The sequence below is a fragment of the Balaenoptera borealis genome, assembly GCF_965194805.1.
Source record: "Balaenoptera borealis genome assembly, chromosome: 3".
Taxonomy (NCBI): domain Eukaryota; kingdom Metazoa; phylum Chordata; class Mammalia; order Artiodactyla; family Balaenopteridae; genus Balaenoptera; species Balaenoptera borealis.
In genome coordinates, this window is record NC_138866.1 from 87,583 (window position 1) to 361,652 (window position 274,070).

Sequence of the window (274,070 nt, forward strand, 5' to 3'; positions counted from 1 at the left end):
TATTTTCTGAACTTTTCGAATGTAAGTTGCAGAAAGCAATGTCACTTTGCCCCTGAATACTTCAACATGCATCTCCTAAGAATTAAGGCATTTTGACACAGCCATACTCATCAGTTTCACACTTGAGACAGTTAACAATAATCCTATAGTTCCACCAAAAACAGTGCTTGTCAAATTTTACTATACATGTGAGCCACCTGGGGATCTTGTCAGAATGCAGATTCTGATTCAGTGGGTCTGGAGTGATGGCTGAGGTTCTACATTTCTAACAAGTTACCAAATGATGATGATGATGCTGGTCTGGCAGAACACACTTGGAGTTTCAAGGATCAAATGTTGTTCCTTCTATACCCCCTTCCCAGGTTATCACTCCTCTCTCCTCCTCTAAAGAAGGAACCATTATCTTAAACTTGGTGTAGTTTATTCCTATGCATGTTTTCATACACTTATTAGATATACGTATCCCTTAACTATATACAGTATGTTTTCCATATTTTTGAACTTTACATACGGTATCACATTGAACATATTCTGGGGCAACTTGCTATCTTCATTCAGCATTATGTGAGGTTTATCCATGTTGATAAATGTAGTTCTGAGCCATTCATTTTAACTTCAACAAATCTTCCCCAAGGAGCTATGGCTGGTGGGTAGGCTGGCTGCAGAAAACTCGCAGAAGTGTGGTGATGGAGGAGTTGGTATTTGGAGTTGGACATTAACCAGGCTGCTTCATTTTCCATTGTGAGGTTGTAATTCACAAACAACCTAGCTTATACAGTTCTGGAGGTGGGAATTCCAACATCAAGGCTCCAGAATATTCGATATCTGGTAAGGGCCTGCTTCCTTGTTCATAGATAGCCGTCTTCTTGCTCTGTCTTCATGTGGCAGAAGGGCCCTTGTCAGTTATTTTGACTTTGCTCATGGTGTATATTTTGCCTTGATGGAGGGTTTTTTTGTTTGTTTCTCACATGTGGTTAAATGTATCTCTCTTTGCTTTTATGGCTTCTGGACTTTGAGGCTTGGTTAGAAAGGCCGCCCCTACTCCACGGTTATAAAGGGATCTACCCAGGGTTTCTTCTAGTACTTTTATGGTTTTATTCTTCTACATTTAAAACGTCAACACATTTGGAGCTCATCCTGGTACTCTGTGAGAGGTATGGCTACAACTTACTTTCTTCTAGGCAGCTGCACAGTGTCCCAGCGTCAATCAAAAACACCACCGCCTCTCCCCCACAGCCACGGATTTGAGGTGCCATCTTCAGCCCACACTAAGTGTCTGCAGGCATGTGGGTCAGTTTCTACATTTCCTATTCCGCACTGTGGCTCATGCATCACATGACAGGACCCTATCGCCTTGATAATCGAAGCTTTGTGATATGAATTCATGTGAGAGCTGAACCTATTCTTGCTTATTTTTCCATTTGACCAGTTTGCCAAATTGAAAAGGGAAGATGAGCTTTTAGCAATTTTTATCGTTGATGACACTGAGCTGTGAAGCACCTGGGGAGAACCCTCTGTGCTGGTGAGTCTTCCTCTCCAAGAACATGGTGTCTTCCCACCGCCAAGTCTCTTGATAATGCCCTGGAGTGTTTTAAAGTTTCTCTCAAATAGGTTTGCGCTATTTCCTGTTAAGCTTATTCCTGTTGTCAAATGTGCCTTTTTCACTCATTTATCTTCTAGAGTCTATTTACATCTGTAAAGACCACTGACTTCCGAGCCGCTGTCTGCACCCTCTTCCCGCCGCACCCTCTGCCATGGATGGATTCCAGTCCACTCTCCTGTGCTGGCGGGGCACAGTCACGTGTCTCCCGTGATGCTGGCGTCACCTCCTCCCCAGTTGCTCATGTTCTCCGCCCCTCTTGCTCGGCTGCGTGGGCCAATGTTTCCAAGATGGCGCAGGTCACCTTGGGGATGGTGACACACCTCCAGCTCTGCTCTGCCTGGCACTGTGGTTCTTCTGACTCCTTTTTTTCCAGGTGTTTTGCTCTCCTTCATGGCAGAGATCCTCCCCGAATGTCTGGTGCCCTTGGCTGTTAATTCGTGTTTAAAGCGGGGACTGGGGCTTCCCTGGTGGCACAGTGGTTAAGAATCCACCTGCCAATGGAGGGGACACGGGTTCGAGCCCTGGTCCAGGAAGATCCCACATGCCACGGAGCAACTAAGCCCGCGAGCCGCAACTACTGAGCCCGCGTGCCTAGAGTCTATGCTCCGCAACAAGAGAAGCCACCGCAATGAGAAGCCCGCGCACCACAACGAAGAGTAGCCCCCGCTCGCCACAACTAGAGAAAGCCTGTGCACAGCAACGAAAACCCAACACAGCCAAAAATAATAAATTAAAATAAAATAAAATAAAAATAAAATAAAGCGGGGACTGATAGCTGATAGCAACGTGGGCAGACTGGGGCTTGGTAGCTGGGGCAGCTTCCTGTTTCTGCGGCCTCAGCCATGCAGCTGGGAGCTGACTCTCCAGCTCTGCCCACCCCGTGGCCACCCACTGGAATGTGGCTGCCACCTCCTGTTGGCCGGTCCTCCAGCCCAATTCTGTCCTGTGGGTTCTTGCCTTCCTCAGAGCCCTCTGCAGTCATTTCGGTGGGACTCCTCAGAAGCAGAAAGGCACAAGTTTGCCCAGCTCTCTGTGGGAGGCTGGACGTCTGCAGACCCTTGTCAGGGGAGGTCTTCTCAGACCTAGGCCTCAGCCTGAGGTCGCTGCCCTTCTGTGAGCACAGGTCCCCACCATGCGGGGCACTGGGGGCCTGCAGTGACACTGAAGATGAGGGTGGCTCTCGTGGGGCTCGGGCTGGAAAGGGCAGGGACCAAGGGACTGGTAGGGCTAAACTGTGCCAGCCGGGCTTGTCCCTGAAAGACGACGCCTGACAACGCCCAGGTGTGGGGAGATCCCGAGGAAGAGCCTTCCGTGCCGAGGGTGCGCCAGGAGGGGACAAAGAGGATGGACACCCTGCAGGACAGAGAGACGGCAGCCTGGAGCGCCCGTCAAGGCCACAGCAAGTGGCTGACATCGCCCAAGGGCTGGCAGCAGTGGAGGGAAGAGGCAGCATGACACCGGCGGAGCGGCCAGGGTGTGGGGGACACTGCAGGGACTCCGTGCCCCCAAGTTAGAAACCTGAGAGTCTGCGGAGAGGGGTCTGCACCCCTTCCCCGCCGCCCCAGAAGCCCCTCTCCTCTGCGCCGCCTCCTGCCTCCCAGCCTCGTCCCCACACACCCCTTACCCACAGGGGCCCCCACCTCCCGGAAATGCAAACTTGGCAGGTCGCCCCTGCCCAGGAGCCGCCCGGGCCGTCCATCGGCAGGTGCGCGGTGGGATGGAAGCCCCATGCCCCGGCCCCTCCCGAGAAGTCCTTGTCCCCGACAGGTACACGCTTGTGTGTTCTATGTCCTAGCTGGCCCATCCTGAGATGTCGGCCTCATGGAAGCTGAGGGGCGGCTGGTTTCCGGCAAGGGCACAGCTGGTAAGGCACACGGAGCCCGCTTTCCTTCTCCACCACCTTTTCACGTAAACCTTCGACCTCGAGAACACCCACGCAGATGGGTCCAAGCACACAGCTTCACGGGCTCCACTGAGCCTGGCCTGCCACAGCCCGGATCCATCTAGCCTGGCTTTGACCCTGACGCCCAGGGAACAATACAGAACTCCTGGGGGCGTGGCTTCTGTTGCTTGTGAAGCGCCCCGGGGGCCAGAGGAGCTGTGACCTGTCCCCTCGCGGCTGCACGGCGACGAGCAGCTGCCCGCCCACCGGGTTGGGAGGCAGGCAGTGGTACCTCCAGACTGGGGCTGGCTCAAAGCAGCGCCTCCAGAACCATTTTGGCCAGACTCTGGTTGACAAGTCCTCCGGCTGACTGCCCGCCTGCCTGGTCAGTAGGACGCCGTCCCTGCTCTGGGGGCAGAGCTCCCCCTGACTGGGATCCCTCCGCTCGGTGGCGCCCGGGGTTGGGGTGGCCGGCAGAGGGGCAGAGCCCACGGCTGTGGGGGACAGGAGGGGCCACGCCCACCCTGGTGTCCACCCAGGGCTCTGGGAAGAGAATGCTGACGCTCTGCATGGCCCCCAACCCAGCACCTGCTTCTCATCAGACGCTGTTTGGCCCTCCCCCAGCTCGAGAGGCCCCCTCTCCACCCACACCTCCCCGGCCAGTCCCCGGGGTTTCCCGAGAGGAGCCCGGGGGCCCAGAGGCCACAGCCCGCTTCGGCTTACCCAGTCCTATCAGCACCTGCTGACTGCTGCTCGGGGCACTGCGCTGGCCCCAGGCCACTGCTGGGCTTGGTGGAGCCGAGGGCCGCCCGTTCTCTTGGGACGGCTGCGACTCTGGCATCTTCCCCAGGAAGGCCTTAAGCAAACGCTTCCCGCTGTCCACCTCCAGCCCCTTGGGGGGCTCGCCTGCACCTCTGGGGCTCGGGGTAGGTGCCCGCGGCCACGTGTGCCCCTCGGGCAGAGGGAGGCCGCGTCAGGGTCTGCGGGGCTCATCTTCCAGCCACTGCCCAGACAGTGCCGGGTGGGCCTCAGCCAGGGACACCCAGCAGGGTCGACCCCCTTGGGTGTCCTGGGTCCCCAGCTCCTACAGCCATTCTTCTCCACATGGTCAACCCAGGCCGGAGCAGCTGCGGCCGCCGCCCTGCCCGGCCTCCTGCAGGCTCCCCCAGGGACGCCCCTTCTCCCACCGCGGCTCCAGCTCCTCGGATCTGCCCCCAGACGGCCCGGGTGCGTCTCCTCAGGACCCTACCTGCGGGGCGCACTGAAGGCGCGGAACGACCAGGCGAGAAAGAAGGGCCGCCCTCGCTCTCCCCGCCTCCCTCCTCCCGACCCCTGTGACCTCACCTCGACGCCCCCCGGCCACACCCCAAGGTCCAGGCTCTGCGCCCCCAACCCGCACGACCACGCGTGAAGACGCCGCAGCAGACGGCAGCCGGCCCTCTCCACTCCATGGGGTCTGGGGATGAGGAGTTCGCTGAGGGGTGGCAGGGCAAGAGTCATGGGGACACACGGCGAGCGTCAAAGGGAGGGAACCATGGGAGGCGGCGGTCAGCGGGGGAGGGGCGGGATACACTACGGGTACGGAGGTGGGGGAGAGGTGGGGTACACAAGGGGGGCAGGGGTGGGGGAGGGGCGGGGTACACAAGCTATGGGACGGGTGCGGGGAGGGGCACACTACGGGGACGGGGGCGGGGTACACTGGGTGGAGGGCGGGGAGGGGCGGGGCACAGTAGGGGTACGGGGTGGGGGAGGGGAGGGGCACACTGGGTTACGGGAGCGGGGGGAGGGGCGGGGCACACTACGGGGATGGGGGCGGACCCATCGTGATGGGAGGGTCAGAGGGTGGGGCCCACAGCGGTTCTGGAAGGCCCGAGGGGGCGGAGTCGAGCCCCACGAACTTCCGCTTCGACAGGCTCCGCCCTGCCGTTTCCGCTTCCGGCCCGTTTTCGCGCCTGCGTCCTGGGCTCGGTTGTCAGTGGCCGACCGGGGTTCCGCTCGCCACGCGGACCTGGTCCCACCCCGGTGTCCATGGCCCGGGGCTTCATCTCGGGCTCTCGAGGAGTCCCGGCCCCGCGCCGCTCGGAGGGGCTCGCCTCGCAGACGCCCCCAGCCGTCCGCACCCTGACCCCAGGCCCCCTTGGGTCCCCGCCTCGCGTGGGGGCCTCGGAGCGCCGGCCCGCGACGTGCGGGCGGAGCTCGCGCCTGGACGGATGGAGGGGCCGAGACCGCTCGAGAGGAATCACACAGCAGGCGAGGGAAGGCCTGGGAGTGCTCCCCGCGTTTATTAGTGTCGCATCAGCACCTTAAAATACTCCACGTGGTCACATAACGTGACAGATTAGAATCTGTTTTCCAAAAACGCTATTTACATTAATCCTGTTTTCCATTAAAAAAAAAAAAAACCAAAAACCTAGCAACACGTACATCCTAGAAACCAAACAATGCACAAAGAACTGGACGGGGGGGGGTCTGCAGGAACGCACGGTGGCACCCCTTAGCCTCCCCTGGGGGAGGGACCCCCCAAGCCCAGTCCTCAGGCCCCTACCAAGGACTTATCTTCCTCTCCACCGGAGGACAGGACGGGTCTCGGGAGGGGGTCAAGGAACAGGTGCAGGGGTCAGGCAACTGGCCTTTGGGAGCAAGTGGCCCGGTCTTGTCATGAGGAACCTGTTCTGGGACAAAGGCCAGTCAGGTCTTCATATCTGGGAGTGAGGACAGGGCAGCAACGCTGGCCCTGGCCGCTCTGATCTGCCCGCCGCTGCACAGAGACCTTTGGTTCTGGGCCCAGAGTCCCTCTCCTTCCGGATCTGCAGCCGTGACACTGACTCGGGACACCGGCCTGCATGCCCTGAGGAGACGGGGACCCAGGGGACCAACACGAGGAGGGGGAAGCAGTGGCCCGGATACAGGGCTGGAGCTCATCTCCACGGGGCCTCAGCGAGGGCAGAGCCTGCCCACACCGTGCCACCAGGCCCACGAGGAGCCTGGCCTTACCCGAAGGTGACTGGTCACCCAATGGGCTGAGAACCCCTGCTCCTGTCCTGTGGGTCATGGTCTGGGGCCCGTGTTCCTCACAGGGCCACACCGCCCTCCACATGCTCACGGCTGCACTGGCTCAGTCACAGACGGCTTTGGCTTCTGCATCACCTTCCTCCCAGGGACAAAGTGCTTTTATATGTATCCTCAGAACAGCTCCATGAGGTAGGCAGGGGAAACGTGACCATCCCCGTTTAGCCGATGGGGAAACTGAGGCACCGGCGTGAGCAAAGCCCAGGTCTCCAAGAGTTATGGTGATCGGGGCCATCTGCACGACTCCTGGGCCCATGAACAGTGTGGCCGGTGGGCCCCGTGGCACTGGACAGACCACAACTGGGCTCTGCAGGCCCAGCGGCACAGGGTGGAGGTGCTGGGTGTCTTCTCCTTGTGGGTACAAGGACACAGGGAGGCGTGAGGAGGACAGCTCACAGTTGGGATGGATGGGACAGCGCCCCCTTTGGCCCTTCTTCTAAAACTAGCTCTGCAGCTGTAAAGCTAAGTCAAGGGTGTGTCACCTGCACCTCCTTCCTGTTGAGTGTGACCTTTGGAAACTCGAGCAGTAACCAAGGCCCTGAGGCCAGTGGTGGGAACAGGGGTGGGGAGGCTCAAGGTCCCCAGGCTGCTTCTGAGTGTAGCCGCAGGTGGGTGCTGCACAGGCCGCCCAAGGGGTCCTCAGCTCAGCGGCCTGCACCCTCACCCAGGTCCTTCCCAGGGAGGGGCAGGGCCCCTGGCCCAAGGTCATGTCCAAATCCTGTCTGCCAGCTAGGTCCAAGGCCCTCAGCCATGGACACTCGGACCCTGTACAGCCGCCTGGGGGAGGTAAGCAGGTAGTCACAGGTAAGAAAAACAGGCCATTTTCCATCCACCAAGTGGGACCCCTCTGTGCCACAGGCTGTTGGTGAGGCTGGTCCTCCAGAAGAGCAGGAAAGGCCTGCAACCTGTCTGCGTTTGGCACTGTTTTTCTGAGCACAGCATGTGTGGCTCTCGGCCCTAGGAAACTGGGCTCACGGCTCCCTGGGTGGGTCACCACGGTCCTACAGCCACAGCTGCCAAGGGGCAGGAGCTGGGGGGCTCTTCCTGTGCAGTGCTGGGGTGCAGGGCTGTGGGGGAGCAGGACTGGCGAGGAGCCTGGCCTCAGGTGGAGGGTAGGCTCGCCCCCCTCCGCAGGGACCCAGACCCCACACCCCTCCATCCTGAGGAGCCCGGCCTAGAGGTGGGGCCCCAGCTTCACCCACAGCCCCGACGGGGCTCGGCCCCTATGGTCTGGCCACATTAGTGTTGCAGGTGACAAACACCTGGCTGCCTGGCCAGACACCTCCCAGCCAGCAGGGGGGCTGGGGTGGGGGCAGGAGGTGGCAGCTGCGGAAGCCACTGTGCCCACTAAGTTTGGGGCGGGCATAACCCGCAGAAGCAGAGCGGCGCCGCAGGGACGGCCGGGGGAGCAGTGGGTGTGGGGGGCTGGGACCCCGGGCAGCACAGCTGGCTCTGCCTTAGCCCTAAGGGGCTGTTGGGGCTTCAGAAGAGCAACGTCTGTTTGGCAGCTACATTGCAACATGTATTTGAAAGCATTAAAAATATCCGCTACTATAAAACCTCCACTGCCCCCTGTGGCTGGAGTTTACTGGGATCCACGAGTGGGCAGTGCTGGGGCATCTCTTGGCTGGTTGGTGGCTGGGGCCCAGGGCTGGGCTGACTGGCCTGATTGGCCTCTGTTCCGCCCAGGACACCCCCGACAGAAGGCTGGACTTTGGCCTCTGGCCACCCAGCTCGGTGCCTGGGCACACAGGCAGCCTGGGGTCCGGGGGGCCGCCCGCCGGACCCTGGCTCCGAGGAAGCAGAGTCCTGGCTTTCAGAAAGGACAGGACGCAAAGGCAAGAACCCTTCTTGTTGGGGAGCTGGGTGGGGGGAGTCCTGAGGCCACAACACACCTTCCACAATTCTCAAGTTCAACACTGTCCGCCTGACCTCCCACCCCTGCCGGAACGTTCTGGTTAATAAGCAGAGCAGTTATGGGGTGCCAGTGGGGGGCCGCCCCGTTAGTTTCCAGGTAGTGAGCATGTTCATACTTAAGACTGTTTTTCTCTGGGTTTTTAAGGGTCTGTCTCTGCAGTAAACTGAAATGTTAACAGAAAAGCAGCTGGGCCCTCCCGGCGCTCGGCCATCGCAGGGCTGCAGGGCGGGGAGCCGGCGCGGCCCCTCGGCAGGCGGGGCTAAAAGGTGGACTTGGAGTGTCCGAAGATGCAGATGGGGAAGTGCTTGACGTGGGAGGACCACTGGGCCGCCAGCTGGAAGAACTTGACGTCGTTCCACTCCACACCGTCGATGAGGACTGTGGGGGACAAGACCGCCTGACCCACCTGCCCCTCCTCCAGGGCGCAGCACAGAATGAGGCTGGAGGGCCTGACACCCCCGGGGATTCCCAGGCTCCCGGGTGACACTCGCCGGTTCTCAGTGGCCCCTAGGAGGAGGAGGTGCGGGACGGCCCAGCCCACCTTGCTGACCTTCCTGCCACCTGCCCACCACCGCCCCCATGGCCAGCCCCTCCCCGACTTCGGGGGAGCTGCTTGTCCGCAGCCCCTCTGCCTCAGCAGGGGTCTGCAAACCCAATTTAAAACACTCTCCACTTAAAGCAGAAAATCAACAGAGGCAGGCCAGGGTGGTTCTTGGCCACTGTGGTCAGACTCGAGCTTGTGAAAAAAGAAAAATCTCGAGAGCTCCATATTCTGTTAGTTGTAGAGTATCTTCTATAGAGAGTCTGAGGTAAAGCACAAAGGACTGAGAAATTACTTCTCAGAATTGGAAAAGCCACTCCACGCACACAAATAGCCTCATCCACGTGTGTTCAAAGCTCAAACTACGTACTATGACTTCATAGCAAACAAAAGCATTTCCTGAGGTGAACTTAGAAAAGCCAGCCAGTTCGGCTCTGGTTTACTTCCATATCCTACCGCCACCCCCCATTCCCGCTGGGGGACAGAGAGAGAGAGAGAGAGAGAGAGAGAGAGAGAGAGAGAGAGAGGGAGAGAGGGAGGGAGGGAGGGAGGGAGGGAGGGAGGGGGAGGGAGGGAGGGAGGGAGGGAGAGGGAGGGAGAGAGGTAGGGAGAGAGGGAGGGAGAGGGAGGGAGGGAGAGGGAGGGAGGGAGAGGGAGGGAGGAAGAGGGAGGGAGGAAGAGGGAGGGAGGGAGAGGGAGGGAGAGGGAGAGGGAGAGAGAGAGGGAGGGAGAGGAGGGAGAGGGAGAGAGGGAGGGAGAGGAGGGGAGGGAGAGGAGGGAGAGGGAGAGAGGGAGGGAGAGGGAGGGAGAGGGAGGGAGAGGGAGGGAGGGAGAGGGAGGGAGGAAGGAAGAGGGAGGGAGGGAGGGAGAGGAGGGAGAGAGGGAGGGAGGGAGGGAGGGGGAGGGAGGGAGAGGGAGGGAGGGAGAGGAAGAGGGAGAGGGAGAGAGGGAGGGAGAGGGAGAGGGAGAGAGGGAGGGAGAGGGAGAGGGAGAGAGGGAGGGAGGGAGGGAGAGGGAGAGGGAGAGAGGGAGGAGGGAGGGAGAGGGAGAGGGAGAGGAGGGAGAGGGAGGGAGGGGGAGGGAGGGAGGCAGCGCTCACCCCGCAGCATGTTCTGCTGGTGCTTGGCGGTGCAGATGAGCCGGCTGATACCCTCAATGCACTGGCTTTTGGACTCTACATCCTTGTCCTTGGTTTTCTTGGGCAAGAACATCACTAGGAGGAAAAGGGGCTGTGCTGTCCTCCCGCTGTCCCTCAGGGGTGGGGGGCTAGCAGGGGCTGTGGGCGCACCTCGGCCCTTGGACCCTGCTCATCTGGACCCCCTTCCACACGGACCCTGCCTGCCACCGCCCGCCCACCGGGAGGCCTTTGCCCGGGGCTCTGGTCAGAAGCGGCCCCCAGGCCTGTGGTGCCCTCGGGGCCTGCCCGGCGGCCCCTTCGATTGTCCCGACAGCCAGCCCGCCCCCCCACCTCACCCTTCTTGTTCTTCTCCTTGGTGACCACGGTCATGGACATGGTGGGCGTGGCCGCAGCCTCGCCGCTGCTGGGCAGCCTGCTGACCTGGAGAGACCGGAAGGTGCACTTGAGTGTGTTTTTGGTGGTGGGCGGGTCCTTCCTCTCCGCATCTCTCTTCCTGTCTGCGGGCTGGGCTGCCGTCCAGTAATCCACCTGCAGCCCCATCAGCTCGGCGCCGACGCCCTGGCTGTGAAAGACGAGGGAGGCTCACCCCTCCGTCCTCAGCGGGTGACGGCAGCACCCCCGCGGCTGGCACAGGCAAGGAGGCGCCCGCCGGGACGTCAGGGGGCCGCCGGCAGTGGCTGAGGACGGAGGGGAGCTCGGGGCCCAGAGCCCGCTGGCGGGCCGTCCCGGTCTCCTGGGGCAGCCCCGTCTGCGCCCGTGGCTCCAGCGTAGTCACGATGCTGGGGTCACCCAGGAGTGTCCAGACCTGCCGCCCGCCCACGCTGCCGCTTTGTCTGGAGGGCCCAGGCCAACCGCCCCCTTGGAGGTGCGGCCTCAGGGCCCAAGTCCTCCCCGACCCTGGGGCAGTCCTGCCTGGGTGAGTTCTGCTCACGAGAGCCCCGAGGGCAGCCGAGAGGGGCTGCGGACCCCCCACCCACTGTCGCCACGCCTTCTACTCACATCTGAGTTTCCAAAATCCCCTCTGTGCGCAGAGCACCCCGTATTTATACTCTGTAGCTCCCGTCCCTAGGAATGCAGGGGTGGGGCGAGGTGGGGAGAAACCAGGCCAGGACTGAGCAGTCCAGCGCCCCAACTCACTTGTCTGATGAGCCTGGGTGGACACCACCACGGCCCCTGCGGGGCCGCTGAGCCCACCTTCCGCCCTGACCCTCTGCTTCCTGGCACCCCCGGGTCCGGCCAGGGACCACGAGGAACCGCCAGTGTTCTCAGCACAGCCCCTGCTGCGCTGGGGGGACGGACGGCGTGAGCTGGTGGGCAGCGTCCGCCCACATGGCTGCATTTACCTGGGGGAGGACAGGCCCCCGCTCACCGACGGGGAGGAGGGCGGGGTGGGTGAGGCCTCCTTGGCCGCGGGAGATGTGGACGGCGGGGTGGACGAGAGTGCGCTGGAGCCCGAGGGGGCCGCGTCATCTGAGTCACCTTGGGAAGGAGTCGGGGGGGCAGCGCTGAGCTCCCCCGCTGCTCTGCCCCAAGCAGCCCCAGGCCCTCTGGACCCAGACATGGCAGGGAGGGCAGCTGTGGGCTGGGTGGAGGTGTGTGTGGGAAGCGGGAGACCCCCCAACCCCCCCGCTCAGGGTCAGGGGTGGCCCATCCATGGGGAACAGAAGCCCGGCAGCAAGGTGCGTGTTGGTGCTGAGGCTGCCCCGGCCCTCCTGCGTCCCAGCCCCCCGTTCAGGGATGATGGAGTTACCTGACGTGGCCGAAGACGGCTCCACTATTCCAACCTTCACCACCTAGAAGGCAACAGGACGCTGCTGGCAGTGGCGCGGGGGTGGTGCTGGGACTCCACACCCGGGCAGGGACCTGTTTTCCTACCACCCGTCCTCCATGTCCCCCATCCCCCAGGAGCTCCTGGGGCCGAGCCAGGTCCCAGCCCCTCGGTCTGTGGGGCAGAGCTAAGCTCCAGGGAGCCACCGCCTGGGTGGGACCTGCTGAGGGACCGCCCTGTGCCGGGGGCGTGTTTGGGAGACGCCCTTGAATTAAAGCAAGCTCTGTGGCCATCCTGCACTCCCGGGACGAGGGCTGCCAGCCGGCCCCTGGCCTGGCCCTGACCTGTGGCCAGCATTCAGGACACATGTGGCCTCCGGCAGGACTGGCGCCCTCCCTCCACGGGCGAACCTCTCAGGTCCCACTCCCTGGACTCAGCAAACTGCGTGCCCGTGAGACTGGCGGGTGCAGACGTCAGCGGGTCAGGTGCTGGAGCGAGGCAGCCCTGCCCAGCGGGGCACAAAGGCAGCCCTGGGGCCTGCACCAAACCCGTGTGGGCTGCCAGGGTGGGGGGGCCCGGCCCCACCCCGACCAGGGCGGGAGCTGTGTCACGTGAAAGAAATCATGACAACGGCTCCTGCCTCGGTCACACGGTGGCATCTCAAGTGCAGCCAGCGGGACAGGCCCTCCTGTCACTGCAGCAGCTTCCTCAGGACAGGCTGCTCCGGACCACCACCCTCCAAGTACAGCCAGCAGCCACCTGACGCCTGAGCAGACTGAACCACGGCCTAGCGGCCCTGCTGCCTGCCAGGCGGCCGTACGGCTCTCACAGCACACGCCGGGCTGGAGACCACGGCGGGACCACAGGCTGTGGACGCGCGGCCTGGCTGGCGAGGAGTAGCCCTTACTCCTTGGCAGTGGGAAAAAGCAAAACCTCCCGGCTTACAGGGATGATCCCAGCCGAGCAAGCCTGCCCTGTGGCTGCCAAAGGACAGAGGCAACCCTCTGCCCCCACCCCAGGCGGGGCCTGTCCTGAGGCCCGCCGACCCTCGGTACCCCCTGAAGAGCCGAGCCTCACACTGGCCCCGGACACCCAGGACGGTGCTGAGAACTGGACCCTCACCCCCAGGTGGGCTGCCTGCTTCCACATGTCAGGCCGCAGCAGAGCCGGGGCAGCGATACGCCTGGGCTCACCCCCCCACTCAACAAGAAAAAACAGAGAGCTTTAGGGTGGGAGAAATGTATAAAGCAAGTCCTCAGCTCAAACTGGTGAGGAAGGTTCTGGAACATATCAAGTTAATGCAAGAACAGACTGATTATAAAAGACCTCTTGGCAGATAAACGGCCTCCCAGCAGCAGGTGGAGCCAGCCAAGCGGCAGGAAAGCTTTGGGCAAGGCGCTGCCTGCCCGAGCAGTACTCACCCCTACGAAGGGAATGAACTTCTGAGAGGACTCTTCGTCGGGGCTAAGACGAGGGAAACAGACAGTTAGCGCTCTCCCCGAGGGACAGGCCCTTTCGGAGTGGCCCTGCCCCACCCACTGCCTCGCTCCCACCCTCCCGCAGGACGCCTGGCCTGGACCTTGGACCCGCAAACCCTTCTGACATAGAGGAAGGGCAAACGCATCTCTGCACAGAGGTCCAGAGGCCCACGGGACAGCCCAGAGGGGAAGGGTGGAGAGTGCAGCCTCGCCCAGGAATCTGCCACTCTATCCTGGGGGCCTGGGGCGCGGAGCAGCCAGCCCAGCCCAGCCCAAAGGTCTTCCTGCTGGCCCCACTCACTGAGCCCCAAGACAGGCCGGCTTTCTGTGCCCCCAGGATGCCCCAGGAACAGTCTGGGCCTCCACCAGTGATTGGGGGTGACTGTCCCAAGCCAGGCTAGGGAGGTTTTCTCCCACATGGTCTGGGTAAAGTTGGTGCCCACTGTGGGGCGGGCCTATTTCCAGGACTTTGGCCTCGGTGATGGGGCGCACATGTCACGTTCTAACAGAACGATGCCCCAAGGATAGCCCGAGGGCGAGACCAAGGCTCTGTGGCCTGTGCTGCTGTACTGTGCCCACGGGCTCTGCAGGACTTCTGGCAGAACCTCAGCCTCGCCGGAACCGCTGGCCACGGCCCATCGGTGGCAAAGGCATCCAGTGTCCAAGGGCCCTGGGTGTGGGCGTTGGCAGGAGCCAAGGGGGTGCAAACCCCTGTCTCTTCCTCCCCCTCTTCCCCAGCCAGGGCCGCTGCTGGGGCTCAGCTGGCAGCAGGCTGCCCCCGGCTGGTGCCTGCCTTAGCCTGGCCTGTGGTCCGAGGGGCTCTCCCGCAGGACTGAGGCTCCACCAGCGGCTAGGAGAGCGCCGCTTTCTTGGCCCCCTCCGTGTAGGTCCCCAGGGCGGGGCCGGTCCTGGGCCTTCTGTCCCTGCCCCAGCTTCAGGGAAGATAGGCGCCCCCTCCCCGCTTCCTCGGCTGGCGGCGTCCACCCAGCCGCGGGCCTGCTCTCTGAGCTGACCTCCCAGTTCCACTTGTCTCATCTCCCTAAACCAGAGCCTGTCATCAAAGATCGGCTCCTCTGCGGGTAAGTCCACACGTGCGTGCCACGCAAGGCAGTGGCCCAGGGGTGTCACTCAGGGAGAAGCCTCTGCTCCAAGCAAGCTGTTGGGGGGCCTCCCTGGGCACCAATTCCCGGGACCAGGAGCCCCACGTCGCCAGAGCCTTCAAGAGGCCCTCCCCTCCCTGCCCCTGCGGGGGGCGGAGGCCTGCACCTGGCTGGCGCTCCCCGTGAAGTGTGGCCACCAGCTGGCCAAGTGACCGTGGTCCAGGGGCCAGCACAAAGCGCTGTCAGGCTGGTCCTGGCAGGAGGTGCCGCCCCACACCCAGCGCCACGGCACCCACCAGCAGGAGCCGCCCCCCCCGCCCCCGGGCGCCCCCGGGAAGCGGGCATCCACGACCTCTGCCCCAGCACCACCCACCCCACCTTCGCAAAAGAGACAGCAAACATCTTTGGGTGAAAGACCCTACAGGTTCAGTCCATCCAATTGAAAATAACCAGATGACCAGTCTCTCTCCCCGTTGCAAGGAGAGTACAGTTGGAAGAAAAAACTTCTCTTTTTTCATTTCAAGCAATGAAACAACCCAAATCCTGCACCCAGACCTCCTTCTGCATGCAGGGTGGCAAGAAGCAGGAAGCCGGGTGGGGTTCCTGGCCCAGCGCACGGGAGTCTCGGGCCCTCAGGGCTCCCACCCTCAGCGAGCCACTGCCCCCCCCCGCCCCTCCGCCCCAGGATTGGCACGCAGGAAGGCAGGCAAGTGGGGGCCTCAAGAGATGGGACTCGGGAGACTGCACGCCACAAACACCAAAGCCAAGCCGTGCCCCTGGGCCATGCAGACCACATCCAGCACGCGGCACGCGCCCGGCGAGACGGGGGTGACACCAGCTTCCACTGAGACCCCTCAACCTGGACCCTGGATGCGGAGGGGCACATGGGTTCTTGGCGGGGGCAGCGGACAGAACTCCTAGGGCTTGAGCCGTGGCTCTGCGGCAGGGCCCCTGGGCGTGGCTCCCGAGACCCGCACATGGGGGGAGGTGTAGCGTGCCTCTACTTGACACGGGGTGGGGGGGGCTTGGAAGCTGAGGGGGCGCAGCCCACACGAGGCCGGCGTGGAGGCGCTGGGCAGCCCCCTAGCGGTTGCCCGGGGGGACCAATGGCGGGTCTGACCCCAGGCCGGGAGCTGGCGCTGAGCAGATAGGCTCCGCCCTGCAGGTGCCCTCACGGGGCCTGGGCTGGAGAGGGACCGGAAGGGCCATGCCCGCTGCCCACCCTCTCCTGGGTCTCCTGACCCCTCCAGGTGGACAGCAGCCTGTTCTCTGTCACAGCAGGCAAAGGCCGACCTGCTACCCTTCCAGCCCCGGGCTCCAAGCGTGGATGGCACGCTGCCTTCACAGGGCTCAACCCAGGGCATCTGGAGCCCCCACCCGACCCCCCGTGCTGGTGTCACCACCGTAACGCGGAGGCGGGGGCATGAGGCATGGAGGAGGCTCGGGGTCTCCTAAGCCCCGGCCCGAGGCTCACGAGCGCCAACCGCAGGACAGTCGAGAAGCTGTGGCCCAGGCAGCGAAGCACGCCGCGGACTCCTGGCGCCTCGGCTAAGGGGGGAGGGGAGGGGAGGGGAGGGGTGGGGAGGGGTGGGGAGGGGTGGGGAGGGGAGGGGTGGGGAGGGGAGGGGAGGGGAGGGGTGGGGAGGGGAGGGGAGGGGAGGGGTGGGGAGGGGAGGGGAGGGGAGGGGTGGGGAGGGGAGGGGTGGGGAGGGGAGGGGTGGGGAGGGGAGGGGAGGGGTGCAGGCCCACAGGACAGCCTGCGGGGTCAGCAGGGCACACCACGGCTGGTCTTTCTCTAGCCCCTGAGGCTTGTTTAGCAGGACAGTCGAACGAGCTTAGACCCCCTCCTCCTGGTCTGCCCCAGGGCCCAGGAGAGAGGCCACTTGGGACCCAAGGACCCTCCCTGGGGGGCTTTCCCAGGAGAGCAAATAACCTGAGACCCACGGCAGAGAAGCGCCCTGAGGGACCCAGTGCAGGACGCCAGGCAGGCAGGGGCCTTGTGTGAAAGGGCAACTCTGGGAGCATCCGGAGCTCAGCTCCCAACAGACAGCCAAACCGAGGGTGGAGCCGCCTCAGGAGAGAAAAGCACTTCGCCCGTGTGCAGCGGTCCCATCCAGGTAAACTCGGCCCGGAGCTGCTCTCTGCCGCCCGGGTGCGGGGTGGCGGGGGCTTGGAGCTGGCCACTGAGCACTGCCGTCACCCGGAGCGAGCTCCCCATCCCCTCTCCTCAGCGTCCCCACGTGGAGGGTCAGCAGGAACGCCAGCCTCCCGCAGCTGCTGGCACCATGTGCTGGGAGCAAAGCCCGCAGTCGGAGTGGTGCCAGCACCCGGCAGCTCTCGGGGTGAAACCAGCCCCTGCTGCTAATTTAAGAGGTAGCGCCGCCAGGCTTCAGAGATGGAGCAACTCAGGGAGAAGTCCAATCGGCCACTTCTTAAACCCAAACTCAGGACTGAAACAAAGAGCCCACCCAGGGACTTGCAGGCAGCAGGCTTTTGTCGCTGCAGCTGGGTGGGGGCCCGAGAGTGCAGGCCTGGCTAGGGCAGCTGGCAGCGCACCGGGGCCCACCTGACGGAGGCCTCCCCTCCTGACTCCTGGCGGGGAAGCAGACAATGGGGGATGGAAACCTGAGGACGCACCCCACCTGCTGACACTGCTAAACAGCCCTAAAGACCAGCCAGCGGGTGGAAGGGGGCGCGGCCCCAGGGACAGCAGTACCTGAGGGTAAAGTCAAAATGAAAGTTCTTTCTCCTTTTCAGAAAGCCACCAAAGAGAAAAACATGACGTTATTAGGTGCTCAGGTGCGGCGAGGCACCCCAGGCACGGCACCAGCACAGTGGTCCCCGTGCCCCTCGCAGAGGAAGAGCCGGGAACCTTGCACTAGGCTGTGCGCTGGGCGCCTGCAGAGGCTTTGGCTCGATTCTACCTCCGCCTTGGAAGCCGTGCACCGTCCCCCAGTGGGAGTGGGGGAGCTGTACTTCATCAGCCCGGCCGTGGTCTGCCTATTCCTGCCCTTCCCCACCCGGGGCGCCTCTGTCCGGGGGCTGGCTAAGGGGCCGCTCGATCCCCCAACCTGTGCGCCCAGCCCCACCCCGTCCTGGGCACGGCCCCTGACCACCGTCCTGCACTGGGCGGGGTGAGAAACGGGTCTCCCTGCCAGGAAGCCCCGCTGTTGGAGGAGCGTGTGCCCAGGCTGGAGAAAGCAGGTCGCTGCTGGGGGCCAAGCACCAGGACCACTATTCCTGTAACTTTTATTACCGGAAGTTCAAACACATACAAAGAGAAAGAAAAAGCGACCAGCTCATTCTAACTCCGATTCGCGTCGGGAAAGGGTGCGGTGGTCGAGGAGAACTGGGGGCTGCTTGGATGGCTCACAGGCTCCCCCTGATCCCAGCCCGGCTTCCCTCCCGCAGAGCCCAACGAGCAAGCCAAGGAGCTGGGACAGCGAGAACAGCGGGCTGCCCGCCGAGACCACAGAGGGACGGCGGGTCGCTGCCGCCGCCCCACGCCCGCCCAGGCCCCACGAGGTACCTCTTCTGCTTGTAGGTCAGCATGGCCTCCGCGATGGGCAGCTGGTGGGCGCAGTTGGCCCCCGAGATGTACTGCGTGATCCTCGACACAATGTCCGGCGTGTCCTGCACTGCACGAGGAGACCAGAAGGGGTTCGTGGGGTGCTGCACGCCAGCACCCCGAATCCAGGCGGCCATGCTGGGGGCGGCTGAGCGGCTCCTCTGGCCGCCACCCTCACGGGGCCCTGGGGAGGGCAGCGAGGCCTGTCCAAGTCCTGAAGAGCCCTCCCCGGGGGCCCGGTCGCCAAGGACCTCTGCGGCTCACGGTGGGCAAAGGGAAGCATCCTGGCCGAGGCTCCACTGGCCCTGCCCGCTGACCCCACCTCCCTCCCAGGCGCTCAGGCCCCCCACGGGCCTAAGAAAAAGGCAGGCACACAGGTCGCGTCTCAGGGGACAGCGAGTGACTCAGGTTCTCACGGAGGCTTGGTGGGGTGGGCGCCAGGGCTGGGGGGGCGTGGCGACGTGGGCACGCGCGTGAGGGGCGTGGCAGCGTGGGCTCGAGGGCGGGGGCGCAAGGGGCGCGGCCTCACCGGCGCTCTGGGCCTCCAGCTTGCTGAACAGGTCTCTCCAGGTCAGGTCCTGGAAGAAGTTGTTGTACCTGTAGTCCACGGAGCCCAGGTATCTGGCCACCGGGTGGGAGCCTGCGAGCGAGGGGAGAGCGTCAGGGCGTGCGGACCCCGCGCGCAGTTCCGCGCCGCCCCGATGACCTCGGCCCCCAGCCCCCGGTCCCCAAGGAAGCGGCTTCTCGGCCTCCTTGGCACACAGATCACTCGGCCGGACCAAGGTGTGTCCTGCAGACCAGACGGCCTCTCGCGCTGCGGGGAGGGGTCTCCTCTAGACCTCAGCCCTTTCCAGGAGACAGATTTGTTTGCAACATATTGTGTAAGCCAAAAAATGGGATTTTGGTTTTGACTTGCAGAGGATTTTGATAAGTTTAAGAGGTTAATAACCAACCCCTGCTTGGCATTTTGACAACAAATCCCAGCCGGCATCGAGTCGCCCAAGCTGCGGGGCCTGCGGGCGCTCGGAGGGCGGACACCGCTGCCGGGCACCCGCGTGGCTCCTGCGGAACCAAGAGCGCCCCTCACCCAGCGGGATGACGAGGAAGCGCATGTAGCCCAGCCAGTCGGGGGTCTTGTGGGACAGCTGCTCCACGAAGAGCCGCAGAATGGCGCTGAGGTAATGCTGCGCCCCCGCCACGGCGATCTTCACGGGGGTCGGGGGCTGGGAATTGCAGTTGCAGCTGCGGCCCCGCAGGCAGGACGAGAGGGAACAGGCGCCTCAGGGAGCCGGCCGCGCCGCGAGGGAGGCCCCGGGGCGCCCCTGCTCCCCTCCACCCGGCCTCTCCCGCGGCCCACGCTGATGGAGCCACCGGAACCCAGGCCCCCCAGACCCGCCCGGGGTTCCCCCAGCGCTGAGGAAGCTCCCGCCTGGGCCGCTGCTCTCCACCCCGCTCTGGCAAGACTGCGGGTCGGCAGGACGGAGCCACGCGAAACGCTGGGGTGCAGAGATCCCCACGGACTCCCGGCCGGCCGTGCCCCGCGGCAGCCACGGAGGGTGTGGGACTCACTATCTCTGTATCCGAGAGACGATGGTGCTGAAGGCCGCCTGGACGTCGGCAGCAGAGCACGTGCACACCACGGGGAGCGTGTGCCGCTGCAGGACGTCTGAGAGGAACTGGGAGACGGGGGAGGGTGAGCCTCCGAGCCACCCACCACCAGCCTGGCCTGTGAGCGCGCCTCGGTCAGGGTCCTCGAACAGGCCAGGCTGGCCAGACAGCCCCGCCACTCCATCCTGCGGGGAGGACGCCCAGCCCCTGGACGCTCCACCCTGCAGAGGGGCTGCGCCGCCCCTCCCCCGTCGCCCCTGCGGGGAGGATGCGCCGCCCCCTCCCCCCTCCCTGTCCCCTCTGCGGAAGGACGCACCGCCCCTCCCCCCCCGCGGAAGGATGCACCGCCCCTCCCCCTCCCCCTCCCCCCTGCGGAAGGATGCGCCGCCCCTCCCCCCTCCCCTCTGCGGGGAGGCTGCGCCGCCCCTCCCCCTCCCCCCTCCCCCCTGCGGAAGGATGCGCCGCCCCTCCCCCTCCCCCCTCCCCCCTGCGGAAGGATGCGCCGCCCCTCCCCCCTTCTCTCTGCGGGAGGATGCGCCGCCCCTCCCCACCTGCCCCTGCCAGTCCGAGGTGTTGACAAGAATGATGTTTTCGGGGAGCTGGTCATCGGAGATGAGGATGTGGTTTAACTGGTCATACACAGTCTTCCTGGGGATCTGAAGACACAGAGCCCGCAGAACCCAGCGTGAGGGGAGCTGCGCCCGCCGCCCCCTCACCTGCTCAGCCCACTCCCTCTCCAGCAGCCACCTGGGAGCACTCAGCCCCCTCTGCGCTCAGACACACGGGCTGAAGGCGCTGCAGGGCCACTGCAGCCCACGGGCAGCGGGGCGGCAGGAGCAGCGGCAGGGGGCTGTCCCGAAAAGCCCTCCAGGTGCAGGACAGGCGCCGTCGCCTCGGAGCTGGGCCCGCCCTGGGCCAGCCGGGGGTGGGGGGGCCGGGGTCCCCGCGCTGGGCGGCGCACCCACCTGCAGCGGGCTCCGAGTGTCCGGGCAGCGCTCGTTGTCCAGGCTGTTGGCCCGCTCATTCTGCGGACGCGCCGGCTGCCGCTCCTTCAGCGACGTGCTCCGGCCCCGGCGGCCGGCCTGCTTCCCCTCGGACCTGCGGGGGAAGGGAGCGGCTGGGGCAGCCCGCAGGCACGCGCTGCCCCAGCCGAGGGCCACCCAGCAGCAGAGGCAGATGGTGGTGCGCGCTGCCGGGCAGCAGGGCCGGAGGCCGCACAGAGCCCCCCAGCCCCCGAGGGCCCGAGGGGCACCTGCGGGGACCGAGACCTCCCACGCCCTGGACACAGCCTGGTGCAGCCCGGTGCCCGGCATCCTGGAGCGCCTCCCCGTCCTGACACCGGCCTCGGCGCGCCCCCGCCAGGTCAGTGCCAGCACCCAGACCCACCGCTTCTGGAAAATTCCTGTCACAGAAACAAGACAGGGCACCCTGGTGCTCGAGGTGCCTGTCCCGCTGGGTCTCACGCCGGGGCAGGGGCTGCCGTTGGGTGAAAATCTAGGCTGGGGGTTTCAACACCAAATGCCGTATTAATGCTGGGTTTTGTTTCTCGTTTCTGTGAGTAGACTTGCGTGGGGTGGCGGGCAGGCAGTGGGCAGTGAGGGCTGATCCGTGGGGTCCCACACTTAAAAATCGGGGCGTAAGGCCTGATGCAGCGTGTTGAGTGTCGGCTGCACGGGACTGCAGCCCCGGGAGAGGGCGGGGGGGAGGCCCACGCCAGCTCTGTGGCCCTCCAGGGGCGCGGCGAGCTGTGGGGTGGGATCCGAGGCCCTGAGGCAGTGGTGGGCATGTGGCCAAGTGCGGCCGGCGGGGGGTGGGGGGAGGTGGGAGGTGACCATGCACGACAGCTCAGAGGGCGAGGGTGGGTGCCCAAGTGCCCAAGAGCAGCAGAGCTGGGGCAAGGACCTGACCGAGGTGGGGGAGGGGAAGAGGGCACGTGAGGGACCCAGAAGGCTCGTCCACCACCAGGAAGCCACCCGAGGTCACTGCAACTCAGACCCCAGCTTTCGACGCTGCGCTCACCCCATTACATGACCCACTCTGGGAGGCAGGGGCCTCGGGACCCCAGCCCAGTTGCCCCCCGCCCCGCAGACGTCCCGTGCTGGGCCCCTCACACTCCGTGAGGGCTGCTGTGCCCGTCCACACAGGCGCTGGGTCCAGCTCTCCCGACGCAGTGCACGTGGGCTCAGCAGGGCACACCCTACGTGCTCCGGCGCCCAGCGGCACCTAGCACAAGCCCTGCTGCACTCGTACAGTCCCTGGTCCAGGACAACGTGAGTCAAGGACAGCGGGACCTCCCCTGCCCTTGGAGCAGGCAGCCACACCTCGCCCCGGTCAGGCCTGCAGGCGGCTAGTTAGGTGCAGCTGGGGAGTGGGGGTCCAACGTGGACCTCCCGGAACAGGCCTGGAGACCTGAGCGCTTCCCGGGTGACGCTCATCCGGTCAGACGGTCCCTCCCACACTGGCCCACACAGGCATCGCCGGGCTGATGGCTTCCCCGGGCGGCCAGTCACCTGGTGGAGGGAATGACCAGAGACTCTGTCTTGGTGATCCGCCCGCTGGGTGGCAGCTTCTCGGTGAACATGTCCAGGGCAGAGGTCTCCACCTCCGGGCTGTCCTCGGGCTGGGCTGGCTGCTCCCCCGGGGCGGGTGGGCTCTGATGGGCAGAGAATGGCGCTGGTCAGGAACACACGCCCCTCCAGGGCCTCCTCTCGGCCGTGCACTCCTGTGCCAGAGGGGCCTTGGTTTGGGTGAGACTGCTTAGGCCCCTCTTGGTCTGGTGGCTCCCTGCGTGTGGACACGGCCACGTGCTGCCCTGGGAAGCGAGCTGACTTCACCCTCCAACCACAGGGCTCCCAGTCCTGGCTGCCACCGGGAGACCAGCACCAACCCTCCCCAAACTTCCTCGGGACCTTCCCTAAGAACCCTCACAAGGGCAGCAGGAACCAGCTGTGGTGTTCACGGGCCGTGCCTGACAGGGAAGTGTGGGGACGCCTGCTGCCCCCCAGAGCTGCGGTGAATCCAGGGCGGGCCTTGACCATGCCCCTGGGGTGTGGTGATCCGGGGGTCCCTGACCACCCCCTTGGGGTGGGGGTGAATCCAGGGAGCCCTAACCACATCCTGGGGTGGTGGTGAATCCAGGGGGGCCCTGACCGTCCCCCTGAGGTGGGGTGAATCCAGGGGCCCTGACCGTTCCCCAGGGGTGGGGTGAATCCAGGGGCCCTGACCGTCCCCCTGGGGCAGGGGTGAATCTGGAGGGCCCTGACCATCCCCCTGGGGTGGTATGAATCCGGGGGGCCCTGACCGTTCCCCAGGGGTGGGGTGAATCCAGGGGCCCTGACCGTCCCCCTGGGGCGGGGGTGAATCTGGAGGGCCCTAACCGTCCCCCTGGGGTGGGGTGAATCCGGGGGGTCCTGACCGTCCCCCAGGGGTGGGGTGAATCTGGGGGACCCTGACCGTCCCCCTGGGGTGGGGTGAATCCAGGGGCCCTGACCGTTCCCCTGGCATGGGGTGAAACCGGGCCCCCTCCCTGGGGTGGGGGTGAGTTCAGGGGCGCCCTCGTGGTTCTGTGCACAGGTTCTGGGTGGCGGAAGCAGGTGGACCTGCCGGTCAGGGATCAGACCCCTAAAGGCAGCACGTAAGTGGGCTCTATCCTGGCACCCGTGAACGTGGCCCCGCCTGCTTACATGGGCCACGGAATCGGAGATGCTGTCACTTGGCTGCTTCCCTCCGAGGGCCCGCGTCTTCTCGGGCACGTCGGCCTGTGTGGACGAGACGGGAGGGAATCAGGCTGTGTCCGACCATGGCGCCGAGGCTGGCTCACCTCTGGGCAGGGGGTTCTGGGCTTGGAGGCAGCCTGGGGAGACTGGCCAGGATTTCCTGGACTGTGGGTTCAGGGTCACCCCACGACAGTCACCTGGAACCTGGCAGGGGGACTCGGGCCACACCAAAAGCCAGGAGCGCGCTTGGCCTTGGGTTGGTCCAGCACCGATGTGCAAGACGCCTCGAGCGACTCAGACAGACAGGAAGGAACAGGTCGCGCCCCACCCCCACCCGAGGACCGCAGTGGGAGCACGGGGCTGCCTGGTTCCGGGCCGCTCACCGGACTCGGAGGCTCCTTCTGGCTGCGGGCACTGTGGATGCTCCCGATCTCTGTCTGTGAGCTGGAGTGGGACAGGCCTTCGAAGTACGGCCTGGGCGGCGCGGACGGAGAGTGCGTTATTCTCCAATGCCTCCCCAAGCTGAAGGCGCAGCCACGGCGCCTGGCGGGGTCGGACGCGGAGCAGGGCCCCCACCCTCGAGGACCACGGCACAGGCGAGGACACCGAGGGCCTGAGAGCAGCTGAGCAGACCTGTGCCCCGAAACCCCATCGGCTCTCGGCCTTGGCCCTGGCGGGGTGGCCGGCGGCACACGTTGACAGCTGCACCCGACACCCGGGCTGGAGGCCTGTCTGGTGGGGAACCCACAGCCAGCTTGCAGGAGCTGAGGTCAAGCTAAAACGAGGGGCGGGACTCACGCAGTGTCTGGTGACGAAGCCACGTGGGGCAGGACCACAGTGCGTGGCAGGAGGGTCAGGCCTGAGACGCCACGCCTCAGCCCCAGGACTGGGACGCTGGCTGGCCAGGGCTCGCCCTACAGGCACAGCTAACATTATGGAGGGAGCTACAGGCGGGGACGGCCCGGGTCAGCCGGGCGGCCGAGGTAACCACAGTGGCTGATAAAAGCAGAGATCTTCTCCAGCTGAAGGCAGAGAGGGGTCAGGGGGCTAATACTGAGGGACATGACCACCGTGCTAGCCTTAAAGGTGGCGGGGGCAGCAGGTAGAAGGGAGGCAGAAGCCCCGTCCTGCAGCCGCCTGGCTGAGCCCCCAGGAGGCCCGTGGCTGACACCCTGACTTGGGCCCACAGTCTCCAGCCTCCCAGAGGAGGAAACCTGGGCGCTTGGGTCAAAGGGCGCCGGTCAGCAGCTGGGGACCCTGCACCGGGAGGCGGGTCTGCGAGGCTGCGGCGGGAGCCGGAGGGCGGGTGACAACGTGGCCACCCCTTTCTCGTGTGTGCTTCCCTGTGTCTGACTTATGCTTGTTTTAAGTTTAAACACCAACCGGTCCACAGACCTTCCCGCCTCTGACTTGGACCCCCTCCACCCCCACCGGCTCCTGACGCGGACTCAGACCCGTGCGCTCTCCCCACCGGGCCGGCCGTCAGCGCCCGCATCACCTGTCCCCCAGGCTCCCTTCCAGCACCAGCCACGCCGCACCCGTGCCCCTGGGGGGCGGCCCCAGCACGCCCCTCACCTCCCCATCGGACAGAGCCCTGTGGCCCCGCGCTCGCCGGTCCCCTCCTGTGATGCCCAGCCAGTACCCCCTCCCCAGCCCACATCCCACCCCCCCCACGCCCAGGGCCCCTGCCTTCCACGCAACTTCCCGGCCCGCCCCCCTCCTGCCCCAACACCACGGCCTCCTGCAGGGAGGACCCGAGCTGCTCCCAGCAGATCCCAGAGAGACCTTTCCCAGCTGCAAACTGGACCCTGTCACTTCGCCACTTCTCACCTCTGGAAGCACCGCAGACCTGTGGCACCGTTGGGGTCCGCGGCTCCTGCCCTCCCCTCCCCAGAGCCTGCACCCCCGAGGGCTTGCTTTCCCACAAACCACCTTTCCCTCTGGCCCCGACGACCCCCCCAGATGGACTTCCTCCCAGCCTCCGGCTTTGAAAGCAGACGGCCGTGTCCACTGTGCCCCGGCGTGGTGGCCTACGCCGGCCAGCGGCTGTGCCCACCTGAGCTTTGGCTTGGGGGTGCTGAGGACGCTGTCGTCGTCCTCCATGTCGGGGCCGCTGTCGCTGGGGTTCTCCATGTCCAGCGTGTCGTACAGAAGGTCCAGGTCCTCCTCCACCTCGGGGACGTGCTCTGCAGGGTCCTGCTCCGAGTCCAGGACCTACGTGCGATCAGAGGTGTGAGGCCGGCCCGGTGGGAAGGGGCGTCTGCGGGACAGACGGGAGGAGGGCGCAGGCCGCCCAGCACCCTTCCTCCAGCCTGCGCCACCAGCCAGTCCCTGGGGACCTCCGGTCACCCGGGCGCTGGGCAGGGCTCTTCTCCCCAGCCTCGGAAGCTTTAACACCCCAACGCACCCTTTAGAGCACCAAGCGGCGCTATGACGGCGTGTGCTGTGGTGTGGCACCACCGCGATCAGGATGTAAAAGGCTTCCCTCCCCAGGCGCCCCCTGCCCCCGGCGGTACCCCCACCCAGCCCCCGTGCACTGGGCCTTTCCCAGGACGGCACGTGAATGGAACTGCTCCGCGTGCAGCCTCCCCTCACTCAGCGTGACGTGTGTGTGTGTGTGTGTGTGTGTGTGTGTAAGTGTGTGTGCCCACAGCCTGCTCCTTCTTGGTAGTGGGCCACCCACGGGGGGTCACAGCATGTCTGACCAACAGCCAGTGGAGGACAGGGCGATGGTCCCGGCGTCTGCACCACAGGTGAAGCTCCTGTGACGCTTATCAGTCTGTGTGTGGACGTGTTTCCATCTCTCGTAGGGAAAGACGCAGCAGTGGGACTGCTGGGTGCCTGGCGGGCCTTCCGAGGCACCGCTGGCCTGTTCTCCAAAGTGGCTGCACCGCTTCCGTTCCCTCCAGCACGTGTCACGTTCCCACTGTTACACACCCTTGTCGACACTTATCTTCCATGTTCCTGGTGACGGCCGCCCTGGTGGGTATGAAGAGGAGTCTGTGGTTCTGATCTTGTTCCCCAAAGACGAGAGACGCCAAGCACCTCTTCACGGGCTGACTGGCTGTCTGTATTTCTTCTTTGGAGGACTATCCAGTCAGAAGATCCTTTGCCCAATTTTTAAAGTGGACAATTAATTTTTTAACTGCATTGTTCTGTTTTTGAGATGTAAGTGATCTTTATGTACTCTGGATACAAGTCTCTTATCAGATATATGATTTTTTAAAATTTTATTTTATTTATCTATTTTTGGCTGCGTTGGGTCTTCGTTGCTGTGCACGGGCTTTCTCTAGTTGCGGCGAGCGGGGGCTACTCTTCGTTGTGGTGCATGGGTTTCTCATTGTGGTGGCTTCTCTTGTTGCGGAGCACAGGCTCTAGGCGCGTGGGCTTCAGTAGTTGTGGCACGTGGGCTCAGTAGCTGTGGTTCGAGGGCTCTAGAGCGCAGGCTCAGTAGTTGTGGCGCACAGGCTTAGTTGCTCCACGGCATGTGGGATCTTCCCTGACCAGGGCTCGAACCCATGTCCCCTGCATTAGCAGGGGGATTCTGAACCACTGCACCACCAGGGAAGCCCCAGATATATGATTTGCAAAAAATTTTTTCCCATTCTGTGGGCTGTTGTTTCATTTTCTTGATGGTATTGTTGTAAGCACAGCAGGTTTAAATTTTGATGTAGTCCAACTTACCTATTTTTTCTTCGTTTGCCATGCTTTTGGTGTCATTATCTAAAAAACCATTGCCTGACCCGAGATCACAAATACACCTATGTTTTCTTCTAAGAGGTCTATAGTTTTAGCTCATACATTTAGATCTTTGACCCATTTTGAGTTAATTTTTGTATGCTGTGGCATGAGGTAAGGGTCCAACTTCATTCTTTTGCACGCAGATATCCAATTGTTCCAGCACTATTCGCTGAAAAGGCTATTTTTCTCCCCACTGAATGGTCTTAGCGTCTTGTCGAAAATCAACTGATCATAAATAGAAGGATTTATTTCTGGACTCTTAACCTTACTTCATTGACCCATCACAGTCTGATGACAGTAGCTTTTGGTAAGTTTTGAAAATGGACAGGTGAGTTCTCCAACTTTGTGCTTTTTCACGATTGTTTTGTTGATTCTGGGTCCCTTGCATTTCCACGTAAGTTTCAGGACTAGCTGTTGGTTTCTGCAAAAAGGCAGCTGGCGATTTGACAGGAATCATGTTGACGCTGTGGGTCAGTGTGGGAAGGACCGTGGCTGAGCCGGGCCCAGTTCAAGCAGCTGCACCTGCTAAGAGCTGCTGCAAGAGGATGCCCCACCACCGCGCGTGGACGCATAGCCGCGGCTTCTGGGAAGCACACAGCTCGCTTTACAGGCCATCATGACACGTGTGATGACGATGTCTTGGGGCTTCGATACTTAAATGCCACCTCTCCTGGGTGGGTCCAGAACCTGGGGACTAATTTTCCTCTGATCACATTAAAAAAAAAAAAAAAAAAAAAATATATTTTTTTTTTCTGGTTACCACAGTTACGCAAAGTCATCGTTTGGAGACTAGAAAAAAGCTAAAAGAAGAAATTTTAAAACACGTAGTATGTTGATCATGGGGAGGCAGTGTGTGGGGTGACAGGGCACGTGGAAACTCTGTACTCAGTTTTGCTGTGAACCTAAAACTGCCCTAAAAAATAAAGTTGATTTATAAAAAAACACAAAACACAAAAACCCATGGTCACACCCTGCAAAGACAATGTACCGCTCTCCTCCAGGTCCGTTCAGCAAGCTGTCAAGAAACGCAGCAGGCATCGCCTGGGGCCTCTCCCTGCCCCTCAAGTGTCCCCGGGGCCAGGCGCCACCATCACCCTCGCTCCCGGAGAAGACAGTGGCGTGCAGAGGGCCACGGGGAGAGGGAGCAGCAGGGCGGGGCCTGGCCGGAACTGGCCTCCAGAGCCCTCCCCGCACCGGGACGCGGGGCTGCCACGGGGGGAGGGGCTGCTCACGCACCTCATCGGAAACTTTAAATCTCCGCAGCAGGGCCACGACTTTCTGCTTGAAGTTCTGTTGCTGCAAGACAAGCAGGACGGCATCAGAACCCTTGGAGCCGCTTCCCGGAGGATACAGTGGGGCCGGCACAGGGCTGCACCGCGAGGGCGGCCTCAGCAGGCGGGGGGCGCAGCTCAGACACGCGGCAACACCTGTGAACTTGGACACGGCTGCTGGCACTTTAACAACAGTAAGCGTTTTCACAAGCATCTGAAACCACAGCTGTGGACAGACTTAGAAATGGACCCAGAGAGAAGCTGCCAGCCTCAGAGCCGGCGACGGGGAGCCGCAGGGAGGGTGTGTCCATGGTTGTTCCAGAAGCCTCTGTGCCAGTGAGGCCCCCGCCCTCCCTCCTCGGGACCTAGGGCGCGGTCAGGGCGCGCCGGAGCCTGAGCCCATCTGCTCCTGGTGCTGCCCTGGCCACTGGCCTCCGACCGAGGCCACCCAAAAGGAGGCCCACGCCCCCTCCACAGAAGTTGGGCATCGGGTCCTGGACCTGAGGCTCAAACAGGTACTGTCACAGCAGCGTGCGGGCCTCCACACCCGGTATACGGGGACCAGCCCACGGTCTCCCAGCATGGCCGGGGGGGAAGTGGTCTCTGGGGCTGGGCTGGGCCATCAGCACCGGGGCCTCCCGGGTTTCCCTTCGAGCCGGCCTGGCCTGGGGCCACAGGGCAGAGTAGCTTGGCACTGTGCGCTCGCCCAGGGGCTCTGGCACCAGCGGTGGACGTTCCATGATGGGCAGAGATGGTGGGGGGGGCTGGCCTCACACTGGGCGTGTCTGGGCCAAGCGGCAGGGGGCCGGCCCTCGGCTCTGCTCGGAGAGTGGCCTTGCCCGCTGTCCTCTGGGCTGTAGGCCACAGCCCCCCTCCCAGGGCAAGGCCGTGGCATGGGGTCTCCCCACCTTCACGCTGTATTTGGGGAAGAGACTGGGCCTCTGAAGAAGCCACAGGGTTGGGCTCAGGGGACAGCATGTGTGCCCATGCGATCCCAGGGCAGGCCGCCTCACGTCCTGACCCGCCCCTCCCGAGGGCTCCACCCGGCCCCCACCCCCTGCCCTTCCCCAGTGTTAGTAAAACCAGTTTCCACCGACCCTGGTCATGGACGTCGTTCTTACTATCGATCGCCGTTGCTTCTTGGGCTTCCCCACGTCGAAGTCATCCTCGTCCAAATCCTGCAGAGACACGTGGCACCTGGGGCCAGGCTGCCCTCAGTACCTGTGGGACCCCGCCCCTGCCTGCTCTGCGCCTGGCCCGGGGCCTACCCACGTGGATGGGGGGCCTCCCCGGGCGGCCTGGGGAGGGGACTAGTCCCCTGGGCGTCCCAGAGCATCTGCTGACACCCTCCAGCCCGGGGACGGGGACCAGGCTCCCAGCCCCCTGTGCCCCCTGCTACCCTGGCAACAGCGGCTCTGGAGGGGCCTGGGCCCGTCCACGGGGGGCTGCGCAGCTGCTGGGGGTCTTGGCAGGAGCCGGGCGCCCCGCGTTACCTGCCCCTGCGCGGCGTCGTCGCTGGCCTCCTGCTCGGAGGAGAAGCTCTCGTCCTCCTCCTCGGAGTAGTTATCTGCGGGGGGAGCAGACGGGGGGGGGGCACCGCGACGTTCCGGCCGGCGCCCCAGTGACAGCCCCCCGCCCCCGGCGCGCAGCGGAGCCACGGGACATGGCCCCGCACGCGGCAGGCGGACAGTCGAGGGGGGAGGGGCCGCGCTTTGTAGCCCCAACGTGCCTCCACCCCCCACCGTGGCCCCCAGCCCTTCTGCCCGTCACGGGGTTCAAACTGGATCTCCTGCTCGACTAGGTCCCCACGGTGGCCCACCCTCGCCTCAGGGGAGACGTGACCCCAACTGCGACGGAGGTGACAGCCCACACCACGACCGTGCCAGACCCTGGAAGGCACCATGGTCGACCCCGTGACCTGCTTCCTGACCGTGTCCCAGTGTGAAGGCAGGGCTGACACGCCCACAGCCCAGAGAGTAGCTGCAGACCCTCACATCCCCTCCCCAGCCTCTCAAACCCACGGGCCAGTGGCCAGGAGGCGGCATCCGTGACGAAAACGCTGCCGGCAGCTGCACTCACCGGTGGACTTGGCCTTGGGGCCGGCCTGCATGCTGCTGTCCTCGTGGTCGATGGGCTGGCTGGACAGGGAGAAGATCCAGATCTCGGCCACCTTGACCGCGGCCTCCTTGATGTTGCTGCAAAGGCTCAGCGCCTGGCCGCCCTCGGAGGGGTGCTGCATCACCTGTGGGCGGGGCACACGTCACCAGCTTCACCCCGCGGGGGGCATGCGCTGGGGGTCGGGTGGGCTTTCCTCTGGTGGTGACAACAGGGGATGCACTCAGCAGGGCAAGCACGGTGGCCGGGGGCGGTGCAGGAGGACACGAGGACAGGGGGCCGGCGGACGGGCCACGAGAGGAGACACGGGAGCAGGGTGGACGGGCTGGGAGGGAGCACACGGGGCCAGGCTGGGAGGTCAGCCAGGCCCAGCCCCTGAGGGCTGGAGGCCATCACGGAGGAGGGTCGGCGGCAGCGAGCAGCGTGTGAAGCCACGCAGGGGCCAGTCCAGACACAGCCACCGACCCTCCGGACTCAACCCCAGGAACCCGTGTCCCTGGGGGACCAAGGAGGACCGGGCCCCCAGTGCAAGCCAGGGCTCTGGTGCCGCGGAGCTGACATGCACCAGGTTTGGCCCACTAGGATGATGAGGCCTTGCGGCCGTTCTGATCATGAGAGAATCAAATAAACTGGGGAGAGCGGCAGAGCCCCCCCCGCGTCCCCCTGCCCGGCGCCGGCCTGAGCCCCGCGCTGGTCCCAGACACCCAAGCCATTCACCTTGATGGGGTCTCGTCATGACAACCCAGCGAATGCGTGCCTCTGCGTTTTAGAAGCTGCCTTTTGGGTCATTTGATCACATCTAGATGCTGGGGTTTTATGGACCAGATTCTTTTTTAATTTGGGGGGGCTTGGTTGGGGGGGCCAACTCCTTAGTCAAGTAAGAAAATAAGAATTTTGGGAAAAGTAACATCGCCTATCACCATCAGTGAAAAAGCCAAGTTAAAAAGGTGAGCCGGCAGCCCCTCTGACCCACCAGAGCACGTGTCCACCCACGCCAGGGAGCCCCCGTCCCGCTGGGCAGGACGTCCAGGGGGACAGCGTGGGGCAAGGGCGCCTGGAGGGATGCCCGCCCGGGGGGGCACAGGAGGGAGGTCTGGCCGCCACCCAGCCTCCCTCACCTCGGCCATGTTGATGGAGCCAGCCGCCAGCGTTTTGTAGCCCAGGATCGTCCGGTTCTTGTACCGCTTTCTTCGCTGCAACATGATCTGAAGCTTGTTGCCTTCTCTTTTCAAGAAGTGGGGGTACTGTGGGAGAAGGACGGGGTGTCACAGCGATGACGGCAGCCACGCCCACCGACACCCACGAGGTTTCACGCACCCAAGCCCCAGGGCTCCCTCCCTGCTGGTCATCAAGGGCCTCGGTCACCAGGAACAGCCCCTGGCGGCAGATGTGTGCCACATGGCCAGGCCCTCGGGAGGGGCCCGCGCATCTGTGGACACGCGGTAACTGCTCAGCGGTGCTTCCGCCTGGCGGTCCAGGGGGCCGTGCCCACCCAGCACTCCCGGTCCAGGCCGCCTCGCCTGCTCGTGGGACCGCAGGGCCTTTACACACTGCAGAGCTCGTGTGCACACAGCAGACGTGCACGTTTCCTCAAGGTTCACAAATAAAAACCTCCTTTAAAAGCTGGGGCACGATGGGGCTGCCCTCCACCTTGACTGCGGTGGTGGTTACATACCTGTGCACCACGAAGCCGTAAACTTAAAAACAGTGAACTGTACATTTTGGAAATTATACTCAGTAAACCTGACTCCCGGGGAATTCTCTAGTGGTCCAGTGGTTAAGACCCCCGCCTTCCACTGCAGGGGGTGTGGGTTTGGCCGGGGAACTAAGATCCCACATGCCTCGGGGCATGGCCAAAAAATAAAAATAATAAAAAAACCCAAAAGCTGCTGTGGGTCTGGGCTCCGGCAGAGCCAGGCACGGCCGGGTGAGGTGGTCTTGGGGGAGGGCAGAGGCGGACTGCCAGGGTTCTCACAGACTCGCTAAAGCACGGCCCCGTCTTCTACACTTACAGGGAGAATGGAGAAGCTTAATGTATCGGAAAAGCACTGATACTAAATACAGCAAGTGTATTCAGCCAGAACTACATCCACTGAATTTAAATAATGCAGATCTTAATTATGCAAAGAGAAGCGGAGGGATGAGGAGCCTGGGGGGCGGGGGAGGGCTGACCTACTCACACCCCCCACCCCCCATTCCCCACCTGGGGGGCCCTCTGTTTCACACGGTGGGGGGGTCCGGGTCTAAACAGCCCACATTCACCGCCAGCACACCCCAAAATAATACTCCCGAGGGGTTTGAACTTGCAACACCGAGTTTCCATAGGTTCCTCCCCATTCTTCCTTTTCTTTTTTTAAACAATGTTGTTTTTTTGAGTGGCTTCCCTCAGCCCCCGCTCCCCCATCTTTTCTAAACACAGGAATGAGGTGACCTAAACCGATCATCTGAGTTTTGGCCTCACTACGTTCTCTTCCTCATGGGAATGCGATGAGAGACTCGACCTAATAAGCAAGCACATTTCTAACCTTGGAGAGTGAGCCCTGTGGGAGAGGGGACCTCTGTGGCCACAGGGGCTGCGGGAAGGGTGAGGGTGGGGGGTCCCCCTGGAGGCCCACCTGCAGGGAGAACGTCAGCGCCAGGTCAGTCTCCACTTGTCCACTGGGGGGCAGCACGATCTCGTGGGACCGCAGGATCCGCTTGGAGCCCTGGGACAGAACAAGACACCTCCTAGTTCAGAAGAAGGCATCTTAAAATGAAACAGCAAAGGTGTCGGCTTGTCAGGTCTCTTCAGACTGTCGGGCAAAGACCCGCAGATGGCGGGGGTGAGGCCTGAGCGCGTGTGACTCCCAAAGGCCCCGCGGGGAGATTTATCCGGAGCCTTAAAAGAGCCCATATCCTCTGACCCCCAAGTCCTCCTCTAGAAGTCTGTGCTAAGCCGTGAGAGAGGAGATTGAGAACAGTCGCTGCCAAATTTCATGCAGCTGCGGGACGGAGATGCAGGTGCACAGGCAGGTGTGCGAGAAGCCACACGCTCCCGGGAAAGCAGGACGGGGAGGGGTGACGCCCCCTCCCCACTGAGAGCAGAATAACTAAAGCCCAGCGGCACCGTCACGAGGACAGAGAGAGCAGTACAAGCCTAGAACCACATTCAGAAAACACACAGACTCATGTAAAAACAAACCTAGTGTGTAATAAGGAGCCTTCAGGTCGGCAAGAAAAGCTAATCACTAAATGGCTGAGATACACGGGTGGTGAATCATCTGTATAAAAGACACAGGTCCCGGGGGCTTCCTGGTGGCGCAGTGGTTAAGAATCCGCCTGCCGATGCAGGGGACACGGGTTCAAGCCCTGGTCCGGGAAGATCCCGCATGCCTCGGAGCAACTAAGCCCGTGCGCCACAACTGCTGAAGCCTGCGTGCCTAGAGCCCGTGCTCCGCAACAAGAGAAGCCACCGCAATGAGAAGCCCGCGCACCGTAACGAAGAGTAGCCCCCGCTCACCGCAACTAGAGAAAGCCCGCACGCAACAACAAAGACCCAACACGGCCAAAAATAAATAAATAAATAAATTAATTAATTAATAAAATAATTAAAAAACAAACCAAAAAACCCCCACAGGTTCCAACCTCAAACCTTGTACCAAAATAAGTTCCAAATGGATTAAAGATGCTCATGATAGTATTGTTTTAAAAATAGCTCTCCCAACATGGACGAGCCTTGGAGATGTTACACTAAGAGCAGGAAGGCAGACACAGCAGGGCAAACCCCGTGAGCCCACGTCCAGGGGGCACCATGAGGAGCCAGATTCACAGAGTCAGGCAGGAGAGCAGAGGTTACCATGCGGCTGACGAGGCCAGGGGTGGCCTCGGGAGCTCCCAAGGCGTCTCACCAAGATGAGGGGTGCAGAGAAATGGGTGGGAGTGGGGTGTGGGTTCAGGACAAAGACGTGAGCAGCACAGACGTGTGAGCTGGCGGGAGTGACGGGGAGGGGGCTTGGGCGCCAGTGTGGGGTGGCCGAGCGGCTGAGAAGAAGTCTTGCTGGAGACACTGCCCTCTGGATGCACGAGGCGGTGGTGCCGAGGCCGCGCTGCCTGCAGCTACTCCCAGCATGCAGTGTGCCGAGGGGGCCCCTCCTGCCACTCCGCCCCCACCCCTAGCTCTCCCGGGGGCAGGCACCCCGTGTGGGGTCTCGTGCTCTCCCCACCCCCTGGCCCATTCCCCTTTGTCCCTCACAGCCGTTTCCCCCCAGTTTCCTGCACATCTGATCCCACTCAGGTCAGGACCTGAACCGATGGGCCCGTGCCCGGGGAAGGAGGATCCAGGCGCAGACGGGGCGAGGGGGCAGCAGTGAACACATGTATGGAGACTCGGGTCAGCGAGGGAGGCCAGCTCGTCTGCTTCCTCTGGGAGTCAGGACACAGGAGCCTGGGGGCGGGGGGCAGCTGAGGAGCCAGGAGCAGGTGTGAAAGGCAGGTGACCCAGGCAGGAGAGGATGCCCCAAGAGAAGCAGGCAAGGAGCTGAGTGCCTGCCAACTGGGGGTGGGGGGGGCCCGGTGATGGGGGCACTCGGGTGAGCTGGAGGAACGGGGTGGCTCCAAGGGGCCTGGGACCCTGATCAGAGGCTGAGTGCTCGATAATGACGGGGTCCAGGGCAGGACCACAGAGACGGGCAGCTGGAGGAACGGGGCCAGAGTGCAGGGGGTCCCGTCGTGTCAGAGGTCAACAGTGCCGGTTTCAGAGGCCAGGGATGGGTAAACCACCTTGTTCTGAGGACCCGGAGCGCAATCGACCCCTCCCGAGCCAGGAGGCCCAGAGCACCGCCGCTGCTGCCCGCAGGCCGGCGGGGCTGCTTCTCGTGTGGGCACCTTCCCACGTCCCAGGCGTGCGGCCGGGCACGGCCTGCTTCACGCTGAGAGCAGCAGCACCTTCGGTGGGGAAAAGCGTTTCTTCGGGTCTTTGTTCAACAATGTACTGCTCTTCTGGTGACGGCAAATGACCGGGAAGGGCGGGCCTCACGCCTGCCGGGCTCCAACCTGAGCTCCCAGTTTGGAGGAGAGCCTGGCGCCGAGACCCACGAGCTGCTCCTGGAGGTCCAGCCAGGAAGCCCTGGTGAGCCTCATCAGGAGCCGCAGGCCAGGTCCCGAGCACGCACGCCAGCCGCGAGCCTGGGCTCCAGCAGCCTGGGGCTGGGGGAGAAGCAGGGCCTCCGCCCTGCGTGCTGCCGACGGTCTGGGGGTCCTAACAGGACAGGCCTCCGTACCCACTGGGCCCCAGCCAAGGGGCCGAACCCAGGACATCCCCACTTCCAGGAGCTGCCACACAAAGCCACGCGTGAGCAGTGCTGGGGGAGGGAGGGCCCTGCCGAGGTGGGCCCGACACACGGCCACAGCCGCGGGGGACGGCTGCAAAGGGCTGCGCGAGGTATAGCCCAGGCCCGAGACCCACGTCCCACTTCCGGGGCCACCAAAAGGTCAAGGCAGCTCGCGCGGCTAACGGGGCCCTCCTCCAGGGCTGCTGGGGAAGGGGGCGCTGAGTGCTGGGGCAGCTGGGTCCCCCTGAAACACCGACACTTGTTCAAAGGCAGAAAGAAGGACCTGTGAGGCCCAAGGGACACGGAGTATTATGGCCTGGGAGCGAGAGCTGAGCACAGCCAGGCTGGGCCCGGGTGGAGGGCTGGCGGGCGAGGGGCACGCAGTGCCGGGGGGCGAGCGGGGAGCAGGGAGGGTCTGTCCCAGCTTCTGCACGGGGCCCATCTGCAGGTGAGCTCAGCACACTTGCGTTCCCCCGCACCCGGGGACCCTGGTGGCCTGCGCTTTGCTGTGCCCGGGAGGGCGGGGCCTCCTGCACAGGCAAGGGTCCAGCTGCTGGTGCGGCTGTGCCCCTCTCGTCTCCTGGGCAACACAAGGCACCCTCATGGCCCCAGGTCAGTGACACAGGCAGACGCTCACCTGCATCTTGACAGCAATCACCACCGAGATGAGCTCCTTCTCCAGCTCCTTGAAGACCACCAGCTTCTTCAAGGTCAGGCTGCACAACCTGCAAAGGGCACAGACGGGCTCAGCAGTGACCGTGCACTCCGACGCCTTCTCATGTTCCAGGAAGGCCCCAAACCGCAGCAGCCCCAGCCTCAGCTGGACTGCGGGCTCTCTGACCCCAGCACCTCGGTCACTCATGGAGACTGGCCCTCACGTCTCCCAGGAGCCCTTGCCCAGGCCCAGCCAGACTGGGAGCCACCCTCGGGGTCCCTGCACGTAGGGGGCACCCATCAGCACCCCCAGGCTGTTGGACCAAGCGCCCCTCCGCAGAGGGTCTCCCTCTGGTGAAGGTGGCCTGGGTGGGTCCACGGGCGGGCAGACAGGAAACCTGAGACCACAAACCCCAGAAGCCCCCAGGGACCAGGGTACCAGCGCTTGGGAATCCCACTCCCAGCTGCCAGAGCACAGGCCTCCCAGGGACCCTGCCCTCAGGGTCCACTCGAGGCCCCGCCCCCCCTCCTCTCCAGGGTCCTGCCCACTCACATGGCCCCATCCATCCCACAGGCCGCACCCACCCCAGCTGGGCTTCACCGCAGCCTGTCACCCTGGAGACTGTCATCTGCCCTCCACTGAGCCCAGAGGGGCCAGGAGACAGACATCAGGGCTTCCCCAGGCAGGGGATGCCCCTTATTTGACCACTGCAGGTTGGAGAGAGACACAGTACGTCCCTGATAGTCCCTGACACACAGCAGTGAAGCAGGGGAGCCCAGCAGGACCCCTCTCATGGCGGGGCCACTCTCACAGCTCAGCCCCTCTACCATGGGGGCTGCTCTGATTCTGCAGGGCCAGGGAAAAAGCTAGAGAAGGAGACGGATGAAAGCAGTTAACGTTCACCAGGACAGACCACATCCTGGGCCATAAAACAATGCTTCACACGCACACACTAAAAGAACCGAATCACATAAAGTATGTTCTCTGATGAAAATGGAGTTAGCTAGAAATCAGCAATAGAAGGACAGCTGGCAAACACCAGCTACTTGGGAAATTCAACCGCACACCGCTAAATCACCAACAGGACAAAGAGGAAACCCGGAAGGACATTAGACGTATTTTGTGTGGAATGAAAGTGAAAAACAACATGTCAAGAATTGTGGAATGCAGCTAAAGCAGTACTGAGAGGAGAATTCACAGCATTAAATGCTTACATTAGAAAAGAAAGACATTCTCAACTATACAATCTAGGCTTTACCTTAAGACACCAGGAAAAGAGCAAATTAAACCCAAAGTGAGAAGGCAGGAAATGAGGATACAAGCAGAACAATGAAATTGAAGACAAAGAAACAATTAGAAAAAATAAAACCAAAATCTGGTTCTTTGGGAAGAGTAATACAATTGACAAAAACTCCAGCCACACAAAGGGAAAAAAAGAGAGAGAAGGCAAAAATGACCCATATCAGGAATCAGAGAAGGAGCATCACTACAGAGCTCACCGACATGGAACAGCATGATGAGGGGTACTACAGATAACTCAATGCACACAAATCTGAGAATTGAGGTTACATGTACCAAATCCCTGAAAGCTACAAACTGCCCAAACTCACCAGGACGAACAACAGCCTGATCTATTAAAGAAGCTGAATTAATAGTTAAACACTCCTGAAAAAGAAAACTCCAGGTGAGTTTAACCAGATATTAAAAGAAGAAATAACACCAATTCTACAAAATATCTTCCAGAAAACAGAAGAGGAAAGAATACTTCTCAAATCATCTTATGAGGTTAGCAAACACCCTGATACCAGCACCAACATCAGACAAAAACAGTACAAAAAAGGAAACTACAGACCAGTATTCCTTTCTGAACACACATGTAAAAATCTTCAACAAAATATTAGCAAACTGAATACAGACATATATAAAAGGAACAACGGATAATACACCATAACCAAAGGGGGTTTGTTCCAGGAATGCAAGGTTGGTTCAACATTTGAAATCAATGTGATACACATCAACAGAGTAAATACGAAAAACCATAAAATCTCAATCAATTCAGAAAAACTTCTGACAAATTCGATATCCATTCATGATTAAAAACTCTCAGAGAATGAAGAATAGATGGGAATCCCCTCAACCTGATAAAGAGCACGTCCAAAGGTCCAAAGGTGAGAGAGAGAATACTGTCCCCTAAGATCAGGAACAAGGCAAAGCCGCACCCTTTCACCCCTGCAATTCAGTGGGCACTGAAGGCCCGCCCAGGGAAAGAGGGCAAGAGAAGGAAACAAAAGGCAGGATAGGAAAGGACAGAATAAAGCTCTTCTTATGTGCAGACAACACAATCATTATGTAGAACGTCCCAAGGAATGTAGGAGAATGTGAAAACGAGCTCCAAGAACTAATGAGCTTAGCAAGATTGAACGACATCAGTTCAACATATGAAAGGCAACCACGTTTCTATATACCAGTAATGAACAACTGAAGTCAGTGTTTAAAAAACCTTCCATTTACAAAAAAGAAATACCTAAATCTCATAAAATAAATGCACAATCTGCATGCTAGAAACTCCCCACTGCTGTCACAAGGAATCAAAGAAGATGTGCCAGGCTCATGGACATTAATTCTCCCCAAACTAGATCTACAGATTTAATGCAATTCCAATGAAATCCCAGCAAGACTTTTTTGTAGTTATTAGTAAGCTGACTTTTAAATTTATATGGAAAGGCGAAGGAACTAGAATAATCATAATAATTTAGGAAAAAAGCAAAAATAAACAAATGGTACCTAATTAAACTTAAAAGCTTTTGCACAGCAAAGGAAACCACTGACAAAACAAAAAGACAATCTACGGAATGGGAGAAACGATTTGCAAATGATACGACCAATAAGGGGTTAATATCCAAAATATATAAACAGCTCATACCACTTAATATTGAAAAAACAACCAACCTGATTAAAAAATGAGCAGAAGACCTGAATAGATATTTTTCCAAAGAATACATACAGATGGCCAAAAGACACATGAAAAGATGTTCAACATCACTAATCATCAGGGAAATGCAAATCTAAACCACAATGAGGTATCATCTCACACCCGTCATAATGGCTATCATCAAAAAGTCTACAGATAACAAATGCTGGAGGATGTGGAGAAAAGGGAACCCTTGTACACTGTTAGTGGGAATGTACATTGGTGAAGCCACTAAGGAAAACAGTATGGAGGTTCCTCAAAAAACTAAAAACAGAGTTACCAAATAACCCAGCAATTCCACTCCTGGGCATGTATCGGTTAGAGACAAAAATACTAATTTGAAAAGATACGTGCACCCCAATGTTCACAGCAGCACTGTTTACAATTGCCAAGGCATGGAAGCAATCTAGGTGTCTGTCCAGAGATGAAAGGATAAAGAAGACGTGGTATGTATGTATGTATATGTGTGTGTACATATATATGTGCATATATATATGTGCATATATATATACATATATATGTATATAATAGAATATTACTCAGCCATAAAAAAGAATGAAATTCTTCCATTTACAACATGGGTGGACCTAGAAATAAGTCAGGCAGAGAAAGACAAAATACTCTATCACTTATATGTGGAATCTAAAAAATAAAATAAATGAATGCATATAACAGAAACAGACTCAAATATAGAGAACTAGTGGTTACCAGTGGGGAGAGGGAAGGCGGGAGGGGAGAGATAGGTATAGGGGAATGAGGTACAAACTCCCATGTATAAAATAAATAAGCTACAAGGATGTATTGTACAGCACAGAGAATATAGCCACTACTTACAGTCACTTTAAAGGGAGTATAATCTGTGAAACTATTGCGTCACTATGCCGAAACTAATATAATATTGTAAATCAACTACACTTCAATAGAAAAAAATAATGACTTTGAAAAAGGAGAACAAAGTAAGCTGGGCACCTCTCACTGACATCTAGACTTGCTATAAACCAACAGTCATCAAGACAGAGTGCTGTTGACAAAGGAAAGGCGTATAAATTAATAGAATAGAAAAAGAAAGTCCGATAAATTGGATGTCATCAAAATTTAAAACTCTGCTCTGCGAAAAACACTATTAAGAAAATGAGAAGACAAGCTAAGAGTGGGAGAAAATATTTGCAAATCACATATTCAACAAAGGATTTTATCCAGAGCATATAAAGAACTCTCAAATCTCAATAATATGAAAATAAACAACCCAATAAAAACGGGCAAAAGATTTCAACAGACTCTTCACCAAAAAAGTCATATGGACAATAAATAAGCACATGGAAAGATGCTCTACGTTATTAGCTATTAGGGAAATGCAAATTAAAGCCAGAGCTAGATACCACACACCTATTACAAAGGCGGAAACAAGATCCAAAGGCCCAGTGCTGGCGAGCCGGCGGAGGGGGGGCCGTGACCCCGCAGGTTCAGCATCAGCTCCCAGGACCCCCAACCCCACTCCTGGGAATCCACCCAAAGACTCGGACACGAACATGCACAGCAGCTGAGTTCACATTCGCCACAAACTGGAAACCCAGACATCCCTCAAAGCCACCAGGCCATCCACACCAGAGAGTGCTGCTGGGGGACCGGAGGACCGAGCCCCGCCACGTGCACACGCATGCAGGGGCGCACACGCACGCTGCAGGAGAGAAGCCAGAGTCCAGAGGTCGCGCCCTGCATCTTCGCCCACCTATGTACCTTCTGGGAGAGGCAGTGGAGGGCACAGGGCGGAGAGTGGAGCAGGGGTCCCAAGGTCTGGTCTTGGGTGTCCTGCCCTGCCTGAGGGGTGACAGGGCTCAGAGCTGCACACAGAAAAGCAGGCAGGGTTGAATTTTACTGCATATACGGTTTTTTGTTTTTTAATTAATTAATTTTATTTGTTATTTATTTTTGGTTGCATCGGGTCTTTGTTGCTGCACGCGGGCTTTCTCTAGTTGCAGCGAGCGGAGGCTACTCTTTGTTGCGGAGCACGGGCTCAAGGCACGCAGGCTTCAGTAGTTGTGGCACACGGGCTCAGTAGTTGTGGCTCACGGGCTCTAGAGTGCAGGCTCAGTAGTTGTGGCACACGGGCTTAGCTGCCCTGTGGCATGTGGGATCTTCCCGGACCAGGGCTCGAACCCGTGTCCCCTGCATTGGCAGGCAGACTCTCAACCACTGCGCCACCAGGGAAGTACCTGCATGTACGTTTTTAAAGTACCTTTTGAAAAGTTAGAAGAACCTAGAAGATCTAAAGGATATATCAACCAACTGCAAAACAGGGGCCTTATTTGGATCCTGCTGTGAATCAATTAATCATTAAAAAATACTTCCCAGTCCTTATTTGGGGGTGGGGGGGTCTCAGGGTCTCCATCTCTTATTTTCAGGGCTTTCACAACCCCCGTCTCTAGAAGCTGACGTCCCTCACGACGTGTCTGGCTGGGGAGGGGGTGAGTCCAGCGTTCAGAGTCCACAGCGCAGAGGGGACCATCCAGGAAGAGCCGGATGCCCACGAGGACGTGGCAGTTAAGAAACCGCTCCATGAAGGGCGTGGCTTCCAGCCCGTAAGGAGGGGCCCGTGGGTCTGCAGGGAGCCCGTCTCCACCCCGGACGTACTCACTTCAGAGGCTCATCTCCCAGGTGACTGTGACACCTACAGCCATTTGGGATTTCTTGTGGGGTGTGTGTGTTCTAAGGTATGTTCAAGCTGATGCTATTTGTGCAAACAACACTAAAAAAATCGAAAGGATCACCTGCACCCAGAGACTGAGCCGGATCAACAGAATAAATGCTATTTGGTTTTTATCCAAGGTTGGTTCTGAGAAATAGGCCTGAGGGCAGCCAAGGATGAGATTTACTGCAGAATGCTTGGCCCTCAAGGAAACCATAAACAAATACACTGAGAAGCCCCCACAAACAGTGATTCATCACTAAGCTGGGACCATTATTCCGTCAAACACCCTGCATGGCACTAGGTTCCGCAGTGACACACAAAGAAGCCAAGGGGATCTTACACAGTCCCTATAAAACTCCACCCCATCAGCAGGTGAAAACCCAGTCTTTCCACGGGAGGGGGCCTCGCTCACAGCCAGTGTTCTCTTTCCTCGGACCGTGTCTGCTCCGAGCAGGAGAGAGGAAAGAGCCAAGCTCCACACCTAACCCAGAGAGGCAACATTCTGGTCTGTCTTCTAAAATAGAGAAAAGTTACAAAGAGTGATGCCACAAAACCCGCATACCCACCACCAAGTGCTAACAAATGTTCTCCATGCTAGCTGCAGATCTCTTTAGAGAAATAAGGCACCCATGACCACAGAAACGCACTGTGTGCTCTCCTCACCACCCCCTCCTTCCAAAGGAACCACCATCTGGAGGAGGGGTCTCCTCCCAGGATACTGCCAGCCGTCCCCCAACTCCGGTGTCCCCGTCCTCCCTTGATAACAGGCCTCCCCCATGTTAGCTGGGCACCTGCCTCCTGGCCAGAGACCACAGTCCTGTCTGGGGCAGCTCGGCATGGCCACTGAGCAGCCGGGGCGGCAGAACCCGAGCAGAGGCCACGTGATCATATTCTGGGTGGCAAGCCCTTGCTCACTGCCTTCCCCCTAGATGCAATGGCAGGACCCAGGCAGGCACCTTGGATCCAGAAGTGGAAGCCACACGCTCAGGACGGCAGAGGGCCCAGCCAGCCCTGGACCCCTAACCCTGGGCTGTACAAGAGGCAGGAATCAGCACCTCCAGGTGGCTCTGCCTTTCTGACTCCCTGTCACAGAGACATCGGCTGTGCTCTGGACTGCCAGGCATGTCCCATTTTCACTAAATTTGCATGTACGCGTCAGCGTGCATTGCTCTGTTTCTCAAGTCACATGCTAACACCACCCTGAGTGTGTTATTGCAACTTGCCCTTCCTTCTCTCCCCACCTCTCATTTCTTTTCGAGAGCCATGGGCACGTAACTAGTGTGCACTCCCCACGCCCGCCATGTACTTCCTCTCTGTACGAGCATATGGCTTCTCCATCTCCCCGTGATGGCCGTTCAGGCTGCTCCAGCGATCCAACACTACACGCTCTGGCCCCGTCTTCAAAGGGCTGCGCGGGCACCTTCTGCCCAAGTGGGGTTACTGGGTCAGCTCCACACACTCAGAACCTGTCCGGGGGTTTTGTCAAACCGTTCTCCCAAGCTGTGGGGTTAATGTGCACTCCTGCTGGCCCAGGGGGGTGTTGGTGTCCTGGGCCAGCCGTAACGAATACCAGACAGGGCGGCTTAGACAACAGACATTTGTTTCTCACGGTCTGGAGGCTGGCGGTCCGGGATCGGGGTGCCTGCAGGGCTGGTTTCCTCTGGTCATAAGAGAAGTATGTTTGGGCCTCTCTCCCTGGCTGGCAGACGGCCGCTCCTCACGGCCTCCATGTGGCCTCCACTCTGTGCACGCCCCCCACCCCCACCCCAGCGTCTCTCTGGGCGTCTAGACCTCCTCTTTTTAAGGACGCCAGTCATAGTGGAGAAGGACCTGCCCTAGGGCCTCATTTTAAGCTAATCGCCTCTTTGAATACCTGTCTCCAAATACAGTCACATCCCGACGCACTGGGAGAGTCAGGGAGTCACAGTGTGAACCTGGCGGGGGCGGGACACAATTCAGCCCCTAGCACTCAACCCCCCAAACGAACAGAATCACTAGATTTGGGGGATCTCGCGGTGGTTTTATCTGGTATCGCCCTGACCTCCAGGGAGGTCAACTTCTGTGCAACTTCTCAGGTGCTTGCTGGCCGTGAGCGATTCCACAGCCTGCCGGTACAAAACCTTTGCCCATTATTCTATTGCACTGGCATTTCCTCACTGTCTAGGGATTCTTCATTTATTCTAGGTGTAATCATTGGCCTATGTACATCACATCTATCATCTACGTCCTAGCTGCAGGCTGTCACATGAGTGGGTTTCTAGACAATGTTTATTTAATTAAATGTCTTTTATGATTTATGCCTCTTGGATAATATATTCGTTAATTTCACACCCCTCCTCCCAGTTTTTTTTTTTTTTTCTCTTTTCACTGAGGTCATTAATCTATGTGGAGCTGTTCTGTGTATGGTGTGAGGTAGGGACCTGATTTTATTATTTTCTATATGGATGCCCACCTGCCCCCAACCACTTCTGAAAGAGTACATCCCTTCCTTACGGATGAAGAAGGCTGTTTCTGAAGCGTGCTGCGTTTGTGTGTTTCTGTGTCCTGCTCTATGCCCCACAGGTCAATCTGTCCATACTTCTGACAATTGCATATTGTTTTCATCAGTATAGCTTATTTAAATAAACATGCATCTGCTAAGGTGAACACAAGCATACTTCATTTTTCTTTAAAGTTGCTTGTCTGTTTCATATAAACTTCATAATTTGCTTGCCAAGTTCAATTCCTTCACGGAATTTTATAAAACTGAATTGCAATTAGGGAGAAGTGACATCTTTAGGTCATCACGGAGCCTCAGCACCTCCTTACTCAGGTGTTTTATGTCCTTGAGTCAGTGGTTAGCTGTTTCTCTGGCGAAAGTCATTAATGCCCTTTGGCCAACTGATTCCTAGATAAGCTACTAGCTGCTTTTCTGAATAACACTGTTTTTCTTATTTTCAAATTGAAACGCTGCAGGTGTTTCAACACTATTGATTCTGTGTGTTGATCTTGCATCAGTCAACCTTCCAGGACTGTTACTGGTTCTAACAGCTTGTATGCTCTCTTGTATTGTCCATTTGAACAACAATGCCATCTGCAAATGGCAGTTGTGTTTCTTTCAACCCATTCCTATCTGCTTTTCACGTCTTGTTGCACCGTCCAGTACCTCAAGGATAACAGCAGTTACCTTTCTTCTTGGTTTTAGAGGTAATATTTCTAGTGTTTAAGAATGATATGTGTGTACAGCAGCGAAGTCCAGTAACCTTTCTGCAGTGATGGAAATGTTCTATAGCTGCACTCTCTAATGTGGTAACCAGTAGCCAGCAGTCGAAATATGGCTGGTGCTACTGCAGAAGTGAATTATACATTTTAATGGATAAATGGATTAATCAGTAGCCAAATGTAGGCTAATACATTGGGTAGTGCAGGTCTGTAGATTTTTAGTAGGTGCCCTATAACAGGTTAAAGTTCCTGTTTATTTCTACATCCCTAAGAATGTCTCTTAAATTTCATCAAATGCTTTTTCTGGATAGATCATATGATTTTTCTCTTTCACTCTGAATGTGATAAAGATAATAAATAGTCTAATGTTAAGTAAATCACCCACACACTCTTGAGATAATTCCTATTTCATGAAGTACTTTTGCAATTTTATACCTTGTAGGGATTTTTTTGGGGCTCAACATTTTCTTTAGGATTTTCACATCTACGTCCATGAGGTCAACCCTACCCTTGTGCTGCCTCTGGGAGTTTTGATGACTCTACTGCCCTCATAAAATTGACAGCTTTGCCTCTTTTTAAACATCTTTTCAATCTCTGGAACACGTCATACGAGACAGGGTTTATTTCTTGAACATTTGGTAAAATTCACAAATAAAGCCATCTGGTGCTGTTTGGGGAAGAGAGGAGGCTTTGATGTAATTGGTCTCCACACATTTTCTATTTTACTAAGTCAATTACTAAGTAATTCATATTTTCTCTAGAAAAGCATCATACTTATTTTTCATGTTTATTGACAACGTTGTTTAGTGTTCTTCGACTTTGTCGCTTCGTTCCAAAATTGTTTACATGTGTGCTTTCTCTTTCGATCACTTTTGCCAAAGTTTGCTACATTATTAGTCTTTCCAAGCAGTTGACTTCTGGCTTTTGTTAATATTTCATATTGTTTTCTTATTTCATTAAGCTTGCTCTGTTACCTCCATTCCTCTATTTTTTTCTAAGATTTGCCCTGTTCCTTACATAACTTGAGTTGGAGGGGCCTGTGATTGAAGGCTCAGTCTCTCATTCTCTAACACTTGCACTTGAAGAGGCATCTCAGTGCTCAGAATCGACACCCACGCACGACACCAACGTGGGCTTCTGACGGCACGTGGCGGTACACCATCCTCCTCACAGGGGCAGCCTCCCTGCCACTTCGGGTTCCCTAACCCCAGGCAGGGTGGCCCCAAGCCCCCCACCGAGTGCCCCGGTTTCACAAGCCCCTCACAGACGTGCTTCTGAGGCCCCCCAGCCACCCCCAGGCACCTCCCTGGCTCCGCCCTGGCCCAGGTCCCTCTTCATCCAGATGAATCCCCCCTGGGGATTTCTCCTTCCTTTGTTTGAGCATGAACACACAGCAAAGAACGTTTCTACTCTGTCTTCCCGTGTGTGGTGGCCTCTTCCCAACGCAGCTGCTCTCGCTTTGTGTGAGTGTCGACGGACAGTACGCCCGCCCCTTCCTGCAGCATCTCATTGGATGTCCAGACACAGGTCATCCTCAGCGCGGGGAGGAGCCGCTATGACTGGGGCATCACCTTAAAGATGGGTGTGGAAGACGCCTCTGCCCCCGGGAAGGGAATGCCCCCGCGTGGGTGTGAGAGGGGCCCTGACACACACTTCAGTCCTCAGGGTCTCTGGTTCTTGCTGTGCGGGAAGAGCTGGGCCTACAGGATTGAGGGACCCAGGAGACAACCGCGCACTCGCAAAGCAGAGACGGAGGAGTGCCCGCGAAGCCAGCTGTGAGGGCCAGCAGAGCTGCGGAGCTGCCCACAGCCCAGGGCAACTAGACACCCAGGCTGGGCTGTAATCCGGCTGAAGGCAGCTGTGGCCCCCTCAGAGCCGCCTCCCGCCACCAGGTGGGTCCCAGGAGGTGGGGCCGAGCCCATGCTGCCGGGTCTCTGTCCCTCCGGGTGACACCCGGGGCTGGGGCTTCCGTGTGCTCTCAGGTCAGTGGGCCCCACGGGCCCTGACGGGATGGGGCGCCTGGGCCGCCGCACAGTGCCCGCCCCTGCCCGCAAGGCGGGCAGGCCTCCCGGGGCTGGTCCTCGGCCGGCCAAGGTGTTGGACAGAGTCTGGAGGAAAAGGGAGGTGCCAGCAGGGTGGTGGAGCAAGGAGGGACAGAAGAGGAAGGGAGCGGGGAGATGGCACCCTGGGGGAGCGCTGGTCACGTCCTCTCTGGGGTTGACCTGAAGAGGCAGACTCTTAGGGGGACCTGGCAGCACGGGGTGCTGGGCCTGGGCCCTGGAGGGCAGGGGTCACATCGAACGTGGGGTGAATGGACAGAGGCGCTGGGACAGAAGGCTGGCACAGGGGACGGGGACAGGAAGATGAGCAGAGCAGAGCACCCTGCGAACGGGAGAGCGGGGGCGGCAGGGACCTCCCCCGGGGGCGTCATTCAACAAGGCCCACGTGAGCACGCACTACCTGGGGGCGCAGGGGCACGGGCTCTGCCGTGGGGTCAGGCTATGCTGGGACCCCGAGGTCAGGGAAGGCGTGCTGGGGGGTGAGGAGGAGCCACCGTATCCCGACACCCCTGGATTTTGTGAGTTACGAAACAAGTGACATTTCAGAAAGTTCACGGAAAGCTGGTTTTGCAGATGTTTTTGTACACAGGCCCGCAGGGCGTTCCCACTGACAGGAAGGTCTCACGATTAATGCCCCCCAGGGGCTGGGGGGGGGACCAGTCTGCCCAGCCCCCCCCCCAGTCGCCCCGCAGTGGAGGGAGCTGAGGGTCCCCCAAGGCCCCGCTCCCCGCTGCTGCCCCAGGAAACCTGGCCAGCACCTGTGCCCAGCCCTAGAAAAAAGACCTCAGCCCACCCAGCTTTGGAGCCTGGGTTCCAAGTGGTGGGGGCAGGGCCTCCGGGGCGGGGAGACGAGGCTGCAAAGAGCACAAAGCCCCCGATTCCTCTTTGGGGGACTGACCACCCCCACGTCCCGCGTGGGGGACACGGGAGCCTGCGGCCCTGCTGCCCCGGGGCACTGGGGTCCCAGAGGAGCAGGGCGGCGCCTCCTTTAAACCAAATTCCCCGAGCTTCATTCAGCTGCGGGAGGGGAGGGCAGCGCCAGCTGGCGGGTGGGGACGGGCTCCCTGATGGTGGAACGCCACAGGGTCCCCAGGGCCCCACGTGGGCCAGGAGCGGGGGAAGGGCAGTCCCCACCGGGGGACTCAGCAGGCCTCGGGGTCTGGAGACGGCTCCCCACCTAAGCAGGACCCCAGGCGGGTGGGCCCCGAGCCCCTCCCTGGGTCCCCGCCTGGAGTCCAGCCAGGCAGCGTGAGGGTCAGCGCTGGTGAGCCCCGAGGCGTCCGGCTCTAACTTTTCCCCACCCTGGGAGAGTGTAACTGCTGCAGCCACGTTTGGGGGAACAGTCTGGCAATGCTACCTCGCTCCTTTTCTATTGCAGTAAAATGTATACAACATGAAATTTACCACCTGCAAGGAACCAGTCCAGGGGCATCAGGCACATTCACACGGTTGTGCCACCATCACCACGTCCCGTAACTCTTATCATTTTGTAAAACTGAAACTCTGTCCCCATTCAACACTCACTCCCCGCCTGTCCCCCAGCCCGCGGCCCCACCATCCTACTTCCTGTCTATGAATCCGACTGCTCTAGGGACCTCATACGAGTGGATCACACACGATTTGTCCTTCTGTGACTGGCCCATGTCACTCAGCATGTCCCTCCATGATGCAGCCTGTGTCAGGACCCCTTCGTTTTCAAGGCTGGGTCATCGTTACCGTACGGACTAAGCACATTTGCTTGTCCATACACCCGCCAACGCCCTTGGGCTGCTGCTTCCACGTCTCAGCTCATGTGAATTGTGCTGCTAGAAACACGGCGGGGGTGGGGGGGGTGGGGGGGAAATATCTCTTGGAGACCCTGCTTTCAATTCCCCCAGGATGCTCACACCCAGACGTGGGATTGCTGGGTCTGGGGGCAGTTCTATCCACTGTTTTACACAGAAGATGCACCATTTTACATTCCCACCAACAGTGCACAAGGCTTGGTTTTAACTTCTGATTAAAAACCTTTGCTAAAGGACTTCCCTGGCGGTCCAGTGGTTAAGACTCCACTCTTCCAATGCAGGGGACATGGGTTCCGTTCCTGGTCGGGGAACTAAGATCCCACATGCCACGAGGTGCGGCCAAGAAGAGAAAAACAAAAACAAACAAACGAAAACCTTTGCTAAGAGGGGCTCTTCCTCAACAGGGCTCCCCAACCCTAAGAGGAAAGCAAGGCTGTCTCACCCGACTGCTCCAGGCCCACCAAGAGCGCGGGGGCCGCACAGCGGGACCTCACCCCCTCCCTTGCTCGCTCTCCTCAGGACGGAAGAGGCAGGACCAGTCAGGAAGAAAGACATCTGAGGAGGGGACCGTCCCCGCCTGGGCCCGCCTGCTGCGGAGGGAGGCTCTGCGTGCTCCGGCAGGGCAGCGACCTTCCCGCATGGCCTGCGGAGGGCACCTCTTGGCCGCCCTGTGGACAGAGTGGACAGAGCACAGGGCCAAGGGCAGCAGGAGGACCGGCGGTGGGTGAGGGCTCCTTCCTGCAGGAGCGCCAAGACACCCCTCTCTCCACACGCGGCGCCTGTCACTGTGACACTGGGGCTCCCACGGTATCTCTCCTGCCATCTCTGTGCACCTCTGTTTCTGCTCTGCTCCCCGGGACGGCTGCTCAGCTTGCACTTGGCTCCTGTGCCGAGCCCGTCCGCGTCTGCCGTCTAGCTGGGTGTTCCGGAACGTTCTTTCACCAGAGCCTCCTGTCCCCGCTCCACGGGTGCAGGGCTGCGCTGTCGTTGATGCTTCCTGCTCACCGTCCCTCTGTCGGACCCGGATGCCGGCGTCTGCTCGCATCCAGAGCAGGGACAAGGAGGGCTCCGGGCTCCTCTCTCCGCCCCGGTGTCTGTGCCTCTGTCCTTTGGAGAATCTGAGGTCTGGGCCTGTCCTTGGCTTTCCCTGCAGTGGGCCCGACCCGGTGGTCCTGGGCTCCCCCCGTCCTCCTCCTCCTCCTGGGCCTCCTCCCAGGTCTCTGGCCATTCCTGGTCTCGCTGGCTTCAGAAGGAGGCAGGAGTGCCCGTCTGCATGCCAACCACCATCTTTGCCACCTCTGCTCTTCTTGACATTTTCACTCTAAAATGAAAAGTTCCAGCCCAACGTGCAGTCCTTTCCAAAACACGGCCAGTTCCCTCCTGACTGCCCAGGGGCCGATCCCAGACCCCCGCCCCTGGCTCTACCCACCTCCTGGAAGCCCCTCAGCCTCCTCTCCACCTGACCAGCCCCCCAGGAGGACCCTGCACTGTCCTGTGGCCGCCAGCCGGTGTGGAGGCGCCTTGCGGAAAGAACCCAGTGACTGGCTCTGTCCAGCCTCCGGGAAGGCCCTAGAGACCTCCTGCACTCCCAGCCCAGGGCCCAGCACTTGGGGCCTGGCCCCGCCCTGCTGGCCGGCGCCCCAACATCAGGGAGGTCCGTATCCCACCTCGCCCCACCTCACTCCCCCTCACTGATGGTGCTCAGGTGGGAAGTGTCTGTCCCGGTTCACCACGCATCCCCTTAAGCAGGGCTGAGTTCCGCGAGGATGGGACCAGGGCCGGGGCCTAGGACGGCACCTGGTGCACCCAGGTCCTCGGAGGAAGGGGGCCAGATGTGCCCAACTCAGCGGCTCCCCCAGCTCCGCGAGACACTAACTCTTCCTGAGACCGGAAACGTGGACGTTACCGCAAGCAAACTCAGAGATGGGACAATGGATGTGGGAAAAGAGCCGCGATGCCGACGGCAGACAAAGGACTAATGTCCCAAGTACAAAGGCGCCTACAGAAGAGCAGCAAAAAGACAATCAACCCACAGAAATGTGGGCGACGGCGCAAAGAGGCGACTCACAGGAGTGCAGACCCATAGCCCACAACGCCCTCGGGCTCCAGAGCCTTCCAGGGCCTGCGGGTCACTGCCCGCCGCCTGCCGCCCGCTGCCCTGGCTTTTATGAGGAAAAGTTCGAGCTCCACAGAAAGTTACAGCAAGAGCTCAGCAAACACCCCGCCACCAACAACCAGGGACCCCCTCCCCATGGGCACCTAGGATCGGGGGGCGACCCGGCTGAGAGCAAGCTGGGGCATCAGGACGCCAAGCGCAGGGCCGTCGCCCACAGCGCCCTGTCCTCCCTGCTGTCGGCGGCACGGGCCGAGCGCTATCGCCTGCCTGGCTGGTCTCCTCGGATCTAGAACCGTCCCGGCCCCCCTCCTTAAAACTCTTCCCTACTGTAGTAGAACGCGGACAACGTAAAATCGACCACTTGAACCACGTTCAAGCGTACACACCAGTGGCACGCAGCACCTTCACGACGCTGAGCAGCCGTCACCTCTAACCCCAGGACAGCTCCCTCAGCCCACAGAGGCCCGGCCCGGCGGGTCTCTCCTGGCGGCCCTGCCCGGTCTGACGTTCGGTACAAGGGGGTCACACGTGTGGCTCCTCCGAGGGGCGCCATGTCCAGGACTCACCCACCTGGCAGGTGTCGGGACAGCACTCGGCCCTCTGGGCAGCCGCCGTGAACACGCGTGTGCAAGCGTGGCTCCAGCCCCTGCTCCTCTTCTTCTGAAAGAGTGACGTGCTGGCCACGTGGCGACGTGGCCGGGCCTTCTGAGGGGCTGCACACCGCCGCCCAGAGCGGCCGCCCCGCTGCAGTCCCGCCAGCAGCTCTCAGCTTGGGCGCAGGGCGACCACACGGGCCACGAGGGGCTGGCTGGGCCCAGACCCCAGCACAGCGCGCAGCCCGCGAAGCGCAAGGAGAGCGCCCCCCGGGTTTCCCCGGGCCGGGCTGGCCCCCCGAGGAGGACGCTGGCTCCCCCGTTTTCCTCCCGGCACCCAGGACGTCAGCGGTTAAAACGGGGCCACGTGCGGGGCTGCCTCTGTGGCCCCACATGCGCTGGGTGTTCTGTGGGAGGGAGAACTGAGGGGCCTTTTGTCTCCAGGAGCTGGCCCTGTCTGCACAGTCCTGCGTCTGCCCCGGTGGGAGCGGGGACCCTACGGCGGCAGGTGGCCACGCGGCCCCCGCGCCCGGCCTGCCCCCCGGGACGGGCCGGCCCACACGCGGCACCCTGGGGGCTCAGGCTCCAGGCCCACGCAGCTTGGCCACGGCAGGGCCGCAGGGCGAGGCTGGGGCACCTGGAGGCCTGGAGGGTTCTCCGGGGCAGAGCCTGCTGGGGGCCAAGGGCTCCAGTTCCACCCGCATCCCGAGCGCTGGTCACCTTCCTCCGGCAGCCTGAGGCGGCTGCCAGCTCTCACTGGCCCAGCTCAGCTTTCTCTGGTGATCGAGCCTTATCTGGACATGGCTGCTTCCTGCTAATCAGGAGAGAAGGTCAGAGGTGCCTTCTCAGCTTCCCTGCCAGCGGTGTGGGGCTGGGATGGCCCTGCAGGAAGCAAGGGACAGTCAGGCACCCCAACACCAAGGCCGGGATCCCTGGAAGGGGTCACTGTGAGCCCACCTTCCTGCCCCAGCAGAGGCTAACCTGCGACGGGGGCCAGGGCACGGGGAGGAGGGGGCAGAAGAGCCAGTCCCCCTGAGGTAGTGGTGGGTGTTGAGTCAGAGGCCAGCATGGCCCCACAGTGGACGAGCCGGCCGGTGGGTGGGCCGGGCCGAGCACGGGTGCCCGGTAGAGGCCACATGGGCCCAGGCGCCTGCAGAGAGCACCCTGTGCCCACAACGGGGAGGGCCCCGAGGGGGCTGGGCAGACAACACTGGGACACATGCATAACCTCAACACAGGGCCTGGGACCCAGAGGGCTCCGGCCAGCCGGCCACAAGGCTGTTATACGTGGGAGCCGTCAGCCATCCCAGGACCCGGGCCTGGCCATCAGGACCTCCTTCCTTGGGCCTGCTGGGCTTCTGTCCCCCGCCTCAGTGACCAGAGGCCCCGGGCATGCGGGCACACCTCACTAGCCACTGGAAGGGAGCCCCGCACTGTCCTGGCCGCGAGGGAGATGGGGTCCCCTGGCAGGAAAGAGCCCCTGCCCAGCACTTTCCTGCGGGTGGGGCCCTTCCTCGGCAAGGGGCTTTATTCGGGTGGGACAGCAAGGCCAGCACAGGGAAGCTGGGCGCAGAGGACGGCCGCAGGCCACAAGCACCTCGCTTGGGCCACATGCCCTCCTGCACAGCCTGCCGGCTGGACCGCACCACAGGGGACTTCAGGGACCAAGCAGTGGCCCCGCTCAGCCTTGCTCCAGGCGGGAAGCTGTGGCCCAGGTGACTCACAGCCGGGACAGCAAGGGCCCAGCTGGCCGCAAGCCCTGCGGTCTGCCTGGACAGAGTGAAGGCGACGGCCCTCCTCCTGCTTCTTTGCCAAAATCTACCCATCTCCTGCCCCGCTCCCAACTTCCCATGGGGCGGGGGGGAGGGGGGGAGGGCACACTCGGGGGTGGCCCTGGAAGGAGGTGCCCCGTTCCCCGGCTCCTTTAACATTCAGCTTTCCCAAGGGCTGAGAGAGACCACGCTAGCCTCGCCCCAGCCCGGCCCGTCCAGGCGCGTCCCCAGGCCACACCAGCAAGGAGCCAGAGTCCCCAGGCTCCCAGCCCAGTGACAGGCGCCCACGAGGGCTGGCGGAGCGGGGCCCACGGCGACGGGGGAGCACCTGGGCCGCGTGCACTGACAAGCAGAGCCGCCGCGGGACACCGTGACGGGGCAGCCTCTGGTGGCCCCGCAGTGGGCAGGCTCACGGAAGGGAGAGAGCACGCCCTGCTGGGTGTGGAGCGTGGCCGTCTCGGGGAGTTCGGTGGCTCCAGGTTGTCAGACAACAGGGGGTCGAGAGAGCCAGAGCAGTCAGGGCGGGCGAGGTGGGACAGGCGCCTCTGGTGTCCTACAGCAGGTGGTCTACAAGGACCCGACAAGCTCCGGGTCCCAGGCTGTGGGCACGCTCCACTGCAGGCCCACTGCCCACAGGCACCGGGTCTGGGGAGGGCATGGAGGGCAGCAGCTACATGCACCCTGGAAGCGTCTGTGAGGGGAGCAGAGTGTGTCCTGCCCCAGGTGCCCCTGAAAACACTGGGGGCACAGTGGGGGCTACAGGCTATTGTTTCCCCCAAATCCGTATGTTGAAGCCCTAAGCCCCAATGTGATGCTATCAGGAGGAGGGACTTCTGGGAGGTGATGAGGTCAGGAGGGTGGAGCCCTCGTGAATGGGGTTAGTGCCCTTGTAAAAGGGACCCCAGGGAGCTCCCTCACCCCTTCCCCCAGTGAGGACACAGGGAGACACCATCTATGAACCAGGACGCAGCCCCCACCAGACACCGGACCTGCTGGCACCGAGACCTTGGACTTCCAGCCCTCGGAACTGTGAGAACTAAGTGCTGTTTAAGCTGCACGCCTGTGGCACTTTGCTACCCGCCTGAGCTGACAGTAGGGATGGGGCTCGAGCCTTCTCAGAGGATTTCTGCTCTGCCCCAGACGGGGCGCGTCTAGGACTGAACTTCTCACTTAGGAATCAAGACCCGCTCCTTGGCAGGGGGTCACAGGGGCTGCTGTTCAGCAGGAGACTGAGCCCTCAGCACCCGCGCCCAGGGGCTGGAGCCCCCAAGAGGAGCCCTGGACACTGGACCAAGATCCCCACCTGCGCCTCCTCCAGTTTGTGCCGCGTGGCTCCCTGCAGAGACGCCTCCTCCGGGAAGCCTGGGAGGCCCTGGGGGCCGAGCAATCCCACCACCTGAGGGCCGGGTGCAGTGCCCACCGGGCTTCACCACGGCCAGGAAAGGGTCGGCACGGCCAGGGCTTCTGTTCAGGGGCTCCTGTGTGCCCTGGGGGGCTGCCCGCGTGGCCCAACCACGGAGCTGAGGGTGGCCCCTCATGGTCAGAGCTGGCACTGGACGCTGCCGGGCGCGGCTCTCGCCAGGAAGGGCAACTGGAGACAGAGGAGGGGAAGCAGGACATCCGACCAGACCCCAGATGAGAATTCCTCCAAAACGAGCTGGGCAGACACTGAGTCCCAAGGAGGATGAAGTAATAATGTGATAATAAACACACCCAGACAGGCCAAATCCAAAGAAAAACACTTCCTAGCAACGAGAGAACACACGCCGCCCACAGGGGAACCACCGGCAGGCTTACCGCAAACTCGTCAAAACCACTAGAGAGGCCAGGGGACAGAGCCCCAGCGGCCCCTCCGTGCCCAGGGTGCGAGGACCGAGCGGGCGCCTGGCCAGAGCGGAAGGTGTGAGGAGGCTGACCCCCTCGTGAGGAGGAGTCTGGAACCAGGGGGCCGGGAGAGGGGTGCAGAGCCCCACTCGGTAAGGCCCTCACTTGCTTGCGAGGGAGGGAGGGATGCTGGTTTCCCGTCAATGCTGGGAATTCTCTTTTCAAGCACACGATAAAGGAACTTGAAAACAGATTTCCTGGAGAAGGTAATAAACAAAACTCAATCAATCTTCACCAATTTCCAAGGAATAAGTGACCAAAAATAGCAGAGGAAGAGCGAAACAAAGAAAGAATGATGGCAGAAACGAGCGCCAGGCTGACGTCACGGACCGGGCGGGCACGTGGCACCAGACGGGGCATCAAGCGGGATCCGGGTGAAGGCACCAGAGGTGATAAAAGGGCTAGTCACCAGGAAGCTGAACCACGCGGCCCTGCCCCCCATCACCAGGAAAGGGAGGAACGCTGCGGGTCCCAGCTGGGGGGCTGGCCGGGCAAGTCACAGAGGCCCGCGCAGGACGCGCCTCAGCTGGAACGGATGCCCCAGCCAGCGGAATCCTAGGAACCCCACGTCCCTCCTCCTCCCACGGACACAGCCTGCAGGCACCCACCCCACCGGGGCCTCGTCCTGTCTCCAGGAGGCCCCACGCTCGGACCTCCTCTCGGACCGCCGCCCATCTTCCGGCCCACGTCCTCTAGCGCTGGACCCACTGTGGGTCACCCCAGGCCAGCCCCCAGCCTAGCACCCCATCTCCCTCCCTCTGGTCCCTCCTGGGGCACCCAGTTCACCAATATTCTGCACCCGAGACGCTGGACACAGCCCCGGAGAACCCCTGGCACCACCTGGCCACCCAGGTCTGCGACACGGACGTCCGGCCCCCAACCTTCCTGGGCCCCCCGTCCCTGGACCAACACCTCCCACCGCCCCCCTCCCCCCACCTCGCTCCACTGCTCGCTCTGCTGAGAAACGGGGGTGACCTGAGGAGAGCTGCTGCTCACAGCAGCCAACACACGGCCATTCCTCCCGGTACCCCCCATCCCGGCACACCCCCCCGAGCCCCCCCAGCTGCTGCTGCTACGCCCTCTCCAGAGCAGGCTCCAGACCGGGTCCATGCTCACCGCACACCTCAATCCCAGCAGCTGGCCCTCCTGGAAACGCTGGGTCTTGGGCCCTGGCTGTCTGGGACGCTCTATCCTCCGACCTCCGTGTGCCCCGGAGCCCCAGGTCCCTCTCCTCAGCCACACCACTGCCCTCCGTCTGGGCAGGCGCTGGCCACACCAGGGCTGTCACCGGGCGAGGGGCAGGGTCACACTGAGGTCGGGCCAGCGATCAGACACACCAGCCCCCCAGGCTCGGCCACTTCCCACCACGGGCACAGCGGCCACCCCTGGGGGCCCCCGCTTCCCCGGTGGGAAGCCACCACTGTGTCTGCTCAGGTGGGTCCTGCCTCATGGCCTGTCCTCCACAGAGAGGCCCCGAGACCCCAAGACACAAGGGGGCGGGGCTGGTGCCGGCTGGAGCCTCCCCCCACCGGGTGCGGGTGCGGACACAGGGGTTCACCCCGAGTTCCCTCTTCCAACAGCAGAGGTCCCGGCCCCGCTCGGTGGAGCCCAAGGTCTCCTCCCTGAGACAGGCGCCAGGTGCACCTGCTCTGCGGTAACGCAGCCGCCGTGGACCCACAGGCTTGCTCTCAGTGAGGGCGCACTGGGCCCCGCCAGTCCCCAGGGGACGCTGCAGGGGTCCCTGCTGTGCCCACACAGAGGGCCGCCTGGACCGCGCCCAGCCATCGCGAGAAGCCCGCTGAGCGGTTACAGGTTCTGAGGAGACCAGAAGGCTCCCGCCACTCGCCCCGCCCCACACTGGTGCCCCCAGGGGACGCTCAGGCCCCCAGGCCCCTGACGCACTGCACCACAGAGGCCGAGCCTGGGGGTCCGAGCACCCTAGACTCCCCCAGAGCTCCTGGAGGCCCGGGGTCCCCTCCTCAACCAGGTCCGGTCCCCAGGACGTCCAGGTGCCAGGAAGCAAATCTCGAACGTCGATGGAAACGCCAAGTCAGGCACACAGGCGCGAGAGGCGAGGAGAGGGTCTGGTCGGGGCCATGCGGGGAGGGGCTGCAGCCCGCCAGCCATGCCCAGGGCCCCTACAAACCACAGGCGCGACTCCCCAGAGGCCTCTGCCCATCACCTGGCTCCACGGCCTTCTCCTTCACAAACCCAGCGCACAGCAGCGCCACGGCCGCCCGCCTGGGGAAGGGGGCGCGGGTCAGCCTTGAGAGGCCTCCTGGGGGCGGCCCACAGCCGGCTGAGCTAGCTCGGGAGGAAACAGCTGTGTAACATCCTGGCTTCACCTGAGTTAACTCAACTCACAGCAGGGGGAGGAAATTAAACTAGAGCCCCGGACATCTGTAATGCTCTATTGCTATGAGTTTCCGAATTTCCCTCCCGCAAGGCTCTGGGTCCGGGTGAACTTGACACCCTTTCTCTCTAGATCAATAACATGCAAAAATGGGGCTGCCAGGCTGCATGTCTCCCTGAGAAAGACTCTCACCTTCACTCTCCTCTTACAGGGAATTGGAAAGACCCCGAGTAGGAGGGGATTCCCGAGGAACTCTCTTCTAAACGGTCTGACCACACGCGGCTTCTTTTTATTCCTGACACAAACAGCCTAACTGGAAATCCCGCTTATCCTGTTGCCCACTGTGCCCTCCTTTAAAGGAGCTGGTTTTCAGCAGGAAGGCGCTGGGCTGGGGCCTACGCAGCCGCCCTCTCTTGCCCCACGGCCCGTGCACACTGCCCCAGAAACCTTCTCTGCAAGAGGACGGCAGCGCTGGGCGCCTATCTTGGGTACAGAGCACGCGCGGGATGGGATGCCCCAGCTTTCCAGCGAGCGTCCCCGAGCAGCTGCTGTAGCAGCTGCCCCCTCCCCGAGGCCTCTGCGGTGGCGGCGGGATGGAATGTCGGCCTGTCCGCTGAGCCAGGCCCGAGGCTCTGGGGGAGGGCGGCGTTTCTACCAGGCGCTGTCCCCTTTTCTCCAGGAGGCAGATGTGAAAGGGGACAGAGGTGTGGAGTTCTCTCCGCGGGTCGGGAGAGGCCTGGCTCAGCGTCCTGGCCGCACAGGTCCTCCCTACAGACTCGCTCCTCCCGCTGGGGAGGTGGGGGGTCCCCGTCTGTGCCGCGCTTCTCTCCTAGAACGACCTTCACCATCGCCCCAAAGCTGGCATGACACCGAGACTGTGGGTGACCCCAGCATAGCCCCAGGGGCTCAGGTGCAGTGGTCCTACCCCCGACCCCATTTCTAATAAACAAACGTCTGAAGCCTTCGATGACCTGCCAGAACCAAGCCCACAGGCGGGTGTTGGCGAGCTGCGGCTGGGGGGTGGGGTGGGGGGAGGCATCAGACCCCCCCGCCGCCCAAACCCTGACGGTCAAGGTCCCGTGTCCTCTGCGGGGACCTGCAGCGGGGCACCCCCATCAGCTCTGCCTTGGCCACTTTGGCACAAACCCAGGACAACGGCCTGCGGGGCAAGCACAGGGCCGTGCTCACAGCGCGACCAGCCGAGGGCCCGAGGGGCGAGTGGCTGGTGGGGGAGCCGGGTCCCTGTGCCACTCGGCATCTGTGTACAGCCCACCACCCGCCTGACCCCAGGGGCGGTCCTCTGGTGGCCCTGATGGGCCCAGACGTGTGCCTCTCCTGCGGCCTCAGGCCGTTGCCGCCGGACCCTTGGCCTGTCCCATGCCCCCTCCTCTGGGAAGCCCTCATTCTGAGTGGGGCCCACGCCCACCCCCCAGCTGGCAGCTCAGTCTCGCCCCATTCTCACTCCTCTCCGGGGGGCGGGCGCCTGGCGCTGCATCGACAAGCACAGTGTTTGGAAACATGCTCGACACGGAGCTCACCTCCTGCCAGAGCCGGGCCGGCCAGGGGCACGCAGTTCGGGGTGTGGTGACTGTCACTCTCCATTAACTTGCCAAAGTGTGACAGCCCTTAAGTCACACTGCAACCAGTTAAAGCAGAAAGTCCGGAGCCCGAGCGGGAATCAGCAAGAGACAGCGCGTTCCTGGGGGTGGGTGGGGGCAAGCACAGCGGGGGCACAGCCGGGGGGGACCCCGTAGGGACCCTGACCGAGAGCCGGCAGCAGTGTCCTGGCCGTGGGCTCGGTCACAGGAGCCCAGAACCAAGGACAGGTCTTTGCAGCCAAAGCTCACCCTGCCCTCACTGCCCGGCGCATCCAGACTGGGCGGGCAGGGCAGGAGGGCCCTGGGCCACCGCAGAGCGTGGAATGGCCACTCCCTCCCGTGACCCACCACAGGGCGCCTCCGGTGGCTGTACCCAGCCGGCCCCTTGGCGGAGCTCAGGGAAGGAACCGAGGGGGCGCCCAGGGCAGCACCCACCAGGACACTCGCCCCAGCACGACACCTGTCTCAGGCACTTTCGGGCTCCTTGGAGATGCACTGTGTCCGCTCCCGGACAACAGGGACCAGCCCAGTCACGACACCCCAGAGCAGGGGGGAGCCCCCCACCCGGGTTCAGAAGCAGGGATGCGGGTGCTGGTTGCCGGGGGCCCCAGTGTGGTGACACTGTCCTCCAAGGCCTGAGGACACCTGCCAAGAGCCAGCCCTCACACGGCGGCACCTGAGGCCCCACATGCAAACTGTGCCGAAAGGCTCATCCCATCCTCTCTGCATCTAAAAGTCGGAAGATCCTGACTGGCCGTGGTCCGATAAAAGATGACACACCATCACTGCCGCGAGATCGGCTGCAGGGCTTGAAAACGAGGCTCCAGTTAAGGGAAAGGTGCCAGTGTCCCAGCTGTCAAGGGTCCAAGGCGCCTCACTAAGGGTCTCCCCGTAGCAGCGTCACCACTGCCCCAGTGGGGACGCAGGCCCTACAGAGTAAAGTGGGCAAGGACGAGGGAGCCCAGCGCCAACTGAAGGAGCACGCGGCCCATGCAGGTGACGCGGGGCAGAGGCGGTCGGAACCCAGGCCGCCGAAGGCCACAGCCACGTCTGAGCAGAGGGCAGTGCCTCTAAGGGCCAACTGCCCGCCAACAGGGTTCCACCTTCAAGGGGGCAGAGACGCCCAAGCCCACGCTGCTCTCCTCGGGCCTCACGGTGTGTGTAGGGCTGCACGTCCTGGCGGCAGGGGTGGAGGGGGGAATCGCCCCACGGACAGTGGAAACGGAGCCAGCTGATGGCCAGGACGGGAGACGAGAGAGGTGCTTCCCTTCCTGCCAAGGGCAAGACCCGGTGCGTCTGCCCAAGGAGAAGAGGCCAGGCCAGGCTCCTTGTGACGCCTCCCAGCCGCCCCCCTCCGTCCTGACCACTGGGGGGCGGTGGTCCTCACTGCTGGTGGACCTGAGCCCCCTGTGCAGACCCTGCTTGCCCCGGTCCCTCCCCATCCCTCCCCATCCTCTCCTGCCATGGGGACAAAGGTGCCCCGGGGCCAGGCCACCAGGCACGTCCCTTCTCAGAACGGCAGCTGGATGCTGCCCGGGGCGAGGGGGGCGGCGTGGTCTGGCCGGGGAGATGAGGAAAGGCCGGTGGGGGCAGCAGGGCCCGGCGGGCTGCCGCGCGTCTGGCAGGAAGAAGGGCAGCTGCGCCCAGTCCGCGGCATGTCCCACCAGCCTGTGGTTCCAGACGCCCCACCCCCCAGGGCCCACTCTGGCCCATCCATGCAGAAGACCGCAGATCTCGGCCTTGACCTCCAACGGGGAGAACTACCAGGCCGGCAGAGCTGGGCGCTGCGTGCCCACTGCTGCCGAGAAGGGGCTCCTGGAGAGCACGCGCGTCTCACCCTGTAAAGCACAGAGCACAGGGCGCTGCCTTCCTCCCGAGGCGGGCGGGGGCCGTGCAGGCTGGAGACACTCAGGACTAGAAAGTGCTTTACTAGAAATTCTGTTCTTCAGGACAGGGGTGTCCTCACCATGCATCACAGCCCCCTGCAGAGTCCTGCTTGGCTGAGGGCACATCCGTGACAATGCACCTCCAGGGCGGGAGGAAACTCAGCTTCCACATACACTCACAGGCTATTTTTAGGGCTACTTTCAGGGCCACCGTCTAACAACCCACAAGAGCAGCCAGGTGCAGGCGGCTGGGGGGAGGCAGCAGCTCCCACACTCACCGCCCAGCGCATCCTGGAGCCCAAAATACCCAGCACCAGCGGGAATGACAACTGCGAGCCAGTTCCCACCGAGACCGGAAGCTGAGGGGCCCGGTCTGGCGTGTCCGATGAGACCCGGTCGTACTGGCGGGAGGACACGCCGGACTGGTGGGGCCCGGGTGTAACAGCAGCACCAGGCCGCTCAGCGTCAGGAGCGCCCCCCGTCCTGCCGTTCCCTGCCCGCCGGCCCCTGAGCACCCGGCTCTGTGACGGGTCACTCCGGCCACACCAAGTGACGCTCGGGCTCCTGAAGGACCCTGAAGATCCAACCGTGATGCCTCCACGTGGCCGTCACAGGGGCAAAGACTCCCGTCATTCCTCCTGACTGCACAGCCACTCTCTGGAACAGTCCCCCAGCCCCACCCACCTGCTCCCAGACGCCCTTCCTCATCCGACCCTCCTGGGGTGGGAGGCTGGGTGTGCTGCGGAGAGGGGGAGGGGAGCCTGTTTTGGAGCCCAGATCCCGGGAAGAGAGGAACAGGCAGCGGGGCGACTGAGGGGCCCCACCTGGTGGATGGGTCACTAAGCATCACATGAGAGGACACCTGCCCCACGTGGCCACTTCCTTCCGCATAAAAGCCAACTCGGGAAGACGGTACGTTTACAGCACTGCGCCCACGGAGGGCTACTGCCCACCTCGATACCTGCCGGAGGAGCAGGCCACCGCCCAGGTGTGCGCCAGGGCCGGGCACTGCCCGGCACAGGGCTATCGGGGGCGCTGAACGGAGCCGCGCTGACTGCAGCAAGGGGTCAGGCCTCCCCCAGAGATGCCCAGCCCGCAGGCCTGGATAGCTGAGGTCAGATGCCTCAGTCTCTCCCTCAACACGGCTCTCATCGCTCGGAAGCTGCCGAGCCCCGAGCCCACTCTCAACCCCCCGTGCTGCCCTCCCCGCCCCGCCTCCCCCCACCCACATGCCCAACCAGAGCTCAGTCTCCAACTAAACTCACACCCCCCAACAGATTGGTGACTTCCCCAGACCTCCAAACGAAGCCCAGGGTCCTGAACACGGCATCCTGTTCAACCACAGGCACGTGCCAAGTGCCACTCCATGCCCGCTCTGCGCACGGTGGGGGACGGCCGATCCCGCCTGCCCCACATACCCTCCTGCAGGCTGGGGTGCAGTGGGACGCGGACGTGCCTCTGCAGAAAAAAGGGCTGAGAACTGGCCACTGAAACAGGGACGAGCAGAGACTGCCCAGTGGCCGGTCTCAGTGACATCAGAGGGAAGGGCTGCCAAAGGGCCGGCGTGTTCTGGAGGCGAGCAGACAGACAGGAAGAGACGACCACTGCAGAGAAAGTGCCTGAGAACTTCCTGGAAGTCACCAACCCACAAAGTCAAAAAGCCCAATGACCCCAACTCAGGCACACAAGAGAAACCCTCACCTGGGCACAGCAGAGAGGTGACTGCAGAACCACTAGGGAAAAAGGACAGACCTTCCAACCAATCACGGCTGACTGACACTGACCTCTCAACAGCAGAACCGAGAGCCAAGTCGGGGGAGATGCTGGCCAGGACCCCACAACCGGGAGGACACCCTCCGGGACGAGGGTGAACGTTTTCAGATGCACTGAAAGAACAGTTAGTTATCTGCAGGTCTTCATTGAAGAAAACCCTAAAGACGCATTTTCCGACACAAGGAGCAAAATGATTCCAAGTCCTGAGATACAAAAAGAATAAAGAAAAGAAAGTAGTGAGAGTTTTGAGATTAATCACGTATTAACAATATGAAGTAATAATAACCTCATCTGGGCTAAAAAAGAAGACAGTTAAAATACTCTAAACAAAAGCATGTAAACGTGAAAGTGTTGGGTCAGAATAATGTGCTCTAAGGTCCCGGTGTTGTTCAGGAAGAGAATTTACAATTAACTTTAAAATATAACAGCAAGTATGCAATTTACAATTTATATGGTAACCAGTGAAGAAGTAGTGACAAGTTTCAAACTAATAGAAAGGGAAATAGAATAAGAAAAAAACGCAAAATAAGGTATGACAGAAAAGAGAAACAAATGTAAAAAATGTAGGACAATAATAAGCACAAAAATAAAATGGTAGACATGAACCCAAATATCAGTAATTTAGATAAAGGACAACAGACTGAATGTCCTAGTTAAAAAATAAAGATTGTCAGGGCTTCCCTGGTAGCGCAGTGGTTGAGAATCTGCCTGCCAATGCAGGGGACACGGGTTCGAGCCCTGGTCTGGGAAGATCCCACATGCCGCGGAGCAACTAGCCCCGTGAGCCACAACTACTGAGCCTGCGCGTCTGGAGCTTGTGCTCCGCAACAAGAGAGGCCACGATAGTGAAATGCCTGCGCACCGCGATGAAGAGCGGCCCCCGCTTGCCGCAACTAGAGAAAGCCCTCACACAGAAACGAAGACCCAACACAGCCAAAAATAAATAAATTAATTAATTAATTAAAAAATAATAATAATAATAAAGATCGTCAGATTGAATGAAAACGAAATCTAGATTGTGCCAAACAACCAAAGATACATGTAACCTGTAAAGATACAGGAAAGTTTAAAGAAACAAGGTGAGCAAAGATATGACAGGCAAATATACCCAAAAGAAAGCTCAGAGAGCTACACTGTTACCAAACCTTTGCTCTGATGAAAAGCACCGTCAGGTCAGGAGTGAGACAGGCTGAACAGTACAAACACCGGGAGGGATTGTGATTTCTAAACAGGACGTACGTAATGACAGAACTCCAGGAGAAACAGACAAAGCCAAGCGTGACCTAAAGGGACAGGTATCAAACATGACACTGCCAAGTGCCAAACACATGACCCTTTTCAGGACAGACAGAACATGTATGAACACTGACTTCAAACAGGGCCACAGAGTAAGTTCCAAAGCATCGTAAGGACCTGGTGTCACACTGACCACCCTCTGTGACAACAACATAACTAAGTTAGAAATGAATAATGGAAAAAAAGAAAAGAAATGAATTCGGCAGTGGAAAAGTAACTAAGGAAAAAAACCATACGTTTGGATATTAAGAGACTTTGAAATATCCCATCATGCCAAAGAGAGAATAATGGAAATTTTTAAAAAGATTTTTAAACTGAAAGATTTTATATATAAAAGCTTGTGAAACGCAGCCAAAGCATTACTTATTTTGTATTTATAAAATCTTATGTGAAAGGAAAGGAGGAAAAATAATAAGCTATTTATTTTAAGAAATTAGAGCATCCAAAAAATTAATTTATTTATTTATTTATTTATTTAAAAAAGGGCTTCCCTGGTGGTGCAGTGGTTGGGAGTCTGCCTGCCAATGCAGGGGACACGGGTTCGAGCCCTGGTCTGGGAGGATCCCACATGCCGCGGAGCGACTGGGCCCGTGAGCCACAACTGCTTAGCCTGCGCGTCTGGAGCCTGTGCTCCGCAACAAGAGAGGCCGCGACGGTGAGAGGCCCGCACACCGCGATGAAGAGTGGCCCCCGCTTGCCGCAACTAGAGAAAGTCCTCGCACAGAAACGAGGACCCAACACAGCCAAGAACAAATTAATTAATTAATTTATTTATTAAAAAAAAAAAAAAAAAGAATCTGCCTGCCAATGCAGGGGACACGGGTTCAAGCCCTGGTCCGGGAAGATCCTACATGCCGCGGAGCAACTAAGCCCATGCGCCACAGCTACTGAGTCTGTGCTCTAGAGCCCGACAGCCACAACTACTGAGCTCACGTGCCACAACTACTGAAGCCCGCGTGCCTAGAGCCCATGCTCCACAACAAGAGAAGCCACCGCAATGAGAAGCCCACACACCACAACGAAGAGTGGCCCCCACTCGCCGCAACTAGAGAAAGCCCACATGCAGCAATGAAGACCCAACACAGCCAATAAATAAATAAATAAATCAGAACAGGAGCATAAAAATAAAGAGCATAAGTAGAAAGAAATAAAGATACGAATATTCATTTTTTTAAAAAAATGATGAACCCTTGGTGAGACAGATCAGAGCGTGGATGTCCACGTGCAGAAATAGTCACCACCGGGAATGAAAAGGGGACAGCTCTGAAGGTCCTGCAGACATTAAAAAAGGAATATTAGGAACAACTTTTTGCCAAAAACTTGAGAATCTGGACGAAATGGACAAATTCCCAGAAAAATATATATCCGAAACTAACTTAAAGTGGGGGTGTGTGTGTCCTACAATCATTAAAGAAATTGAGCCAGGAGTCACACTTGCCCCAAAGCAACTTCAAGCTCAGGTATTGTACTGGTGATTTCTCCCACACATTCAAGGAACAAACAATTCCTGTTTCACACAAACAATACCATGCAACAGCTCATTCTGCAGGATATCTTGGCACCAAAATCTGATAAGGGCAGTAGATGAGCAGGAGATTACAGACCCTAGACAGAGGTGCAAAAGTCCTAAGCAAAATCTTAATTTCAGTCTACCCACGTACAGGAAGGGGAACATGGCATGACCACGCTGGTATTTTTCCAAGAGTGAACGGTTAGCTTAATGCTAGAAAATCCATTGACGTAATTTACCACATCAGTCGTTAAAGGAGAAGGACCACGTCAGGCTCTTGCTTATACCCAACACCCACGCACAACAAGTGCAGAGTGAGACCCCAAGGAGAAACTATCGTGCAGCCACCAGAATGGCTGGAATTGAAAAGATGGTAACACAGAACGTACACAGAACGTGCACAGAACGGCTGGCAGCCTTGGAAGGTGGTGCCACCACTCCGGAAAGCCGGCAGTGTCTTCACAGTTGACACACCCCCGCCTCCCCTGCGACCAGCCATCCTGAAGAGAAGAGCGAACGCAGCCCAAGCCCTGACCCTGGATGGTCACAGTGGCTCTGAACACATCAGCCCCAAAGGAAATGACCCCAACACCCACCGGCAGGAGAAAGTTCAAACCACGTGCGGATGCCACCAACGTGGAGAGGGAGCCGCGGGGCTGCCGTGGGCGATGCCCGGGGCACCTGGCCGGTGGGGGAGCCTGGCCCCGAGCGCTCGACACTCATCTGCGGGGTGACAGAGACGTCCCCATCCTGCGGGCTGTGGTGGACCCGGGCACGCGGCTGCCAAAGCTCACACTTCCAGCTGAAGGCCCTTCTGCGAGTGTGAGCTCACCCTCCGTGGCCGGCAGAGGACGCCAACAGGAGGATGTGGAGGAATGTGAATGCGCAGTAAGCCTGTGGAACGATGTCCGACTCCGTGAAATTAATTCATAAACCTCAACAGGAAGGAAAATTAAGGGGCAAGTGCAAGGGTCCAAAATGCCCCAGACCCCGCTAAAGCTGGCGGGGAAGGAGGCTGCTTTGGGAATCCCAGCAGAGGGGCAGGGATAGGAAGACGCCAGGGCCGGGGGTCACTGGGGAGGGGTGCTGTCCGCTCCCTCGAGGAAATCCACGAAACCGAGCCTGCCTCTGTCACAGCCCCGTGGGCCTGGCACCAGCTCCTGGGAAGAGCAGGGAGCTCTCCCACCACCACCAGGAAGGAAAGACCACAAGACAAGACCAAGGACAACGCCGGGTGCACCTCAGGAGTCAGCACAGACCTCGAAAAGACAGCCAAGAAGCGTGCATCATCAGAGGAGGGTGGTTTCAACACATTGCCGAAAAAGGATTACCAGTCCCTAAAAAGCTGCTGAGACTCAAGTAGGGGGGAAAAAAAAGGAGAAAAAAATTGGCAAAAGAAATGAACAGGAATTTCGCTGATGAGGAAGTACAAATGGCCTACATCAGTAATCAGAGAAATTCAAATTAAAACCACAATACCATTTCACACCCACCAGATTGGCAACAATTGAAAGTCAGGCAGTGCTGGCAAGAAGGCAGAGCAGTGGGGACGCCGGGGTGGGGGCCAGAGCTGGCATCACCGCTCCGGGAAGGCTCCTGGTGGTGACGCCGAGCACACGCCCCCCAAACCCTACTGCCGACGGCGGAGGGCCAGTGCGAGAATGCCCGCCCACAGGGGTGCATTCGTAACTGGCCCAAACCTGTGGACAGCCACAGGTCCCCCCACAAAGCAGAGACACGTGCTGCTGTCTTACAGGGAACACCACGCCGCAGGCACAGCCATCAGCTCGACGCCGCTCAGAAACTTAGAGACCGGGCAAGAGGAGACGCGCACACGGACAGAGAGTGGGATCCCTTCTACATAAAGTCTCCGAGCGAGCGGAACGAAGAACAGCCTATCCAAGGAGGCCTGCTCGGGGGGTACAAGCGGGGGACCCGCAGCACCTTGCGGGGACGGCCGCGCCGGGGCGGGGCTGTTCTGTGCTTCCGACCCCTGAGCTCTGCGCCTGCCCGCCCCGACGGCTGCTCAGCCCCACGCCTACAGAGCAACCCGCCAGGCCCCGCCCCGTGGACCGCCCCCACCCCGCACCTAGCGCTGCACAGCCCCGCCCCCGCCCTCCCCACACGTCCACCCGAGGGGGCTTCCTACACCAGCTCCGCGAGGGGCCGACTGGGCCCCTCGACCACGCAGCCCCTGCCCACCTGCCACCTCCCTCACCTCCCCCTGGTCAAAACTTTGGTGATCTTTCGGGGCACCCCAGGAAGCTGCTGAAGAGGTGCAGGAAGGGGGGCAAGCATGCCCTCAGGGAGCGCCGTGGGGAGGCAGCCAGCGCGGGGGTGGGGGGTGACGATGCAGGGGTGACAGACAGGAGAAGCATGGTGGGGAGGGTCCAGGATGACCCTTGGGTGTGACGCCCGACACTGGGCCAAATGCCAAGACGGGAAGTTGGAGAGGGTGGGAGGCCAGGCCTGGGAAGGTGCCCCTGAGACTTTGCAGACAAGAGGCAAGCAGGTGGGTCTCCCGCCGACACCACACCCTCCCAAGGTCCCACACAGGTCTGGGAGCACCCATCCTTCCCACTCGGCACAGACAAGGCCCTGAGCCACCAGCCTCGTGCTTGGGAGGGCAACCCTGGCACCCGGCACCCTCTGCGTCCCCAACACCTGGCTCGCACACCTGTTGAAGGAGCCGTGGCAGAGCGCACCCCCCTCGGTACACACTGGCCACTTCCTCTGGTCCCGCCAGGGGATCTCCCCAGGGAGAGCTTTTCCCTTCCGCCCCCCTGCAGCCCTTGTGGCCTGGTGTCCATTCCAGAACCAGGCCCTGGTGTGAGTTTGTCTCTCTTCCCCCTCAGCCTGGGAGCTTCCTCAGCAGGGACCACTGAATCAGGAAGAAACCCGCAGAGCTTCAAGCTGGCAGGAGGAGCAGGGAAGCGACAGGCCTGAGTAGAGTCGGGATGGCCATGGCGCTGTCCTGTGGGTGAGCCTCGTCCAGCTGTACCGCTGGGGACAGGGCACTTCCCCCCAAGTGGAAAGGGCAGCGTCCTTTGCGATGGCAAAATTAACAGTATGATGTAAGGAGCAGTGTTTATGTACAAGGAAGTCCCTAAATTACACAGCATAGTGCAAACAGGCAAGGGGCAGATATCTCCCCCCGCCAGCAGGGCAGAGGGGGTAGGGCCAGACCCTCAAAAGGACGAAGGATGAAGGAATAAAATTGTGGTCCCAGGTCCCAGATCTGTATGTCCTCTGGACACTGCGTGCCCTGAGTGACTCCCAGGCCACTCAGGCTTGACAGTGTGGCTGGACGCGAAAGGAAATCTATGGTACCCGGTGGAGAGAGGAGACACCCTGAGTCAACTCCACCGTCACCGCAATGGTAGGCAGGTGCAACGATGCCGGTTGGGAGCCAACCAGGTAGGCGCCTCGGAGAGCCTCGGGGGACCGCGGGGCCTGAGAAACCCAGCGCCACTTCCTCCGCTGCACGGGACCAGGACCTCAGGGACCATCCACGCATCAGGGGTTGTCTGCACGAAAGGCGCGTGCCCGAGGTGGGGCGCAAAGGCGACGGCCCGGGGTGTGGGTCCCGAGTGCGGATCCCGGAGTGAACGGTTCCGGGTGGACTCTCCCGGGTGGGGGCCCCGGGTGCAGGTCCGGGGTGGCCAGTCCCGCGTGCAGGCCCCGGGTGGGGACCCAGGCGCGAGGTCCCCTGTGGCCGGTCTCGGGTGACCGGCAGGTGCGCGCGGGAACAAAGCGGCAGGCGGGCGGCGGCGTACCTGGGCACGCAGCTGGGGCTGGAGCCGTCCACCTCCCAGGTGGCGAACAGGTTCATGGGCACCGGCGTGTTGAGCGCGGCGGGCGCGCCGGCCAGGCCCAGGCGGCCCCGCTCGGCCATGGCGCCGGCCCCGCCGCTCCCTCGGCGGCCTGGGCTGCGGCCGGGCCGCGGACGCGCGGCGGGCGGGCAGGCGGGCCGGGCGCGCGGAGGGCGGCGGCGCGGTCACATGGCTGCAGGGCGGCGGGGACAGCCGGGCGGGCGTCGGACAAGCCCGCGGGCGGCGACCAGGCTGCGGCCGCCCCGCCCCGCCCCTCCCGCGCGCGCCCCCACCGCGCTCCCCCTCCCCCGACCGCGCCGCCGCCTCCGATTGGCTGGGCGGGCGCGCGCTCGCTGCTTTGGGCCCAATGACGGCCCGCGGAGGGCTCACCGGAAGTGAGATTAAGCGCCCCCCTCGAGCCGGCGCCCCAGGAGGCGCCCCAGCCCGCGGCCCGCGGCCCGCGGGAGCGCGCGTCCGCGCCTGCGCACAGGCCCCGCCCAGAGCGCCGCGCCCCGCCCCCCGGGAGAGGCAGGGAGGGGCCAGAGAGACCTCAGGGTCCGCCTGTGGCCCTGTGCCCCGCGAGCCCCCCAGGAGCACTTATTGTCCCCCTGTATCTCCCGGGCCTCTGCGCGTCCCCGACCCCCCAGTCCTACGCCTCCTCAGAATCTCCCCGCGCCCCCGCGCACTCCGCGTGTCCCCCGGCGCCCTCCAGTCCCATGCCGGCCCCGGGTCCTCCGCACCGACTCCTAGACCACCGGACCCCCGCGCCTCTCGTGTCCCCCGGAGACTCGCCCACCCTGCGAACTCTCTTTGTCCCCCCACCGTCTCCTTGTACCCTCCCCCCGCGCCGACTCCCTTGGCGGATCGCCCGGGTGGGGCGTGAAGTAGGAGGACCAGGGTCGCGGGTGGCACAGACCCATCAGCCCCCCCCAAGGAGTTCCTCCCTGCGGGCGCACTGGGGCTCCACACAGGCTCAGTGTGCAGCTTGGTCCTCCATAAATCCCCTCTGGAGTGTCCTCTTTCTGCCTGAGCCTCCTTATTATCCAGCAATGCCCTTTCTGCGGTTTTTACACATGACAATGGAGAACAAATGTCTGGGGGCAGGGGTGGCTCCTGGCCATGGGGCTCACAGTGAACTTGGGGATCCAGGCAAGTAGGAGGCAATGACCAGAGCTACCTATTGGGCCCATGGGGCAGGGAAGGTCAGAAAAGGCCCTAGAAAAGAACAACTAGTTTTGGGGGCCCAAGGAGGGGTCCCCTCCCCCCATCCTTTTGGCGGTGGTTCTGATCAGTCACCAGATCCTGCTGCTGAGATTTAGGAAAAGCTTTTCTGGCATCTCTTCTGTTTCTTTGTAGCCACAGTATTCACAGTTGCTTTTCTCTCTAGTTGCTGTCTGTGTCTTGTTGTCTACTGAAAGAAGCCCAGCCCAAGCAAACGGACTTTCTTCCCTCACCCTTGGGGTTTACCATCCAGCGCCCCGTTAGCTCTTTCTCCTGCAGAGGACCCCATGCTGGCTCCCTCCTTTGTAAGAGCTCAGCCTCCAGCTCTGACTCCCTATCTGGAGCTGCAAACAGCTGTGGCTGCTTAAAGCCAGGGTGGCATTTTGGAGAGAACAAGAGAATCTGTGTTTCCCACGTGTTCCTGCGCCTTTGGGGTGGTACAGCTGAAAGCCACGCGGGGCTGTCTGTCCTCGGCCAGCTGACTGGGTATTGTCTTACATCGCTGCTCCTGCCATGCAGAGTGCCTGTGGGTCTCATACCTCTGAGATGGGGGGAGGGAGATGTCCGGAGAACGGGCACCAGCCCCCTGTGAGTACAGGGGCCCAGTGACCTCGGCGTTTGGCGTGCTGCAGTGCCGGACGGAGAGAGGTGCGGTGGCGTCAGATGAATGGGCCACCTGACACTTTGGGTGTGTCTGTGTGTGCTGGGATCTCACCCAGGAGAGGAGTATACCTGGGGGTCAAGTGAGGAGATGTGGGGTGACTAAGCCGTACACAAGGGGGCTTGACACCAGCTGCCTGTACCGTGGAGCTGTGCCCCTCCTTGGTACCAGGGACCACTGTGAACCCTTCATGGACTGGACAGCCCTGTTCCATCCCCAATTCACAGATGAGGAAACTGAGGCACCCAAGGGTATGCAACCCCTAAGGGGAGGGGCCCAGGTGTGGGCTCACACAGTCTGGTCCAGAGCTGTCCCGATAAGCCGACAGTGGAAATGCTTAAATCTTTCTGCAAGGCAGGGAGGCAGAGACTGAAAACAGGCTGTGTGCTCTGTACCTGTGACTCTGTTTTTATTTGTTCCTTTTTTAAGGTAGGACCATGTGGACACCACAATGTTAGTGGTGCTGAGATGGAGTGGACAGGTATCACTTTGTGATCAGTCACCTTTTTGGCCAGAACCTCTTCCATGCATTGCCACCCTCTGTGTTTGAAAATGACTCTGCATTGTGTGTCCCAGGATGAGTGCCCTGAAAGCTGGGAGGATGCCCCTCCAAATGGTACAGGGTGACACATACTCCCCCCCGACCCCGCAAATGTTTGGAGGACATCTTTCTGATGGCTGTTTCTTTAGAACAGGAACTTGGTTAAAGAGGACCCTCTCTGGACAACTGGTGTGGCACGGTTGGGGATGAAGCTGGAGGAGAGGGTTTGTCTGGAGCACTGAGGTCCCTGGAGGGCACCCTGAAATCCTTTGCTGAGGACCTGATAGTGCGCCACCTGCCTGCCAAGTTTTTCAAACGCATTAAGGCCTCGGCTTTCCAAACAGGGCGGTAAGACTGCCGCTGTGTTGAAGCCCCCCGACTCCCGGAAGACGGGACGAGGTGGAGGCTGGCTCCTTCCCTGCGATCCCACCCATCGTCGCTGGGGGGCCGTGCGCCTTCAATTCCGGGCTCTCGCTTTTCTACTGGGGCGCTCTGGACCTCCGGCTCTTTGGAAACTCAGTCGTCTGTTCAGCCCGAGTTAAATCCCCCCAGGCGTGGGAGGCGATGCAGCACCAGGCAGGGCGGCCCCTGACGGCAAGAAGCTCCCCTCCGGGCGCGGACACCGCGGGGCTCCCTCCGGCAGGAGCCTCGGTGCGCGTCTTCCCGCGCCTGGAGCGCAGCGGGCTGGGGCGCGCCAAGTCGGGGGAGGCTGGTGTGCTCCTCCGCCCTGTGGCCTTTGGAGCGGCTCCAGCCGGTCAGGTGAGTGGCCAAGGCCTCCTGCAGGACGCAGACACCCGTTCAGCTGGGTGGTTCCAGCCTGCTCCAGCCCGCAGCTCGGCGGCATCTTCTCTTGCTAGGGCGGTGCTGGGGAAGAGGCGCAGGCGCGGAGCGAGACTCTGGCTGGCCCACGCTCCTGGCAGAAACCCCTGGATGTGACCTATGTCCCATCCACTCCTGTGGGTGGAAGATGTGGTGTGGCTGAGGCACCATCACTGAAGTAGGGATGGGAACTCTTCACAGGAGCCCCAGCAGATGACAAGCAGTGGCCCGGAAGGCAGTCCTCTTACAGGGGAAGAACAGCTGTGACCTCCCAGGGCAGGGCAGGTGTGCTGGGAATGCTGTGAGCGGAAGTCTGTGTCTGAGATGCTCCGGGAAGCTGCAACAGGATTGCGGGCATCTGGCACCAGAGCCGCAGGGGTGGGTGGGCTCAGCTTGAGGGCGGCATCAACGCTCCTTCTGTTGATACTCAACATAGGGTTAGAGATTCAGACACTTAGGATGCCTGCCTGTCTTATTCACCTGTCCACCCCGGCTGAGCTTCGTAAGCCAGGATGGCATCCAGCATCTGTCTCCCTGGGATGCCCTCTAAGTGGCTGGCATGGAGCAGGTGCCCCACTGATCCCTACCGTTGACTGACTGCGAAAGAAGCTAGAAATTCCATCGGGAGCTGCCCAGTGAGAACGTCCCAGGTGACCCTTACAGAGCTGAGTGGAAAGGTTCAGACATTTGTTCATTTCATAAATGATAATCAGGCTAGTGTCCAACCCTAGGAACACAGGAAAGAAAAAGCAGAACCTGGTTCTCACCCCCGTGGAGCGTACATTCTCCCGGGGAGAGAATATGAACAGGTCAACCAACACACAAAAACATTGTACTTTCCAATAACGGGTGTTGGGACTGAGAGAGCGTGGGCAGGGAGGTGACGTGGGGCTGAGGACGGAAGGACAGTGAGGTGCCAGTTGGGGGGAGGGCAGTGCCGGCCTGGGAGCTCCCTAGAATGCTGTCTGCTGGGCTCAGGCTCTGGAGGGCTGGAGCATCCCCAAGAGTTTAGGGCGGGCCTGCCCTCAGCCGGCTGAGTGTTACTGAACAACAGAGAACAGAGACTGAGGACCACGGGCAAAGGCACAGTGGGGTGTTTACAGAGGGGCCAACGGCACGTCACCCAGTGCGCTGGGGGCACAGAACAGAGTACGGGGAAAGGAACCACAAGCCAACCATCCGGAGAGGTCTGCACAGGGGCACATCTCGGCAGCCTTTTTCTATGCATACCCATACTTTTTAAAAAAATCTGGGTGGAAGTACAAATACTGTATTTTTTTTTTCACCTAACAGCACACTATGAGCATTTTGCTGTATCCTTAAATGTTTTTCTAGAGTGTGGTTTTCAACGGCCTTTTGGTATTCTGTGATGTGGATATGGTACAATCTGTTTACCCAGATGTCCATTTGCGGGCATTTAGACCAACATCATATATGTGGTAAAGCGTTAGTGGCATCCCATTAAAATGGTCAGTTAGTCTTTAAGACGTTAGTAAGGGCTAATGTTTTAGTGGGAGGAAGGAAGAGGTTACACTGTCATTATGAATAGAATTTGGTTATATCCTGAGAAAATGCAAGAGAAGAACCTGGAAGAGTGCTGTAACTAAGCAGAAGTGAGACTGTTACAGGTTGTAAGGTACAAAGGGACGGTCCACCCCTGAAATAGCAAACAATAAAACAAAATACCTCTCGTGGCAGAGAGAGCTAGTTGGCCCCAACATCTGTTCTCTCTCTTCCAGAGGGATGGAGCTCTTGATGTGGGGCTGGACACAGGAGGAGAGATCCCCTTTTCTAGCTTTGGGAGCGTACAGCTGGGTTGTAAAGGAACATTTGCCTGTGCGGACAGCGATGCCGTGTGAGGAGTCTTCTCTGCGAGGGGACTCATCAAGTGCTCCCCACAAGCAGACGGGCCCCAAATGGTCAGTGCAGGGGGCTCGTAGGTAATTTTGTGTTGACCCGATGGCCACAGGTGCCCAGATTAAGCACTGTTTCTGGGTGTGTGTGAGGGTGTTACTGGATGAGGTCAGCACTTGGACAGGTGGACCAGTAACACAGGTGACCCTCCCCAGTGCAGGTGACCCCCCAGTACAGGTGGGCCTCATCCATCCGCTGAGGGTCTGAATAGAACAGAAGGTGGAGGAAGGAGGGATTTGCCCTTTTGCACCTGCCTCACCATCGAGCTGGTCCCGTCTCATCTCCTGTCCTCAGATGGGAGTGATGCCATCGGCTCCCCAGGTTCTCAGGCCCTCGGACTTGGGATGAATCACACCACCTGCTCCCTGGGTCCCCAGCCTGCGGACGGCAGCTCGTGGGACTCCTCAGCCTCCGTGACCGCATGAGCCGATTCCTCATAATAAACCTCTCTGTCGGGGTACGTCCTATCCGTCTGTGTCCCTGGAGAACCCTTAGTACTACAAGGAGCTTGAAAAACTGCTGCTAACGTTCAACTGGAAGAATAAACAAGAGGTCGTACCCGTGAGATGGGGTGACTGCGGTACCCCGACTTCTCACTTGTGAGACGGGGTGACTATAGTGCGCACGCTGCCTTGTCGTGGGGTCAGCCACAGGGGTGGGTGTAACCGTGCGGAGCTGCTGCCCGGAAGGCCCCGGAGAAATGGGCAGTGTCGTGATCGTCACTGCTACCACGCTTCGGAGGAGGAGGGGGAGGTGTCCTAACCAGCTGTCTCACGAGATGACAGGGACCGAAGCCATGCCTGCCTCTGCAAGAATCCAAGAGGTGATCAGTAGCACAGAACAGGTAAGAGGAAGGCTCTTCTCAAGGCTGCTTGCCAGAAAATCAGGTGTGAGCCTCCCTCGTGCAAAACACCTACGCGAAACCCAGGTGGACGACACAGTTAAGTGTCAAATACGGCAAAGCCACCTCTGGACTTGAGGGGACTTTCTGAGCACAGAAACACTCTAGGAAGTCACGGGCTGATAGCCGGCGGTGTCTGGGTACCTGGAGATGCCCACTGTCTCCGAAGCCAAAAATCCACCGTCAGCAAAGTTAAAAGGGAGAAAGGGGCTTCCCTGGTGGCGCAGTGGTTGAGAATCTGCCTGCCAATGCAGGGGACACGGGTTCGAGCCCTGGTCTGGGAAGATCCCACATGCCGCGGAGCAACTGGTCCCGTGAGCCACAACTACTGAGCCTGCGCGTCTGGAGCCTGTGCTCTGCAACAAGAGAGGCCGCGATAGTGAGAGGCCTGCGCACCGCGATGAAGAGTGGCCCCCGCTCGCCACAACTAGAGAAAGCCCTCGCACAGAAACGAAGACCCAACACAGCCATAGATTAATTAATTAATTAATTTAAAAAAAAAAAAAGGGAGAAGGATATCTGGAATGTATGTCGTAGGCCAAGGGTGGTAACCTGGTTACCTAATGACCACCTACAAATGGATAGGAGCGATGCAGACAGGGAAAGGGCGTTCCAGAAGACCGGTAGATGGAGGTGGGTTGGCCGGCAGTCATGGGAATCGAATTCCCACGTACAGAGACACCCGTTTTGCCCTGAGAGTTTGAGGCTCTAACACCGGGATCCCTGCGTTGGCGCTGGCAGGGAACGGGTGCCGGAGCACCGGAGGGGCTGAATCAGGCCCCCTCTGGGGGAACCAGAGGAGGAGGGGCCAGGAGCATGGGACCCCGCCGGTGGCACTGCCCTGCAGTCACCTCTGACCTGTGGGAGCCGCGTAGGCCCGGGGCCGGGCCAGCGGGGCTTCTCAGAGTGAAGCCTGGAATCAAGTCCAGGGTCGCAGAGCCGGGGGAGGTCAGGCCGGCCACCGCACAGCCACCCCTTGGAGCATACAGCTGTGCGCAATGGTAGGTTAGGACACGCCTAAAAATACGATCCTTTCTGCTTACAAAATGTGTGTGTAAGTGCATGTACATGTAAAATATATATTTACATGTAAGTGATTATACGTGTAGAAGACCTATTTTCAAAGTACAAGGAAAATACGGAAGGTTAAAAATGAATCCAAAGTGTTAAGAAATTATCTCTTTGGCAGGAATTCAGTTGATCGAACTTTTCTTTTTGCTTCTCTTTATCTCATATTTTCTCTATGATGAATATGTATTAATTGTACCACAAAAGTAAAGGAAAAGAATAGCAGCTTCTGTGGTCAAATGGCACGGGCGGCCTGTGGAACATAAAGATGCCAGTAAAATGGGTGATTGTGCAGCTTTAACAGCATGGGGAAAGCCCACCGCACGTGACTGTGTGAGAAAATCAGGGCGTGTAGTTAAACAGACAGCACATCTGGGGTCAGGATAACGCGTAGGAGCCCTCCTGCCTCTTACTGGGGGTTGTTCTGGGCCCTGAGTGTAAGGGGCACCTTTGTAGTTACATTTTAATACTTTTCTGTGTTCCCCGCAATGGAAATTGTGTCACAATAAGTCAGTACAAGAGTTAAGCGTTGGAAAAGAAAACAGCAAGGCCCTAATACAGAAATCAACAGAGGACATTCCCGGATAATTCACAGAAGATGGAACACCATGGTGGCAGCGCCCATGAATCGATGTTCGACCTCAGTGCTGTTCAGATTAACACGGGAATGATTTCTGGCTTTCCTTGGAATTTTCTTTGTTTTTCTAATGTTTTACAATTAGCAAACATGTTTTTGATACTTGAAAGCAACATTATTTCTCAAGCAGAAGAAATAAAGTCCGGCCAGTGGAGGGTGGGCCCCGAATGCCGGGCTTTGTGCAGTTTTAAGCAAAAAGAGACCGGAGTGACACAGCATTTTTCAAATATTGGTGTTGGTCACGTGGCACACGGGACAGGGACATCTGGGGCACCAGGGGTGCACTGCCACTGCCGGGGGTGGGCCTAGCTGGCTGCTGAGAGCCATGGGTAGGTGGGCCTGGGAACGACCTGGTGACCACTGGGGTTTGGGGCAGAGGGGAAGAGAGGAGTAAAAACCAGCTCAGGCTTGGAAACTGACAGTCTCCCAGGAGAACGAGCAAAATTCCTGAGGGGGAGATGCAGCACAGAAAGCAAAACAAACACACAAAGAAAAAACGGGAGAGTGTCTGGGATGCGGAACGGTCGGGTGGGGAGCCTGGCCCTGTGTTGTGTGCTGCAAAGGGACACTGAATCACACGGACACAGCACACCGCCCAGGGCACTTCAGGCACTGCGAACTAGTGAGAGTCCCCTGACAGGTCTGTCAAGGGGTAACTTTAGCTGGGACGGGGAGGAATTCACTGGAGGCACAGAGAGTGGCACACGCACCCCAAGGGCCACCTGCATGACGTGGAGGGCGGGCGTGAGCTTTGCGTGGCCGAGCCAGCCCAGAGGAGAGCAGGGGCAGGGTGGTCCTCATCCAAGGACGAAAACTTACCCATCCAGCGAATAGCTAGTAGGCCTCTTCCCCTTTGGGGAAGATTATGTGTTTGTACATAATATTAAATTTTGCAGTAGGCTGGGGGTTTGCAAAAACAGGTTCAGCTAAAAAAAAAAAAAAATCCAGCTATTCTACTAACATTGCATGCCTATTTCTCTCATCCAGTATGACCCTGGCGCCGGGGCTGTGTCACCGCTGTGCTGTCCCGTCCCCAGGCCCTTTCCTTCTTGGGACATGTATTGGAGTCATGGGGGTCAGCCAGGGCTTGGAGACGTGAGGACATCCAGGGGACCCTGGGCTTTGACCTTGGGGTACACTCCCCAAGGAGGCCTGGTGCGACATTCCTCTCTCAGATCCTCTGGACCCGGAGTGTGCACCTGATGGGGGCCCTCAGTGTGGCCCCAGGAACAGTCAGGGGAGGCGACACCGTGGCCGTAGGCGGCCTCAGAGCCGGAGAGTGTAGCACCCACGGCGTCCTTAGATTCTTCGTTTGTGCCAAGTCCAAGCCTTATTAACTTGGTCTTGACGACTGTCTTGCACTGGTGCGGATGGGGTGATTCCAGGCTTGCTAAACTGTACACTGCTGGCCGTTGCTCTCCCTGGCCCATCTCGGCACGTCCCCAGGTGAAGGTCCTCCCGACCATCGAGGAGGCACCTTCTCTGAGCAGGTGGAACCAGGAGAGGCTCCGTCCCCAAAAGGCAGCAGCCGCAGCCACGCTCCTCCCGGCGATGCTGTCTCCGAGGACATTCCAGATGTCTGGAGTTCAGGAGCCGTCCGGCGGTCGCAGAACTCAGGCGTGGCAGGAGCTGTAGAAAGGGGTCAGGCCCCCGTCACCCCGTCCACGGGAGGAACCAGAGAGATGCAGGCGGGGCAGGTGGCCCGCTACACCAGGGACCCCTCCTGCCCCTGGTGGAGGTGGGAGCCTGTGACCCACTATGCGTCGGCCCAGGACGTGGGACACGAGGGCGCCGGTCCATGGCTTCTGTGGCGGAAGATGGACTGCCCCCCACCCCCGCCCAGTGGCACATGATGAGGGTGAGCAGAACAGACAGAGACAGGGGTCTGCGATAGTCACTGCTGTCTGTAGCACATACGCCATTTCCCCTGCTGTGCCCCCACGGCCCCCGCCAATGCTGGGATGGAGGTGCCATCACCTCTGCTACGCAGACGAGGAGATAGAAACTTGGAGACCTCGCCCACGGGCACTGAGCTGCTGATTTTCAGGTGAGGTGATGGAAGCTTGCGTGCCCAGCCCGGTGGTCCTCTCACCTGCGCTGACTGCCACACGTGGGTAAGTGTTGTAAATGTGTTACGACCAGGGTTATTGTCCTCCTTAATCAACAGAAACTGATCAGAGGCCAGACAAGAAATTCACGCGAGGCTTTACTGGGGCCCCTGCTGCAGCCGGGGGGAGCGAGAAGTATCAGGCTCCCTTGCTTGCTCCCCGAGGTAGGGCGAGCTGGTTCCTTATAAGGGGTAAGGATAGGGGCGTGTCCAGGGGTCAGGCTGGAGGGGTGGCTGAGGTAGTTTGCCTACCCTTAGGCGGCGCTGTGTGCAGCGGACATGCGCAGTACCCTGCTTTTGCTCTGGGCTCTTCAGAAGCATCAGCTGGGCTTTTTGGTCTTTTTGTATCTTGTTGTCCATAATTTGCCTCAGCTGTTTGCAGGCACGCATTTATTTTCAGTCCCTTATAGTTTCTTTGTACTTCGATGCTGGAGGAGAGGTGTGTCCAGGTGCAAGCCCTGCAGCAAAGGGTCCCAGGTCCCAGCCCGTCTCAAATGTACCTGAGATTTGTTTTAATCAGGTGTGGTAAGGTGACAGACACAGAGACAACTGCCTTTGAAAGAAGGTGCCTGAAAAGCAGGAAGACAGAGAACTCTACAAAGCCTGGAGTAAAGCTTGGAATCCTATCAGCGCCTGATTGCATCAAGGTATGGGTCGCCCCCACCTGTGTGACTGACAGAAGGAAAATAAATTCTCTCTGAATAACAAAAACATCTCCCGAGCCTCACAGTTTTTCTTTACAATGATCATCATTTATTCCAAAATTACCAGGTGTGCCAGGAAACGATTTCACATAAGCCAAGAAAAATGATAGACATAAATCCATAGGTCACCAATATTGGAATGATTAGAATGAACCTTACAATGTGATTAATATGTTCAAGAAAATAAATTTTAAAAAATGGAGAACTTCATCAGAGAATTGAAATCTAAAGGAAAATAATCATGAAAATTCTAGAACTGAAATATGAAATAGCTGAAATGAACAACAGAAGAGATGGTTTCAAAAGCAGATTACACACAGCAGAAAAGAGGATTAGTGAAATGGAAATTACATAAGTAGAAAATACCCAGATGGAAACAAGGAGGGGGAAAAAAGAAGTAAAATATAGAGTATAGTACGAGGAACGTGAGCAATGGAATAGATGCTTTTAAAAGCAGATTACACAGAGCAGAAGAGAGGATTAGTGAAATGGAAATTACTTAAGTAGAACATACCGAGATGGAAACAAGAAGGAGAAAAAAAATGTGTAAAAATACAGAGGCATATAGGACATAGCAAAAATCTAACATGGGTGTAATTGGAATCCTAGAAAGAGATTTAAAAATTTTAAAAGCATCCAGGAAAAAAATTGTAGCTTAGCTTCAAAGTGCAACAAAACAGACAAAAAAACAGACTTTTTCAACAGAAATGACGCAAAGAAGGCCATGGAATGAGCCTTGAAATTACTGAAGGGAAAGGACTGACAGCTTCCAATTCTATCTTGGTTGCCCGCAGCGTGGCCACTCCCGCGGGGCCCTGTCCCCTCTCCAGCCGCCCAGCTGCTCCCACCTGCGCCCCACCACCGAGGGCAGCGGCCAGGCTGCAGGGTCCCTCGTGCGCTCTACACTCGTCAAGCCCCCCACACCCTCTCACACCCCCACCTCGGGCGTCCACACCGAGGATTCCTGCAGCTGGGCAGGCCCCCAGCCAGGGCGAGGGGTGGGCTCCCTCCTCCAGGCGCCCCCATCTCTCCTCACCAGACCCCGGGGTCGACCCCCACTCCTCTCCCCGAGGGATGGGGAGGAGAAAAGCCACCTGCCCTCAGGACTCCCTGCAAGGAAGGCAGGTGTCTCTCCAGCCCCCGCCCCCCAGGCCTGCAGCCTGCACCCGGGCCTCGGGCTCGGGAGGGAGGCGCCCTCCAGCCTGGCGCTCCAGGCGGGGCCTGGGAGCCCACTGCTCTGACTCGGGGGCCCGGCTGGCTGGGGAGCCCCACCCCACGCCCGGGCAGCCTCTCCTCCTTCCCTCTGTCGGGTGACAGGTGCGGGAGGGAGACAGCCGTCCAGCGTCCTCCGCATCTGCTCGTCCGGGGCTGGCCTGGCTCTCTGTTCTGGACACTTCCCTCCTCTGTGTGGGTCGTGAGGCACTCTCGGGGCCCCCGGACCCCGGGTCTCTCCCGCGCCGGCTGCAGTGGGGTCCCCGCGCCGGTCCCCCTCCCTCGGAAGCCTGCAGGGGTCTGGGCGCCCGGGGTGGCGCTGGACGTCTGGTGCCCCGTGCGCGTGTCAGGTCGGGTCAGGGGGGCGGCCGGCGGCGCTTTTGAATATGTTGTGAGTCCTCCCCCTTCGGGTGTGGGCAGGACGCCCAGGTGGAGCTGTTGCAGCGACGGCACTGGCAGGTCAGTCATCCAAGCCTCGCAGCTTCTGTCCTGCGGGTCCCGGCCCCCCTGTGAGGACGCTGTGGGGGCCGCCGGGCGAGGCGCTCAGGCCCCACCAGGAGCCACGTGGGGGAGCTTGGAGGCAGAGCCGCTGGTTCCGGCCAAGTCTTCAGAGGACGCGGCCCTGGCCGACACTTTGACCGTGGCCTCGGGAGACCCCGGGCCAGGACTGTCCCGCGAAGCCTCTCCCAGACCCCTGACCCACAGAAACTGTGAGATGATAAAGGTTTGTCATTTTAAGCTGCTAACTTTTGTGGTTATTTGTTAGGCAGCAATTGATAATTAGCATACAAAAAGTTGGCCAAAATGTGGAACAGTATTGAACTATGAGACAGTAATTTCATGGGACAATTTCGGGGATCAATTTGCCCATGTATAGTGTGTTGAGTGTAGGAATACTCTGCGCTCCAGGGATGCCCCTTGGGTCTTCCTTGGGGAACATCCATGTGTGCATGGGGGCACGAAGACAAGGGTCATCACTGCAGCAACCTCTGTTTCCTCAGCATGAGACCGGTGACCAAAATTCTGCTCCGTCCTTCCAACAGAAGACTATGTTGTCCTGACCATACGTGCACTGTCTTCTAGCTTAACCGGCTTGACTGCCCACGCCCTGCGGTGAGGGCGGCCACCTGCAGGGGGAGGCAATGATGAGCCACACAGCGAGGGGGCTCAGAGGCCAGGCACCCCCCCGTCATGACAGAGACCCACTGCAGATTTACGATACCCTCTTGTATCTCATTCCAGGAGTCTTGCAGTTCTGTTTCTACATTCAGCATTTAATGCCATTTGGGATTTATTTTTAGAACAGGGTGAGGTTGGGGCTCAATTTACCCTTTTCCTCCTCTAAACGGAAACCCCAACCCCGCTGAAAAGTCTGTCTTGTCCACAATGATTGAGCCCCCTAAATTTCCGTGTATAGTTGGGTTTGTTTCTGGACTCCTGGTTTTATTCCACTTGTCCACTTGTCCCTGTACAAATACCACGTGGTTTAATGGATGTAATTTGATATAATATTTTGATATACAGAAGGGCAATTTTCCTCTTCTTTTAGAATTTTCTTTTTTTAAAAAAAATAAATTTATTTATTTATTTTTGGCTGCGTTGGGTCTTCGTTGCTGCACGTGGGCTTCCTCTAGTTTTGGCGAGCGGGGGCTACTCTTCGTTGTGGTGCATGGGTTTCTCATTGCAGTGGCTTCTCTTGTTGCGGAGCACAGGCTCTAGGCGCGCAGGCTTCAATAGTTGTGGCACATGGGCTCAGTAGTTGGGGCTCGCGGGTTCTAGAGCGCAGGCCCGGTAGTTGTGGCTCACGGACTTAGTTGCTCCGCAGCATGTGCGATCTTCCCGGACCAGGGCTCGAACCCGTGTCCCCTGCATTGGCAGGCGGATTCTTAACCACTGCGCCACCAGGGAAGTCCTTTTTAGAATTTTCTTGACTGTTCTTGTGCAGTATCTCTTCCAGATGACTTTAGGGTCAGCTTATCAAGTTACTTGAAAATCCTGTTGACATCTTGGTGGGGATTAAATCGACTTTACAAACTGACTCGTGAAGATTTTAAGTATTTACAACATTGCTTTCAAATGGGAATAAGGCATTTTCTGATTCAGTTAGAGCTCCTGTCAGTCCTACAGTCAAGGTTTAAGAGTTTTTAAAAAAGGTGATCTTGGGAGTTCCCTGTTGGCCTAGCGGTTAGGATTCCGGACTTTCACTGCTGCGACCCGGGTTCAGTCCCTGTGACTGAGATCCCGCAAGCCGCGCGGCCAGAAAGAAAAAAAAAAAGTGATCTTGCACATTTCTTTTCAGGCTCATTCCCGGGGACCGCATGGGTGTTTCCGCGACTGTGAATGGCATCTGAAGATAACTGAGGGCGCGGGTGAGAGGGACACAGAAGCGTGATGGCACCGGTAACCACAGGTGGCACAAGTGACTGTCAGGGGGTGGGGAGACACGAGGGGGGGGCCACACAACAGGGAGCGGGGTTGCATGGGGGCGTAGGGCCGCGGAGCCTGCCCCCAAGCCCGGAGGGAGGAGCGGGCAGCCCCGGGCGGCCCCGGGCGGTCCCGGGCGAGGGTTTCCACTCTCAACCTGAGCCAATCCGTCGCTGAGCTCTGCTTCTCAGACCCCGCCTGAGGCCCCGCCCACAACAAGATACGCCCACAGCCCCTGGTCCCGCCCATAAGGCCCCCAGGTTCCGCCCACCATTCCCGTGCTCTCGCTCCTCAGGCCCCGCCCACAAGCCACGGTCCCGCCCGTCTGGCCCCGCCCCCGCAGGCCGGTCAGCTCTTCCTCCTGCTGCTGGCGCGCTGCCTTTGCGGCCTGTAGGTCCCAAATTCCGAGGCCTGGTGGCTGCGTCCCGGCCCGTAGGTCGCGGGTTCGAGTAGTCGCGTCTTCGCCGCGGCCCCGGAGCCCGTGCTCGTTCCGCGGGGCGCGACCGTGGCGGGCGGCGCCGTCCCGGCTCGCGCGGCGAATCTGCCGCTGCGAATCGGCGGGCTCAGCGGCGGCGGCCTCGCGAGAGTCTGGGCGGCGCGGACGCGGCTGCGGACGGGCCCGGCGGACGTGCGGGCCGGCGGGCTGACTGGGACCGGGGCCGGCGGGCGGGGGCCCGGCCCGGAGCCGCCGGCATGACTGGCCGCGTGTGCCGCGGCTGCGGCGGCACCGACATCGAGCTGGACGCGGCGCGCGGCGACGCCGTGTGCACAGGCTGCGGCTCGGTGCTCGAGGACAACATCATCGTGTCCGAGGTGCAGTTCGTGGAGAACAGCGGCGGAGGCTCGTCGGCCGTGGGCCAGTTCGTGTCGCTGGACGGTGGGTCCCGGCGGGGCTGGCGGGGCGGGGGACCGGGTGGCCCGTGGCCTCCGTGCGTGTGCGGTTCTGGCTTTAGTAACGGAACTTACCGGAACAGGGGACAGGATGCGGCCTGGGGTCGGGGTCGTGGCCCGTCCCCCTCAGTCAGCGCAGTCCCTTCGCTCCTTGGGGGGACAGTTGTTTGAATCTGGGGGTCGGGGACGTCAGCGCGTCCCCCCTCTCAGTCATCATAGTCGATTCAGTTCCTTTCGGGTTGCAGTTGTATGAATTTAAACACATTTGGTTTCGAGTTAACACCACAGCGAGGATAGAGTTCCACAGCCCCACGCCTTCCCGCAGCGGCAGCTGCCCTCCGTCCCTGCAGTCTTGTTTTTCAGGAATGCCGCGTAAATGGAACCAGCCCGTGGGCCACCTTCAGAGACTGGCATCTGTCGCTCAGCCCTGTGCCTTTGGGATTCGCCCAGGCTGTTGCGAGGATCTGGCCTCCTTCCTGTGCACGGCCCACGATTTGCTGAAGGACCTTTGGTTTGTTTCCAGTTGGGGGTGATGATGAATAGAGCTGCTAAAAACTTCGTGGATGGCTTCTTCCGTGGACATAGGTTTTCATTTCTCTAGGGTGGTTACCCAGGAGTGGATGGTAGCTGTATGTTTAACTTTATAACAAACCACCAAACAGATTTTCAATGTGGCTGCACCATTTTGCATTCTCACTAATTGCTTCACCAGAACTTGGTGTTGTCTCTGTATTTAAATATATTTTGGTTGTGTTTTTAGTGTGTTGTGGTGCCTCATCTCCGTGTTAATGCATTTTCCTAATGCATAGTGATGTTAAACAGCTTTTAATGTGCTTATTTGCCATCCCTTAATCCCCCTTGCTGAAATGTCTGTTCAAGTAGTTTTTTGCTCATTTTTTTATTCAGGTGGTTTGTTTTCTTACTGTTGAGTTTTGAGCATTCTTTAAATATTGTAGTTACAAGTCCTTTGTTAGATATGTGATTTGCAGAGCAGAAGTTTAAAATTTTGATTAAAAGTTTTAAAATTTGATGCAGTCCACTTTATTGATTTTTTTTTCTTTCATAGATTGTGCTTTTGTTGCAGAGCATGGGCTCTAGGCACGTGGGCTTCAGTAGTTGTGGCTCGCGGGCTCTAGAGCACAGGCTCAGTAGTTGTGGCGCACGGGCTTAGTTGCTCTGTGGCATGTGGGATCTTCCGGGACCAGGGCTCAAACCCGAGTCCCCTGTATTGGCAGGTGGATTCTTAACCACTGCGCCACCAGGGAGGCACCCTAGAGTGAGTCTTGAAATGAGATGTGATTCCTCCAGCTTTGCTCTTCCTTTTCAGAATTGTTTTAGTTATTATAGTTCCCTTCCCTTTTCATTCAATTTTAGAATAAGTTTGTGTATATTTACAAAAAATCTTGCTGGGGCTTTGACTGGAATTGCATTAAATCTCTTGATAAATTTGGAGAGATTTGACATTTATACTATATTGTGTCTTCCAATCCATGAGCACAGATTTGTCTCTCCATTCATTAGGTTTCCTTTGATCTTCCATCATGATTTGTAGTTTTCAGCATATAGCTCCTGTACATATTTTAGATGTTTACCTAAGACCCAAATAGAGCTATTGTAAATAGTATTTTTCAAAAATTCAGTTTTCAATTGTTCATGGCTGGCATATAGAAATATGGTTGATTTCTGTCATTGGCCTGTTTCCTGTGACCTTGCGAAACTTACTAGTTCTAGGAGTTTTTTTTAAAATAGATTCCTTGGGATTCTTGATGTAGACAATCATATTATCTATAAATAGGGGCTGTTTTCTTTCTTTTGTTTCTGTTTCTTGCTTTTGAGCAGACATGCTTAGCTTCTTCCCAGTCTTAGAGGGAAGCATTCACTCTCCTCCCACTCAATATGATGTTAGCTATAGGTTTTTGATACCTGTTCTTTATCAATAAAGTTGAGGAAGTTCTCTTTCCACTCCTAGTTCGCTGAAAGTTTTTATCAAGAGTGGGTGATGAGTTTTGTTTTTCTTCTTTGGTCTGTCAGTGTGGCTGGTTTTTGAATGTTCAACCTGCTTTGCATTCCTGGGGTAAACCCACTTGATCATGGGGTATTATTCTTTGTATGTGTTGCTAAATTAGATTTGTTAATATTTTGTTGGGGATTCTTGCATTTATGTTCATGTGGTATATTAGTGTGCAGTTTTCTTGTAATGTCTTTGTCTGGTTTTGATATCAAGGTAATGCGCCTCCTGGAATGAGTTGGGAAATGTTCCCTTCTCTTCCGTTTTCTGGAAGGGATTGTGTAGAATTGGTGTTATTTCTCCCTTGACTGTTTGGTGGAATCTACTAATGTAGCTATCTGGGCCTGGAGGTTTCTTTTTCAGAAGTTTTTAATTACAGGTTCAGTTTCTTTAATAGTTATAGGTTTTATTTATATTTTAGAATATCTCTTTCATGTCGGGTGAGTTTGTCGTTTTGAGGATTTGGTCCATTTGATCTAAGTTGCTGAATTTATGCACGTAGAGCTTTTGGTACTATTCCCTTATTCTTTGGTTGTCCGCAGGGTCTGTAGTGGTGTCTCGTTTCCCTTTCAGATATTGGTGTTTTGTATCTTCTCTCTTTTTCCCTTTGTTTCTCCTGCTGGAAGTTTATCAAATTTTTTGATCTTTCCAAAGAACCAGTTTTGGGTTTCATTGCTTTTTTTCTCCTGTTTTCTGCATGGCACACGTCTCTGTGTTCTTCCTGGGACTGCTGTGGCGGAGTCTCCCTGGCACTGTGTTTGCAGCTTGTCACATGTTGCCACACTGCCCCCTCAGTCATCCAAGACTTTGATGCCTGTTGGGAAGAGAGTAACAACAGCAGGAAGAAGGAATAATCATCGTAGCTGACACTTAGGGTTTCCCGTGGGAGGCAGTGTGCTGAGTGCACCCCTTGTACCTGATGACAGCCTGTCCTCCCTGCAGATGACAAAGCTGGGTGCAGAGGAGTCCTGGACGTGAGAGATGTGCTGCCACCTGTGGGCAGTGATGTTGGTCCCACGGCCTGTGAGCACAGGCTCAGAGCTGGGTGCCCGTTGGTGGTGTGATTTAAAGGTGGTATGAACCTGGGCTGGCTCTGTCTGGTGGGCTCACTCTCTGGAGGGTCCCCAGGGAAGCGCTGCAGGGGTTGTGGGTTCTCAGCTCCTGTATAGAGGGCGGAGAGGGAGGGGCGCCGCTGCCTCCAGCAGCCCCTCCCTCCCCTGGGTGGGTCCCTCCCAGACTCCTGGCCTCCTCCCTTCCCCATCACAGCAGCAGCCATCCTGGTTGTCGGCTCTGGCTGCTGTCAGCCTCCCTGGTGCGGAGTGTGTGCCCAGCTGGCCCCCCAGCTCTTCTTTTGCTCCAGCCTCATCCTGGAAGCTGGGCCTGCTCTCTGGGGTGCCCTTGTGCAGGGTCCAAGGCCGCTGTCTTTCCTAAGAGTTCTTGCTTACTCTTTGAGAAGGAGTGGTGGATGGTTAGCCCCGCAGTTTACTTGAGAATATGTAAATTAGACGTCAGGGCCCCTTGGCCAGCGGCCCTGTCACCAGCTGGGCTTCTGACTGTGACCCAGGCTCAGGGTCCAGAGGCGAAGGAGCCCAGACCCCTGGGTCCCCTGGTAGATGTTTGAGGACCGGCAAAGTGTGAGTCCAGCGTCCCAGGCTGGACTCGCAGAGTGGTGGCAGCTAGGGTGGTGCTGGGGACGCCTGGGCTGTGTCTTTCAGTTGATGGGCAGCTGGTGAGGGGATGGGCGTGGCTGAGAGAAGGGGTGGATGTGAGGACTGCAGAATGGCAAGGTGGTGAGCGGAGCCGGGGCAGCTGGGCCTTTGCAGGCCTGAGGAGGGTCCCGCCGAGTCATGGGGGAGGGGCTCACCAGAGCGTCAAGGAGCTCAGGGGCAGAGTAGGGCTTCCTGGCACAGGCCCACGCCAGCATCCTGTCCCTGGTGTCGGTGCTGAAGGTCTCGAGGACAGCAGGTCTTTCCCCTGGGTCTCCCCTGCAGTTGATGGCGCACGGTGAGCCCGCGGGCCCCTCCCGAGAGCTGTATGTGCTGCTCCCGCAGGGTGAAGCCCGGAGGCAGAGGGAGCGCCTGCCGCCCTGGGTCCTTCCCTCCCTCTCCTGGGGCGCACCCCTGTGGGTTCCATGACCACAGCTTGTGATCGCTGCAAGCTTTGTCCCTGAAGTCAAGGTGTCTGTAAGTGCTAGTGTTCTCGTAGTTATGAGTAATGAGGTGCTTTCCATGCGTAACACGACGAGGTTCGGTGCCCAGCTCTGGCGGGGGTGGAGCCTCTCTTGCTCGCTGGGGCAGCTCCCTGGGTCCTAAAGAACAGCAGGCCCACCTGCCCTCTGCCTGGCTTGTGCCCTGCCCGGAGGGGGTTCTCTCAGGCACAGCCTACCAGGTGTCCTGGCCAAGCTCTGGTCCTGGACTTTCGGAGGTTCTGCATCTCTGTTTCTATCTTGTGGCCCCTCAGAGCCCCACTGAGTTCCTGCTGGAAGGGACCTGCTCTCAGGAAATGGCTGAGTTTTGTCCTGGAGGCACTTGGGCGAGAGAGGACTGTTGTTCCTAAAATGTCATTTGCTGCTTTTATCACCTGCCATGCTGCATGCTGCATGGTTTCCATAATCAGACTTTTAATCGTGACAAAGCAGGCTCTTCAGTAGCTGTGTCTGGTTGAAAGAAGTTTACGCTGCTGCCGCTGTTTAGCTATTGATTCGCCGACAGCAAGAGGTCTGTGTCCAGCCACGTCCCCATGCCCGGGGCTCAGTGTGGACTTGCTGAGTGTCTTTCGGGTGCCTTAGGGGAGTTATGCCCACGTCCGAGCTCAGGTCGAGGGGCCACTGGATTTCTCTTCCGTCCTGGAACCGCCCAGCTGGACCTCATGCAGTTGTCCCCCCTTAAGAGGAGTTCCACAGCGGTGACAGAAACCCCTCACTTTAAATAAAATGAATACAGACTTAGGAAAGGTTTTGCTTACCCATGTGGGAGGGATCCGTGAGTGAAATGGAGGACGGTGCTGTGTGCTGCTTTTCTGTTTGTGGTCTTGGGGTGTTGGTGTTGCTGGCTTTGTCCTCAGTGCTCAGAGTGGCCGAGAAGCCCCCCCCCTCCAAGTTGCAGGGGTCAGGCCTTTGCACCTTCTTGCTTTTGCAGCCACAACTGGGAGGGGCACAGGTGCATCTGGGTGGAATTTCTGGCCCCTCCCCTGCTGTCCACAAGGGGGCAGTCTTGGCCCGGCTGCGCTGACAAAAACTGCAACTTCTACTTCTTAGATGTAGCTGGTGTATCTTGTTTGTTACAGGACCTTGTTATAGAAAATATAAAATGTTTTTAGAAGTAGAGGGAATAATATGAAGGGCATCTGAAAGACAAGTACAGCATGCATTGATGGTTTTGGTCAGAGGTGGTACTCAAGCTTTCTTTCACGCTTCAGGGGACCCTAGCACCGTGGTGTTAGCTGTTTGAGATTTGCTGAATAAGCACTTTTCATAGGCTCCACCACTGCTTTCCAGATGTTATCTACTGTAACCAAATCCCCAGTGGGTAGTATTTGTTGAATAAAAGAATATGCATCCATTTGGCAAGCAGGTTTTGACCTCCTGCCCCCTCCCTTCCCCCAGCTGGCTGGACCCAGTAAGGCACCTTCCTTGCCAGGACTTAGTCCCTGTTTCTCCTGGGAGCACGTGCGGGACTGAGGCTACGTACGAGGACCTTGGAGAACACCGGGGTGGTGTGTGTGGATATGTGAGCGTGTGTGAGTGTGCATGCTGACAGCAGGCATCGGGAGACAGCTCCCAGAGCAGGTGGGGCCGGAGCAGCCCCAGGAAGGGTGACTGGGGCCTTGGGGAGAGACAGGGAAGGACAGCACGGCAGCAGGAAATAGAGGTCCTGGAAGTGCAAGGGGGGCACGTGCAGAGAGTGCGGGGGGGGGGGAGTGAGGGGAGAGGGTGAGGGGAGGGTGTGACCTCTCAAGGTCTTGCAGTGCATTTCACGCTCACCCAGAACGAGTCTCCACTCTTACTCAGCAGCATCGTTGTGTGACCTGCCCTGGTTGCTTCCCGTCTGTGTCTAAGCAGGGAGAGGTGGCTGGGAGGAAGGCCACCCAGGGTCCTTGTGCCTGGAAGGTGGGGCTTCAGGGGATTTATACCCTTACATTGTCCTTTTTCTAATGCAACATTATTGTAATTGTTTGCTTAAAACACGTGCTGATTTCCGTTAAAACAACATGGTGATTTTTTTTCCTTTTTCTCAAATAAAAGTTGGGCAACACTGGACACAGGTCAAAATGTGGCTGTCCTGGTCAGGTGACTGAGGGATTGAGGCCTTCTTCAGTGGTTCCTATGTCTAAAAGATCGCAAATATAAAAATTCTAAAGTTTATAAAAGCTGCCACAAAATAGGAGGGTACAAGATGCAGACCCCCAGTCTCAGGCCAGTGAGCCCGTGTCGGGCTTCTGCAGAGTCAGAGGCAACACTGGAGTGTTGGAAGCCCCTCATTTCTGGGCCGGGTGGACAGGTCTCCCCTGGGCCCTGCACTGCGCCCGGCTCCTCTCTAGGCCCCCAGTGTGCCCTGCCTGGCCCTCTCCCTCCCCGCCCTCTATGGCCAGCTTCTTGAAGACGCTAAGTTTGTGGTAACTTGTCAGGGCAGTGATAGAAAACCAACACACCCAGGGTGACAGCAAAACCTTCCCCAGGCACTGCCACCTGCCCCCAGGCTCCACATCCTACTTTGAGAGAGCCATGGGCTCCCTGCCAGTCCCCACGGGGGCCGGCGCTTAGACCCCACTGTCGGGCCACAGGAGTTGGTGGGGGACGCTGCCCAGCCCTGGGCCTCAGCCCCAAGGAAGCTGCTGAGGCGGGGACGCTGGATGCGGGGGCCACCAGCCAGCCCCCTGCTGTGCGCCCGGCTACTTCCAGCCGCTCGTAGCCCACTAACTGCCCAGCCAGGCCTACTTGCTGCTCGTTTCAAAGTTTTCTTAGCCAATCTTATTTCTTTTTTTCCCAGCTGAACTTTAGAATCATTTTGCTGAGATCTTTAAAGAATCTTGTTAGTACTGGTTTGGGATTTGGTTGCAGTCACAGAGAAGCCGAAGGCTGACTTGTTCTCCGCTATCGGTGCTGGTAGCTGGCCTATGGATGACCCAGAGGCCCCTACTGGCCCCAGGGGGTGGGCCACGTGTTTTCCTCCGGGGACCTGTTCTCAGACTTCAGTGATCTGGCTTCCCAGATCCCTGTCACTGCTGAGTTTCCATTTCATCCTCCAGCAGGCCCTGCACCCTTACCTCCGCCACGTGGCTAACAGGGTGAGGTCGTGTCCGCTAACTTCAGGAGCCTCTACGCCTTGGCCCTGGACTTGGTAACAGACTCGCTGGCCTGTGGGATGCGCAGCACTCCCGGCCCCCTCCCCCCCGCCTGTGCTTGGCCGCCTGCGCCCCTCACGTGAGCGTGGTGCTCGCTTGAAGGTCGCGCTGCAGCGCTGGGGTTTGTAAGTCTGGTGAACAATCCGGATGTCCACCTGGCTGTCCTCACAGGGTATCAGGGCAGAAGTCCCCGCCCTGAAGCCCTGCAGAGTAGAGTGCGTGAGACGTCCTGGGGAGGCTTGGAGTCGGTGGCAGGTTCAAAACAGAGTGCCTGTAGGTGCAGCTATGGCTACGCGTTGGGTCCAGGGCTCCCTAGGTTGCTGCTCTGTGGGCGGGCAGCACACAGATGGGTAGAGGTGCCAGCGTCTCCTGCAGACTGGCTCCTGCCCTCCGGGAGCCCACCTACCCACCCCCCCACCCCCGGCCCCCCGGGAGATGGATGCGATAATAAATGTGAATGGGCTGGCCCCGGGCCCGCAGAGGGCCAAGGTGAGGGGCCAGGCTGGGCCGGGCCAGGCCTGGGCCGTAGTTTGGAGAGCTGTGTGACAGTCTGTTCTGGGACATGGTTAGAGAATGCAGATGGGCACGGTCCACGCCCTCGGCTCCAGGTCAAGGCCACGACCCTGTTAGCAGGGCAGAGGTGTGAGTGGTGCGGTGGGATGCTTGCTGCCTCCTGCTCTGAATCTTGCTCCAGAGACACTGATGCAACGAAAGAGCTGTTAACACAGATCTCTGCCCAGTTTCGGCTCATGAGTCTGATTTGTGTCTCTAGGTGCTGGCAAAACCCCAACCCTGGGCGGCGGCTTCCACGTGAACCTGGGAAAGGAGTCAAGAGCACAGACCCTGCAGAACGGTATTTCCCGCCGTGGGTGCTGCTGGAAGAGGGTGGGCTCCTGAGGCGGGACAGGGATGTGGGATGAAGGATAAGAGTGGACAGCCTGCCGTGACCCCCCATCCTTGTCACCAAGCCGGTGCAGGCCCCACTTCTGGGAGGAATTGTTGGCGGAGTCCCCTCCCCGGGTCGTCAGGACCCCGCCTGGGTGCCCTGCAGTGCCCTGGGCCTCCTGCAGGGGGCTCTCTGCCAGGGCTACTCAGTGAGGTCTCTGGACCCTAACGGGCCCACACCTGTCTGTTACAGTTTCAGTCGCGATAAGCACAGCAAAAACAAATTTATAGCTGTTTTGACGTGCAGTAGCATTTTCGTTGTATTTTATAACAGCCCCAGTCCACAACAGATTGGAGAAATGTCTGTTCAAACTGTGGCCTGTTTTTAATTGGGTTATTTGTCTTCTTACTGAATTGTAAAAATTCTTTATGTGTTTTAGATACAAGTCTTCTCATCAGTTATATGATTTGCAGAAAATTTTCACCCATTCTGTGGTTTGTTTTTTTCACTCTCTTGATGGTGTGCTTTGAAGCACAAAGGTTTTTAATTTTGATGATGTGCGGTTTATTTATTCCTTTGTTGCCTGTGCTTTTTGTGTCATAAGTAAGAAAGATTGCCTGATTCAATCCAAATCACAAAGATTTATGCTTATGTTTCCTTCTGAGTGTTATGGTTTTAGCTCTTAGGTTGAGACTTTGATCCACTCTGAGTTAGTTTTTGTGTCTGGTGTAAGGTAAGGGCCCTACTTCACGCTTCTGCATGTGGATATCCAGCTTTCTCAGCATCATTTGCTGAACAGACTGTATTCAGTTGGCACCCTTGTCAAAAGTCAGTTGACCATAAGTGTGAGGGTTTGGATTCTCACCTCTGTTCCATTGGTCTTCGTCTGTCCTGTTGCTGGTATCACACTGTTTTGGTTATTGCATCTTTGTAGCAAGTTTTGAAATCAGGAAGTGTGAGTCCTCCCAATTTGTTCTTCATTTTTAACATTGTTTTGTTGACTATTCTGAGTCTCTTGAATTTACATATGAATTTTAGGTTTGGTTTGTCAGTTTCTGCAAAGCAGCCAACTGGGATTTTAATAGGGATTACATTGACTCTGTAGATCAATTTGCGGAGTATTGCCGTCTTAACAAGATGAAGTCTTCTGAAACCTGAATGTGGAATGTCTTCCCATTGATTTAGGTCTTCCGTAATTTGTTTCAACAATTTTTATGGTTTTCAGAGTATAAGTTGTACATTTCTTTGCTAAATTTATTCCTAAATATTTTATTCTTTTTGGCTATTGTAAATGGAATTGCTTTTTTAATTTCATTTTTTGGTTGTTTGTTGCCAGTGTGTAGAAATATGAGAGGTATTTGTATATTGATCTTGTATCCTGCAGCCCTTGAAAAACCCACATATTATAATAGCTTTTTTAGTGGATTCCTGAGACTTTTCTATATATAAGATCACGACATCTGAAAATAGATATAGCTTTGCTATACTTTCCAATCTAGACACCTTTTAATTTTCTCCCCTGACAGCCCTGGCTAGAACCTCCAGCACCGCGGTGAATCCAGGTGTCTTATTCCTGATTTCAGGGGAAGTGTCCAGTCTCTCACCATTAAGTGTGATGTTGGCTGTGGTCAGCTCAGGCAGGGACACCCTCTGCTGGGACCTCTCGGACACTGTGAGGACGCTGTCAGGAATGTTATGGCACATAAGAGTGCCTCCGTATTGGGTGCGTCCCTAAGCTCCGCGATCTTCACTTGCACGCTGGGAAGATGGGCTTGGTGAGGTCCAGCATCCTTACCTATATGCTGGCCACCTTCTCCTTGGCTCTGGAGGACCCGCCTCCCGTTGCTGCTGTGGATGGGAGTGGCCAGCACAGACCCGGCCAGCAACTCCCCAGTCCAGCAGGGCTGACATCCACATCGGCCGACTACCGTGAGGGCAGGTGGTGGGCTTCTAATTATGACTCGCATCAAAATGTTTTAAATTTTCCATTGAGCTTTTTCCTTTGACCCCATGGGTTTATTAGTGTTGTTGGCTCTACCAGCTTGGTTCTTCTGTGTTTAGAGCTCATACTCCGTTGGATTTCAGTCTTTTGAAATGATTTGATGCTTGCGTTATGGCCCAACATATGGTCAATTACAGTCAGTTTGGGCACTTGAAAATATTTTTCTGCAGAAAGTGGGGTGTTCTGTACATGTCACTTGGGTCAGATTTCCTCCCAGTGCTCACTGATTTTGGTTCTGTTTGTCTGTCTATCACTGAAAGGGCATATTAAGATCTCCATGATGATTGTGGATTTGTCCATTTGTACCCATAGTTTTGTTGGTCTTTTGTTTTGCCTGTTTTAAGACTATGTGTATACAAGTTTAGCGCATACAAACTTATTTATTTATTTATTTATTTTGGCTGTGCTGTGCAGCTTGCAGGATCTCAGTTCCCCAACCAGGGATTGAACCCAGGCCACGGCGGTGAAAGCCCGGAATCCTAACCATTAGGCCACTAGGGAGCTCCTTAATGAACACAAATTCACAATTATTCCTGGCGGGTAGCCTGAGCCTCCATTGCCTATATGCTCGCCTTCAATCCCACTTGTATTGGCCTCGTTCCACCTGCTTTCTTCTAGCTGGTGCTATCACATCATCTTTCTTTTTCTCTGTGGCTGACTTTAAGATCTTCTGCACATGAAGAAGTTTATTCCCTATAGAGAATGTATCTATTTCCGGACTTCCCTGGTGGCACAGTGGTTAAGAATCCGCCTGCCAATGCAGGGGACACGGGTTCGAGCCCTGGTCTGGGAATATCCCACATGCCGCAGAGCAGCTAAGCCCGTGCGCCACAGCTGTTGAGCCTGAGCTCTAGAGCCCGCGAGCCACAACTGCTGAGCCCATGTGCCACAACTACTGAAGCCCGGGCACCTAGAGCCCGTGCTCGGCAACAAGAGAAGCCACCGCAATGAGAAGCCCGCGCACCGCAACGAAGAGCAGTCCCCACTCGCCGCAACTAGAGAAAGCCCGCGCGCAGCAACGAGGACCCAACGCAGCCAAAAATAAATAAATAAATAAATAAATAAATTTATAAGGGGAAAAAAAAAAAGAATGTATATATTTCCAAAAACTTAGACTACGTGGCGCATCGGACTCAAATCAGTTGTAGTTGTAAAGAGCAGCGTTCATGCAGACGTATTCATGGCAGTAGAACTGGAAACTAGCAATAAAGAGAGAGAAATAACCCGCCTAATTTAAAAAAAGACTTTAAATAGTCCTTGGTTCAAGTACGAAATCAAAGCGGAACTCGCGGGCTCCTCGGAAAGGGCCCGGTGAGGCCTGAGGCCGAGGTGCAGCCCGCTCCACTGTTTGGGGAAGCCCAGAGCCCCGGGGAGCACCCCGTCTCGTCCTCCGCACACCTTTCCCGGGGGCTCCTGCCTGGGGTCCGCGCCCAGCGGCCTGGCCCCTGAGGAGGGGCTGGCCCTCCCTCCGCCCACCTTGGCAGGTGTCCCCTCCTGTCTTCGGCTGCCTCCCCCGGTGTTGTCGTCCTGTCTCCGTCTGGGTCGGGGCTGCAGGGACCGAGGGGGGCCATCTCTCCGCAAGGCGCCTCTTTTCTCCGGACCGGACCGGAGCTGGCCTGTTGTCCTCCCCCAGGGAAGACTCCTGTCTTTTCACTTCCCACCACCCGCCCCCAGTCTGTTGGGTTGCGTTGAAATCTATGGATTTAACTTCAGCTGTTACTATTTGTGTTAGGTTTTGGGTGCCTTTCTTAGACAACAAGAGAGTTGGGAGAGGAACAGACGGCTTGGGTTGTGATTCTGTTCACGCGGGAGCCTGTGCCTCCTGGCCCCCCTCCCTCCCTGGAGGTGTGGTGCCCGCGCAGGTCCCTCTCTTGGGCCGTCTCTGGTTTATTGGGAACGTGCTCAGGTCCCTACTGAGGTGCAGCTCAGTGAGAGAGAAGCCCTGGACTCTGTCTTCCCTCCGGGTGCCTGGGAGGGGCTGGAGCGGGCACCCCACTTAGCGTGGAAAGGGCATCCTGGGCGTCAGCGAGGGGATTTGGTCCAATCTGAGTTTCCGTCTCACTCTCTTTTTCTTTACTAACTTGGACCTTTTGGGGTTTTCTCTCTATCTTTGAAGTTCTGAAATGTCTCTAGGCTGGAGCATTGGTCACTGACTTGATGAGCCCCTTCACATGGGAGACATTTCTCAGGAAAACTTCTTATTCTATTCTTTTTGTTGGTCTGTTTTTCTTGGTATAACGTATGTATAGTAAAGTGTGTAAAATGTACCAGCCTTAAGTGAACTGCTTGATTAATGTGTATGACCTAAGGCCTGGGCTCATATCATGGTCGAGCATGTTTCTTATACCCCAGGAAGCTCCCCACTGTCGATTAGTTTTACTTGGTTTTCTGCTTCAGACAATTAGAATCACAGAGAATGTCCTTTTGGTGTGTGTATATCAGCAGTTTGTTTATTGCCACGTAGGATTTCATTTGTGAATATACCACAACTTATCTATCTGCTTTTCCTAGCCACGGACGTTTGGCATCTCCATTTTGGCTGCCGTGTGTGTTCTTTTTTTTTTAATAAGCTTTTACATTCATTTAATTTTTTTGGCTGCATTGGGTCTTAGTTGTGGCACGCGGGATCTTTGTTGAGGTGTGCAGGATCTTTCTTTGTGGCGCGTGGGCTCTTCGTTGCGGCGCTGGACTTCTCTCTAGTTGTGGCGCATGGGCTCTGTAGTTTGCGGCGCATGGGCTCTGTAATTTGCGGCACATGGGCTCTCTCGTTGAGGTGCACGAGTTCAGTAGTTGTGGCGTAAGGGCTTAGTTGCCTCACGGCATGTGGTATCTTAATTCTCTGACCAGGGATCTACCCGAGTCCCCTGCATTGGAAGGCAAATTCTTTACCACTGGTTTCCTTTGCTGTGCAAAAGCTTGTAAGTTTGATTAGGTCCCATTTGTTTATTTTTGTTTTTATTTCTATTGCCTTGGGAGACTGACCTAAGAAAACAGTGGTACAATTTATGTCAGAGAATGTTTTGACTATGATCTCTTCTAGGAGGTTTACGGTGTCATGCCTTTTATTTATTTATTTATTTGGTTGTGTCGGGTCTTAGTTGTGGCAGGCAGGCTCCTTAGTTGCGGCTCGCTGGCTCCTTAGTTGCGGCATGCAGGCTCCTTAGCTGTGGCGTGCGAACTCTTAGTTGTGGCATGCATGTGGGATCTAGTTCTCTGACTAGGAATCAAACCCAGGCCCCCTGCATTGGGAGCATGGAGTCTTAACCACTGCGCCACCAGGGAAGTCCCTATGGTGTCATGTCTTATGTTTAAGTCTTTAAGCTATTTTGACTTTATTTTTGTGTATGGTGTGAGTGTGTGTTCTAACTTCATTGATTTACGTGCATCTGTCCAACTTTCCCAGCACCACTTGCTGAAGAGACTTTTTCCCATTTTATATTCTTGTCTCCTTTGTTGAAGATTAATTGACTGTAGGTGTGTGGGTTTATTTCTGGGCTCTCTATTGTGCTCCATTGATCTGTAAGTCTGTTTTTGTACCAGTACCACACCATTTTGATTACCATAGCTTTGCAGTATTGTCTGAAGTCTGGGAGAGTTATGCCTCCTGCTGTGTTTTTTTCCCTCAGGATTGCTTTGGCAATTCTGGGTCTTTTATGGTTCCATATAAATTTTTGGATTATTTGTTCTTGTTCTGTGAAAAATGTCATAGGTATTTTGATAGGGATCACATTAGATCTGTAGATTGCTTTGGATAATATTGCCATTTTAACAATATTAATTCTTCCAATCCAAGAGCATGGGATATCTTTCCATTTCTTTGAATCCTCTTTAATTTCCTTTATTAATGCTTTATAGTTCTCAGCATATAAGTCTTTCACCTCCTTGATCAGGTTTATTCCTAGGTGTATATATGTATATTTTTTCGTGCTATTTCAAAAGGTATTTTTTTTTACTTTCCCTTTCTGATATTTCATGCTGGTGTAAAGAAATGCAGCCAATTTTTGAATGTTGGTCTTGTATCCTGCTACTTTGCTGAATTCATTTATTAGGTCTAGTAGTTTTTGTGTGGAGTCCTTAGGGTTTTCTATATATAGTATCCTGTCATCTGCATGTAGTGACAGTTTTACCTCTTCCCTTCCAATTTGGATACGTTTTATTTCTTTTTCTTGTCTGATTGCTGTGGCTAGGACTTCCAATACTACGTTGAATAGAAATGGTGAGAGTGGGCATCCTTGTCTTGTTTGAGATTTTAGCGGGAAGGCTTTTAGCTTTTCACTGTTGAGTGTTATATTGGCTGTGGGTTTGTCATAAATGGCTTTTATTATGTTGAGATATGTTCCCTCTATTCCCACTTTGGTAAGAGTTTTTATCATGAATGGATGTTGAATCATGTCAAGTGCTTTTTCTGCATCATTTGAGATGACCATGTGGTTTTGGACTTTTCTTTTGTTAATGTGGTGTATTACATTGATTGATTTGCAGATGTTGAACCATTCTTGTGAACTTGGGATGAATCCCACTTTGTCATGGTGTATGATCTTTTTTATGTGTTATTGGATTCGGTTTGCTAATATTTTGTTGAGAATTTTTGCATCTATATTCATCAAAGATATCGGCCTGTCATTTTCTTTTTTGGTGGTGTCTTTGTCTGGTTTTGGTATCAGGGTGATGGTGGCTTCATAGAATGTCTTTGGGAGTGTTCCCTCCTCTTTATTCTTTTGGAAGAGTTTGAGAAGGATTGGTATAAATTCATCTTTGTATGTTTGGTAGAATTCGCTTGTGAAGCCATCTGGTCCTGGACTTTTGTTTGTAGGGATTTTTTTGGTTTGTTTTGTTTTTTTAACAGATTCTATTTCACTTCTAGTGATTGGTCTGTTCAAATCATCTATTTCTTCTTGATTTAGTTTTGGTGGGCAGTATGTTTCTAGAAAGTTGTTCATTTCTTCTAGGTTGTCAGATTTGTTGGTGTATAATTGTTCATAGTATTCTCTTATTTTTTTTTTGTATTTCTGCGGTGTCAGTTGAGATTTCTCCTTTTTCATTTCTTATTATGTTTATCTGGGTTCTCTTTTCTTCTTGGTGAGCCTGGCCAGAGGTTTGCCAATTGTGTTTACCCTTTCAAAGAACCAGCTCTTGGTTTTACTGATTTATTTTTCTATTTTTTAAAATCTCTATCTCGTTTATTTCCTCCATGATCTTTATTATTTCCTTCCTTCTGCTGACTTTAGGTTTTGTTTGTTCTTCTTTTTCTAATTCTTTTAGGTGGTAGGTTAGGTTGTTTACTTGAGATTTTTCTTGTTTTTTGATGAAGGCCTGTATTGCTATGAACTTCCCTCTAAGAATTGCTTACGCTGTATCCCATAGATTTTGTATGGTTGTGCTTTCATTGTTGTCTGTCTCAAGGTATTTGTAGCATGTTATTTAGTCTTCATGTAGTCTTTTTTTTTTTTTTTTTCTCATTTCTTTCCTGTGGTTGATTTCTAGTTTCATTGGCATTCTGGTCAGAGAAGATGCTTGAAATAATTCCTGTAGTTTTAAATTTGTTGAAGTTAGTTTTGTGCCCTAGTATGTGGTCAATCCTAGGGAATGTTCCATGTACGTTTGAAAAGAATGTGTATTCTGGTCTTTTTTTTTTTGGATGTAATGTCCTGAAAGTATCAATTAAGTCTAACTGTTGTATTATTTAGGACCTCTGTTGCCTTATTGATTCTCTGTCTGGAAGATCTGTCCATTGAGTGAGTAGGATGTTAAAGTCTTCTACTATTATTGTATTCCTCTCCTTGTGTGTCTTTATCTCCATTAGTATTTGTTTTATGTATTTGGGTGCTCCTATATTAGGTGCATATATGTTGATGAGTGTAAAATCCTTTTCTTGTATTGATCCTTTTATCATTATATAGTGTCCTTTATCTTTCCTTATGGCCTTTGTTTTTTTTGTTTTGTTTTGTTTTTATTAATTAATTAATTTATTTTTGGCTGCATTGGGTCTTAGTTGCTGTGCATGAGCTTTCTCTAGTTGCGGAGAGAGGGGGCTACTCAGTAGTTGTGGCTCACGGGCCTAGTTGCCCTGCAACATGTGGGATCTTCCCGGACCAGGGCTTGAACCCACGTCCCCTGCATTGGCAGGCGGATTCTTAACCACTGCGCTACCAGGGAAGTCCTGGCCTTTGTTTTAAAGTCTATTTTGTCTGATACGAATAGTGTGACTCCCGCTTTCTTGTCATTTCAGTTTGCTCGAAATATCATCCCCTCACTTTCAATCTGTGTGTGTCCTTTGCCCTAAAGTGGGTCTCTTGTAGGCAGCATGTTATAGGCTCTTGTTTTTTTAAAAAATATATTTATTTATTTATTTATTTATTTTTGGCTGTGTTGGGTCTTTGTTGCTGCGCGCGGGCTTTCTCTAGTTGTGGTGAGCGGGGGCTACTCTTTGTTGCGGTGTGTGAGTTTCGCATTTCGGTGGCTTCTCTTGCTGTGGAGCATGGGCTCTAGGCATGTGGGCTTCAGTAGTTGTGGCACATGGGCTCAGTAGTTGTGGCTCGCGGGCTTAGTTGCTCCACGGCATGTGGGATCTTGCCAGACCAGGGCTCGAACCCGTGTCCCCTGCATAGGCAGACGGATTCCTAACCACTGCGCCACCAGGGAAGCCTGGCTCTTGTTTTTTTATCCAGTCTGCCACTCTGTGTCTTTTGATTGGAGCATTCAGTCTATTGACATTTAAGGTAATTATTGATACATCTGTATTTATTGCCATTTCAGACCTTGTTTTGCAGTTGATTCTTTGTTTCTTTTTTGTTTCTTTCTTTTTGTTTTTCTTTTTGTGGTTTGATGATTTCCTTTTATGCTTGTGTTCTTTTTGGTTTTCGTGAATCTGTTGTATATTTTTGATTTGCAGTTGCCCTGTTTTTCAAGTGTGTCAACGCCTTCTTATATCTGCTTGCTTTAGACTGATAGTCATATAGGCTTAAACATATTCCAAAAAAAAAAGAAAAAGAATCTGCATTTTCTTACTGTCCTTCCCCACATTTTATGATTTTGATGTCCCTTTTTACATCTTCATGTTTATCCTTTTGCTGTTCCTTGTGTTTATCATTGCTTTCACAAATAGGTTTTTTTTTTCTTTCTGATCTGTTTACTGGATAATTTAAGTGACTTACTGTCCAATTGTGATTTCCTCCTTCCTATATCTTCTTGTTTCCTTTCTGTTTCGAGATGACCTTTCAATATTTCTTTCAGGATAGGTTTAGTAATTGCTGTATTATTTTCGTTTTTGCTTGTCTGAGAAATTCTTTATTTTTCCTATTCTAAATGATAATCTTGCTGGGTAGAGTATTCTACAGTAGGTTGCAGAGTTTTCTCTTTCAAGACTTTGAATGTATTTTACCACTCCCTTCTGGCCTGCAGTGTTTCTGCAGAGAAATCAGCTGATAGCCTTATGGGAGTTCCCTTGTAGTTAACTCTTTGTTTTTCTCTTGCTGCCTTTAGAATCCTCTCTTTATCTTTAACATTTGTCATTTTAATTATAATATGTCTTAGTGTAGGTCTGTTTGGGTTCATCTTGTTTGGGACCCTCTATGCTTCCTGTATCTGGATATCTGTTCCCTGCTTTAGGTTTGGGAATTTCTCAGCCATAATTTCTTCAAACACATTCTCAATCCCCTTTTCTCTTTCTTCTCCTTCTGGAATCCCTATTATGTGTAGATTGGCCTGCTTTTTATTATCCCATATGTCTCTTATATTGCTTTCATTTTTTTCATTTGGCTTTCTGTCTGCTGATTTGATTGGGTAATTTCCACTATTCTGTCTTCCAGGTCACTTATTCTTTCTTCTGCATTATTCATTCTGCTCTTCTGCCTTTAGCTCAGCTTTTGTCTCAGCAAATGCATTTTCTAATTTTTCTTCCCTTTCTCTGTAGTTCTAGTTCCTTTTTACAGTAATTTGCATTTCTGTCAATAGCCTTTCTTAATTCTTTCAGTATTTTCATTACTGACTTTTTGAACTTGGTTTCTGTTAGACTGAAGAGGTTTCATTGTTTGTTCCGTCAGGGGAATTCTCTTGGTCTTTTAACTGAGAGTGCTTCCTCTGCCTCTTCATTTTGCTTATGTTTCTCTTTGTGAGTTTAGGAGAAACAAATATCTACTGTAGTCTCGGAGGGCTGTTTATATGCCAGAACGTCTCTGTGTAGGTTGTGTGGGTTTGATGTTTTTTGGCGTGAGGGCTGTTCTTGGTTTGGACGCGTGCTCTCTCTCTTCAGCTTGTGCTGGCCTTTATCCCCTTGACAGGGGCACGCAGGTGCTCGGCCCATGCGCATGCTCCCAGGGAGGCGGGGCAGCGGTTGGCGTCCGGTCATGGGTCCCTGGCGGAGGCAGCTGGCTGCACGTACTCCGGGGAGGTGGAGCAGTGGTTGGCGCCAGGTCGAGGGACGCTTGGCAGTGGTGGGCTGCCCACGTTCCGGGAAGGTGGGGGCAGTGACCTGCACCTGCTCACAGGACCCTCGGCAGCGCTGGCCCGCCTGTCTCTGAAGTCTGAGATGGCAGCAGCGAGTAGCGCCCGCCCCTGGAGCTCTTGCAGGCAGTGCCCTGCCGCGTGAGAGCGTGGAGAAAGAAGCTCATATGGTGGGCCTGCTCCTCTCCTCGCGTGCCCCCAACAGCGGCACCCTGCCTCTCTGGCGGGCCCAGGCTTCTTCCTGGACTCCCTCATTTGTGGCGCACCACACCCCAGCCCCCTCAGGCTGTCTTCGTGCAGCCAACCCCGGTCCTCTCCTCAGGGTCTGACCTCCAAAGCCCGAGCCTCAGCACCCAGCCCCCACCAGCCCCAGTGGACGGGCGTCTCAGACTGTGGAGAGCCTGTCGGCACCGACCCTCTGTGCAGGTCTCTCTCTGCTCTGCCCTCCCCTCTGTCCTGACAGATCTCCCCGCCAGTGAGGGGACTTCCCGTGTGTGGAAAGCTTTCCTCTTTCACAGCTCCCTCCCAGGGCACAGGTCCTGTCCTGATTCCTTTCTCTCTTTTTTTTTTTTCTTTTGTCCTACCCAGTTACGTGGAGATTTTCTTGCCCTTTTGGAGGTCTGAGGTCTTCTGCCAGCATTCAGTAGATGTTCTGTGAGAGTTCCACATGTAGATGTATTTTTTATTTTTTAAAATTTTTTGCCATGCCTCGCAGCATGTGGGATCTCAGTTCCCTGACCAGGGATCGAACCCCTGCCCCCTGCAGTGGAAGCACGGAGTCTTAACCACTGGACCGCCAGGGAAGCCCCTGTAGATGTATTTTTGATGCATCTGTGGGAGGTGAGCTCCGCATCCTACTCCTCCACCATCTTGATCCGCTCCCTCGAGGTTTGCATTTTTCACTGTGGACATCCAGTTGTTACAACACCATTTATCAAAAAGACCATTCTTTCCTAGTCAATTGCATTGGTCCGTTTGCCATAAATAAAGTGACCATAGACGGAGGAGTCAATTCCAGACTCTGGTGAGACACCACAGACACACTCTTTAACTGCTGTCAGTTGGTCTGTCTGTCTGTCCTGAGCTAGTGCTACATTGTCCTGATTACTGCGCATTCCAGTGAAAACGTGGTAGTGTAAGTTCTCCAGCTTTGTTGTTCTTCGAGATTGTCTTGGCTATTCTAGCTCCTTTGCATTTCAAAATAAATGTTAGAATCAGCTTGTTGGTTTCCAAAAGGAAACTTGCTGGTTTTTTGATTGGGATTGCATTGAATCTATAGAGCAATTTGTGGAGAATTGTTCCATTTACTTATGAAATCTGATAGTTTATAAATTCTCTCCTTCTTCATTAACACTCATGTGGTCTGGGACTAGACATTATTGCTTCCTCCTTTCCCCTCTTTACGGTGGTCATTTATTTTCAGGGCTTTGTTACATTTTTATTGCTGTGTGTTGCTGCACTCTGCAGTGAGGTGCTGAATAGAATGGTGGGATTGGGTGTTCTTGTCTGGTTCCTGACAGTGATGGGAAGCGGTCAGTATTTCTTTGTTACTGAGAATGATGTTAGCATTTTGTCACATGCTTCTTTGTATTATTGAAATGATTATATATTTTTTCTGTTTATTTTGTTATTGTAATTAATTACACTGATTGATTTTGTGAATGTGAAGCTCACCCCACATTTCTGGAATAAATCTCACTGGGTCTCGATGCATTGTTCTTTTTTTGTTCTCTGTAAGAGCTATGTGTGATTTACCACTTTCTTTAAATGTGTGGAAGAATTTACTAGCGAAGCCATCTGGGCTTTGAGTTTTCCTTGTAAGGAGATTTTAATTACAGATACATTTCTTTAACAGGACAATTTTAAATAGGAGTTTACTGGGACCATTTAGATTTTCTATTTCTTCTTGTCAGTTTTGGTGAGATGTGCTTCTCAATTTAATATCTGTTGCAGTAATTCAAATTCAGATTTGTTGTCGTAGTCTTTCATAATATTCTCTTATGCTTTTAATGTGTTTCCTAGATTTTTAGTGATGTTCTCCTTTTATTCCTGACGTTAGTAATTTATGCTTTATCCCTTTTTTTCTTGATCGATCTTGCTAGGAATTTATCAATTTAGCAATTGTGTTACTCTTTTCAAAGAGTGAATTTGGCTTTGTTGATCTTCTGCTGTCTGTTTTCTATTTGATTGGGTTCCGTTCTTTATTATTTCCTTTCTTCCACATCTTCTGTGTAGTTCGTTATTCTTTTTTGGCTTCTTAAGTTGGAAACTTCATCAGTTTTTCAGGCTTTCTTTTTCTAATATTTGCATTTAAGCTGTACATTTCTCTAAGCTTTAGTCTAGCTGTAACCTCCAAGTTTTGAGATAGCTATTTCTTTTTTTGTTTGTTTTTTGTTGTTGTTGTTGTTGTTGAAGTATAGTTGACTTACCATGTTGTGCTAGAGATAGCTATTTCTCCTTTTAGTTCTGTGGGGTTTTTAAAAAGTTTTTATTTAAAGTAGTGTCAGACTTGCAGACTTAAGCAGAGTCGCAGATACAGCACCCTGAGCATTCCGGTCCCCAGCTTTCCCTTTAACATAGACACGGTCCATAACCTCGGCACAGTGACCCACACTGAGAAGGTGTGGCACGTGGTACAGGGCTGCTGACGACACTGCACACCTGGCTCCCCGTCCCGGTCTGCCCACTCGTGCCCTCTCTGCTTCAGGGTCCAATCAGGGCTCCCGGGCTGCATGTGGCCTCACCTTCCATAGTCTCCTCCCATCTGTGACAGTTTCTCCCAACCTGGACACATTGGAAGAGTCCTGGGTGGGTGTTTTATAGAAGGTCCCTCAGTTTGAGTTTGCTGTGGATTCTGGGGGAGATCCCACAGAGACGTGGCACCTTTCTCTTTGCCCCATAGCAGGGCTACCTCAAGTCATATGACTTGTCACAGGTGATGTTGGCCTAGATCACTGCCAGGGTCCTCCACAAAATGTCTCACGTGTTTCTTTTCCATCCTCTGTCCCTTAGAAGCAAGTCACTGAGTCCAGCCGCACTCAAGACAGGGGAGGGAAACTGAGTCCACCTTCCCGGGGAGGGGGGATGTTAACGTGCACACATTACTGGAAGATTGTAGGGAGGAACTTAGTGGCTGTGCAATACGCTGCTTCTCCTTGAAGTCTTGCCTGCTGCTCCCCGTGGCCCTCAGCAGATCCTTCCTGCAGCAGCGCCTTTCGTGCTAAGGCCCTCATCCCCACACCATTTTAGTCTTCGGAATTCTGTCAGGTAGCATTGTCCCTTTCCTGTTAGTTCTGTCAAGTTTTACTTTGTATGTTTTGAAGGTAAGTTATTAAGTCCATACTGTTGCCCACCTTCAAATAAAACAGCCAGTTACCTTACCAGCAACATGAGTTTACTCGGGAGAGGCAGGGGAATTGCATTTCGGGACCCGCAAGCTATGGCAAACCACAGGCAAGTCCTGCAACAAAGGAGAGGAGCCTTACTTTATGGGGTGGGGGGCGGGGAGGAAGTTGGGCGGGGCTGCTTTGAAGGTTTTCCAGTCTCCATTGGAGGAAAGTGAGAGTTGAGGGTGGTGGCGGTTTCTCATTGGCTGGGCTGTTGCTGGGCTGGGAGAAAATCTTCCTTCCTCTTCCTGGGGCAGCGCACCAGCTTCTTCCCGCCCAGAGGCGCAAAGCAAGCTGGGAAGGAGGGTCTGGTGTGAGAGCGCCCCCTTCAGGGCTTCCCGCCTCCGTTTTACGCGAGGTTGTCCCTTATTAATTTCCACACTGTGTAGGATTGTTATTTCTTCCTGTGGTGTTCGTATGTTCTTATCACATGCCCTCTTTATTTCTAATAATCCTTCTTGCCTAAAAGTCTGCTCCCTGTCTGGAGGGAGAGGCCTGCCCATGTCAGCAGTGAGCCTCCCTCTGTGGTTTGTCACCTGGCCGCTGCCCTTCTCCTTTGGGGCTGCATTCTGGGAGGGAACCTTCTTCCAACTCCTAGCTCTCTTTTTATTTTTATTGATTTATTTATAAATTTATTTTATTTACTTATTTTTGGCTGCGTTGGATCTTCGTTGCTGCACATGGGCTTTCTCTGTTTGCGGCGAGCGGGGGCTACTCTTCGTTGCGGTGCGTGGGCTTCTCACTGCAGTGGCTTCTCTTGTTGCAGAGCACGGGCTCTAGGCGCCCAGGCTTCAGTAGTTGTGGTGCACGGGCTCAGTAGTTGTGGCTCACGGGCTCTAGAGCACAGGCTCAGTAGTTGTGGCGCACGGGCTTAGTTGCTCCGCAGCATGTGGGATCTTCCCAGACCAGGGCTCGAACCCGTGTCCCCTGCATTGGCAGGCGGATTCTTAACCGCTGTGCCACCAAGGAAGCCCCAGACTGTGTCTTATTAATTACAGCCTATTCATACATTTCTATGAATTGACATCTTTCTAGTATTTTGAGGTTATGATGCGGCTTGCAAAGCTCTCTTCTGTTAGCAGTTGGCTTGTGGAGCTTGGTGTTTCTCTCTCTTCATGTTGGCGTTTTCTACAGATTCTCAGTTGTTAGTCCACATTTATACGAATGTGGGTCTTAAACTGAACTCTTTACATCTATAGCCCACCTGGGGCACCCATTGGCTTCTGAGCGCCCCTGGATGTGATCATGGGAGTGGCTTCTAGTGTGTCGCTGCGTGGGGATGGGTGTGACATGCTAGTGCACCGTGAGTCAGGCCAGCTGCACAGGCCCGGCTGGCACTGTGAAGGTCCTTCCGGCCCGAGGGAGGCTTCTGGGGGAAGCCCTGTGGTGTCATGGCTTAGCTTCTTGAGCTGGGCCAGGTTAGACCCTCCTTCCACATGTTCCCGGGGCACTTGCCTGCCCGCATGCTGCTCTGTGTTCATTCTCGTGCTCTCTGCCGTCACCACAGTCCTGGAAGGATGCTGTTTGGCCACCGTCTCAAAGGGAGAAGCAGGCCTTATTTTTACAAAATGTCAAAAATTTGAACACCCTGTGTGCTAGTGCGTTGCCTTTTTGCATTCATTTACTATTTCAAGGAGAGGAAGCTGTGGTTAGTTAATCAGGAGTCTGTTTCACATGAGTTTGCATTTGTTAATAACACCTTCGTGCATTTAAAAGCTGCACACACGCCTGCGTCATGTGACTTGTTCAGTCTGCCAGTTGTGCTTGCTGAGCTTGCGTGAATTAAAAACTCATTTGGGGGGGGTGGGGAGTAACTGCCAGTGGGTACAGGGTTTCCTTTCGGGTGATGAAAATGTACCGAAGTGTGGTAAGGGTCGCACAACTCGGAACATACTAAACCACTCACCTGAAAACATTTTAAGTGGGTAAGTTTTACAGTATGTGCGTTATATTGCAGTAAAGATGTTATAACGTACTGCAATGACTTCAAGCCCCCCAAGCTGCTGGGGGGCCCTGGCCCGTGGTGTGGGGCGTCGGGTTGGGTCCTGGCCTCTGTGAGCTCCTCTGGGGAGCACCTCTCTCTCACCTTCCGTGGCGGGAGTTCCCAAACGCGCACCGAGGAGCTGGTTGGGAGCGAGCCCCCGGCATTAGCAGGTCTCCCGTCGGCCGCCCCGTTTACCTCCGAGCTGGCTGGGCTGTGGCGTGGACCGCGTCTGTCTGTCTGTCTGTCTGGCGCGTCTGGCGTGAGAGCGTGCAGTGCTGACGGGGAGCCAGTGCCCACCCTTCCTGTCTTTCTGTCCAGACGGTCAGTATGTCGGCTGTGCCCCGGCCTTGGCTCTGGCGCGGTGAGTGTGATCCCACGTCACTTCAGCCTGACCAGAGGCCTCAGCGCTGTGTGGGCTCCAGGCGAGCTTTGCTGGGGGTCGAGGGAGCAGGGCCACAGAGGGCAGGGACGCTTATGGGACGGGCTGACTGCCTGATGCCATGGTCGTCAGGCCCGTCCCTTGGCTGCCAGCCTGCGTGCCCGTGGCCAGCTCCCCGGGGCGCTGGCTCCCTGGGTGCCCACCTTTGGCCGGCGGTCAGTGTTGGCGTGTGTGGGGTGTGTGGGCCAGACCGTTAGCAGACGAGGCTGGAGGAGACCTCACAGCCCTCGCTTCCCTGAGCCCATGGTCCTTGTCAAAGAGGGCAGCGGAATCGGCTCTTAGCTCTTTGTGGGCGAAGCAGAGGTCCCTGGCCCGGTGTAGGGCGGCCTTCGCCAGAGGAGAGAGGGTCTCGGGTGCCGAGGACACTGGGTGGAACTGGAGTCTGTGGTGGGACCTGTCTGCCCGCTGTGCCAACACAGCACATGGAGGTGGGCGTGGGCTGGGCCTGCAGCAGAGACGTAGGAAGCTGTGGACGCTCCGGCTCACAAGGGCGACGCGCGGCCGCGTGCTGGATGGCCCACCGTGACCCGCTGGCGTGTGGGCAGCACGTCTGCTTCCTCTCTTGCTGCTGCCTTTTGGCCCATAGCTTCTGAGACGGCCTCGCTTCAGGAAGAGGTGCGGACGCAGACTGGGGCCCGGGTCAGCTGACATCCTGGCCGTGCGAGGGCCCGCGCCCCTCCCTCCCCGAGTCTGCCTGTGCTGCACGTGGCCTCACCGAGGCTGGCGTGGGGGCCTTAGGGAAGGCTGGGTGGGCGTGACCCACCCCCGGCCATGGGAGCAGGAGGTAGAGCCTGGGGAGCTCAGCCACGGGGAGCCGGTGTTTGAGGTTGAGTGCGTGGAACTTGCGGGCCATGTTGTTTAACGGTGTTCAGCGCCAGGCCGGCCGGCCTGCACAGAGCCCTTTCCAGACACCCTGAGCTCAGGGCCCTTGAGAAGGGCCCTTGCCCCCGGGCCTGGAGCTGATGCCACTCCAGCCTGGAGGAGAGCGTCTCGCGGCACGTGAAATAATAGGAAATTTGTATCCAGTGTCCATACATAAAATTTTACTGGAACCCATGCAGAAAGTGAACTTAAAAGTGTAAAAGGAAAAGGGTAAATCTTTACTCTCCATCTTAAATGGCTGAGGCGGTCGTGTGACCCTTTTATTTTTAACGAAGTTGTCAGTTAACGGACAGTTGGGAACCCGCGGTAACGTTTCATGTTGTGTCCTAGGGAGGCGTCAGATCCATCATCTGGGGAACCAGCTGCAGCTGAACCAACACTGCCTGGACACAGCCTTCAACTTCTTCAAGATGGCCGTGAGCAAGCACCTGACCCGTGGCCGGAAGATGGCCCACGTGATCGCGGCCTGCCTCTACCTGGTGTGCCGGACGGAAGGCACCCCGCGTATCCTTTGGTTTGGGGACCTCTTGGAGGACCCCGTCTTGGCTCCCGGTCAGCCTCCCTCTGCTGTCGGGCTCTGTGTCCCAGTAGCTTAGTGTTTGTGTTTAATGGGAGCACCTTGTTGGGTTCACCGTCTGGACGGACACGAGACGTCCACAGACTGAGGAGCTGGGCGGCTGGGTGCCCGTCCCCCCTCGGCCCCTGGGGAGGACTCTTCAGCATCCTCCTGCGGTTGGCCAGCTGTAGCCAGGCCGGTGTCCCGCGGGGCTGCTGACCTCGCCCCTCCTCGCCAGCCTCGCCCTCTCCCAGAGCACGGTGCTCTGCTCTCTCCTTGTGCCTGGACGGTGGGCGCTCTCGGCTGCCCTGCAGGCGTTTGCGTGTGTCGGGAATTCTGTCCATTGCGCCTTCCTGAAGAGGGCCTTCTGGGGCCTTCTGGCCCCTCCACTTGGCCTCTGTTCTCGCTGCCTCCTCGTGTCTCTTTTCCCCTCGCCTCTCCTTGCGGGACCCACGCTCCTGGCCCTGTGTCCTCGTCCTTATGTGACAGCGCGTCCCCCGTGGCTTCTGAGACCGGGCGCCTCTGAGCATCTGACCTCCTGTGGTCTTCCTTCTGCCCAAGCTTTGGGGATAGTCTGGCAGGATTCTAGGTTGCAAACTGGCCTCCGCAGCATTTGGACAGTGGTGCCCGTAGTCTTCCTGCGTCCCGCGCGCCTGTGGAACACTTGGATGCCCTGGTTCTGGGCCCTCTGTGAGGGACGGACGGCTGCGTCGCTCTCCGAGCTGCAGCACCTCCTGTTTGTCTTCAGGCTCAGAGGTCCACGTGCGGTGTCCCCAGCGGCCCTTCCCCCGTGGCCTCCCGTCTCCGGCTTCTGGAGTCACTGTGGCTTCTCCCTTCGTGTCTTCTTTGTTCACTCTGCTGCCCTGCTGACCTGTCTTCTGGTCTCCTTTCCTGTTCCCCACTTACTTACCTTTTGCTTTGGGAGAGTTTATCTTCCAGCCAGGCCTGCGTTTCCGCTTTCATGGTTTGAGCCGGAGCAGCTCCGTGTTCTCCGCACCCTTCCTTGTGAGGCGGTCCTGCGAGGCTCTCGTGGGAGCCGCGGCGTCTGGTCTCTCGTAGGAGCGGTGGCCTCTGAGCTCTCTCCTCTCCTGCTGTTCCCTCCGTGTGCCGCGCAGGCTTTCCCCGATGGCGGGTGGCCTGGCCGTCGCCCCTGTTGGCATGGAGTGCTGGAAGGGTCCTGGGGACAGTGTGCGTGGGTGGGCGACCCTCAATATCAGAATCTTTCATTAAAGTGTCTTTCAGTTTTTGAAAGGTACCGTTTCAGCATAAAAGGAGCGTTTGTTGCTGGAAGGGATGAAGCTGCGCGCCCTGGCGGCCCCACGAGGTGGCGCGGTGGAGCTCCGTCCGTGGTCACCGCCTTGCCCCGCGGCGAGGCCTGCCCTGGCCTGGCTCAGGCGGGGTGGGGAGCCGGGGGGCTGCAGGGAGGTGCGGGCGCTCGGGTCAGGGCCCCGCTCTGCCTCCTGAGCGTGGCGCGAGCCGGAGCCGGAGCCGCGGGGGCCGCAGGGGCGGTCGGGGTGCGGACACAGGTGTAAGGGCGGGCGGGGCTCTGGAAACCCGGCGCTCCAGTCCCGGCCTCGCGCTCCTCCCGCTCCCCTGGGGCGAAGGGGCGGGCACCTCGTCCAGGGGTCCAGGCCTGGCCCCGCCCCCGGGTGGAGGAGAGTGGGCGGGCCCAGCAGCCCCGCCCCTCCCGCCCACACCCGAGGGGTGGGTGCCTCCCACACGGTGGAGCGGCGTGCCGCCTGCAGAGGAACGTGACCCAAACGTCCAGATGAGGCAGATCCAGACAGAGAGCAGATCCGTGGGTGTCGGGGACTGGGGGTGGTGACTGGGGGATTGGGGGGGTTTCTTTTCTTTTTTTTTAATTTATTTATTTATTTATTTATTTATTTATGGCTGTGTTGGGTCTTCGTTTCTGTGCGAGGGCTTTCTCTAGTTGCGGCAAGCGGGGGCCACTCTTCATCGCGGTGCGCGGGCCTCTCACTATCGCGGCCTCTCTTGTTGCGGAGCACAGGCTCCAGACGCGCAGGCTCAGTAGCTGTGGCTCACGGGCCTGGTTGCTCCGCGGCATGTGGGATCTTCCCACACCAGGGCTCGAACCCGTGTCCCCTGCATTGGCAGGCAGATTCTCAACCACTGCGCCACCAGGGAAGCCCCTGGGGGGTTTCTTTTTGAGGGATAAAAATGTCCTAAAGTTAGATTATGGTGATGTTTGCATAGCTCTGTAAATAGACTAAGAGCCATTGAACTGTACACCTTGAACAGGTGCATTTGTGGCCCTGACTTTGACCTTGTAAAGCTGTTAAAGATGAGACAGCAGTGTGCGGGGAGTCCAGCGCTCTGGCTGGTGGGCCTGCCGGTGGTCCCCTCAGGATGGCCGTTTGGGGGGTGGCGGGGGGGGGGCACAAGTGTGACACGGTCCTCTCTGTCCTCTTCTGGTTGACAGCACTCCCCTGCCCCCATCCCCCAGCGGGGGTCCCCAGACTTGTGCTGGCCAGGCCTGGGCTCCCACCCCCCCTTCCTGCTCCTTCACCCTCCCGGCCCCCTGGCTTGCTCTGTGTCTGCCACCCTGCCAGTGCCACCTCCTTTTCTTCCACGTAAATTCCAAGCCCCTAGAGTGCATTTGAAGGCTTGATTCACTCTCTTCTCCTTGCCCCAGGCTGCCCTCCTGTCTCTGCTGCCTGGGGCTGCACTGGCCCTGAAGACAGCACCTCCCCCTCCCCGACCCACAGAGGGTAAAGCCCTCGCTGGGACAGGCTGAGGAGAGACCTGCTCTCGAGACCGTCCGTCCCTGGGTGGGCATTTGGCAGAAACTTTCAGGCTGTGAGCAGACACCCCTGTTGCTGCCGGGCAGGTGACCCGGCCAGCGCGTCTTCCCGAGCTGCGTGTCCAGATTGTTACTGCAGCTTTTTAAAAATTTATTTATTTATGTATTTTAAAATATTTATTTATTTATTATTTATCTGTTTTAGCTGTACCAGGTCTTAGTTGCAGCACGTGGGATCTTCGGTGTGGCACGTGGGATCTTTAGTAGCGTCACACAGACTCTTAGTCGTGGCATGCATGCGGGATCTAGTTCCCAGAGCAGGGATCGAACCTGGGCCCCCTGCATTGGGAGCGCAGAGTCTTAACTACTGGACCACCAGGGGAATCCCCTCCCTTTTTTTTTTTTATTTTAACATAGACCATCTTCAAAGTCCCTATTGAATTTTTTACAATATTGCTTCTGTTTTATGTTTTGATTTTTTTGGCCTTGAGGCATGTGGGATCTTAGCTCCCTGACCAGGGATCGAACCTGCACTCCCTGCATTTGAAGGCGAAGTCTTAACCACTGGACTGCCAGGGAAGTTATTTATTTATTTATTTATTTATTTGGTTGCACTGGGTCTTAGTTGTGGCAGGCGGGCTCCTTAGTTGCGGCTCGTGGGCTCCTTAGTTGTGGCTTGCCAGTTCCTTAGTTGCAGCACGTGGGCTCCTTACTTGTGGCATGTGAACGTTTAGTTGCGGCATGCATGTGGGATCTAGTTCCCTGACTGGGGTTCGAACCCAGGCCCCCTGTATTGGGAGCGTGGAGTCTTATCCACTGTGCCACTAGGGAAATCCCACCGCAACTTTTTGTGAAACACATCCATGGGAGGTGTGTTTTTGCCCACAGCTATTTTTTAAGTCTTTGGTATTTACTGGGTTCCAGCCGAGCTGCCAGCAGGCCTGTGTATGAGCAGGTGAGCCCTAGCAATGGTCTAGGCCAGGAGGCTGCTGTCACCTGTCACCCTTTCTGTGTAGAGCTTGCCCACGGCCACAGCAGTGTCCTGCCCACCGCGACCTTCAGATCTTCTTCTCTCCCAGGCTTCAGACACCGGGGGTCTTGTTAACAGCGGTTCAGGTCTGCAGATCTGGGGTGGGGGGTGGGCTTCCAGACTGAGCTTCTGTCCCTCTCCTCAGGTTCACCTGGGGATCTTCTTTCTTGGAGGGCAGTGCAGCTGGGGACTCCCTTCTCCCCAGCCCACCATTACCTGCTTCCCTCCGCCCCTCCCCCTCTGCTTGCCTCCCCAGGGACAGCCTAAGAATTGAAGAGAATTGTTTTTTTAAATAAATTTATTTATTTTATTTATTTATTTTTGGCTGTGTTGGGTCTTCGTTGCTGTGCGTGGGCTTTCTCTAGTTGCGGCAAGTGGGGGCCACTCTTCGTTGCAGCGCGCGGGCCTCTCGTTGCAGTGCCTTCTCTTGTTGCGGAGCACGGGCTCTAGGCATGTGGGCCTCAGTAGTTGTGGCGCACAGGCTTAGCTGCTCCGCGGCATGTGGGATCTTCCCGGACCAGGGCTCGAACCCGTGTCCCCTGCATTGGCAGGCGGATTCTCAACCACTGCGCCACCAGGGAAGCCCTAAATAGACTTTATTTTTAAGAGCAGTTTTAGGTTCACAGCAAAATTGAGAGGAGGGTACAGAGATTTCCCATACCCCCCAGTCCCCACACATGCACAGCGTCGCCCGGGATGGGCATCCCCCAGAGCGGAGCATTGTTACCAGTGGTGAACCCACAGTGATGCCTCATCATCACCCAGAGTCCGTGGTTTACCTTGGGGCTCACTCTTGGTGTAGCACATTATGTGGGTTTGGGCGAACGTATAATATGATGATATGCATCTATCATGATGGTATCATGCAGAGAGTATGTGGTCAAGAGAAGGCCTCAGGGTGGCTGATTAGCGTTTATCAGCAGGCACTCAGCATCACTGGGCATGAGGAAGTTGCAAATTCAAACCCATGCCAGGCAGAGATGGAGAGGACCGCCCAGTGTTGGCCAGCCTCGGGCCTCTGGAGCTCTGTGACCTGCTGGCAAGTGTGTCCTGCCTGCCAGCGTCCAGTGGTGCTGAGCATGGGCACACCCTGGGGTCCAGCAGGCATGTCCTGGGCCGAGGCCAGGGCTGGGCGTCTGCATGGAAGGTAGCCTCCCTGTCCTAGCTGCTGCCCTCCACCTCTCGGCAGTGTCTTTTTTTTTTTTTTAATTTTTTATTTTAAATTTTAAATTTTATTTATTTATTTATTTATGGCTGTGTTGGGTCTTCGTTTCTGTGCAAGGGCTTTCTCTAGTTGCGGCAAGTGGGGGCCACTCTTCATCGCGGTACGTGGGCCTCTCACTGTCACGGCCTCTCTTGTTGCGGAGCACAGGCTCCAGACGCGCAGGCTCAGCAATTGTGGCTCACGGGCCTAGTCGCTCCGTGGCATGTGGGATCTTCCCAGACCAGGGCTCGAACCCGTGTCCCCTGCATTGGCAGGCAGATTCTCAACCACTGCGCCACCAGGGAAGCCCCTCGGCAGTATCTTTTGATGAACAGAGTTCTTAATTCTAATGAAGTACAATTTATCAGTTTTCTCCTTTGTGATTAATGTTTTTGTGTCCCGTTTAAGAAATCTTTGCCCCAAATCCTGGAAATATTTTCCTGTGTTCCCTTCTGGAAACTTTTGGTTTTACATTTCCCATTGGATTGAGGACTTCTAAGGGGTTGGTCTGCGTGTCTGTTGTGAGGAGATGGTCAGAGTTTGCTGCTTTCCACTGGGTGTCCAGGTGACAAGGTGCCATCTGCTGACAACCATTCCTCCCAGCGCACAGTGGTGGCACCACTGTTTTGAACTTAGGTGGGGGTCTATTGCTGCTGTCTCTGACCCCTTCTGCTGGTCTGTTTGTGCCAATACCAGACTGTTTTCAGTATGGCGGGTTTATAACCTGTCTCAGGATCTGTGGCATGAGACCTTGAATCCCAGCTCTTCTTCTGCCTCAGGGGTGTCTGGGCTGTTCGTGGCCCTCTGTTTTTCTGTATAAATTTTTAAATCAGATTGTCCATTTCTGTAAAAAAAACTTCTGGGATTCTGATTGGGGTTTGTGGATCAATTTGGGGAAAATTGACATTCATTTTAACAATACTGAATCTTCCAACCTATCAGTATACCTTCTTTCTTTTTAAATTTATTTATTGTATTTTTTTGGCTGCGTTGGGTCTTGGTTGCTGCGCGCGGGCTTCTCTCTAGCTGCGGCGAGCAGGGGCCACTCTTCCCTGCAGTGTGCGGGCCTCTCATTGCGGCGGCTTCTCCTGTTGTGGAGCATGGGCTCTAGGCGCGCGGGCTTCGGCAGTTGTGGCATGCAGGCTCAGCAGTTGTGGCTTGTGGCTCCAGAGCGCAGGCTCAGCAGTTGTGGCACACGGGCTTAGTTGCTCCGCGGCATGTGGGATCTTCCCGGACCAGGGCTCGAACCCGTGTCCCCTGCATTGGCAGGCGGATTCCCAACCACTGCGCCACCAGGGAAGCCCTCCCTTATTTCTTGAGGTGTTCTCTGCTTTCTCTCATTTTTGATGAGGAGGTCTTACACTTTGTTCGTTAGTTTTATTCCTAAGTATTTGTGTTTTGAGCTAAGGTAAATGGTATCTTTTGTTTCCAGTGTATAGAAGTACAGTTGAGGTATGTTGATGTTATATCTAAAAATACAAAATTCAGTGAGTAATCTTACTAATTGAACTTTGGGATGTCTTGTTTTGTTTTCTTTTTCTTTTTTAAAAATTTCTATTTATTTTTGGCTGTGTTGGGTCTTTGTTGCTGCGTGTGAGCTTTCTCTAGTTGCGGCTAGTGGGGGCTGCTCTTCGTTGCGGTGTGTGGGCTTCTGATTGCGGTGGCTTCTCATTGCAGAGCATGGACTCTAGGCGCGCGGGCTTCAGTAGTTGTGGCACGCGGTCTCAGTAGCTGTGGCTCGCGGGCTCTAGAGTGCAGGCTCAGTAGCTGTGGCGCACGGGCTTAGTTGCTCCGCGGCGTGTGGGATCTTCCCGGACCAGGGCTCGAACTCATGTCCCCTGCATTGGCAGGTGGATTCTCAACCACTGCGCCATCAGGGAAGCCCTGTTGTTTTGTTTTCTTAACGTATACAGTTGTGTCTGCTGCCAGTTTTAGTTGCTCCCTTCTGATCTGTATGCCTGTCATGTGTTTCTCTTGGCCATCTGCACGCCTGTGGTGCCCTGTGGGGTGTGAAGGGGTTGCGGGGGCCGGGGGGGGTGCATCCTCGGCTCTGTTCTGGCTCCGGAGAGCGTTTCCAGCCCTTTGCCTTAGACGTCTGCTCTAAGATACCTTTATCAGGTAACAGGTTGAAGGTGTTTCCTTTTTCCTAATTGCCAGGAGCTTTTATTGTGAAGGGTGTTGAGTCATCTATGTATGTATTGGTATGATCATCATGTGGGGTTCTTCCCCTTAATCTGTGCCGAGGTGAATTACACTGACTGATTTTTTGTGGTGGGGGGGGGTTGCCACGCCACGTGGCTTTCGGGATCTTAGTTCCCCGACCAGGGATCCAACCTGGGCCCCCTGCAGTGGGAGCTCGGAGTCCTAACCATTGGACCAGCACACTGCCTGATTTTTAAGGTTAAACCACCCTTGCATACCCAGATGTGGTCATGCCAAGTTACCCTCTCCAGGTATTGCTGATATTTTGGGCGGAGCTGTGCTGGTGGCCTGTCTTCTTGCAGTGTCCTCGTCAACTGGGTGTGTCGCAGTCGTGCTTTTGCCCCGACACCGCTGGGAGGTGCCCCCTCGCGCTCTGCACCCTGGGCAGTGCAGCGGTGACCAGTACTGCGTCCTCTTGAAACGTTTGGGAAAACTCACAGCGAAGCCATCGGGGCCTTTAGCTTTCTTTGTGGTAAGATCGTCCTTGTGGCTTCAATTTCTATAGTAGGTGTGGAACTATCCAGCCTTTCTGCTTCTCATTCCAGTTTTGCTAGGTTGTATTTTGCAAAGCCTTTGTCTGTGTCACTTCAGAGACCAGATGTATCAGAGTAAAGTTATCCTTAACATTCCCGGTTTCCCTTTCGTGTCTGTGGCACTTGTAGTGACGACCCCGCTGTCATGTCTTATGTTTGTAATTTTGCCTTTTTTCTCTTTGATCCGTGTTGCTAGGGGTTGCCAGTTTTATTAGTCTTTTCCTTGGTAATGACTTTGTTGAGATGAAATTCACCTGATATGTTGTGCAAGTCACTGGTTTTCAGTTACATGCACACAAGTGTGCAACCGTCACCACAGTCAATGCTAGAGCACTGTCATCGCCTCGGAAAGGACGTCTCTCATGCCACCAGTCCTAAACGAGCAGCAGCCTGCTTTCTGCCACTCTCTGTTTGCCTGTTCTGGACATTTCATGTAAATGGAATCATATAAGCTATCATTGGAGCTCTGTGTTTAACTCTGTGAGGCACTGCTGGACTGTTTTCCAAAGTAGCTGGACTATTTTGCATTCCTGCCAGCAGTGTAGGAGGGTTCCAGTTTCTCTACAGCCTCACCAGAGCTTTTATCAGCCTTCTTAAAGAACCAAACTTTTGCTTTGTTGTTTATCTGTATTGTACGTTTATTTTATATTTCATTGAATACTTTTATTATTTCTTTCCTTCTAATTTCTTTCGGTTTAATTGACTATTTTCAGCTTTCTTAGGTTCTTGATTTTCATTTTTTCTGTTTCTCCTAATACAAGCATTTGAGACTATAAATTTCTCTCTAGGCAGGTTTTAGTTACATCACACAGTTTCGATGTGTAACATTTTTACTATGATCAGTTCAAAATATTTTCTAATTTCCATTTTTATTTCCTTTAGATATTAAGTCATTTAGAAGTGTACCACTTGTTTTGAAAACAGTTGGGAGTTTTCTAGTTATCTCTGTATTATCAGTTTCTAGTATAATTCCATTGTGGTCAGAGGACAAACACTGAATGATTTCCCTTTTTTCCCAGTGTGCTGAGATTTGATTTACAGCTCAGCGCATGGTCTATTTTGGTGGCCGCGTCATGTGCACTTCAAAGGAATGGGTATCTGCACCTGTTGGGTGGAGCAGTCTATAAATGTCCATTAGGTCAAGTTGGTTAGTCCCGTTCAAATCATCCTTGCCGATTTTTCAGTCCCCTTGTTCTAAAGAAGAGTGTTAAAATTCCCACTGCAGATGTGGACTTAATCTACTTTTCCTTTTATCTTGTTTGTTTCCCATTATATTCTTTTTTTAAAATAAATTTTTTTATTTTATTATTTTATTTTATTTATTTTTTGTTCTTTTTGGCTGCGTTGGGTCTTCGTTGCTGTGCGCGGGCTTTTCTCTAGTTGTGGCGAGCAGGGGCTACTCTTTCTTGTGCACGGGCTTCTCACTGCGGTGGCTTCTCTTGTTGCGGAGCACGGGCTCTAGGCGCGTGAGCTTCAGTAGTTGTGGCTCGTGGGTTCTAGAGCGCAGGCTCAGTAGTTGTGGCGCATGGGCTTAGTGTCTCCGCGGCATGTGGGATCTTCCCGGACCACGGGCTCAAACCCGTGTCCCCTGCATTGGCAGGCGGATTCTTAACCACTGTGCCACCAGGGAAGTCCTCCCATTATATTCTGATGCTGTGTTAAGAGGATACAGATTCAGGATTCTGTATCTTCCTGGTGGAAATGACGCTTAACATTATAAAATGTCCCTCTTTATCACCAAACGCTTTTCCCCTTAAATTCTACTGTGTTGGGTGTTAGTATAACTATACCCGCTTTCTTTTGCTGAGTATGTGCGTAGTCTGTCTTTTCCCATATTTTAAAATTCAATGCTTTGCGATATATTTAAGGTATGTTTCTTATAAGCAGCATATAATTGCTACTGAACCAAACTTAGGTCCACTTGCCCACACACAGTAAAGCCAACCTACTGACACTGGTTGTGGTGAAGGAAAGTGCAGGGTTTATTGCAGGCGCCAAGCAAGGAGTCCAGGCAGCTAATGCTCAAAAGAGCCAAACTCCCCAGAGGCTTTCAGGGAAAGGTTTTTAAAGACAGAGTGGGGGAGGGGGTTGTGGGGGCACGATCAGCTCTTGGACGCTCTTCTGATTGGTTGTTGGTGAGGTAATCGGGAGTCAGCATCCTCAGCCTTCTGGTTCCAACTGGTCTGGGGTCTACAGGCTTGTGGTCACCATGCAGTTAACTTCTTCCACCCGGTGGGGGTTTCAGTATCTGCAAAACAGCTCAAAGGGCGTGGCTCAGAATAGTACCTATTGCCCTTGAGGAGGAACTAAAGGTCCTTGCCTTTGTTTAATGGCCAAATTGGTATTATTTTGTCTTGCTTGACTGTTTTCCTTTCTTTCTGCAATTTTTTTCACTGCTCTGGTTAAATTTATTCTTTGACTAAAGTTTTTCTACAGACAAAAGGCAGATGGAGGGCTTGGGTGAAGTGGAGGAGTCCTGTTCTGGGAAGGCCCCATAGGGTCCTGCTCGGTTACATAATTATGTGTATTTGTCTAATTTTTTTATCTAGTCTTAAAATATTTTTTATTGGAAAATTTCATCCATTTAAATTCAATGTGCTTATTGATATATTTGAATTTAATTCTAATATCTTACTATTTTCTGTTTGTTCTCTGTTTTCCCTTTCTTACAACCTCTTAGAGTAATCAAGTATTTCGTTATTCTGTTTTCCTTCAAATACTTTGTTATTTATTTACTTATTACTGCTTTGGTGGTTACCCTAGAGACTGTGTCCTGTGCCCTTGACCTTAAGTTAGAAGCTGGCCTTTCCTGGCAGGACACGCTCGCCCGGGCCCTGCTAGGGGCACTGTGGGCACTGCTTCCCCAGCCGTTAGTGTGTTCACTCACACCTACCTGCTCTGACCCTTTCCATTCCTGTGTTTCTGTGGTTTCATCTGGGATCGTTGTCCTCTGTCTGAAAAACAGTATGCCTGCTAGGAAAAGACTCCTTCAGCTTTTATGTGAAAACATCTTTGTTTTGTCCTCATTTTGAAAGATATTTTCAGTGAGTGTGGAATTCTGGGGCAGCAGGTGTTTCTCCTGGAGCTGTACTGCTGTCGTCCCGCTTCTGCCTTCTGCCTTCCGTGGTGCTGTGGAGTGGGCTTTACATCATCTTGTCACTGTTTGAAGGTTACCGTCTCTTATCACTACCTGCTTTTAAGAAATATCTTTGTCTTTCTTTCAGGGGTTTGACTCTGATGTACTTAGATGTGGTTTTCTTTCTATTTGTCCAGCTTGTTATTTGTAGAACTTCTGGAATTTGTGACTTAATGTCTTTTGTCTGTTTTGGGGAAATCTTGGGAGGTATCTTTTCAGACATAGTTTCTCTGCCGTTCTTTCTCTGTTCCCTTTCTAGGATCCCAGTTACACACACGTTAGACCCTTTCCTCATGTCTCAGGTTGTGTTGTGTATTTTCCATTCCGTTTTTTTTTACTTTTCCTGTCTCTGTTTCACTCTGAATGTTGTCCAGTGACCTGTCTTGAGTTCTTTCATCCTTTCCTTTGCAGTGTCTAACTGGTTGTTAAACCCATCTATTAACTTCCTAACTTCAATGATGGTTTTACATTAGATTCTTTTATTAGATTCCAGTTCTTTGGTAAAATTCTCCGTCTCTGCAGTTATATGAAAGCCTTTAGTAACTCCAACAGTGGGGTCATTGGTGGGTCTGTTTTTATTGTCTGAGTTTTCTTTTGGTTTTGGTTATTTGGTCCTGTCTGTTGTCATACTTGGTAAGTTTTTATCGAAGTGCTGGATATAGTGTTTGAAAACCTGTGGCAACTGTGGATAATTTTGCGCCCGCAGGGGACTTCGTTTCCTCTGGCAGGCAGAGAGTTGTGGGGAGCTAGCCCGGGTTCAGTGGAGGCTGGCCCGTCTGGGTCCTCACTGCACATCTTGGGATGTGCTCGGCTCAGGACCTGGGCAGGACCTGGCAGTGCCATCACAGGGGTCCCTGCCCACTTTCTCTTCTCCAAGCTGACTGCCGCTGGCCGTGGCGTTAAGCCTTTGCACCCTTGTGGCCGTGCGGAGCAGGAGCTGACCAGGGCCTGGAGGGAGCCTGAGTGCATGGTGTTTGGCCCACTTCTTGACAGTTGGGTCCCTCGAGGCTGGCTGTCTTGGAAGTCCCTGAGTCCTACATTTTATCTTCCCTCGGGTGGGACTCTGTGAGCTCCAGGCTGTGGCCTTGACCTCTGCCTTCTGCTGTGGGGGCAGCCAGTGCCCTGAGGGGGAGCAGGAGCAGCTGGCAGGCCCCCTGGCACAACAGGAAGCCCTTCCTTTTCCTAGGTGGCTCCTGGCTGCTGCCCGACCCCCCCCACCACGCACCTCCGCGTCCAGGCGCCGCCCTCCCTTGTCACACAGCCCTGTAACTCCCCTTGATGCCTGCTTCCACTCCCGGCCCCTTTGAGGATTGCCTCCGGGACTTGGGTGGTCTCTTCGAGCCTTACATCAGGGCTGCATGTCGCTGTGCAGGTACAGCTGCACTGCCAGGTGATAACCGGTGCAGCAGGACACCAGGGAGAGGTGTCCTGGTGGCCTTTGTCCTTGGTAGGGCGTGGCTGCGAGCTCCTGCTCTAAACAGAGCTGTGGGCCGGCTCGTGAATAACTGCCAGCTGGTGCTGGCTGCCTGGGGAAGGGCTCGCCAGAGCAGGGGGCACCCCGCGGGGTTGGAGGGTGGGTGGGTGCTGGGCAGGTCATCCTTCTCAGGGAGGTCGAGGTTTGGCTCTTTAGTGCTGATGGCACCGTTGTTCCTGGGACTCACCGTCTCGTGTCCGGTACGGCCCCAGGAGGGTGCTGTTGGCTCACGTGGCTGCACCCCTGGCCTCACTGTTCGTCCTAAAGTGCGGCGTCCACGCACACACATGACATTTCGGACCTCTGGATGTGCAGGGGCAGTTTTTCACCTGGAGAGACACTGTATCAGAGGCAGCGTAGAGGAATATCACGTTCTTTTGACCTTTACTTCTGCCTTATTTAAATCTCTGTAAACTTTTCCTTTGACCAAAAATGAGTCTCAGTTTAAATCGGGTCCTGTCTGTGATTGTTTTCCCAGCAGTGCTGTGTGGGCCCGCCAGAGGGTCTCCCATCCCCTCGGGGCGGAGCTACTCCTAGGCCCCAGGGGCAGTGGTGGCCCAGTGTGGGCCGCCGCATGCTTTCTAAACCCACTGGACGCACTCTGGTCTTTGGACCCTCAGGAACGTCCAGGATCTTCTGAAGGTGTTTTATCCGCCACCCTTCTTTGTGCTGATGCACCTCTTCTAGGACAGGCACTGAAGTGGGTGTTCGTTGAGCAGAAGTGCCGCTTGCTAGAACACGACTGGGCCCCAGGAGGACGGGAGGGAGACAGAGAGGCCGACAGAACTACACTCATGCTGAGCCAGGGCTTCACGCAGGCCTCGTCTGTGGGCTTACTTACCGTCCCAGCAGGTTTGGGGGTCTGGGGTCTCTGCACTGAGGTTGGACGCAGCTGCCTAGCAAAAGGGAACGGCTGCTGGGAAGGACGCTGGCCCAGGGGCCAGCCAGACAGGAGACTTTTCCAAGCCATAGAACCCCAAACGCCCATCAGCTGGACCCACTGAGGCCCGGGGGGCGTTGGGGGGCTCTGGCCCAGGATGCGGCCTGAGGGGGGCGCCTCGTTCAGGAAGCACGGAATTCAGATCATCCTGCTCAGAGAGGAACCAGGGCTGTCTAGACATTCCTGTGGACACGGGTCAGGTGTCCTGCCATTGTCATTTCAAGGACAGCAAATGTCATTTCATTGTAACTTGGTTAAAAGTTGAATCCCAATCTCCTTTTTAAAATATACACATTTCCCCCCCCCATCATTTTATTATGAAAAATATCAAACATGTGGCAAAGTTGAAAGGATTGATTATGCAGTGGGCGCCCCCCACCCCAGTGGCTCCATCCACACTTTGCTAGTCTATGCTCGGCCCCCTCCCACCCGCCAGCCGTCCCTCAGACTGTCCTTTTTTGGTGTTTTTCAAAGTAGGGTGCAGACATCTATCCAGTGCCCCCAAGCCCTTCAGCAGGCAGATTATTAACTGACTAGATACCAGTATTTGTTTATGGTTCTTATTTCCTTTTAAGGTAAAATTGGCATAAAACGAAATGCACAGTCTTCATCATGCCATTTGATGAGTTCTGAGGAGTGCACGTGTCTGCGCGACCAAGTCTTCTGTCGGGATGCAGGGCGGCACCAGCACCCCACCCCAGAGGCACCCGCTCTCCTGGTGACGCCCGTGGGCTAGTTTTGCTTGTTCTGGAACGCCCTGTCCGGGATGCGGGTGTGTGCTCTTCTGCAGGTCTGTGGCCTGGCAGGCCTCTGCCGTCTTGTCTCCATGTGGCGAGTGTGTGACAGGTCATCGGGTGTCTCTGTTGACGGACACCCGGGCTGTTCCCGGTCTTTGCTCTTGTGCCGGAGCTGCTGTGAACATTCTTTTGTCCTCTCCTCGTGGTCGGAGGCCCTCGAGCAGGGCCGGTGTTCCACTGGGCGCCCTGCCGGCGGGCGTGGCAGCTGCGGTCATCTGTTGCTGTTGTAGGGGTGCTTTAGTTTGCTTTTCTGTGATAGCTGCTGAGGAGGGGGGCTCTTTGCTTCTCTTCATGAAACATCTGTTCAAAACTTCTGCCCGTTTTTTTTGCATTTATTTTATTAGTATTATTTTTAAAATAGACTTCATTTTTATGAGCAGTTTTAGATTTATGAAGAAATTGTGCAGAGTTCCGTATTCTCCACCCAGCACAGAGTTTCCCTATGATCAGCTCATGTTAGTGTGCTGTATGTTACAATTGATGGACCCGTGTTGATACAGTACTGTTAACTGAAGTCCATAGCTGATGTGAGGGCTCACTCTCGGTGGTCCACGCTCCACGCGTTTGACGAGTGAAAGGCCACGTGTCCGCCGTCGTGGTGTCATACAAGCGGCTTCGCTGCCCTGAAAATCCCCTGTGCCCCGCCTGTTCATCCTCCCACCTGACCCTTGGCAACCCCTGACCCTTTCACCGTCTCCAGAGTATTGCCTTTTCCAGAATGTCTTAGAGTTGGAATCTTACGGCATATAGTCTCTTGGTTATGTTAATTTGTTCTGTCGTCACCGATTCCTGCTCATATATTTACGGTGGTCTTCCTTTCATTTCTTGTGATTTCACTTCTCTTTTTTTCGAAGTTCTTCTCACTGGTTTGTTGGTCTGCACTGTGGCATTATCTGTCTTCCTGTGACTACACTCCCTGATGAAACGTCTGCCTTCATACGGAGAAACAAGGTGCCTTTGATTCAAGGACCTTGGAGGCCATGTTCAGACACTCGCCGCCTGGTGTGAGGCTTTGGCATTGGGACTTCCTTTCTCCTTGCTCTGTTGGGCCCAGGATTTCCCTCTGGACACCTGGTCTGGGCTCTGGTTCAGCATCATGGGGATTTCTTAGTCACTTCTCAAAGCCATAGCACATCCATGAATGACACTAATTTCACTTCATTTGACAAGTTGCCTTTCTCAGTGGCTTGTGTTTTATATTTCTGTGTATGTGTCTGGCTCAGTTTTGAATCGCTTAGGACATATTCTGGTTACTACTTAACCATCTGCTGAGAGCAAGGACAGGTCCCACGCCAGAGTTCCCACAGCTGCCCCCTCAAGCACCAGTACCGTAGTGGTGCCTGCCGGCCACCAAAGGTGGCCTGGTGTGTGTGTCTGTCCCCCAGGAGCCTTGAGTCCTGGGACAGAGGACACTGCTGGGCACCCGGCAGCCGCTCAGTGGATGCTCGTGAGACTCAGTGAGTGTGGTCGCGCACTTCTTGGGCAGGCCGGGGCAGGAGGCCCCCTCGGAGCAGGGGACCCCTGGCTGGGCAGAGCCCACACAGATGCGGGGGCCGTCCTGCAAAGGCAGTTGCACTCCAAGAACCGTGTTGCAGGCCCGCACCCCAGCTCCACTCCCCCTTGTCCGGTAGTGACTCGGAGGTCTCCCAGAAGGTGAGCCCTGACGCGGCTGCCTCACTCTGCCGTCATGGTCCAGTGCCGAGCTTAGGTCTGCAGCCAGGCTCTGCCTCCTGGAAGTTGTCGGGTGGCCGGAGCCTGTGGGCCTGGGCACTGCTCCTTGACTCCCCTTGCAGACATGCTCCTTGACCTCAGCGACCTGCTCCAGGTAGATGCATTTCCTTTCTCAGTCCCTTTCCTGCCCCGGTTGGGAGGGTCCACAGGCGAAGGACACACAGGGTGTGGGTCTCTGTTTGGAAACTGGCAAACAGAGTGGGTAGGGAGACAGTGGACACAGGGTGATGGTGTTGTCCCGGGGGCTGGGCAGCCCTGGCCTTAGAGCCAATGGAGAGACCCAGGTGAACTTTGTCCAAGGCAAGGGAGATTCTTTAAAAGAAAAAAAAAATGGACTCACATGCATACGTTTTAAACAATATAAAAAACTACATTTACAGTCTATTTAGAGAAACTTGCTTTCTGAGTTCCAGGAAGGCACCTCTCATTTCCAAATGCCTGACGGTAATGGGAAGACCCAACAAGAGGGACACCTGTGTGGACGGGACGCTCACGGGGTGGGAGCAGCGCTGGGGCGGAGCCGCTGCAACTCCGCACTTGTCCCTGGTGGTGGCGCTGGGGCTGGGGTGAGCTTGGCCCCGTGCCCTGGAGCTGGGCTCTGTGGCGATCACTCCGCTGAGGGCTCGGAAGGAGAACTGATGTCGTGGAAAGCAGCCGTGACCGCAGTGTGAGGACTCATGCAGGACTCGCAGGAATCCCACGCCCCCGGGGAAGCTTCCTCGCGAGCCTGGCGCTGTGCTGCCCGGGTGCTGGGCCTTCAGTGCCCTCGGTGCCGGCACACAGACCTTCACTGAACTCAGATGCCGCCTGCATTTGTGTTCTCCCAGGTGCCTTTATAAATGGCATCTCTCAGGAGCCCTGTTGAAACATTCAGGGGTCACGCTAAACATAATCCCTTGGAATCGTGAAAATCCAGCACTCCATGTGCCGTGTTTGGTCAGGGCAAGGCCACGTGGCCTGGTTTCCATCCTGGTGACTCCCCAGGAAGGACAGGAGTGAGGGCTCGCACAGGACAGCGCTCCAGAAGTGCTTGGGCGCCGCTTGGGAGGGAGAGGGAGGTGTTCCAGTACTTTCTTGCTTCACACCTTGGGAAGCGGGACACCAGTCAGGGTTCAGGTGGGAGAGGGTGACAGAGTAGATGCTCCCACTCACCTGGGGCTGGATCAGGGCCCAGCGGAGAGTCACCGTGCTGGCCAGTGAGACCCCGTACGTTCAGGCTGGAGCCACACAGACAGTTTTAACACCTCAGGTGGAAGGGTGAGCCTCGGGCCCCCTGGTCTTGGGCAGAGCCCAGCCTGGGCACTGGGAAGGTGGGAGGTGACCTGGCCCCGCCCGGGAGGGGCTGGGACAGGCTCAGCGCTCACAGGACACACGTGTCTGCAGCTGATGTGGGTGTGGAGCACGCGTGTCGGGCGAGGGTCCCACTCGGGGGCTTGCACTGCCGAGGGCTGGGCGCTCGGAGGGCGTGGGCAGAAGACCCAGGGCCCCCTCCGTCCTCGCTCACACGCACGCCCAGGCAGGCTTCCTCCCGGCTTCAGCTCACAGCCAGCACCCTCTGCGCCCTGGGGGTCCTGGCAGGACGTCCCTTTGTGCCCCCTTATAGTGAGGCTGACACAGAGGCACTCGCGTGCCTGGGCCACGGCCCCTCAGAGGCTGAGCCGGGAGCCCTCAGGGTCTGCGGAGCCTGCCCGCCATGTGCTAGGGGCCAGGGAGGGCTGGCCACCCACACACAGCCGCGGACACGGGAGAGTGACCGTCAAAGCATCTCTGGCAATAACCACGCATTTTACAGGCATATCCTTTTTAAAATTTGATTTTCCACTTGAAGTTGTTCAGAGAACGCTTTCCTGCAGCATTCAGGCTTCGTCTGCCTAGGTCCCGGGGTTGGGGTGGTGGGGGTCACGGCGTGGGCAGGCAGAATCGGGATGTGCTGCGGGGAAGGCGGAGACGGCACGCCGGGTGGCAGGTCCGTTCTGCTCTGGTCTCAGCGGAGGGTCGGGACGCAGGAGCCTGGTGGGAACCCAGCGGAGGGAGGTGCACACCGACACGCGCGCTTCGGTGGCAGGCACCCCGGGAGCCCCCAGCCCTTGGGATGGGGATCTTGGAGGAGGGCAGAGTGACTGCCAGTGGGGTGGGGGGTGCCCTCTGCTGCCTGGACAGGGAGGCCTGGCCCCCGCTGGGAAGGCCCCAGGCTGCCTGGTGCCCACAGGTACCCTCATCTCCTCCCCTGAGGAGACTCAATGTTGTACCATTCCTTAGCACCCTGGTCCCCTGGTGGCAGCAGGCGCCCGTGTGCCATCTGCAAGCCCCGTGATGGATATGGCACACAACAAGGTCTTCACTCTTCCTCAGCACCTTTTCTGGTGCCCTCTTGGGTGCTGGGCCGAGGGGCTCACAGGCCAGGCTTGATCGGGTGAGGGAGCTCTCTGAGGCAGAGGGCCAGCGCCAGCCCTCCTGCGAGGCCCGAGTCCTGTGGGCAGGGCTGGGGTGAAGACAGGTGGCCAGGGGTTTCTCCAGCTCCGGCTGGGCCGGCGAAGCCCACAGCTCGGGCCTGAGGCGAGAGCCTGGGCTTGTCTCGGATCTGCGCGCCATCCACGCCTCCCCTGCGCCGCTCCTGCCGCCAGTCCGCTCAGCAGCGCCCTCCCCGCGAGCTGCCCAGCCCTTGGCCAGCACCAGGCAGGCTGGGAGGACAATGCCCGGCCAGGCCCCGGGCTCAGTCGCGCCCGGGGAGGTTCTGGCAGGGGACTGGGTCAGGGGCAGGCTCCACGGTGGATCTGGACTTGAGGTGGGAGCGGTGGAGGGTCACTGAGGCCTGCAGAGCCCCACAGCCAGGACTGAGCCGGCCCGTGGGGACAGAAGAGGATGCCCCCGTGAGCCCCTGGGAACGGGGGAGAGGAGTGGCCGTGGGCCCCGCAGTCGTGGCGCCTTGCGCACTGGATGATTCTGCTCGGCCAGCTACTCTTGAGGCAGCTTTTCTTCTCAGCAAGTTCAGTCGTTGCTGAGATAGTGGTAGAGTCTAAAAAAGCCACCTGGGAGAGGGAAGGAGTGCCCTGGGCTGCTCTGGGGGCTCGTGTGGGGCAGCAGGGGGGGCTCTTAAAGACTGAACGATGAAAAAAAAAAAAAAGCAAACACTTCCTGCACATGAACGCCCTTCTTAGTTGTGGTGTCTTCATGACAGGTGAACGTTTACGTGCTGGGGAAGACGTTCCTTCTTTTGGCGAGAGAGCTCTGCATCAACGCACCAGCAATAGGTACTGTGGGGCTTACGGGGTGCGCTGCCGGTGCTCTGGGTGGGAGGGTGGCACGTGCAAGGGCAAGGGCCTCACAGGGAACAAGCGTCGCCTGGAGGCTGCCAGGAGCCCAGCAGCCTGGGGGGTTATTTCCGGTTTAAAACCAGAACGCTGTGGGCAGTGCCCGCAGGTAGGGATGGAGTGAGACGAAAGTGCTGCGTGGATGGGGGCCTGTCTCTCCACCTCTCGAGGAGCACCCTTGGCAGCACGGTGCCTCGGGGTGGGCAGGCCCCCTGCAGACAGAGCCGGGCCTTTCCCAGCCACGGTTGGTCGGCCTTTATGGCAGCTTTACCGTGAGGACTGTTTGCACAGTTGGCTTGGAGGGGCTGCTCCCTCCTTCACCCATCAGCGTCTAGAGGCACATCTCCTTGTACTAAGGAGGTGGTGTGTGGGGCCAGGGAGGGTGGGCAGGGTGTGCAGTCCTGGGTCACCCACAGGGTGGTCCCCCGGGGCCGGAAGGCATGGTCCAGCAGGGTGGGCCCGGAGGAGGAGGGCCGCAGGCACAGGGAGACCTGGGGCTGGGGGCTGTATCCCTGTGCCGCGTGACACGGTCCCTCCCTCCAGGGGTCATGCGGAGGTTTTTCAGAAACAAAGCAAATGCCCAAGGAGTTTGCAGCAAGGGAGGACAGAGGCAAGAGGCTCAGCGAGCCTGCCTGACGCCATGGCACGTGCGGGCAGGCTGCTGGGAGCCCGAGGTGGGAGTCCGCCCTCGGGGGCAGGAGCCCTGGGCCCGGCAGAGCCCCCCCACGCCCCCACCCAGTCGAAATCAAACAGTAGGATTTTGAGCAGCCAGTGACACTCCAGGAAGTAGACACAACCTGACACCTGGCTTTTTCTAGAGCGGTCTGGCTGCAGCCCGGAGAGCAAGCCCTCCCAGATGGCGGAGGCCCGGGCTGCCGGCAGAGGGCAAACTCGGCGACGGGTGGGCCTCTTGGGAGTACCCGCTAAGCACCGTTAGGGCAATTTGAGACTCGCAGTCGTTTATCTACGTGCGGCTCTCATTTTGTTAAAACTTTATTATGAAAATCCACTTAAACAGGTGAACTACTTTAAGTGACTTTTCCCATTTTGGATTTGAACTGAAGATCTTAAGCTTAGAACCACTTAGAATAGAATCCAAGAGGATGCGAGAGATGGCAAAGCCCTCAAAGCAGGCGGTGTGGGTGCCCCTTGGAGGGAATCTGGAGCCTGCCTTGTGCCCCCCAAATCTGCCCTCCACCTGGGACGTATGCCCCAATGTACAAGAGATGCAGAGACCGAGGCTCTGGCTGTGCAGGAAAGTGTCTTGTGTCACAGCTTCAGGCTCCAGCCGACCACTTGCAGAGGAGGCACGCCGCGAGCGCAACCTTCGAGGTGGCGGGTCACGGGCTGCCTGTAGAGAAAGGGCCTGCCACTCGCCGTGCACCCCTGCCACCCCACAGCGCCTCAGGCGTAGAAGATGAGCTCGGGGATCTGGCCGCCCTGGACCCCGGTCCCGTTGGTGCTGTCGGAAGAGCACTGGAACTGGAAGGTCACCTTCCCGCACTGCACCTCGGTCATGCCCTCCTGCCCGAAGTAGCTGAGCTCGCTGCCATCCAGGACGGCGCTGGCGGTGTAGAAGGTGTCCTGCTCCACCTGCACGGGGTGTTCAAACCAGACTGAGAAGGTGCTGCTGGAGCCGTCGGAAACAAACGTGGTCAGGTTCTGCGCCAGGACCACCCCCAGCCGCTTGAGTTCAATCTTCACGCTGTACTCGGCTCTCCCGGAGCTAGAGCCGTACAAACCCAGACCCGCGATAAACACTCTCCTGTCCACGGCAAACTGGATGCTGTCGCAGCGCCCGCGGTAGCGCCACTGGTTGCTGCGGTAGGCGGAGGACTGGAAGCGGTGGCACGTCTGCGGGGCGAGGCCCTTCCTCTTGGTCAGGGGGAATTCGAGGAGGGGCTTGTTGGCCGCCGTGTACCACAGGAAGATGTTGTGGGTCTCCTCCAGCGTCAGGATGTCCGACTGGGCGGCGCCGTTGGCGAACTCCTCCAGGGTCATGGTTGGAATTCGGACCAGGTAGAGGGCTGGCCCCAAAACATGCCTCTTGTTGCGCGGGGTGACCGGCAGGCCCTGCCGCTTGCACTCTGCCTCGGCCCAGCTCAGGACTGCCTCGAAGACCACAGCCTCCTTGGTGTTGAGGGCCTCCCGCGTCACGATGATCTCCAGCGTCTGCCAGTCAATTTCACAGAAGCCTTCGGACCTCAGGGCCATCTCAGCCTGAGCATCGATGACCTCCCAGCAGCGCTGGGTCAGCTCGGGCTCCTCAAACAGCCGGCTCTGGGACAGCAGCACACAGGCGTTTTTGGCTTCCAGACTCGTCTCCAGGAAGTTGACACAGGCTTTTGCTAACGCGGGGACAATGTACTTCTTGGCGGCATACAGAGTGGCCAGCACCGTGTCAGCTTCCAGGTCAATCTCGTCACTGTACATGTACCTAGGCAGGACGGGGCCAAGTCACAGGCTGCGTGGGGCACGCCGCGCACCCAGGGCCTGGGACAGGAGCCCTCCGTCCCTGTGGACTTCAGGGAGCTGCAGGCAGCTGGCTGGCGGAACCAGGCAGCGAGGAACCGCCCCATCCTTGCACCCTGAGGAGGCAGACTTACTTCAACAAGATGAGAAAAGCTGTAGGTTCCACGTCAGGGATGTGGATTTCTGACTTGACTTCTGCCAGGTCCCCGTAAAACATGGCATAAAAGACAGAGCTACCCACGGCCAAGACATACTGCGGATGAGAGAGAGAGAGCTGCCCTGAGCCCTGGGCCCTCCCTGCCCCCAGCGGCTGCCACACCCGGGAAGAGGACCGTCCATACTCGGGAGGCGGCCGGTCGCCTTTGGGAGCTCAAAGGGCCGAGCCTCTACCAACCTTGTGGGCAGGCACCCTCCGGGCCGCGCCCGGGGGCCCCACGACGAAGTGCACGTCGGCCATGAGCTCGTTGTTGAACATCAGCGCGTTCCTGCAAAGGGCAGAGGCACAGGACACGGCTCGGGGCTCGCGTCGGCGCGGGGCGCGGGCAGGGGCGGGGGCGCAGGCCCCGGGCTCACCTCTCGCGCAGGGTCGGGTGGAAGGACTGCCAGTTGGGGCTCTCCAAGTTGTTGTTGTCGAGTGCGGGCGGCGCGGGCGCGGGCGGTGGCAGGGCGGGCAGCGGGGCGCTGGGCCGTCCCTTCCTGCCCGCGGCGGCGGCGGCGGCGTTGCTGTTGGCGATGTCCGTGGCGGTGGCGGCCGTGGCTGCGGCGCCGGCGGGCGCATAGAGCTCCGCGGCCATCTTCGCGGGCAGGGCGGCCTCCGCGCGCGGGGGCGGCGCGCCGTGCGCCCTCGCGCCGCGCCGGGGCCTCGGGGGCGGCTCTGCGAGCACCAGGAGCGCGGTGAGGCACTGCGCCACCCGGCCGTGCAGGCAGGCCAGGGGCAGCAGCATGGGGCCGCGGCGGCCCTGCGCGCGGGGGGCCGGCCTGCCCGGGGCGGCGGGCGCTGCTCCCTCGCGCCGCCCCGCCCGCACCGCCGCGGCGCCCGCGCGTCACGCCGCGGCGCGGCCCCGCCCCGCGCGGTCGACGTGCTCGCCTGCGGCTCCGCCCCCTGCCCGGCTGCGCCCCGCGCGGCGTCGTGCTCGCCCAAGGCCCCGCCCCTTGTCCGGCCCCGCCTCGCCCTGCCCCGCCCCGCGCGGGCGCTTGCTGGAATCCCGCAGCGGAGGTGCGGGAGGGACCGTGTGGGCGCGGGCCCGCGGCGGAGCGGCCGGCGGCGGCTTTGGTGGTTTTGGCGTGGTCCGATCTCTGCGCGGGACCCCGACGTGGGGGCTGCCCCTCTTCGAGGCCCACTCTGCAGCCTGCGCGCCTGTGCTGTCCGGAGTCCACGGGGCTGTCAGGGGCGGAAGGGACGGGATGAACTCCCGGAGAGACGACCCCCCTGGGCGGCCGTCCTAACTAACAGGTGAGGTGCTGTCTCACAGGGGGTTTGAGTTCCTCACGGTCAGTGATGTGGAGCACCGCGTCAGGTGCTTGTTGGTCACCTCTGTGTCTCTGGAGAGAAGTCTCTTGTACTCCTTTGCCTCTTTTTGAATCGGGTTGGTTTTGTCATTGCTGAGATTTAGGCGTATTCTACATATTCTGGAGATTTATCCCTTACCGGATGCATGATTTGCAAGTACTTCCTCCCATTTTGTAGGTGGCATTTTTCACCCTGTTGACTGTTTCCTTTGCTGCACAGAGGGTTTTAAGTTTGGTATAGTCCCATTTGTCTGTTTTTGCTTTTTGTTGCCTGTGCTTTTGGTGTCATGTTCAAGAAGTCATTGCACATTCCAATGTCATGCTCTTCCCTTACGTTTTCTTGTAGGAGTTTTATAGTTTCATGTCCTACGGTTAGGTCTTTAATTCATTTGGAGTTGATTTTTGTATATGATGTGTGAGATAAGGGTCCATCTTTTTTCTCTTGTATGTGAGTGTCCAGTTTTCCAGCACCATCTGTTGAAGACGTTACCCTGTCCCAATTGTGTAGTCTTGGCACCCTTATCAGAGATCATGTGACCATGCATGTGTGAGTTTGTTTCTGAGCTCTCTATTCTGTTCCATTGGTCTATATATGTCTTTGTATCAGCACCATAGTGTTTTTGGTTTTATCTTCTAAAATTCTTTTCCTGGTGAAAGTAATTTATTTATATATTTATTTTTCTTTATTACTCCTTTTTTCCTGTATTAATATTTTTTCCTAAGATGGAGGTTTTTAACCTTTTTTTTTAATGTTTCATTTGGCTTTAGAATATTTCCATTTCCCCTTTTTTAGCCCTCTTTGCAACACTCATATAATCTTTTTTTAATTAACTTTTTTTGAAGTATAGTTATTTACAATATCGTGTTCGTTTCAGGTGTACAGCGCTGTGATTCAATTATACATAGATACATATGTATATACATATACATGTATACTTTTTCAGATCCTTTTCCCTTATAGGTAATTACAAAATATTGAGCATAGTTCCCTGTGCTTTACAGTAGGTCCTTACTGGTTATGTATTTTATATATAACGGTGTATATGTGTTAATCCCCACCTCCTAATTTATCCATCCCCCCCCCCTTCCCCTTTGGTAACCATAAGTTTTCTATGGCTGTGAGTCTTTCTGTTTTGTAAATAAGTTTGTACATCTTTAATATTCCACATATAAACAATATCATATGATATTTGTTTTTCCTCTGGTTTACTTCATTTAGTATGATAATCTCTACGTCCAACCATGTTGCTGCAAGTGGCATTATTTCCTTCTTTTTTAAAAAATTTTTGGCTGCGTTGGGTCTTCATTGCTGCGCACGGGCTTTCTCTAGCTGCGGGAGAAGGGGCTTCTCATTGCGGTGGCTTCTCTTGTTGCGGAGCACGGGCTCTAGGCGCGTGGGCTTCAGTAGTTGCATCACGCGGGCTCAGTAGTGGTGGCTCGCGGGCTCTAGAACTCAGGCTCAGTAGTTGTGGCGCATGGGCTTAGTTGCTCCGTGGCACGTGGGATCTTCCCAGACCAGAGATCGAACCCATGTCCCCTGCATTGGCAGGTGGATTCTTTTTTTTTTTTTTTTTTTATAAGCAGTTTACTTATATGTGTGGTTTTTTTTTTAATTAATTAATTAATTTATTTATTTTTGGCTGTGTTGGGTCTTCGTTTCTGTGCGAGGGCTTTCTCTAGTTGTGGCAAGCGGGGCCCACTCTTCATCGCGGTGCGCGGGCCTCTCACTGTTGTGGCCTCTCTTGTCGCAGAGCACAGGCTCCAGACACGCAGGCTCAGTAGTTGTGGCTCACGGGTCCAGTTGCTCCGCGGCATGTGGGATCTTCCCAGACCAGGGCTCGAACCCGTGTCCCCTGCATTGGCAGGCAGATTCTCAACCACTGCGCCACCAGGGAAGCCCCTGGCAGGTGGATTCTTAACCACTGTGCCACCAGGGAAGTCCCTCCTTTTTTATGGCTGAGTAATATTCCATTGTATACGTGTAGCACATCTTCTTCATCCACTCCTCTCTCAATGGACATCTTGTCTACTGTGAATAGTGCTGCTGTGAATGTCGAGGTGCATGTATCTTTTCCTGATATATGCATAGGATTGTGATTGCTGGGTCATATGGTAACTCTATTTTTAGTTTTTTAAGGAACCTCCATACTGTTCTCCATAGTGGCTGTACCAATTTACATTCCCACCAACAGGGTAGGAGGGTTCCCTTTTCTCTACACCCTCTCCAGCATTTATTATTCGTAAATTTTTTTTTGTTGATGGCTATTCTGACTGTTATGAGGTGGTACCTCGTTGGAGTTTTGATTTTCATTTCTGTAATAATTAGTGATGTTGAGCAGTTTCTCATGTGCCAGTTGGCCATCTGTATGTCGTCTTTGTAGAAATGTCTATTTAAGTCTTCTTTTTTGCCTGTTTTAAAAATTTCACTTTGTTAGTTTTTTATTTAACTACTTAGTTCATTATTTTGTCCTTACCTAAGCACTTAAGTCTATTAAGTTACCTAGAAAATTGTTCTTTAATTTCCTAATAGTTTGTCTGGAGGTGAGGGGGCTGTGTACCCTTGTCTTGCTAATTTTTAGTTTTCTTGCCCTTGAGGTCAAAGGGCACATCCTGTGATATTTCTGTTCTCTGGGATGTAGGGAGGGTTTCTTTGTTCTTTAATACACGGTCAATTTTCATAACTGTTCCACAGACTTTGGAAAAGAATGATTACTTTTTGTAAGGTATTGACTTTAAAACATATTTGTTAAATTGAGCCTATGGTGATGGCATCCAGTTCCCCATTTGGTCTTTTTTTCCCCCAAGCCAGTCTGTCAAATTTGAGGGAATTGTGTTAAAAATCTCATATCATTGTGGTTATGTTAAAATCTCATATCAAGTGTGGAAATTTGTTTGCAACACTTTTTGCTTTATTTAATGCTTTCTCCTTCCCCGTGTGTCTACAGATTTGTGACTGTTCTGTCTTCTTTAAGATTATCTTGTCCCTTCCATCCTAAGAAACACCTGTCTGTGTCCCTTTCAGGGGTCCCTTGCCCTGAGTCCCTTGTTGCTGCTCCCTTCACGGCTGCCCTTTTCCTCCTGGTGACCTGCTTCGTGGGGCCCAGCAGAGCCTTTGGAGCTTCACCTTTTTGCATTATTTTTAAGTGTCTCTTGTAAACACCATATCCTGGTTTTAGCGCTTTGGTGCAAGCTGATTAGGGAATTTAACTTAACGTTGTGTGACCTATACTTGTGGTTTGTTATTTTCTCCTAGTTTTTTTTTTTTTTCTTCTCCCTACTTTAAATGCCCCAGTCCATTCCACACCGATCGCAGACTGCTGGCATGTTTGCCTTGAAATTTTTACCAGTACCACAGTTTTCTATTTCAAGAACTAATCAGCGTCAAAGTCCCACCCAAATCAGGATGAGATCTTTTAATGTGCTTTTAACTTAATCCCCAGTTCTGATGGGTTTTGTTTTATTGTAAATAATTAGAAACCTTAGCAATTATATTTTTAAAATATGTTTTCTCCCAATAATATCTTTTTAAGCAACCAAATAACCCCCCCAAACCCCAAACCAACCCAAAACAAAACACCCACAGTGGAAGTAGGTGTAGCTCCAGACTGCCTAGGCTCAAATGACACTGCCCCATCTTGGACACCTTGTCGTCTCTGAAAGGGGGTTAAGTGGTAGTAGCTGCCTGTTGTCAACCTAAAACAGCCAATTACGTTACCAGCAACATGAGTTTACTCGGGAGAGGCAGGGGAATTGTATTTCGGGACCCACAAGCTATGGCAAACCACAGGCAAGTCCTGCAACAAAGGAGAGGAGCCTTACTTTATGGGGTGGGGGGCGGGGGGAGGAAGTTGGGCGGGGCTGCTTTGAAGGTTTTCCAGTCTCCATTGGAGGAAAGTGAGAGTTGAGGGTGGTGGCGGTTTCTCATTGGCTGGGCTGTTGCTGGGCCGGGAGAAAATCTTCCTTCCTCTTCCCAGGGCAGCGCACCAGCTTCTTCCCGCCCAGAGGCGCAAAGCAAGCTGGGAAGGAGGGTCTGGTGTGAGAGCGCCCCCTTCAGGGCTTCCCGCCTCCGTTTTACGCGAGGTTACCCTTATTTATTTCCACACTGTGTTGGCTGGGCTGAGCTGGGTGGCTGTTAGGGTCCAGCTGGCATAAGGCAACCAAGAGGCACTGCTCCCTACGCCACCACAGCCTCCTCGGTCAGTGCAGGGGAGTGTCCGCCTGAATCCATGTGGTCCCTGGACGACCCAGCCTGCTTCAGGGGCGGCTGCCAATCTCTGTGGCCTCAGAAACCTTCCCTGGGTCCTTTATGTGAGCCAAGGCTGGCAGGGGTGGAAGAGGTGCTCGTAGGATCTATGGGGCTTCCAGGGGCCAGAGCTCAGTCATGAATGCCCTGTAGATGTAGGGAGGCCAGGAGAAGTGGGCAGGCTGGGGCCCAGAAGGTCGGTGCTGGGTGTTGGTAAACAGCTGGGGTCTCTGACACGCCTGCTTGCGCTGCTGTTGGAGGTGTCAGAGATGAGCTGACCAGTCCCCTTCCCTCCTGTGCCTCCCAGGGTCTTCCCGATCTGCCCTTCATCCTCCTCCGTCTGCCTGTACACACCTGCTTCCGGGCCAGCCCGTCCCCTCCTGGAACCCCCTCCTCGGGCCTCCGCCCCGGCCCCCTGAGCACAGCCTTCCTGGATGATCTTGTCCAAAGGAGGTCTCGCCCCGCTATTCTCTGTCTTAGGGCTCTGCAGGGTTCCTTCAGTTGCCTATGGCAATCCAGACGCTTAGCTGAATTGAGTAAATTACTTGGCTGTTTTTGCCCGCTCTGTGAAGCTTCTAGCCCAAAGCCGCGTGAGGGAGTGCTGGTGAGGAGGGAGAGGGTGTGTGTGCAGGCTGCTCCGGTCCCTCCTGAGCCGGGCTGACGCTCCCTTAGTGAGAGAGGCGTTCATCTGAAGAGGTGCACACGCCCGTAGACAGGAGGGCAGACGATGGAAGCTGGCGTTACACAAGAGTAAGTGCAGAAAATAAGTACGTAAAAACTTGGCTGACTCACAGCAGTCCATGGAATGCCAAATGAAGCAACGGGGTTTTGTGCATGCGTCTGCAGGAGCGTGTGCGATGCGTACGCAGGCTTGGGGCCCCCACGTCCCGTGGCAGGGCACGCACGTCCCGCCCACCGGCTCCGCTCTGGGTGCAGCAGCCGCCCGGCCGCAGTGTCTGCAGCTGCTCCGGGAGGCTGCGTGTCCAGGAGGGGGGCTCGTGTCGGAGGAAAGGGGCCCTGGGGAGCCTGTGCGGTGGAAGGACGGGTGAGGGTGGCCCGAGGGGGGGCCCAGGGGAGCTCTTGTCGCACCAGCTGGGTTTCCGTGTGCTGCCAGATGTGGAGCGCACGCCCCGCAGGGCCTCCTGGCACTGCACACTCCTGTTCCAGGGCGCGTACGGCTGGCTGAGGTGCGTGTCTTCCGCAGACCCCTGCCTGTACATCCCGCGCTTCGCCCACCTGCTGGAGTTCGGTGACAAGAACCACGAGGTGTCCATGACGGCCCTGAGGCTCCTGCAGAGGATGAAGAGGGACTGGATGCACACGGGCCGGCGCCCTTCGGGCCTCTGTGGGGCAGGTGAGGCGGCCTTGGAGTCACGCTGGCTGGGTCCCGCTGCCAGTGTGCGGGTGCTTTGTGTCCCGGCCCTTCAGCAGGCCGAGCCGGTAGGTGGTGGGTTGCCTCCAGAGCTGCCTGCTGGCCTCCCTGGCCCAGTCCGAACCCAGCCCTCAGGGACTTCCGCCTGCTGCCTCTTGACCTCACTTCTGTCTTGGAGGACAGGCAGGACCCTCAGAGGCCAAGGGGACTGCCGAGCTTCCTGGCCTTGACCCCAGGCTTGAATGTTGAGGTGCAGCCGTGCTGAGTCATTGCTGCAGAGGGCACCCCGGGCTGTCGGGCTAGCGCCCCGTTCCCCAAAGGACAGTTGTCTCGTCTCCCCTCCAGGTGGCAGCAGCCCACAGACGGCCCTCCTGCTCTGTTCCTGACACTCCCTGGACCTGGAGCCCCTCCCCAGGAGGGCCGTTACCCTTCCTCTTAGCCTCTTACCCTGCCCCACAAGGTCGAGTCCCCTCCTTTCCAGAGCGCTCAGCAACTAGCAGGATCAGTGCTTCCTGAGATGCATTTTCCATCTCCAAGCCTGACTCCCGAGTTTGCAGTCCAGAATCTGGGCCTCTCCCAGGATCCAGCCAGGTGTGGTCGGCAGCACAGCACACCTGGGCCCACTCCCTCTCTCCCCGATTCCTGGCTTGTCCATCCCCAGCCAGCGTTTCCCGTGCAGGTCACCTCAAAGTTCACTCGTTTGCTTTGAGAGGTTACACAAAGTTCTCAGAACGTGTATTTCAATCTTTCTTGCGTTTAAAGAAGGAATGTGTGATGCAGTACTTCTTACGTTTTTAAAAATTACTGTGTAATTGCCTGCAAAGCGGTTTGTGGATCTCAGGTGTTCTGGCAGTCGTGCAGACCGTGCAGCACCGCCCGCAGGAAGGTGAGGAGGGCGGTGTCGCCCCGGGGCTCCCAGAGCACCCTCTGGCGCTGTCTCCCCAGCTGGTCGCACTGTGGGGTCATCAGCCCTCTGCCCACAGGATCGCTCCTGGGTTTGGCAGGAGCATCCTGTTTCTGAATTCCCCATTGTATTCCTTTCCAGCACTTCTGGTTGCAGCCAGGATGCACGATTTCCGGAGGACCGTCAAAGAGGTCATCAGCGTGGTCAAGGTGTGCGAATCCACGCTGCGCAAGAGGTGGGTCGCTCTTATCGCAGCCGGGGGCTTGGCCAGGCTTCCCTGCACAGCCTCTCAGTCCGTCCAAGCGGTGGCCCCTCTCTTCCACCCTGTGTTGAGGTGGACAGTGGTTTGTAAAGTCACTCTGACTCACAGGTCAGGAAACAGGTACCGAGAGTGGCCTCGTCTGTCTCCTGGCTGGTGCAGCCTGAGTGACCGGTCTCCCTGGGGGAAGCCAGGCTCAAGCAGAGGGCCACTGTGTCCCTGTAACGGAGTGGTCGGGCGAGCCCCTGCTTTGGATACTGTGTTCACAGGGTCGTTGCGGCAGCTCCAGCAGGAGCTCCACGTAGACTGTGACGAGAGAGTCACCAGCCCAGAGTCGCTGGCACAGCCGTCAGCGCAGGGTGTTTACCCTGAGTATGGAGCTCTTGACGGCTGTCTTTCTACTGAGATCATATCCTATGGCAGTTTTCAAAGGCAGAGAGAAATTTATTTTGCTTATTTGAACTCTGGTTCTCTTTAAAAATTTTTCTGTTGAACATTTTAAAGATGGTATAAAATGTAGGAAATGGACAAGAGTTAATTATGGCTGGGCACACTGCAGTACAGGAGCCCTGCCTGCCTGGGACTGGTGGCTCGGCCTCCTTCCTTCTGGGGCCTTCTTGAGTCTACCTAGGGGAGCAATGAGAGTGCCGTGCCTTTTTCTCCCAGGGGCCCAAGCTATCGGCAGGATAGAGTAGGGGCTGAGAGGCTGCCGGACAGCCCCCGGGCCTGTGCTCACAGCTGTGTGTGGCAGGGTGCTGGGCCTGGGAACCAGCACCCCTGAGGGACTGTTTTGTAAACGGAGTGCTGTTTTTTTTTTAATTTATTTTATTTATTTTTTGGCTGTGTTGGATCTTTGCTGCGCGCGGGCTTTCTCTAGTTGTGGCGAGCGGGGGCTACTCTTCGTTGCAGTGCGCGGGCTTCTCATCGCGGTGGCTTCTCTTGTTGCAGAGCGCGGACTCCAGGTGTGCAGGCTTCAGTAGTTGTGGCACGCGGGCTCAGTAGTTGTGGCTCGCGGGCTCTAGAGCACAGGCTCAGTAGTTGTGGCACATGGGCTTTAGTGGCTCCGCGACATGTGGGATCTTCCCGGACCAGGGCTTGAACCCTTGTCCCCTGCATTGGCAGGCGGATTCCCAACCCCTTTGCCAGCAGGGAAGCCCTGGGTGCTGGTTTGAGCGCTGTTCTCGGGCACCAGGTTCCCTTTCAAACGTCTGTTTCAGGCTCACAGAGTTTGAAGATACCCCCACCAGTCAGCTGACCGTGGACGAGTTCATGAAGGTCGACCTGGAGGAGGAGTGCGACCCCCCATCCTACACAGCTGGGCAGAGGAAGCTGCGGATGAAGCAGGTGGGCCCCCCGCACACCGGGCCTGGCTGCCCCACCCGTTTCCTGCTCTTGCTTCACAACAGTGGCGTAGCTGCGAAGACTGAAGCGGGGGCGGGGTGCTGAGCCCGGGCGGGGCCAGGGTGGGCCACACGGAGCACAGTCCCTCCTGGGCCCCGAGCCATCTCGTCTGCTGTTGGGGTCTCCCTAGACCCCCCTCAGTGCATCCCGTACAGTTTCTGGGGCAAGCCGCCTCCCTGAGGGCCCTGGTGCTCATGTCTCGGGGGGCCTGAAGCCCGAGTCCCTCTCGTCAGGCTGGGGACCTGCGCTGGGGTCGAGAGGCCACCGGGTGCTGGCAGGCACCGCTCTCGCTCCTTTCGCTAAACGCATTCGTCCTCTTCCTTTTCAGCTGGAACAAGTCCTGTCAAAGCAGCTGGAGGAAGTGGAAGGTAACCAGCCTATCTTAATGTACGGGTGCTTCAGGTCCTTACAGGAACGGATTGTGTGCTTGCTTTTTTTTTTTAAACATTTTATTTATTTATTTAGTTAGTTTGTTTGTTTCCGCCGGGTCTTCGTTGAGGTACACGGGCTCCTTAGTTGCGGCATGTGAACTCTTAGTTGCGGCACGCGTGTGGGATCTAGTTCCCCGACCAGGGATCGAACCCAGGCCCCCTGCACTGGGAGCGCAGAGTCTTAGCCACTGGACCACCAGGGAAGTCCCCTGTGCTTACTTTTTGCTGTTAATTTATTGCTTCAGGTGAAATATCCAGCTACCAGGACGCAATTGAGATTGAACTAGAAAACAGCCGGCCAAAGGCAAAGGGGGCCCTTGCCAGCCTGACAAAAGATGGTGAGTCCAGCCACGTCTCCTCACCCGCTGGCTCAGTTCACCCGTGTCCGGCACTTGCCCTGCCGCCGAGCTTCGCTGCCCCTCCTGCTGCCCCCACCGTGGCCGTGCGTCCTGCCTCTTGGCTCCACCCCTGCCCCAGGCCTCCGCGCACCGAGCTGGGCATCCGCTGCTCCCAGGACACCCCGAGCCACCCTGTGTCCCCAGCAGCTCCGGGGCGGCCGAGTCTTCCAGACCAGTCTCCTGCCCCCGCTGCCCTCAGGCTACTCACTCACTGGCAGACGCTGCCTGTGGGAAAGAGCTCGCCCTGCGCCCGCGGCCGTGGCCCACACAGCCCTCCCCGCTGCCGCCTCTCCCCGCGTCCCATCGCATCTCGTGTGCAACCCCGTTTCTGGTTTGGGGCCTCGCGAAGCTGCCGTGAGCCCCCTCGGACAGATCTCTTTGTGCATGTGTGGTTTTCATTTCTCCCACGTTGCCTCCCTTGCCGTGCTCCGGGGACACCCCGGCTGGTTCGGGGCGCCCCCTCCGCTCACACTCTGCAGGTCCGCGGCCGGCGCCCTCCCACCCCCTCTCTGGCTCACAGGACAGGGCCGGGTGCTGAGTAAGCGTTGGTTCCGTCAGTCGTCCAGTCTGGAAGGCGAGCACCTGCTCACCGCCCTCCCATGGGGCTCTGTAGCTGCCCCTCGTTCACTTCCTCGTCCCATCTTCAGAGTCATCCTGGCCGCCGCCCGCCCCAGCGCAGCTCTCCACCCTGTCCATCACCTGGAGCAGGCTGGCGCCGTCCTCCCCCCGAGAGCGAGAGCGGGGTGTCTCCCTCCCGGGGGTTTTCTTCTGAGTCTGAGGCCTTGCCTCAGGTGCTTTGGGTCCCAGCTGCACTGCCTTCTCTGTTGCTGCCATAAGTGGCGTCTTCAACTGCTGTGTTTGTGGAAGATACTGATTTCTAGGTGGTGCTTTTGTGCTCTTGTATGTTAGGGATTCTGTTACTGCTTTGAGTACTTCTCAGTTCATCATCGGATTATTCAGGTAATTGGTGAGTTAGGTCGTCTACAAATAGTGGTATTTTACTGCCCTTCACGATTTTTAGGCCCCTACTTTCTTGCTCTTGCCTAGTCCATTGCTTGACCCTTAAAGACCATGCTGAGTCTTGGCTGTGACAATGGGCATGTCATCCGGCTTCCCCATAAGGCCTCCGTGCTGCCCGGGACACACGGTACAGGCTTTGGGCTGAAATACCACGTTGTCCTGTAAAGGAAACACCCACCGCCGTTTTCACTGAGCCGTCCAATCTCAGCCGTCAGGGAGTGTTTCTGATGTCTGCAGGGTCTGCGGAGAGAACACAGGGTTTTCTTGGGTGAATGAATGTGATCCATCATTTCCACAGTGTCCCATGGTTCTGGGAAGGCCTTGCCTGGCCAGACGGTGAACCTCTCTGTTCTTAGGCTGCCACGGCGTCCCATCCAGGCACAGATTTGAACAAACTTGTATCTAACAATACTTTTGACTTTATTGTTTCTCTGGTTGTTTTCATTTTTATCCTTTCTTATTCTGCATAGTTTGTTTCTGTGTTTTTTTGGGTTTTTTTAACCTAGCTAGGTTGTTGATTTCCCGTTCAACCAGCTCTCGCACTGATTTATGAACCCTGCTGCCTTCCTGTACACTGTTGCTGATTTCCGCTTCCCTCTGCTCTGTCCTCCTCGCGGCTTCTCTCCTTGTTTTAAACTGAGGTCACTGCCTGGCTGGTTTCCTGTGACACACTCACGCAGGGCAGGGCCCGAGTGTCGTTTGAGCTGCGATCCGCTGTCCTGGTATCAGACGCTTTGCGCTGCTCACGGTCTCAGATTATATTTGTCTTTGGTGCTAAGAGTCAAGTGAGGGAGTTAAGAGTTGGGGCGGGGGCTTTTGTTTTCTGATTTTGTTGTTAACCTCCACATTTACTGCGTTGTGACCGAGTGTGTTGCTGGCGCTGTCCCTCCCTTGTGCCATCAACTCTTGTGGCCACAGGTCCGCTGGTTGGAGACGCCAGTGGTGCTTGGGAGGAGGCCCCCTCTGCTCCCGTCCAGCTGGGCTGGGCTCTGTGTCTGTCGGGGCATCTCACTGGTCACGTCGAGCTTTGAGGTCCTCTTGCAGACAGAGGTGGCCGCCGTGTTCCAGCTGAGGCTGGCTTGTTTTTGGTGCCTGGCGCCCTCCACGGCCTGGGGGCATGCCTGGTGGTCTCTGCTCTGCCTGCCCCACCTGTTCCGTCCGTGTCCTCCTCTTCTAGACAGCAGAGAATTGAGCTCTGCTTTCTGATCCAGCCTGAGAGCTTTTTCTCTTTCAACAGTGGAAGCGAGCTCTTTTATGTCTGCTTATGTGCCTTTCTGCTTGGTGTTTTCTGGACCTTGGGAAGGTCTGGGTTTTGTCCCAGTGGTTTCCTTCACATGGTTTCTTCAGCCCTCCGTTTCTCGGGCAGCACCTGTTTGCACCTGCCCAGCAGTGGGGCGGACACGGGCTCGCTCTCCTGCCCCCGCCCGGCTGTCAGCGGCCGCTGTCACGCTTACCAGGCGCTGTGGAGGGGCCGCTCGTCTCCTGCTCCAGTTCCAGCTTTTCACACGCTTCCCTTCTGGGGAGACCGTCGGGGACGTGTCCTCTTCCACGCCCCTGCCGTTTGGTTATCTGGACCATTTCCACGTTTCATCCGTTGTGTCAAGAATGAAGGGACGGGCCCGGCCCGCCTTGGCCGTGGGTCGCTCCTCGGATCCATTGCCTCCTCGTGAACCAGCCCCTGAGCCTCCCAGCCCCGGCAAGGAAGCCGCAGCTCCCGCGTCCCCTCCTCTGTGGCGAGGACGGAGGCTGGGCTGGAGGAGGGGTGGAGGAGGACGCGGGCCACGGACGCAGGTACGAGTCCTTCCCTCCGGAGGACGTGTCGCATGCGTTCAGGGCACTGGGCCCTGGGACCCCACGGCGGACAGAGTGGACCGACCGATGTCCTCCCTCTGCTGGCCCTCCTGCGGGATGTCCGGTGACACACACGGTAATGGCGTGGGCTTCCAAGCAAGGGGCTGAGAGGGCGTGAGGGAGCTGTGCGCGTGGTCGGGGGTGTGTATTCCAGGCCCAGGGCCCGGCGAGTGCCCACCCCGGTGTGCAGCTGCCTCCTATTGCTGGAAATTAGTCGTGTTGTTTATGTACGTGGGATCGTGTAGTGTGTACCCTGTTTCTCCTCTGGCTTTTTCACTCGGTGTAGTTGTTGTGAGCCATCCGTCGCTAGATCAGCCCTCTTTGTGGAGTAGTGGTGCCCGAGTGCACCCAGTCCGGGATGGAAGGACCCCGGGATTATTTCCAGTCTTGGACCGTTGCACGTAACCCGCTGTGAACATTCGTGTAACTGTCTTTGTTTTTTTAATTTATTTATTTATTTATTTATTTATTTTTGGGTGCGTTGCGTCTTCGTTGCTGCACGCAGGCTTTCTCTAGTTGCAGCGAGCGGGGGCTACTCTTTGTTGCGGTGCATGGGCTTCTCTTGCTGCTGAGCATGGGCTCTAGGTGCGCGGGCTCAGTAGTTGTGGCTCGCGGGCTCTAGAGCACAGGCTCAGTAGTTGTGGTCCACGGGCTTCGTTGCTCCACAGCATGTGGGATCTTCCCGGACCAGGGCTTGAACCCGTGTCCCCTGCATTGGCAGGCGGATTCTTAACCACTGTGCCACTGGGAAAGTCCATCATGTAACTGTCTTTATTTCCTTTTCCCTTGGGTAAATGCTGAGGAGTGGAATCGCTGGGTCAGGGGGAGACGTGTTTAAATCTTTATGAAAGCATCTGACTGTTTTCCAACGTGGTGGCACCGGGAGTGTGGCGTCCATCCCTCCGTGCCCCTCGCACTGGTGTGGCTGTGCGAGGGGGCGGGGCATGCAGGCTTGCAGGTCCGTCGTGACAGCATGACGCGTGCCTGTTTATCACCCACGTCGCCACTGCTGGAGTCTCTGGTCAAACCTTTCGCCCATTTTTTATTGGGTTGTGTGTTTTCAGAGTCGTTTACACATTCTAGAGACAAGTGCTTTGTCAGATGTGTGATTTGCAGGTAAGTCTGCAGCTTGTTTTTTTGTCTTAACAGTGTCTTTCAAAGGTAGAGTTCTCAATTTTGATGAAATCCGACTTATCAGTGCTTTATTGATTCTGCTTTCAGCGTCATGTATAAGAAGTTCCGGTTTAATTCACAGTCACCTATCTTCCCATTGTTTCTCTGAAATGTTTACAGTTTTAGCTGTTAGGTTCACATCTGATCCATTTTGAGTTAATCTTTGCGTCACGTGTGAGGTGTGGGCTGAGGCCCGTTCACGGGCGGGTGGGTGTTGGGCGCCCTTGGGACAAGGCACATCTTTTGGAATAAGTGCCTTTTGCAGCTGGGCGGAAACGCTCCTCTTCACCAAGCGGGCTCTCTGGCTTCCTGCCTGGGTAACAGGTGGTGCGTGAAATTGTGTCCCTAGGCTCCGTTGAGGACACCACGTCCAGCTTGTTTGGTGAGGAGGACGCCGAGGATGAAGAGCTGGAGGCCGCGGCCAGCCACCTGAACAAGGACTTCTACCAGGAGCTCCTTGGGGGAGGCATTCCTGGCAGCTCGGAGGCGGCAGGAGGCCCTGAGGGAGGCGGCAGGCCCCCCGCCCTGGAGTCCCTGCTCGGCCCTCTGCCCACCGCGGCCAGTCTGGGCATCTCGGACTCCATCCGAGAGTGCATCTCCTCGCAGAGCCGGGACCCCAGTGAGCGCCCAGGGGCTGGGGGAGCAGCGGGGGTGGAGAGACGGCAGGGGGCTCCTCCGGGCGGGTGGGGTGGGGTTTCCAGGCCTGGGTCGTCCCCGCCCCCGCCTGTGGGAGTTGGAGGTGCTGCTTCTGAGGGGCCTCCGAGAAGGGTGGGCTTGGGAGGGGCCCTGCCAGCTCCGCTGCAGGCTGTGTGAGCAGTCAGTGACCCCAGCTGTGCTGACACCCGAATGCCGCAGGGCTTGTCAGCATCTCCGGGACCCTCCTCCGCTGACCAGAGCCCTCGGTTTGGTCGGGCTGTGGCTGGAGGCTCCTTCCTGCCCCTGTGCAACTCGGGAGGCCTCAGTGCAGAGGCCACATGCTACAGAGGGGCCACAGGGACAGACTGGCATCCCCTGCCCGCGCCTCTGCATCTAACCTGGTGGGAAAGTGTCGGCCAAAGGCGGCATCTCCACTGGTCGGACGGATGTCACTTGCTGGGCTCCAGTGCCTGCAGTGCCGGGGCGCCTGCGCAGGGGCCCAGCTGTTCCTCCCTCGGGGGGGCCTGGCGTGCAGGCAGCTCCAGGAGGGCGGCGGGTTTGGTCTTGTCGCAGTTTCACCGTAAGGTGGGCCCTGCCTCCTCTGGGCGCCAAGGGCTTGGCCTCTGTGTGCGAGGAGCCTCTGTGAGAGGGACGCTGCTCAGATGTTCCTCCCGTGCCCTGTGGCTGGGCGTGGCGATGGGCGGTCGTGTGCCTACTGTGGTGGCGTTGGTGGTCTAGAGGGGAGAGGGATGTGACACAGACCCAGCCCATCAGTTAGGTACAGGTGGGTTGTACCCCAAAGGGGCTGCCGTATGAGTGGAACCCAGAGCAGGTCCCACAGCTCACTGAGCAGAGGGCATGTGCAAAGGCCCTGAGGCAGCTGGGGGCACTGCGACCTGGACAGAAAGAGGCCAAGCTGGCTGGAGCTGAGAGAGCAAGGGGAGCGAGGCTGACCGCAGAGGGGCGTGGGGGTGTGTCTGAGCGCCCAGCCTCCGCCGCGGAGCGGCAACGCGACAGGAGAGCATCCCCGACAGCCTGCTGGCAGGAGGGCATTCCCAGTTCCCGTTGGGCTGGAACCAACAGGACGGGGCAGAGAACCGTTGGATGACGAGCGGCGGCCCACAGGAGGGGCGGCCCACAGGAGGGCCGGCCCCGGTTTCTGGGCCGTGCAGGTTGTGCTGTTGACCAGCTGGGGCAGGAGGGTGGTGGCCGACAGGTTTTGGGGGTGTCCTGAGCGTGGTCACGGAAGGCTGCCCGAGGCCCCCTCTCCTGGGCCTGTTGATCTGAAAAGCTTTCTGTACAGGAGAGCGTGAGGTCTGGGAGGTCTTCCAAGTTAGCATCCTGCTGCTTCCACTCGGCGCTGGGATGTAAGCCTTGCCCCCTGTGCCCTGCACTCGCAGGGATGGGGCCGGGACCGGCTGGCGGCCGGGAGGAAGCGGCTGCTAGAAGCCCTTGGCCGCACCCCCGAGTCCTGAGATGGCCCAGGTGATGTATGCGCTCGTTTAACTGGACGTTGACCGTAAATGCCAGGCTGTGCTTCCCTCTAGAAGATGCTTCCGGGGACGGTGAGCTAGACCTCAGCGGCATCGATGACCTCGAGATCGACAGAGTAAGCGCCGTGAGCTCTCAGTGGCCTTCCCGGGGGGTGCTGGTTGGGGTCCGTGGAGTGCCAGGCTGCGCCCCATTGGGAAGCTCCTGTGGGCTGGGGGCACAGCTCCATATCCCCCTGGGCCTGCCGTCGTTCGGACGGGCTCTTAGCAGTTTGTCCAGCAATGCTTGTTCTCTGACAGGCGGGAAGCCTTTCCCCTGATTTGTCACCAATCACCTTGTGCCTGAGGCCACCTGCGTGTTCTTAAGTTGGCGTCTTGAGCCCTCACCTCAGTTCCTTCTCCGGGACCCACGTCCCTGCGCTCTGGCTGGCCTGGCTCCTGTGCCCCGGGGGACCACAAACTGCCAGGAGTGGGGGGGCGTTTGCTGCGGGGTTGGTTCATGGATGCGGCCCTCAGGCCGGCCTGGAAAGGCTGGAGGACACCAGGGTGTTAGCCGGCTCTCCACACACGTTCCCTCTTGGGTCGGAGGCCTGCTTCCTGACCCGCGTGTATGAAGGGGCGCACGTTGGCAGAGCTGAGCTCTGGGCGTGCCCTCTGATGGTGACGCTGCGCTCTGCCCCAGTACATCCTGAACGAGGCCGAAGCCCGCGTGAAGGCCGAGCTGTGGATGCGGGAGAATGCCGAGTACCTGCGGGAGCAGAGGGGTGAGTGCCCGCCCAGGCGCCCTGGAACGCGGGCCTCGCAGACCCCCACCCGCCCAGGTGCCCTGGGGCGCCAGCCTTGCTGACCCCGCTCCTTGACCTTTCAGAGAAAGAAGCGAGAATCGCGAAGGAGAGGGAGCTTGGCATCTACAAGGAGCACAAGGTAGGGCGCCGCCTCTTCCTCAGGGACCTGAGAGCTCCCGGCCGCCCACCCTGCGCTGTGCTGGCCTCCCACTGGCAGATGCCCGGCCAGCCCCCGCCCCCGCCCTGTGACCTGGGGAAGCCCGCTTGGGGCCCAGCCCGGCCGGGGCTCTGCACGGTGGGCTGTAGGCAGATTGCAGCTGCCCAGTGGCTCCTCCAGCACTGGACTGCCCTGTGCCCCACTCTCCAGGGAGAGTAAGACTCCCCAGCCGACCCTGATTGCTTGAGCCCCGCTCCCACGTCCTGAGTGGCACCTGGCAGGTTCATAGGACCAAGACCTACAGGAAGCGTAATGTTGTGTTTCCATCGAGCCCAAGAAGTCTTGCAAGCGACGGGAGCCGATCCAGGCTAGCACGGCCGGGGAGGCCATCGAGAAGATGCTGGAGCAGAAGAAGATCTCCAGCAAGATCAACTACAGCGTGCTCCGGGACCTCGACAGCAAGGGCGGGGGCGGCCCACACAAGGAGGACGCCCGGCCTCAGGAGAGGACTGGAGCCAGGAAGCTGACTCGGCGGAAAACGCCAGCCAGCAGGAGCGGGGCTGATCCCGTGGCCAGCGTGGGGAAAAGGTACCGTGCCAGGCGGGCTGGGTGTCGGGCAGGCGCAGGGCTGCGGGGCGTTCCCCACCTGTGTGCTGGGAACCAGTGTCGGTGTCCAGCGTGGCCCCCGCTGCCCTGGCCAGGAGCTGAGCAGGGCTTCAGCCCTGGAAGGGCTCCTGCGGCATCGGGGTCTGTTCTGTTTGAAGAGACTTGTGGGCCGGGCCCATTCTCCACCCCAGGGGTCCGTTCTCCCGGGAGGGCCCCGCGCCATGCTCTGCGCACTGCCTGCCCGTCCCCCATCCCCCTGCTCTCTCCGCCGAGGGAGAGCAAACCACTGATGGGGCAAGTGGGATAGGGTGGGGAAGACACCAGCGCGACCACAGGGCCCTCCTGATGGCGGCTGGTGGGGCCAGGTCCAGGCAGCTTTGCAGTGCCCCCCACCCCAGGCCGAGAGCCCCTGCCGCGGCCGAGGCTGGTCGGTGTGCCCGCAGCCTGGCCCCCGGCTGTGCTCGCGGGGGGATTCCAGAGGGGAGGGCCCTCTGGGGCTGCACTCCCACCACCTGACCCCCTCTTCTCTGGCGCTACCGTTTTCTCGTCCTGACTCATCTGAGAAGTTAAAGATGTTCTGATTTGCATTTCTGTTCTCTAAAGTGGGAGTAATCATTTTTCGCAGTTTTTGCGACACTTCTTCTGTAATTTGGTGACCCCGCTCCCTTGTTCCTCGAGACCCCACGCCTCCAAGTCCCCAAGCGCCCAGTACAGCCTGTCAGTGTCCGGACAGCTGGTCCTGGTCCTGTTGGGTGTCCCCGTGCTCCCTTCTGATGACAGGCACAAGAGCGGGCACCGCGGGAGGCCCGCCCGCCGCTCTCCTGGAGCCTGGGAAGCGCCCCGCCCGGACACGGTGTGGTCGCTGCCTGTGCTCCCGGGTCGTGGCAGGCAGCCTCGTCCTTTGGCGAGGGGGCGCCTCACCCCCAAGCTCGGCATCCCCTGCTCCCATCACCGTGCACGGGGGTGACGGGGGCTGCTTTCCCAGAGCTCAGGTTCAGCCTGTGTTTGTCAGTGCAAAGTGCTGTGGCCGAGCCCCGTCGCACGGTCCGGCTGTCCCCTCGTGGACGTGGTGTTCGCCGTCCGTCTGTGAGCATTTTGGCGGCTGGCGCCCGCGGTGCATTTGCAGAAGCGGTGGGGCAGCGGCCCTGTGGGGCAGCCACGGGCCCTCCAGGCCACCGGCTGGGCGGGGCCGCGGGCGGAGGGGAGGAGCGTGTGCCCAGGTGCCCACAGACCCCCCGAGAGGCCCAGCCAGTCACCGGCTGCCGGGCGCGCTTCGAGAGGAGGGCCCGAGACCCAGACCCGCCTCCTGCCGGCCCTCACGTCAGGAGCCGTTCTCACCCCGTCCGCTGACGGCGCGCTCCCCCGGCCGGGCTGGCCTCGGTCGGTAGGGAGTGCGCCACCGGCTCCCGCCTCCTGGGTTCTGGGGACTCTGGACTTCTCTGCTGGGCCTCGGGTTGTTGCGGCTGTGGCTCCAAGCTCACGCCTCCCCAGGTGACAGGTGGGGACCCGGAGAGCCGTCCGTGTGGGAGGGGCTTCCTCCGAGCTTGGGCACAGCCTTGCGTGAGCCGCCGCCTTGTCCCCTCCAGGCTGCAGCCCCAGACCGTGTAGAGCGAGGGCTTCCTGTGAGACCCCGGAGCCACTGCTGCCGAGGCCCTCACGGGGCGGGCTGCCCAGACCTGGCCTGACGGGCCAGACCCCCGCCGTCAGGTGTCCGCTGTCGGAGGCTGTTACGGGGTCCATTCCCCGTGTGCCCAGCATTCATTGGCACATCACAGCAGGGCTGGGCCAGATAGCCAGGAGGGCCCAGGGTAGCGGACTGTGCGGGGCTGGGGCCGCCGTGGGTGCAGCTTGATCACCTGCGCCCCCTCCCTGCCCCCGCACATCTTCCTTCAAGCCATGCCCTGGAGGGAAGCGGCTGCAGCGTGGGCTCTGCCCCTGCCCAGGTCTGGTGGGGGGTCCCTGGGTCTGGATGGCTCCCGCGGCCAGGGCTGGGGGGAGGACCTGCCTCATCTCCCGTGGGAGTCCCGCCGTCGTCCTTGGGCAGGTCAGCAGCATCTGGGGAGCCTTGGTGTGCGCCCCCAGCCCCTTGCAGTGGTTTTGTGTAGAAAGCGCCTTGCGTTTTGTGTTTGGAGGGTCCGAGGGAGGAAGAACAAGCCCACTGGAAGGGGTGCTGTTAGCAGAATTGGGTGCCCGGTGCCTTGGGCCTGGTGGGGTGGAGCGGGCAACCAAGGCTCTCAGGCTGGGAGGGGAGGGGAGGGGAGGGGAGGGGAGGGGAGGGGAGGGGAGGGGAGGGGAGGGGCGGGCTTGGGTCTTAGAACGTGCCTCTCGCCCTTCTCCTCTTCCAGCAACAGGGAAACTCAGGAGGGACCAGTGGGAGGACTGAACGGGTCTCCCACAGCAGCTGCTGCCCACGGCCTCCACACGCTCTCCTGGAAGTATGGGGATGGCAGGGGGCAGATAGCCCAGGACCGCTTCAGAAAACAGCTGACCTGGGGGGCCTGGGGTGCCTGGTGGCAGGGCAGTGTGATTCCCGTGTTTATCTGTCACCGAGTATTGATCAGTACATGGGGCTTCTGTCCAGAGGGACCTTCTGTCGCCCTGCAGAGTGGCTTCAATGAAATTTGAATTTGCTGCCAACATTTAAAAAGAAGCTTTCATACAAAAATCCAGACTTCCGGCTGCTTCTGGCTCCCCGCGCCCCCATCCCCAGCACCCTGGCCCTGCCCTGCCTGTGGGTGCAGTGCTCACCCAGGCCCCGGGGGAAGAATCTTGCCTGCGCCATGTCTGTGGGGTAGACGTGAAGAGGCCCAGCCCCCTGCCCAGCCGGTGGGGTGGGGGGAAGGACAGTGCAGGGGCGGGGGCGGGGCGGGCTGCCGGGCCTGGGTGGAGGAGGTGACCGGGCAGCGCTCAGGGCCCAGGCGCAGCCACTGGGCGGACAAGACCCAGGCAGGGTGGTGCCACGGGAGCCTCAGTACACCGTCGTCCTTTACATCTGGCCAGATGCCGCCATCAGAGAACGGGCCTTCCAGCGGGGCCCGTGTCCTCGTGGCCGATGGTGCAGCCTGGGCTGAGGCCACCGTGCTGTGCTCTCTTCCAGGTTGAGGCCGATGGTGTCGACGCAGCCAGCTAAGAAGGTGGCCGTGGGAGAGGTGCGTTGTGTCGACATAGCCGGGGGACAGGGATCCTTGGGAAACAGCAGACGCCCGGCACCGTGTCTGTGAGCGCCTGTCAGGGAGGGAGTGCCAGCAGCCCAGCCCAGCCCAGCCAGAGGGAGGCCCAGGGGCGGCCCGGGGCCTGAAAGCCTGAGCCCACCAGTGTGTGCCAGCCCACAGCCATCGCGACCCTCCGTATGGGAAGCCAGGCCCAGGTCCCAGGGTCCAGCGCAGTCAGCGGCCTTCCCTCTTCCCTTGTCTTGGGGTTCAGGGGTCTTCCCTTCTTATTGTTGGGGTCCTGGTCTGGCCTAGGAAACAGAAGGGAGAAGCAGGGAGGCAGGGCCCCTGAGGGGTCCCAGGGCAGCTGCAGGGGCAGGCTCGGGGGATCGGGGTGTCCTCGCTGACCACTCTTGAAGGGTGGGGAGTATCCCCCCACCCCAGAGAGCACTCCCCTGCGGTGGCCTGGGAGCCACGCTCTGTCCCCAGCTCACCCCCTCGCCGGCAGGCCTTGCTCCCGAGCCCCCCCTCCCTGGGCGCCGAGCCCGTCAGGCCCACGGCGGTCGTGGTGGAGAGTGGGCCTGTGTCGTACCACCCAGAGGAGGACGCGGACGAGGAGGAGCCCGATGAGGAGGACGGGGAGCCCTGTGTCAGCGCCCTGCAGATGATGGGCGGCGACGGTGAGATGATGGGCGGCAGCTCCGCAAGCGGGTGGGGTGGGGTGGGGCGGGGCGGGGGCTTCCGGGGAAAGGGGCACGAACCCCTGACTGCACCTTGGAAGGGAATTTGAACTGGCGTCTTACGATTGGCCGTATTGGCTTTGAGGCCAGGGCTGCTAGAAGGAGCTGCTGTGCTGTGCAGACTGGGGGCTCTGGGCTGCCCGTCCAGCAGGAGAAAGGTTCCCACCCCCGCACTGCTCACACGGGCGCTTGCCCCCGGGACCTGCAGAGATGAAGGGGCCGACGCGGTGGTCCCCGTCAGTGGTGGTGGGGCCCGTGCAGCCTGGCCTGGGGCGCCGCTCACGGGGTGGGCGGTGGCGGGTGCAGCGTGCTTGACCACGCAGCGCCCCCTCAGTGTCCGTGACTCTTTTGTGCTTTGCAGATTACGGCTGTGACGGTGACGATGACGATGGCTACTGAGGCGTGACCTTGCTGCCGGCAGTGTCCTGCTGGTGGACCCCCCGGCATCTCCTGAGGGGTCAGATGGGGCCTCTGGGGCCAGCCCACGGGCGTGAGCGCCGAGACTTGTGACAAGATGGGTGCCGGCCCGCCTGCCCCGCCGCCCTCATCCACAGCCACACGTGGCCTCTGTGGCACTTGCTGTTTGTTGCGACCATGTTTTGAGCGACGTAAGGAGTGTTTCTGCCCAGCAAGGGGGGCCGGACCAGCTTCTGCATCTGGTCAGAGGTGGGTCTCACGGCCCAAGAGCCCTTGCAGGCGGCAATGTCATGTCCCACGGAAGGAAACTAAGGCACAGGGAGCCCCGGCCGCTTGTCCAAGTGCGTGGAGGGCTGGGCGGCCTTCAGGACCCTCCTCTGCCTGTGTGGAGCTGGGTTCCCCGCGCCCCTCACCTTCTTGCCACGTCTGAGAAGCACTTTGTGTCCCGCCGGTCCAGAATTGATCGTGTATCTCCAGCCGAAGTCCCCAGCCAGGCCCTCGCGCCTCCCTGCCACTGCCTGGGCCCTGGGGACCCCACAGATCTGCACCCAAGAGCCCAGAGGCCGCTTGGCCAGCCGGCATCACTCAGCAGACATGTGCACAGCCAGCCGGGTAGCCTGCGCGGCCGGCCTGGGTGAGAGAGCTACAGGTGCTTCGCGCCTGAGCTGCGATCGGGCTCACCGTCCACCGAGGCGTGGCCGGCAGAGGGGCCTCGAGCTTGGCAGCCCTGCTCCAGATGGTTCCTGCCACCCAGAACCCCCTGGGCCAGGCCTCCTCATTGGAAGGCCCAGAGACCACTCGGTCTGGCTTGGGCACCGCTGCCCGGGAGGTGTCCTCGGGGGGAGGGCAGATGCTTCTGCCCCACCCAGGGCCCAGCCCCCCCGCCCCTGGGGTGGGCAGACCCCTCCCGGAGTGCACCCTCCCGGAGTGCACCAGAGATTGCAGGGGGTGGGTTTTGAGGCCATTGGCTGTGCCCCTCGGCCTGTACCATGCAGCCAGCCGGGACTCCAGGGCTCCTGGAAGGCTGGAGTGGAGGGTTGGCTTGGTGAAACAGAAAGATCGTTCCTTAAGCAGAAAGCCACTGAGTCTGTGGTCTACAGTTCCCTGTCTGCTTCCTGGAGGAGTGCGGCTGAGGCAGGGGTACCTGTCCTCCAAGCTCCATGCTCCTGGCCTTGACTGATGGGGAACCATCAGTGACATGTCCACCCTCACTGGAAGTCCCTGTGCCACTCTTCCCAGCTGTGGGCCATCCTGGCCCTGGGCCCCTCTTGGGGCTAGGAGAGCTTGCTTGGCTGCAGGGGCTCTTAGAGGAGCCTCATGGGCTGGGGGCTCATTGCACTGCGCAGGGAGCAGGTGGTGGGCCGGACCAGAGGCGACCGGGGAGGGGGGTGCTCGGGGAACCTCCCGGCGGGGCTGAGCTGGCGGCTGGGGAGGGCGGAGGGGTGCGCGCTGGCTGTGCCTGTGCGGGGCTGGCTCTCCAGACAGAGCTGTGGCTGGATGGTTCCCCTGGGAGGCTGGGCAAGAAGGGGGTCCGGGGGGAGGCATGGGAGGCTGGGTGGGAGGGGCCGGTGCTGCCCAGCCCCGTAAGGTGAGGCCAGGGTGAGGCTCAGGTCTGCGAGTGGGTGTCCGCGTGCAGAGGAGAGGCTGCTGAGGCCGGGAGTGGAGGCGGGCAGGAGGTGGAGGAGGTTTGAGGGGCGAGCCGAGGCCCAGAGTTGAAGTGAGGCTGCTTCCCCAGCTGGGCCTCCTCCACCCCCCGGGGACGGGAGGCTGCGAGGCAGGGCGCTGCTGGAAGGGGAGGTCTGGGGGCATGTGGTGGTGACCGGGTGTGGCGTCTGGTTGGAGGAGTCAAGCCCCAGGGTGGCTGGGGGTGCCCCTGGGCCACGGCCCACGCCCTGCGGGCAGGCCACCACTGCCACGTGCTGGCCCAAGGGGGACGTGCAGGCCCGTGTGCACCTCCGTCGCACATCTGCATGCCATCCTCCCACCCCGAAGAACGACCTGTTCGTCTGACCCCAGGATCGAGGGAGGGGAGGCCAGGAGACAGGGCCCCGGAACTCACACTGCCTGGCGTCTGCCTGAAGCCGGGGCCTTCCAGCCGCTGGCCCAGAGCCCTCTCCCGGGTGCAGGCCTCCACACCTGCAGGTACGCACCTGTGCGCACAGACATACACGTACAGCTCGTACACGTCTGCGCCCATCCGTGAACACGCGCATCTGTGCACACATTTATCCATTCGTGCCTCTGGACCACCCTTCAGGGTGCTGGGTGCTGGGTGCTGGGCTCTGACAGGACCCAGATCCACACCCCAGTGGTGGCCGAGCTCAGGTGCCCATGGGCCTGATGGTGCCTCTCGCTGCAGGGCATGTGTGACAGGGCTGCCCACTCCCCAGAGAGGACGTGGGCATCTGCTGGTCACCCAGCCCACACCGTGCCCATTCCTGCCCCTCTCTGAGCCACAGACTTGGGACCACAGGTAACCTTCCTGGCAGGGCTGGGTGGGCCCCGGTGACGTGCCACTCACTGCCTCAGGCTCCTCCAAGAATGGGGGACAGGCCTGAGGGCCTGGCCCCCACCTCCCCCCTGCCAGGGCCCTCGGGAATGGGCCACATCCTGAGCCAGCCTGCTCTGTGCTGCCCTAGCTGGAGCCTTAGCACCTTGGTCCCAGGTGCCCTGAGCCGGCAGTGGGAACCCGGGGGTGGGGGTCAGGGGTCAGGCAGAAGGAGGGCTGGGATGATGGCAGCGCCCCTCTGCATCCACCTCCCAAGAACTGTCTACAGTGGATGGCATCTATGCAGTCATTCAAAGAGCTCACAGCCTCAGCCCTTCCTACCCTGTGCCCCGCTGCCACCGGTCACTTAAAGGTCACACCAGCTCGCTCAGCCTCAGGCCGTGTGTGCCCTGGGCCCGGGCCCACACACCTGCCTCTTCCCAGCTGCTCCCCACATGCCCCCGTGTGGCCCCGCAGTGGTTTCTGGTTTGGCTAGGCAGGCAGCGGACCGAGGGCCACCCACTGCCGCCAAGGCCACCTGTGGGCAGGGGGAGGGTCTCTCTGAGGGAGGGGCAGGTGCTGGGCGGCCCCTGAGAATGAAGGTCTGCTGACACCTTCGCCTCAAGGAGCCCAGTCTGAGCCCCCCGCTGCGCCCTTCCCACTGGCAGCCCCATAAACGCTGCTCCCACCAGCTCGGCACCATATGGCAAGTTCCAGACCGCACCTCCCTCCGTCTCACTGTCCCAGGGCCGGTGCCCCGTCCCCCATCCACCTCTTGCTCTACCCGCAGCCCCTCTGCTGTCCTCTACATCCTGCCTCTCCGTCCGCTTCTCAGTAGGCTGGAAAAGTGGCAGAGCGAGGGCTGGGCTGGGCCCGGGGGTGGGGACCTCTCGTCACTGGCCAGCTCCGGGCCAGGTGCCCACTCCTGCGTTGAGTGGGGCCCCGGGAGGGGTGTAGATGGACCCGTCACCCCTTGCAAGGCTGGGGATCGCCCTACGGATTGTCCAGCAGGCGTGCTGAGAGCACGGCTCCCGGGGTCACAGCAGGACAGACTCAACAGACCCACCGAGAGCGTGGCAGGGTACACAGGGATCTATGGTTGCGGGTCCCCCCGCGCGGCCGTGACCACGTCGGGAGAAGCCGGGGCCTCGCCCCCATCCAGCACTGGCTGAGTCAGGGCCTGGTTGCCCCCCAGCCCCATAGCTGCGGCCACACGGCTGCCCAGGCCAGTCCACCTGGCTTCCAGGCCACAACGAGGGTTCAACAGAGACCATGGCCCCCACACCCCGAGGACACCCCGTTCCCTGAATAATAAAGGCTACCGTCAAAGCCACGGGGCTCGGTTCAGGGCCTTTGTTCGCTGTCACCGCTGGGCCCGGGACCGCGCTGCCCACCGAAACCCCAGTGCAGCGCCGCTCCCGCCCTAAACGGGCATCCAAGAAGGCTCGCTGTCCCCCACACGCCCACCCGGTTCCCTTCCTGGGACTGAAGACCCCCTCGCCCAGCAAGACGGTGAAGACTAGCGTGGAGAGAAAGCCCGAGCTGCAGCCCTGGGTCCGAGCGTCACCCCAGGCCCCTGCTGCCCGGGCTCTGGCCACCCCTCCACTTGCGGCCACAGTGCCCAGCGGACCACCCGAGCTCTCAGAGCCTGGGGCCAGCTGGACACCTCACCCCAGCTGCCTGTGACCTGAGGGGGCCCCAGACTGTGCCCCACCTACAGCACTGGCCCCAGCTATGCAGCCACACCCCAGGCAGCAGGGGGCGCCCCAGGACCAGCTGGGCTTGGTGGGGAGGCCTGGCCTAGCTGGGGCAGGCCCTCTGCCTGTCCCCTGTCCTGCAAGGGGACTGATGCCCTCCTTACGGCCTTGGGTTCTGGGCCCCTACTCCCCAGGCCCAGCCCAGGTGTCCTGCCAACACTTTCCCAGGCCCCAAGCTGCCACGTCCGTAGGACACACAGCCACCCTGCACACACACCCTGGCCTCTTGGGGGACACGGGGGCCAACTGCTTCCTCAGGGTAGGAGCTCCTGAGTGACGGCCGCGTTTGGGGCTGTGCCTGCGTGTGGCCGGCAGCTCCCCTGACTGGGCAGTGCCCACCTATGCTGTCCTGTGCCTACGTGCCTGCAGGGTTGGCCGGTCCCCGGGGAGGCCTGGGCCCCGGCCAGGCTGGCAAGGGGTGGGGGCCGAGAAACTGGCTCCAAGGCTGCAGGCCTCGCGCTGGCCGCCCAGGCCCTTCAAAGGGGCCGTGGGCGGTGGCAAAGTGGAGGCTTGATGGCTTTCCTGCTGGGAGAGGAACTTGGCTCAGGAAGCCATTGTCGCCACACAATGGGCCCTGTGAGGGCAGGGGCCCCAGATTGGTAGGACCTGACCCTGACCTCAACCCTGGCCCCAGCCCTCAACACAACCTTGACCCTGATCCACTGCCAACCCAGTGGGAGGCCATGATGGGGGCACATGGTGGGATGGCCCCACGGGGCCGTGGTGGAGCAGGGAGGGTCATCACACGTCACAGGGAGCAAACTGCTGAGGCCACGCAGACTTCGCTGGAGCCCAGAGGCCCTGGCTGACCAGAGGCAACGCCGCTCTGCCAGACAGCGTGGGGACTATCCTCCCCTTGGCGGCGAGGGGCCTTCACCCTGACCAGACTGAGTAATCGCTCCTCCCATCTGGAGGTCACAGTGAATAAGGACATCGTCTGCCAGGTGCCCGCCTCGGTGGGGGCCTGGGAAAACGACCGTCAGGCGCTTCACAGGGCGATGGCACCGTGGCCCTGGCCTCCAGCCTCAGCGGCAGTGTGGAGCTGAGCTGGCAGCTGGGGGGATGCCCCTCGGGCGGGAGGGCTTGGGTCAGCGAGGGCCAAGCCGGCAGGACCCGCGCTGTCCGGGCAGGGCCTGCCTGCAGAGGGAGGTGGGCCCCCTGGGATCGGCAGCTGCACGTGCCACGTCACGTCGAGTGATGGGAAATGGAGATGTTAGTGTCTGCCTCTGTGTCCATCCCACCCCCCCAGGTCTCCCTGAGGTCTCACCACCTCTGGGTTTCCCTCCGCACCAAAGCGCCTTACCAGGATACTCCTTCCAGCCACAGGCAGGACTCTGGAAAGCACGTATTTCCCATTCAAGGCCTCAGCAGGCCTTGGCAAAGCCTCGTGGCAAAGCTCTGAGGTTCTGAGGCTGGCCGTGGGGCCAGGGACACGGCGGGGAGGGAACAGCCTCCGTGCTGTGGGGAAATGCAGCAGGCAGGGCACAGAGGGCGAGCAGTCGTGTGCGCCAGAGGGCGGCGCAGAGGTGAGGGCGGCGCGGAGGTGAGGGCGGCGCAGAGGCTCGAGGCCCGCCGGAGGGAAGGGGAGCCAGGCAGGGTCTGCGCAGGAGGCCCCTGTGGTTGTCCCTGGGGGATGGGGGCCGTGGGTTCGGGGGCCTGCTGGGTGCGCGGGGCAGCGGATGGAAGCGCCTGAAGTGACGGAAAGGCCACACAAGGGGTGGAAATCCGGAGCACACCAGCCTGCGGATGGCATTCAATCCCCCGCCCCCGTTGGTGCACCCCCAGCCTGGCCCTGGGCAGGACTGCTGCTATTCAGAGACAGATTTTCCAAACGACCATCACTGACCCCGGCCTGGGACTGTGAATGCTGTAGAGGTGGCATGGTGGCCACAGGGTGCAAAGGAGTGCCCACGCACACATGGGCACATGCCGTGCGAAGCACCCACTTCCTAGCCCCGCAGGCTCGGCAAGCAGAAGGGGGTCCTGCTTGGTCAGCCAGCAGGCGGTGCTACAGGACTCCCGGGTGGGCCTGAGTGGGCCGGCTGGGTGTGCACGATGAGGACCCTCTTGCAGGTTTTGTGTGTGCGTGTGCACACACGTGCTTGTGCATGTGTGTGGGTCAGTCCCACAAGGAGTCCTGCTCCAGGGAGGGGTTGGCACTTCTCCTTTGGGAAGGGGCCCACCCAGACAGCTGGTTCCCTTGCCATTTACATCTGCCCCAGACCTGGGGAGGGGCGCCCTGCGAGCGCAGACCAAGACGAGCTTCCCAGGGCCCTCTCTGCCCCGTCCCCAGCTTCGGTCCCCGTCCTGACCCACGCGGCGTCGTCGGGCGTGCTGGGCGGGGGGTGCACTGGGGCGAGGGTGGGAGGTGGGTTCTGCCAGTGAGCAGCGGACTCTGGGTTCCCGCCGAGGGTCCAGTAAAGCTCAGAGACGAGTTCCATGGACTGGAGACATCCATGGGAGGCCCCAGGGTGGGAGGATTGTAGGGGTTAGACCAGGAAGGCTTCCTGGAGGAAGAGGGGTCCACACTGAGACCAGAAGGAGAAGGAACTGGTCAGGCCGTGATGGGGCACAGAGGAGGTAGGTGGGCTGCCAACCTGGGGTTGGGTGACAGGGTGTGGGGAGAAACAGTGAGAGCTGAGGGTGGGAGGGGTCAGGGTCCCTGGAAGGTGTGGTGTGGTGCGCCTTGCAGAGCTGGGGGACAGCAGAGCCCGTGGGTAGCGAGCAAACTTGTGGCCGCCTAGGTGGGCAAAGCAAGGAGCTTGTGCTCAGCGCTGGTGGGCCCTGCAGCCCCGGCTGCCCACCCTACTGGCTATGAGCACTTGGGACTGGGGGGGCACAAAGAGGTGGGGCACCTCAGCACTGCTTGTCGGGGATGGGGAAGGGAGGGCAGGGCTAAAAGACGGGGAGGATGCTGGTGGGTGGAGAATGGTGGGAGGACCGGGGAATGGGGGCTCAGGGTGGCCCTGCCAGCCAGGTGTGGGCCAGGGTGAGGGCAGGAGTTCTCAGGAGGCAGGGGGTGTGGGCCAGGGTGTCCCCAGGCCGGGCTCTCAGTGAGTCACTGCTGACCTGGTGTCCCGGCGCCACGGGGCCCAGGCCTCGCTGGCCGCAGGAAGCGTCGTGGGCTGATAAAGGGCGGGAGTCAGAAGCCGCCGGGCCTCCCATTTCCTGCAGCCCGAGCAGCAGGGCCCGGTGCTGGGCAGAGGCCGGGCAGGTATCTACTCATGCAGGCCCGGGTGTCTGTGGCTTGGCCTGGATGGCTCACAAAACAACGCAAATGTGACCCATGACCACCTGGCTGTGCTTGCGGAGGCCGTAGCGGGGGACATCGTGGTGGGCGCGGGGAGTGCCCCGTGGCTGCTGGCAGGAAGGGCAGCCGCGGTTTTGAGGCTTTGGATCAAAGGGTGAAGTGGAGAAGGTGGTCAGGGTGAGGACACGGCCGGGGCCAAGGTGGGGTGGAAGGCGGGCCAAGGTTGCTGTTAGTCAGGCTGTGGGTCAGAGGGTCAGGCTGTGTCCGCTTGAGGGTTGGACTGCATCCACCTGAAGGTCAGGTGTGTCCACCTGCCCAGGCCACTGAGGCGTCACGGTTACCTAGGTTACTCAGGAGATGGGGTACTCAGAGCACGTGGGAGGGGCAGGAAGAGTTGGCAGGGGACACCTTGTTCCTCGGAGGGCACGACCCCAGGCCACTGAGTGGAAGCCTGGGCAGCCTGTCCGAGGCACCTGGAGCCACGTGGGCTGCCCTACGGCGCCACCCCCAGTGACCGCAGCCCCAGCACTCTGCCATGCCGCCACGCCCGTGGCCGCAACCTGCCAGCCCACCAGCAGGACCACCACCGTCAGCCAGATGGTGCTCACCACCAGCGCCACCAGGCTGGACCTGCATCTCCGGGGCCACAGCCCACACCCTCTACGCAGCACCGCCGTCACCGTCACTCCCGGCCCAGCCTAGCCCCTGGGACCTTGACAGAGCCACCGTGCAAACACTCTCCTTCCGATGGCCACCTTCTCCACAGGCCCAAGGGGCAGCTGTGTCAGGGCGATGCCTGGGGCCTGGACACACCGCCGGCGCCCTGGCTGCTCTGCCTGCGCCCCTGGACCCCTTGCCCTTCTCCAAACGCCCGGCTCCTCCTTGACTCCAGCCTGTGTCTGGGCCACTCCCTCTCCCGGTGGGTCTCCCCCGTCCTGCCCTGGCAAATGCAACACAGGTGTCACCTCCCCCAGGAAGCCTTCCGATGGCCGGGTCAGAGCCCTCTCCTGGGCCCTGCAGCCTGCGAGTGTCCCTCTGCCTTGACTTTGCCCACCCTGTATCACCCCTATCCTGGGGAAGGCTCCCACCAGCGCAGGGGCTTGCTGAAGGCGGGGCTTGCAGGCTGGTGATGCCAGGAAGTAATGGCAGAGCTGCGGGCTGGACACACGGAACAGGAGGCTGCCGTGGGCCCAAGCTCCCAGGATCCCTGCTCTGCCTGGGGCCTGCCAGGCTCAGAAGGGGGCCACCTCATCCTGCCAGGAAGAAAGAGCCTGTCTCAGTTCTCCCAAACCTCTAGGCCTTGCCCCTCTCAGCCCCCCTCCTCCCCCTGCAGGTGGCCAGGCTTCTTCTGGAAGACGCTGTGACCCCCTTCCCAGACGTACACGCACCCCGCCACATTCCCTGCCTACAGTTCTGTGCCTGCCTCTTCGCAGAGCCTCCCAGACTAGGGGTGATGACCTGGTGCACCTGGGCCCTCCAGAGCCAGCGCAGGGCTGACTCCCGACCTCTGCTCCACGGCTCAGGCCTGGGCAGGGGCCCCCGCTCGTCCCTGGGAGCTGGCTCTCAGCGCCGGGCCTCCGCACACGGAGCTGCCCCATGTTCACCATGGGTCCTGGCGCCCCCGGAGGAGGAGTGCCTCAGGCAGGCGGGAGGACCAGGCTGCCCCCGGAGCACAGCGAGCCGCCCGCGACCCTCGCAGAGAGCCAGGGAGTGCGGGGAAAGCCGGCCGGGCCGCCCTCCCGGACTGTTGCACCCAAAGGAGGCGAAGGAAGCGCAGCCAGGCGCCGACTTCCGACGCTGTTAGAGGGGAAAAACTCTCCAGAGCGTGGCTTCGTTGGCCCGCCCAGGGTGCAGCCGGGCGGGCGCGCCGGGCCGGGCCGGGGGCGGGGCCAGAGCCGTTTGGAGGGGCGGGGACGCTCCCCGGTGAGTTCCCGGATTGGTCCCCGAGCGGCCGGCGGGGCGCGCCGTCTCCCCATTGGCCCCCAGTCCGCGGGGCGGGGCCGCGCCAGCCCTGAGCTCCTGCCGCGGATCCCGGAGCCGGTCAAGCCTGCGAAGCCGTCTTATCAGTGCGGGCAGCTGGTGGCCTGTCCGTGCGCGAGCGCCCCGGCCCAATTCAATGGCCATTGTCCGCCGGCCTCTTTGTTCAGGAGGCGGCCACTTCCTGAGGGGCTGGGCTGGGGCTGGCGGGCAGGAAACGCTCTGAGCCGAGGCCCAGACACAGAGGCCGTCCGGGCCTGGGGTCAGAGGCGACGGCCACCTGCCCAGAGCCGCCCTGGGCTCGCTGTCGGGGGCTCCGAGCCGGACCAGGGGACGAAGCTGGGCTCAGCTCAGCCCTTTCCTCTGGGTCTCAGTCTGCCCGTCTGCAGGGTGGGTGGATGGATGAGCCAGAACGTCCCCTCCTGGGGAAGACTTGGCGGGGGCTGGGCTCGTGAATCAGACCCGGTAGAGCTGGGGGAGGGGCATGGGAAGGCGGAGAGAGACCCGCTGGCGGAGGGGTGCTCCTCCCAGGTCCGGGCTCTTCCTATGACCCCTGGCAGGGGTTGCAGGCCTGAAGACGTTAAGAACAGCATCAGGCGGGACTCAGGTTCCAGAGGGTGGAAACCCAGCTCCCACCGCTCCCGCTCCCCTACAGAAGGGGAGGAGGAGCCCCCTGGGACTCCGGGCTGGGAAGCGGGACTGTGGCCTGGCAGGGGAGTGAGGGAAACAGGGCCCCCCGTGCTCCCCCACCTGGGCCAGGCCTCCGCTCCCTCCTTCACCCGGGCTCTGCCACGCAGTCCTGCCCATCGTGGACAGGCCGTCCACTTGGGGCCACACCAGGCCTCCACTTCCATCGTGCCCTCTGCCCCAAGGTTGCCCATTCACCAGGCCCCGTCAGTCAGCCCAGCGCAGCTCTCTGGCTGGGCCTCAGTCACATGCTCACCCACAGCTGAGAGTGGGGTCTGGGAGGGGATGGGAGACGGAGCTGGCCCCAGAGGCACGACGCCCCGTCCTCACCATGCCAAACAAGGCGCACATGGCCCAACTTCTGCCCGCTTTCCCACCACACAGAGCGGACCTCTCTGGGCCAGCCCCCAAGCCCGCCCCTCTCCCCAGTGCCCTGGAACCTGCTGCAGTTCCTTCCTCTGAACCCCCCTGTGGCCCATCCTGCAAAACCCTCCCCGACTCTGTCCAACCCAACCAGAAAAAAACACTGCGGGTATTTCAAATGGTGGGATTTAACATGAGGAGTTGGTCCCAGAGGTCTTGGCTGCCTGAGGCCAGAGGAGCCCAGGGAACAGTTGTCACCCAAAGCCCACCATGGCTGTGTCCCCGCGGTGCTGGGCTACTGGCCGAGCCCCTCTGCAGCCTCGGGCAAGCCTCAACTCCCTCTGAGCTCAGCTGTAACACCGGGGTTTGCGCAGAGACTTGAGGTGTCAGATGGAGAACACCCAGAGCAGTGCCAGGACATCGTAGGTGCTGTACAAAGGGCAGCGAGCGTTCGCAAAGGGCCTGAGCACCCGCCAGGGAAAGCGGGGAGCCGTGCCACCCTGGAGGCTTGGCCTGAGGTGACCTCCTTGGCTGGAGGTCACAAGGTCCAGGAGGGGCGGCGGCGGCTTGAACTTGATCCCATCTGAGAGGCCAAGTGGGGAGCTGATGTGGAAGAGATCTGGGGGGAAACACCTGTGAAGAATCAAGGGGGGGGGCCGGAGGAGTGGGGTGCCAGACCCCATGCAGGGAGCCTGCCCCCAGGGAAAGCAGGAGAGGCAGGAGGCCCGGCAGGAGGGGCCTCAGGCTGCCGTGTGGCTGCAGGAAGGGGCCTCTGCACCCCTGCCGCGCTCCATCTCTCCCTCGTGGGCAGGCGGCAGCCATGGGCAGCGAGGCCTTGGCGCCAAGGCCCCGCGCATCTGGAGGGCAGAAGCCGGGCCACCGTCCACCAGCCTCACAGCGGGATGTCCTAGTGAAGCCTCATCTCAGCCACACTGGCCCGCCCCGCAGTGCTGTCATCGATGCCTGCAGAGAAGGGCCGTGTGTCCCCACAGCAGGGCGGTCGGTCCCACCATCTCTGTGTTTTGGGCCTTGAAGGGGAGGAAAGTATGAACCGGGAGCGGCCCCAGAGCTCCAGGGAGAGGGTCTGACCGTGGTGGGGTTTGGGTGTGGGAGTGGCAGAAACCTCAGGAGAAGGCACGAGGGTGGTCCCTGTGCCCTGGGGACAGAGAAAGGTTGAAACATGGAAGTCAGGGGAGGGCCCGACAGGCTGAGTGCCCTGGAGGACGCATCAGAGCTGGGAAGCAAGGGGAAGGGGGGACCGACAGGCAGCCCTGTCCTCAAGCGTAGAGCTGGGTGGAGACAGCGTCCTCATCACACGGCCCAGAGGACTCCTCAGTGTGAGCCTGGGCCCGGTGCTCTGCCCCAGATGCCGGTGCCCTGCTCTGCGCCTCCCCTGTGCCCCACAGTGGGGTGCAGGGGTCAAACCCCCTCCACCGAGGCCCTGCCTGCAAACCTCTTCTTGAGAAGGGAAAGACCCCAGGAGTGCCCTCAGGATCCTGTCCCCACCCTCCGAGCAGGTCAGACATCCCTGAGCTCTGGGTCTGACCACCCGGGCCATCCAGGGCTGCGCGTCACCCAGGACCTGTGGGTGGGCTCCTGGCACCTTCAGCCTCAGTCCCTGGTGTCCCTCGTCGGTCATTAACCGCTAAGCTTCCCCATATCCAGGAATGCCCCCCAGGCCACCCCACCCTCTTCACCCAGAATATGGAAGGAGCCCAGGCACTGCCGCTGCTAGCCCTTCCTGGAACCTGCTCCCCTCCACCCAGTACCGTGGCCTGCCCTCACCGTGGCACCCCATCTGCTCTGCCCCTGGACCCTCTGTCCCCTGAGCAGCTCTCTTCATGGCCCTCCTGGCTGGCTCCTGCTTAGCTGTTAGCGCTCTGTCTGAGCTCCCCTCCTCCAGGAAGCCCCCCACGTCCTCCCCCAGCCCTGCTGCTGCCTGAACAGCTCCAGCGCCTCTGAACATATCCAAGCTGCTGGGGTTGGAGCTGAAGCTCGGGAGGGCAGGGGCTTGGAGGACGGCGGGTGGAACCTCACCTGGCCCTCGGGCCCCCAGGGGTGCAGGGCCCTTGGGGCACCTAGCCCTGGCTGACTTGGCTAGAAGCTCCTCTTTGTGGGAGGTCTTGTGTGAATCACCCCTCAGTCGAAGGCACAAATGCAGGAAATCGCCATTCTATTAAACTCTATTTTCTCCCACAGAGGGGAAAGTCTGTCACACGAAGGGCATTGTTCCCGGGCTCGTGCTTTCCGGGCGGGCTCGGCTGCGGTGGGGCTTGCGCGTTCCCGGGGCTCCTGGCTGAGCTGTTTCCCTTCGAGACCCAGGGGCGCCTAGAGGTTGGGAATGTGGGGCCTTGGTGCAGCCACCGGCGCAGGGCGACGCCGGGCACGTCCACAGGACGGTGCACGTCCAGGAGCCGGCACTGTGCGGGGGCCAGAGCGAGGTCAGAGCTGGGGTCCCGCATGCCGCCGCCGCCGCGCTCTCCGCCTGCCTGTGGGCCTCGGGGTCCAGCCCAGGCCGTGCCCCAACTGCCCCTGCCTCCCCAGAAGGGCCCCCAGCCGCGCCCTGCACCCCCGGCAACCTCTGAGACCGGCCAGGGGACTCTGGCCAGTGGGCCTGGTGCTGTCCCACGGCCCCAGCTCAGCTCGTCTCTGGCCTGCAGGGGCCACTCTGTCCCGGGGAGACCCTGCCACGGCTGGGGGTCTGAGAGTCCAGCCTACGCCGTGCCCCAGGGGGAAGCGGGGGGGGGGGGGCAGGCAGCCCTCACGTGACCACACCGCCACCCCGGGGCCACATCGAGTCCCACCTGGGTGCGTGGGCCATGGTGTAGTAAAGGAGCAGTGGTGTCGCCTGCACGTCGGCTCAGCTGTACGCGGGGAATGGCCAGTGACCCCAGTGAGGAGTCTGGGCACCTGGGGATGCAGGTGTGGGCCGCCCCCAGCTCTGAGCCCCAGATTAGCGCCGGCACGGGGGGGGGATGGGCAGGGGCTGAGGCCGGAGGGCGCGGGGGCTTTGGGGGCTTAGGATGGGTGGAGGCAGGCAGGAGCGGCTGCGCTGCTGGTCAAGGCCCTGGTGGGCCCTGCGGGCGGGGTAGGGAGAGGCCCCCACCCTTGGTCCCGAGCACCTCTCCCCCCTCCGCAAGCTCTGTGGCGGAGCCCGGGCGTCCAGGCCGAGGCGGAAAAAGAAGCCACAGGGCCTGGCTGTTCTGGGCGGAATGACTGACCGGAGGGGGCTTCACAGAGAAGCCCAAAGGGTGGGTGCTCAGGAAGCCGGAGGCAGGAGCCAGGGCTCACAGAGAACCAAGAAGAGGCACGGACTCGGGAGGGATGAAGGGCCACCCTGACGACACAGCGGAGGATGGAGAAGGATGGGGAAACAGCAGGTTCGCGATTCCCAGAAGGAGAACAGAGTGGAGGCGGGGGCTCTTCGGAGACACAAAGTCTGAGGATTTGCCTTCGTTACAGATGAGGACTCGGGGGACTTCCCTGGCGGTCCAGTGGTTAAGACTCCACGCGTCCACTGCAGGGGGCGAGGGTTCAATCCCTGGTCAGGGAACTAGATCCCGTGTGCCGTGTGGTGTGGCAAAAAAAAAAAAAAAAAAGATGAGGACTCGGTGGGGAGGTCCATGGGGCACAGGGAGGAGGTCCCGTGATGTGTTTCCACACTGCCCCCTCCCGCCCGCCCTGCCCGTCCCCGGGTCACCTAGACCCCCCCTCCCCCTCCCTCTCGCCCCCTCGCACGCCTCCTCCAACCTGGTTGTGCTGAGTAGATCCCAGGTGTCACTTCGTACTTCAGCTGTATTCCCAGAATGTACCCGTAATGCCGTCAGCACGCTGAGAACCTCTCAGGGTTCCGGGCTCCTGGTCACTGTTAGGAACGGCATCTGTACAGTTGCCCTGATGAAGACACACACGAGGCCCACGCGCTGTGACCGCCGGCATGCGTCCTGAACCTCTTCATCCTCAGGTTCTCCCGCCGGCTGTCGTGAGTTTGCCCCGACCGTGCATCTTCTGTGGACCAGGGCTGCGGTGCGGTCCCTGTGGGGGTGGTCGCTCATCAGTGGTTCTTCAGTCAAGAGGAACAAGGCTCTTTGCCTGTCTTGTTTTGCGTATTTTTTTTTTCTGGTGGTTATTATACCTAACATAAAATTGACCGTTTTAAACATTTTAAATTAGGAGACAGCAGGATCCAATATTTGTGAGATAAACAGCAGATCAGAAACATACAACATGTATGCAACTAAAAACATAACCTCAGGGACTTCCCTGGTGGCGCAGTGGTTAAGACTCTGCGCTCCCAACGCAGCGGGCCCGGGTTCGATCCCTGGTCAGGGAACTAGATACCACATGCCGCAACTAAGGAGCCCACCTGCCGCAACTAAGGAGCTGGTGAGTCGCAACTAAGGAACCTGCCTGCCACAACTAAGATCCGGTGCAACCAAACAAATAAATTAAATAAATATTTTTTAAAAACCCAAAAAAAAAAAACATAGCCTCAGAAGACAGAAAACAATAGGTGACAACTGACCCAAGAACGGTGGTTGGAGATGGAAACCCTCCAACTCCCGTCTCAGACACTGACAGCTCAAGCATCACAAGCAAAGTTGCAGACTGTGTGGGTAACACAAGAAATAGAAAGAGGCGCGCACTCTTTTCTAGTACAAATGGGACGTTCCCCAAATTAACATATATTATCAGGTCCCCAAAGAGGCCTCAGAATGGCTTGAGAAGTGAAAGCAGCCACCCTGGAGGTAAGCGGACAAGGAATCAGTACCTATGAAGTGCTGGAGGAAAGTGATTTCCAACCTAGAATTCTATACCTGCCCGAGCTATCATTCAAGTGTGAGGGTTTAATAAAAACTTCTGAGACATGCAAGGTGTTAAAATGCATCTTCCATGCATGCACTGTGTCTCAAGCAGCTACTGAAGGATGTGCTCCGTCAAAAGGAGAGTAAACCAAGAAATAGACCAGGCAAACGGACCTCCAGCATCTAACTCAGGAGCCGGGGGGAGATGAGTGCACAGGGGGTTCTGAAGGGAGACGTCTGCAGGACAACCGTGCCCCTGGGACTGTCAGCCATCCAGGTCAGACAGTGTGACACAAGAGATGGCACCTCGGGGGTAGCTGAGGATGGGGCTTCCCCAGGAGTGTCTCCTTTGGCCCATCTGACCTGTGCCGGAGGACTGGGAGACAGCCCTGGTGGGTTCAGAAGCAGAAATACAGGACAGCCCAACCCCCAGCCAGATGCCCCGACTGTGGGGGGCCTGGATATCCCTAGGTCATCCGTGTCCCTGCCCACTGATGGCCCCAGAACAGTTCCTAAAAACCCTCAGGGAGGCTGAGGCCAGACCTGGACCCCATGGCTCTGCTCGGCTTCTCTTCTCCTGGTGCCTCCAGGTGAGCAGTTTGTCAAAACAAGAGAGACTACAGCTCGGGGGACACACACCGAATGCTGACAGGTTCAGAAGAGGCAGCGGACAGTCTACGTTGTCTGGAGGAAGTTACTTTGCTGGGGGCAGGGTCCTCCCCCTGCAGCTTCCAGGGCACCAGAAATGTGCTATATTCCGTGACCTGGCTCCTGCGTGTCTGTTTTACTATTATTCTCTAAACTGTACTTTATACAAAGACGTTTTTCATGCTCTTCTGCATGTACACATTTCACGTTTCAGTGTTTGTAAATCAGTGGCGCCCCTTCCCATGGCAGTAAGCCAGCAGAATCCTGACAGAAAGCAGGGCAGTGTTCCCAGTAGGAGGGAAACTATGCAGGAGTGGGTCAGCCGGCAGAGAGGAAGTCTGGACGCAGGCGATCCGGAGAAACGAGGCGATCTGCTCCGTCTGGGCACATGGGGAGCCGTGCAGACCCTGAGTCTCTCCCAGGTGACTGCAGACCCGATGACACCCCAATTCACCTTCCTGCCATTGGTTTTGTCACACTTATTCTAACGTTTGTAAGGAAGAAAGGTCAATGATAAGTAAGTTAATTCTGAAAAAAAAGCAAAAAAGCCTGTAGAACCAGGTATGAAGATGCACTCAAAACCACAGCAATGATGGACTTCCCTGGCGGTCCAGTGGTTAAGACTCTGCACTTCCAATGCAGGGGGCCTGGGTCTGATCCCTGGTCGGGGGACTAAGATCCCACATGCCACACAGTGAGGCCAAAAAAAAAAAAAAAAAAAAGCCAAACCAGAGCGATGAAACAGGCTGATGCTGGTGCAGCAGTCTATGGAGGATAGCGGGGTGGAGAAGGAAGCTTGAAGACAGACCCCCACCGGGCGTCCGCAGGTCACTCTGCTCTGTGCCCAGGCCGGGGGCCCAGGGCTCCCCTTTGGAGACAGACACCAAGAGGCCCACAGAAAGGACCCCCAGGCACTGAAACCTGGAGGCCCCACCAGGGGGCTGGTTCGACAGTTTGCAGCGTGGCCCCCCCCAGTTGACAACACACCCACCCAGACACCCCCAGCCCCCGAATTAAAGGAAACAGAGAGAGTGAGTGTGGGCCAGAAAAACCCAACTGTACCCACACTCGGGGGGAAGACACGGAAGCGGGAGAGAGAACAGCCCCCATCAGGTTAAAAATACAACGGGAGAAATATGGAAAAGATAGATGGACTGAAAGATAAAACTGAGAAACTCTCCTGTAAAGACAAAGACACATAAATAAAGAGGAAAATTAAGAAAATTAGGGGCTCGTTCACGTAATCGAACATCCAACTAACCGGAGTTCTAGACAGAAGAGAGAAAATGGAAGGAAAAAATGATCAAAGAAACAATATGAAGATTTCCCAAATGGAAGGGCACCTGTTTCCAGACTGAAATGGTCACTGCCTACTTGGCCAAGGATTGAGAAACCCAGCATATTACGGAAGCTGGGGACCTAAATGGCTGCAGAGGGAAAGGAGTTCCCCGCAAATGGTCAGGGACTAGAAAGGCACGGCGGCTCAGTGGTCAGCCTGGTGCTGGAAGCTTCGTCGTGGGAAAATGACACTCCTACTAGAATTACCCATCTGGTCAGGCATCCATCAGGGTGAGGGGCTGGTGACATTTCCACACACGTGAAGGTCCTCACTGATCAGCTTTCACGAGGCATTTCGAGGACGAGGAGGATGTGCACCAGCGAAATGCGGAAGGAAATGAGGGAAGGGGAAGGCGTGGGGCCAGCGACCCGGGGATGCAGCTCATCTGGGAGACAGGAGACCCCTGGGTCCTGCAGGAGGAAGCACCAGCCCAGGGCGAAAGGAGGAGGGCCCCGGGGAGCTGCCACCCAGACAGACCAATTGCAGGACAACCGGGGCATTGACCTTGGCGGGGGCGACAGGTTCTCCAGAGAAACAGAACACATATGTGAGTATGTGTTATATATAGAAGTGTAAAGTAGGACGGATATACATACCCATTTATTATGAGGAACTGGCTCACGCACAGTTATGGAGGCTGACAAGTCCCCAGGTCTGCAGCCGGCCAGCTGGAGACCCAGGGGAGCCGGAGGTGTGAGGTCCTGCCTGAGTCTGTGTCCAAAGGCAGGAGACCGCTGTCCGAGCTGGAGACCGTCGGGCCAGGAGAGTGGATTCTGCATCACTCACTTCTGCTCTGTTGAGGCCTCCAGGACTGGACGAGGCCCACCCGCAAGGGGAGGGCACCTGCTTGACTCAGACCACCCGTTCAGATGTTACTCTCAACCAGAGACACCCAGAAGAAAGTCCCACCAAATGCCTGGGCACCCGTGGCCCAGCCAAGTCCATACATAAAATTAAACATCACAGAAGGAAAGGAGGAAAAGGCAGGGGTTAAATCAGAAAATCAGAATTACCTGTGGCAGGAAGGGTAACCAGAATGCACTTCAGATGCTACGGGGTGCACCCTCTCCTCAAGGACAGTGACACCCAGCCCTGACTCAGCTGGCGGTCCTGAGGGGGACGCACTGGGAGAGAAGGAAGGGGACGTGCGGGTGTGGAACCCTCCAGGGCCGCGAGCCTGAGGCAGTGGACGCCTCTCCCATGTCCACTCCCTCCCACCTCACCTCCTCTTCACAGTACTAGCCTGGGGTTGGGGGCGTTCACCCTCCCTGGGGTGTGCTCAGGGAAGGCACTGTGCCCCCCACACCCTGGCCCAGATCTTAGAGGTGAATGGTCACTGGTCCTCACAATGGGGGCTTCTGGGTAAGCGTTTCCTCCTTATTTGCAAAGAGACTGTCCTCCCCTTTACTGATGCCACTGAGTCTGTAGGTGATGCCTGGGCCACAGCAGCCATGTTGAGATCATGAGGTTGAGTAGGGGCTGACCTGCTGTGCCAGTGGGACGTGCTCTATGGAAGGCTTTGGGGCCTCCTCCTTCTAGACTTCTCGTGGGAGACTGCCGACCCCACGCTGTTGGAGCTATTCTGGTGGCTCTCCTGGTTGCCTGTGGCTGAGCTGGCCTGACCAAGGCAGTCAGAGGAAAATGCCCACAACCAATAAATCAAGAAATGGACACGTGAGCAGAGACACTTGGAGGGGAAACATCAAAAGAATCAGCCTGAAGGGTTGACAGTGGCCGCCTCTGGGGGGTCAAACTGTGGAGAGGGGTGGGCTGGGGACTGGTAGTTTTGTGTATGAGTCTTGCACTAATATTTAACATTTTTCTTTTTCCTTTTACTGTGTATGTGCATCACTTTGGAAAACAATTAACTTAAAAAAGAGCAAAACACTCAAACCAAATGAAACTAAAAATCCACCACAAACATGAAACACTTAACCATCACTAAAACTCCCTAACTCAGGTGAAAAGAAAAGGCTTCTTGGGACTTCCCTGGCGGACCAGTGGTTAGGACTCAGTGCTCTCACTGCCGTGGCCCAGGTTCAATCCCTGGTCGGGGAACTAAGATGCTGCAAGTAGCGCGGCACGGCCATAAAAAAAAAAGAAAAGGCTTGTCCAGGTGCCCAGAAAGATCAGGGGTTTTGCACGGCCCCTGCTTTCTGTTGCTGCCCCTGGCGCCCCCCTGAGGACCTCAAAAGGTGAGACCTTTAGCCCCAGAAGGTAGGCTTACTGCGCCTGGGCCCTCAGCCCCTTTGCTTGGCATGGCAGACCCACTGGTGCCCAGCCTGGATGCCCTTTGCTCCTGGCTGCAGAGATGCAGAGGGTAGGGCGCTGCCCCTGCAAACACACACTTGCGGGCAGCTCGTCATCAGTAACCAGGTGGCGTGAACCCAGCCCCCTGCCAGCTGCCCCAGGCCCTCTCCTCCTCTGCCCACTCCCTGCTTTCGGGGTATCACTATCCTCTGGACCTGGTGTCCGCTACACCCCTACAGCTTGCCAGTGTCACCCCTGGAGCCCCGCCCAACCCCTCACTCGGGCCCCGGCCTCAGGCTTCCTCTGCGCCCACTTCTGCCGCCAGCCAGCAGGTCCCACGCCCACGCCCCTGACCTTGACCCTCCCCGACTGCCCTCTGGCTCAGCCTGCGTCCAGGCTTGAGTTCTGCGCCTGTTTTGGACGCCCAGCCCGACTCCCCTGCTTCCCGCCGCCCGCCAGCCCCTCCGGTCCTCACCACCCTCCATCCCTGGGGTTTGTCACATCAGGAACTCCCTGACCAGTCTCCTCACCTCTCTGGACCCACGGGCTGCCCGTCACCCCCTCTGGGAAAAGGCTGAGCCCTGGAGGAAGCCAATGTCCACCTGTCCACTTGCCCAGGCTGCTGGGCGCCGTCCGAGGGCCTCCTCCAGCCTTGTGCCAGCAGGAAGCCCCACTCACCAGGCGACCGCGACTCCAGGCCCCCGACCCCATGGGGACCACGTGCAGCCACCCTCTCCGCCCACCCCACTCTTGGTAGATGACCTCGTCCCTGCCTCTTACAGAGGAAGGGGAGGCGGCGGCCAGCAGGAGTTTCCCCCAGTCCTGCCAGGGCCCAGCAGACTGAATCCCACCCAGGACCCCGCCCTGGCTCTCACGTCCACACCGTACTCCCAGAACCCTCGAACGGGGAACCTTACACGGCAAAGACGTGGTTAAGTGAAGGACCCTGAGGTAGGGGGATCCAGGATCATAGGGGAGGCCGGTGTCGTCACAGGGTCCTCGTGGGGGACGGCAGGGGGGGTCAGAGTAGAGATGTGACAGCAGGAGGTAGAGCCCTAGAGAGAACAGGACTGCCGGCCGCTGGCCGGGAAGGTGGAGGAGGGGCCAGGAGCCAAGGCGTGCGGCCGCTTCTAGAAGCTGGAAGAGGCCAGGAAGGGGTTCTCCCCTGGAGCCCCCGGAAGGCAGCCCTGCCCGTGCCTCGGCTTCAGCCTAGGGAGGCCCGCTAGGGCTTCCGCCTTCACAGCTGTAGGATAACCAGTCTGTGCCGTTTCAAGCCACCGAGCTCGCGGTGGCCTGTCCCGGCAGCCCTGGGGCGCTGACGCTCAGGGTGAGGGTCTCCACGCGCGCCGGCCTGCGCTCACCCCGGCCGCACCCGAGCGCCTCTGAACGCGGCTCGGCGGGATCTCCAAAGCCCCCTCATTCCCAAACCCACAGGCGGGTTTTCAGAGGCTCCTCGTGGCTCAGGCCCCGCCCCCCCGAGCTGTCCGCCACCCAGACACCTACTCCTGCACCTGCTCCCATGGGGTCCAAGGCCACCCACCTGCACGCCCCCGCTCTGGACAACGGCCGAAGTCCCTCCCACTGGCCTCCTGCTCCCCCTGCCGGGCGGCCACAGCGACCTTCCAGAGGCAGAGGCTGACCACCGTGCCCGTCTGGAACCTTCCACGGCTCCCAGTGCCCTCTGAGGGGTCCAGCACAGCCCGGCTGGCGGCCCCGTGGGCCGTGGCACCCTCTTCCATCCCGTCCTCCTCCTCCTCCTGGATCCTCGGGTCTCTGCGAACAGCGCCTTGTCAGCAAGCCACCCCGCAGCCCGGCCCCCCTCGACCGCGCCGTGTTCTTGTCCTAACGCCCTCCGAGCCCCAGTTGCGCACTGCCCGCCCGCGGCGAGCCCTCCGGACACACGGCTGAACTCCCTCTGCCCTTCTGGCCTCCCGCCTCTGAGCAACGCCCTGCCAGGCCTCGCTGCAGACACCCACCGTGCCCCCTGTCCCCAGGCCCGTGGCTAGGCCGCAGGGGCCTGGTCCCGACCTGCCACAAAGGGCCCCGGGAGTGCAGCCGACGGGGCTGGGTGTCCACGGCCAGCGTGGAATGCTCCGGAACGGTCTCACTGGTGTAGTTTTCCTTCTTTAAAAAAAGTGAACTGAAATTCACATCACATTAACCGTCTTACCTTGTACGCTTCGGCAGCGTTTAGCACACTCACAGTGTTGTGTAATTCACAGTGTTTGTTGTGTAACCACCAGGCTCCCTAGTTCCACAACATTCTCATCGGCCGGAAAGGAAACTCTGCCCCATTAAGCACTCACTCCCCGTTCTCCCCTCCCCCAGCTCCTGGCAACCCCTAATCTGCTTTCCGTCCCTATGGATTTACCTATTCTGGGCGTTTCATGTAAATGGATCATATAACATGGGACCTTTCGTCTGCCTTCTTTCACTCAGCATGACGTCTTCAAGGCTCCTCACTGTGGTAGCACGTGTCAGAATTTCATGCCTTTTTTAAAAAAATTTTTATTGAAGCATACTTGATTTACAGTGTTGTGTTACTTTCAGGTGTACAGCAAAGTGATTCAGTTACACATATACATATATCCACTCTATTAGATTCTTTCCCATATAGGTCATTACAGAGTATTGAGTAGAGTTCCCCGTACTATACAGTAGGTCCTTATTAGTTATCTATTTTATAAACAGTAGTGTGTATATGTCAGTCCCAATCTCCCAATTTATCCCTCCTCCCGATCCCCCGTGGTAACCATAAGTTTGCTTTCTACATCTGTGATTCTATTTGTTTTGTAAATAAGTTCATTTGTACCTTTTTTTTTTTGGCTGCGTTGGGTCTTCGTTGCTGCGCGCGGGCTTTTCTCTAGTTGAGGTGAGCGGGGGCTACTCTTCGTTGCGGTGCGCGGGCTTCTCATTGCAGTGGCTTCTCTTGCTGCAGAGCACAGGCTCTAGGCATGTGGGCTTCAGTAGTTGTGGCTCGCGGGCTCTAGAGCGCAGGCTCAGTAGTTGTGGTGCATGGGCTTAGTTGCTCTGCGGCATGTAGGATCTTCCCGGACCAGGGCTCAAACCCGTGTCCCCTGCATTGGTAGGCAGATTCCCAACCACTGAGCCACCAGGGAAGTCCCTGTACTATTTTTTAGATTCCACACATAAGTGATACCATATGGTATTTGTCTTTCTCTTTCTGACTTACTTCACTTAGTATGATCATCTCTAGGTCTATTCATGTTGCTGCAAATGGCATTATTTCCTTCTTTTTAATGGCTGAGTAATATTCCACCATATATAGGTACCAACCTTCTTTATCCACTTTTCTGTCAATGGACATTTAGGTGCTTCCATGTCTTGGCTATTTTAAATAGTGCTGCAATGAAAAGTTTCATTCCTCTTTATGGCTGAGTCACATTCTCCTGTGTGGCTAGACCACACTGTTTATCTGGTCATCAGTTGATGGACACGGCTTGCTCTGACCTTTTGCTATTGTGAATACTGCCAGTATCTGTCTGAGTCCGTTTCGAAGCCTTGGATAGACACCCGGGAGCAGAAATGCTGGGTCACCCAGTAACTCGATGTCTAACTACCTGAGGCACTGCCAGGCTGCTTCCTGCAGGGGTGGCACCTTGCTGACATTCTGAAGGCACACGTGTTCTGCAATCTACACTGCACGCTGTCTCGGCCTGCATCAATGTCAGATGCTACTTCCCCCGCAACGTGAGCACAACGATGCTCTGTGGAGATGTTGCTTCGTCCCTGCACCTGAGCCGCAGCTTCTGGGGACCAGCCCAGCCAGCGGGCGGAGGGGCTGGGAGCGGGGCTCCTCCTTGGTCTGGGCCGCAGCTGTGCAGGCTCTGTGGTTTGTTCTCATTTTCACACAAACACAGGAGGAAATGGCCTGTGTTCGAGAGAGGGAGCACACCCTGGGTCCCGCGTGTGTGGAGAAAGAGGCCCGCCGGGCTGCTGGGCAGGACGGGACCAGCTTCTAGGATGGGCTCTCTGGCGGACGCTCACTCTGGCCTCCAGGACACTATGTGGCCAGGCCAAGGCTGGGAAGCGCACTGCCCTACAGAGTTATGGGGGTGATGGCTAGTCTCTTACGATGGCCCTTATAAACCATGTGTCCCAGGTCTCCTACCCTCGGGAAGTACCCCCCCCCCCCCGGAATCTGGGGTGGCCAGGACTTACTTTCTGGCCCATAGGACGCAGTGGAAATGATGCTGTCAGACATCCCGGGCTGGGTCGTGAGAAGCTTGGCCCCGTGACCGAGGACTGGGGAGCTGCCATGGAATAATCCCACTACTCTGAGACCGCTATGCTCCCAGGAAGCCCAAGCCGGCCACACTGAGAGGCCACGCTCAGGGAGACGGCCAGCCAGCCACACAGCTAGGGCACCAGACATCCTGGACGTGCATCCCTTCAGAAGATCCCCCCCCAGCTGCTCCCTGACCACACTGCAGAGAAGCCCCAAGGGGGAGCCGCCCAGCTGAGCCAGGGCCATCCACAGACCAAGACAGAGAGGAACAAAGGGGGGCTTTAAGCCACGAATTTTGGGGGTGCTTTGTTACACAGCAATGGATAACGGGGACATGGGAGTCAATTTCAAGCCCACCTGGGCTGTCCCCCCTGGGGCCATAGTTCAGAGAGCAGGTGCAGGTCAGGGCTCAGCTGCCCCACCCCAGCATTTGTGCCTGTCCCTGGGGAGGCAGCGGTTGCATTTGAAGCAGGTCCTTGGGATCCACATCCAAGCAAGGAGGGGGCCCTTCCTCAGCAGGGAGGGCCTTCTTGGGGGAGGGAAGAGCAGTTAGTTGCCGGCTGAGGTGGAAGAGGGGCAGCCCCGGAGACAGTGAGCGGCAGCTCCTCTCGGTGGGGCAGGGGGGGCAGGGGGACAGTCGGGCCCAGGCCAGCTCCCCGCCAGCCCGCCGGAGCCCCGCGGGGAGGGCCTGGCTCTGCCTAGACCCTGGTCCCTCTCCCTTCCCCACTCAGGCTCCTCTCACCTTGCCCTCTTTCCAGAGCCTTCTCTCCCTCCACCCAGGGGCCCCTAGAGGTGTAGACACTCTCTCCCCACCACGGCGCACGCAGGATCCCGTGCGCAGCCCCGAATCCACCTCTGCCTTCCTCCTCTCGGGCTCGGCGGCGAGGCAGCTGTGACCGCCAGCTTCTCTCTTCAGGGCCTAGTCGCTCCTTCCCTGGAGGCCCGCCCCGCCCCGGACGACCCAGTCTCGGGGTTTGGTCAGTCCCACTGGGGGAGGCATCCGCTCGGCTCATCCCCCCTTCCCCCAGAGCTGCGCTGCGTCTCTCTTCCCCCAACCAGGACGCCCAAGTCACCCCCCCGCTCCAGCACCGGCGATCACCTCTCAGACCGTCCCCTCCAGTTGCGCCCGTCCCGCCCTGCCGCACACTCGGCTGACCCGCCCCTGTCGCGGGGCCCACCTGGCGAGCCCCCCGCCCTGCTCACGCCCTGCGCGGCTCCGGGACCGCCCCGCGGTCGCGAGCCCCCCACCTGCACGGGGCAGGTGCTACCTGCGCGCTGGGCCCGCCCTCCCTGCTCGGCGCCGCCCCGCGCCGCCCCGCCCCGCGCGCGCCGGGCATGCGCAGAGCCCGGTCACACGCCCGCCCGCTCGAGTCCTGAGCGGACTCTGCCCGCGTCCGCCCCGGGCCCGCGCTACGCCGCGCGCCGCCATGGAGCGCATCGAGGGGGCGGCCGTGGGCCGCTGCGCAGCCTCGCCCTACCTGCTGCCGCTCACGCTGCACTACCGCCAGGTGAACCCGCCTTCCGCGCCTTCCGCGCCTTCCGCGGCCCGACGCCGGCCCCGGACCCCGCCCTCGCGCCCATGGCCCCGCCCATGGCCTCGTGCCCCCGCCCCGCGGGCCCCGCCTCTCCGCCGAGCGCTCTGCCCGTGAGTCCGGCTTCGCAGACCAGTTGAGCGCCCGGCTCTGGGCAGGGACACCTCGGGGGACCACTCATTCCTCCAAGGAGGCTTTGCTGGGCCCCGGCCCTTTTTTGCGGTGGGACGTATCGGGCGCCCCGGGGATCAGGGAAAGCTTCCCGGTGGTGGTGGTCTCCGTTCTGGGCAGAGGAGGCCGGCGAGGGAGCTGGTGAGCACTGGAGAGCCTCTCCAGGTGGGCTGCCTGCCGGGGCGTCACCTCCTCCTGCCGGCCCGGGGAGGGAGCGCAGGACCACACCGCCTCCCCTGGCGCCGTGCAAGTAGTAGGCTCACAGGAAACACTTGTTTGTCCAGTCGGGCCCCCGCCTTCCGCTTGCCGCTGCAGCGAGTTCCTCCACGCCGTCCAGGTGAGGACTGCACTCCTCCGAGTCTGGTGCAGGCCCTCCCTGGCCCTCAGTTAGGACCGGTGGTGCAGGTCTTTGGTGCCCCTCTGCCGGGCCGTCCCCGGCCTGCAGCAGCCTGTGCCTCCCCTCCTCCCCAGGCCCCTTGCTCTCACTAACCTGTGAAGCCCTCTTGACGCCCAGCCTGAGAGAGGCTGCACTCCCCTCCCCCCTCCTTTGTCGCTGCTGTCCCGTTGGCTCTAGGGGACAGGGAATTCCTATCCCCAGGATGGACCCAAGTTGGCAGCACCGGCCTGGGGCAGAAGCCGGGGTTGGTTGAGGGGCAGAGTGCAGGGACACGGAGGTTGCTGCCCTTTCCCTGGTGTTGGCCTGGGGCGGGGATGCCTGATTGTGGCCGCACAGCCTCCAGGGGCTGGGGCTCTGGGGCCAGCAGGTGGGCGCAGGGTGGTCCAGGCACGTAACCGCTGTGGCACGTGTGGTCCAGGCACGTGGCCTATGGCTGTGGCACCCTCCCCCACTTCCTGTGGAGTGTGGATGGGTGCTGGTGACCAAAGCTGAGCCCACGTGGGCGGTAGGCTGCGATGGACACAGGCTGGGGGCCGGGGTGGTGTTTCCCAGGGGCCATGGGACACTGGGCTGGGTGGTAAATGTCACTGAGGGGCATCTGCAGCCTTTGGTCAGTAGCCGCCCATGGCCAGGGGAGATCTGGTGGATGGACAGACAGACCAACCAGAGGCAGGGCACCCGCATGGCTCTGAGGGGGAGGGGGCTGTGTTTAAACTCCAGTCCTGTTCCTCCCTCCCAGGGCCCTGGAAGATGAGCCAGGCCTGGGTCCTGACCCTCTGGGAGGGGCTGGCTAGTCCTCAGTGGGCCCCTCTGGACCTTCCCCTGCACCCTGCCTTGGCTGGACCTGAGGGTCTGACAGATGTTTTGATCTTGATCTGAGAGGGTACCTGAAACCAGCACGAGGTGACACTTACCCTGCGGGAGGCAGGGGACACAGCTGGCACATGGCAGACTCGGGGGCAGGCCTTCCCCAGAGCTCGTCCTGGGGGGTGGCTGGCCCTGGGGTGGCCAGATTGCAGGCAGGCCCAGGCTTGCCTCTTGGGGGTGGTGCCTCACAACGGCCTCCCGGGCAGCCCGACCTGCACAGGACAGGACATCGGCTCTCCCTCCCGCTTGGAAACCGAGGCTACTGCCCGTCCGGAGCACCTCTGCCTTCAGGCCCAGCTCAGACCAGTTTTCCCAGCTCCCCTCAGACCAGCACGTGGGCCTCTGCCTTCAGGCCCAGCTCAGACCAGTTTTCCCAGCTCCCCTCAGACCAGCACGTGGGCCTCTGCCTTCAGGCCCAGCTCAGACCAATTTTCCCAGCTCCCCTCAGACCAGCACGTGGGCCTCTGCCTTCAGGCCCAGCTCAGACCAATTTTCCCAGCTCCCCTCAGACCAGCACGTGGGCCTCTGCCTTCAGGCCCAGCTCAGACCAATTTTCCCAGCTCCCCTCAGACCAGCACGTGGGCCTCTGCCTGTCAGACCAGTTTTCCCAGCTCCCCTCAGACCAGCACGTGGGCCTCTGCCTGTCAGGGCCCACTGCTGGGAATGCTCTTTCTTTTCTGTGGGGCCTGGTGCAGTGTCACCTCCTCCAGGAGGTCCTCACACAGGCTGTTCCTTAGTGTCCTCGCTCTTTTGCAGCCCTGGTTGCACTTTCGGTGTCTCTGGTGCTCAGATCCACGTCTGTTTCGTGGCTCGGACGGGGCCCCAAGTGTGGGGGCCAGGAGCTCGCCAGGGCGCAGGGCTGACCCAGTGGCTGAGCGGCAGTGGGCTAAGCAAGCCAGTGGTGGGCGTCCACAGGGCTGGGCTCTAGGGCCCCAGGGCCAGCCCCATCCTCAGAGACCCCTTGGGGAGGGGTCAGGGCCAGGCGGAACAGCCCGGAGGACGGGAGCCTGCCTCGCTTAGTGGTGTCCAGCTGGCAGGGTTCTGGCCCCTCATGCCCCCTGCCGGCTGGAACCCCGCTAGCATCGGTTCTGGCCGCCCCCGGCGGTGCTGGCCCAGGCCCTGGCCCCCCGCACTGCCTTTTGTTCACTGAATGCTGCTCAGAGCCCTGGGAGCTGCTGGGCAGGGTGTCCAGGGTCGGGGAGCAGGAGGGTGGCAGGAAGTGACAGAGCAGCAGGACCACAGGACACAGGAGAGACAGCCCAGGACAGAAGCCGGGCCGGGGAGAGGGCCGTCCACTGTCCGGTCACCACCACTGGATCGTCACGTCCTGCGGGCTGAGCTCCCGCCCGGCGCTGGCACACCCTCCCCAGCTGCTCCCGGGGCTGCTGCGCTCTCAGGAGGCCCGCCTGCCCCGCTGCCCTCCTGTCGCCCTTTGTCCAGTGGCCCAAGGGAGCTTCAGCAATGAAAACCTGATCTCTGCTCTACCCGCTTGGGACCCCTCCTGCCCCTCGCCCTGACTGTGACGACATGTCGTGCCTGCCTCTCCCCCACACCCCCATGGTCCTTCCCACACTTGGTGACAGCCTGCATCTCTCTGCAGCTTCTCATGCTCAGCTTGTGCTGGGTGGCGGCTCATGCTGTGCCTGGGACACCTTCCCACCCTTTGCCCCGGTTTTCTGCCCCACCCCTTGAGAGCATCTGGCTGTCCCTGACTTCCCTGCCCACCCTGGCGGCTACCCCCTCCCCCCCACTGCAGCTCCTCGCTCCCGATGGGCCCGGGCCGTGACTGGCCTGGTGCAGTGGGTCTGTGTGGCCTTCTCCCTCCCTGGAGCACCTCCACCCGCGCTGCCAGCCCTTCAGCCCTCCCTGACCGCTGCCCTGCCTCTTGCAGAATGGTACCCAGAAGTCGTGGGACTTCATGAAGATCCATGACAGGTGAGGGCCCAGCCTGGCTGGCCGCCGGGGAAGCCCCAGGCTGATGTCTGCAGGGACACCGGGCCCAGGGGCACAGAGCCCCACCCGCCTCTGCGTGTCTGAAGTCCCCACTTTCCCTGTCCTCTCACTGAGGGGTCAGCCCGAGGCCTGGAGCCCGAGCTGGGTCCCAGCTCAGGCCACCTGGACCATGGTGGTGGGCAGGCCCTCTTGGACCTGAGAGAGGCTGCCCAGGTGCCCTTGCCCCCGAGCGTCGGGAGTATGGGCCGGATGGCAGCGTGGCTTCAGGAGTGTGGCTGGCGGCAGCTGGCCAGCAGGGGCCACGTGTCCCGTCAGTCACCCGCCCTCAGCTGCTTCTACCCCCGGCCTGCCCAGCTGCCCAGCATGTCCTTCCCACCCCCCGGTCCCCGTCCTGCCAGCCGGAATACAGGAGGCCTGGGTCCTAGCCTGACTGTGTGACCCTGGCAAGCTGTGACCCAGCCTGGGCCTCAGTCTGCCCATCTGAGCAAGGGACACCACCTTCCTGGGCTGTGGAGGAGAGGAGGTGGGCTGGGCCCCCAGGGGGGTGAGGTGAGGGGCTGCTTCTATGCTGAGCTGGGTCTCTCCCCCTGCAGTGTGACCATTCTCATGTTCAACTCTTCTCGAAGGAGCCTGGTGTTGGTGAAGCAATTCCGGCCAGGTGAGGTGGCCCAAGAGGGGTATGGGGGGAGGGGAGGCTTGCAGGCTCACGTTCAGGCCCCTGGGGTCCTAGGGTCAGAGTGCAGACGTGGGGAGAGGGCTCTAGAGGAAACTGAGGCCCGGCAAGGGGGTCCGGCCAGAGCGCGTCACGCGGAGCTGGCCACCACAGGGCGGTGACCGCGGTCTGCCTTCCCCCGACCAGCTGTGTACGCTGGCGAGGTGGAGCGCCTCTTCCCGGGGTCCCTGGCCGCCGTGGACCAGGACGGGCCCCGGGAGCTGCGGCCCGCGCTGCCGGGCTCGGCAGGGGTGACGTTCGAGCTGTGCGCCGGCCTCGTGGACCAGCCCGGGCTCTCGCTGGAGGAGGTGGCCTGCAAGGAAGCGTGGGAGGAGTGCGGCTACCACCTGGCCCCCTCCGACCTGCGCCGGGTCGCCACGTACAAGTGAGTGGGGCTGGGCCCGTGGGCCTGCGGGGCTGGGGAAGGGCCGTCTGCTGCCAGCGCAGCCCAGGGGATGGGACGAGCTGCCTGGGAGGCGGTGAGCACCCGGTTCCCAGGGGTGTGCAAGCAGGGCGATTGCTCCTTGTTTTTCAACCTTCCCACACTGGGGGAAGGTTGGACGGAACGCACCTCAGGGCGTGATCTGGGCTGGAACCCGGGGCCCTCAGGGCTAGTCCTGCAGCGTGCTTGGCCCCGTGCCCTCCACCGCGGCGGGGCCGGCTCGGCTCCGGCTCTGGGTGGCAGCTGCTGCTGACAGATGCCTCTACTTCCTGTGGGATTAAGCGCCGAGCGCTGGGGGTGGGAGTGAGTCACAGGTCTGCTCTGACAGCGGCTCAGGGGCGAGGGAAAGGCCGAGTCCTGGGCCGGGGTTGGGGGGCGAAGTGCGGCCCGCCCTCGCCAAAGCCCAGGTGCCCGCCTGCCCCTCATTCCCCCCGTGAGGCCGGCAGCTGGGGCCGTCTTCCCAGGGCAGGATGTCGGGGTGAAGCCCACCCTTGGCCTGAGGATGCCGCGATGGGTCCCTGACCTTGGTCAAGTCTGGGAGCAGGAGGAGGGTCTCACGGTGTCGCCCTGATGCTGAGCCCCTGGCGGCCTTCTCCAGGGGTGGAGGGGCCCTCCTCAGTCCAGCAAGGGGCCGCTCAGTGTTGGGCCTGGGCCCCCTCGGCGACACCCAGGTCCTCGTCTGGGCGCCCCCGGCCTGGGAGTGGGGGGGGGGAGTTGACCTTTAGTCCCGGGAACTTAAACGTGGGGTTTCTACACCAAAGAGCCAGACATCTTGGTGTGAGGGGCCTCAGTTATCTGCAGGCGTCCTCCGCGTGGCTGGCCAGTGGCCACTTGGCCTCTGAGCCTTTGGGCTGGCGGTCCGGGGGGTCGGGAGAATCCAAGGGGCCTGACCTCGGGTAGGGGTTGAGCCAGTGGGCAGGCCAGGAGGAAGGCAGGTGGAGGTGCCCTGGAGGGTTGGGGTCCCCCGAGCAGGTGAGTCTGGGTGGAGTCCTGGCAGAGGGGCTGCATGGCAAAGGCTCAGGGGCAAGGGGACAAGCGGCCCTGGCCTCTGGGCCACGGCCTGATGCTGAGGGTACTGGGGAGCCAAGGAGGGTTCTGGGCAGCGAGTGGCCTGCTCAGACTGCATTTTAGAGGTGAGGATGGCTGGCTGTGGGGAGGCAGGACCGGACGGGGCTGGAGTGGGGGCCAGGGCAGCTCTCCCCGGGAGCCCGACGGCGGGCTGCATGAGCAGGAGCTCGTGCTGCCCTGTGGTAGGGCCCACGGCTTCCTTCCGTGGCCCCGGGGGTGAGCCAGGCCACTCACCTGCCCGTCCCAGGTGACAAGGCCCAGCGCTTGTCTGAGATCCCCCAGCTGAGGACGTGATTGAGTGAGCAGGGAGAGGCAGTGCCCGGCCTGGCCGGGCACATTCTTCTCGGCGCCGGTGTCCGTCACACGCCGGCGGAAACTGGGACTGGAAACCCCACAGACCGCTGCTTCCATCAAAGGCGCAGGCTGTAGCTGCCGGCGGAAATGGGCTGTCAGGAAGGGTCCGAGGGAGATAAGGGGCCGGAGGGCGGAGGAAGCAGCTGGGTGAGGTCAGTCTGGGTGGGGCCCCGCCTGGGGGTGGGAGGCTTGGGGAGTGGGAGGGAAGCTCCTCCAGCTCTGCTCCTTGCCCCACGTGCGGGGCGCACCTCTGGGGCCGCTTCCAGCTGCAGGCCCCGGCTGGCCTCAGCTAACCTCCCGGGGTGGCCTGGGGTCTCCCTTATCCCCTGGACGTCTCCCCAGACACCCTCTGGCTCCCCTCTCCCCCTGCAAACCATGCTCAGCCCTTCCCCTCCTGTCTGTCACCCCGTCCTCATGGCCAGCGGTCACCATGGCTGTGCACTCCTGAGCTCCACCGGCACCAGTCTGGGCCCCTGCCCTCTGCCTCGGTGCCTGTCCCCCTCCTGGTGGCCAGAAGCCCCCTCCCGGCCACCACCCAGGGAGGGAGGGGACTCCTTGACACCTCCCTCCAGCCTGTGAACCCTGGTCCTGGCCCTGGGGACCTCGCCCCACCCCGCCGTGAGCCCCAGCCCCCCACCCAGCCCAGAACAGGCGTCCTGCAGGTGCCCACATGGCAGTGCTCGCAGACCCAGGCTGCACCGGCCAGAGCCCGGGTGCGAACCGGGGCCCGCTGTGTGGGGAGAGGCCTGGCTGCGGCCCGGCGTGAGCAGAGTGCTGGTGCCGCAGAACCACCTGCCGGACTCGGCAGCTTTCAGCGACCCCCGTGTACAACCTCACGGTTGCTGTGGGTCAGCAGTCTGCTTGCTGGGGACTTGGCCTCCTGCTCAGGGTCTCGCAGCCTGACCGCCAAGCTGCGGTCAGGCGTTGGCCAGGCTGAGGTCTAATCTGGGGCTGAGGGTTGTCTTCCCAGCTCCTCGTGGCCGTGACTGAGGGCTCTGTCTCCCGCTGGCTGTCCGCCGGGGGCCCATGGTCGGCTCCTAGCCCATAGGCCCTGGCGCGTGGCCCTCTTGCAGCATGGTGGCTTACCTTGTCTTCAAGTGTCTCTCTGACTCATTCCATCTCTGACCCCTAAACTGGCGATGAAGAGCTCGCCTGATTACGTCAGGCCCACCCAGGATCATCTCCCTTTTTGATGAACTTAAAGTCACCTGATTAGGGCCCTTAATTACATCTGCAGAATTCCGCCTTCGTCACCTGACCTAACCTCATCACGTGGGAGCCTATTCACGGTGGGAGGTCACATCCAACATGTTCCTAGGTTTCCCCCACACTTGAAGGGAGGGGATTACATGGAGCGTGTACACCGCAGGGGGGAATCTGGGGGGCCAGGGGGCATCCTGGAGCACGCCTACCAGGGGCTGGAAGGAGTGGACGAGAGAGGGCTGTGGAAGGGGCAGGGGTGGCCAGCGGGGCCTGTGTGGCTGCCTCAGCAGATGCTGTCCCAACCCGTAGGTCTGGTGTGGGAGTGACCGGCTCCAGCCAGACCATGTTCTACGCAGAGGTGACAGATGCCCAGCGGGGTGGCCCAGGCGGGGGCCTGGCCGAGGAGGGCGAGCTCATTGAGGTTGTGCACCTGCCGCTGGATGGCGCCCGGGCCTTCGCAGATGACCCGGATGTTCCCAAGACCCTCGGCGTCATCTTTGGTATCTCGTGGTTCCTTAGCCGCGTGGCCCCTGGCCTGGGTCCCCAGTGAAACTCCAGGGTGTCTGGACGAGCCCAGGTCTGGACACTTGCCCTGCAAACCCAATAAAGGCTGGTGTAGCTCTAGCCTGTGTCTACTGACTCCGAGCTGTGACCGGGGTGGGCTGGGGGGCGGGGAGGGTGCGGTCTACGTGAAAGCCCCTCAGCTCCACCGGAGCAGAAGCCTTGGCTGCAGGTTGTGCAGGGGGCAATTGGGAGTTGGCGGCTGGCAGAGGGCTAGGCCAGGCCCTGGGTAGTGCCACAGGCTGAGTGCCGTGCAGTGCCGCTTCTGCGGGTAGGAGAGGTTGGGGACGGGCTCAGCCATGTCAAGCGCTCAGGGCCCACTGGGCACTGGGCAATGGATGGAGCTATGGCCTCGGGAGCGGTGGCTGAGCCAGCCACGTCAGGAGAGGATGCGGACAGGCCCACAAGGCACGTGCTCCCTGCTTCTGGGGCCAGTGAGGGGTCCCCTCCCTGACTGGGGCTCTCAGTAGCCCTGTGTCCCCTGTGTTGGTGATGAGGTCTCACCCCACCTGCCAACCTGTGTGTGGTGTAGCCTGAAAGCCCCGTAGGCCCCCTGCCTTGCACACTGGCACGCACTTGGGGCCGCAGGAGGGCTGGATGTCTGCCCAGCCAGGCACCGAGTAAGATCTCTGTACATAACGGGTGGGCTGGAGCCCACCGTGAAGAATGTGTGCTGGTCACCATGGTCATGGGCATTTGTGGGCGTGGCTGGGCCATCAGTTGGGGATGAGGGCCCAGCCTGAGGGCCAGGCAGGCTTCTTGGAGGGAAGGCCGGCCTGACCCCTTCTGAGGGTGGTGACCTGGCCTGGCCTTTTCCCAGAGGCCCCCAAACCCTCTGGTCAGCCCCTTGGGCAGTGCCCTAGGGGATGGGATGGGGGCAGCCTGGGTCATGGTCCACTGACCCTGGAGAGGGCCAGGTGTCCAGGGCATGCTGCCCGACAGGCAGGTGAGCCAGCCACGTGGGAGCTGGAGTGACCAGGAGCTTTGCCGTGAACCTGACTTTGTGCCCTGTGCCCAGTGTCCCCTGGGACTGGACCCTGGGCTGGAATGGTAGAGGACGCCAAGGCAGGACATGCTGCCCTGGCTTCTGCTGAGACCCTGCTGTCAGGTGGGGGCACTTCCCCGGGGCTGAGGTCCCCCTACCCTCCTGTGCCCCCCTGCCCCGCCCCAGGCCCACCCCAGGCAGGCAGGCACTTTCCTTCCCGCTGGCCTTCCCGCAGGGAGTGGCTCAGTGCCAACAGCCCCCGGAGCCTGGCGTTCGAGGCTGCCTTGGGACAGCTGCACCCAAGGGGCCCACTCAAGCAGCATCACCTGTATGCAAATGCCGGCTGTGACCCAGGTGGGGCCACCCAGGTGGGGCCTCCTGGGAGCCCAGCCAGGCAGTGACACGCTGCTGGGGAGGGGCACTCAGGCGTGGGTGTGCGTCCAGGGGGCCGGCAGGGTCGCGCTGCACTGGGGTCTTGAGCAGCCCAGCTCCGCCCCATCCAGAGAGGCCTAGTGGGCCGCCCCGGGCCCCAGGACACCTGGAGAATTCCCAGGGCAGCAGCTCTGCCCAGCCTAGAGCCGCCCCACCCTGCCTGCGTCTTGTGGACTGCCTGATGCCCACCTCCTGAGCTCTGCTGGCCTTCTGGGCTGGGCTGCAGGCGCTGCCCACCATCTCAGAGGGGCCCCTAGTGGGTACTGGCTGGGGCTGGGGGCTCTCTGTGCCCTGGGGAGCGTGCCGGGCTCCAGCCTGGCGGGGCGGGGGGTGGGGGCAGGGCCCCGGACTTGGGTGCAGTCCAGCCCCGCACTCTGCTTGGCAGCCCGATGGGGCGGGTCAGCAGGCACCACCGCCGGACCTAATGGAGCTGGCATCGATTTCCCGGCACAGGGCTGGGGGGGCTGTAACCGGAAACTCCCCTCCCTGGCCGCTATATTTAGCACCGCAGAACACGGGCGGAAGCGCAGCTCACTCCTGAGCCCCGCCGGCTCTGTCCAGACGCCCAGCAGCTTGTACCCCGGCCTGGTCCTGAAGCCCCCAGGCCAGGCGGAGCAGCCTCCACCTCGTCTGTGCCTTGTCCGGCACAAGTTGAGACCCATCCCAGAACTTGCCTGGTGTGGGGAGCTTGGAGAGGGAGCCCTTGGGTCAGCGGGCGGGTGGGGCGGGGAGACTGAGGCGTGTTGTGGCCCAGTGGGCCCCAGAACAATGCTGGGGGTCTTCCTGGAAGAGGCAGGGCAGCCTGGCCCAGCAAGGGAAGAGGCAAGAGCCTGGCTGCCTCTGGCTCTCCAGCCCTCTGGCCCAAGGGGTGCAGAAATCCCTGTAGCAGGGGCCCCAGGAGGGAGGATCCCCTCTGCCAGCAGCCCCAGTGCCTGCCCCTTCCCTCAAGCGGCCAGCTTCCTGTCTTGAAACTCTCCTGGGTCCCTTAGGTCTGGGCTGTGGCTTCTAGGGGGCAGGAGGGGGAAGGGGACCATGAGCACGAGGGGGTTTCTGTGCCCAGGGCCGGGAGGCAGGGAGCCTGTCCCACTCCCAGAGGGCCTGGATGGAGGCAGATGGGGCCGGACCACTGTCTCCCCAGGGTTGCAGGGCGGGCAGGGGCTCCCTGTATCCCTGAGGCAGGGTTGGCCAGTGGGAAGGGCTCCAGGGCGGCCGCGTCCCCTGGCAGGTTGAGCTGGAACCTTGAGATGGGTGAGCATCCCTCACTGGTGCCTTCAGGCCGAAGACAGCCCTGAGCAGGGGAAGAGCCTCAGCTGAAACGCAGCAGCTTCTGGAACCGGCCAGCAAGCCCGGCATCAGCCACACCACCCACCGTGTGAGCTAGTCCAGGCCGTCGTCTCCTCCCACAGCTGGCCAGGAGCAGGAAGCTTCGGACGAGGGAGGGGCACGCGGCGGGGGGCTGTTCTCCAGATTCCGCCTCCTACTTGCGCTGGAAGTCCCCCCTCCTCCGCCCCTCCATGGCCAGGCCCTGGCCCGGCCACCGGCCCCTCTCGTGTGCACTATGGCAGTGGCCGCCTATGGCCTCCCTGCTGACCTCACCCTGTGCTGCCCCTCCCCCCAAGCCAGGGATCTTTGTGACAACGTAAATCACAAACGTGCAGCCCAACCCAGCTCAGCTGCTTTCTGTGACTTCCCGTCAGTCTTAGCAGGAAGACTCTAGCCAGGCAGGCCCAGCACAGCCGGCACTCACCACCACCTCCAGCCTCCCCCTCTGCCCCTCACCTGCTCTGCCCTGGCCATGTGTTCTCCTCAGCCCCAGGGCCTTTGCATGTGCTCTTCCCAGCCCCTCACCTGGCTGACCCTGGCCTGCCCTCTGGGTCTTAGCAGGCTTCTTCCCCATGTGCTGCTGCATGCCTCACCCTTACAGTTTGCTGTTCTACATTGTTTGTCTATGTTCTCTGCCCACCCGCCTCTCAGTCCCCACTGGGAACTGCCTGAGGGTGGGCAAGGGCTGTGTCTGCCTTGCTCACCGCTTGACTGAGTGCAGGAGAGCAGTGGGTGTAGGACAGTGGGCATGGGCAGGGTTGGAGCCCTGGACCCCTGGGACAGAGCCTCCAGTACTCAGTACTGTCTCTGGGCCAGAGCAAAGAGGAGGAAGCCTCTCCCCGGGGAACCCCCTGTCCCCACAACAGTAACCGCTGCCCACCCTCAGGAAGAAAGCAACTGGAAGGCTCTGAACACAGCTCACATTCCCTTATTTGGTGGGGGTCACTGTGCATGGCGGTGCCTGGCTTGTGTCCTTCCCCCTCCCAGCCTACAGAGGGGCTCAGGTAGGGATGGGCGCTTGGAGTGAGCAAAGCCAGGCCCATCTCTTTAGGTCCCTGAGGCCTGGACCCACAGGCTGGGCGGTGAAACCAGGGCATTAGGCCCCTTAGGCTGCTGCTGCACCTACATATCCTAGTGTGAGAGAGGGCAGTGCCTGTGCTTCTGAGTTCCTTCTGCCATTGCCCTTGCCCCTGAACCTGGCCTTCAAAGTTCTCTTCCTCCAGGAAGGCTTCCAGCACCCCCCCCCCCCACAAATTGTAGCAGTGATTAGCTCCAGGCAGGGGCTGCACTCCCAGCATCCAGCCCAGGGCCGGAGGAGCCAGGGGAATGAAGAAAGCCCAGTTATTATGGAGGTTGAGCGGGAAGTCTCCCTTTGGACCGAAGCGGTATCCCTAACGGCCAAGGCGAGCTCCAGCCTTGAAAGGGACGCTGACTGGCGGAGAGGCTGGGTTGTTTGGAGACAAGGAGCCTCGGAGGAGGCGAGGCGAGGTTACTCCAGTAGAGGGCAACAAGGTGATGACAGAGGGTGGGATATGGGGGCCTGGCGACCGGGAAAGCAGCAGCAGCCTCTTTGGGCGGCCCTCTCCTTGTCCTTTTGGCGGTGCACCACCGTCCTTTATTCGCAGCCCCCCGCCCAAGCCCCGACACCCGTCCTGGGCGTTCCTCGAAAGTATGGCCTGGCGACCCCCGCACCAGCACCGAACTGGGCACACAGTCTGCGCGGAAGAACATTCGTTCCCTGGCTTCCTGACCCGCAGGCAGTGAGTCGGCGAGGGCCGGGGCGTCGGAGAGGAGCAGCGCCCCCTGCGGCCGGAGTGGAGGTGGTAGGAGCGGCACGGATGGGGGCACTCACGGGGGAAGGGGAGCGAGCAGCAGGGCCGGGCAGGCTCGGGTCCCAGGCCGCGCCCGCCCCGCGTGGGGCCGAGCCCTGATTTGTGCAGGAGGCATCTCCTTTGGGACCGCGAGCAGCGCGGCGGCGGCGCACCGATAGGAGGGGACGACGGTGGTGACCTCAGGGGGCGCCCCACCCCCTGGCTCCTGACACCCGGCGGGGCTCGGGCGAGGGGAAGCCGCTTTGCGGCGCCCGGCCCCACTCTCCCGGCTCGGCGGAGGGTTTAGTGGATCCGCCACCGCCGCCCCGCCGCCCCGCCGCCCGAGGGCGCCGGGAAACGTGCGCCGGGTACAGGCGCTGGCAGGAGGAGTCCTCCGCCGCCTTTAAATCCTGGGCGCCCCCGTCACCCCCCCAGCCCCACCCCGCGGCGCGGCCCCGCCCCCTCATGCATATGCAGGTACGCGGGTGACGAATGGGCGAGCGAGCTGTCAGTCTCGTCCCGAACTTGTTGGCTGCGGGCGCCGGGAGCGCGGGCGCGCAGAGCCGAGGCCGGGACCCGCCGCCGCCGCCGCCGCCGCCGCCGCCGCCGCCGCCGCCGCCGCCGCCGCCGCCGCCGCCGCCGCGAGGGAACCGGGTCGGGCCGGAGCGCGGCAGCCTGCGAGCCCGAGCGCCGCCGCCCCCGCGCGCCCGCAGCCCCAGCGCGCCCGCCGCCCGGGCCCGCGCGGCGCCGCCTCGACCCCGCCCGCTGCCGCCTCCTCTGCCGCTGCCGCTGCCGCTGCCGCCGGCGTTCGGAGGGCGGGCAGGCGGGCGGGCGGGCACTGGGAGGCCGGGGCCGGGCGCGCAGGGGCGGCGGCGGCGGCGGGCCGGCGGGCGGGGTCGAGGAGGCGATGCGGGCGCGGGGCCGGGGGCGCCTGCCCCGGCAGCTGCTGCTGCTGTTGGCGCTCTGCGTGCAGGTGAGCGGGGGGCGCGGACGGGGCGCACCGGGCCGTCCCTCGGGGCCGGCGGCACCGCCTGCGGGCGCCGCGGTTCGGAAGCCCTCGAGGCTGCGCGGCGGGTGGGGGCGGGGCGCCCCGGCTCGCGACCCCGGCCCGCGCTTCCCTGCGCTCTCCCTCTGCCTTATTTTTAGGCGGCGCGGCCCATGGGCTATTTCGAGCTGCAGCTGAGCGCGCTGCGGAACGTGAACGGGGAGCTGCTGAGCGGCGCCTGCTGTGACGGCGACGGCCGGACGACGCGCGCGGGGGGCTGCGGCCACGACGAGTGCGACACGTACGTGCGCGTGTGCCTCAAGGAGTACCAGGCCAAGGTGACGCCCACGGGGCCCTGCAGCTACGGCCACGGCGCCACGCCCGTGCTGGGCGGCAACTCCTTCTACCTGCCGCCGGCGGGCGCCGCGGGGGACCGGGCGCGGGCCCGGGCCCGGGCCGGAGGCGACCAGGACCCGGGCCTCGTCGTCATCCCCTTCCAGTTCGCCTGGCCGGTACGTGCGCCCCCCTCTCCTCCCCCAGCCCTCCCCTCCCTCGGCGCCCGGCCCCCGGCCCCGCCCTGCCCGCCGCCCCTCGGCCCCTCGGCCTCCCGGCACCTGCGGCTCCGGGCGTGCGTGCGAGCCGCGCGCGCCCGGACCCGGCGGGTGGGGCCGGCAGGGGGCGCCGCGCGGCGTGCGGACCCCGGGCGCCTGCTCCGTGGGGCCGGGTCCGCGCCCGGGCACGTGGGCGCGCGGGGGTCGCGGCGGGGCGGGGTGGCCTCGGCCCGCGTGCACGGCGGCCCGCGGCGTGTGCCTGCGTCGCCTTGCGCGTGTCTGTCTGGGTGGGGAGGCGCGGCCAGGCGCCTCGGGCCCGGGCAGGCCGCGGAGGCATGTGCGCCGCGCGTGCTGGGGCTGGTCTGGGGCAGGCCCCGGCGGAGCCGCCCGGGCCCTCGGCCAGCCAGCGCCCGCCCTGCAGTTTCCTGGATGCCCGGGGGCGGGGGTCGGGGGGGCAGCTCCGGCGGGCGCCGGGGGATCTGGGTCCCAGCGGACTTCGGGCACGTGTGTTGGTGGCAGCCTTTGCCTCTGGCCCAGACCCGGGGGGAAGGTTCAGTGGGCCTTGGTGCAGTGGTTCTCTGTCAGGCTCCTTATACCTCACAGTCTGGGGTTTTTGGTTTTATTCTTTTTTGGGAGGGGGCTTGGGGCTGGCTTGTCAGGCAGGAGCCTTGGGCCTGAGAATGCTGGTAGGGACGTGATTCATCTCCGTGGGCTGCAGGGAGCTGTGGTTGGGCAGGTCAAGGCCTCCTGCTGCCTGATGTGGCCTGAAACCACCGGGCCCCGGCCCTCCCGGGTGTCTGTGCTGCATGCTGCATGGGTGGGGGCAGGGATGAGAGAGGACCCTGAAACGCGGGGCCTCGGTGTGCAGGAGCAGGTCCCTGTAGCTGGGGTGGGCTTGGCTGCAGCAGGATGCCAGGCTCCGACTGAGGGGCTGTCTTTCTGACTAAGGACCTCTGGCTGGACCAGCCAGCGGGAGCCAACAGGAATATGTCTACCTGATGTCTCGGTCCTGGAAGAGACGGGGGGTTGAGGCCGGCCTGGCTGAAGTTGGGCCCGATGCCCTCCTCCCCGACCCGGCTCTGGGCCCTGTGCTGGCACCTTCTCCTCAGCCTGGGCCGGGGGCCTCCCCTACCCTATTTACCCCCTTCCTGACCCCGGGCTACAGCCCCCTGGGGCCACAGCCCTGCCCCTACATACCTGGCTGGCCTCTGGGGTCTCCCTTGACCCCGGGGCCTCGGGTGGGGAATGTGTCCCTGGGGTGGAAACGGCAGGGGCGGCCTGGGAGGCCCCGGGCGCGGGATGAGCCCAGCCCCCTCGCCCCCGCAGCGGCACGGCAGGCAGGTCTGAGCAGGGCCCGCAGCCTGTCATCTGCACTTGGGCCGGAGCCAGCACGGTTCGAAATCGCTACCTGAGGATGTGTTTTCGGCTCGAGTTGGCAGCAGTGGGCGTGGGGGCAGGGAGGCCTGGAGGAATGTGGCGGGCCAACGCGTGTCCCTCAGGCGCTCGGCCCCGCTGGCCGGCCAGGGGTGGAACGGGACGGGGCAGGCCCTGGTCTCCCCAGGTAGGAGCCTGCAGGCTGGGCACCAGGTCCCGGGCCCGCTCACCTCCCTTCCTCCTGCTCCCAGCTGGGTCCTCTCGGAGGGAGCAGGTGGCCCACCCTCTGGGCGGGGGTGAGGCTGGGGGGGTAGCCGTGTGCTGGGGGGGGGGCTGCTCTTGTCCTCTCCTCCCTGCCGGTAGTGTGGCCTGGCTGCCAGGCCTGCAGCTGGTGCGGCGATGCCAACGCACTGGTATTTCCGCTCGGCCGGCAGCAGCCCTGGGGCCACACTGCCTCTGCCTGCTGCAAGTCCAACTCCATCCCGTGAGCTGGGGCGAGTTTGGAGCCCAGTGTGCCCACTAGGGCCCTTGACCCTGACCAGAGAAAGCAAGGACTGTGTCTGGTGCCCTGGGGACCGAGGAGGGGGCCGGGCCTTGCCTCGGGGCTTCAGGTGGACGGGCTGCCGTTCAGGACCCTGGAGTAGGGGTGTGAGCAGGGCCTTGAAGGTGGCTGGGGGTGCACGGGTGTGGGATCCGCCCTCTGCACCCGGCCCGGGCCCCTGGAGGGGGAGGACCGGCGGCTGGTCTGGGCGCTGCACCTACCCCAGTGACCCTCAGCCAGTCCCGAACGCCCCCCTCCGCCGCTGCCCCAGGCCTGGTCGGGGCACCTGCGCTGTCTGCCGCCTGTGGTTTCAGGTTGGTGTCGGGCTTAGCTTTCTGGAGAGGGGCGTGTCCAGGGTCTTGGAGGTGAGGGAGGTGGGGTCCGCCTGGGTGTGAGGCCTGCCCCTTCTCTCCTGATCCCGCCGCATGGATGTCCGCATGCGTCCCGCTGGTCCCACCAGGAGGTAGGTGATACCTTGTTGACCCCAGTGCCTGGCCCGTAGCTAGCAGGGCGGAGGCCACGTTTGGTCACATGTGTGTACACGTGCACACGAGTGAGTTCTGCCTAGCTGTGGTAGGTGGCCATCGGGGGTGTTGGGGGGGCCGGGTGGCGTCGGGGACCCTGAGTGAGGGGGCCTGCTGCCGAGTTGCAGGCCACACCTGTCTACTTGGTTTACGTTCTGGTACCTGGGACCCCAGGACCTGGCCCACAGGTCGAGGGCCCCTCTCCCGGCGCGAGCCCTGTGGGTTTGAGGGGGTTGCTGTGTATGGTGGCACGGATGGGGTGTGGCCGCTCGTGAAGGCCAAGCTGGAGTCGTGAGGAGAACCGAGGTGGGCCTGGGCCTGATCCCGTTTCTGGCGGTGTAGCCAACCTGAGATGGTGGGCCAGAGCAGGTCCTGGGACCTGGCCGCGTGGTGCAACCGTGTGGTCTTGTGAGGGGGGGGACAGGGCTTCAGGGCTCAGTGCCCAGCCTGGCCTTCCGGCTGGTCTAGTCTCCCCCCTTCCTCGCTGGCTGCCCAGTAGAAGGCCGGAGTCCCTTGCGGGGGCTGTGACGCGCTCAGGGGTGGGCGGGGGACTTGGGCCAGTCGGGGACATGCACACCCAAGGGGGAGGTCTGCCGGGATGTGAACAGGGGGCCCAGCCCCCCCCACGTCCAACCGCCAAGGGGGCTTGTCAGCAGCACGAGCCCCCATCCCAGGGTGGGCCAGGCCAAGGTCTGCGCCTGGGAGCGCCTAGGCTGCCCTGGGTGGTGTGTGGCACCACCCTCCGTGTGCTCCCGACCCCCAAGGAGCTGGGGACTGGGGTGGGGGGCTAACGTGGACCCTGGCCCCTTCCCCACACTGCTCCCAGGGCCTCCTCTGCCCCCTTCCTGTCCATACCTTCCCACCGGGGCCTTGGGGTCCTGCTCAGGTGGGGCTCGGCAGGCTGCACCTGCTCCATGCCCCGTCACCTGCCTCGTACGTCAGGGGTCTTGGTCAAGGCTTTGACACTGGGGCAGCAGGGTGGGGCTCTCGGGCAAAGTGGGGACACCGGGAGGGCTGCACCGGCCAGCGGAGCGCTTGGATACGGGCTGGGGCTTTGTCCCTGGGCCTTGAGAGGTGGGTTGGGGAGCAAGGCTGCAGCGTGGCGAGGAGGAGCTTGCTGGAGGCTTTGGGCGGGGGCTCCGCGGAGGAGTTGTGGCTTTCAGGGATCCTCTCAGGAGTGGTGTCTGGATGAGGGCACGCTGGGCCGATGAGGGGCTTCTCGGTGGAGACAGGCATCTCTAATCCTCAGGCCTGAGCCAGGGTCCGCATCCCCCCAGACCCCAGGTGCACCGGGGTCCTCATCCCCCAGGCTACCGTGAGCCTGGTGTGACCAGGGTCGACCTGACTGTGGGCTTTGCAGTCCCGCAACGTGCGTGTGATGAGGTGTCAGGAGACCGTGGGCTGCCGGCCCGCAGTGGGGTGGGAGGGGCACGCCCAGGCAAGGCCCTGGCTGGTCCCTGGTGCGGAGTGTGGGCGTCTGGCTTCTCTTGTGGGGAGGCTGGCGGTCTGCTCCTCCTGCCGGGGCGCCAGGGCCCAGCGCCTTGAGGGGAGGCGGCCCCCTCCCCTCCCTGTCGGGGGACAATGGAGGCAGAGGCTTGGCCTTTCTGAAGCTCAGGTTTCAGGAAACGTATCTGTGCTGAGAGCTCCTGGCGCCGGCATCAAGCTCTGCTCCGTTGGGGGGCCGGGCGCTGATGCAGGGTGCTGTGGGAGAGGAACCAGGGTGGAGCCCGTGGACCAGGGCAGTGGGTCCAGGGTCTGTGCTAGGCCTTCTTGGCCTGGGGTGCCCTGGGCCGTGGGGTGTGGTACATCCGGCCCCATGTCTGCCCTGTGCCATTTCCATGTTTTTGGGCGGCCGCCCCATCATCCTTTCTGGGGGGTCAGACAAAGGGTTTGGACCTGGCCTTGGGGGTGGGCCAGGAAGAAGGCCGTGGTCGGGCTGGGATTCTGGTGGGGTAGGTCAGGGCGGGCTTTCTGGAAGAGGTGTGGCTGGGTCTTCAGAGACTAAGGTCAGCCGGCTGGGTGGGCCTCTCAAGGTTGGGCAGGCTGGTGGCCCAACTGTGCCTGGCCAGGGGTGTTCCTCTGCCCGCTTACTAGGGAACCCGCCCCCGGCCCCTAGCTGTCATCGACCCTGCCCAGGCACCCAACCCCCAGCCCGGTCCCTGGGATGACAGGGCGCCCTTCGAGGCCTCCCGTCCAGGCCCGTTGCCTTTTTCCTGTTCTGTAGGGATCTGGGGTTGACAAAGCCCTGCCGGGCCCGTGGCCCACGAGGCAGCAGCACTGGAATGAAAGGTTGTCGTTTGCAGAAGGGAAACTGAGTCCTAGAGGCCAGTCGGGAGGAGGAGAGAGGTGGAGGCCCAGCACTGGTGCCGCCCCACCCACCGGCTCAGGTTCTCTCTGGATGACTTCCTGCCGTCCAGGTGTAGAGAACCCAGCTGGCGGGCGGTGGGTCCCTTGCAGGTGGGCGGGCAGCACACGTCCCCGCGGGAGCAGGTAACCGGAGCCCTGGGCTGTGGCGAAGGTGGTGGTAATCTTACCTGAGTGGCTGGCGTGGGGTTTCCTGGGAGCCAGGAGGCACTCCCTACTCCCCGAAGCTCAGGTGTGGGGAGGTGGACTCCGGCTGCCCCAAAGGGTGAGCGCCCCGTGGGATGGGCAGCCCGGCCTGGGGCGTTCCTCCACCTGCCCTCCTGGGGGCCTTGACCGCCGTGGTCCCGCCCTCTTGGGCGCAGCCCACGTCAGCTCCCTGCTTCCTCCTGTGTCCTCCCTTGTAGCCCGTTCTACCAGGTGGCCAGCACGACTGCTGAAGCCCCGTTGGTCTCCGGCCTCATTCAGACCCACTTGGCAGCCACCCACTTTGTTGCAAAGCGTTAGCACCAGAACTGGCACAGGGGCTGGCAGCCCCGCGGTCTGACTCTGAGTCCCCTGTCCCCACATCCCTGCTCTTCCAGCCCGAGGCCCTGCCACGTGGCTCCTGCTCGGGGTGCTTCTTCCCGTACTCTGCAGCCTCAAGCGCAGAGACACCCTCTCCGCGGCCTGCCCTGACCCCCTTTTAGAACAGCAGCTCCGTGCCCCGCTGACTCACCCGTCCGCCGGGGCAGAGGTTCCGGTTCCCGGTGGCTGAGCTGTGCCTGGTGCACACTCGGACGGACGGATGGATGGACGGATGGATAGATGGATGGATGGATGGACGGACGGACGAATGGATGGATGGACGGATGGATGGATGGATGGATGAATGGACGGATGGATGGACGAGTGAGTGCGGCCTGGGGAGGAGCTGGGCGCTCCAGCTGTCACCAGGAGTGGGAATGGCCAGGGGAAGGCTGGCCTGAGGGGGGCATTCCAGGCAGAGGGATGGAGCCGTGTGTGCAAAGGTCCAGGGGCAGGGTGGGCGTGCTGGGTACCTGTGAGGAGGGCGCACGCCACGGGGAGCCCCAAGAAGGCTGAGCAGTGGGGGACATATGGACAGAGCCCTGGGGGTCATTGAGGGTGTGGACGGGGGTGTGGAGTCCCCAGTGTCTGCTGGGAGCCCCTTTGGTGGGGATGGGCAGCCTGGGCACGGATCCTGATGGCCTGGCAGAGGGCGGTGGCAGGATTGAGGGAGTGGGTTTCAGGGAGACTCAAGAGGTGGGATTGAGAGCCTGGGGACAGCTCCATGGGGGCGGGGGGCGGGGTTCTAGAAGGATGGAGGATGGTTCCCCGCTTCCTGCTCATGCTTCTTGGGTGGGTGTGGATCCTAGGGTGGCGGCTGTGAGCATGAGCTCCTGCGGGTCATCCAGGGGTGTCTGGGAGGCAGCTGCTGGGGGGCTGGGCTCAGGGCAGGGGCAGCGGCGTAGGTGAGCTGAGCGAAGTTGAGGGTGGGCACGTGTGTTCTGGGCCCTGAGGCTGTGTCGTGGGAGGGGCGGGAAGAGGAAGGGCAGCTGGAGGCACGGGGTAGGGGACAAGAGGAGGGTCCCCAAGGGTGGACCACGCTTGGGTGTCCAGGGGCTGTGGGTGTGATTGGATGTGGCAGGCAGCCTGCAGGGAGCTGGATGTGATTGGATGTGGGGGACGGCAGAGCTAGGTCTGAGTGGGGTGGGGTGCCGGCAGGCGGCTGCAGGGGCGAAGAAACCAGCCTGCAGGAGCTGGGAGATGGGGGTGCCGAGGGTGGGGAGGAGTCTGGCCTCCCCAGGGCAGTAGCCCTTGGGCAGCAAGCCGGCCAGCCCGTGGTCCCAGAGGTGGCCCTGTCCTGTGAGCCCCCAGCCCGGGTGGGGCTAGGGCTGGGTGGGTGGTAGTCAGCACTTTCGTGGCTGGTCCGAAGAGAGGGCCGAGCAGCGTGGAGGGGGGAGCCACGGAGGGTCCCGGGCGGGGAAGAGCTGGGCGGGGGTGGGGGGGTGAGGCGAGGCGCGAGCTTGTGCCTGGGAGTGACTGGCTGTCTTCACGGCAGGCGGGGCGGCGGTGTCCTGGGGCTGCTCAGTGATGTCACCCCATCATTTGCCTGGCGCCCGAGGGCCGGATGGTCTTGGGGGCAGGGAGGGGGAGAGAGCATAGGCTGAGGCTGCCTTGGGCAGTCCCTGGGCCTCAGTTTCCCTATCTGTGCAGCAGGGGCCGCTTTCCTGGTCTCGGGTGAGGCGGGCTAGTGGGGCAGACATTCACTGTGTCCCGGGGGGGGGCCTGCCCCTGCCATCCCGTGGCCTGGTGATGGGGCATCGTCCCTCCCGGGCAGGCTGGGGGTGGGACCTCCTGTTGCCCACGGTGGGTTGGGCCCCCGTGAGCTGCCGAGGGGGCTCCCACTCAACCCCCTCTGGTCCCGGGCCCCCCGGGACCCCTGTCTGCAGCTGCTCCAGCTGTGCCCGCCTTCTGCCCGCTACTCCGTCTGGGTCACTCTCCCTTCTCTCCGTCCTGACCCAAGCCAGTCGGGCTGGCAGGTGGGCCACGGGGCTGCAGGAGCCGCGAGCTCACGCCCCCTGAGCCTTCGTGACCTGGAGGGGCAGTCTCCCTCCTCCAGGGGGTCGTCTCGGGGTCTGCTGAGGCGACCCCTCCTCATAGCCGAGGGGTGAAGTGGGGGTGTGGCCGAGGCACGGGGCGGGGAGGGTTGGGCCGGGGCCTCGGGTACCTGACGGGCCCCTCCCTGTGTCCGCAGCGCTCCTTCACCCTCATCGTGGAGGCCTGGGACTGGGACAACGGCACCACCCCGGATGGTGAGTTAGCCCCGGCTGGGTGGATCGCTGCCTGCAAGGCCTTCCTCAGGGCACCGGGAGGCTGACCCCCTCGTTCACGGAGGTGCACATAGCCGGGTTCCTGGTCCTTTGCCTGCTGGGGACAAAGGCCCACGTGGCAGGAAAGCTGCCTCTACCCTGAGGATCTTTGTGCTGTTTCCCTTTTTGCCCTGGCTGCCAGGAAGCTCTGCCACACTTGTGATTTGCTGAGCTGCGCATGCACTGCCCTCCTCCCCAGTCTCAGCTTTGCCTATGTTGTTCTGATGGGCATGTGTCCTCGCCGAGGGCCCAGGGCCTGCACCTGGGCCTCCCCAGTGCTCCTGTAGCCTCCTGCTGATGCCCAAACCCAAGCCTGTTCTTTTGAGGCCGGGTCAGCAGCACAGCGGAGTGGGTTGCTGCCGAGAGCTCTCTCTGGCTTTCTGAGCCCCTCTCTGCCCATCTGCCCTGGAACGTGGGGCTTGGCGGCCCTCCCCCGCAGGCTCACCTGGTGGCTGGCCGACCTTGCACGGCGTCTGCGGGGCCCTGTGGTAGTAGGGCAGAGAGGTTTTCCGTGGACAGACAAGGAAGAGCATTTGCACGCGCGGCAGGAGCAGTGAGTGCCGAGGCCCTGAGGCAGGATTGAGCCCGATGTGTTCGGAGAGTAGCACGGGGCCCTCGTGGCAGGGTGGAGGCAGTGATTAGGTCAGCGAGGCCGGGGTCGGGTCGCGGAGGTTTCGTGGCTGGCTTTTCCCTGGAGCGGGGTCGCTCCGGCTGCTGCATGGATGGCGGGCTGCGGGGCCGGCGTGGAGAGGGGCGAGGAGGCCGCTGTGTGAACCCAGGTGGCGGTTGGGGGTGCTGGGGCCAGGAGCAGCCTGCGGAGTGAGAGGGGCTCCGGTCGCTCTGAAGGTCAAGGCACGGGGCTTGCTGATGGGTTGGACGTGGTGAGAGCAGGTAGGGGTGGCCTGAGCAGCCACAGGGCCGAGAAGCCGTTGTGCGGACGGGCCGGAACACAGTCCGGACGCGCTGCGTTTGGGGGCAGTGTCACGCGGGCAGTTGGATGCCAAGGCAGACCGAGCCCCTGGGTCCCACGGGTGACAATGTTGTGGGGACGCAGAGGGGCTGGGCTGGAAGCGGCGGTCAGTGGGGCTGGGCGGGCGGCGATGGGTCGGCGCAGGGAGAGACGCTTCTGGGAGGGGCCTGGCCTTCCCTGTAGCTCGGGGGTGGGGTGGTGCACGGGATCCTTAGCCTCTTATTGCAGACTTCCCCAAACTGGTACGAACGCGTAGGGAGACGTACCACGAGCCCTGTGCCTGTGCTTGCCAGATTGGGGCGCTTCCACCCACGCGGCAGCTTGGTTTGAAGGGAGGCCCAGCCATCGGGTCGCTGGATCTGTGCATTCTCGGGGCCGAGAGAGGCTTGTTTTCAGAGGGGGCGGTAGTGAGCGGTGCGGTTGCTGCCGGGAAGGCCCTCAGAGAGAGGGGGTCCCGGAGCAGGGGCGGGAGGGTGGCCAGCGGCGAGGGATGGGCGTGGTGCCCGGTGGGGGTGCCGGTAGGAGCAGGGCCGCGGGCTGCGGGGCGCAGGCGGGGACGCCCCCGCCCAGCCCTGCCGGCTCCGCCTGTGTTTGGGGAGCAGGAGGCCCCTCTAGCCCCGCACTTCCTGCAGTGGCCCTGCTGTCCCGGCTCTGTGGCCTGAGGCCGCTGGCCGCGTGGTTTCGCGGGCTGTGCGCCTCCGAGGGGGATGGGGCGGCTGCGCCGGCTGACTCTGCCGCCCCCCCAAGAGGAACTGCTGATCGAGCGGGTGTCGCACGCGGGCATGATCAACCCGGAGGACCGCTGGAAGAGCCTGCATTTCAGCGGCCACGTGGCACACCTGGAACTGAAGATCCGTGTGCGCTGCGACGAGAACTACTACAGCGCCACCTGCAACAAGTTCTGCCGGCCCCGCAACGACTTCTTCGGCCACTACACCTGCGACCAGTACGGCAACAAGGCCTGCATGGACGGCTGGATGGGCAAGGAGTGCAAGGAGGGTGAGTGGGCTGCGCGGGGCCACGCGGAGGGGCCGCAGGAGTGCCACACGGAGGGGCCACAGGAGTACCACACGGGGGGCCACGGGAGTACCATGCGGAGGGCCGCAGGAGTGCCACGCGGAGGGCCACAGGAGTACCATGTGGGGGGCTGTGCGGGGCGCCACCTGGAGGCCCCCCCACCCCGTGCCTGCCTCCGGGCTGTGGGGGCCCGTGCATGGCTGGCAGCAGCGGCGCCTCTCTGACCTCTCTCTCTGCAGCCGTGTGTAAACAAGGATGTAACCTGCTCCACGGGGGGTGCTCCGTGCCTGGGGAGTGCAGGTGAGTGCCGGGCGCCTGCCCCTTCTTTGCTCTCCAGGCACGCTTGCTCCCTCAGCAGGATTGGGCTGAGCGCCTGCTGTGTACGCGGCGCTGGGGAGCTGGGTGTTGGGGCCGCAGTGAGTGGGGACACGGGCCCTGCTCCCACGCAGCTTATAATCGGCGCAGGGACGCACGCGGCCTCAGAGCCTGGGCGTGCCCGACAGCGATAGCCCCACGAGGACAAGGTGGTGGGTGGTGGGGGCCTGGGGAGGGGGGCGGCCAGGGCCGTTTCACGTAACTTGGTTGGGACGGTCTTATACACAAGGGGCAGAGTCCGGGAGGCAGAGAGCCACCCGAGGGCAGGTGTCTGCAGCATAGGAGGTGCAGAGGGCACAGTGGCTTGTGCTCTTGGGTGGAGGACAGGGGGAGGGTGGTGAGTGTGTGGGGGGGACCTAGAAAAGAAGGGGGGGCTGCTGCAGAGTTTGGAGCTGAGTGAGGTGGGATGGAAGGACCAGAGCAGCTGCTGTGTGGGAGGAGCCAGGCTGGGGAGGGGGTGTGTGATGGTGACGGTCCAGTGGGAGGTGGAAGGGTGGGCAGGTCCTGCAGACGTCCTGGAGTGGAAGAGTGGGGGATCGGGGAGGACCCCAAGCCTTCTATATCCTGTGCCACTGGACACAGGGATGGGCTCAGGCGCAGCAGGCAGAGGTGAGAGCAGCAGGTGATGTAGAGGTGCCCTGCCCTGGGTATGCGGAGAGAGGCCTGGCCCGAGACACGGGTGAGCCCCTGAGGCACACGGGCGGTGCTGACAGCCGACGGGGGGCAGTTGGAGAGGAGAAGAGGTCCAGGAGCCAGTTCCAGCCTCCTGCTGGTGACTGTACGATGAGGGACTGGCAGAGGCCACCGCCACGAGTCAGAGGGAACCGGGCAGTGACACAGGGTTGGCCGGGGGTCAGAGGGAGCCAGAGAGAGAGGGGTCCCCGCAGCCTCGTGCAGACAGTGGAGGCCATCGGAGACCTTGATTGGGGGGAAGGTAGAGTTGCCGGCTTGGGCAAGGTCAGGCGGCTGTGGGAAGGAAGGAGTAGTTCTGCCAGGTAGTGAGCGGAGACGGTGGGGGGTTGGGACAGCTGGAGGGGCGGGGCCAGGGTTTGGAGCTGGGAGGGCTTCGAGCAGGGCTCTCTAGGGTGTGTGAGCAAGGGTGGGCGCCGGGGGTGCACGAGGATGGCCCGGGAGCTGGGCCTGGGGGGCCAGGTGGACGCTCAGGGGCGAGCCCCTGGGAGGGGCCTGCACGTTGGCAGGGAGGTGAGCAGGTGCAGTGAGTGAGGCCTCTGCCCCAGCCTTGGGTCTCACTCGTCCCAGGACCCCCTCTGCGGGGCGGGTTTGCTCCCAGCTGTGTTTTTCAGATAAGGGCGCTAAGCAGAGAAATTTAGTCACTCCCCCGTTGAGTTTGGACAGGGAGGGCAGTGTTTGGGAGCCGGGGGCCGGGACGGGATGGGAGGGTGACCCTCTCTCTGCTCGTCCTGTGGTGGCTTCGGCCTGGCAAGTGGCGTGTGGAGCAGTCCCGCCAGGCCCAGGGCAGGGAGGCGGGCAGGCTGCCCAGGGACAGGCGGGGGGCTGGGGCTGCACCCACCCGGCCACTCACTCTGCCAGGTTTCAGACAAGTTGAGTGGGTCTCCAAGTGGCGTGGGGAGCACAGCGCTGGTGAGAGGGCACCTGGGGGCCTGGCCCAGGGCGGGTTCATGTCTTGAGGGACAGGCACCTCCAGGAACCAGATCCTGGGTGGGAGACTGGGTGCGGGACCGCTCTCTGCCCTGGCCAGGGCCTTCCCCTGAAGCCCTGCCCTTTGACCTGTGTGGTGGGCATGAGCCCTGGGACTCGGGGCACACAGGTCCCCACCTGGGTCCTGAGCAGTGGGGCTGGGTCTCAGCCCCGCACACCCTGGCCCGGCCCCGTGGGCAGCGCAGTCCTGGGGCCCTGCTAAGGGCCCTGGGTGGCCGGCGATGGAGCAGCCGGGTGGGAGGAGGGTGGGAGGGAGGGGCGGGGAGGGAGGGGAGGGAGGGCCCGGGCCCGCCCTCCACTTCAGTGTGGGCTGTGCAGGAAGGCGCGGAGGGGCGGGGGTGCGGCGCGGGACTCTCGGGACGGAGGCTCTAGGTGAGCCCTAGCCGCCTCTCTCCCTGGCCTTCGGGTGAGGCCCAGCTGCCGCCTGTAGCTCAGGGCTCAGGTTTCAGCGCAGGACAAACCCCCACCGGATGCTGCGGAGATGGCCGTGCCTTCCTGCCGTCTCCTCCCTGGGCTTCTAGGGCCAGGAAAGCTGGGGTGGGGGGGGCCTGGAGAGGGCCGCCCCACCCAGGGCCGAGAGCACGCCCGAGGCACCCTCGTGCTCCCTGGCCGGGGTCCTCTGGAGGGAGGGTGGTGGGTGGGGGCGTGCGGCCCAGGCCGGCACACACACCGCCCCCCCGCCTCCCCGGGTACGGGGGCTGGAGGAGCCCCTTCTCACCGGCCTTGGTTTCCCTGTCCTGCACTGGCTGAGGTGGCCAGCGTCCCTTCTGGGTGCCGTGGGACTCGGGGGCGGCCCGGGAAGGGCCGTGGCTCTTTCCTTTTCCAAAAATAAATCCACGTGGTGGTTGATGGCACGGACGTCACTCCATCCTGCGGGACGAAGTTCTAGGGAGGGTCCCCTGGGGGTCACATCCAGGGCCTGAAGGGCAGCCCGCCGGGCCCTGGGGCGTCCAGCACAGAGTGCTGGTCTCTCTCCCCCAAGAGCAGTGCCCCCGGCTGGCTGAGTTCCGGGCCCTCACTGATGGCCTGGGCGTCTTTCTGCTCTTCCTCCTGAAGGACTTCCCAGAGAGGACGTTGGCCCACAGCTTAGGCAGGGCCAGGCCTCGGGGTCATGGCCTTGGAGCCAAGAGGCCTTTTGAGGCCGTTTGCCAGGGAGCGGTGACTCCTCTGGCTCAAGAACTGCCCTGAATCTGGCTTCTCTCAGGGCTGGACTGGGGCAGCCTGTGGGCCTCAGTGTCCCCATCTGTGAGATGCGCCCGTGGTTGGGCCTTGTGGAGAGAGAAGTTACTGCCCTTGAGTCACAGGTGAGGTCACGTGCTGTGCCCAAGGTTACCAGCCGGAGCCGGGCCAGGAGTCCTTTCCTGATGCCCCGCTGGCCTGCCCAGGCCTGGCAGCACCTGGCCCTCTCATTCGTGGGGTCCCGGCAGCGCCTTCCTTGCCTGGCGCTGGCTCTCGGGGCCCTGCTTGGGGTGAGTCCCAAAATAGCTCTGGGAGGAGTGACTGGACAGCTGCGGCCAACCGTGCGAGGCCAGCGGCCGGGAGCGCCCGTGACGGTGCGGGCTGGCCGGCGGGACCGTCACCCCCGCCTGGCCCGGGGCCCGTTCCGGTTCAAAGGCTGAGGCTGCCGGCCCCGGGCGGCCCATGTGACTCTGCGCCCGTGTCCCCAAGCCACCCTGGGAGCGGCCAGAGCTCCTGGGGTCCGCTGTCACGCACGTGGCCTCACGGCCCTCGGCCTTCCCCAGGTGCAGCTACGGCTGGCAGGGGAGGTTCTGTGACGAGTGCGTCCCGTACCCGGGCTGCGTGCACGGCAGCTGTGTCGAGCCCTGGCAGTGTAGCTGCGAGACCAACTGGGGCGGCCTGCTCTGCAACAAAGGTGCGCCTGGCGGGCGAGGGGCGGGTGGCGAGGCCCCAGCTCGGCGCCTCGGGGAGGTAGGGAGCGAGGGTCTCGGTCTGCTCCCTGAGCGCCCACCCCTGCCCCCAGACCTGAACTACTGCGGCAGCCACCACCCCTGTACCAACGGGGGCACGTGCATCAACGCGGAGCCCGACCAGTACCGCTGTGCCTGCCCCGACGGCTACTCGGGCAAGAACTGCGAGCGGGGTACGTCGGGGCCGGGAGCCGGCGGGGCCCACCTCTCTGGCCTTCTGTGCGGCAGGCACCCCCCACTCCCACCTCGGGGCCTTGGGGGCTTGGGGAGGAAGGAGGGGGCCTGGGCCGCCACACCCACTCCCTGTGGTTCTCAACACAGCCGAGCATGCCTGCGCCTCGAACCCGTGTGCCAACGGGGGCTCTTGCCACGAGGTGCCCTCAGGCTTCGAGTGCCACTGCCCATCCGGCTGGAGCGGGCCCACCTGTGCGCTTGGTGAGTGCCCACTCCAGTGCGTCTGGGGCACTCAGCCTGGCATCTGAGGGGTCTGGAGGGTGGGGGTGGAGTGGCCGCGTCCACGTGGGTGGCTGTGGTCAGGGGAGGGGTGACAGGAAGAGCCAGGCCCGTGTCCCTCCTTCCCACCCCACACCTCTCGCTCTGACCCTGTGCAGACATTGACGAGTGCACCTCCAACCCGTGTGCGGCAGGGGGCACCTGCGTGGACCAGGTGGACGGCTTCGAGTGCATCTGTCCCGAGCAGTGGGGGGGAGCCACCTGCCAGCTGGGTAAGGGGCCCGCGGGGCGCGTGTGTGCATGGGCTGTGCACTGGGCATGCGCTGCTGCTGCGGGCGCCGGGGCAGGTGGGGCCCGGGCCCCATCGCTGCCCTTGTCTCGTTCACAGACGCCAATGAGTGCGAAGGGAAGCCGTGCCTTAATGCTTTTTCTTGCAAAAACCTGATTGGTGGCTATTACTGTGATTGCATCCCGGGCTGGAAGGGCGCCAACTGCCACATCAGTCAGTACGGGTGGGCGGGCCGCAGGCGGGCAGGGCTGGGGGAGAGGGGGACCCAGCCGTGACCCGCGCCTCTGCCCGCAGACGTCAACGACTGTGGGGGCCAGTGTCAGCACGGCGGCACCTGCAAGGTGAGGGCTGGCCCCGTGCCGTGCGCGCACGTTGGGGGAGCGTCGGGGGGAGCCGCCTGCGGGGGCGGCTGTGGGAGGTTCACCCCCCACTCCCCCCACTCCCCCCAGGACCTGGTGAACGGCTACCAGTGCGTGTGCCCACGGGGCTTCGGGGGCCGGCACTGTGAGCGCCAGCTGGACGAATGTGCCAGCAGCCCCTGCCACGTCGGCCTCTGTGAGGACCTGGTCGACGGTTTCCGCTGCCACTGCCCCCAGGGCTTCTCGGGGCCGCTCTGCGAGGTGAGGCCTGCGCGTGCTGCCTGCCTCCCGCCTCCTCCAGCCGCTGCCCCGGGTGGCCCGTCCGAGTGGCCAGGAGGGGCCACAGTGGGTGTCGGCCCTGCAGAGAGTCCGGGCTGCCTGGCTGGGCAGGGGCAGAGGAGGGTCGCAGGGTCACTGCTTGTCAGGACGAGCCCCTCCTGGCGGGGTGGGCCGGGAGCCCTGGCAGGTCAGCTGGCTGCCCCAAGCCCTGTCTGTCTGATTCCCACTGTGGCTGGAGGGCAGGCGGCTTTGACGGGGCAGGGCACATGGGCCCCTGAAAGAGGGGCCCTAGGGTGGGGTGGGGGTGCCACACACGGGTCTGAGGAGAGGCTCGCGCACCCATCACCCTCTGACCCGCCCTGGTCATCGCAGGGGAGAGTAGTGGGGCTGCAGGGGTGCAAGGGGCGGGTCTGGAGCCTGGCGGTGATGCTTCTGGGAAGGACCCACGGACAGGGCTGAGGGCGGCCCTGGTGGCTGGGGAGGGGGGCCAATAGCTGGCCTTCCTGCCGGTAGGAGGGGCGAAGGCCGGATGCAGCGGAAGAGGGCCGCCCTGGAGGCGAGGGTGGTGGGAGGGGCCTGGCCCCCGCAGGTGTTTCCGTCCAGCTGAGGGGCCTGGGCAGTCGGGGTTGGGCGTTCCTGCAGGCTCTGGCTGCAGCGGCCTGGGTGTCTAGTCCGGATGGGGCCTGGATCTTGGGGGTTCCCTGTGTGGACACGAGAGAGGCCTGGCTCGTCGTCCAGCACCAGCAGTAGGGCCTGGGCTCTCACGGATGCCCCCCTCCCCAGGTGCACGTTGACTTCTGCCAGCCAAGCCCCTGCCGGGACGGGGCCCGCTGCTACAACCTGGAGGGCGACTACTACTGCGCGTGCCCCGAGGACATGGGCGGCAAGAACTGCTCTGAGCCCCGGGCGCCGTGCCCTGGCGGGGCTTGCAGAGGTGGCTGCAGTGTGGGCGGGGCCTGAAGGGGTGGGGTAGGGTGAGGGGGTGGGGCCTGCAGAGGTGGGGCTGACCCCTCCCATCTCTGTGGCAGTGGTCGATGGCTGCGGGTTCGAGGCCGGGACCAGGGTGGCCCGCGTGGCCCCCTCCGGCGTGTGTGGCCCCCATGGACACTGCGTCAGCCAGCCCGGGGGCAACTTTTCCTGTGTCTGTGACAGCGGCTTCACAGGCACCTACTGCCACGAGAGTGAGTGGCTGTGGACAGGGGGCCGGGCGGGGGCCGGCCGGGGGCCGGGCGGGGGCCGGGAGGCCTGGGGACCTGGCTCACGCCCGCCTCCTGCAGACATCGACGACTGCCTTGGCCAGCCGTGCCGCAACGGGGGCACCTGCATCGACGAGGTGGACGCCTTCCGCTGCTTCTGCCCCAGCGGCTGGGAGGGCGAGCTCTGTGACACCAGTGAGTGGGCCGTGCTGCCCCTCCCTCGGGCCCCACGTGGCCTGTCACCGGACACCTCAGCCCCAGCGGCCCCACGTGGTCACCGGCTCCACGTGGCGAGCTGGTGACCGGAAGCGGCGCCTGTGTGTGTGTGTGGCGGAGGGGCACACGCTCTCCCTCCCCACCCCCTCTGTCTCTCCCTGGCCCAGCTCCGGCGCTTCCTCCCCCCGCAGCCCTCCCTGAGCGCCGGTGACCCCCCGCTGACCGGCGTCCTCACCCCCAGATCCCAACGACTGCCTTCCCGATCCCTGCCACAGCCGCGGCCGTTGCTACGACCTGGTCAACGACTTCTACTGCGCGTGTGACGATGGTTGGAAGGGCAAGACCTGCCACTCGCGTGAGTGCCCGCGAGCCCCTGCTGCGCTGGGGGCTGCCCGCCGGGATGCCGCCCACTGCTCCGGGCGCCCCCTGAGCGGTCGTGTGCCCGCAGGTGAGTTCCAGTGTGACGCCTACACCTGCAGCAACGGTGGCACGTGCTACGACAGTGGCGATACCTTCCGCTGCGCCTGCCCCCCGGGCTGGGAGGGCAGCACCTGCACCGTTGGTGAGGAGCCCCGAGGGCACGCTGGCCGTGTCTGCCCCTTGCTGTTTGGGTTGGAGGCGTGGGGTGGAGGCCCCGGTCTGCCCAGCCCAGATGAAAGCCCCCTTCCTCCTCCTCCTTCCTCTCCTCCTCTGCCCTTGCAGCCAAGAACAGCAGCTGCCTGCCCAACCCCTGCGTGAATGGGGGCACCTGTGTGGGCAGCGGGGACTCCTTCTCCTGCATCTGCCGGGATGGCTGGGAGGGCCGCACCTGCACACACAGTGAGCCCGTGGGCGTGGGCGTGGGCGTGGGGTGGGACCCACTCCTCTCTCCCCCAGCTTCCGGGTCCTGCTCCCTCTCGAATCTGCCTCACAGACCTGCCCCTTGCACTTGGCCACCAAAGTCCAGTTGAACCCCAAGATCTGCCGTGCCCCCTCCAACACCCCCTGAGCTCCGCAGCCCAGCCCCCTCCCTTGTGTTCTGCCCTCTGTCCGTCGCCCGCCAACCACTCGCCCTGTGGCCTGGGCGTCCTGCTCGCGCGCCCCGCCCTCCTACACCAGTCGCCTCCAGGCTGGTCACGGTGGGCTGGCGGGGAGCTCGGTATCCTCCCGCCCTGCATGCCTGGGGTGCCCCAGACTCGGCACGGATGGGTGCCAGGCGGGTGGATGCCGTGCCCACTGTCCTCTTTCCGCAAACACAGATACCAACGACTGCAATCCTCTGCCTTGGTGAGTGGCAGCCCCTGAGGCGGGCTGGCCGGGGAGCTCGGCCTGTCCTGGGCCCCCTGACACCCGCCCTCTCCCCTGCAGCTACAACGGTGGTGTCTGCGTGGACGGCGTCAACTGGTTCCGCTGCGAGTGTGCGCCGGGCTTCGCGGGCCCTGACTGCCGCATCAGTGAGGGGCCGGGGGCACCGGGCGGGCAGGGCTGTGGGACCCCAGCCCTGGGAGCTGCTCCCAACTCAGTCTGAGCCCCAGTTTCCTCTATCTGTCCCCCGCCACCCGGCAAGCGGGTAGACCCTAGTTTGGGTTGAGGTCTTTGTACCCAGAGGCCCCCCCTCCCCCGGTCCAGAGGCAGATGGGGGTGGTGCTTATCGAAGCCTCGGGCTGGTGACAGTGATGGCGCCAGGCCCAGCTCAGAGGGCCCCCCAGGGCAACCCGAGGCCCAAGCTGGCCGGGGGCTGCTCCTCCCACTCGCCAGGGCCTCCCATGCTGCCCCAGCCGCCTTCCTGCTGCTCGCTGAGCCCGCCCGCTTTTCCTGCAGACATTGACGAGTGCCAGTCCTCACCTTGCGCCTATGGGGCCACGTGTGTGGACGAGATCAACGGCTACCGCTGCAGTTGCCCTCCTGGCCGGTCTGGCCCGCGGTGCCAGGAGGGTAGGTGTGGGGGGACATAGTGGGCGAGGGCCATGCCAGGTGGGGGCAGGGCGAGACCTGGCCTTCACGGCTGCCCCCACCTCTCCTCTTCTCTGCAGTGATCGTGTTCGGGAGGCCCTGCTGGTCACAGGGCGTGCCCTTCCCTCACGGGAGCTCCTGGGTGGAGGACTGTAACAGCTGCCGCTGCCTGGACGGCCGCCGGGATTGCAGCAAGGTGCAGGAGGCTCCTGCCCCAGAGCCTCTCCAGCCGGCCCTGCCCGGCCCTCCCTCCCAGCCTTGCCTCCCCGTGCTGCCCTGCTGGGTCTGATGCCCCAGTGCCTTGGGCCTGGGGTCCCCGTCATTCATCCATGACCCTGTTGCTCACCCTGTGAGGGTGCTGGGGGAGGGGGACGGGTGAGCCAGGCTCCGGAAGACCTGGGTCTGCCCTGCCCTGCCCTGCCCTGCCCTGGGACTCGCTGACCCGACCGTGTCTTTTCCCCCCGCGTGGTGCCGGTGTGTCTGCGGGTCCCATCTACGTGTGCCCAGGTGTGGTGCGGCCGGAAGCCCTGCCTGCTGGCTGGCCGGCCTGACAGCCTGAGCACCCAGTGCCCACCTGGGCAGCAGTGCCAGGAGAAGGGCCCGGGCCAGTGCCTGCAGCCGCCCTGCGCGGCCTGGGGGGAGTGTGGCGCGGGGGAGCCCTGGCTGTCCGGCAGCTCTTGCCGGCCGCGCTCCGGCCACCTGGACCGCAGCTGCGCCCGCCTCACCCTGCACTTGGACCGCGAGCGGCTGCCCCAGGTGAGCGGCGCCGCCCACTGCGCCCCACACCCTTCCTCAAGTGGCCACCGGGATGGCCCGAGGCCCCTGCTGCCTGCCTGGCGCCGGCGGGCTCGGGGAGGCTGGGGAGCCTGGCCGCGTGCGGTCGGAGGAGGTGGCGTGTTGGTCCCAGGGGAGTGGCCAGCCTGGGCCGAGGTGCCTGTCCCTCCAGTTGTCCCGGGGCCTGGGCTGAAGGTGGCCTTCCAGGGAGGCTGGGGCAGCCCACAGCTCGGTGGGCGCTTCTCACTCCGGCCGCGTCCCTGTCCTCACGTCCTTCTGGCCTGAGCTCCGGGTGAGGCCCCACCCAGCCCTGACCACGGTGGTGGTCTGTGTCCTGCTGTGGGAGCCGGTACCCCCCCCGCCCCGCCCGCACCCCTGCTCTGCTCCCCCAGACAGGGTGTAAGGCGTGTCCCACCGCCTGCCCGAGGTGCCGGCTTGGGGTGAGCGCCCTCAGGTCCTCGGCCCGCGGGCCGTGCTCACGCGCAGCCCGTCTCTGCTCAGGGCACCACCGTGGGCGCCGTCTGCTCGGGCATCCGCGCTCTGCCCGCCACGAGGGCGGTGGCCCAGGACCGCCTGCTCGTGCTGCTCTGTGACCGGCCGTCCTCGGAGGCCAGCGCCGTGGAGGTGGCTATGGTGGGTACTGGCGGGTGGGGCGGCCACCCTTGTTCAGCGCCCCCCTCTCCAGGGTCCCCCTCTGCACGTGCGCCTGGCGGGGACTGGGGCAGAGGGCCCAGGCCAGGCAGGCTCCCAGGTACTTACTTGGGGACACGGGGTGACCACAGACCCAGAAGTCCGCTCCGGCACAGTTGCGCAGCTTAGGGCTGTGGCATCTCCCCGTGCCCTTGCTGGAGGCCGGCGGAGCCGGGGCGGGCCTGCAGGAGGGGTGCTGTCAGCCCGGCGAGGGGGGCAGGAGGGGCCAGGCAGGGCGCATGTGCAGCTCCGCGGGGCCAGCGCGTGCAGCTGGGACTCTGGGCAGGGGTCCGCAGAACTGTGGGAGGCCCCGGGTGACAGCAGGAGTCGGGGTACAGAGGCAGCACTCAGAGACGGAAGGAGAGGGGTCAGGGGCCAGGGTGGACAGCAGCGGGGCATAGCTGGAGGATCCCTTGAGGGCCGGGTGGGGGGAGTGAGGAAGCTCGTAAGCCCGGGGCCTCAGGATGGGGAGCCCTCATGTGGGACCCGGACTCGGGACCATGGGGGTCAGTTGTGGCCTGGGTGCGGCGCTAAGACCAGGGCCTGCCCGACGGGACGGGGCGGGCGGGATTGTGGGTGGAAGCCTAATTTTCCTGCCGCCTCGGCTGCACCTGGCCCCCTACTTCGCCTGTGCTGTGTTCTTGGTGTCTATGGCAGCAGGGGTGCCCGTGGTCTCAGGCCGCCTTGGGATGTGTGGTCAGGGCCTGGCCACCCGCCCGGGCCCTCGGCTGAGTGGGTGTCCTTGGGGCCCTGCTCTGGGGCCCAGGTGGGTACCCGACGTAAATGGGCACCACGGGGTCGGGGGAGGCTGTGGCTGGGGTTGTGCGGGGAGAGACGAGGGGGGAGGGGCAGAGCAGCTTCTCGGGGTGCTGGCTGGGTGCCGGTGTTTGGGCAGCAGGGCCGCACGGTGCCGGCAGGGCTTGGGGGAGCCCCGGCATCGGGTGCCAGTGCTGGGTTTGTGGCACCCTCTGGACTCCAGGCGTGGCTGGCTGGGGCTGGGAGCCTACCCGCAGGGACAGCCGTCCCAGCCCCAGGTGCAGGGGGGTCCAGACCGGGAAAGTGCAGACCAGGCCTCATCCACCTTCCCATGAACTGCCCAGCGTGGGGCATCCCCCGCCCAGGACCCCCCTTCGATGAGCCTCCCTCCAGGAAGCCTTGGGGCCGCAGGTTCCCAAGCCCTTCACTCTGCTCCAGGACGGCCCTGCTCGTGGGACCACAGCCACCCGCGTCCCTCCTTGCCGCTGACCGAGAGCCGCTGGCCTGGATGGGAACCTCAGTGTGCCCTGGGGCCGCACACGGGGCCAGGCACGCTGTCCCACGGGGGGTGGGGGTCACAGGCCCCCGGACGCAGGCGGGCTGCCCCTCAGCTCTGTCCTCTGCCTCAGTCCTTCAGCCCGGCCCGCGACCTGCCCGACAGCAGCCTGATCCAGAGTGCGGCCCATGCCATCGTGGCGGCCATCACCCGACGGGGGAACAACAGCTCGCTGCTGCTGGCTGTCACCGAGGTCAAGGTGGAGACGGTCGTCATGGGCAGCTCCTCCACAGGTGAGCAGGGGGAAGGGGGGCCGCTTCCTGGCCCCCTGGGCCTGTGGGAATCTTTTCGGGCACGTGGGGCTTGGAGGGGAGGGGTTGCGAATTTCCCCGGCCCTGCCGGGGGGCCGTCCAATCCACAAAACGCGCAGCTGCTCTGCACCTGCCAGTGAAGGGCCCCCAGCCCCCCACGCACCCCCTCCCCAGCCCACCACCGGGAGCCAGAGGACCCTCGCCCGACGGTCCCCTCACGGCGCCCCGCCCCAGGTCTGCTGGTGTCGGTGCTGTGCGGCGTGTTCAGCGTGCTGTGTCTGGCGTGCGTGGCCGTCTGCGTGTGGTGGACCCGCAAGCGCAGGAAAGAGCGGGAGAGGAGCCGGCTGCCGCGGGAGGAGGGCGCCAACAACCAGTGGGCCCCGCTCAACCCCATCCGCAACCCCATCGAGCGGCCGGGCGGCCCCAAGGACCCGCTGTTCCCCTGCAAGAACTTCACGCCGGCCCCGCGCGGGGCGGGGGAGGCGCTGCCCGGGCCGGCGGGCGGCAGGGAGGACGAGGAGGACGAGGAGCCCGGCCGCGGCGAGCACGACTCCCCGGAGGCCGAGAAGTTCCTCTCGCGCAAGTTCACCAAAGACCCCGGCCGCTCGCCTGGGAGGCCGGCCCGCTGGGCCTCGGGCCCTAAGGTGGACAACCGCGCCGTCGGGAGCCTCAGCGCCGCGTGCCGTGCCGTCCGGGAGTAGGGCTGCGGCCGCCAGCTGGGCCGGGACCCGGGACCCCTCGCCGGGTGCCACGCCACCCGCCGGACCACAGGAGGCCAAGGCCGTGTGCATAGTTTCTTTATTTTGTGTAAAAAAAAAAAACCCCAAAAGCAAAAAGCAGATGTTTATTTTCTATGTTTCTTTAACCTTGTATAAATTATTGGATAACTGTCAGGCGGAAAACAACGGAGTATTCTCGGATAGTTGCTATTTTTGTAACGTTTCTGTGTGTCGCACTCGCCGTGTGGCAGGGAAAAGCAAGGATGTCTGTGCTCTCACCAAGTCGTTGAGCGTTTGTTCCCAGAGGTGGTGCACTGTTTACAGAATCTTCCTTTATTCCTCACTTGGGGTTCTCAGTGGCTCCAGGCCAAAGAGCCAGTGGGACCCATGGCTGTCGGTGGGACCACCCGAGGCTGACAGCGGGACCCGTGGCTCTCAGTGGGACCTGTGATGTTCGGCGTGGCCCATGGCTGTTGGTGGCACCTGCGGTTGCAGTGGGGCTCGAGGTCATTGGTGGGGCCCGTGGCGGTCGGCGTGGCCCGAGGCCCGTGGGCAGACCCTCGCCAGGTCACCAGTCCGTCCGCGCTCCAGTCCGCCGTCCTCGCTTGCTCCTGCCCAGAGCACTCGCTCCAGAGATCTCTCAACTGTGCTTTCAGAAGTGCCCTTCCTGACTGCTCTGTTCTCCCCGGGACGGCGGCAGTATTGAAGCTTGTGACAAGTGCCTTCACACAGACTCTCCCCTCGCAACTGTCAACGTTTGCCGTGGGCACCAGGCCGCTGCCCACCTGCCGGCCCCGGCCGCCCCTCCTCGTGAAAGTGCATTTTTGTAAATATGTACATATTAAATGAATCACTCTGTATATTTGATTTAATAACTTAAATGTTTTGTCCTCCCTTGTTCTTTGGGTGCTGTTCCTTTGTTACTTAGAGTCTGGACAGGAGGGGGGCGTCCACGGCGCAGAGCCAGGCGCGGGGGCGGGCGTGTGGGCCGTGTGTGAGCGGTGGGAATGTCCTGCTGCCCCAGGGCCCCTGTGGGCCGGGAACACGTTCGCATCCGTGTGGTTGACAGAAGCTTTCCTGGAAGTGAGGCGAGGGAGGCACTTTGCATCCGCTCCGTACTGAAAACAGGTGAGCAGGGCTTTGTAAATTGTGTCAAGTCGCTTAGCAATGAAGAGCTCTCAAGGTTTCAAGGAATTAGGTCAAAACTTGAGAGTGTGAGACGCTGCACCGTGAGTGGCTCTTGGCTCCCGTGGGTTGGGCAAATTGGGACTCAGCGTGGTGGCCTCGGGGCGGCCGTTGAAGGCTCTGGCACCTGTCGGTTTGTGCACAGGTCGCTGAGAAGACCAGGTGGTCGCTAATTAAGTCACGGTTTATGCCAGCCTCGTGCACATGTGGAGCTCATGCTGCCTCCGCTGGTCAGCCAGAAAGATCCTGAGCTTCCGGTTTCCTTTTAAGCCATGTTTACCTAACGAGCCCCCAGGTGGCTGGGAGAAACAAATGCCAATGGCCTTTGTCCTGGAACTGTCTACGCCTCGTGATTTTCCAAAGTCAGTGAACAGACCACAGTCCAGACCCAGCATGAAGGGAACCCCAGCACCAGGGGCAACAGCCATCAGAACCGTGCCAGGCTGCAGGTGCCCGTCGGATGCTCGGACCCAGAGTATGAAATGCGTTTGCTGGGGCTCCCCTGGTGGTCCAGTGGCTAAGACGCCACGCTCCCAATGCAGGGGGCCCGGGTTCGGTCCCTGGTCAGAGAACTAGAACCTGCATGCCACAACTAAAGATCCCGCACACAGCAACGAAGATCCTGTGTGCCCCAACCAAGACCTGGTGCAGCCAAATAAATAAATATTAAAAAAAAAAAAAAAGTGTTTGCTGGCCGTGCTCAAACAAGACAGCTGGGCAATGCCAACAGGCCGGATGGGAGCTGGAAAATAACCAAGTGGGTTTGAAAAAAAAAAGAGTGGAATTTCTAGAAATGACAAAGCGCCATCCCCTAAACTGAAAACTAAACAGTCATTTTGAGATGCTGCTGAAGAAAGAATTAGTGAAAAAGAGGTCAGAAGAAAGGGGTCCCGAGGCAGCCCAGAGGCAGAAGGTGGGAAGATTGTGAGCGGCTGGCGTGGCTGGGGGGCCGGTGGGGTGTCCCGAGGCGAGCGGAGCCTGGCGGGTGTGGGGCGAGCAGAGAGGGGGCAGAGGCAGCAGCGGCTGGGCCGCTTGAGTCCCTTCCTCAGGACATGTGCCGCGGGCGACGCCAGTGGGTCCCCCACATTCTGGGCAAGCCCCCGTGACCTCGAGGGGGTGGGCCTGGCCTGGGCCTGGGGGGCTCACCGGACACTTCCTGCTCGGGGGGAGGCTGGCTGTCTCAGGCCACTGTGCACGCCATGCCCACGTGTGCACCTTCACGTGTAGCCTGGCCCTCCCTCCCAGCCTGCCGCCAGCATCCTGAGCCCACCTCAGGCCTGGCCTGGGTGACCCCGTGCCCGGCAGGGGTGGGGACAGGGCCGTCCACGTGCCTCCCCAGGCCCAGCTCACTGCCGGCCGCACTGGCGCGTCCCATGCTCCGCCGTCTCCTGCTGGTGTGCCCCTGGCTGGTGGGGCTCGTTCTCGCTTCCAGCACGGCCCCCTCCCCCGCTCTTGGTGAGACCGCGAAGGGTGGGTGGGATTGCAGCCCCTCGGCCCCCAGGGTGCCGCTTGCCATGCCGACCTCTGCCCTCTCTTAGGCTGGCTACACAGAGGCCGGCCCCCACGGCAAGGGTCAGGCATCTCTGTCCCACCCCTGCCAGCACCTTGTCCTCTCCTGGGTGGGTAGGTGGGCAGTTGACCCCCCAGAGGGACAGCCGCTTGATTAGGAAGTTCAGACAAAGCACGCTCACGGGCGCCGGCGCTGTCCCCGAGGCTGCCCCGCGTCTCCCCGAGGCTGGTGCTGGGCTCCTGCGACTCTCCCGGCACAGCAGGAAGCTGTGGCCGTGGGACAGTTGGCCCCCAGACTGAGGCTCCCCCCGTTTGCCTGTGTGACGCAGCAGCGTCCAGCTGTGGCAGCTGGGAGTGGACGTGAAGTCCAGGAGCAGTGAGGGGTCCCCGGGTCCCCTCTGCAGCTGCCTCGCTCTGAGCACCTGCGGGCCTCCTCCCAGCGGCCCCACCTCTTCCCCTTCCTGGTCGATGGGTCTGGGGGAACCAGACGGGAGGGGCTGAGGGGGCCTCTTCCCTGTCCTTGAGGTGCGTGTCACCACGGTAAGGTCTGGACCTCCCCGGAGCCGGGTGGGCAGTGGGCTTTGGGGCAGCGGGAGGCTCAGGGGTGTAGGCCTTGGGGGCCGGGGGCTCCCTGAGAGGACAGCCCGGCCAGGAACTTTGGTTTGCTCCCAGCTGGGGTCTGGGGGAGGCTGAGTGGGCCCAGCAGGGTCTCCGTGTCCCCCTCATTTGCATCTATGACCACAGTGCTGTCCAGTCGAGAGAGGATGCTGGTGGGGTCAGGGCAGCCGTCGGGAGGGAGGTCGGTGGGCTTCAGCCGTGCGCTGAGGCGCTGGCCTGGGGATGGGGTGGGTCCAGGCGGTGTCCGAGGCCTCAGGTGGGAGCCTGGCCGGGCTGTGCTGGGGGAGGTGCTGGAGACTGGAGCTGCCCCGGGCAGTGGGCACTCTCTCCACGGGCAGGGGACCCAGACCCGGGAGCCTCGGCGTGCCCCCTGGTGAAGAGTGGCCAGTGCACGGCGGTGGTCGCCGCACGTTCCACGGCACGGGCGGAGCGGCACCGGTGCGCCCACCCATGGCGACACTGTCTCCTTCAGGCTGGGGTCAGATCAGCCTCTCCCACCCCCTCATCCCCACGTGGTCAGAGAGGGGAGCAGTGCCCCATCACTGCCGGGCCTGGACCAAGGGCCGTGTCACGACCCAGCCTCCACTGCAGGCGTGCAGCAGCTCCGAGGCCAGGATCGGGGCCGCTCGTACCCGCCACCCCAGGGCTGCCCGCTGCTTCCTCAGGGCTCGGCTCCAGGGACTGCAGCAGCTGGCTCTGCTTGGCGACAGCTCTGACGGCCGAGTCTCCGAAGAAACCGGGCCCTGGGGAGCGGGGAGGAGATTCCACACTCGTCCCCAGGGCGGCCGGGCCCATTAACCCCTGCGGGCCGGGCTGGTGTTGGCCTCGTGGTGGCCCAGCTCCAGCTATCCTGGGACCCAGCCCGGCTTGCCCCTCCTTCATCAGACCCCCCAGACCCAGATCTTCCAAGGTGCTGGGTCGTCAGGGACCTGTGAGGGTCTCCAACTGACAGCATCTGGGTGCCAGGGGCGTGGAGACCACTATACAAAAGGGAAACTGAGGCCTGAGAGGAAGGACCTGGCTACAACAGTCTGTGGTCTCCCTGGCCCTGGCGGATTCTGGAAGCCTGCCATGGGGCCACGGAGGGCTCACCAGAGCCCTGCTGACATTCGAACAGGCTCAGGGCCAGCAACGAGGCCAGGGTGCCAGCTGGGCGGTGCCTGAGCATGAGAGCCGGCAAGGATGGGGGTCGTGATGCTCAGACAAGGTCAGGAAACGGGCTCTGAGCTGGGCGGGGGGCGGGGGGCGGGTGTCTGCTCAGGTGGGAGAGACCGCTCATCAAGCAGAGGTGCGCCACGTGGGGGTCCTGCACCCCCGAGCTCCCTAATGTCGAACTCTTCACGCTTAGGCCACCCCCCAACCCCGCACCTGCACCTGGGAGAAAACCTCCTAGAGGCCCTGTGGCAGCCACGCCTCACATCCCAGCCCTTCCTGCATCCTCCCAGTTCCCCATGGGGCTGGGGGCTGTTGCACCCTCCCCTCCAGCTGTAGGTAGAGCTGCTGTGCCTTCCGCTACCACGGGCCCCCCAGGCCCCCAGAACCAGACACAAAAATAGCCCTCGGGGGGGTCGGTATCTAGAGGGAGGCCCCGTCAGGACCCCCAGGACCTGCCCCATGAGACAACGGTTGCAGGAGAAACGGCCACAGAGCTAATTATCAAAGCGAGAGAGAGAGAGAGAGAGAGAGAGAGAGAGAGAGAGAGAGAGAGAGAGAGAGAGAGAGAGAAAGCATTGCAGGAGATCAAAGGATGGCTCAAAATGGCTCTGCAGCTAAAACATGAGGTCCCAGCGAGAGATTCAACAGCAGAATCGAAAGAACAGGTGGTCAGTGCTGAGATGCAAAGTAGTGCCTTGAAGATCACAAGGGAAAAGATGAAATTCTTGGGTAGAGATTCAGGGGAGGTGACGTGAGTCACAGGAGCTCCAGGAAGAGAGAAAGGAGCAGGCGGGAGAAGCAGACACAAAGTGAGAGCCCTGGCTCCGAGGGAAGGGCCCTGTCCCAGGCCGTGCCTCAGCAGGCGCCGGGAAGTTCTCTTGGAAGCGAAGGAGGCTCGCACGGATTCAGGGAGATGAGCCCAACCCATGAAGGGCAAGAGTGAGGTGGAGTGCGCAGCAGGCAGCACTGATGCCCCCCGCGTCTCCGGTACTTTCCCTCCCCAGGCAGGTGACACGCATGAGTGACCTGTCACCCTGGTTCTCTGCCCTCCAACCCCACCGAGCCCCGTGGTGACTGGGACGTGCCACCAGCTGAGACCTGGGCGCCGAGCCAGCCCGCAGCCGGCCCCAGTGGGAGCAAGAAGCCCACGTGTGTGTTAAACCCCGAGACTGGGGGCTGCTGCTTCCTGCTGCACCTCCTCTCCCAGCCCGACGTGCACAGGGCCCTGGACGTCCTGTCCGTGCAGGCACCCTCGCCTCACTGCACTTCGCAGACACTGCGTTTTTGCAAATTGAAGGTTTGTGGCACGCCTGTGTCGAGCAAGGCCATCAGCGCCATTCATCCAACAGCATTATTTTATTTTATTTGTTTATTTTTTAATTAATTAATTAATTAATTTTTGGCTGTGTTGGGTCTCACTGCTGCGCGTGGGCTTTCTCTAGTTGCGGCGAGCGGGAGCTACTCTTTCCTTGCGGTGCATGGGCTTCTCGTTGCTGTGGCTTCTCTTGTTGCGGAGCATGGGGCTCTAGGCGCGCAGGCTTCAGTAGTTGTGGCACGTGGGCTCAGTAGTTGTGGCTTGTGGGCTCTAGAGCGCAGGCTCAGTACATCCAACAGCATTATTTTAAAATGAAGGTCTGCACAGTTTTTTTTTAGACGTCATGCTATTGCACACTTAATAGACTACAGTATAGTGTAAACATAACTTCTATATGCACTGGGAAACCAAAAAAATTCATGTGACTCACTTTCTTGCAATATTTGCTTTATCAGGGTTGTCTGGACCTGAACTGCAACGTCTCCAGGGTCTGTCTGTGCTAGGATTGGTTATCTGCTGTTGCGTGAGAAGTTACCCCAAACGTAGTGGCTTAAAATGACAAACCTTTATCATCTCACAGTTTCTGTGGGTCAGGGGTCTGGGAGAGGCTTCGCGGGACAGTCCTGGCCCGGGGTCTCCCGAGGCCACGGTCAAAGTGTCGGCCAGGGCCGCGTCCTCTGAAGACTTGGCCGGAACCAGCGGCTCTGCCTCCAAGCTCCCCCACGTGGCTCCTGGTGGGGCCTGAGCGCCTCGCCCGGCGGCCCCCACAGCGTCCTCACAGGGGGGCCGGGACCCTCAGGACAGAAGCTGCGAGGCTTGGATGACTGACCTGCCAGTGCCGTCGCTGCAACAGCTCCACCTGGGCGTCCGGCCCACACCCGAGGGGGGAGGACTCACAACATATTCAAAAGCGCCGCCGGCCACCCCCCTGACCCGACCTGACACGCGCACGGGGCACCAGACGTCCAGCGCCACCCCGGGCACCCAGACCCCTGCAGGCTTCCGAGGGAGGGGGACCGGCGCGGGGACCCCACTGCAGCTGGCGCGGGAGAGACCCGGGGTCCGGGGGCCCCGAGAGTGCCTCACGACCCACACAGAGGAGGGAAGTGTCCAGAACAGAGAGCCAGGCCAGCCCCGGACGAGCAGATACGGAGGACGCTGGACGGCTGTCTCCCTCCCGCACCTGTCACCCGACAGAGGGAAGGAGGAGAGGCTGCCCGGGCGTGGGGTGGGGCTCCCCAGCCAGCCGGGCCCCCGAGTCAGAGCAGTGGGCTCCCAGGCCCCGCCTGGAGCGCCAGGCTGGAGGGCGCCTCCCTCCCGAGCCCGAGGCCCGGGTGCAGGCTGCAGGCCTGGGGGGCGGGGGCTGGAGAGACACCTGCCTTCCTTGCAGGGAGTCCTGAGGGCAGGTGGCTTTTCTCCTCCCCATCCCTCGGGGAGAGGAGTGGGGGTCGACCCCGGGGTCTTGTGAGGAGAGATGGGGGCGCCTGGAGGAGGGAGCCCGCCCCTCGCCCTGGCTGGGGACCTGCCCAGCTGCAGGAATCCTCGGTGTGGACGCCCGAGGTGGGGGTATGAGAGGGTGTGGGGGGCTTGACGAGTGTAGAGCGCACGAGGGACCCTGCAGCCTGGCCGCTGCCCTCGGTGGTGGGGCGCAGGTGGGAGCAGCTGGGCGGCTGGAGCGGGGACAGGGCCCCGCGGGAGTGGCCACGCTGCCCGCAACCACAGGGTGAGGAGGGGAAGGTGTCATAAAGGGAAGCTCGGCCAGAGTCAGGGTGAGGACCTCATGGGGAGAGGAGGGGTCGGTGGGCGTGTGCACATCTCATCCCATGGAGGGGTGGGGGAGGGGCGGGGCGGTGGGCGTGTCCACATCTCACCCCATGGAGGGGTGGGGGGAGGGGAGGGGCGGTGGGCGTGTCCACATCTCATCCCATGGAGGGGTCGGGGGAGGGGAGGGGTGGGGAGAGTGTGATCCCACAGGCTCATCCTTGCTGTGTGGGGTGGCGGGAAGCAGGTCAGGTCACAGGTGTTTTGCTGCCCAGCTGCTAACAGCAGGAGAGTCATGTCTGAACAGAAAAGCAGGTAAGTCTCCACTCACAGGGGGGATGAGAGGGATGGGAGAGCAGAACTTCCCGTGAACAGGGAGATAAGGAGGGAACAGCAGGGGCCTCACATCGCCGGAATCCAGAGCAGGAAGAAGAGGAGCCAGGAGGGGCAGAGCACAGGAGGAGAGAGACGCGGTGAGTCCTGCCATTCCGGCTCCCGGCCCAGCGAACCCAGCCGTGCTCCCACTTGTGTGTGCTCATCGGGCTCCCAGGCGCTCACGTTGACTCCTCAGCGGAAGACAGTCTAAAATTAGACGCCGATATAAAGAGAACCCACGTGACAAAGTGGGATTTGACGGATCGATCGTTTAGTAAGTGGAGTTTGCACACATGGCTCCACCTTCTATACGACAAAATTCATAAGGACTTAAATATAACGCTGACAAAGCGCTAATATCTATTATATTCAAAGAGCCTCTACAGACGAGCAGGAAAACAAATATGCCTAATAGAAAACTAGGTGAGGAAGGCGAGGAAAGAATTCTTGGAAGAGAAAATCGAACGGCAACAAAGGAAAAAGTGTGGTGGGCAGCTCTGTGTCCTGATCCCTGGAACCTGTGAAGATGGGACCGTACCTGAGCAAAGGGGCTTTGTGGGTGCGACTAAGTGGGGATCTGAGATGGAGAGATGGTCCTGGGAGATGCGGGAGGGGCCAAGGTCTTCTCATGAGTCCTTAGAAAACCTTGGTGGCTGGGGAGAGAGTGCAGCTGGGGAGACGATGCGCCGGGAAAGGGCAGAGACACGTCCACTGAGAGCTGCCGAAGACAGAGGAGGGGACGCGAGCCGAGGAAACGCAGCGCCCCCAGAAGCTGGAAAAGGTGAGGAACAGATTCTCCCCTGGAGGCTCCGGAAGGAACAAAGCCCTGCTGACACCCTAATCCTAGCCCAGCAAGACCCAGGTTGGAATTCTGACCTCCAGGACCGTGCGATCATCAGTTTGTCTTGTTTTAAGTCGTGAAGTTTGTGGTGATTTGTTGTGTTAGGAAACTAACATAGAAAAGCCGTTCCACTTTCATAACCATCTGAGACATGCGAGTTAAGTTCAGAGTGAAATAGCACCTTGACCTCATCAGGATCGCGCACCCGGCTGGTGGAGGGAAGCTGGGGGTGGCAGGAGCGGACGGTTGGTGGCCGAGAAGGGGGAAGAGCCGCAGCCGTCGGGAAAGCACCTGGCACTTGGACGAGCGCCCCGTGCTTGGCCCTTTGGTGCAGCCTGAGAGCACTGAGCATTAGGGTCCTAAGGCTGCGCTGTTTATAGCGCGTGGCCAGTAGTCACCAAGAACCAGAGCCCAAACCACGCCACCTGTCGGGGAGGGCCACCTAAGCTGCGACAGCCTATGCGGTGTGGGACGTGGCGAGGTTTACAAAGAGCGCACTGAAGCGCTGTCCGCACGCAGCCTTGGGAAGCTTGCCCCACTGGATGGCTGAGTTGGAAAAGAAAGATCCAGAAAAGGAGTCATGATATCTATTCTGTGTTCTTTTTTTAATTCCATTTTAAGAAATTGTGGTAAAATAGACATAAAATAATTTACCACCTTAGCCATTTAAAGCATGCATTTCTGTGGAATTAAGTACATTCACACTGCTGTGTAACCATCATGATTTATTTAAAAATTTTTTCAATTGTGGCAAAAAACACAATGTAAAACTTCCATCCTAACCGTTTTTGGGTGTATGCTTCAGTAATGTTAAGTATATTCACAATGTTGTGCAACAGCTCTCCAGAGCTTTTTCATCTTGCAAACCTGAAACTTGGTCCCCATTAAACAGCACCTCTGCATTTTCTCCTCCCTGGAGCCCCGGCTTCAAATTCTAGGAACTTGACTACTTTAGGTACCTCATACAAGTGGAATCATGCAGTATTTGTCTTTTTGTGACTGGTTTATTTCACTCAGCATGATGTCCTCAAGGGCCATCCTTGTTGTAGCCCATGTCAGAATTTCCTTCCTTTTTAAGGCTGAACGATATTCTGTCGTCCGAATGGATCACATCTTGTTCATCCTTTCATCTGTCCGTAGACCTCAGATTGCTTCTAGCTCTTGGCTGTTGTGATAACGCTGCTGTCAACATGGGAACGCAGATCTCTCTTTGAGATCCTACTTTCAATTTGTTTGGATAAATAGCCACACCGGGATTGCTGGGTCATATGGTAGTTCTATTTTTTAGTTTTTTGAGGAACCATCATACTGTTCTCCACAGTGACTGCACCAGTTTACATTCCCATCCACAGTGCACAAGGATTCCAATTTCTCCACACCCTTGCCAACACTCAATATTTTGTCTTTTTTTTTTTTTATAGTAGTCATCCTAATGGGTGTGATGTGGTATCCCAGTGTGGTTTTGATTTGCATTTATTTAATGATTAGTGATATTGAGATGATCTATGTGTGTTCTTTTAAAAGAAATCATGACGGGACTTCCCTGGTGGTCCAGTGGTTAAGAATGCAGGGGACATGGGTTCGATCCCTGGTCGGAGAACTAAGATCCCACATGCCTCTGGGCAAACTAAGCCCACGCCTCAACTAGAGAGCCCACGTGCCGCAAACTACAGAGCCCACGCGCTCTGGAGCCCAAGCGCCACAACTAGAGAGGAAGCCCGCACGCCGCAATGAAAGATCCCGCATGCCGCAGCTAAGACCCGACGCAGCCTAAAATTAAATAAATAAGTAAATAATTAAAAAAAATAAATCATGACTATCTGTGTCATACATGCATATCCATCTATGTGCATTATGTGCATATAATATGACCTCACAGGCATTCCCCAAACTGGACAACAGTGACCTTAGGTTTCAGGGACATAAATGCCCCAGATGCTTTCTACATGCACACTCCTGCTGTAAGAACCATGGCTTCTCCCAAGGAACAGAATATGTGCTCAACTGTGGAGAAAAATTTACAGTTACCATCACATATTCCTTACTTTAAAAAGTAGTTTTATTGAAGTGTACTTGACATACAATAAATGGCACACGCTTAAAGTACACACTTGATAAGTTCTCACGTGAGTATACACCTGCAAAATCATGGCAACAATCGAGAGTGAACTCGGCCATCATCCTCAAAGTGTCCCTGTGCCCCTCTGTGACCCCCGCCCCCAGCCCCAGGCAACCTCTCATCAGCTTTCTTTCATGATGGGTTACTTTGCATTGCCTGGAATTTCATGCAAATGGAATCATACAGGATGTAATCTTTTTTGACTTGGTTTCTTTCCCTCAGCTTAATTATTTTGGGGTCATTCCCTGTTGTACGAGTCAGTAGCTTGTTCCTTTTTATTACTGTGTAGTTTTCCATTGCATGGATGTACCACCGTTGGTTAATCCATTAGTACCCGTTGGTGGACATCTGGACTGTTTCCAGTTTTTGGATTCCTATAGCTTTATAATAGGTCTTGAAATCAGGTAGTATTAGTTTTCCAACTCTGTTTTTCTTTTTCCTTTTTTGGCTGTGCTGCGAAGCTCACAGGATCTTAGTTCCCCCACCAAGGATCAAACCTGGGCCCGAGCAGCGAAAACACCGAGTCCTAACCACTGGACCACCAGGGAATTTCCTCCAACTCTGTTCTTCTTTTTCAAAGTTCTTTTGGCCATTCTAGGTCCTTTGCATTTCTATCTGAATTTTAGAATCAGTTTGTCAATTTCTACCCCTCCCCCCCAAAAACCCTGCTGAGATTCTGTTCTGTTTTTTAACTTTTTACTTTGAAGTAATTATAAAATCACAAGACGTAGCAAAAAATAGCACAGGGGGTCCTGCATGCCCATCACCCTGCATCCCCCTCCGGCAGCATCTTCCATAACTGTGGGGTGTTACCAAAGGCAGCACGCTGACCCACACGATATGACGAACCAGCTCACAGACCTTCCTCAGACATTGCCAGTTTCTGCAGACTCCTTTTTGTGTGTGTCTTTGTGTATCGCTCCTCGATACTTTATCATAAACGTAGATTCCTGCAACCACTGCCGCAAGTTAGATACAACCAAGATCACCACCACCACAAAGACACCCACCCTGCTGCCCTTTCCTAGTCCCCCTCCCTCCCTGCCCCTGACAGCCACTAATCTGACAGCCACTAATCTGCTCTCCACCAATGCAATTTTGTCATTTCAGGAATGTTGTGTGAGTTGAACTACACAACCTGCAACATTTGAGATGGGCTTTCCTCCCGCAGCAGCACCTCCTCTGTATCCATCGAGCTGATGATGGACAGTCTGTTCCCACGTATTGCTGAGCTCTGCCCCAGTGCATGGATGCCCCAAGATTTGTCCAGCTGTTTACCTGCTGAAGGGCATTTGGGCTGTTTCCGGTCTGGGCTGTTACACAGAAAGCTCTATAGACATTAGTGTTCAGGCACTGGTGTGAATGGAGGCTTTCACTTCTCTGGGATAAACGCCCAAGAGTGCAAATGCCGGGTTGTAGGTTAAGTGTACGTTTAGCTTTTTAAGAAACTGTTTGACTGATTTAAGGAACGGCCCTACCACTCCTGCTGGGATTTTGATTGGAGCTGTGTTGAATTTGGAGAGATTCCGCGTCTTAACAAAATTGGATCTTCTCACCCATCCCTGTAGTGTACCTTTCCATTGATTTAGGTCTTGGTGAATTTCTTTATATTTATTTATTTATTTTTGGCTGTGTTGGGTCTTCGTTGCTGCGCGCGGGCTTTCTCTAGTTGCAGTGAGCGGGGGCTACTCTTCGTTGCGGTGCGTGGGCTTCTCATTGCGGTGGCCTCTCTTGCTGTGGAGCACGGGCTCTAGGTGTGCAGGCTTCAGTAGTTGTGGCGCGCAGGCTCAGTAATTGTGGCTCGCGGGCTCTAGAGCGCAGGCTCAGTAGTTGTGGTGCACGGGCTTAGTTGCTCCACGGCATGTGGGATCTTTGCGGACCAGGGTTTGAACCCGTGTCCCCTGCATTGGCAGGCGGATTCTTAACCACTGCACCATCAGGGAATTCCCTTCATGAATTTCTCTTGGCAAAGCTTTGTCGTTTTTTTTAAATTTAAAAATTAATTTTACTTTTCTCCACGTATAAGTGATACTTGTTGATTAGAGAGAATGTGGACAATATAGAAAAACATAGAAATGAAGGGAAAACTTTCACAATCTCACTACCCAGAAAACAACCACTGTTAATATTTTGGGACTTTTTTTGATTTTCTGTCCTTTTATTATATGTAATTGTAAAATATACATAACATGTAATTTACCATCTTAACTGTTTTTAAGTGTGTAGTTCACACTGTGGTTTTCCGTTTACAGCTCTGGCACATCTTTTGTCAGATTTATCCTAAGTATTTCCTATTAGGTGATGCCTTTGTAAATGGTATTTTTAAGTTTCAGTTTCTGATTGTTTCTTGCTAGAATATAAAAATATAATTGAGCTTTGTTTAAGGATCATGTGGCCTGCAACCTTGACACATTTGCTTCTCTGTCGTAGCCCCGCCTCTTTACCACTTAGGATCTGACACAGCTCCGTTGGTGATGAGGCGCTGAGTCATCCCAGAGGATCCACCGGTTAAATTTCCAGATGTTAAGCGGCGGGGTCCCAGGGCGGGTGGGGTTCTGAAGAAGAGATGCTGATGGTCACAGGTGTGCAGGGTGGGAGTGGGCAGAGCCGCTGCTTGAGTGGGGAGGGGGAAGTGGCCCTTGCCCTGGACGCGCTGCCCGCTCCCTGTGGGCGTCCGCGGCTGCAGGCACGAAGCTCCGTTTTTTTGTTTTTTTTATAAATTTATTTATTTATTTATTTTTGGCTGCATTGGGTCTTTGTTGCTGCGCGCGGGCTTTCTCTAGTTGCGGCGAGCGGGGGCTACTCTTCGTTGCAGTGCTCGGGCTTCTCACTGCGGTGGCTTCTCTTGTTGCGGAGCACGGGCTCTAGGTGCACGGGCTTCAGTGGTTGTGGCACACGGGCTCAGTAGTTGTGGCGCACGGGCTTAGTTGCTCCATGGCATGTGGGATCTTCCTGGACCAGGGCTCGAACGCGCGTCCCCAGCATTGGCAGGTGGATTCTTAACCACTGCGCCACCAGGGAAGCCCCCGAAGCTCCATTTTTAAATGGGTCTCTAAACCCGAGCACGGGAGCGGTGTGATCGCTGATGGCGGGGCTGCAGCAAGAGACGGAGGGGCAGCCCCCCCGCCCCCACCCCCGTGTCTTCACCCGCTGTGGGTGGCACATCTATCCTTGCCCTGCCGATCTATCCATCCCGTCCGCGCTCCACGCCACGCGGCCTTTTTCCCATTAGATTGAATCCTGTGAAATTGCCTTTTATAGGTCAAATCAGACACATAACAATGATTTCATGCTGTTCAACCTGATTATTTCAGTGCAGCCACACGGCAACAATTTTCTCAGGGCAGAACTTCCCAGGTCCCAGGGCCAGTCAGCCTCCAGGGGCATGGAACGCGGGAGGGAGAGCGGAGTCCCTCACAGCAGCAGTTCAAAGCCAAGTGCCCTCTGATCTGGAAATGGAGGGGAGCGAGGAGGTCCAGCAAGGTCTGTCCTCCTGTGCTGTCCACCTTGGCTTGATGGGCCTTCTCTCCCTCCCCTCCCCCTCCCCCCATTCCCTTCTCCTCCCATAACATGTTATGTTATGTTTTAAAATAACATTTGGAATAAAGAGGAATTCATAAGATAAATTACAAAATACTTAGAATTTAAAAATAATGGAACCTTTACAAGTTAACATTTGTGGGACACGTTTAAAACAATATTAGAGACAATTGTATACCTTTGAATATGTTTATCTGAAAGTAAAAAAGACTGAAAAAAATCAACTAAGTCAAGGATCTATAAAAATAGCACAGAATAAATCCAAAGAAATTAAGAAGAAGGAAGGAAATAATAAAAACATAAACCAAGAGGGAACAAAAATGAAGAGTAGAAATGATGACAAAATCAAAGTTGGCTCTCTAAATAGTTTATTTCAAGAGTGCTTAAGGGAGGGACTTCCCTGGTGGTCCAGTAGCTAAGACTCCACGCTCCCAATGTAGTGGGCCCAGGTTCCATCCCTGGTCAGGGAACTGGATCCCACGTGCTGCAACTAAGAGTTCCCATGCTGCGACGAAAATCCTGCATGCCACAACTAAGACCCAGCACAGCCAAATAAATAAATAAATAAATATTTAGAAAAAAAGAGTGATTAAGGGGAAAAAAGAGGTAAAACAAAATATAGGACAAAGAGGGTAAATAACTCTTGCCATATGATCATTATTCTAAGCACAGGAGGTGTTTTTTTTTAAGTATACACCAATAAGTTTGAAAACCTAGGCAAAATGCATAGGTGCATAGAAAATTGAAAATACTGAAATCCAAACAAGAAGGAAGAGAAAACCACAAGAGCTTAATAATTGTTTAAAAAATTAAAATAGTAACCAAACCTCTCTCCCAGCGTGCACATGCACACACACTCCCCAAAGCTCCTAACCCAGCAGTTATCACAGGTTATATCTACCAAACCCTCAGGGAACAGATAACCCATGTGATGTATAAGTTGTTCCAGAAAAAGAGAAATGGAGGGAAAATGGTCCAACCCATTTTATGAAGCTAGTATAGAGATTAAAAAAAAAAAAAAAAAAAAGCACGTGGTAAGTAAATTCTAAACCAGTTTTATTTATGATCATGAATTTTTAAAATCTTAAAGTATTTTAGCTAACTAAAATCCAACCATATTTAAAGTAACATAAAGTTTCTCTCAGTAATATAAGGATAGTTCATATCAGAAATTTTAACACAGCAATTCACCAGGTTAAAGAAGAAAAGAAATATAATCATTACACTGATGCAGAATAAAGCATTTGATAAAGTTTAACACATACCCATGATTTAAAACAAACAAACAAAAAAAAAAACGTAGGAAATAGAAGTTAGATGGTCTTTTCCTAACTAATAAGGACTATTTCCCTCAAATCTGTGGCAGGCTTAACAGAGACACTTTGCATGCATTCCCTTTGGGGTTGGTAATAACATAAGAATGTTCATTCTCACATTTACTGTTCAATATTATTCTGGAAGTCCTGGCCAATGCGATAAGACAAGAAAAAGAAATCAGTAGTTTAGGAACTAGATGAAGGGAGATAAAATTGTATCATCATGTCTTTTCAAATAACATGTTAACTTACACTGAAATGCCAAAATAATCAGCAAACTAACTATTAGTACTAATAAGAGTTTAACAGAGCTGCCCAATACAAAAGTCAATAGTATTCCTTTAAGTCACTGAAAAATACATATATAACAGGAAAGATGTTATTTTCAAAAAGAACAAAAATTGTAAAATATTCAGGAGTTAATCTTGAAATCCACAAGTCCTTTATGGGGGCAAAAAGCCCTGAAATATCTTTCCAAGCTTTAACAGAACACTGGAATAGATGACACTTTTCTGCCACGCTTGTGGGTTGGGACCCGGATGTGAGGGTGAGGCTGCTGCCCTCAGGCTGCTGTCGCCTTGGCCACACTTGCCGGTTCTGGTGCCCAAATTTCTGTGGGTTTGGAGACCTGCAGGAGGCTCTGAGCGGTGGGGTGGGTCACTGCTCTGTAGGCCTCATGGCCCCTCTGGGTCTGCCTTTGATCCCAGCTGGCCCACGGCTGGATGGAGCTGCCCCGGCCCCCAGCACTTGCATCCATGGGCTGTGCTCTAGTCTCCTAATCTATGGTGCTGGGACCTGGGCTTCTCCAAGGCTGCCCATCCCATGCTGGGCTTTGTGTCTCCTGGGACAGGACGTCCTGGCCCCTCTGCCCCACACAATTGGTCACAGGTCAGTGGCCCACGTTGGTGTTTTCTGCTCAGCCCTCCATGGTCTGAGCTCCTGAGAGAGACATTGTGGTGTGACCAAGCCTGACTGGTTCTTCCCAGACCATCCGGCCAGGAATGCCAGGGCGTGCTGGAGCATGCCTGTCTGCCATCTGGCTCAGCAGAGCTGCTTCCTGTGTGTGTGTGCATGTTGGGTGTGGGGCCTTGGCCTGGACCCTGCAGGAGATCTGGAGTCAGCTCCTCCCTGAGCCTGGAGGGGGCAAGCCAGAGGATCTCCCCTCTGCCCAGCCACCTGGACCCTAGGTTGGCTGCATGATGCCAAGCCAGTCACCTGATCTCTCTGGGATGTGAGTCCCAGCCACGGGCCTTGGCCTTGGTTGAGGGTCTCATTCTGCGGACCCTTGGTGAGGGCTTTCCCTGCCACAGCTGGGGACACAGGGTCTGACTCAAGCTCAGGGGTGACATGTGAAGAGGTTTGGGGCCCTGGGAAGGGCAGAGGCAAGGGCCAGGGGCAGGGAGGAGGTATGGGGCTGTGGGCGGAGCGTGCCATGGCTGCGTGAGTCCGGAGTGGGGGAGGAGAGGGGCAGCATCAGGACAGGGTCTGCAAAATTGGCCATGTTTGAGCCCTTGCCTCTTAGAGCTTCCTCAGTTTGGCCCCAGGGCCCCCAACATCTTCACATCCCACCCCTGAGTCTAGGTCAGACTCTGTGTCCCCCAGCATGGGGGATGGACATAGGAGGGGTGTGTGCAAACAGCTGAGCAGGGGCTTAATGGGCGCGCAGGTTTGTTCCTGTGGGCACTGGAGAGCCATGGTGGGCTTTAAAGCAGGAGAGGGTCCTGTCACATGCGTGCCTGTGTTGGCAGCTGGAATAGGGCAGGGAGGGGGCAGGTGAGGACTACCTGGGGTGTGCTGGAGTGGATGGAGGGTTAGGAGGCTGGACAGGAAGGGATGACTCCCACCAGGTTCCGGCCTGAGCAGCCAGGGGAGGGGTGCATCTGAAGTGGGGGGGATCAGGGAGGGTCCCAAGGCCAGCTGGCAGCCCCATCGGTGCTCAGAAGGAGTCTGGGCTGGGGACAGAGGGCAGGGTCCCTGGCACATAAGGGAGATCAGAGCTGGGGGTTCCTGGAAGTCGCCCAGGAGGGTGTGTCAGGTCCTAGTGCCAGAGAAGAGGCTTGGGGGGAGGATCGAGGCATGGCAGGCAGAGAGGCAGGGGAAGCGCTATGACATGCCACTGGAGGGGTGTGAAGCTGGCCCAGCTTCGCCAGCCAGCAGGTGGTGACCATCGGGAGTCCTTACTTATTTCTAGAAATCTGTCTTCGTGAGTCAGAACGCGACAGTGATGCCCCACGCAGAACTACCTCTAACTGGAAATCTGGAAACCATCTTAATTAATATCCAATATTAGGGGATTTATTCAATAAACGTGGGTCCCGCCTGAGAGACGGATTATTCTACAATCCTGTGCATCGTGCTTTCACGGTGTCTGTTGGGGTGATCTTTCCAAAACTCGCATCTGACCATATCACTCGCCTGCTCAAGCACCTCCCACGGCCCCTACTGCCCTCACGAGGGTGCTGCAGCCCAGGCCTCTCCATCCAGCCTCACCTGCAAGCTGGCATTCAACCTTTGCCCTGTGCACCACACCAGGCATTTCTCAGGGGTCGACCTTCACTCCTTGGGGCCCCTGCCTGTACCCCTCAAGACTCACCCCGACTCTCCTGCCCTCTCAGCACTTCTGGCCTCTCTCGCCTCTGTGCCACCATTCTCATGCTCTCCCCCAACCCCTCCTCTGTTATCCCCTCCCTCTGGGGCCTGCGAGTGTGTCCAATGCCCAACCTGGGCCTGGGGGTGCGGTGGTCATTGCAGGTGAGCTGAGCACATGGGAGTGAGAAAGGACCTGGTCGCTTGGGGGAAGCAGCCTTGCAGCCCAGCCGGCCCTCCAGCTGGTCCCCAGGGCCCAGCCCTCCCTGGTGGGCCCCCCCTTCCAGCAGGGCCCCAGGACGCCCTGCCGCACTCCGCACCCGGCTATTGGCGGCCCCTGCGGACCTCGTGGAGACTGCCCCGCCCTTGAAGGCGCGCATCTCCCTGGTCGTGGCGGATGTTTCGGCCCAGCTCACGGCAGGACGCTGGCGCCCAGCAGGTGCGTGTGGAGTGAGCGAGCGGGGGCGCGGGGGCGCGGCTGAAGGGATGACACCAGCGGCAGCAAGCCTCCCAGCTCCTGCTCGGACCTCCCACCCCTGCCACTCCCTGCGCGACCACACAGGCCGCCCGCGCTTCGGCCTCTGCTCTCGCTTCGCTCTTTGCCCGAGCCCCGCCGGCTGGGAAGCGTCGAGACGGGCTGCCCGGGCTCAGCAGCGCCCGTCCCCACCGGCTGCCACCTGGCGCCGTCACTCCACCCCTCTGGGGACCATCCCTCGGCCCGTCACCACCCCCAGCGTGCCCGGGGCCCAGGCCTGAGGTGGACACGGCCTCGCGTCCCCGCTGTCGGAGGAGGAATTCACCTCTTCCCGGGGGTGCCTTCCGCCCTCCTGCCGGTGGCGCCTGGCCTCGCCAGGAATGCGCACGGGGCCGGGGCGCGGGCCGAGGGCGGGCGCTGGAGTGCGGTGTGCCGGGCCCGCCGCGACACGCTAGGGGACGCCGCGCTGTGCCGCCGCCTGGCGCCCCGAGCCGCCCCGTCTGGCCAAGGGGCCGTGCCGTCCCCGGGCCGGGCAGGTGCTGGGGGATCGGGGTCCCGTCCTCCCGCCCCTCCCCCGCGCCGGCCAAGTGCCCGACGGTGGCGCAGGAATCCGCAGGCCCAGCCGGCCCAGCCGCTGTGCTGGGATGAGGTGCGCGGCCACGTGGAAGGCCCTGGCCTCTCCGTGGGCCCCGCCGCGCTCCATCTTTCCACCTTGGGTGGAGGTTTTGCTCAAGAATGCGTTCCTGCACCTAAGGGACCTTGCCGTGCCCCCTCCTCCAGGAAGCGTCCCTGGCTGCTCCGGTCGCAGGATGCCTCCTCCTCAGCCACTGCATGCAGACTCTGAGGGCCTGGCCCCGCCCCTCTCCGTGTCCCCAGAGGGCGGCACCCGGTTGGGAAAGGACACCCCAAGTCTCTGGCAGTCCCATGGCCGGGTAGGGGTCGGGGGCAAGGCCTGACCGGGTGGAGAGGGTGTGCACACAGCAGGTGGGCAGGAGAGTGACTGACACCGAAGGTTCCCCGCGAGCCCTGCGGCGTGGCTCTGAGGCCGGGCCCTCCCCTTCCTCGGTGGAGCCCTCCTTGATTCCCTTCTCCTTGGCTGGGGGCACGTGGCTGAGGCTGAATGAGCATGTCCCGGGCCAGCTCCAGGGCCAGCTGGCCTCTGGGAGGGGTGCTAATTAACGGTAATTAACATCTGCAGGTGCGGAAACCCAGGGACGGCTGGCTGAGGAGGCAGAGCTGAGGCGCCTCTCCAGCCCCAGCCCCGCGCCTCCCCGAGCTCCCGAAGAGACCCCGCCGCCAGCCCTCCCGCTTGGGGTTTTGAGATTCTGTCCCCCAACCCAGGCTCAGAGGGTGCCCCTTGTCCCGGGGTCGAGGGTGCTCAGTGGCACTGGCACGTGGGGTAGGTGACCCACTGTACTGAGTGAGTAGCAACTGTCAGCCGCTCAGAGAGAACGTGGGGGAAGGGCAGGAAAGAAGCACATTTGGGGGTGACAAGCCCAGGATCAGCTCCACTGCGGTCCAGGGTGAGGCCAGGGTGTCCTGGGGTCTCAGAATGGGTCAGCTGTGGCAGGGGCGTGAGGGTGGAGGTGAGCAGGGCAAGGCCCAGCTGGCAGGGGGGAGTGGGCCTCCGGACACCCCAGGGTGGGCTGGGGGAGGGGCAGGGCTGGTGTTGGAGACTCACAGGCCGAAGGTGGGGAGCAGATCTGGGCCCCCAGGTGAGAGGCAGGGACCACCTCCCGGCGGGCAGGAATTCCCTGGGGCGTCCGGGGAGCAGGGCTGGGCCCTGGGAGCTGGGGTTCAGAGCCTGGGGGAGCAGGGGCTTGAGACCTGCCCCCTGCCCCCCTCCCAGCCTCCCCTGTGGCCTGGCTGGCAAGGCCTGGGCGCGCCCAGCTCCCTGGAATTGGCAAGGATCAAAGGGTGGAAAGCCGTCCTCCACCCTCGCCCACTGAGACAGGAATTTGTGGCCCCGGGGGACGGAATCCACAGCCACATTCCGGGTGCCCTGGTCGCCACAAGGCAAGGGTGGGGCAGGGCTGGAGTGCCAAGGCTGGCACCAGGGAGCGTGGGAACCCTGCCGCTGCCAGCACCTGGGCAGGCGGCACCCTCTGCTGGCCTGGGGTCAGGGCCTCTGCGGGGCCAAAGTGGGGTCCAGGGTGCAAGGCAGTGGGTGGGGCCTGGGTCTCTTCTGCTAATGGCAGGGTCACTCTCACCACCCAGGGGAGGCGCAGAGCGTGCCCTGTCTGGCCAAACAGCGGCCTCGGAAGGCAGAGGGTATTGGTGGGCCGCCCTGGTAGGGGTCACGCTGAGGGACAGGATCCTGGCGCACTCAGATGTGCTCACACACGTACGCACTCAGCCTGCGGCGACTTGCTCGCTGGCAGGAAGGCGGCCTCGCCTGTCCTGATTGCAGCCCCAGAAGCACCCTGGAAGAGGCTGTTCCCTGCTGGCTGGAGCAGAGCTGAACTGCCCTGCAGACCCCCACCCTATGGGCACAAGGCCTGGCCTGCTGAGGTCGCGGCCTTCAGAGGCACCCGTGCTGGGGGAGTGGGGGGTGGAGCCCAGCTCCAGAGGAGGGGGACGGAGACCAGCCTGGCATGGGCTGGAGGCCAGAGCCCAGTGCTCTGACTAGGAGTTGGCCCTGCCCAGCCAAGGCAATGCCTTCCCACCCCCACTTTACAGGTGGAGAAACTGAGGCCCAGAGAGGTCAGGTGACTTTTCCAAAGTCACACAGCAAGGTGGGGGCAACACAGCAGATACAAGGTGGACTTGGAGAACCCTTAGAGACCCGAACCTTACTTTCCCAAGAGCCAGGCTGGGTGGCATCCCCGTCTCTGGCCTCAGTTTCCTCACCTGGGGAGTGGGCTCACAGTAACCACCTGGCAGAGCTCTCAAGACGCCCAGAAGGCGGCAGCCAACAGTCAGTCTCTTCTGCCCCCAGTCCCCACTCCCAGATCCCAGGTAAGAGGCTCTGATGCACCCCAACTCCACATCCAAAACATGGCGCCCCCTGGTGGCCGCTGGTGGCATGAGCCCACCCGACCTCTGCCCTTGGGTGAGGGAAGAGCCTTTGCCAGGTGGGTGAGAAAGGACCTGAAGAGGGGAAGGGGAGAGGGGCAGGGGAGAGGGCAGGCCTCGGGGACAGCGCTGTGGGGGCCACAGGCAGTGGGGCTGCTGGGCCAGAGCAGCGTCCCTGGGGGCTGGTCCGTGCAGGGGAGGCTGCAAACGACCGCTCAGGGGTTTGGAGCGGGTCCTGTGGGTAGCTGAAGGCCATTAGGGCCGAGGCACACTCTCCCCTGGAGGATGGCCACAGGGGAAGCAGGGACCAGGGCTGGGCCTGCACCTGAGAGGAGGGCGGCCCCAGCTATGGGGGTGCAGACGCGCTGGGGGCGCTCAGCTGTGGGGTGTGGTCAGTCTGAGGCCTCCACCAGTCCGGCTGGGAGAAGTGCTGGCCAGGCTCCCGAGGTCTTCGGGAGATTGCAACGCCCACTCCCTTTCAGATCCGAGCGCGTGTCATCTCGGGAGGCCTTCCCCGCTCCTCCACCCTCAGAGGCCCACCCTGACCCTAACTTGTCCCTGAGCAGCCAGCAGCGCACTGGCCTGGGAGGCCCACCGTGCTTGTTGAACGGGACTTTGGTGAGTGAATGGATGGAGGGGCTCCCAGTCCCCCCGGGCTCCCCTCTTGCCTCCCCGCCCCCGCCTGGGGTCCAGCCACAGGCACCATGCTGCCTGTCTGGTCAGAGCCAGCAGACTGTGATGGTCGGGGGCAGGAGGGACGAGGCTGGGGGTGGACGGAACTCAGGGTCATCCACCGGCCCCCAAAACCCCAGGGGGGAGCACAGATAGGAGCCTTGAAGGGTGGGGGTCACAGGCCGAAGAGGGGCCGGGCCAGTCCATGGGGCCGCGCTGGCCTTTGGGTAAAGGGCTGGGCTGGGGTTCAGGGACACCTGCCTGGCCTCTGGGCACAGGGTAAAAGAACAAGTCTTGGCTTGTAGCCTGTGGCCCCTGCTCCTTCCACTACCAGTGGGTGCGGCGCAGGACAGACACCGGTGTGGCCCTGTGCGGGGAGAGGCCCTCAGCTCGCCCCCTCACCTCAGGGGCACTCCCGGCATCCTCCAGGGAGGGGGCGCCATGCACCATAGCACACATGCTCGCTGGCGTGAGCACACATTCACGCCAGCACGCACTCACAGGCCCACACCGTCACACACAAAGGAGCACAGGGCACGCACCCTTGTATGACCCATGCCCACACACGCACGTGTGAGCCGACCCGAAGCGGTGGGGACGGGGCTTCGTGGCTGGGTCCCGCGGCCTGTCTCTCCTCCGCGGCAGCTGTAACAAGCCCCCCTCACTGGGGGTTCACCAGACACCGTTCCAGGCACCGTTTATGTATCAACTCCCAGACCCTGATGAACCCTCCAGTGATGGAAGCAACGCCCCTGGCACAGAGCGGGCAACCGAGGCAGCTGGGATTCACACCAGTGGCGCGGGGGCTGTGAGGTGCGGGCGGGGACGCGCAGGGCGGCAGGGCTGCAGCACCTGGAGGAACCGGGCCTGGCGGCCCTGAGGGGAGGAGGAGCTCGGTGCGCGCCCCGCCCCGTCGGGGAGCCGGCCTCCTCTTACCCCCGCGGGCTGGGGCCGGCCCGGTTCGGAGGGGTCGCCGAGGCCGGCGGCCCCCCCGGGAATTCCGGGCGCGTGTGTCAGCGCGCTCGGCTTCGCCATCTCCTCGGCCCCCTCGGCCCCCGCGGAGAGCTGGATTCCCGATGGGGCGGGGGAGGCCCCCGGGCCTAGGGCGGGGTCGGGGGCCCAGCCCTGCACCCCCAGAGCGGCCCTGGCAGGAGCCGGTCTCCCCTCCGCCGCCTCCCAGTTTCCGCGCCCCGAGGGGTCGCCGCTCCCCCGGGGACGGGCGGGGAGGGCTGGCACAGGAGGACCCTGACTGCGGAAGTGGACGCCCCTGGCCCTGGGTGCCGGCACGTGCGCCGGGAATTCTCACCACCTTGGGGGGGGGGCGGGTCCTGCCCGACAGACAGGTGAGACCCTGAGGCTCGGTGACGATCCCCCAGGTCATGACCCACCAACTGTTTCTGTGCAAACCTCTACGTGAGTTTGGGGCGGCGTCTGGATCTTGGGTGCGAAGCCCAGTTGTGCCTCGGTTTTCGCATCTGGAATATGGGAACCATAGCAGTACCTACCTCGCAGAGTACTGTGCAAATAAAAGACACCACGGGGAACCCCGTCTGTGCCCGGGATGGGGTCCTGCCTGGGAACCCGGTCGCGGTCCTCTCCGGCGCGCGTTCGCGCGGGGACCCAGGACGCCCGCTTGCCCCGCGCCTCCTCTCTGTCCGCCTGGCTCCCTCGGGGGCTGCCTGGAGCCCCCTCCGGGCCGCCAAGACCGAAATCTCCTCGCTCGCCCCAGGCCCGCCCCGGCGCTGCTTTGCCGGCGGTCTCAACAGGCCCCGGCGCGCTCAGGCCCGCCGCCGGGCGAGGGTGGGTGCGCGCCGCAGCCTGGGTACCCGGCCGGCGGGCCCGGGGCGAGCCGGAGATCGGAGGGGGCAGCGGCGGCTCTAGGCCGGGGGAGGGGATGGGAGGGGGTAGGGGTGGAGGGGTCGGGGCGAAAGGGGCAGGGAGTTGGGGGTAGGGGCTGGGAGGGTCCGGGCGGGGGCCGGGGTAGAGGGGGCAAGGAAGCTCAGGGCGACGGGGGCCGGGGGAGAAGCGAGCAGGCTCAGGGTCTAGACGGGGTGAGGGGAGGAGGGGAGGGAGAAGGGCATCTCGGGATCCCCCATGGGGGAGGGGGCTGCGGGACGGCTGAGAACCCGGAACCCTCAACTCCCGCCGGTGGATGCCCCGCCCCTCCCCGGGCCCCTAGGCGCCGCACGCCCGTTTCACTGCGGGGGAAACGAAGGGTACAGGTCTGCAGCGCATCTGGCGGGGGTGGGGTTTTGTGTCCCTGCGCCCGGGGTGCTGAGGGGTACCCCCTGGGTTGCTGATGGGAACGCTGGCGGCGCTGGGGGGAGAAGCAAGCCCTGAGCACTGGCCGAGTCGGTGGTCTTGGACCTCACCTCCGCCTTCCTCTGCCCTCACCGGCGCCTCCCGGACAGGGGCTCTGGGCCGCGAGGCGAGGGAGGCGCCCGCGCCCGCCGGCGGCCGAGAGGGAGCTCGGGAGCGAGGCCCGGGGGGCGCAGTGCCGGCCATGGCCACCAAGCGGCGCGATGGGGCCGGCGGAGCGGAGCAGATACGGTTCCCCAGGCCGGCCCGCGGCTTCCCGAGATGCGGACGCCTCGCCTCATTTTGGAGTTTCTGTGCGAGAGGGGGACAGGGAGGCGGCTATTTGGGGCATTAGGTGGATGAAACTTGGGGTCCCCAGCTGTGTCTCTGTGAGGTGACCTTAAGCACCTGGCCCAGGCTATGCATTTGTCTCCCCTATGGAAATGGGGGGGGGGGTGGGGAGAGAAGAGCATTCCCTGGGTGCTGGTCCACCTTGTTCCGAAGAGAAACAGGCTGTGGGGACGCTGGGCCTCTGGAGGGCGGAGAGGGCGGACAGCTGGCCCAGCTGGAGGAGGGGAAGATGGGCCCCAGGCTCAGCTGGGGAAGTGGCAGAGCCAGGAGAGGTCATCTGGGACCAGAGGACACTGCCCTGAGCCTGGGGGCCGTGGGGGCCTGGGCCTGGGGCTGGACAGCTGGGAGGGCACGTCTGTCACCAGGGCCTGGCCACTCTGGGGAACAGCGGGGGAGGAGGTGGGGGGAGCCCAGCCTAGAGCAGTGCCCCCCACCCTGTACCAAAGCTCAGCTGCAGGAACCAGCCCTGCATTCAAAGCAGGCTTCTCCCTCTGGTGGGCGCTGCCAACCTCCAGCCCTGGGACCCCTCCCCAGACACCTGCCTTCCCCGGGTCCAGCCCCACGGAGGGAGGAGCAAGTTGGCTGGATAGCCCACTTCTAGCTGTGGCGTTGCCCGAGCCCGGCCATCACTCCCTGCAATGCCCAGGGCCTGCCCACCTGCCCCTCCCCTGCCCACCTCACTCCCACCCCGTGTCCCAGTCGCCGAGGGTTCAGCCTTTCCTGAGCCCTTCCCTGAACTCACCCTGCAAGGCTTGGCTTCACTGTCACCCTCAGAGGACCCTTTTCAGAGCCTGTGCAGTACAGGATTAACCCCACAGGCCAGGGTTGTCCACACCCTGCACAGTCCAGAGAAAGGTTCAGCCTTTGCCTGGCTCCTAGGGGGCAACCTCTGAGCCCCTGGAATGTCTGAGACCCCTGTCCTGAGCCCACAGTAGACCCTTGGGTGGGTGGTGGGCAGGCAGCAGCCCCAAGGGTCCAGCCATCAGGTCTTTGTCCTGGTTTCCCGTTTACCAGGGCACAGGGTGTGGAAGAAGCACCCCCAGTTGTAGTCAGGCTCTCAAGATAAGAAAGTGGGACTTATAGGGAAAAGGGAGGGGGCACAGTGGATGGATAGAGAGGTGGGCAGATGGATGGATGGATGGAGGAAGGAGGGAGGAACAGAGGGGTGGATGGAAGGGTGGATGGAGGGAAGGAGGGAGGAACAGAGGGGTGGATGGGTGGGTGGATGGATGGAGAGATGAATGAAAGAGACAGTGAGTTGTGCACTGTAAAACGTAGGTGGTGGGTATGTGGGGTTTCCCTGTACAATTCTTTTAACTGTGCTGTGTGTTTGAAAATATAATACAATGTAGGGGATATGTTTATAGACAAGCACTGTAACACACGTACACACGCTGCTAAAAACTCGTGAGCTAAAGAAGAGATCATAATAGAAATTTTTAAATACCTAGCACTGAATGAGAATATAAAACACTGCGTATCCAGCTGCGTGTGTGGAAAAGAAGGAAGCCGCAGGGTTTGTGAGCCGCGTCCCCGTCTTAGGAAGTTCAGGGGGCGTGGGGTGGGGGGAGCAAAGGGGCAGGAGGGAAGATTTTACACTGAATGCAAGGTATCCCTGAATTTTGTAAATCAAATAAAAAGATGTTGGGGGGAAAAAAGAAGATTTTGCGGGGTAGGACAGAATAAGCCCAAAGAAAGTTTGAAAACAGAGATAAAAATAAGCTTGGGAATGGATGAAATAGGAAGCAAAGGTGTGATGGAGAAGGTCCGTGGAGACAAAGTTAGTTCTTGGAAAAGAATCAACCAATGAAACAGACCAGCTTCTGAGAAAAATAAACACACAAAAAAAGGAAAGAAAAAACACAAATTAAAAAACGTGAATCAAAAAGAAGATACAATTTTAGATTTAAAAGGAAATGAGAAGCCACAGACTGCTGGAAAATGGTTGCAAACCGTGTATCAGATAAAGGACTTGTATTCAGAATTATAAAGAACTTCGAGAACTCAACAGTAAAGGAACAAGTAACCTGATTTAAAAATGGACCAGGGACTTCCCTGGTGGCACAGTGGTTGAGAATCCACCTGCCAGTGCAGGGGACATGGGTTCGAGCCCTGGTCCGGGAAGATCCCACATGCCACAGAGCAACTAAGCCCATGCGCCACAACTGCTGAGCCTGCGCTCTAGAGCCCGCGAGCCACAACTACTGAGCCCACGTGCCACAACTACTGAAGACCGCGCGCCTAGAGCCCGTGCTCTACAACAAGAGAAACCACCGCAATGAGAAGCCCACGCACCACAATGAAGAGTAGCCCCCGCTCGCCTCAACTAGAGAAACCCCACGCGCAGCAATGGAGACCCAATGCAGCCCCCCTCAAAAAAAAAAAAAGCGCCAAAGATCTGAACACAGCATGGATGATGGCAAATAAGTACATGAAAAGATGCTCCCCGTCCTTTGTCATTAGGGGAGTGCAAATTAAAACCACGGTGCAATGCCACCGCATACCCATGAGAATGGCGGAAACTAGTGACATGAATAAAATGGCAACACCACATGCTGATGAAATTGTGAAGCCAAAATTTCTTACATATCACAGGTGAGAATGCAAAGTGGTGCAGCCCCGTGGAAAAGTGCGGTCACTTCTCACCATCTGGTGACCCAGGATTTCTACTCCCAGTATTTCCTCAAAGAAATGAAAACTTATGTTCACACAAAAGCCTATGTGTGAATCTTTATAGCAGCTTTATTTATGATCACCCCAGACTGGAAACAAAGCAGGTGTCCTCCAGCTGGTGAGGAGGTGACCTCTGAGGTCCGTCCACGAGATGCCGTGAGAGGAAGGGGCTCTCCGCGGGCCCAGCAGGGATGAACCTCCAGTGCCTTTTCTGTGGGAAAGACACCAGACCCAAAAGGCTGCACAATTCCCTTCACATGACATTCTGGAAGAGACACATTGAGAGAGAGGGAGATAGATCAGTGGTTGCTATGGGTTGGGGGTCAGGGAAGGATTGTCTCGCAAGGGCAGCAGGAGGGAATTTGGGGTGATGGAGCTGTTCTGTGGCATCACTCTGGTGGATACACAACCGTATGCATTTGTCAAAACCTACAGAGCCGAACACTGCAGAGTGAATCTTACTGTATATACATTTAAATTTTTTGAAGTGCAAACACATCAATTTAAAAAGAGAGGTAATTAGAGAGTACTGTAAACAACCATATGTCACCATTTCTGAAAACATAGATGAAATGGACAAATCGTTAGAAAAATAGAATGGGCTAGAAGAAATAAAAATCTTGAATGGCCCTATGACTAGCAAATCCATTGAAGCAGTATTCAAAAGTCTTCACATGCGGACACTTGGGGCTGGAAGTGAAGACACAAAGGGTGGAGGACGGGGACCCAAAGCCAGGGTCAGCTCTCCTGACCACGTTGACAGGCGACTCTTGGCTCTGACGGGCAGGGAGGGGCTGGGGGGGCGGGGAGCCTGGCACGCAGGCGGAAGCGGTAGCCCATGGCCACAGCAGGGGACGGAAGTCTGCCCACTGTCTCCCCGACGCTGAGCGGGGTTTCTGGGGCTCAGCCTGGGACCACAGATGCCACTGTGGCACCTGAAGGCAAGATAGGACACGTGAAGGCTGAAGGTAGCAGTAGCACTCGCGCTTCTAGAAGGGCCCTGTCACTTCTGCCCGCAGGAAGGCCTCAGGGGCCAGCACACAGCCGCCAGCGATAACGATAACGGGAAGTTCACGGTGGAGCCCGGGGCCTATTTGCAGAATAAAGTAGGAAATACAAGTTTCCTACGCAGTCACACTGATGTAAACGGGACGAAGAGGGCTCTCTGTGCAGAACCAGTAGAATGGGCCGTCCCCGGGGCACTGACCCCAAAAGGCATCCAGCTGGGAAAGGAAGAAGTAAAATGACCTCTGTTGGTAGGTGGTGTGATCTGAGATGCAGAAAATCCTAAAGATTCCACAAAAAAACCTGTTAGGACAAAGAGATGATGTCAGCTTAGTAGCAGGATACAAAGTGAACCTGGAAATCAGCTGTGTTTCTATTCACTAACAGCAAAGAAACTGGAAAGGAAATAAAGAGATCAGTTCCGTTTTCTTTTCTTTTTTTCCTACCGTGGGTCCCAAGAATTTGCATTTCTACCAAGTTCCCTAGGGATGCTGATGTGGCTGGTCTGGGGGTAGAAACCAGTTCCATTTTCAGTGGCATCAAAAATAATAAAATAGGGCTTCCCTGGTGGCGCAGTGGTTGAGAATCTGCCTGCCAATGCAGGGGACACGGGTTCGAGCGCTGGTCTGGGAAGATCCCACATGCCGCAGAGCAACTAGGCCCGTGAGCCACAACTACTGAGCCTGCGTGTCTGGAGCCTGTGCTCCGCAACAAGAGAGGCCACGACAGTGAGAGGCCCGCGCACCGCGATGAAGAGTGGCCCCCGCTTGCCACAACTGGAGAAAGTCCTCGCACAGAAACGAAGACCCAACACAGCAAAAATAAATAAATTAATTAATTAAAAAAAAAAATAATAAAATACTTAGGAATGAACTGACCCAAGGAGAGAAAAGCCTTGTACAATGGAAGCCACAGAGAAGTGAAGTGGGAGAAGTGAAGAAAGACACAAGTGAAGGGCCCACATCCCACGCGCAAGGACCAGAGGGCTCACCGTTCTTACAACGTGATCTGCAGAGTCACCGCAAACCCACCCGAATCCCAGTGATGTGCATTTTTCCCCCCAGAAATATCCATCTTAAAATTCATATGGCGCCTCAGGGGCCCCAAACAGCCCAGGGAATTAACCCTCCTGGGGCAGAGATGGACGCCTCCCCACCCCCCCCACCCCCCCACCCCACCCCCCCCACCCCCCGAGCCGGCAGAGACCGAGGGAGAGGGCACAGGGACAAGGGGGCGGGTGCAGGAGGGACGGGCCGCACCGGGGAAGGAAGCCAGACAGACGGGGAGCCAAGTCTGCGGCCCGGGCCTGACGTCAGTGTCCCAGCTCAGCCGGGGGCGGCTCTGTCCCACACCTTGCAGGTGCTAACGCCCCTCCCGGGGTCCTGTCCGCACCCCATCCTAACCGGGGGAGCCAGGCCACCTGACCCGCACAGGGAGGAAAATGGGCCGGGGGTGGGCGGGGGGTGGGGGTGGATTCCAAGCGCTCCAGCTCCTCCTGGTCGCCTGGGGCCCTTGCCAGGGTTCCTGCGCGTCCGTGTGCGACGGCGTGCGTGTGCGTGCGAGTGAGTGCAGGTGAGCCTACGTGCCGCACGCGCGTGCCCCGGGTTCACTCGTGTGTGGGTAAACCAGCGAGCCTTGGTGTCGCAGGTGGTGAGGAGGCAGATGGGGTGCCAGCAGGGCTGGGGTGGAAGAGGCCCGTCCAGGTGGGTGAGGGCAGCGATAGGTCACGGGTGCGGAGCTTTGGGCGAGCGGCAGGAAGTGGGAGGGAACAGCTCTGCCACTGACCTGAATTTTCTGAGGTGGGAGGAGCCTATGCGGTTGGAGTGGAAGAGATGGCTGCACACGCACGCGCACACGCACACGCCTCTCCCACCTGGACTCTCCCCAGCCCTGAGCAAAGCCCCTTCAGTGGGTTGGCTGCACCCCCCACCTGGTTACCCCGGGAGACCAGCTGCAGGCCTGGCCCTCGCGCTCCCCCCGGCCCCCCGACCGTGTCCTCCCGCCCTCGGCTGCGCCCGCCCCCCTCAGGCCCCAGGTCCCTCTGCAATGCTTCTGGCCACCCACCAGGGTTGTGGTCACGCTCCCAGGGCGGCCACAGTGCCTCTTCCGGTGCCTGCTGACTTGAGGGACCCCCTCCTCCAGCTGTGGGTTCCTGGAGGGCCGTGATCCCTGCCTTCCAGGACCTTCCGCGGGGCAGTGCACACAGCAGGTGCTCAGCAAATGCTCACTGGGTTGAGCTGATGGCCAGACCAGCCCTAGTTCCCCCAGCCCAGCAGCCCCCCTGGGTGTTACCCAAACTGCTGTAAGGAGGTTGGCCGGAGCTCCAGCTCCAGCACCCTGCAGAGGAAACCGATTGCTTCCGGAGCAAGCAATGGGCTCCCGTGTCAGCCGGGGTGTCTTCCACGTGGGGCTGCTTCCTCCGCCTCGTCTGTCTGGGGAGCGGGGTGGGGGCAGAAGGGAGCGGGGTGGGGGCAGAAGGGAGCGGGGTGGGGGCAGAAGGGAGCGGGGTGGGGGCAGAAGGGAGCGGGGTGGGGGGAGAAGGGAGCGGGGTGGGGGAGAAGGGAGCGGGGTGGGGGAGAAGGGAGCGAGAGGTGGGGGGAGAAGGGAGCGGGGTGGGGGGAGAAGGGAGCGGGGTGGGGGCAGAAAGGAGCGAGAGGTGGGGGGAGAAGGGAGCGAGAGGTGGGGGGAGAAGGGAGCGAGAGGTGGGGGGAGAAGGGAGCGGGGTGGGGGGAGAAGGGAGCGGGGTGGGGGCAGAAGGGAGCGAGAGGTGGGGGGAGAAGGGAGCGAGAGGTGGGGGGAGAAGGGAGCGAGAGGTGGGGGGAGAAGGGAGCGGGGTGGGGCAGAAGGGAGCGAGAGGTGGGGGGAGCCTCAGCCCACAGCCTCGACAGCCCCACCCCTGGCAGTTTTCCTCCCCAGGTCACTTCTGCTTTCTACTCAGTGGCCACGGATGACAGGTGGGGGAGGGCACAGCGCCTCAGACCCTGCTGGGCAGCTACAAACCTCGAAGCACGTTCTCGCCCCGCCCTCCTGGCACCTCGGCAGCTTCGGGCTTCCCGGGTCTGGGTCGGTGGTGGGTCAGGGGCAGCCCCTCTTGGCAGGGCTACCAGGCAGCCTGTGTCCCCGCCCACCCTCCTCCCACGGGGGCATCAGAGCAATTCCTAACAGGGGGCCTGCTTTAAACCCGCCCACAGGCCTTCGGGGCTCCCTACCCCGAAGGCAGTGCCGACATTTGGGGCTGGAAAATTCTTTGTGGTGGAAGAGGGCGGTCCTGGGCATTAGGGGTTGTCTGGCATCATGGCTAGCCTCCCCCACCCGATGCTAGCAGCACCTCCACCCCAGCTGTGAAACCCAAAACTGTCTCCAGAAAGGCTCAATGTCCCCTGGGGACGAAATCGCCCCAGCTGGGGACCCCGGGCAAGGTCCTGGGCCTGGATGGGTTGCAAGGAAGTGAGGCCCTCGGGGCCTCAGAGGCAGGGGATCCAGTGGGAAGGCTTCTGCTTTCACTCCCGACCTGCCATCTGCGGCCGACCTTGGACAGCTGAGCCGGGAGGCAGACTGGAAAGAAGGCAGACGCTCGGACCCGATGTCTGTGAGCCGCGCCACCCTGCCACGCGGGCTGCTCCTGGCTGCCTCTCCGCTTCTGCCTCAGTTCTCGCTGGACCGAGCTTTCCAAAGCTCCCGGGGCAGGGCAGGTGAAGCGCTGCACACACCTGCACTTCTGCGGGACAGAGGCTGTTCTGCCGTCCCTCTGGGGGTGGCCTGGGGTGGCCCTGGTCTCTGGGACCCTTCCTGTGTCATGGGATCCGTAGGGCAAAACAAGCAGCTCCCAAAGGCCGCTGAGGCTGGACCGCAAGGGCCCGAGGGCCACACTCCTGGGAGGGCAGCAGGGCTGAGGGAGGGCAGGGGTCCCTTACCTGGGGTGGGGAGACTATCTTGCCCCTGCTTTGGGCCTGGCACACAGTAGGTGCTTAATAAAACAGCTGTTGGCCGAGTGAATGGCCTCCTGTGTGGCCCTGTGCACATCCTGTCTTGCAGAGAGGCTCACTCAGCCGGCGCCTTCCCGAGTCCTCGGTGGGTAGCCCTGGACAGGGTGAGCGCTGCCGGCCAGGCTGGCTCGGGGTCCCCGGCCAGGCGTGCTGGGAACCGTGGACACTGTCCACCGAGTGTCTGCCTGCTGAGGCTCCCTCCCTGGGGAGGCCAGGGACCGCCCTGGGGGCTCGTGGACCCGCCGTGGCTGGGGGGCCGTGGGCCGCGTCCACGCAGATGCCGGTGCCTCTCCCCTGCACGTCTCCACCTGCAGAAGCTCCTCGCACACCTTCAGTATTAATTCTTGTTAATTGTAGCACCTGTGCTCTCCTGTTCTGTCTTCGTGCGTTAACTTGGTGCAGGCATCCCCTCGGACAAGAGGGACAGACAGAGGGGGAGGCCCTGTCATACGAGCAGGACTCGGTGTGACGGTGACCCTGTCCTCTGTCTGGAGCCTGCTGGTGCCCCCAACAGACACTGGTGATCGTGGGTCCCCAAAATATCACCCAAAGTGTCACTTGACGCTTTCTTTTTTCTTTCTTTTTTTTTTTTTTAATTTTATAGCTACTTTATTTATTTATTTATTTATTTTTGGCTGTGTTGGGTCTTCGGTTCGTGCGAGGGCCTTCTCCAGTTGCGGCAAGCGGGGGCCACTCCTCATCGCGGTGCGGGGACCGCTCTTCATCGCAGTGCGCGGGCCCCTCACTATCGCGGCCCCTCCCGTTGCGGGGCACAGGCTCCAGACGCGCAAGCTCAGTAGTTGTGGCTCACGGGCCCAGCCGCTCCGTGGCACGTGGGATCCTCCCAGACCAGGGCTCGAACCCGTGTTCCCTGCACTAGCAGGCAGATTCCCAACCACTGCGCCACCAGGGAAGCCCTCTTTTTTTAATTTATTAATTTATTAATTTATTTTTGCTTGTGTTGGGTCTTCGTTTCTGTGCCAGGACTTTCTCTAGTTGCGGCAAGCGGGGGCCACTCTTCATCGCGGTGCGCGGGCCTCTCACTATCGCGGCCTCTCTTATTGCGGAGCACAGGCTCCAGACGCGCAGGCTCAGTAGTTGTGGCTCACGGGCCCCGTTGCTCCGTGGCATGTGGGATCTTCCCAGACCAGGGCTCAAACCCGTGTCCCCTGCATTGGCAGGCAGATTCTCAACTACTGCACCACCAGGGAAGCCCTCTTTTTTAAAATTAATTAATTAATTTATTTTTGACTGTGTTGGGTCTTCGTTGCTGCGCGCGGGCTTTTCTCTAGTTGCAGTGAGCGGGGGCTACTCTTCATTGCGGTGCGCGGGCTTCTCTTTGTTGCGGAGCATGGGCTCTAAGCACGTGGGCTTCAGTAGTTGTGGCACGTGGGCTCAGAAGTTGTGGCTCGCAGGCTCTAGAGCGCAGGCTCAGTAGTTGTGGCCCACGGGCTTAGCTGCTCCGCGGCATGTGGGATCTTCCCGGACTAGGACTTGAACCCATGTCCCTAGCATTGGCAGGCGGATTCTTAACCACTGCGCCACCAGGGAAGTCCCCTGATGCTTTCTACTGAAGAGGTGATGGGTCCTTCTGGAAATTCTGGAATGAACAATAAGGTTATTTGCCATATTTAGCTTCCCTGGGAGGAGCACAGTTCTGTCAGTGGAGGCGGGTGTAGCAAATCCTGTTCATGCTGGTGGGCCAGAGCCACGTGGGCCAGAAGCCACGTGGGTTCATGGTTTCGGTTCTCCATGTGGGTCCTGCTTCCCAGGCTTGTGGGTGGTGGGTCTCCTGGGGTTTCTGAGGGGAGAAAGCCACCTTCAGAGGAGCTGATCCAGCCTCTACGTTGGGGCCTTCTCCCCTCCATCTCCCCTCGTCATCCCTCCCCCAAACCCCCTCTCCCAGTTTCTCTGGTCTCTGGGGTCCTCCTCCTCCCAGATCAACCCCCCTCTGGACGCTTTTCTCATCTGGGGGCAGTTTCATCCCTGGGCCTAGGCACTGTGCGCCTCACCCACCAGTCTGGGACCTGCCCTCGCCAGGTGGAAGGGAAGCTGGTGACCACGTGTGCCCAAGGCAGCACACCCCCAATACCCAAATGCCCCTTCTTGCTTAGGAAGAGCACCCAGGGTCAGTGGACACAGTGAAATCAAAGACCACATTTCCCAGCCGCCCCTGCAGCTGGGTGTGGCCACAGGACTGAATTCCTGAGGAGGCAAGACCAGAAGCATTGGGTGGGGATTCTGGGATGTCTCCTCAAAGGGGAGGGACCCCATCGTTCTCCACTTCCTTCCTTCCTAACACCTGGAATGTAGATGTGAAGGCTGGAGCTCAAGTGGCCATTTTTGACCAAGAGACAAGGCACCTGGTTTCCCAAGGCCATGGAAGCTGCCGGACCAGCCCCGAGAGAGAGAGAGAGAGAGAGAGAGAGAGAGAGAGAGAAAACCCCTGTGTGTTCAGCATGGTTGTCTGGGGTTTCTGAGGTGATGGGTAGCCTGTCCTGGGCTGATCTAGGGCACACTATAACTTTGTTGAAACCATGACCCATGATTCACATTCAGAGTGTGCCCTGGTCAGAGGAACACGGGCTGGTATGAGTTTCAGAATCACCAAGCTCTTGGGGTGACAGCTTCTCAAAAGCCCCTTTGCATTCCCAGCCTCTTCTCTCTCAGGAAAACTCTCTCTGAAACTACCCTGAAAGCCCCTTCCCTGGCTGGTGCCGGGGAATTCCTGCGCTCTTATGAGAGCACTGAGTCCCATGGAAACCCCCGGAAGCCCCTGCCTCCCCCTCCTCCAGCCCGATTCAGTGACTCAGCACCACTGAGGCTCAAAAGTGGGGGAGGGGGGGAGAGGTCAGCAGTCAGGGAAGCCTGGCAGACTTACTGGAAGAAGGAAAAAAACGATCATCTCAGCCAATGGGATCCGGCGTCGCACAAACGGACTGACACACACGACGGAGTAGGGCTCACTCCAGGCTCGTGGTGTTTGGTGATCGATGGACAAAATTTACCATAATAACAAAGCTAAAGAGACAGACCATGTAATCATCCCCACAGAGGCAAGGCGGATGGTTCATCGAGTTTGGGATAATTTGAGTGTCCTCGAGAGTAACGACTGTGGTCGACGGAAACACACTGAAGATACAAAAACCCACGGGTCCTGCACACCCGTGTTCACAGCAGCGTTACACATGGCAGCCAAAAGGGGGAAGCAACCCACATGTCCATGGACGGATGATGGATAAACAGATGTGGCCCATGCACACAGTGGAATAGGACTCAGCCGTAATGAGGAGTGAAGTTCTGACACCTGCTCCAACATGGGTGGACCTCCAGGACTTCATGCTGAGTGAAATAAACCAGTCACGAAAGGACAGATCCTGTGTGATCCCACTCATATGAGGCCCCTAGAGCAGACAGTCCTAGAGACGGAAGTAGGATGCTGGGCGCAGGGGCTGGAGGAGGGGATGGGGAGTGAGTGTTTAATGGGGACGGAGTTTCTGTCTGGGGAGATGAAGAGTCCCAGGGATGACGGTAGTGGTGGTCGCACGACTATGTGAGTATATTTATCACTGAGCTGTTGACTTAGAAGTGGTTAAAATGGTAAATTTTACGTTATGTATAATTTACCACAATAAAAATCCCCGAGTCCTTAATGATACTCGGGGAGAGAGTGAGAGAGAGTCCCAGACCTGGGCTACAGCAGGAGGCAACCGTTGCCTGTCGGTTGGGAGAAGAGGGGGGGGCAGCTCATTTCTCCCCGGAACCTGCCGGAGGACACAGGTGGAAACATCACATAATGGGAAAGTCACCACTTAGCCGACCAAGCAAGGTGGCTGCCCTGGGATGGGGAGTGGGGGGTACAGCGCCAGGAGGGGTGGCCAGGGTGCCGGGGGGGGGGTCCACCCCACCACCCATCACCGGCCCTGTCGAAGGAGTGGTTGTTGTCGCCGTGATCCCGGTGCCAGAAACGTCAAACTGAACCTGCCGGGGCTTTAGAACCACTTCCCAGTCACGGGAAGCCCGTGATGGAGAGCCACGTACAATGACCCCGGGAGGACCCAATCAAGCAAATCTAGAATGTGCGACATTTTAGGAGACAGACCCCTTCGGAAAGCGAATGTCATGGGCGCAAGGGGTCGGGGCGCTGCTTCCGAGTGAGGAGACCAAGAGGCCTGACGTCAACCAGCTGCGCCGTCCCTGCTGTAAACACCTGGGGACAACCAGGCTGGCTGTTGGGGGCCAAGGGGTGCAGAGGGCGGGCAGGACACGCAGGTGGCTCTGGAGGTGAACTCGGAGGGTCTGGGTGCCGAGCCAGGGGCCCGATTCTGCTCACAAACACGAAGCCCATCTCAGGGGATCTTCGTGCCTGTTGAACGTGGGCGGTGGTCCCCCCCGTCCCCTATAAAACCTTTAGGAGCAGTGAGGAGAGTGGAGACGTCAGCCGGAGGTGCACGGTGCCCAGCAGATGCCCGGAGAGGGTCGCCACCGCCCACCCTCTTACCTCTTCTCGAGTTTGAATCCATGAATATTCGACCCACTTAAAACGGTGAATAATGTTCCCCTGTCACGAGGTGATGAAAGTGAGGTTGCAGACAGGATCAGTGAGGAAACTCTTCTGGGTTCACAGACACCTGCCTGGTGGAAGTGGGACCATGGAAGCTAGTGGCCTCTTCTCAAGGGGGCCCCTGGGACATTGTCAAGAGGGGGCTACATGGTCCCCCTTTGTCCTGCCTGAAAGACACTCAGCCTCCAGGAAAAGCACCCAGCCCCCTCACCCCCCAAAACCCCTTCCCCACACCTGCTTTGCTGGTCAGGAATTGTGCTCGGAAGGGGGTGGGGTGGGCACAGCTGCCACCCCCCAGCTCACAGCCCTCCACTCCCACCCCAGGGGCCCAGGCTTCCCTTCCCAGACCCCCCTGAAGACCCCAAGGGGAGGATTCGGCTGCCACCCCTGACCCGACAGCCGCGGCACAGAGGGTGACGGTGGCCAGGGTTCCACGCCCGAGCCCACCAGCTGGGTGCGGGGCGGCCCGGGAATACGCGGACCTCTAGGTGGGCGTGCAGAAGGGAACAGTCCCAGGGAGGGCCTGGGCCGCCCCCATGATGACAGCTGTCCCCCGCCATCCCTGAGGGTGCCTGGCCCACTGGCCGGACATGGGCTCTGCCCCGGCTGAGGCCCTGCCTCACTCGGGCCCCAGGGGTGGGGGTGCCACCCGGCCCACCCAGACCTCAGCTCTCCCTGCCACTGCTCATCGGGGAAGAGCTGCCCTGGGCAGGTGCTCCGGGAAGGCTGAGGGGGGCCTGTGCTCAGACCCACGTGCTCTGCACCCAGCTCCCCAGGTGTTCCACGCCCCCACTCACCCTGAGAAGCTGCTGCGGAGGTGGGGGGACCGAGAGGGAGGCAGCCGCCAGACGAACGTCCCGAGGGAGAGTGCAGAGTGGGGGCCCGCCCTCCCGGGCTCCCCTGGCCCTGGACGTGAGGGGGGCGGTGGCCTCAGTTCCAACGCCGCCTGCCGCCCCTGCTGTGGTGCTGGACACAGATCACCCACAAATGTTGGTGGGCCCAGCCCTGCCCTGGGCTGAAGAGCCAGGTCTGCAGTGGGGACGCAGGGAGGGGCCCACGGTGCCTCCGTCTCACCCCGAAACCCAGAACCAGCCCAGGGTGGTCAGGCAAGGTGGCGGTCACCTGCAGCACCCCCGCATCTTCCGAGGACAATGGCCGTGTGCTTTAGGCTGTGATCCTGCAAGCCGGAGAGAGACACACAGACCCCCCACAGCCAGCGTGGACACTGGGTCCCCGGGGGATCCCACGCGGCCTCTCAAGAGAAACCCACCCTCAGAGGCCACCTGGCCTGGCTGGAATCGGCTTTAGGGGCTCAGAGACACCACCCAGATGGGGTGTGCTGACCCACCCCAGGACGGGCAGCGGGGAGGGCGGGCTCTGTGTGAGGTGTCTGGGCGCTGGGGATAGGTGCTGTGCCGGGGCCACGGTGGGCAGGGCCGGCAGCATCTCTGTTCCCAGTGCCCCACGGGTGTCTCTGGGAAGGCAAGGTCTCTTGCAGGCGGCCCTGCTCTGTGCTCACCAGCCTGTGAGGGGCCATGCCAGGCCTGAGCCTGAGGAGCTGGGGTCCGTCTCCCCGGGGGTCCCTGCCCCTGGGTGTCCAGCCGCAGCTGTCTGGGAACACTAGGCACCAGCAGCGCACGCGAGCGGGTCCCACGTTCGGCCCGAGCCGCCTGGGAAGGTCCTGAGGGCAGGCAGGCCTGCGTGTTGCCAGAACCACGAGGAGAAGGGGCACTGAGGCCGCTTTCAGGCAAGAAATGAGGCCACAGTCTCACCTCCACTGAGAAGACGCCCCGCCGGGCTGGCCAACCCCAGGTCTCACTCTGTTTGCGGTTTGGGGAGTTTTAGAGGCACTCCTGCTACTTCCTGAAAGCTCTGAACTGCGCCTGCAGGGAGGGAGCGCGAGGCTGGCGCCCGCTGGGCCCTGAGTAAGTCCCGGGCCCTGTGCGGGGAGCAGTCGGGGTGGGGCTCTGAAAGCAGAGTGATCCGTTGGCATAAAGGTGGGGGCTTGGTGGAGGGTCTTAACCTGGGCTCCTTCACCGAGAGAGACCCCAGGGCACCACAAATGCGGTGGGAGGGCGGGGACTGGGGGGAGGGACAGCCCCTCTGCAGGGTCCCCCGCCCCCCGGCCGCAGGGCTGGGCCGGCTCGGAGCCGGGAGCCGGGGGCTTATCCGCCCGGGAAGCTCTCCTTGCCCCGTGCCCAGGCACTCGGGGACTTCCCAGGGGCTGCGTGCTTGTCGCTGGTTCTCGGAGGTGGTGGGGAGGCTGTCGGGGTGCGTATAACGCGCGGCCACCCTGGCCTCCAGGGGCTGGTGGGGCCAGAGGCACGTGGGCGAGAGGAGGGACGGAAGGCCAGGGGGTCTCTGCTGGGGTGGGCAGCCAGCCCGGTCCTGAGGCCGGGCAGCTCGCAGGCTTCTTGGGACGGTGTCCAGCGCCAGGCGCTGGGGGGGGGGGCTCCCGTAGGTGTCTGCCGAGAACGGTGGGCAGGGGCTGGGCGCTGAGGAAGGGGTGCTTCCTGGCATCTCTGCCTGGACGGCGACAAGGTGATGTTTAAGGGGTTCCTCCAGGCGGAAGGGAGAGGACGGAAGTGCCTCTGGCGACGGTGGGACAAGGTGCGGGTGTTCCACCTCCCTAGCCATCAAAGAAAGGGAGGTGCGTTTTAGAAGGCACACTATAAAAAATCTATCTAAATGGGAGAAATGGAGATGGACTCCCGCTGTGCTGGTGAGATGGGGGCCTCGGTTCAGCTGCCTGAGAGCAAGGCGCTCAGGGGCTGCAGGGGCTGGTAAGTCAGGAGCTCCCTCCCCAAAGTGTAACCTACGCACAGGGACAGAAGTAAAGTCAAAGCTCTGAGTGTGAGGAGGCGGGAGTGAGAGGCTGGAAATAACCTGGAAGTTCCAGCCGTAGTGAAAGGGTGAAGACGTCCTAGCAGACCCACCGCGACGCTCCGTAGCTGGGGACCAGGTCCCGCGGCGCGCGGTGGGGCACCGGGGGGGGAGGGCAGTGCGCCTGCCGCACCTGGGCTCGTCCTCTGTGCTTCTGTGTTTGTTTGAAAAGCTCCAGAGTGAAACGTCTGAAAGTGTATCTTAAATGACGGGAGGGACCCACTGCACACGCAGGGCGTAGGGCGCCGGGGGCCAGCGCTGGGGGCCAGGTCACTCTTTACCGTGTCATGTGAGCGTCCATCCGGACGCAGTGCTTCCTGTGGGGCTTCCGTGGGCCCTTTGGGGATGTGCAGGCACCAGGGTGGTGCCCAGGGCCAGAGGGGGTGGGGGCGGGAGGCAGGGGCCGCTCGAGCCCAGGGGTGGGTGCGTAGGGGCTTCAGGCTGACCTGGGCCACCCACCCCATGGCCTGTGGCTGTCACAGCCCCCCTGGAGCGCAGAGCAGGGACGGAGACCCTGAGCCCATCTGGTTGGCATGCTGGGCAGGAAGGGCGGTGAGGCTGCTGGCGTGGAAGATGCATCCGTCTTGGCACCCGACCCCGGGAGAGGACAAGGTGGCACCCAGGCCTACCGGCTCCTGGCCGGCAAGAGCCCCAGCTGCCAGTGGGGAGGGGCCACGGGCACTCTGGGGCTGGCGGGGTGGGGACACCAGGAGGGGACAGTCCACGGCCACCCGGGGAGGAGGCCGGGGCGGAGACCTGAAGCCATGTGTGCATTGGGCAGGGAAAGGCCAGGACGAAGCCCAAGGCTGGGCCGAGCTCTGCTGGGCAAAAGGCCGGGGGTGGGCACGGGGGCAGGTGCCCGGGCCTGTGGGCATGGGCAGGGCGGGACCGCACCCCGGGGCGTGGGGCGGTCCCAGTGCCTGGCTGCTCCGGCCTGGGCCTCCTGTGGCCCCCGGTCCTCTCAGTGTGCCCCCCGCACCCCGCCAGTGCAGGCAGACTGTGGGCGCCCGACAGTCGGGGACGCGGCCCCGGATCTGGAATCAGTGCTCTGCTCTGCACAGGCTGCACAGCGCGGGGGGGCCGAGCAGGGGCCCCAGGACCGCACAGTGTCAGTTGGGCCGCTTCCTCTGGCTTTTGCAGAAGTGACTTCTAGAGACAGTGGTCCCCTTTCTGCTGCCATCTGCATCAGGGAAGAGCCGGGCGGTGCAGCCCTTGGGGGAAGGGACCACCTCCCAGTTTTCCAGAATCTCCGTTCTGACAAAGGAATCGGGCCCAGGGTGAGGCTTGTTGTGTCCCTCCCGGGCTCACGGGGCTCAGGGGCGTCTGGACAGCTCCCAGGTGGGCTGGCCCCCCTGCAGCTCAGGGCCCCCCTCACAGTTGGAGGCCCTCCTGGACCCCCCTTCCTCAGGCTCAGCCCTCCCTCACCCCCGAGCTGAGCGGGCCACAGCCCCACGTGCCACGCTGAGCTCGCTGGTGGCTGCCCTGGGCACCTTGGGCCATCTCCTCAGAGGGCAGGACGCCCGCTCTGCGTGCGGGTCTCAGGGCCGGGCGTAGACCTCGGCCAGAGCACCCCTGGGTGGCCCCCTGCCTCACTTCCTCACTTGCAGGGGGCTGACTGAGCAAGGAGGTGCAGGGATGGACGGGGGAGGCCCATTGACCCTCCAGGCCCATGCCCACCAGTCCGTCAGGACGTCAGTTTCGAAAGGTCAATGCGTTTCTTGATTCTTTGTTGCCTCAGCGCCTTACCTTTGTATTTTCGAGGTCTTGCTTACAAATTCTCAGTCGATGAACTCCCTGCAGTTTCAGGTAAACACCTCGGCTTCCTGTTATTTCCCGGTGGTTCACCTGTTGTCAGCACAGCCGGCCCGCCCAGTGTTGGGGGGCGGGGCCTGCACCTGCCGACGCCCCACGGGGCTGGGGGCTCCGCCTGACAGGGACTGTGGGTGGGGTCTGGGCCTGGCTCCAGGCTGGCTGAGGAAGGGTTTAGAGAGCCCGCCTCCCCCAGACCCTCTCTGGCTGACAGGATGGAGCTTACGTTAGGGGCACCTCCGGTTCAGGAAGGAAGCAGAGAGACGGGGGGGCGGGGGGGAGCCAGGATTCTGCCCCATCTGCCAGCACCCCCGAGCCTGTCCACCTCTGTCGTGGGCGGTCTCCCAGGGGACCCGGTCCCTTTCACAGGAGCAATGTCCATGCACTTTGCATCTCAGGTAATTCTTTCACCAGGAAAAATTCCTAGAAAGGATTTTATCTGCTCAAAAGTGAAGCACAGGACTTCCCTGGTGGCCCCAAAATAAATAAATTTATTTTTTAAAAAAAAGTGAAGCACATTGAAGACTTTAAAATAATTAATTAATTTTATTTTTTGCTGTGTTGGGTCTTTGTTGCTGAGCACGGGTTTTCTTTAGTTTCGGCGAGCGGGGGCTACTCTTCCTTGTGGTGCACGGGCTGCTCATTGCGGTGGCTTCTCTTGTTTCTGAGCACGGGCTCTAGGCACGCAGGCTTCAGTAGTTGTGGCACGTGGGCTCAGTAGTTGTGACTCGCGGGCTCTAGAGCGCAGGCTCAGTAGTTGTGGTGCACGGGCTCCGTTGCTCCGCGGCATGTGGGATCTTCCCGGACCAGGGCTCGAACCCATGTCCCCAGCATTGGCAGCCGGATTCTTAACCACTGCACCACCAGGGAAGCCCACATTGAAGATTTTTGAGGCATGTTACCAAACTCTGCTAGAAAACATCTGTGCCCATGTATGCTCCCAACACAGTGAAGGATCCCACTGCCTCACTCTCTTGCCAACACTAAGAATTAAAGTTCTTTATTTTTGCCAACCTGATAGGCAAGAAAAAGACCACTGTTTGGTTGTTTACGTTCGCATTTCTTTGACCATATAAGTGAAGTTGAGCGTTTTCCAATTTGTAGGAGGTACTTTTACTTCTTCTGTGAATGATCGGCTTTGACACTTATTTCTGTTGATTTGTGGGAGTCCTTTTTATATTAAGCCTCAGCTATTGTATCCCACAGGATGAATACAAGACTTGGCACTTAACAAATGCTCACCAACCATTTGTCAAATAACTTAATTTGTGATTTAATCTGATTTCCCTAAAGCAATTTCAACCCACCCTTTCTCCAGGTCACGTGAAACTCGGAGGAACCGTCTCAACAGGAGTGTCATATGACCTACACCGCAGCCCTATCGCGAGCCCAGAGCTGGCAGACATGACAGGTGAGAGCCCCACGCCATGCCTCCTTTGACTTGGAATATTTAGGAGGGAGCCCGTGAGAATTTTTCTACCAATGTACTTTGTCTCGTAACAGGGAAAATTACTTCAAAAATTAGCATGCAAAAATAGACTTCTCGAGGGACTTTCCTGGTGGCGCAGTGGCTGAGACTCCGCGCTCCCAATGCAGGGGACCCGGGTTCGATCCCTAGTCAGGGAGCTAGATCCCACATGCTGCAACTAAGAGTTCGCATGCCGCCACTAAAAAGATCCCGCATGCCGCAACTAAGACCTGAGGCAGCCAAATAAATTAAAAAAAAAAAAAAAAAAAAGTAGACTTCTGGAAATAAAAACTAACTCAGAAACAATAAAGCCAGAGGCTTTCCACCAAGACATCAGGAAGCACCCACTCCTTAATTCTCTTGAAGTGCTAGAAAAGAACCAAGAACAGGACTGAAGGAGAAGTGGAGGCTCTGGGGTCCACCTGGGCCTCGTATCCTGCCCACTTCTTGTGAGAGACCCCGTGCCGAGCCACAGATGCCCCACAGCGCCTCCTTCCCCTCCTGGGGGCTCGTGTGCCCCCAGCCCGGGAGACTCCTTTCCCAAGCAGTCAGGGTCCTCTGAGTGCCCCGTGGTGGGAGGGGCAGGCTCTCACCTGTGTGCCGAGTGCTGGTCACCAGACGGCTTGGGGGAGGGGACTGGGCGTGGGCAGGTGAAGACGGGAGGCCACGTGCCAGCCTTGTGGCCCCAGCAGGTGGCATGTGGCTGCACCAGCTATACTGAGTCCAGTCGGCACCCTGGGGGGGGTGGGCAGTGCTGGTGGGGGTGGCTGGGAGCAGCGAGGGGCCCGCAGGCCTCAGCTGGGCCTCCACTTGGGTTTTGGGTTCCCTGCGCTCTGCCCCCCAGAGTGTGGCAAGACAGGGTCGGTGCTGGGCTGGAGCCAGGGCACTGCTGGGGTCCAGGGCGTGGGGCTGGCGCCTTGGAGGACTCGCATGGCTGGGAGGGACGAGCCGTCCAAGCAGGGCCAGCCTGGGCAGACAGGTGTCACCTTTCTCCCACCTGAGAACCGCCCTCCGCGGCCCGGTGCTCCCCTGTGCACCGTCGGCCCCTCCGCTTGGTGCAGCCCGACTCTCGTGTGGAGAGCTGACAGCCGGGTCTGATGACTCCCAGACGCCCTCCGTCTGCACGTGGAATGAAGCCCACGTCCCGGAGGTTAGGGCCATGGGTGGGGGCCCAGAGAAGGCACCGCCTCGCTCCCATCGGGATGGCCACTGTCAAAACCAAAATACCAAGGGCTAGCGAGGATGTGGAGAAATGGGAACCCCCGTGCGCTGTCGGTGGGAACGGAAAATGGAGCAGCTGCTGGGGAAAACAGTATGGCGGCTCCTCAAAAAGCTAAAAAAGAGAATCGCCATACGATCCAGCAATCCACAAAAAAGAAGTGAACTTGGGTCTTCCCTGGCAGTCCAGTGGTTAAGAATCTGCCTTCCAATGCAGGCGACTCGGGTTCGATCCCTGGTCAGGGAACTAAGGTCCTACACGCCACAGGGCAACTAAGCCCACGCGCCACGACAAAGAGCCTGCGTGTGGCAACTAAGACCCAACGCAGCCAAAAATAAATAAATAAATAAATAAGAAGTGAACACAGGTGTGGAAGAGGTATTTGCACACCCATGTTCATGGCAGCACTACTCACAATAGCCAAGATGTGGAAGTAGCCCGAGTGTCCATAGACAGATGAGTGGAAAACCCTAATGTGGTCCATCCACACAGTGGGCTATTACTCTGTGCTAAAGAGGAAGGGTGCTCAGACACACGGACCCTGAGGATGTGACGCAAGGCGAAATAGGCCAGTCACAGAAGGACACACTCTTTACGATCCACTCACAGGAAGGGCTGGGGGAGGGGTGGGCAGTGAGTGTTTAATGGGGACAGAGTTTCAGTTTTGCAAGATGAAAAATTCTGGAAATGGGGGCTTCCCTGGTGGCGCAGTGGTTGAGAGTCTGCCTGCCAATGCAGGGGACACGGGTTCGAGCCCTGGTCTGGGAAGATCCCACATGCCGCAGAGCAACTAGGCCCGTGAGCCACAACTACTGAGCCTGCGCGTCTGGAGCCTGTGCTCCGCAACAAGAGAGGCCGCGATAGTGAGAGGCCCGCGCACCGCGATGAAGAGTGGTCCCCACTTGCCGCAACTGGAGAAAGCCCTAGCACAGAAACGAAGACCCAACATAGCAATCAATCAATCAATAAATAAATCTTTAAAAAAAAAAAAAGAAAAATTCTGGAAATGGATATGGTGACGGTTGCACAACAATGTGAATGTACTTAATGCCACAGAAGTGGACACTTAAAATGGTTAAGTTGGTCGCTTTTATCTTATGTATATTTTACCAGAATTTTAAAAATTGGGAAAAACAAGTGAGTGGCACAAAAGGGTGTCGGGAGCACACTGGGGGGCCGACAGCTCCATCACCCTGGGGACCTTCACAGCGAGCCTTCAGCTGAAGAACAAGCACTGCTCTCTGCCCGCCTTCACTGTCCTGCCGCTAATTTCTGCATCAGGTCGCCCTGCGGGGGGCAGGGGGTGCTGAAAACCATGCGTGGGCACTGGGGCTGAGTCCCTCGGGAGGGCCCTCGAAGCCCGAGGGATCCCGGACGGCTGCCCGCGACCCCACGGCCATGTCAGCGTTGGGATGCACTGAGGTTTCCTTGGCTGTTGGATGTGCATGTGGAAAGGTCCAGGGGTCTTCAACCTAAGCACCTAAAGAGCTTCCAGGCCTCAGGGGTCACTGGGCTGCGGAAGCAAGGGCCACGTTCTCCGCTCTCACTGAGGCCACCCCAGGCCTGTCCAGCCTGCTGGCCACTCCCCTGGCCGGATCACGGGGCCATCACCGCCAGAGGCTGCTGCAGCCGAGCGGCAGCGCGAAGCTCCACCTGCGTCCGGGCGCCGCCTGCGGCTCCCGCTGACCTCGAGGGGCTGCTCCGTCCACAGCCTGCTGTCGGACATGCACAGGGCCTAAACGGAACAGCATCTCCCGAGGCCAGGGCACAGGCTCTGGGAGGTGCGTGTCCCCCCACGGCCACCCAGATGTTCCTGTCGCATGGCAGGTCCCAGGGGCGGGTCAGGAGGGAGAGGGTCCAGGAGGCTCCAGGCACAGGTCAGGCAGTGGGTGCTGGGGTCACCGCCACGAGAGGGACCCAGGAGAGGCAGGCTGGGCGGGAGAGGGAGGGCGCCTGGGACACGCTGGCTTCCTTCCCCACGTCGTGTGGGGTCCCTCAGCCTGGGGAGCCCCCGGTGTGAGTCACCGCAGTGTCCGTGGATCCTTAGACGGGGGGCAGGGGGCTCACCCCTACAGCAGGGCCCTTTGTCCTGTGACTCATTCCTCGTCCCCTCGGAAACACCTGGTGGGGAGGCAGGTGAGGGGACCACCTCGCAGGTGCCTGGGGCCTGGAGCACCCCTCCGCACTGGCTTCTTTCCCCCTGTTGAGAGGGGTGGTAACTGGCATCCCAGGCGGGGCTTAAGGGGAGGGCAGGTGGGCATCCAGGTCCCGCCTTCCTCCTGGGTCCTCCATGACAAGCAGGCACTGGAGCTTGGAGGAGCCCCCAGTGCCAGTCTGTGGTTCTTCCCAGCCCCCCATCCCAGCAGGGACCCCAAAGCCCTGGTGAGCTTCCACTTCCCACGCTGTAGCCCAGCAGCCCGGCTCTGCACGGTCCCAGTGCGAACCCCGCAAAGCCCAGCTGACACATCTGAAGAGCGTCGTGAAAGCTTGGCTGAGCCCACGGGGGTGGAGGAAAGTCCGGAGCGGGCAGCGGGCCGTGGGCTGTGGGGAGCCCTGGGTTGTGTGATGCCGAGGTCCCTCTGAGCTGGGCTTCATATGATGGCTGACGGTGGCGACTGTCCCGTGTAACTGACGCCTAGAATCAACAGAGGGACGCTGACAGGCCTAAGGTTTCAGGGCTCATTTCATACTTATGGACGGATTCCTTATCGTTTGCTTCTTGAGGGCACAGCAGGTGAGCCCTGGCTCCCACGTGGGGAGGGCGTGGGCTCTGAATTGGGACACCTGCACAGGGACCGCAAAGTTCAGCCCCGCTATGAGGCCTGGACGGAAACCAGCCCTGGAGTAAATCCAAGCACTCCTGCCCTCCGGCCACCCGAGCTGGGGCAGAGGTCCCAGGCGGCCGGCTCCAGCCAGCCCACAACCCCTGGCAGGACAGCCCCTCCCACTCAGGAAACGCCCACGGATAACGCCCCATCAGGCGTGAGCTCACAACCGCCACAAGACGCGCGAGGGAGCCGGCCCGTGGGAGGGTGTGCAGGCACTGTGCCATGGCGGGGGTCCTGCCTCCAAGACTGCAGGTGCTGGGAGGGTCACGCACAGTGACATCAGTACGTTGGGTGAATGTAAGGAGATCAGAGACGGAAGGAAAAACATGAGCAGAGAACAAGAGACTCGAAAGGGAGCCAGATGGAGTGTCTAGAAATGAAAGACATGATCCCTGAATTTTAACGCAGTGAATGAGTAAAAAAAACCCGCCAATTAGACACAGATACAAAGAGCTCACAAACTCAAGTTCAATGTCAGTAGGTTGCCTGGACAGAAGGACGGTCCTGCAGGATGGGGGCGGGGGGGGAGGGTGCAGAGCGAGGTGAGGACAGGGCGAGAGGTCCAGCATGTGCCTGACCAGAGCCCCAGGAAGCAGAGGGGCATCCGGAGAGCTGGGGTGTACAGAGTCTCAGATTCAGGGGTCCGAGGGCACGGCAACTAGACAGCAGGCGGCCGCCGTCGCAGCTTCAGAAGCCAGAAGACGGGCTGCAGCGGGGCCGGAGCTAAATCAGACCTCTGGGGGAACCGTCCTCCAGAATCGGGGTAAAAGTGCATTTCAGGTGAACCAAAGCTGGGGCAGGCTCTCGTCCACAGGGCTTGCGAGGGCTGTCTTCAGGGAAAGGAGGGAATGACCTCGGAAATGCAGCAGATGAAGGAAAGGGAGCGGGCAGAAGACTGGCCGACATGTGGGCAGCTGTGAACAGGGATGGACAGTGTGAAGTCACAACAACAACCACGGCAGGAATAGTAATAATAAAAACATCTGACCTATGGGGTTAAACAGGCAAAGAACCCCCACGACTCCCATAACTGGGACCAGAATTGCACGTCAGCCAAACGTGGGGCCGTTAGAGCAGCAGTGTCCCAGGGTTTGTGCCCACCAGGAGGTGAAGGTTTTCTCACTTTAGACACTACTAAATATGCACATTAAAACATCCAGGGTACTCTCGAAAAGATTAAAAATGGCTTAATAATCTCCAAACCAATAAAGGGAGAAATAGACTAAAAACTAAACTCAATAAATCCAAAAGATGTATTGTTTGCTAGGGCTGCTGTAACAAAGGACCACAGACCAGGTGATTTATTTTTTTACTTTATTTTTTGGCTGCGTTGGGTCTTCGTTTCTGTGCAAGGGCTTTCTCTAGTTGTGGCGAGCAGGGGCCACTCTTCATCGCGGTGCGTGGGCCTCTCACTATCGCGGCCTCTCTTGTTGCGGAGCACAGGCTCCAGACGCGCAGGCTCAGTAATTGTGGCTCACGGGCCCAGCCGCTCCGCGGCATGTGGGATCTTCCCAGACCAGGGCTCGAACCCGTGTCCCCTGCATTGGCAGGCAGATTCTCGACCACTGCGCCACCAGGAGAGTCCCTAAATGTCCCCTTTTTATAAGGACACAGTCATACTGGATTAGGACCCACCCTAAAGACCTCATTTTGACTTGATCACCTCTGTAAAGATCCCATCTCCAAATCCAGTCACGTTTTGAGGTCCTGGGGGTTAGGACTCCACATATCTTTTTTTTGGCGGTTGGGGACACACAATTCAACTCATAACAGAAGGCGAATAGAGAATAAACTCTCTTCAAGCCCACAAGCAACACTTTGGAAAATGACTCGGTTAGTGACCAGGATGCAGGACGCGGTATTGCCGACCTTGTATCCTCGAGGCCATCGGCTGGGGGATGGGTGATTTAGGGTCACATTAGGAAACCATCTGGAAAACTTTAACCCTGGCGCGTCCAGTCCGCAGCTGACAAGAGCCTTCTTGCCCCTTCTTGCGCTATTACATCTGATTCAGGGGGTTCCCAGCGACACCCGCCCTCACGCTGTCTCTGCCCCACAGGAAACGCCACGCCGGTGACCAGCCCTCTGCCAGGGGCCCTGTCGACTGGCGTACCTCCCCAGAACTGCACGGTGCCCTTCAACGACAGCAGGGTGTTCCTGGTGACTGTGTACAGCACCGTGTGCACGCTGGGCCTGCCAGCCAACTGCCTGACGGCCTGGTTGACGCTGCTGCAGGCGCGCCAGGGCCACGTGCTGGCCGTCTACCTCTTCTGCCTGGCGCTGTGCGAGCTGCTCTACATCAGCACGCTGCCGCTCTGGGTCGTCTACATCCAGAACGGGCACCGCTGGCCCCTGGGCCCGCGGGCCTGCAAGGTGACCGCCTACGTTTTTTTCTGCAACCTCTACGTCAGCATCCTCTTCCTGTGCTGCATCTCCTGCGACCGCTTCCTGGCAGTGGTGTACGCGCTGGAGACACGAGGCCGCCGCCACCGGAAGACCGCCATCCTCGTCTCCGTGTCTGTCTTCGTTCTCGTGGGGCTCGTCCACTACCCGGTGTTTCAGATGGAGGAGAAGGAAACCTGCTTCGAGACGCTGCCGATGGACCGCGAGATCGCCGGGTACTACTACACGCGCTTCGCCGTGGGCTTCGCGGTCCCTCTGTCCGTCATCGCCTTCACCAACCAGCGCATCTTCAGGAGCATCAAGCTGAGCACCAGCTTGAGTGCCGCCCAGAAGGCCAAGGTGAAGCGCCTGGCCATCGCGGTCGTGACCATCTTCCTGTTCTGCTTCGCTCCCTACCACCTGGTGCTCCTGGGCAAAGCCATAGCCTTTTCCTACTACAAAGGAGACACGGGCCCTATGTGCGCCTTCGAAATCAACCTGTACACGGTCTCTGTGGTGTTCCTGAGCCTGGCCACGGTGAACAGCGTGGCTGACCCCATCATATATGTGCTGGCCACGGAAGTTTCACGCCAAGAAGTGTCCAGAATCCACAGGGGGTGGAAAAAGTGGTCCATGAAGACAGACGTCGCCAAGCTCACGTATTCGAAGGATTCAGAGGAGGCACGATCGCCCACATAGCTCACAAACAGCTACGCCTTCCCCAAGCCTGTCCGCCCACCAGGGCCACCGCCGGGCGCGTGGGCCTCGCCATGCACCCTGGAGGGCCCAACTGAGGAGCCCTGCCGAACCCAGCATGGGAGTCCAGGGCCGATCGCTCGGCTCCCCACGGAGCCTGCCCGCCAGTGTCCACAGCGCCGGCTGCGGAGCCCCCTCTGGATGACACGCCACAGATTTCTCGTTCTTGGAGCTTCTGCCCCTTGGGGGTCCCAGCCCCCCAGGCTTTTCCACTGGGAGCGGAAGCCCCACAAGGGAGGAGGCAGGACGCCGAGGGTAAGGGCGAGTCTGCCAGCTGCAGGGAGAGCCCGTGGCAGGCAGGAGGGCTTGTTCTGGCTGGCGCTCTCGGCTGTGAGCGCACCGCAGGGTCGCAGGCAGAGGCCGTGTGACCGCTTGGTGCTGCTGGCAGCCGGCACAGGCCGTGCGTGCGGTAGGTGCCTGTCAGCCTCCGCGTGATGGCTTTATTTTCCGTGCTTTTCTGCAAGCGTTGCTTGGATGACTGTGACAGTACGTGGCGGGGCCTTTGTTCTTCTGCCCCAGATCGTCGGTGCAAACTGTGCCCCTTCCTGCGGTGACTGCTCACGGGGCCTAGGCTGGGGCCTCGGCTGGGGCCTCTCTGTGCCGCAGACCCTGAGGGGAGCCGGGGGGCGGGGTGCACTCACGTGGCCTCCGGAGGGAGCCCCAGGTGCTCGTGGCAGCAATGCCCATCAGCCGGGAGGGCCGGGGGGCACCCCAGGCAGGGTGACACGCCGCCAACGGGCTCCGAGGACGGCGGTGAGTCCTCCACACCGAGGCTTCCCAGCCCCGCTGTCGGGGAGAAGCCGCCGAGGGCCAGGCCAGGTCACAGCGCTACCTCCGTTCCCCCATCCGTGACAGGGCCAGTGACACCTACCTCAGCGGGCGGCATTGGGGGCTGACCACACCCACCGCTTATGTTCGCATTTCCCTAAGGCAGCGATCGATGTTTTGCATTGTGAGAGAGCCTGAGAGGATATGTGATTCAGAAAATACGTTTAGAAATAAAAGCGCAAGAATACACGTCGGTGCCAACTTCCTAACCTGGGGTAATGTCATTTTATCTTCTCAGGCAAACGTTTCCCCTTAGGGACCTCTTGGAGGGCCAAGCCCTGGGGGGAGGGGCGTGCACCTGGGGCTCTCCAGGTGATGGGCCGGCTTCTAGAACAGTCTGGAGTATTCAGGGCCGGGATCACAGGACGTTTCGACAACATCTGACATATGACTTCCCGGGGCTGCTGTACTAATTACTGCAAACTGGGGGGCGTAAAGCAAACAGGATTCTCTCAGCCTTCTGGGGGCTGGAGGTCGGAGATCAGGGCTCCTTCTGGCGGCTCTCAGGGGAGCCGGTTCCATGTCTCGCTCTCGGCCTCTGGTGCTGCCGCGCCGCCCCCCCCAGGTTCACCCTCCTCTCTGTCTCTCTTCTGTCTCTTTGGACTTAGGGCTGCCCTGGATAATCCAGGGTGAGCTCAGCGCTGCATCCTTAGCCAAAGCCTATTTCCACATAAGGCCCCGCCCCCAGATTCCGGGGAGTAGGTCGAGGCGGATCCTTCCGGGGGCCACCAGTCTATCCACTACGAATGGCAGGAAGGAGCGAGAATCCTGCTCTGAGGCTCCCAGGGGAGGAGCGGCCCCCAGACCCACCACCCACCCCTCGTCGCTCCGCACCTGTCACCGTCCACTTGGCGGTGACCGTGACAAACGTGGGAAGACACGGTTACCGCGCAAGCACCCCACGGCTGTGCTCTGGCCTCCCAGTTGCTGCGAAAACCTGCTGTACAAGAAGAAGAATGATGCCAGTCTCTCTGTCTTTTTCATTAATACCCTTTCTTGGCAGCCTCATGCCGCTTCCTTGGCAGTTTTAGGAAAAGTTCCTGGCATCCGAAATCCCAGCCTGGGGCTCTCCCTCCAGCCCCCTCACCTGGCAAACCGCCCCCCAGGACCGTCCTTGCACCCTAGCCTCTCCGGCAGCGTCACTGGCCCTGGGGTTTCGGCATCTTACGCCTCAATTTCAGTCACGGAGGTAAAGCTCGTGCTCCCACCGAGGGGAGCCGCAGGGCCTTGTGAGCAGGGTCCCCACCTCCGTGTCCATGAGAGTCCGGGGCTGCCGAAACAAGTGATCACAAACCTGGACGAAATGTCTTAAAACAACAGGAATTTACCCTTTCACAGCTCCGAGGCCCCAAGTCCAAAATCAAGGTGTCGGCCGGGCTGCGCTCCCTCCAGAGGCTCCAGAGGACAGTACTTCCTGCCTTTTTCAGCCTCTGGTGGCTCTAGGGGTCCCTGGGCTTGTGGCTGCATCACCCCAGTCTCTGCTTCTGTCTTCACGTGCCCCCTTTTGTGTCCCTCCGGGTTGCCCCTTCCGTCTCAAGGCCGCGTGGTGGGCCCCAGTGGCCGTCTGGACGCCCGGCGCTGGCCCTGCCGGGTCCGCAGTCATCCTGGCCCAGCGGCTCTGTGGCGGGGCACTGCTTTCTGTCCGCTCTCCCCGGGGAGCTCAGAGCCTGCCTTGCCCGCACCAGGGAGCCCAGGCTGGGCAAGGCGCAGGGGAATCGGATGGGGACTGGGTGAGAACTGTGCCCGACGGTCCGCACCCTCCACCCTCGGCCGTGGGGCTTCATCCGCACTGGCCCGGGCGTAGCGAGTGCGGGAGCCTTAGCGGTGGGCCCGGCCTGCCCCTCGTCTCTCCCTCTGTCCTCTCACGGGACTGTCTCAGAGGACCGCCTGTGTGTGTGTGTGTGTGTGTGTGTGTGTGTGTGTGTGTGTGTGTGATGTGACCCTGGACGCAAGCCCCCAGCCCCCAGCCCCCAGCAAAGGGGCTTCCCCGTTAGTTCACCACCACCTCTTCACACCCAGGCTGGGAACTGCCTACTTTTCCATCTTTTGCTGACATGATGCAACCAATAAACGGCCCCTTTCTTCCCGGGCAGGGTCCCATCAAGCGCTGCCCGGCCCACCAGCTCCCCACTGTGGCGGAGGCAGGGCTCAGGCCCCGGAGCCGCTGGCTCAGGAGAGGGGCTGCCAGGACTTTGCCGGGAGGGGTGGCCTGGAGGGTCTCCGCCCCCGGGAGTCTCAGAGGGTGCCTGCAGGAGACATGGGGCCACATGAAATTAGAAGGTGGCTGCGTGCAGGGGCTGTCACCGCTGGGGAGGGCAGGCTCCGTGCTCAGGGCCCAGCCAGGTCCCAATCCGCCATCCACAGCCCTTAGTGGAGGGGCTGCCCGGGGGGGGGGGGGGGGGGGGGGGAGCCCGAGGGAGGGGCTGGGCTCCGGTCACCTGCCAGCTCCGTGCTGGACACAGGGCCACCCAGGGCGTGAGGCGGCCCTGCCCTTGCGGCCGAGACCCTGGGGAGCAGCTGGGGAGGCGGTGGTCAAGGGCCCACCTTGGCCCGAGGCACAGTCTTCCCTGACGCACACCTCCCCTCCCCCCAGGGCGGTCTTATCGTGGCTGAAGCTTCCTTCACCGACCACAACCTTTCTCCTTCGTCTGACTCACGCTGCTCAGGGAAACTTCTCACTTTCATAGTGGGGTTACAGAGCCTGAGAGCTGGCCAGACAGCCTCCCCTCCCTCCATCACCCCCCTCCCTCTGACCCTCCCTCCCCCTCTTCCGCCCACCCCCTCCCTCCCTCCCTCCTCCCTCTCCCACCCACCCCTCCACAAAGTGCTCCCCGTGGTTCCGCGAGGTGGGGAGGGAGCCAGGCACAGTGAGGCCCACCCTTGCTGTCCTGGGGTCCATGGAAGGAGGCAGGGGCTGAGGAGGGGAGCCCCGAGACCCCTCGGGGCTGCCCGGCCACCTCGAGCAGCCCAGTCTACACTCCTGGCCTCTTTCCTCAAGTGTGTCCCAGACCAGCGCTCCCTGGAGGGACACCCTGCTATTTGTTCACTGATGTATTCGCAGCTCCCTGGACAGGGCCCGTTGCTGTTCCCTGAGGGACCGACGGTCGCGTGCGTGGGCGAGCACCCTGCCAGCTGGGAGACCCACCCAGGCTCCCCCGACACTTCAGCACTCACATGTGTCCAAATATTTGAAAAGCCAACAACCTAACAGCCCCGTCCCACCAGACACACCCCGGCTCCCAGCCCTGCCAGATACACCCGCACATCCGGTGCAGGGTCAGGCCCCCTCGGGGGCCCACCCTCACTCCGCCGGGCTCGCGAGTGGCCGCAGCCCACAGGTGTGCCCACCGGGCGGACCCCGTGGGGACAGGCCCAAGGAGAAGCCACGGCAGCGGTGGAGGAGGTGAGTTCTGAACGATTTAGCTGGGAATCCTGGGGTCACGTGGTCTGGAGTTGGTCTAGAAGGGGCGGCACAGCCCCAGGAAGACACACTGCTGCCCAAAGCCTCCTGACCCAGTGAGAGGGACCTGCCGGGGAGGCCCTCCTGAGCGGACAGGAAAGCACGCTGACATTCGTGGGAGCGCTTGGTCCTAGTGGGGAAACAGCCGCGCTCCCCGTGTTACTCTAAGACCTTCCGGAAACCCCGGACGTCGGAGGACAGCTCGCTTTGGACGAGGTATTTCACCCCCGCCAGCCCAGCGTCGTCACCTGTGATCTGGGAATGGCCACAGGACCTGCCCGTAGGGCTGTTGGGGACGTTCACTGACATCTTGTCTGTCCCCCGCTTAAGCTGTGCCTGACACCGAGTGGGCGCTCAAGACTTAGAGCCTCGTTTCAGCTTCCTGGGTGGTCTTTCCCCGGGGTCCTGCGAAGACCCAAGTTCTTGATGACCAAGGCCCGCCCGTCCCAGTGACGGCCCCTAGAGGGCGACCGCGAGGCTGAGCGCACCGTGCATGTCCGGCCCGCGGCCGCCAGGGGGCAGCACCACCCGAGGCGGCGGCAGCGGACTAGGCGGCCCCACCGCGGCCTGGGTCTCAGCGCCCCTTCCTCGCCGGATCCGGACCCCTTAGAGCGGTTCTAACGGGAGAAACCACAAGGGGCCACGCAGGCAGGGCGTGCGGAGGCGGGCCCAAAGCCCGGTCTGAGAAGGGGAAGAGAAGCCGAGAGAGGCCCTGCGCCCGGTGACAAGTGACAGTGACGTGATGGTTGACGGTGACATCAACCGGTGCTCCCGGCCTCGTGCGAATCCGGAGAAACTGCAGGGTCACGGGGCTTCGGGGCTGGGCCCCGGGGGATGGGAACACACCCCTGGGGCAGGGAGGGCGGGGACCAGCAGGGCCGGCGGTGGCCCTGTCGCTGGGCGCCGGGCAGAGCGGAGGTGGCCAGGGCCGCGCAGCAGGGAGGCCCTCCCGGGAGGCACCCAGAGCGCACCCGCCACCAGCCGGGGCAGCTGCTGTGGACACGGTCTGCCGGTGCCTCACGTTTACACGTGACCCAGCAACGCCACTCCGAGGGCGTAGCCAAGAGCGTTGAAAGCATCCGTGTACACAAATGCTGGAAGCAGCATTATCCCCAGTAGCCAGGTGTCCATAGCAAAACGTGGTCTATCACACGACGGACTGTTACTCGGCCACGAAAAGGAATGAAGTTCTGACACGTGTTACAGTGTGGATGAGCCTCAAAAACATGCTAAGTGAGAGGCCAGACACAAAAGGCCACATAAAGCATGATGCCATTTCTAAGAGGTGTCCAGAATAGGGAAATCCATAGAGACAGAGGGGAGATGAGTGGTCGCCTGGGGCTGGGGGCGGGGCAGTAGGGCGTGATAGCTAAAGGGCAGGGGGCTTTTTCTGAGGGCATGAAAGTGTTCTAACATTGACTATCTGTGGATACACTAAAAACACTGGTTTGTACACTTTAAAAGGGTGAGCTGTATGGTATGTGGTCACATCTCAATAAAGCTGTTTTGTAAAAAAAGACACATCAGACCCCCTTCATCCAGCCTGCAGCCCCAAGGCCCCTGAAGGGACATTCTGGGGCCACCACAGCTCAAAGGAGGGTGGGCTGAGAGGCCTCAACCCCAGTGGCCCCTATGTATCCCCCACTCATGGCTCTGGGGCTCCACAGCCCCCTAGTGACAGAGGCCTAGGTTTCAGGCAATGGGCAGGCAGGGTGGGCAGGGTGGCTGAGGGTCCCCAGTGGGCTCTGCCCTCAGCCCTGCCAGACCACCTCCCAGCCTCACCCCAGGGTGTCAGGTGAGGTAAGCAGGGTACCTGTTGTTTCTGATGCTCAGGAGATAATCACCTTCCTCCATCATGACCATTCCTGACTCACCTGGAGATGACAGCCCACCCTGCCCTGCCCGCCCCTCCACTGCTGGGTTTCGGCTCTGGGTGGGCTCTGATTGCTTCTCAAGTTTCAGCCTACATCAGAATGCCCTGGTGGGTCTGTTGAAACACAGACAGACAGAGCCTAGCCCCAGAGCTTCTGGGTTGGAGAATTTGCATCCATAACAAGTTCCCAGAAGATATTGCTGCTGGGGGGTGCAGGCCTACACCTGGAGAACCTCTGCCCTAAGCCAAACACCGTTGGAAAGGCATGTGTTCAATTCTGGCCAGTGAGAGGTGGGCCAGAACTTCAGTTTGCGTCCTGGAGGAAAGGCTCTCTCTTTCCCCAGAACTCCTGTGAGACTGGGTGCAAGGTCTGGTGCTGCTGCAGCCACTCTGAGACTCTGGGGGCAAAGCCATCTGAGCAGGAAGCCCACACACAGGGGAGGACCTTTGTGCTCTGCACCTGCCCATCCTGCTCCTTGGCCTCTTCAGGGTTAGTGGCATTTGCCTCCAGTCCACCACAGCTCCTGTGCCCAGGGCCTGCTCCACATCAGAAGGTGTGCCAGCCACACACTGATCGACCCCTTTTACTTCCTTCAGCTCTCTCACGCTGCCTCCCCTGCCGTGTCTCTTCAGTTTCACAAAGACACCGTTTTCTTTCCTTTATTATTATATCCATGTATACTTATAGAAGTTGCACTTTTCCTAAACGTTTGCTTGCCTATATAGGTACCCATGGAAACTATATAGAATTATTTTGTGTATATACTTTTATCCAACTTTTAGTTTTGAAATAATTTCCAGTTTACAGAAAAGCAGCACACACAGTTTTGTGGAATTAAAGAGACTAAAGTAGGAGCTGGGACAGGCCTGTAGGGGAAGCTCTCATGCCTACTATGCATTATCAATTACCCCAAACAGGAAACGACGTTTACCTACATCTCCCACAAAAGGTGCCTCCAATTACAATCCAACAGGAAGAAGAAAACCTCTC

The 274,070-nt window shown here is 59.7% G+C and overlaps 7 protein-coding genes and 2 long non-coding RNA genes across 36 annotated transcripts; 6 read left to right on the plus strand and 3 right to left on the minus strand.

The window, feature by feature from the left end:
• Positions 1 to 5,741: 5,741 nt before the first annotated feature.
• Positions 5,742 to 69,969, minus strand: PACS2 (phosphofurin acidic cluster sorting protein 2). 5 transcript variants are annotated; one of them, XM_082385771.1, is made up of 25 exons: positions 69,743 to 69,966; positions 36,463 to 36,550; positions 33,132 to 33,221; positions 31,635 to 31,760; positions 30,481 to 30,643; positions 29,895 to 29,968; positions 29,523 to 29,579; positions 28,367 to 28,426; positions 25,446 to 25,603; positions 23,773 to 23,863; positions 23,357 to 23,431; positions 22,184 to 22,326; positions 20,639 to 20,771; positions 20,225 to 20,329; positions 19,635 to 19,741; positions 19,153 to 19,307; positions 18,595 to 18,705; positions 18,027 to 18,135; positions 17,214 to 17,246; positions 13,341 to 13,383; positions 11,902 to 11,944; positions 11,495 to 11,630; positions 10,487 to 10,713; positions 10,113 to 10,226; positions 5,742 to 8,850 (listed from the first exon to the last, which is right to left on the minus strand). In XM_082385771.1, the coding sequence occupies exons 1-25, from the start codon at positions 69,859 to 69,861 to the stop codon at positions 8,732 to 8,734; spliced, it is 2,679 nt and encodes an 892-aa protein (XP_082241897.1). In that variant the 5' UTR covers positions 69,862 to 69,966; the 3' UTR covers positions 5,742 to 8,731. The 5 variants fall into 5 exon arrangements, with proteins under 5 accessions (XP_082241897.1, XP_082241896.1, XP_082241899.1 ...); XM_082385770.1 differs by having other exon boundaries at positions 29,499 to 29,579; XM_082385773.1 differs by lacking the exon at positions 17,214 to 17,246 and having other exon boundaries at positions 69,743 to 69,965.
• Positions 20,778 to 28,344, plus strand: LOC309625764 (uncharacterized protein). 10 transcript variants are annotated; one of them, XR_014242745.1, is made up of 4 exons: positions 20,778 to 21,035; positions 26,200 to 26,371; positions 27,274 to 27,437; positions 28,132 to 28,342. XR_014242745.1 is itself a non-coding variant. In XM_082385776.1 (3 exons), the coding sequence occupies exons 1-3, from the start codon at positions 20,850 to 20,852 to the stop codon at positions 27,357 to 27,359; spliced, it is 444 nt and encodes a 147-aa protein (XP_082241902.1). In that variant the 5' UTR covers positions 20,778 to 20,849; the 3' UTR covers positions 27,360 to 28,336. The 10 variants fall into 10 exon arrangements, 2 of the variants coding, with proteins under 2 accessions (XP_082241902.1, XP_082241901.1); XR_014242747.1 differs by having other exon boundaries at positions 27,530 to 28,334; XR_014242748.1 differs by lacking the exons at positions 26,200 to 26,371; positions 27,274 to 27,437; positions 28,132 to 28,342 and adding exons at positions 21,818 to 21,943; positions 22,521 to 23,307; positions 24,760 to 25,439.
• Positions 69,970 to 84,231: 14,262 nt separating the features above from the next.
• Positions 84,232 to 156,018, plus strand: BRF1 (BRF1 general transcription factor IIIB subunit). 8 transcript variants are annotated; one of them, XM_082386288.1, is made up of 18 exons: positions 84,311 to 84,864; positions 93,002 to 93,082; positions 110,581 to 110,754; positions 126,680 to 126,711; positions 129,796 to 129,868; positions 139,357 to 139,506; positions 140,570 to 140,663; positions 141,905 to 142,031; positions 142,417 to 142,456; positions 142,765 to 142,857; positions 147,311 to 147,580; positions 149,145 to 149,206; positions 149,770 to 149,851; positions 149,956 to 150,011; positions 150,361 to 150,617; positions 153,733 to 153,784; positions 154,293 to 154,464; positions 154,886 to 156,018. In XM_082386288.1, exons 1-18 carry the CDS (start codon positions 84,681 to 84,683, stop codon positions 154,921 to 154,923), a joined length of 2,037 nt encoding a protein of 678 aa, XP_082242414.1. In that variant the 5' UTR covers positions 84,311 to 84,680; the 3' UTR covers positions 154,924 to 156,018. The 8 variants fall into 8 exon arrangements, with proteins under 8 accessions (XP_082242418.1, XP_082242413.1, XP_082242415.1 ...); XM_082386291.1 differs by lacking the exon at positions 93,002 to 93,082 and having other exon boundaries at positions 84,310 to 84,864; XM_082386287.1 differs by lacking the exons at positions 153,733 to 153,784; positions 154,293 to 154,464; positions 154,886 to 156,018 and adding an exon at positions 152,981 to 153,462 and having other exon boundaries at positions 84,247 to 84,864; positions 149,148 to 149,206.
• Positions 130,888 to 133,435, minus strand: BTBD6 (BTB domain containing 6). The gene is made up of 4 exons (XM_082386294.1): positions 132,974 to 133,435; positions 132,795 to 132,885; positions 132,535 to 132,653; positions 130,888 to 132,365 (listed from the first exon to the last, which is right to left on the minus strand). The coding sequence occupies exons 1-4, from the start codon at positions 133,342 to 133,344 to the stop codon at positions 131,333 to 131,335; spliced, it is 1,614 nt and encodes a 537-aa protein (XP_082242420.1). The 5' UTR covers positions 133,345 to 133,435; the 3' UTR covers positions 130,888 to 131,332.
• A 21,265-nt stretch (positions 156,019 to 177,283) lies between the features above and the next one.
• Positions 177,284 to 180,325, minus strand: LOC309626042. The gene is made up of 3 exons (XR_014242932.1): positions 180,233 to 180,325; positions 178,688 to 178,779; positions 177,284 to 178,565 (listed from the first exon to the last, which is right to left on the minus strand). It is a non-coding gene; the product is annotated as an uncharacterized lncRNA (long non-coding RNA).
• NUDT14 (nudix hydrolase 14) lies at positions 180,078 to 188,077 on the plus strand. Of its 3 annotated transcripts, none has more exons than XM_082386297.1 (5): positions 180,078 to 180,262; positions 183,613 to 183,656; positions 184,268 to 184,332; positions 184,534 to 184,771; positions 187,810 to 188,077. In XM_082386297.1, exons 1-5 carry the CDS (start codon positions 180,182 to 180,184, stop codon positions 187,871 to 187,873), a joined length of 492 nt encoding a protein of 163 aa, XP_082242423.1. In that variant the 5' UTR covers positions 180,078 to 180,181; the 3' UTR covers positions 187,874 to 188,077. The 3 variants fall into 3 exon arrangements, with proteins under 3 accessions (XP_082242423.1, XP_082242421.1, XP_082242422.1); XM_082386295.1 differs by having other exon boundaries at positions 180,079 to 180,262; positions 187,763 to 188,077; XM_082386296.1 differs by lacking the exon at positions 180,078 to 180,262 and adding an exon at positions 180,439 to 180,622 and having other exon boundaries at positions 187,763 to 188,077.
• LOC309626043 lies at positions 180,801 to 183,605 on the plus strand. The gene is made up of 3 exons (XR_014242933.1): positions 180,801 to 181,241; positions 181,273 to 183,240; positions 183,478 to 183,605. It is a non-coding gene; the product is annotated as an uncharacterized lncRNA (long non-coding RNA).
• A 5,307-nt stretch (positions 188,078 to 193,384) lies between the features above and the next one.
• Positions 193,385 to 218,177, plus strand: JAG2 (jagged canonical Notch ligand 2). 5 transcript variants are annotated; one of them, XM_082386888.1, is made up of 26 exons: positions 193,385 to 193,538; positions 193,712 to 194,062; positions 201,660 to 201,717; positions 203,492 to 203,743; positions 204,001 to 204,061; positions 207,559 to 207,689; positions 207,798 to 207,917; positions 208,066 to 208,179; positions 208,356 to 208,469; positions 208,586 to 208,699; positions 208,781 to 208,827; positions 208,936 to 209,106; positions 209,908 to 210,058; positions 210,153 to 210,305; positions 210,402 to 210,515; positions 210,778 to 210,891; positions 210,985 to 211,098; positions 211,239 to 211,355; positions 211,775 to 211,802; positions 211,884 to 211,969; positions 212,337 to 212,450; positions 212,549 to 212,664; positions 212,976 to 213,224; positions 213,744 to 213,875; positions 215,318 to 215,477; positions 215,670 to 218,177. In XM_082386888.1, the coding sequence occupies exons 1-26, from the start codon at positions 193,473 to 193,475 to the stop codon at positions 216,194 to 216,196; spliced, it is 3,774 nt and encodes a 1,257-aa protein (XP_082243014.1). In that variant the 5' UTR covers positions 193,385 to 193,472; the 3' UTR covers positions 216,197 to 218,177. The 5 variants fall into 5 exon arrangements, with proteins under 5 accessions (XP_082243014.1, XP_082243015.1, XP_082243018.1 ...); XM_082386889.1 differs by having other exon boundaries at positions 215,730 to 218,177; XM_082386892.1 differs by having other exon boundaries at positions 216,871 to 218,177.
• Positions 218,178 to 258,387: 40,210 nt separating this feature from the next.
• GPR132 (G protein-coupled receptor 132) lies at positions 258,388 to 267,920 on the plus strand. 2 transcript variants are annotated; one of them, XR_014243077.1, is made up of 2 exons: positions 258,388 to 259,676; positions 261,691 to 261,946. XR_014243077.1 is itself a non-coding variant. In XM_082386815.1 (2 exons), the coding sequence occupies exons 1-2, from the start codon at positions 259,670 to 259,672 to the stop codon at positions 266,859 to 266,861; spliced, it is 1,029 nt and encodes a 342-aa protein (XP_082242941.1). In that variant the 5' UTR covers positions 258,388 to 259,669; the 3' UTR covers positions 266,862 to 267,920. The 2 variants fall into 2 exon arrangements, 1 of the variants encoding a protein (XP_082242941.1); XM_082386815.1 differs by lacking the exon at positions 261,691 to 261,946 and adding an exon at positions 265,840 to 267,920.
• The last annotated feature ends 6,150 nt before the right edge of the window (positions 267,921 to 274,070 follow it).

Coding starts and splice junctions, on each gene's coding strand:
- BTBD6 (XM_082386294.1), bottom strand. CDS start 133,344: ATGCTGCTGCCCCTGGCCTGCCTGCACGGCCGGGTGGCGCAGTGCCTC. Junction 132,886..132,973: donor CACCCGACCCTGCGCGAGAG/GTGAGCCCGGGG, acceptor TGCCCTTTGCAG/GAACGCGCTGATGTTCAACA. Junction 132,654..132,794: donor GGAGGGTGCCTGCCCACAAG/GTTGGTAGAGGC, acceptor TCTCATCCGCAG/TATGTCTTGGCCGTGGGTAG.
- PACS2 (XM_082385770.1), bottom strand. CDS start 69,861: ATGGCCGAGCGGGGCCGCCTGGGCCTGGCCGGCGCGCCCGCCGCGCTC. Junction 31,761..33,131: donor CGCTGACGTTCTCCCTGCAG/GTGGGCCTCCAG, acceptor CTTCTCCCACAG/TACCCCCACTTCTTGAAAAG. Junction 10,227..10,486: donor CAAGGAGAAGAACAAGAAGG/GTGAGGTGGGGG, acceptor TTTTCCTCCTAG/TGATGTTCTTGCCCAAGAAA.
- BRF1 (XM_082386286.1), top strand. CDS start 84,681: ATGACTGGCCGCGTGTGCCGCGGCTGCGGCGGCACCGACATCGAGCTG. Junction 84,865..93,001: donor CCAGTTCGTGTCGCTGGACG/GTGGGTCCCGGC, acceptor TTGTGTCTCTAG/GTGCTGGCAAAACCCCAACC. Junction 142,858..147,310: donor TGCCAGCCTGACAAAAGATG/GTGAGTCCAGCC, acceptor TTGTGTCCCTAG/GCTCCGTTGAGGACACCACG.
- JAG2 (XM_082386888.1), top strand. CDS start 193,473: ATGCGGGCGCGGGGCCGGGGGCGCCTGCCCCGGCAGCTGCTGCTGCTG. Junction 204,062..207,558: donor TCCGTGCCTGGGGAGTGCAG/GTGAGTGCCGGG, acceptor GGCCTTCCCCAG/GTGCAGCTACGGCTGGCAGG. Junction 215,478..215,669: donor CATGGGCAGCTCCTCCACAG/GTGAGCAGGGGG, acceptor CCCCCTCCCCAG/CCCACCACCGGGAGCCAGAG.
- LOC309625764 (XM_082385775.1), top strand. CDS start 20,850: ATGGTGGTGCGCGCTGCCGGGCAGCAGGGCCGGAGGCCGCACAGAGCC. Junction 21,036..21,817: donor CCTCGGCGCGCCCCCGCCAG/GTCAGTGCCAGC, acceptor CCGTCCACACAG/GCGCTGGGTCCAGCTCTCCC. Junction 21,944..22,520: donor AGTCCCTGGTCCAGGACAAC/GTGAGTCAAGGA, acceptor CTCCAACCACAG/GGCTCCCAGTCCTGGCTGCC.
- NUDT14 (XM_082386295.1), top strand. CDS start 180,182: ATGGAGCGCATCGAGGGGGCGGCCGTGGGCCGCTGCGCAGCCTCGCCC. Junction 180,263..183,612: donor TCACGCTGCACTACCGCCAG/GTGAACCCGCCT, acceptor TGCCTCTTGCAG/AATGGTACCCAGAAGTCGTG. Junction 183,657..184,267: donor TTCATGAAGATCCATGACAG/GTGAGGGCCCAG, acceptor CTCCCCCTGCAG/TGTGACCATTCTCATGTTCA.